Below are 226,684 nucleotides of genomic sequence, written 5' to 3'. Positions count from 1 at the left end.
GTTGTTAGGATATTGTTAGGGTGTTCTGTGTGGTTATTTGGAAAATTGTTATGTGTTCTGTGCAGTTGTTAGGGTATTGTTAGTGGTTGTCAGGGAGTTATGTGTGGGTGTTTGGATGTTGTTTAATGGTTGTTTAGGCATTCTCTCTGTTTGTTAGGGTGTTGTTAGTGATTGTTAGGCTTCTGGTTGTTAGGATGTTGTTAGGGTGTGTGTGTGTTATGATATTGTTAGGCATTATCTGTGGTTGTTAGGATGTTGTTAGTTGTTGTCAGGGAGTTATGTGTGGCTTTTAGCATGTTTTTGGTGGTTTTTGTGTTGTTCTGTGTGTTGTTAGGGTGTTGTTAGTGGCTGTTAGCATTCTGTGTGGTTGTTAGGGTGTTTTTGGTGGTTTGTGTGTTCTGTGTGGTTGTTTTGAATGTTGTTGGTGGTTGTTAGGCATTATGTCTAGTTGTTAGGTTATGTGTTCTTAGGTTATTAGGTTATGTGTTCTTAGGTTGTTAGGTTATGTGTTATTAGGTTGTTAGGTTATGTGTTCTGTGTGGTTGTTAGGATGTGTTAGTTGTTGTTGGTGCATTCTGTCTGGTTGATTGGATTTGCTAGGGTGTTCTGTCTGGTTGTTAGTTTGTTGGTGTTGGTTGTTTTGGTTGTTCTGGTGTGGTGTTAGTATGTTGTTAGTGGTTGTCAGGGAGTTATGTGTGGTTGTTTGGATATTTTTTATGGTGTTCTGTTGTGGTTGTTTAGATTGTTGTTATGGTGTTCTGTGTGGTTGTTAGGATGTTGTTAAGCGTTAAGTTTGGGTTGTTAGCGTGTTGCTTGTTAGTTGGTAGTTATTCTGTTTGGTTGTTTAATGTGTTATGGTGTTCTGTGTGGTTGTTAAGTATGGTTGTTTAGGGTGTTTCTGTGTGGTTGTTAGGGTGTTGTTAGTGGTTGTTCAGGGAGTTATGTGTGTTTGTTTGATGTTTTAGTGGTTGTTAGGCATTCTGTCTGGTTGTTAGGATGTTGTTAGGGTGTTCTGTGTAGTTGTTAGGATGTGTTATGGTGTTCTGCATGGTTGTAAGCATGATGTTAGATTTATGTTTGGTTGTCATGGTGTTGTTGTTGGTTGTTAGGCATTCTGTTTCATTGTTAGGATGTTTTTAGGGTGTTCTGTGTGGTTGTTAATTTGTTTTTAGGGTTGTTCTGTGTGGTTGTTAATTTGTTTTTAAGGTTGTTCTGTGTGGTTGTTAGGATGTTGTTAGTGTTGTTCTGTGTGGTTGGTAGGATGTTGTCAGGGTGTTTTGTGTTGTTGTTTGAATGTTGCTATGGTGTTTTGTGTGGTTGTTAGGATGTTGTTAGTGTTGTTCTGTGTGGTTGGTAGGATGTTGTCAGGGTGTTTTGTGTTGTTGTTTGAATGTTGCTATGGTGTTCTGTGTGGTTGTTTAGGATGTTGTTTTGGGTATTTTGTGTGGTTGTTATGATGTAGTTATGACGTTCTGTGTGGTTGTTTGGGTGTTTTTGTGTTGTTGTTTGGATGTTGCTATGGCGTTCTTTGTGGTTGTTAGGGTGTTTTGTGTTGTTTATTTGGATGTTGCTATGGTGTTCTGTGTCATTGTTAGGATGTTGCTATGGCATTCTGTGTGGTTGTTTGGGTGTTTTGTGTTGTTATTTGGATGTTGCTATGGTGTTCTGTGTCATTGTTAGGATGTAGTTATGGCGTTCTGTGTGGTTGTTTGGGTGTTTTGTGTTGTTATTTGGATGTTGCTATGGTGTTCTGTGTCATTGTTAGGATGTAGTTATGGCCGTTCTGTGTGGTTGTTAGGAATGTAGTTATGGCGTTCTGTGTGGTTGTTAGGGTGTTTTTGTGTGGTTGTTTGGATGTTGCTATGGTGTTTCTGTGTCGTTGTTAGGATGTAGTTATGGCGTTCTGTGTGGTTGTTAGGGTGTTTTGTGTGGTTGTTTGGATGTTGCTATGGTGTTCTGTGTCGTTGTTAGGATGTAGTTATGGTGTTCTGTGTCGTTGTTAGGATGTAGTTATGGCGTTCTGTGTGGTAGTTAGGGTGTTTTGTGTGGTTGTTAGGATGTAGTTATGGTGTTCTGTGTCGTTGTTAGGATGTAGTTATGGCGTTCTGTGAGGTAGTTAGGTGTTTTCTGACTGTCTGACATGTATAGTGTCCTGTAGTCTCGTGTCTCTGTGATCTTCTGCTCTGTGGATGTGTTTCCTGGTTCCTCCTTCATTATCTGTAGGGGGTCTTCACCTGTTTTCTTGTTGAGCAGATGAAAATGATCTCATATCATCTGAGAAATCCTTGAGCGCAAACTCACACTCTCAGCTTTAACACTGACTGATAGAAGCACTGGTGACTGACTGAGTTAATGGCTCCACATGAATCTTTACGGGTCTTTAGAGCAGCAGTAAAGTGCTGGTGAAGATCATTGATTGAGTGTTTGTCAGTGAGATCAAACGGATGGCTCTCAAACGTCTCTGATTATGTGACATCACATGACTCACAAGCCTGCAGGAACACAAACACATTTCACTGCTACTGGAACAGACGACGTGTCTCTCTCATGCAGAAAAGTCCCTGAAACAGAGACATAGCACTAGATACCTGAGGTGTGATTGTATGAGGATCCTGAACATCTCAGGTTCAGTCCTTCTGCGTCTGGGTCCTTCAGTCGAACGCTGCCCTTTGTGATCCTCATTCACAGATGATTAAACATGGCTTTAATGGTGTGGATTCAAACACACTGTCCAGCAAACTTTCTTTCTGTTTTTTACTTTTCATTTCACTTTTCTTTCCTTTGTGATCTTCTCCATGCTGTTTTAAATACACATTTTATACTCTAAACGAATAGCATAGAACTTTGCCAGAATGTTTTGAGTATACATTATTAAAGAATGTTTGTTCATGACATTTCAACGCCGTTCTGAGAACTTTCCCTGTTAGATGCACGCTCACACTCAGATTAAAGCATCTGTGATTTCTGTCCCGTTTCCAGTCGATGGAGGTTCGTAACAATTCATCCAAGATCTCGTTTCTGCTGAAATGTTTGAGTTCATATTGAGTTCTCAGACGTATGATTGATATACTGGCAATTTGAGAGATAATAAATCTCATTAGTGTCTCATTTTGTTCTCATGGCTGCTTCATGATGATGTGAGTGTGTGTGTGTGTGTGTGTGTGTGCAGATGTGCTCCTGCGGTTGAGGAAGACTCTGAGGCTGTAAAGACTGACTGACTTTCCAATCATGTGTTTTTCTGGAACATTGAATTACAGCGGTGGGGGGCGGAGATGAACGAATGAAAGGAGCCGTTGTTACTGACGGGATGAACAGATGAAAGAGAGAGAAAGAGAGAGAGATGAAAGACAGAGAGGATGAGAAATCACTGTGACAAACACACACACACACACGATGTGAGAGATTCACTCGTTCATCACTGTAGTGTGTTGTTCTGGATCCAGTGCACTTGCAGTGAACTTCAAATATTAGAAATATATATTTTTTATTTTAGTTTAATGTGCTTTAAATTGATATATTTTAAGTTAATTTCACGCTTTAATGACGTACACTTATTGTGATGTGTTGATTAATTTCCTAAAGCACTTATACTGTCATTTACCTCGAGTGTGTTATTTGATATTACATTTAAAATTAATATATTGAAAATGTAATAAATTGCAACTTAATCATAAGAAATGTTTAATTACAAATATATTTAGATTACAAGTTTCAACAAATATTACGGAAATTGGCACTTTGGATAAAACCATCTGAGAAATACATACATGTATATAGAAATTACATTGAAATATATTTTAGTTCATCATATTCAGTTTATCAGTTTGTACAGTATAAAAACCATTACACCTATGAGATGAACACACTTCTCACAAAAACAAACGTGTGTGTGTGTGTGTGTGTGTGTGTGTGTGTGTGTGTGTGTGTGTGTGTGTGTGTGTGATGAAGCTCCAGCGACACAAAGAATCTCCTCATAACAGATGAAAACAAAGGCGTTCACGATCGGCTGCTTTATTCAGTCTTTAGTTTAGTTTATGAAGTTATTGAAGAGGCTTGACTTCAGCATCAGGTCGATGTTACTGATGTTTAACTCTGACTAAATCTACTCGAACTGCTGAAGCTGTGTTCTTCCTCAGTGTCTCTGGCTTGTCTTCAGAGTCCGAATGTCTAAAGTTTCTTAAATCAAGACATGCAAAATGACTTTAAAAAAATGAGGCTTGTTTTCTGAGAAATGAATTAAAATGAAGGGAGTTTGAATTATGTCAATGCGGTCAGAAAAAAATACACTTAATTCAGAGAAAACAAGTTTATTTTTGACCTCATTGGCAGATATTTCTAGTTAACTAAAACTAAAACCATTTAAACATTTCTCATTTTAATTCAGTTTAACTTGATGTATTAACTAAAACTGAAACTGGCATGAAACTGAATGAACTAGAGAATGAGGATCAGTCATCAGTTCTGTATAATATCCTGTTCAATTTACAGTAAAAATGCCAGCTGTGGTGAATAAATGTAAAAATCAGCTAAATGCCATCTTTAAAATGTTTATTAAAAAATATGCATAGTTCACACCTTCAAAAACCATAACTTTGACTTATGTTGACAGATTTGTAATTATCAGGTTTTTACTGAAGCATTTTATCAGTGTTTTTCCTGTAGAAAACACAATAATGCTAATACTATACTAATAATAAACTTTATAAAAACTTTAACTGAATACAACTTAAACACAAATTAAAATGAAAACATAAAGATAAAACCTGATTCAAATTAGTAATAAAACTATCACAATAGCACTGGTCAGTGTTGCAGACTTCATCTAAGATGAGTTAAGTTTAAGTTCAAATGAGTTTTTGGTAGTTTATTCCTCTCTTTCTATAAAAGCATCTGCAGTGTAGTGGTTTGCAGACAGGAGGCGCTGCTGACCCACAATTAAACTCAGCAGGACGGTATTTAATGCTTTTACTTGAAATCAACAGATTTATTTAGTCATATTAAACTGAAGTGAAATGAGCGTAGATGTTGTCTGTATTTCACAGCGAGAGAGATGAAGTGAGACAGGAAGCAGTGTTTGTGAGGAGAGATGGAGCTGAGCGAGGGACGGCTCATAATGAGCAGCGCAGGGGGCAGTGAACTGACAATGAGCCTCTGTTACTGACCACACAATACAGCACTATCAGTTTCATCACTCCTCTCTCTCTCTGTGTGTGTGTGTGTGTAATGAGTGTCTGCCTCAGGCCTGGTGCACACACACACGTCTCTCTCTCTCTCAGAGCTTCATCCATGACACTGTGTTTGTGCTGTCTGTAGAGATTCAGAAATCTGCTTTGGTCACTTCAGCTTTACACTGTAGAAAACGTCCACCTACTTCAGCTTAGAAGTTTAGTTCCCGCCTTAGTTTTTAAATCAGAATTAAATGCATTCAGCAGACTCTTTTATCCAAAGCAACTTCCAGTGCATTCATAATTCACAATGCTATAATTTGTTTAGTTTTTTCCCTAATCAGTATGTGTGTTCCCTGGGAATTGAACCAAAAACCTTTTACACTGCTAACGCAATGTTCTACCGCTGAGCCACAGGAACACCTCATTGAGAGACTGTTACACTGAAAAAAAAAAGTTTTTGGTTTGTATTTTCAATCATTTGAATCATTGAATTAATTTGACCAATATTCAGCTTTATGTTTGTGCTATACAATGTTCAACTCAATTTATAAAGTTAGTTTAATATAATTCAAGTTGAAATGACTTGCCCAGACAGTCAGACGATGTCACTTCCTGCGTCTGATCTCATTAAGAAACAGGCTTTTGTTTTACGAAAGGGTTTTACATTTGACATGAAGAAAAAAATGAAGAAATGTTGTTGTCTTTGAACTTTTACTCTGACCCTTGAGGTCAAAGGTCAGCGGTCGGTTGCATGACCTGATTAGACTAGTATTACAAATTAGTGATCTATTTCTTCACCCCCCACCCCCCACACTTTTTTAGACTAATCAAAACTGTTTTAAAGTCAGATATATATATATATATATATATATATATATATATATATATATATATATATATATATATATATGTATATATATATATATATATATATATATATATATATATATATATATATATATATATATATATATATATATATAAACAGATTGTCTCTTGGCTAGCTGCAGATCAAGCTAGTTCTTCAGACTAGTAAACAGTGACTGTTTCATGTCTTCTTCTGCTTCTTCTTCTTCTTCATGTGTCTGTGTCTCCCTCTGCTGCTGCTGTCTGAGATGATCACACCACTGATGGATCAGCTGATATGAGCTGGTTAATTAGTGGAAGCAGGCTACAACAACGTTCTATACAGAAAACATATAACTGTTACTTTTGAATCTTCTGAACATTTTCAAACAAGTATAAAATAATAATAATAATAATAGAACCTTCAAGTAAAACATTTCAGAGATAGAATATTCCATGACCGATGGCTACACTCAGGCCATGTTTTGGTTCGAGAACATTAGTGACGAGGAGAGTTTGAACGAACGTTCTATCAGCGTCACTGAAGAACCTTCAGAACTTCGAGAGAAACTATCGCGTTGAAATGAAGAACTGTCCTCTTGGTTTTTCGCACATTTTAAATAACGCGCTGCGCTTTAAAGTTCAAGGACATGTGCGTAAACTCAAAATAGAACAGAACCATAGCATTCTTTTTCCTTTTTAGACTTAAACTAAATATATGCTGAAATATCGTCGGGAAAAGCTTTCATGTGTTCTCTTGACTAATTGCAAAGGATATGAATTTAAATTAGGTGATAAATGATAGGCTACTTGGATGACCTCATGTTTAATGTATTTGTTCAGTGTTTTAAGAGTGTATCCTAGAATTAGATGATCGATGACTGTCGTGCAGTTCTGGTTTGGAGGTCTTAACCCCGCGGTTTATCTTCATCACAGAGCAGTAACCGGACGCGGTGAACACCGGACTGAGCGAATGACTAATGGCTGATGACGTGCAGTGCTCGTGAGGTCATCTCATTCTGTGCTGAATGATGACGCGGAACCGGGACCGGAACCGGTTTATGCTTGAGCGTCTTGCCTGATTCGGTCAGTGCGAGTTCCTTAAAGAGAGTTTATACACTCATTTCATTTTTGTATCCTTATAACCTTTTAAAATGTGCTAATATATTTATTTTATTTAAACTCATTTTTATTCTCTCTAAACGTTTAAATGTGCAAATATAATTTTGTCATTTATGTTGTTGACTTAAAATGTTTTAAATATTATATTTGAGTATTTATTATTATTCTTGAATGCGTCAGTGCGCAGCAGAGGGCCTCGGTGTGTCGGTTTGTGTGCTGCTTGTGTGTCGGTGTTGTGCTCCATCTGCTGGAGAGATCACAGAACTGCAACTCATCAGTCAGGCTTTCATCAGATGTGTGTCAAACGTGTATCTGCAGAAGCTATGACTCTAAATCTGTATTGTTCAGATCTTATTCAAATAATTAGTAGATTTATCAAACAGCTGTGCAGTTGTATTCAGTCAAGGTCATGTAGAGTTAGTCCCAGCTTGTGTGTTTAATATGGGCTTAGACATCCAAACATAGTGCAGCAGAGAGATTTATTAAGGTGCAACACAACAAGATAAAGTGCATTTCAAGAGTTCTGACGCTTTCAAGTAAAGTTTCTCCATCTGAACATCGTCTGGAATATTTTCAAATGGGAAGAGTACAATAAAACCAGCTCTGAAAATTTCCCATCATGCAGCAGTTTTATATTCACACACATCAGGTTCACCCAAACCGTCCCGAGAACAGTACGATGGGAGAGAAGCCTGGGGGAACCAGTGATGAACATAACAAAAATGAACATTGCTATTGATCTCTAGTTTATACATTAAAGACTGGAGCATTTGTAACTCATTACATCAGTTTATATCACCGCGTCATCTGTCTGAGTTTCACAGTACAGTTCAAGAGTAAAAGTGCTTTGTCCACAAACACACATCACCAAACGGCGCGACTGTATTAAACCTCATCCCTTTTAAATGCTGGAGGAGTCCAACACAAAACCACTCAACAGCATTATAATAATGATGTGCAACATGCTTAACCTGTCAAACTGAATCTGAGAAGACCCAGAATCAGCTGCTTAAGACTGCATTAGGTGCAGTGTTATATATGTTTCCAGCACAGAATAAAACATTTTACTTATCTCACAATTAACACTTTTGATTTTATTATAAAGTCAGAATTGCGAGATTTAAACTCAGAATTGTGCAATTTAAAAGTCTGAATTGTGAGAAACAAATACTGAACTGTGAGATATTAACTCAGAATTACCAGGAAAAAGTGTGACGTGCAAGATTTTAAACTCAGATTTGATAGATATAAACTTGGAATTCTGAGAAAAACATTTGGAATTCTGTGAAAATTGGAATTAAATTAGTAAAAAAATTATTCTGTGGTGGAAATAAAACAGAATTGTGAGATATAAACTTTATAATTTAATTTATTTATATATATAAATAATATTAACTATCCATTATTTTCCCAGTTTCTATTTTTTTCTCAGATTTGTAAAAAAAGAAAGTTTTTTTTATTTTATTATTATTGTTTTTATTCCATAGCATAAATGGGCTTCCCTTGATTTCAGATTTAATCATGCTTTCTCTATATCTTGAAAAGCTTCACATTTTTAACGATAGAAAGCTGGCATTGATTTGAACATAAATTCTTAAAACAATTTTGATGAAGCATTGAGATTTTCACCAGGATGGAAATAAATCTTAGACAGTTTTCAAAGATTTCATCTTTCCATCCCTCAAAACATCAAAATAATTCATTAAATAACAGAGCTGCAAAAAAAAAAAAAAAAATCAACTCAAATTTAAATGATTTAATATTACTCAAATTACTATTGCTTTTGTATTCAAGTTTTCAAAACTCCTCTTTTGCACAGAATCTGACAGGTTTTTGTCATATTTACAGTAACTGTACAGATGAACAGAGAGAAACATCAGTCCTTCCTGAGCTCGGCTCCTTTGGTGAAGTTATTTGTGCTTCAGTAGTTTCAGTCTTCTTAGCATCTTAGTCTTATATTCGCTGAGGATGCATTTAATCTCCACCGCAAGCCCCATCAATGACCATTTATGCTGCATGACATGAGGTCACGACCTTTAGTGTCAGTGTTCCTTGAGGCCAAACACATCCACTTCCTCCTTTGGGAAGACTGCGATGAGCAAAGTACAAAACCAATGCAGGGAAGGCAATTTATTCAGAAGTAAATAACAGATAGATCTATTTATTCATGTAAATATAGTAAATGTTTGTAAATTAATATACATTTATTTAAATACATGTATTCTTTATATACAAATGCATTACTTATATTAGTATATTTATTTATAGTGAATGATTTGGTTGCATTATATAATATAGTTTTATACATGAGTACATTTATGACTTATAAATTACTATTTATATAAATGTATATGTATACAAATAATACATGTATTTATTTTTAATAAATGTATTTAAATAAATATAATGCATTTTATATAATTGAATATATTTATTATTTATATACACATCTATTACTAGCCAATTGTATTTATTTATGCAAATAAATCAATCAGGTGTATCATAATTATATAATACATTATACATTACTTATGAATAAGTGTGCTTTTATATTATTATGTAAATTATACATTTGAAAAAAAATTACTTGTATAGTTATATGTATTTTTATAAATGTATTCAAGTATTTATAAACATATTTCTACAAAAATGTATATTTATATAAACTATTCAAGTGCATTATATTTACATAATACATTTATATAAATAAATGCATTATATTATATTTAGTTTTATTTATATAAAATAATTGCGTTAAGTAGAATACATTCAAATAATCAACTTAAATATTTATTTAACTATCCATTTCTGTATAAATAAATGTGTTTAAATAAATGGATGTACTAGTGAGAAGGTCATATCTCAGATTCGCTCTTATAAGTCATGGGGTGGACTGGGATGGCAGTCTGCAGGATGTCAAACCCGATCTGATTGCCCATGTCTAGTACACAGAGCATGTTGTTTCCGGAGGTCATTGTGGCCGAATCCTGGAACATTTTTCGGTCCTCGTCGTCCTCACCGCAGCACAGCGCCACCTCGTTCTCGTAGCAGAAGGCACTGGGCGAGTGCGGTGGGAGAAGCGACTGAGATGGCGTCACGGAGCGGGACGTCCCAGATGAACGGTGTCCGGTCAGTTCGCTCAGCTCCTTAGCGCTGCAAGTGGGCGTTGAGCGAACCTCATAGGTCTTGTGGAAGTGTGTGTAGTCGACCTGGTAGCGGTCACGGTCTTCGAAGATGACCGGCTCGAAGCGGTGACCCCATAGGATCTCGCGGGAAAGGTACGAGCTACGCGTTTGTGTCGTCATTGCTGTCGCCTCCACCATTCCCTCCAGGATCACTACGATCTCGAAATCATCAGACTCGAGATCCACGCGGCTCAATCCCCACAGCGGCGAGTCCTCGTCGATTTCATGCACGATTACTAGCGGTGACACCAGGAAGAGGCGGTCTGTACCGTCGTCGTAGCCCACGTTCAAATCCATCTGTTCCAGCGGGATGAACTCGCCCTCTGCCGTCATGTAGGGGCGGATGAGCTGCGCGCGGACGTGGGCTTCAACAATGTGGCTCCGCCGAAGGTTCCCAACACGCCACATCAAACACAGCTTTCCATCTCGCAGTGCAATCACTGCGTTATGCGAAAACATCAAGGTTTGGTTTCGCTTCTTCGGACGTGCCATTTTGGCCATAATGGTGCCAATCATGAAAGAGTCAATGATGCACCCAACGATGGATTGCACCACCACCGTTACGATAGCTACCGGACACTCTTCGGTCACGCAGCGCCAGCCGTAACCAATCGTGGTTTGAGTCTCGATTGAGAACAGGAATGCACCAACAAAACCCTCGACATGCTGCAAACACGGTTTCCATGGCCTCCCGCTGCTTCCGCGATCTTTCTCGAAGTCTCCGTGCACTAAAGATATGCTGTAGAAGATCAGTCCAAACACGAGCCAGGACAGCAGAAAGGTGGAGCAGAAGACCATCAGCAGGTACCGCCAACGGATGTCCACGCATGTGGTGAAGATGTCCGCCAGGTACCGCCATGGCTTGTCGTCCATGTTGGCGAAGACCACGTTGCACTGGCCGTTCTTCTTGACGAAGCGGGAGCGTAGCTGGCCTTGGCCTGATGTGGGGATCTTCCCATTGTAGCCGGTCCTCATCAGCGCTGATGCCATGTTCGAACCCATGTTCGAACCCACCTCTGCTCCAGGGGAGTGAAGCCGTCCGGAGCAGTGGCCGTTGTAGAGGCCGATGGTGGAGATCTTCAGTCCCTCCTCATCAGGAGACACAATGCTGTACCTGAGAGACAACAGAAGAGTGTCTTGTCAGAAAACATGTCTTCAGTAAGCTTCTTTTTTTTTCTAAACATGAATTGAATGAACATTGAGCTGATTTAGAACATTGAGCTAACTTTTTTAGTTTTCATTATAATTTTAGTTTTTTTTTGTAATTTAGTTTGAATTTTACTATTTCAATTTTAGCTTTAATATTGTGAAATGGCTTTTATGCATACATTTTCCGTTTTCATTTCATTTTCATATGCTTTTATATTTTATTATTATATATATATATTATATATATATATATATATATATATATATATATATATATATATATATATATATATATATATATATATATATATATACATACATACAGTGACATAAACTTTGTGTTTTGCAATGATAAGCTTATCATACGTTTTAAAGGCTTTTATTGGCAAAAAATAGAGTCACTATTTACAGTCTTGACCCTAGTGCTTCATAACCTCTAAAATTCACTTCAGTCATGCTGGATTATTAGCTTCTGGGCCAAATCCTGACTGATGGCGATCCATTCTTGTCTTATTAGTTATTGGAGTTGATCACAATTTGTGGGGTTCTGCTTGTCCACTCGCCTTTTGAGGACTGACCACAGTTAACTTTGCACTAGTCTTCTGCTGTCCAATCCTTGTACTTCCTGCAGAATTTCAGTCTGTCCTTGATGTTATTTTTGGAGAGAGGTGGTTTCTTTGCTACCGTTTTTGACACCAGACCATTGTCCAAAAGTCTTTGCCTCACTGTGTGTACAGATTCTCTGACACCAACCTGCTACCATTCCTGAGTAAGTTCTGCATTGCTGGAGACACGATTCTGTAGATGACTTCCCAGGAGGAGACGGTCCTGTTCTGTAGCTGACTCCTCAGGAGGAGACAATCCTGTTCTATTCTGTAGCTGGCTCCTCAGGAGGAGACGGTCTGTTCTGTAGCTAACTTCTCAGGAAGAGACTGATTTTCTGTAGCTGACTCCTCAGAAAGAGATGTGTTCTGTAGCTGATTTCTCAGGAGGAAATGGTCCTGTTTCGTAGCTGACTCATCAGGAGGAGACAGTCCTGTTCTGTAGCTGACACTGGAGACAGTCCTGTTCTGTAGCTGAGTCCTCAGGAGGAGACGGTCCTGTTCTGTAGCTGACACCTCAGGAGGAAACGGTCCTGTTTCGTAGCTGACTCATCAGGAGGAGACGGTCCTGTTCTGTAGCTGACTCCTCAGGAGGAAACGGTCCTGTTTCGTAGCTGACTCATCAGGAGGAGCCAGTCTTGTTCTGTAGCTGACTCCTCAGAAAGAGATGTGTTCTGTAGCTGATTTCTCAGGAGGAAATGGTCCTGTTTCATAGCTGACTCATCAGGAGGAGACGGTCCTGTTCTGTAGCTGACACTGGAGACGGTCCTGTTCTCTAGCTGAGTCCTCAGGAGGAGACGGTCCTGTTCTGTAGCTGACTCCTCAGGAGGAGCCGGTCCTGTTCTGTAGCTGACACCTCAGGAGGAGAAGTGTTCTGTAGCTGACATCTCAGGAGGAGACAGTCCTGCTGTTCTGTAGCTGACACCTCAGGAGGAGAAGTGTTCTGTAGCTGACTCCTCAGGAGGAGCCGGTCCTGTTCTGTAGCTGACACCTCAGGAGGAGAAGTGTTCTGTAGCTGACTCCTCAGGAGGAGCCGGTCCTGTTCTGTAGCTGACTCCTCAGGAGGAGAAGTGTTCTGTAGCTGACTCCTCAGGAGGACACAGTCCTGCTCTGTAGCTGACTCCTCAGGAGGAGACTTGTTCTGTAGCTGACTCCTCAGGAGGAGACGGTCCTGTTCTGTAGCTGACACCTCAGGAGGATAAAGGGTGCTGTAGCTGACACCTCAGGAGGAAACAGTCCTGTTTCGTAGCTGAATCCTCATGGAGGAGACAGTCCTGTTCTGTAGCTGACACCTCAGGAAGAAACGTGTTCTGTTGCTGACACCTCAGGAGGAGACAATGTTCTGTAGTTGACTCCTCCCTTTTTCGTGAAGAGTTTGTTTTTTGGCCAAAGAAGCTTTTAGCAATTATTTAAAATGCATCTGATCACTTTAAACAATAATCTAGAAACAATGTGAATAAACACCACAACAGCTGAAGCAGCAAACTTTGCAAAACACATAATTTATGTCACTGCCACAACTTTTGTCCATGACTATAGATAATATTAATATCCCTGATTGACATAATTGACATACTTGATCTAAAAAAAGACAATATTGATTTCTTTACACTGTAAGAACAACAACAACAAAAAAATAAAAATAAGCAACAATAAAATTTTAATGCAAACTAGTGAATCCAAGAACACACACTGCTATTAAAATCTGTTTTGTAACTTTAACAAACACAAACACCATTATGGTAACACACATGATACTTAAATAATGCAATAAACTTTAATTAAACAGCAGATGTAAAATAAAGCCAAAATGTACATAACTGATAACAAAAAAACTATTAAAAAATGATTATTTAAACAAAATACTTTCTAATGTGGAGTATAATGCAGGAAATTCTGGGAATATCAGTTTAAAGTTTTTGACTAAATTATACATTGATTTGCTATTTTTTACTTTCCCCCTGTATGTAGTATGAGAACTTACTGTTAACCTATTACCTGTTTTTTTTTTTTTAGCTTTTTACAAAATGTTACAGTTAAAATGACAATTATTTTGTGTAGAGATGTGTAGTGAAGAGATGCTATACAGCATAATTTGAAATAGTTTCATAACAGATTAATTTTGCTACTCTGTTATTTGCCTTTTCATTTCTGTGTAGCTGCTTTGAAATTAGCTGTATTATGTAAAGCATCATATGAATAAATAAAGGTGTGAGAATGTGGGTTTTTGGAGCTTCTGGAGGACAGGTTGAGTGCTGTAATCTGATTGGAGCATTTGTTCTCTCAGTGACCGATCTAAAGGACAAACACTCGCTCCAGATAAACCATGAGTCACTAATGCATCTCCCTGCAGAAACTGTCCTGATGAACCTCCCAAACCTATCAGCGGGATCAGGACTGTGTGTTTCTCCATCGTTTCCCTGTCACTCTCTTCAGAGTTTTGTATGTGAATGTACAAGGGCCTCAGGTGTGCATTACCTGCCCCTCATCTGGGATTATGAGGGAAGGCCAGTCATTTAGCCATATCAGGATTGCGGTCAGTGAAGGTTTAGGGATTATAACCTGAGCTCTCTCTCTCTCTCTCTCTCCTTCACACACACACTAATACGCAAATAAATAAACAGTCTGTCAGTGTTACTGGCTCTCAGTCACCTGCTGATGTTTGGTGGAGCACATGAGCGAGTAAATGTGTCTGAGCCAGTAAAACTTCACATGAAACAGAGTTTTCAAGTATCTGTTACTGTTTCTATTGTTTTGAACAAAAGAAGTGTTCAAATCTGTGGTTATTAAAAAAAAATGGATAAAACTTTGGCAAGAAGTTTATTATTTTAAGATTTTTCCTAAACTCAGTCATCATTTAATGGGGTATTCAAATGCTATTTCATGCATACTGAGTTTTTTACACTGTTAAAGAGTTGGATTCCCATGCTAAACATGGACAAAGTTTCAAAAATTAAGAGACTGATTTTCTGTAGCTGACTCCTCAGAAAGAGATGTGTTCTGTAGCTGATTTCTCAGGAGGAAATGGTCCTGTTTCGTAGCTGACTCATCAGGAGGAGACTGTCCTGTTCTGTAGCTGACACTGGAGACGGTCCTGTTCTGTAGCTGAGTCCTCAGGAGGAGCCAGTCTTGTTCTGTAGCTGACTCCTCAGAAAGAGATGTGTTCTGTAGCTGATTTCTCAGGAGGAAACAGTCCTGTTTCGTAGCTGACTCATCAGGAGGAGACTGTCCTGTTCTGTAGCTGACACTGGAGACGGTCCTGTTCTGTAGCTGACTCATCAGGAGGAGCCAGTCTTGTTCTGTAGCTGACTCCTCAGGAGGAAACAGTCCTGTTTCATAGCTGACTCATCAGGAGGAGCCAGTCGTGTTCTCTAGCTGACTCCTCAGGAGGAAACCGTCCTGTTTCGTACCTGACTCATCAGGAGGAGACTGTCCTGTTCTGTAGCTAACACTGGAGACGGTTCTGTTCTGTAGCTGACTCCTCAGGCGCAAACAGTGTTCTGTAGCTGACTCCTCAGGAGGAGACTTGTTCTGTAGCTGACTCCTCAGGAGGAGACTTGTTCTGTAGCTGACTCCTCAGGAGGAGACGGTCCTGTTCTGTAGCTGACTCCTCAGGAGTAGACGGTTCTGTTCTGTAGAGTTTCAAAAATTAAGTTGTACGTTTGAAGGAGAATTTTTGTTCCAAGTTTTGGTTTGTCACAAGTTTCGGAAAGTTTTTTTTCGAGTATGGCTCTGTGTGATATTAGATTGAGCGGAATTTCCTTATAAGGGCACTTCTGCCGGAAGAGCGCGCTCCTGTATAGCAGAGCACTGAGAGCACAACAGACTTCACTGATCAGAGTAATCAAAAAAAAAAAAAAAACAGCATTAAGGGACCAGTGGATGGAGTTTATTTTTACAGAGCATCAACGGAGTTGTGCAAGTGTTTTTGTTTGTTCCCTGCATTTCAGATTGCACATCGTTTATTTCTTAAGGATAATGCAGTCCCAACGAAAAAGGGTTACGATCATGTGTTGGAACCGCATGCGGTGAGTAAAACTGCTTCAAATATCTCTGTGTTGTTAACTTAGCTATCAGTGTGTAAGCACATCAAGTAAACAACATGCGATGTTGTCATCAAACTGCACTTTCCACATGTACAGCTTAAAAAAATAAAAATAAAAAAGACGACAAAGTGGATCTTAGTCTTTCTCCAAAACCGCTAAGCAAATATATACAGTTTCAGTACATACCACATAGAGACGTCGTTGCTGCTGCTGCTCTTGTTAAATTTCAGCCTCTGGATCTGATTCTGGATCATAAATAAACGGCTGAATCTGACTGTTATCCATGGTTTGTGTTGGATGATGTTTTTTTTTCCTCACGGTGTCACAGTTTCCAAACACTCTCAACGCAAAAGCTTACTGGCACTCGTGATTCTTTAGCTCCGCCCACACGCCACGCCTCCAGCCGGTCGTGTTTTTCCGGGAAAAATCGGTACAGACTATCTTTCTCTTATGAATATAATAAAACTAAAGACTTTTTGGAGTTATGAAGGATGCAGTACTACTCTATAGGTACTCAAGATTAACAGGATATTGAGTGAAAACAAGCATTTCACCCCCCCCCTCCCCCCTTAAGAAAATACATTACAGGTGAATAATATTCAAATATGCAAGTTAAATATTCAAATTGAGCATAATATTGTTAAAGGTTTGCATATATTTATAATAAAACAAATCTGAAAATTGGATAACACCAGATTCAAACTATTGTTTGATTTTGCTGACATTTTAGAGTTTGGGGGATTTTTTTTTCTTTTAATCACTCCTTCTCCTTGGAAAAATGAAATTATTTAATCAGAACAAGATGCACAAATTGCATCACATATATGATTTATTTTCCATAAATCAGAAAATATTGTTAACAGCCAGAAAAAAAAAATGGCACGTTTTTTTTCGGAATAAACACTATAATAATAGAATAAATCCTATATAAATGAGTGTGAGTAATATATGAACAACCCACTCAGTTAAATCCTTCAGAATATAGATGTGTATTTTGGATGATTTCTTTTCACTAATCTGAAACAAGATATGATATGGAAGCAAAATCAAAGAGCAAGCCTCATCCTCTTGAATTGGTCTTGTTTTAGAGAAGCAGCATTAAACACATTATTTGACTCTGAGAGTTCAGACTGATTCACAGACCAGCTGAGAAGATGACCACAAACTTTGAGCTGAACCCTGTAGATCTACATTTGCCAGCAATTTACCATTTCTTCTACAGATTTTAGCACTTAAATGGATATTTAACCCAAAACGGATCATTCTGTCATTATTAACTCTCCCTTATGTCATTTCAAACCTGTATGACTTTCTTTCTGAACTTTGGGAACCAAACATACCTAGGAACCTCTTGACTTTGCATGAACAAAAAGCTTTTTGAGACCAAGACAAATGTCCTTGGAAAATGAAATTATTTAATCAGAACAAGACGCACAAATTACATCACATATACTGACTCATCCAAATGAGTTTTATAATATTATAAATAATCAAAACTGAGTAAGCTAAGCGTATTTTTGTGCATTATTTTGACCCATAAATAAACATGGATGCTCCCACACGTTCTCCTCTTACCTGCTGGCTCTGTTGGCTCCCATGCTGTACTTGATCTTCAGCTGCTTCTCCAGTGACACGACAGAACAGTGTTCTCCGTTTAACCGGAAAGATTGGGGATTGGCATCCTAACACACCTGGATCTACGGTACGTCCACGCTGCAGACACAGAGTCAAGATGCTGTGCTGAAAGTTCAGGATGATGTGATGATGATGCACAGAAACTATATTTGTGTTCTGGTTTGGATGCTGTGATCTGGGTCATAGCAGCTGTTAAAATAGCCCGCGCGCACACACACACACACACACACACACACACACACACACTCACACACACACACTCGGATGTAGGCTAGCAGCCACCACTGATCTGCATGTTCTCTAAATGTAGTGCAGTGGTTGATGACTTCTAATCTGGATGGCAAAACAACTTAATAAAATAATTTGATTTTATTTTCATCTTCCCATCCTGCATTTAATTCAAACAGAAGCTGCAGACATCATTTTAGTTCTGTTGTGTAATTTAACCTGAGATGTCTGTATGGAAATTGTATTTCTAGTTCCCAGCTTGCTTTGCATAGAGCTAGATAAGTAAATTAAATGTTACAATTCACTGTTATTTAATGTGTTTTAGTGAATGGAAAGAGCTGTTAGTATTGAATGCTGTTATGTTTGACATTTAAAAGAGTTTCGGTAAGGTTGGGTTACAGTTTTTACCATCGTGTTGAAGAGTAGAGCTAGTGTGACAATCTTATACTGGTCAAATTTACACGCTAAATAAGTTACATTTGACAACTTGCCAAGTATAAATTAGATTTGAACTGAAAAAGATCAGATTAATTGGTTCAAAATTTCATTTATGACTGAATTATGTTGCACCAATTTGGATAAACTTTATTTTAAGTAATCAACCTGTATTAAAACCGTTTTTGTGCTAATAAAAATGTAAAAATAAAAAAGTGTTGTTTGTTGAGTAAACGTAATTGTAATTGGAAGTTAACTTAAAAAGATGTTAGACTCTTCCCGTTTTTAGAGTGTACTCGTACATTTTGTAGGTTGTGTGATTATTGTGTATATTATGTTTCTTCATGACACTGTAAATGACAGTCAACTGATCTGATTGTGTCTAAAGGGCAGTTTTCAGTTTCTCATTACCATGGTCTCATCACAGATATCAATCACACACACACACACACACACACACACACAAACACACGTCCTCTAAGCTACTGTTTGAAAACATTAGTATGTCTTGTTATGAATTGTCAATTTAAATGACATTAAATAGTTCAAGGAGAGAGTGGGATTGTGGGAGATGCAGAGGTCAACAGGTCAGATCCATGTGACTCAATAACTGCTCTTTACAATCAAAATGGACTTTGTTACACAACATAAACACACACACACTTAATCCCTGATCACCTGTTTGTGTGTGTGTGTGTGTGTGTGTGTGTGTGTGTGTGTGTGTGTGTGTGAGAGAGAGAGAGAGAGAGAGAGACGTGTCTTTCTTTATTCCTAATCAAGTTAATTATATCTGAATAATCTCTTCATCTCTCATTTTTAACAGTGATATGATGCAGATTTTTTTTCTTTTATCCAGAGTGACTTGCACTGCTGTCAAGGTATGCATTTAATCAGTTCATCTGTGGGAACTGAACCCATGACCTTGTTGGCATTGATGGAGCCAAGATCTAATGTTTGTAGTTCCACACTAACTCACATTAACACAATATTGACATCCAATGTTATAGCATTTCAAACCAACAACCTCCTGATTATATATATATATATATATATAGCTGGTGCATGTTTCTTTATAATAAATTATATGATTGACATGAGCGTGGTTTCGGTATTCAGACACTTTTTGTGGCCACTGTAGATTGGTATATTGGCTGAAATAACAGCATTGTATGTTTTGGGTACGTCATTAGACTTTTTACACGTTTTAACTTTTGACAGTTTGAACCATATTTGTACTATTTGTTCATTTACACACACACACACACACACACACACACACACAAATTTCCTGTTCTTGATAATTTATTATATCACAAAAATACTGTGATACTTTGACATATACAGCTCATCAGAAGACTTTTAATTACTTCTAACTAACAGCTGATGGGGTTCATCATGAAGCAGATTGAAGCTCTGACATTAAATATGATGCTGGACCAGTGCTTGATCTCAAACAGAGAATAATCTCTTTTCATTACAACATCATGTTTCTTTTCTCTGCATCTATCCTCCCCTCATCTGTTCATCCTCCATCGATTTGATCTGCAAGTCAGTCCCTTAAATCTGCATACTGACATATTCTTGCACAATTGAAAGTTATAAATATAGTTCATTTAAGAAACCTACATATAGTGGGCTACAATTCATAATAGTAATTTGTGTTTCTACGTGACTCCTTTTTACAACAATATAATGATAACAATTGGCAAATTAGCATATTGTCGTAATCTACGCAGATTGTTTAACCAAATATAGATCCCATTTTATAATATATGAAGCGACATCTTCATCAAAAAAAAAAAAAAAAAAACTGAAAAAAACTTCGGAAATTTGTATTATCAGACCAATTTACTACACACATGAATGAAGATGTGAAGAATTGCTCACCTTATGAAAGCAAAGCAAATATCTAATCTGTGAAGGTTTTTTCCGGTGAATTTGTCTTCTGCTCGCGCTCACTTGGTGTTTTGGTGCAAGCGCGCGGTCTGTTCGCGCGTCCTGATTTCTTTCTTTCTTTTATTCTCAGAACACATCCATCTTTTCTTGTATGTTTATCCCTCCGGTCTCTCCGCTTTGACTTCCCTCATGCGGTAATCTCCGAGCGCGCGCGCTCTCCTCCTCGTCCTCGCGGTCTCGCGCTCATGTGGGTGACCGACCGGCGGATAACGGAGGAGGTGGAGGAGAAAGATGTGAGCATGTCACTGCGATTATATTCACTTCAGAATGATGTGAAGTGAAATCCAGTCCAGTGAGTCCACATTAGTCCAGACCTGACGGATATCAACGCGCTTCTGTCTTCATCGACACTGATGAGTTGTCTTGATTGAATTATCTTTGTTTTCCTTCTGTCCATCCGCGGGACAAGACTTTTAATCTTTTTCATTTTCCTCAGCGTCCCAGATGTTCTGCTGTCCCTCCATCTCTTTCTGTCTCCTGGGTGTTCATAACTCCATGAACATGATTTATGTTTTCAGTTCAAGACGAATATGACCCATATAAACCACCACCACACTTTTACAAATACAGGAGTTTTCACAGCAACAGCCTACAACAGAAGTACCTGCAATGTTCAGAGAACAGTTCTTAAAATAACCATTTATAGAACATTTTAAGAACCTTATAAAGGACCTTTTGTGCAATGGAAAGATTCCACGGATGTTAAAGGTTCTTCATGGAACCGTCATTGACAATAAATAACCTATTTTTATGAACATCATGAGGAGAATTTACAGAAATCCCCGTGTTTCCGAAGGTGAACGAACACAGAATGTGACGGGTTTACCACACCTATCCACCGTGAAGGTCCGTGAACGCAGGTTTATGATGACTCCGGCTCTGTGTTTCAGGCCTGCTGCTTGTTTTAGGTCTTGGAGAACAGCACGACAGGGTTTCTATGGAGACTTTGCTGAGCGAGCGCTTATTTTCGGCGGTGGAGGCCTGGATGAGGAGGTGGGGATGTGAAGGTGTGACAGCCGTGGAGTGACAGGAGGAGTGTGTGGGAGAAAACACCGAGAGACGAGCTGAGACGAGGATCCTGCGAGGACATGATCACGGAGAGAGGCCTGTTTAACTGGATTACAAACAGATGAGGCTGGTACTCTGTTTATGCACAAGATATATACATTTCTGACAGCGACATTTCGCATAGGCTGTGTGTGTTTGTGTGTTTTCGAACAAAGCTAGATGTATGCAAAATGTAGTCATTTTGGCGTAATCGGGAGTAGTAATGATGAATTCAAATGACAGAGATAGATGCACATCATAAACTAAAAGTTTTAATAAATTGTTGTTTTGTTTGGCAATGCAGACACTCAGAGAGACAGACAGATGATCCTGCGTGACTCAAACGGGACGCGACCCAAAACCAAATGCGCGCGCGCACACACATGCACACACACACACACACACACACACACACACACACACACACACACACACACACACACACACACACACACACGGATGGTGGTAGCGTGAGGTAAAAGGGTGAAGGGCACATATGTAAAAACAAGCTTAATGCATTAACACTTTCATATGAGAGAGAAAGCCGAAGATGACGCAAAACGCGACACTTTTTCCATCTGAAAGAATAATCGCATCTGTCAATCATTAAGTTCTGATTTATTATTTCTATGAATATGAAGACAACCTTCAGATCACTTCGGCTCCTCAAACATGTCTTAAATAACTTTGAGAGAGAAAAGAGAAGAGAGTGATTGTTCGAAGTGTGCGTGTGTGTGTGTGTGTGTGCGCGCGTGTGCGTGTGCGCGCGTGTGCGTCTGCGTCTATGTGTGTGTGGTGTCCTGATAAGTTCCCACGACCTCCCACGACCTGCGTCTCTCAGTTTTCCGGGTTTTTCTCTCCCATTATCAAATATCAGTCTGTCTGAATATCTCTCTCTCCCTCTTTCCACTCGTTCAGTAGATTGTCGCGCAGTCGTGTGGAAACTCTCAGTTTCTGCCGTTTTGCACACTATACTGCCGTGTTTCGCCGTTATGTAAGAAATAAAACTTCCTAATTTGACCTCGAATGGTTGACTGCTCCTCTGTCTCACTGAGTTTACACGCAACACTCACTCAAACCCGTTTACAAAGACCTGAATGACTGAACATAAACCCGATTCTGTGACAAACACTGACGGATGAACAGCACGCGCCGCCTCGCTGAATATGACATAAAGCTCATCATCCACTTTTATCTCAAACAATTTAATATGACCTAGCTATTAGCCTAGTTATCAACTCTTCATCATTATTATTATTATTACAATTAACGTTAATTCTAACTATTCCCCCCATTTAACATTACTTGAAATATTCTTCAAGTTTTACAATGTTTGTAGTATTTATATGAACCATAATTCACTAAATCATTGTTAAATAATCTGGAGTATGTGCTTCTCTGTGTGTATGTCATGTGCTGACTGTTTTGAGTGTGTTTTAATCAGTCATCAGTATTTGAGGGTGTTTTACTGTCCTCTAGAGGAAAAACACTGCTACAGACACTCAAACAGAGTTCATGTTATTCTTCTGTATCGCTTTTTATTCATTATTTTGTTGCTCGTCTAATGCATTACGTTTTTATAAAACGCATTGACTGCTACGTAATTCACAATTGCGCTTTTATTCTTGTTTCTTAAGTATAAGGCTAATATTCTGCCTATATTCATCTGATCTATAGTGATTTCACTTTACATGCCATATTTTGCGTTATTCACATTAAACTGCTTGACAATGCAAATCTACATCCACAGTGAGGAAGAGAAGTCACAACATGACAAGCAAAAATACACCTACAAAGATGTACTTGAGCATCTGTACAAACTAGACAATTCTGCATTTAGAATGAATCAGCTAACACTGAGGATTCAGTCGTGAATTTGCGCGGTGAGTAAATGATAGTGAAATCTGCTTTTCCACATGAATTTACGTCTTTGAATCATTCAAGCGGAACTGTAGAAATGTTATCATAATTCACTAATGTAACTTATTTTAATATTAAATGAGCGATTTTGAGTGCACATACACAACTTGACACTTTTATTTTGTGAGCTGAACCGATTCCCCTTTAAATGCGCGCCACAGAAAACGGTTGTGGCTAAAAGGGATACAGCAAAAACCGGAAGCTAAAAACAAATGGAATTTTCTACCTATTAGATTGTGTTTTATGAACATCTACACCTACCACAACCCTAAACCTACCTCTTACGATAATGCAAAAATAGTAATCATTGTTGTACAGTGTGAAGAAAAATGAAGCTATATTGATGTGCGCATGCCCAGTAGTTTTTGCTTGTAACCGAGAAAACCCGGATCCTGGTCGCGCGCACCGTCAGCCACGTCACCGATCAGCGGCGCGAGCCCACAGTCCAGTGTAGATCAGCAGAGAGTTGCAGGACATTTTCACGGAATCTGTTTGGTATGTCTATTCAATTAATACGAAATTTATACTTGAAAACCCGGATGACGTGCACTCGCTGAGCAGCAGAAAGAAATATCATGCTTTATTTATCATCATTATTTCTGCAGGACAAACATCTGATCTGAGATCAGCTTCACAACTCTTTAATTCCAGCGCTGATTACTGAACAGTAACATGAATATCTTCCGACTGTCTGGAGATGTTTGTCATCTGGTCGCCATCATTATTCTGTTCCTGAAGATCTGGAGATCCAAATCATGCGCAGGTACATGCAGAAACACAGACCAGATTATATATATTATATATAATTGAGTCCCATATGCAAACGCTTGAAACATTTTAAACGCGCGACTGTGGGACTGTAAATGATTTTACGCGTTTGCTCACGTGTTTTCATTGTGTTTACGTGGCAACTGATACCAACTGTGTTACCCACCTACCCAAGTTTGTCTTTAAAGTCCGTGTAAAGCCATATTAAAATATGTGTTCGTCAAAAAAAAAAAAAAAAAAAAAAACATTTGTATTTGACCACCCAGCCACATTTGAATGACACACACACACACACACACACACACATATAAACCGCCAAGTAAATAAAATAAGTTATTAAACTCTTGGAAAGGTAAGCAGGACCCTATCCGCTGGAGGCGTGTCCGCCGGCGGCGCTGAAACCACGCCCTCTCGCGGGAAGCGTCTCTCTCAACAGTCAAATCCCGCTACAACCTGGCTGAATGTATTCTTCATATCATCGATTTAAGCAGAGGTGGTTCTAGGGTGAGTGGAGATCTGGGGCTTAGCCCAGAAAAATCCATGTATGTGACTTATTTTAATAAATCAGAAAGATTTACCTTGTTTAAAATATACAAAAACAATAAAAACAAATTTAAAACATTTTATTTAAGGTATTGAGGAAAATACACTTGCTTTATTCAAACAAAAATTAAGAATTGCAAAACAAATGAAACAGCGCGAAAAGATTTTGCAATACATATTTTCCATGGTCATATCTATTAACTTATTTTCAACGCTGCTTTTATTTTGCGTGTCAGTCTAGTTTGAGCTTGCGATGCCATTTTTCCTTTGCGCTTCACTTTTCTGCACATCTCTCTTTGTGGCACTGTTTTGACGTGAGGGCGGAGTCAATGGACGGGGGCGTGTACAACATGCCTCCATGGAAGTGACGTCATCGGCCCGAGACGCAGCTCACTGATCCAGGTCCTGTCATGATGAGAAGAGACTTTCGAGTGATCGTTTATTTTTATTCAGTACAGTAGCATTAAAACATTCATGTTTTCGTTTTATTTACTTTATTAACAAATGTATATGTATTAGCAGCGTTTGCTCAAGTTAAAGAAGTTGTTAACATGAATATCTGCTGTTTATTTCTCTCAATGTGCACACTTTTATAGCATTATGTGTATTGGGATCGCAAATCATTTGAGTCTGTTCCGGAGTTCGTAGCGGGTTCGCGAATCATTTGAGTCAGTTCGAGAGTTCGGAGCAGGATCGCGAATCATTTGAGTCAGTTCGGGAGTTCGTAGCGGGACCGCGAATCATTTGAGTCAGTTCGGGAGTTCGGAGCGGGATCCTGAATCATTTGAGTCAATTTGTGGATCGCGAATCATTTGAATCAGTTCGGGAGTTCGTAGCGGGATCGCGAATCATTTGAGTCAGTTCGCGAGTTCGTAGCGGGATCGCGAATCATTTGAGTCAGTTTGGGAGTTCGTAGCGGGAACGCGAATCACTTGTCAGTTTGGGGATCGCAAATCATTTGAAGCAGTTCGGGAGTTCGTAGCGGGATCGCGAATCATTTGAGTCATCTGACTCCAGTTTGGGAATTGGAGCGGGATCGCGATTCATTTGAGTCAGTTTGGGGATCGCAAATCATTTGAATCAGTTCGGGAGTTCTGAGCGGTGTGTGTGTGTGTGTGTCCCCTAAAGACTGTGCTGCGCAACCGTTAACTGTAAGATGTTCAAAATGTAACGTTAAATCAGACACAATTTAAAACCTAAAAAGAAATATACTACTAAGATTAAAAGTTACAGATACCTGAAGCTGTTGTATCTTGGCGTTCAAGTGTTTTGGCTGGGGGGGTTTTACTTCCTTTTTTGAAGAAGAAGATGAATTTTGCAAAATCCATTTTAATTTTCAAATAAATTGATCTAGTAAAATACTACACGGCAACAAACCGCCTGCCTCAAAAAGATCTCATTTTATTGGCTGGATCGTACAGAGGCTCATCGATGGTTGGCCAGTTTACATGTCAGTCAGAAGCACTAGACTCAGTGGGCGGTTTTCGTCGGGTGTGAATGACAACGCGAAACTTACTTGGGTAAATTTACAGACACTGTGGACGTGAGAGTCGAGAGATATTTATTTATTTATTTAAATTCTAATATAAATTACTTTATCGGGCATGAAAACATGGTGGTAATAAAAACATTCAGGGCTTTACTGAAAACATTCGGGGCTCCAGCCCCCTTAGCCCACCACTAACGCCGCCCCTGGTTTTAAGGAAATGTAAATAATAACACAGAGCTGTTTTGTACAATGTTGCAACCAGATAATAGCCTATGCATTTACATATGGAAGATATATAGCTAGCTAGTAAAATGTAGATTGTAACGAACGGTGACAGTGAGCAGGGGAATCACTGACGCTAATAGAGCATCCCTGTCCCGCCCACAGCTGGTGCCGGAAGTAAAAATTCAATGCAATTTCTGCTTTGACATTTGGGCTATAAGCCATAAAAACTTAACCATACATGGTAGACTTAAAACCAGCTACGGCTGTACTAAGCGATAGTATATGCACATATAAATGCAAAAGGATCATGGGGCACTAACCTTGTTTTGATATAAATGCCTTTTATTTGCGATGTCTTGGCTAAGTACTTCCTTACCCAAAATCCTGAACAATCCCACAATCCCACAGTGATGCATCTGATTGTTGGAGCTCATGTAAGCTTATGAGTTGAGCCGTAGCTGGTTTTCATCACACATGCTCTATCTTCAGATACAGATTTTTCCAAAATTCAATGGGAGAAATGAATGGGAAATTTACTTTCAGCACCAAAGCTCTCTCGGGCTGTGGGCGGGACTGTGATGCTCTATACGTCATCGAGACACCGTTTTAGCCCCACCCAAAACATCCTGAGCACAATATTGGTCAAAAACTGTTCCACGATTCAGTACTACATAGTTTAGAGTCTTTGTAATGTGTTTCAGCAATACATTTCTAACATTTAGAATGTGTTTAGACACAATCCTCAGAACTCTCTATACAGTGACTTTAAGGTTCTTCAGGACTTCTTCGGGTTCCTTGGGAAACTCAAGATCATCTCTTGACATTTATGAGTCTGTTGTGTTCTGTTCTGAAGTTTGTTTTATGTGTGTTTCAGGTATTTCTGGCAAGTCTCAGGTGCTGTTCGCACTGGTCTTCACCACCAGATATCTGGACTTGTTCACATCCTTCATCTCTGTCTACAACACCATCATGAAGGTAAAGACCATGAAAGCCCATTGAGACTACATAAGAAAAAAAATATTCTGCTTTGGTACAAAATTATTGACATAAGTCATAATTATGAAATAATAAAAAATAAAAATAATTAAAACCAAATATATATATATATATATATATATATATATATATATATATATATATATAAAAATTATCACATACTATGTATATATACCATAATTATGACAAGAACAATGTCAACACTGAGATAAAATGTCACAATTATGATAAAAATTCTAAATTATAAGACACTAAATAAAAATTATTTTGTGCCATAATTAAGAGATTAAAACATTGTAACTGAAAATAAAGTAATTATGACAAACCATAAAAAAACTATGAAATAATCTGTATTTATTTGTTTAAACATGCATTGACATTAAATGTGCATGACAAACCAACAGCTAGTTCGCTGAAGCTGCCAAACAACAAACACTCAAACAATGTTCCTGCTGCTCAACTGATAGAACAGGGTGCTTGCAACACTAGGTTGTGGGTTTGAATCCCAGGGAAAGTGACTGGTTAATGAAAGCAGTGTGACAGATGTGTGATTGTGATCTGTCTGTCTCTCAGGTGGTCTATCTGGTCCTGGCGTACGCCACCGTCAGCTTCATCTACTTCCGCTTCAGGAACTCGTACGACTCTGAGGGCGACTCGTTCCGCGTGGAGTTCCTGCTGGTGCCGGTGGCCGGTCTGTCGTTCCTGGAGAACTACGCCTTCACGCCGCTGGAGGTCAGAGCTCACCACGGAGCTCTTTAGATGTTAAGAGACATTGTGGTGACAGATCTCTGTGTTTGTGTAGATACTGTGGACGTTCTCCATCTATCTGGAGTCGGTGGCCATCTTGCCGCAGCTCTTCATGATCACGAAGACAGGCGAGGCCGAGTCCATCACCACACACTACCTGTTCTTCCTGGGCCTGTACCGCACGCTGTACCTCGCTAACTGGGTGTGGCGCTATCACGTGGAGGGATTCTTCGACCAGATCGCCGTGGTGTCTGGCGTCGTCCAGACCATCTTCTACTGCGATTTCTTCTATCTGTACTTCACCAGAGGTCAGCAAACATCTCAACTTTGATCTTATCTCAGTTTTCATGAAATAATCAGGAGATGAATTAGAAGATTTACTGACCAATATATGTTTTATCTGTCTGTCTGTCAATGCATCCGTCTGTCTGTGCGTCCATCTATGTCTATTGTTTGCCTGTTTATCCGTCTATCCATATGTCCATCCTTTTATCTGTCTACTTGTCCAACTGTTTGTCTGTCCATTGGTCTATCCATCTGTCTGTTCATCCATCCATTGGTTTATCTGTCTATCCATCCATCCGTCTTTCTGTTTATCCGTCTGTCCATCCATTTATCTGTTCATCTGTCTACTTGTCCAACTGTTTGTCTGTCCATTGGTCTATCCATCTGTCTGTTCATCCATCCATTGGTCAATCTGTCTGTCCATCCATCCACCATTCCATCCATCCATACACTCATCCATCTATCTGTCTGTCTATCCATCCTTTTATCTGTACATCTGTCTACTTGTCCAACTGTTTGTCTGTCCATTGGTCTATCATCTGTCTGTTTGTCCATCCATTGGTTTATCTGTCTATCCATCCATCCGTCTTTCTGTCTATCCGTCTGTCCATCCATTCATCTGTTCATCTGTCTACTTGTCCAACTGTTTGTCTGTCCATTGGTCTATCCATCTGTCTGTTCATCCATCCATTGGTCAATCTGTCTGTCCATCCATCCACCATTCCATCCATCCATGCACTCATCCATCTATATGTCTGTCTATCCATCCTTTTATCTGTTAACCTGTCTACTTTTCTAACTGTTTGTCTGTCCACTGGTCTATCCATCTGTCCATTTGTCTGCAGTGCTGAGAGGAAGTGGAAAGATGAGTTTGCCGATGCCAGTGTGAGTCGTTGGATCAGACCCCGCCCTCCGTTAGGCCACACCCAGTTGTGACATCATCAGCGGCCGCCCCTGTAGTTCTTGTGTTTGAGCTGCATTGTGCGGCTGGCGTAAATGTGCCTTACAGTGATCAGATCTGCTGGACATATCTCGTCTTTGATGCCTTAATGTATTTTTGTTCATAAAGACAATGTTTTGAGGACGCCTGTGTTTGTTTATATGTATAAATGTGTGTGTGTAAGTTTGAGAAACGCTCCACATTCTGTATTTCATAGTTTGCTTTTCTCATTTATACTCAGTCTTTTTTTTTTTTATCCTGCAGTATAGTACATGATTTTTTTTTTTTGTAGGGTGATCACAGACCAATCATTGTATCACATCAAATTACTGTTATTGGTCAAACTCCATTTCAATCATTACCTTCAGCAAGTATGAAAACAGGAAGACCTGGATATTTTAGGCAACATATAAACCCTGGCCAGGAAAAATGGCACATATGATCACCTGAGTTTACGACCAATGAACTGTTTTTCATTCTGTAAAGGGACGTTTGTTTGGGATCTTTAAATGTTTTTGTGCCAATGAAGAACCGTGAAGAACATGTTAAACCACATTTCAGTCTGAGAACGACATTTACCAGATGTCTGGCAATAGCAGAATGATTTTTTTAATGAAGATGGGCAGTTTATCTGTCCTGGTTTTTATAAAGCATGCCAATAAAGAGTTTCTGTCTCTGCAGAGCAAGTGCTCGTGTTCATGAGAACGAATGAGCACAGAAACACACTCCAGTCCATCTGCTTGTCACGGCTCTTAATTTCCTCATTCTCTATTAATTCATCAAGTGAATCCGACATTCATGATAATTAAACCGATGTTATCATTCAAGCAGCCATAAAAATCTATAAATATGGCGTATGGCGGTGTCAGCCTGCCGCAGGATTTCAGCGGTGTAATGTGCTCCTGCATTACGCTTCATCAGCAGATCGACCTTCTTCAGCAGCTCGGTGACCTGTGACCTCTCCTCAAGACATTTAGTCAAGACACATTTCTGTAATGATCCTCACAATACACACCATTTCAAAGCAGCTTCTTATTAATGTTATCAGATTACATCTGTGTGACAAAATAGCAGAGGTGTCAAGTAACGAAGTACAAATACTTCGTTACTGTACTTAAGTAGAAATTTGGGGTATCTATACTTTACTTGAGTAATTATTTTTCAGCCGACTTTTTACTTCTACTCCTTACATTTTCACGCAAGTATCTGTACTTTCTACTCCTTACATTTAAAAAAATAGCTTCGTTACTGCTATTTCATTCCGGATTGTTTTCGTTCAGAGAGAGAGAAAGAAAAAAAAAACTATTCAGATAAATCGCACCATCAGGATGGAGTGAATTTGATTGTGGTTGGATGAGAAGTATACACATATACCATTCCGACACCCTATTGGTCCATACGCGATCCATCACACCTGCACGACACAAATCACATCACACTGCATAGACAGTTTTGGGTTCGTTTATCAAAAAATATATTTCTTAAAAGTAGGTTGGAACCAGTAGTATCCGATCGCCTCAGAGTCAGTCCGCTTAAATTTCAAATGAAACCGGCGTCAGTCCGGTCTCCTCCCGTCTTTCAGCGCGCTCTTCAATCCGCCGACCGCGGTGGAGCAGCGCGAGCTCAAACAGAGACAGAGGACACAAGGTGTGTGTTTACCGATAGATTGTTAGAATATCTGTATCTGTGAAGTTCTTTGTCATGAATACAGTTTACAAAAGGTCACGATCAGTCGGTTTCTCATCTAGTGTAAAGTTTTCGCTTGTCACCGCTAATCACGAAACAGCTGTTTCCTTACACTTATTTAAATATACTTCATTTAATCATACGTACATACACTGCTGTGCAAAAGTCTTAGGCAGTATTTTCACTTAAAAGAATGGTGTTCGGCCAGTTATTTATATATTTTGCTGTAGAGTGTCACTGTCAGTATAAAATATCAGTTTACAATTCCAAACATTCATTTTGCCATCGTCAAACTGCTTGTGCATTCAAAATCGCACTAGATTAGTATTAAAATTAATGGCAAACTACTGTCCTACTGACACATTGCAGCAAAATATATAAATAACTGGATTAAAACCCTTTTTGGGGTGAAAACACTATTCTTTCTTTTCCATAAGACTTTTGCACAGTACTGTATTTTAAAAACGAGATTGTTGCTACTTTATAAAGAATGAGCATACAGTCATTCACAGAACTGATTCAAGACAGTGACAGACAGCACTCATCTTAACTAAATATCAGAGTGATTGACAGAGATACAGCAGAAACATTATGTGTGGTTTTGTATTAAATAATGACCCAGATTGTGAAATACATTTATTAGCCTTAGATTAAGGGAAGCACAACTTGGGAAATGAGAGCATCCAAGGTGAAAGCTATGGATTTATTTTAAATATTTGTAATGTTCTTTAATGTTATCCATAGTTTTTTTGTAGTTCTTTTTTTTTTTTTAAGTATTGGTTCAGGCACGTTGAGGCGCCAGTACCATTTTAAAATTATCGTTTGCGATTAATGACGCAAATGACAATGTTGTGATATCTAGGCTATAGAGCATCACAGTCCCACCCACAGCTGGTGCCGGAACTAAAAATTCAAAGCAATTTCTGGATTGACATTTGGGGTATAAGCCATTAAAACGTAACCATACATGGTAGACTTAAAACCAGCTACGGCTGTACTAAGCGACAGTATATGCTCATATAAACGTAAAAAGATCATGGGGCACTAACCTTGTTTTGATCTAAATGCCTTTTATTCGCGATGTCTTGGCTAAGTACTTCATTACCCACAATCCTGAACAATCCCACAATCCCACAGTGATGCATCTGATTGGTGGAGCTCGTATAACCGTCTGGTTAAACCCCTCGAAGGTCCGTGAAGACTGAAGATCATTATTAAAAAAATAAAATAGAATAAAAACCTGTGTTGCGTTTTTGCACGGTAGACTTATCAGTGCAATCATGATCTCCTTGGCTGCCATTGAGAGTTTTGCAGGGAGGTTGTTAACTTTAGTTAGCATTATCGTCCACTTTAGCTAGGCTACTGTAGCCTTCATATGGTATGAGTCATATAAAGCATTTTATAAAGCCACTGTCAAAACAATATTTAGCCTAGACATACCTTTTTGTGCATTTACTGAACATTTGTGTAATGGCAACGACATGTGTTGACAACTGAGCAGTGATTGCAGTCAGATACAAAGCACGCACACAATATAAAATACACGATGATAAAATAAAAATCAATACACAATACATATATAAAACACTATTTATTTACACGATTAATACTGAAAGAACTGCTATTATTGCACATTCACTATATAAAAAAAAATTCATTGGAGGAAAAAGTTCCCGCGAGCGGCCGTCATCAGATTTGGATGTCGCTCAAAAGGCTCGTTGCCTCGTTCGCAGTTGTGGCTTCAGTCGAATTCAATGGGGCGCGGTGGTTTATGGGATGAGTAGTTCCTGCGCTCGAAATGAAAATATGTACACAGTCTTGTACCTTTGACTTTTTTTGGATTTTGTCTTAATTTTTTCACTTGAAATGATATGTTATATGCTTATGAGTTCAGCCGTAGCTGGTTATCCTCACACATGCTCTAAAACTCTTTAGATACGGATTTTTCCGAAAGTGAATGGGAGAAATGAATGGGAAATTTACTTCCGGCACCAGAGCTCTCTCGGGCTGTGGGTGGGACTGTGAAGCTCTATATCAACTTTGTAACTCGTTACCCTCCGAACACTGGACATAGCAGACGTATGTACCGAATACAAGAAGCTATCAATCAAGAAGGTATCAGGATTATGAGTTATTTTTCATTTTTAGTTTTTGAATAATCACTTAGATTAATCATTCATTTTGACAGCACTATAATGTTTATTGTAAATAGTCAACCACACAAGAGTAATTGTTACTAAGCCTGCAGCAATGTTCTTGTCCATTGCCCTCACAGAGTCCTGCAGCTAAGCTTGGATGTACATTTACATTCCATTCAAGGTTATTGATGACATGCCTCTGAAGTTTGACTTTTTGCACCATAACAATACTTATTGGCAACTAGTCATCATATCTCTAGCTCTTTAATGTATTTGCATTGTACTAAAATGAGTTCATTTTCAATGGGCATATATGTGGCTGAAACAGGTAGCCTAGTGCATCCCAAATTTTTCAACATGAACATTTTAATATAACATTATAGTCATTATGGCCTTTAGAAAATTTTTTTTTTGAGGAGGTGGGGTAGTGCACAATAGGCCCTTGTGGCACGGCCCAAGCTTTTGTTCTTAATGGCATTTTTTTCCTTACATTACTTTTACTTTTATACTTTAAGTAGTTTTTTAAACCAGTACTTTTACACTTTTACTTGAGTAAAAAGCTTGAGTTGATACTTCAACTTCTAAAAAAGTCTTTTTAAACCCTAGTATCTATACTTCTACTTGAGTAATGAATGCCAATACTTTTGACACCACTGCAAAATAGTAAAAAAAATTGCGTTGATACTATCAATCAATCATGGAGTTGAGATTCTTATCTCGCACAATTCTGAGTTTGTCACATTTTTAGTTTTATATATATATATATAAAATTATGAATTCACAGAATTCTTAGTTTCTCTCAAAATTCTGATTAGATCTTGCATTTCCGAGTAGTTTTTATAAAATATCAAGTTCATATTGCAAATCTGGGTTTATTTCACTATCCTGTCTCGAAAGTCTGAGTTTCTCACAATTCTGAATTATCTTGAAATTCTGAGTTTATCCTGTGTCACAATTAGGTTTGTCTTGCAAATCTGGGTTAACCTCTCACAATTCTGAGTTTGTCTCACTATTATGTCTCTCACAACGGAGTTTGTCTTACAGTTCTGAATAAAAATCTCGCAATTGTTTATCTTGCATTTAGATTTTTTATTGCAAGTTTATATAAAAAAAATCTGAGTTTGTTTCACAATTCTCTCACAATTCTGAGTTTGTTTTGCAATGGTTTCTCACATTTCTGAGTTTTTTTTTTTTAAAAATTGCAAGTTTATAGCGCAATTCAGCATTTTTAAAAAATCCAGAGTTGGGAGATAAAATGTTGTCTGTTCCTTTAGTGTTGTGGAACACGTGATAACCGCCCGCGCAGCTGCACGCAAACTCCCATAATTCCTCGCTCTCCTTCAGGAAGTCCCCCGCAGCCGCGTGTTTTTCTCCGAGCGCGTCACCGCACGTGGTCAGGACGACGGTGAAACCAAGCGCTCGCGGTCCGAATGCAGCACTTATCCAGTCCAGAGCGGCGCTGCGCCCACAGGAACAGGAGAAACGCGTGTGGTCTGGGCACACTAAGCTCCACGCGCAACTCATCCGGGCTCAGACAGGTGTGGAAGAACCCTGGGGTGTCAGTCACACACAGGCTCCGCCCATCTACCACGCCCTCTGATCGATGGCAGCGTTTGGTCACGGACACGGTGTCCTGACATTTTATCCTACTCTGTCAGATTTTCCTACTTTCCTACTTTTCCAGATTTTTACTGCGCACGCGCACATCAATATCGCGTCCTTTGTCTCATGCTAAACAACGATATTTAATGTATCTGCATTACTGTAAGGGTAGGTTTAGGGTTGGGGTAGGTGTAGACTTTAATAAAAACACAATCTAATTGGTAGAAAATAATATTTATTGTTGGTTTCCTGTAGCTCTATCTCTTCTAGCTACAACCGCGAATATAACACATAATTACTGTATTTGCAGTACTGTAAGGGTATGATTAGGGTTGTGGTAGGTGTAGACGTTAATAAACCATAACTTTACAGTAGAATTTTTCGTCGTGGAATTGTACTACCCATTGTTTTAGTGGGAGGTATGAAAATCTGACAGCGTAGGACAAATCGACAGAACAACGGGCGACCCAGAATCGTGTTTCCAGATGAACTCCGGCCTGAACCCGTCTGACCCCTCGGAGGAACCGCCTGAACACACGAAACGTGAGTATATTGTAGTTGATATAAAATGTTTTTAATATAAGAGTGTTTTCATGAATATTCTGCAGGTCTACACACAACTAAAGCTTAGAAAGTAAATAATAACCGATTAATAAAAAATTCAATAAAAAGTACTATTATTAAATGTATAGTCAAAGTAAACTAATAAAATAAATGCATATGAATACAAAAACATACACCTATAACACATTCATACACACAACATAATAAAAATGGGTAAATACAATACATTTATAGAAATAAGATTTTCACACAGATTAACAAAATAACAGCAGGGTATTTTAGAGCATATAGTTCTCAATAAGACATTTATAGTAATTCCTTATAGAATAGATCAGTCCTGCGTGAGCTGAAAATGAACGTAGGCTAATTAACACAAGTCCGTGTCCCGGAGCTCTGATCATTTTACCGCGACTCTGGATTACTTCAGTGTTTCTGTTCATTCACCAGCAGCTGGAGACTCAGCTTTCTCCGTCATATTCCCGAACATGACTGAGGCTTACTGAGACAAACACACAGGACTCAGAAAACATCCCGAAACACACGCATTTACCCAGAAATAAAGCATCTAAAGGTGAATCTATACACGCTTATAAGACTACTGTATTTGAATAGAGGGTTTTTACCGACGTCACGTTCTGGGCGGTAACCCGCATGCGCGACCATTGTGGAGGTACTCGGTGAAAAAAACTGAACGGAGTACAATGGAGTATAGTGCGCTTTGGATACTTTAAGTGAATGTAGCCATGTCTAAACAACCGAAAAGTTCAACAAAACGTGCCCAAGATGCAAAGGCATGTAGGGAAGGACTTGGACCACAAGAAAAGGCGCGATATTTTGAGAAATGACGAGTTAGCTCCCTCTTCTTGGATCCGTGACAACCCGGTGATTCTTCCTTCTTATTCATATTCTTCCTTGCATATCCCGATATAGTCAACTATTTTTTCTCGCCGAGCCCATACACAGCGGAAGACCTTAAATCCTACAAGGGTTTGGAGGCTTATAACCAGATGGTGTGTGGATGGGTGAGGGAGACGCAGTACCAAGTTATCAATGACCGTTGTATTGTAAAGGCCAAAGTAAGTAATGCAATAACGTCTTTAATCAACCTATACTTAACTGTATGATATCATTGCGATACTCAAGGTGTAGCCAAGTGACTCTCAATCATGTTTTTTTTTTTTGTTTATTTCATCAGACTCCCAGTTTGCCATCTACACTGTACACTATCTGAGTTAGTTTCATAGTATTTTATTCTATCATATAAATGCACATGTACAATCTGACACCCCCAAAAAAACCCCACACACTATTATTCTCGAGCTGTCTTATTAGTACAACCTGAAACACGGCAATAATTAACCATTTTCCTTGACGACGTTCGGGATATACTTCAGTGCCAGTGCTTTGTTGTGATGCGGAGTGCCTCCAACATGGCCGACTTCCGATCTGATGACGCGCCGTGAAAACCCTCTATAGGTAATATGAGAGTGAGGGGTCACGTGTTGATTTGGGTTGATTTGGGAGGGGTCTGAGCCGGTTGGCCATGATGGCAGGATACACTATCGGTTGCCAGGGGCGATGCCTTCAGAACTTCACAGAGGCGCGACTAAACATTTCAGAGCTCTTTAATTTTTGCGCTTTTATTATTTATTATTTCTCGGCGGGACAGAGATGGATCTATGAATACGAGAAAGAAAAGGAAGAAAGTAAAGCAATACAAAAGGACAACGTGAAAGAAAAGGGTGTGTATGATCAGGGTTGGAGCTGAACTCTACAGGACAATCGATCTCTAGGCTAATCTTTCAAGTGCATTTGATTTCAAATGTGTCCTGGAAGGGTAATTATTTAATAAAACTAATTTCTGCTAATAATCACAGAGAAAAACACTTAAAACCTGTATATTTATGCATTTAACAAAAATAAGATACAAATAGACTTAAATCTTTGTTTTCAATTGAATTGTATAAATACAGATGAATGATGCTGCAGGGTTTCTATAAACAATTAAAAAAATGCATATATATCACAACAGACTATCGACAGAACAAGGTTCATTTGAACATTGTTCATAGTTTTATATGGTTATTCACACAAACAACTTAAATATATCTAAAGTCAAACTTGGCCTAGAAAAATCAGTTTAATTTGATCAAAACACATCTATTCCCGTCATTAAGACCAACTCTTTTAATAACACAGATGGAGAGGCTGTCAGCGGGTGGGTGTTTTCTAAATTTATCAAGCATGCATACGAGGACACACAATTATAGCTACTAAAAGAGTTAGAATTTATAGTTAGCATTAAATTGGACAATTAATTTAACATTAATAGAATTAAACTACCACAATCCATCTGTTCTGTAGCCCATGACAGTGCTCAGACATCACATGCTTCTTGTAATTTTCATGAAGGTGGTGTTTGATCTCACAGCCGTACAGACAAAATCTTTTACTGGTTAAAGATCTAGAGAGAGAAAGGTTGAGACTAATGAGGGTTGATCACTATTGTTACAGTATAACTGTACGTGTCCTGTTTTCATCCAGGGCAGTCTTTGTCTCCTGTGTCTCGAGTGGTTGTCAAGATGACTCCATTAAACGGACACATTCTCATCTCATCTCCCACCACACCGGCGAAAAATGACAATAAACTTTTGTCTTGCTCACACACACATTCAAACTCGAACTGCGATGTCTCTACTGGAACTGTTTCTTTTTTCATTTCTCCAGACAGTAGCTGAAAGAAGCTCTGTGAATAATTAAATCATTGATTAAATTACCTTTGACATTCGGTAGCAAAAGGAAATGGAACAACAGTCCCACGGGCCGGACACATCTGTGTAAGCACATACAGTGCTCATGATGGGAAATGGCTCGCTGAAACGTGAACAGGAAGTGTCTTTAATGCTTAGCAGTTGGAGATAGAACACTGCTTCTCTGACACAAACCCTGGTTGTTCTTGTATGATAAATATGCAATAGTCTCGCCAGGCCCATGAGCAGCAGTTATTACGGTACATGAGTTTAATTCAGCCATCCTGACCTACAGTGCATGAGTGTTTCAACTAATGGTGCTTTTACATCCCAGTCATGGCAGTTCAATGGAAAGACAGTTTGTTCATTAAATGTCAGTTTTCCACAAAACATATTACATATTATTTGCAATGAGGGATGCTACAGTGACACCTCTGTTTATTCAGCCATTGTTGTTTACACTGGAAGTTCTTCCATATTCAGATACCCTTAAGTGTAAATAGGTCTACGTGGTTTCAACCAATAAGAAAACAATGTGGTGATGCCAAGATGCGGACGTGGTGAAGCAAGCAATATATTTAGTTTTTGGCAGTCAGTGAAACGCATCTTGCACAGTGGTTTATTGCTGTTAGAACAGAAATCAGTATGAGCAACAGTTCAGTATTGAAACTGTTGAAACCAGACGGTCAAAAACAGACCAAAAAGAAAATTTATTTCTAAATTATGTTTAATGAAAAATCGCACATTATAAGTGAACTATTTATTATAAAAAAATGCAGTTCATGATCCTTTCAAAGAAACAGGGATTTTTTTGGTGATCAAAATTAAAATGGAATTACAAATAAACATGATTAACACAGTCAGTATATATTTACATGCACTACTCTTTGACAATCCGAATAAATACAATCCTGTTTCAGATTGTGAAAATTCTGCTTATATGAGCCTTAATCTTTGCAATCTATTTCACATATTTGTTTACATGTGCAATATATTTATTCTGATCAACAAGTCAGTGCATGCACAGTGCATCTATTCAGATTAATGATAATGGAGCTACATGAGTAATATTATTTTTTTATGATTATTAATTATTTCGGTGAATATATATGTAGCTTGTGTAAAACAAACTAACAAACAACACAAAAGCTTGCTAAAATGATTTAAAGTAGAGGTTAAAAAGCAGGCTAATCCAATTTCCACTGCTTCCAGTCACATACGGTTCCAGTGTGAAACAGCTGTATCTCCAATCATGCCGTCACAGCATCTATACAAGTGCAAAAAGATAGAAACAAATGAGGATATAACAAGTAAAAACCTTTACAACTTTTCTAATCCAATATCAAGTATTTCTTTCTCTACACAGCTTTAATTACCCCATTGGACAATAACTGGTTCTTTGAAGGTTCTGTGGGACACAAAACAATCATATTCTGCTTTTTCATCCTCATTGATCTCCACACTCTTCCTCAGCTGGAACGTTTCATCATGGTTTGGTCTGATTCCTGTGGATTTAACCTCATTTTCACACAGAGATGTGCGATATTTCCTCATGACCAGTGTCATGTCTTTGGGGTAGAAGCCACTGACTAGACAGGTGAGTTTCAGCTTGGTTTTGTCTCTGGAAGACCTTTTTGCAAAGACATGAACATCTGGAGGAGCTGAAAATAACACAGGAATCAGTTTATCAGCCAGGTTCAACTTCAACAGCTGCAAAACTTAAAACAATTACAAACACATTTACACACAGGTGTTTCTGAGGTGCTCATTTCCATATTCTCTGAATTTGTTGAGCCAGTCCACACACTCTTTCTCCAGGTATCCTTTGGTGTATTGGTTTAGGATCGGCACATTGTCCCATTTTCTCTTGGTTGGTAGAGCTGCATCAACTGAGGCGACCCACTGAGACTCTTTATCATCAAAAGACAGAAAGTCCACTCCATCAAAGCCGTATTCACTAATGCCTTTGGAAAACTTCACTTCATCTCCCTCCTGCTCAACTTCACAACCGTGTCTCCACTGAAGAACATGAAGCTCTGGAAAGAAATCAAAATGATACCTGCTCAAACAACACCTACAACTACATAAAATACCATAAGTGGGACAAGCCTGTGCAAAACTTTATAAATGAAGCAAGCAAATTGTGTGTGTTCAATGACACAACAATTAAATAAAGAGTGGATCCCCCCAAAAAAACTTTTATGCCTTTCGTATATAATTATTCTATTAAGGAGTTGTACCACCTGTGAAGGACCAACTAGTAAAACTATTCTCGATATGCAAACAAAAAAAAACCTGAACATAAAAATTACATAGCAGGACCAGCAGTCAAACCTGGCCAAACTGTAAAATTCTGTAAATTAGTTTAACAATATTAGACAGCTGTTTAATGCTCCTCACTTCATCTCTACTAATTGCTTTGTTACACACAATATTCTTCGTATTCAATAGCAGATCTGACATGGAAGGCCAATCCCGAACATTGGTCATTACTGAGGTCAAAGTTAAGGAAACTTATTCAAAGCTATTTACATTGGTAAAACTATGGACATCGTCCAGACAAACACACACACACACACACATATATATATATATATACATACATCTTTAGACATTTCATGGAAATCATTACTATGAAATTAAAATTAGATTGGTCCCATGATGGAGCCTTGTGGAACCCCTTTGCGCAAGCCAGTTAAGAAGAGTTAGTACAATCAATACACACACACACTTTTCTTCCTATTTGAGAGATATGACTTTATCCAGTATTACCTCTTCAGAAAAATCATGGTTACCACAGTGTCAAATGCCTTCTTTAGATCTATAAAGACCACTCCAACACAGGTATCTTATCCAGTAAGTATTTATCTTTTTCAACTAAACACAACTGGCTGATTTTGGTGAATAACTAGTATGAAATCCAAACTGTACTCGATTCAAAGAGGTAAATCCATTATTTACAGTAAAGGTTTAGCCACCCTTTTTGCACAACCTTAGAAATGAAAACCTTAAATTCTACAACCTTAGATATTATTGGCACAATACTAATAAGCATGTAATTACTCAAATTCGATTTATAACCAGATGTATAAATTTGGATCACTGAAGACACTTTTGAGATAAAGCACCAACTGCTTGCCTAAAGGATAGATTGGACATATGCTATTTAAACTTCATATTTAATGTTTCTCACCTGTTTCATTGTGTCTCATGCGTTTCATCAGAATATCAACATTCACATTAAACCACTGTTCTTTGCTCTTTCTGGACTGGGTGCCTTTTTCCCAGTAATCCTCCTGCATTTTCTCTTTCATCCAGGTCTGTGTGGGAATCTTTCTCTGTTCTTTACTATTGTAAGAGTCGATCTGTCTGTCATCTAGCAGACCCATAGCACTGAACTGATAGATGCCCGGCAGATCCACAGGTTTGGACAGAGCCGTGTAAATGTAATACAGCGAGTGCTTCTCTGCAATGAGGAGAAATAAAATGTGAATTAAACAACTATTTACTGGTTTAAATGTGATAAAAGTGCAGGAGAAAGCAGGTCAAACATCATAGGGTGAAGCACATTAAAAAGTCTCAAAATACTTCAGCAACAGAAAGAACCAAATAGAATCTGTTATGATTATCCCAAACACCAAATTCAAGAGCAATCCTAATGCAATCAAACATATCCTCTCAAAAACATATTGTCTGGATTTCAGTCCAAGAAAATAATCATACAACCCTGTTTATGTAATTCAGGGGGCTAGATAAAACACAATTAGAATTAGTTGTTACATAGGTGACTGTAGGGGGCTAAACAGAACCACTATTTAAAGAATGACAAGCATGAAGCGGTCATTTAAATATTAAGTCATAACCTCTGACTAATGATCAGACTGGAGAGTTTGAGATCGTGGGCTACACATACATCGGCCAGCATGATAACACTCTGAGCAAGGGTGTAAATTTCGTCTAACAGTTGGCGGGGGGACAACATAAAAAAAAAAAACTTGGAAGGATACCTATACACAGAGGAAAGCCATACTACTATTAGTGTAGCAGGGAGACCGTGCCAAATTAGACAACTTCAAGATGTTTTGGTTGCCCCGAGACAGTGCTCTGTGTCCATTGTAGATATTACTTATTTGTCCGCGGTTTTCCCTTTGAATTGGGCCTCTTTTTCACTGTTGCCACAGGCTGTTTTTCATGGGAACTGTGGGTAGAAGCTACCCCAATAATATGTATTTTAGCCCCCAAAATGTGATTTTTACCAGGGGACCCCACTCGACACAAAGTTAGCTTGGGCTAGTTTTGAGTAGCAATTGGGCAGTTTTTGTTGTTAACACTTGGCAAACCTTTCCGTCAAGCAAGTAACGTTATTATTAACACAACTGACTGAGAAAAAAAAAAATCACTTTGTGTGCTGGACCAACAAATTCAATCCATGGAGGCCCCATCTCACCATTTGCAGGACATAAAAGATCTGTTACAAATGTCTTGTAAACCAAAGGACAAGTCAAGAGGTTTTGTGGAGTCAGTGGCCCTATGTATGAGGGGGAGTGACATGATATTAAGCAGGTGGTTTTAATGTTCTGGATGATCAGTGTATTATATGTTATACGTGATGCACACAAGCACATCAGCACATGAGCTTCTGTGAAATGCACGAAAACTTGAGCTCCTTTTGTAAGAAGCCCTGAATCTAAATGAGATTTGTCCTGTGTAGAAACAGAAACACACTGATATTCCTTTTAAAATGGAGTTACCAGTTTGAATGTCTTTCTCCGGAGAGACCGTCACACAGATGTCTAAAGTTTCTCCAGCTTTCTCTCGTCCTGTTGGAGAAATAGTGCAATGTCACATCGATGCGGTTTGAATCTACTTGAAATTCGATGGTAAATAACAAAGACATACCAGTAGATGCTTCAGCGATCAACGGTTCAGTAACTTGTCCTGGAAAACCATGATAATATCAAGCATAGAGCTGTTCTCAGACATATTTAATCTCAATGTGTCACATAATATTTCATACAGATGAGTAAAGATGGAGAACTATTTGAATATTCTGAATGAAATCAGAGCAAGTCGTTACGATGCTTGAGCATTAATGACTGAATTAACGCTTTCAGTTTACCTACCCAGTTTCAAGATAATTGATTTGAAGGTTCTGTGGGACACAAAACAATCATATTCATCTTTTTCATCCTCATTGATCTCCACACTCTTCCTCAGCTGGAAGGTCCCATCATGGTTTGGTCTGATTCCTGTGGATTTAACCTCATCTTCACACACTGATGTGTGATTTTTCCTAACAGTCATCGTCACGTCTTTAGAGTAGAAACCTGTGGCCAGACAGGTGAGTTTCAGCTTGGATTCATCACTGGATTTCCTTGCAAACACACAAACATCTGGAGGAGCTGAAAACACAGGAGTTGGTTTATCAATCATATAAACAACAAATACTAATAGTGAACATTTACTCACCAGCTTTGCTCTGCTCCTCGTCTGCATAGTCTCTGAATTTGTTGAGCCAGTCCACACACTCTTTCTCCAGGTATCCTTTGGTGTATTGGTTTAGGATCGGCACACTGTCCCATTTTCTCTTGGTTGGTAGAGCTGCATCAACAGGAGCGACCCACTGAGACTCTTTATCATCAAAAGACAGAAAGTTTTCTCCATCAAAGCTGTATTCACTAATGCCTTTGGAAAACTTCACTTCATCTCCTTGTTTCTCAATTTCACAACCGTGTCTCCACTGAAGAACATGAAGATCTGAAATGGAGACAAAATGTCTGTGAGGTGAACATATAAATGAAATGATAGTGTATCTGCAGGTTAAACTGTGTGAATGTTTCTCACCTGATTCATTGTGTCTCATGCGTTTCATCAGAATATCAACATTCACATTAAACCACTGTTCTTTGCTCTTTCTGGACTGGGTGCCTTTTTCCCAGTAATCCTCCTGCATTTTCTCTTTCATCCAGGTCTGTGTGGGAATCTTTCTCTGTTCTTTACTATTGTAAGAGTCGATCTGTCTGTCATCTAGTAGACCCATAGCACTGAACTGATAGATGCCCGGCAGATCCACAGGTTTGGACAGAGCCGTGTAAATGTAATACAGCGAGTGCTTCTCTGCAATGAGGAGAAATAAAATGTGAATTAAACAACTATTCACTGGTTTAAATGTGATAAAAGTGCAGGAGAAAGCAGGTCAAACATCATAGAGTGAAGCACATTAAAAAGTCTCAAAATACTTCAGCTACAGAAAGAACCAAATAGAATCTGTTATGATTATCCCAAACACCAAATTCAAGAGCAATCCTAATGCAATCAAACATATCCTCTCAAAAACATATTGTCTGGATTTCAGTCCAAGAAAATAATCCTACAACCCTGTTTATGAAAATCTTATAAAGTCTTGACTTGAAAACAGAAGTAAATAGATAATAAGGATTATATATATATATGTTTATGTATGTATATGTATATATATATGTGTGTATATATATATATGTATATAAGTATGTGTGTATCTATATATGTATATATATATATGTATATGTGTGTATATATATATATATATATATATATATATATATATATATATATATATATATATACATATATATATTCACATATATATACATACAGTATAAACAAACACACACACACACACACATATATATATATATATAATCCTTATTATCTATTTACTTCTGTCGGTATCGTGTTATAGTGTATGAGGATATACCGGTATTAGTGATAACGCAATATTTAAAATGAACAGTTCTCTTCTGATGACACCTCATGTAAATACTTGGTAACAGTACCTGGTTGAGCTCCCAGGTGGCAGTATTGTGCCTTAACTCTGACAGAGAACTGTGTTTATCAGAGTGAGTTGTTATTATTTTACTAGTCATAGACTGGGAAATATTATATAACCTATTAACAGCGGTTTTCTGTGTTCATATACTGTACTTAAGTAAAGGGTGATTATTTTAATAAGTACCGCGTTTTCTTTACTCGTCTTATTTTTGTATTTGCAATCAATACGGTCTGTGCGTAGTAACACTTCATTTCTTTTTTTGTTCAAATCTACGAACAGTTTCACGATTATAAACGGATCTTGAAAAACTGAGCGACCACATTGCTACATTAAACTCTGTAAAATGTTAAGTTGGTCACAGTGCCATGCATTTAAAGGGGGGGGGGGGGGGTGAAATGCTATTTCATGCATACTGAGTTTTTTACACTGTTAAAGAGTTGGATTCCCATGCTAAACATGGACAAAGTTTCAAAAATTAAGTTGTACGTTTGAAGGAGTATTTTTGTTCCAAAAAAAAAACTCTTCCGGTTTGTCACAAGTTTCGGAAAGTTTTTTTTTCGAGTATGGCTCTGTGTGACGTTAGATGGAGCAGAATTTCCTTATATGGGTCCTGAGGCACTTCTGCCGGAAGAGCGCGCGCTCCCGTATAGCAGAGCACTGAGAGCACAAACAGACTTCACTGATCAGAGCGAGAGCGTCGCCAAATGTCACAAAAGAAGTGTGTTTTTGGTTGCCAGGGCAAGACAACCCTGCACAGATTACCAAAGAAAAAACAGCATTAAGGGACCAGTGGATGGAGTTTATTTTTACAGAGCATCAACGGAGTTGTGCAAGTGTTTGTGTTTGTTCCCTGCATTTCAGATTGCACATCGTTTATTTCTTAAGGATAATGCAGTCACAACGAAAAAGGGTCACGATCGAGTGTTGGAACCACATGCGGTGAGTAAAACTGCTTCAAATATCTCTGTGTTGTTAACTTAGCTCTCAGCGTGTAAGCACATCAAGTAAACAACATGCGATGTTGTCATCAAACTGCACTTTCCACATGTACAGCTTAAAAAAAAAAAAAAAAAAAAGACGACATAAAGTGGAACTTAGTCATTTTCCAAAACCGCTAAGCAAATATATACAGTTTCAGTACATACCACATAGAGACGTCGTTGCTGATGCTGCTCTTGTTAAATTTCAGCCTCTGGATCTGTGTCACAGCTTCCACATGCTCTCAACGCAAAAGCCTACTGGCGCTCGTGATTCTTTAGCTCCGCCCACACGTCACGCCTCCAGTCGGTCGTGTTTTTCCGGGAAAAATCGGTACAGACTATCTTTCTCTTATAAATATAATAAAACGAAAGACTTTTTGGAGTTATGAAGGATGCAGTACTACTCTATAGATACTCAAGATTAACAGGATATTGAGTGAAAACGAGCATTTCACCCCCCCCCCCCCCTTAATGCCTCATCTGTGGTCATTCTTCAATAAGGTTCATTAGTTAACATTAGTTAATTACATAAGTTAACATATATAGATAACATTACTAATAATGAACAATATTTCCACAGCATTTATTAATCTTAGTTCATGTTAATTTCAGCATTTACTAATGCATTGTTAAAATCACAAGTTGTGTTTGTAAACATTAATGTACTATGAACATGCACATTGAATAACTCGATTTTTATTAACATTAATTAAGATTAATAAATTGTGTAATAAATGTATTGTTCATCGTTCATTCATGTTTGTTAATACATTAATGTTAACAAATGGCATCTTATTGTAAAGTGTTACCATTAATATTTATTCATCATACTGTTGAACTTGACAGTATTTTCTCTCTTGTTATTTCATAAGAGCTTCAAAGAAGACGCAGAAAGCCAGAGTCTTGTGCGCTGCGTTTATCAGTATCAATATTATGCTCGTTGGGTGAAAAAGAAAAACAATAAACAATAAACAAAGTAAAAAATAATTTGACTGATATCTTCCCCACCCCAAGGTTTCTGTAGATATCACGATATATCGAGATCGTGAATTCTTATGGCCACAATAACCGTGATATTAAAAATCTAATATCATGACAGCCCTAGTATATATGTATATGTAAAGCTCTATAGTAGGTGTTTTTTCCATCATAATATTTGAGGAAGGGGGGCACAACAATACAGTCCTGCTCAGGACACACATTTGACCAGCAGCGGCCCTGAAGATGTTGTTATACACTTCTCTGGGAATGTGTGCTCTACTACACACACACACACACACACTGAAGCACACGTGGTGTTTTCAGATCTTCACTATATTAACACATGATGTAGGCTACACATGTGCACGCCAGCGTATATATTATATATATATATATATATATATATATATATATATATATATATATATATATATATATATATATATATATATATATTCACATATATATACATACAGTAAAAACACACACACACACACACACACATTTAATATATATAATCCTTATTATCTATTTACTTCTGTCGGTATCGTGTTATAGTGTATGAGGATATACCGGTATTAGTGATAACGCAATATTTAAAATGAACAGTTCTCTTCTGATGACACCTCATGTAAATACTTGGTAACAGTACCTGGTTGAGCTCCCAGGTGGCAGTATTGTGCCTTAACTCTGACAGAGAACTGTGTTTATCAGAGTGAGTTATTATTATTTTACTAGTCATAGACTGGGAAATATTATATAACCTATTAACAGCGGTTTTCTGGGTTCATATACTGTACTTAAGTAAAGGGTGATTATTTTAATAAGTACCGCGTTTTCTTTACTCGTCTTATTTTTGTATTTGCAATCAATACGGTCTGTGCGTAGTAACACTTCATTTCTTTGTTCAAATCTACGAACAGTTTCACGATTATAAACGGATCTTGAAAAACTGAGCGACCACATTGCTACATTAAACTCTGTAAAATGTTAAGTTGGTCACAGTGCCATGCATTTAAAGGGGGGGGGGGGGGGGGGGTGAAATGCTATTTCATGCATACTGAGTTTTTTACACTGTTAAAGAGTTGGATTCCCATGCTAAACATGGACAAAGTTTCAAAAATTAAGTTGTACGTTTGAAGGAGTATTTTTGTTCCAAAAAAAAAACTCTTCCGGTTTGTCACAAGTTTCGGAAAGTTTTTTTCGAGTATGGCTCTGTGTGACGTTAGATGGAGCGGAATTTCCTTATATGGGTCCTGAGGCACTTCTGACGGAAGAGCGCGCTCCCGTATAGCAGAGCACTGAGAGCACAACAGACTTCACTGATCAGAGCGAGAGCGTCGCCAAATGTCACAAAAGGAGTGTGTTTTTGGTTGCCAGGGCAAGACAACCCTGCACAGATTACCAAAAGAAAAACAGCATTAAGGGACCAGTGGATGGAGTTTATTTTTACAGAGCATCAACGGAGTTGTGCAAGTGTTTGTGTTTGTTCCCTGCATTTCAGATTGCACATCGTTTATTTCTTAAGGATAATGCAGTCACAACGAAAAAGGGTCACGATCGTGTGTTGGAACCACATGCGGTGAGTAAAACTGCTTCAAATATCTCTGTGTTGTTAACTTAGCTCTCAGCGTGTAAGCACATCAAGTAAACAACATGCGATGTTGTTATCAAACTGCACTTTCCACATGTACAGCTTAAAAAAAAAAAAAAAAAAAGACGACATAAAGTGGAACTTAGTCATTTTCCAAAACCGCTAAGCAAATATATACAGTTTCAGTACATACCACATAGAGACGTCGTTGCTGATGCTGCTCTTGTTAAATTTCAGCCTCTGGATCTGTGTCACAGCTTCCACATGCTCTCAACGCAAAAGCCTACTGGCGCTCGTGATTCTTTAGCTCCGCCCACACGTCACGCCTCCAGTCGGTCGTGTTTTTCCGGGAAAAATCGGTACAGACTATCTTTCTCTTATAAATATAATAAAACGAAAGACTTTTTGGAGTTATGAAGGATGCAGTACTACTCTATAGATACTCAAGATTAACAGGATATTGAGTGAAAACGAGCATTTCACCCCCCCCCCCCCCTTAATGCCTCATATGTGGTCATTCTTCAATAAGGTTCATTAGTTAACATCAGTTAATTACATAAGTTAACATATATAGATAACATTACTAATAATGAACAATATTTCCACAGCATTTATTAATCTTAGTTCATGTTAATTTCAGCATTTACTAATGCATTGTTAAAATCAGAAGTTGTGTTTGTAAACATTAATGTACTATGAACATGAACATTGAATAATTTGATTTTAATTAACATTAACAAAGATGAATAAATTGTATAATAAATGTATTGTTCATCGTTCATTCATGTTTGTTAAACATTAATGTTAACAAATGGCATCTTATTGTAGAGTGTAACCATTAATATTTATTCATCATACTGTTGAACTTGACAGTATTTTCTCTCTTGTTATTTCATAAGAGCTTCAAAGAAGACGCAGAAAGCCAGAGTCTTGTGCGCTGCGTTTATCAGTATCAATATTAGGCTCGTTGGGTGAAAAAGAAAAACAATAAACAATAAACAAAGTAAAAAATAATTTGACTGATATCTTCCCCACCCCAAGGTTTCTGTAGATATCACGATATATCGAGATTGTGAATTCTTATGGCCACAATAACCGTGATATGAAAAATCTAATATCATGACAGCCCTAGTATATATGTATATGTAAAGCTCTATAGTAGGTGTTTTTTCCATCATCATATTTGAGGAAGGGGGGCACAACAATACAGTCCTGCTCAGGACACACATTTGACCAGCAGCGGCCCTGAAGATGTTGTTATACACTTCTCTGGGAATGTGTGCTCTACTACACACACACACACACACACACACACACACACACACTGAAGCACGCGTGGTGTTTTCAGCTCTTCACTATATTAACACATGATGTAGTTTACACACGTCCACACCAGCGCTATGAGAGGATTTCACCATTACATTTGATAAAACTATCGTCATTCATTCGTATCGTATACACAGACTGACAGAAACGGCAATGTCTTTACGACAACCTGTCAAAATAAAATCTCGGTATAACTTGAAGAAATTCAAACAGAAATATAGTACTATTGCACAGAAGAGTATGATATACTTCAAGTATTAGCATATTTGATATGCTATACTTCCTATTAGCTAATAATATTAGTTTATTAAAAAACACAGAAACTCTTTCTACAACCGAACAAAATAAAAGTTTGGTCTAACTCAAATAAATTATGTAAGAAATTGCTTAGTAAAATATACTTTAAAAAAAGATATACTAAAACATTATTTTAAAGGAATATCAAACACGTTTTCATAGAAGTTTTAATTTAAGCTTGCCAAAACAATAACACCATATTTTTCAGAAACAATTTCTAAAAGTACATTTGTAATTGTGCCTATAATGTTTATTTATGTATTATTATTGTCAGCTAATAAAAGCTATGCTTCAGGTCCATATTCATATAACATCTAAGGCTAAATGTAGCTCTTGACTGGTTGAGTTAGATGATGATTAACACTAAACAGCAGAAAATCAGTTGAGTCTCTCCAGCTGGAAATTTAATTGCTGTTAAAGTCTTGTGTTTCTTATAATAAATTGACATATTGATAACACTGAAACTTTTATAATGCTCTTAATTACATGTTGATGCATACTGTATGCATTAGTGAGTGTGTGGTGCTTATGGGGTATGGTCACTTATTCCTTATATGAACTGTTTCAAATGCAAGACATTGGTTGCATGAGATTAAGTTTGTAAATGATAGCTGTGTCCTTTTGTAGTGTGCACATATATGTATCATCAAACTGTGATAACTGTGACTAAATTCAGTATATATACGTCTGCCATATGTTGCCAGCCCTCAAAGATTCCTGCCCCCTTCTCGCCACCCCATCAATATTTTTCTAGATCCACCCCTGCATGAGGGGGAGTGACATGATATTAAGCAGGTGGTTTTAATGTTCTGGATGATCAGTGTATTATATGTTATACGTGATGCACACAAGCACATCAGCACATGAGCTTCTGTGAAATGCACGAAAACTTGAGCTCCTTTTGTAAGAAGCCCTGAATCTAAATGAGATTTGTCCTGTGTAGAAACAGAAACACACTGATATTCCTTTTAAAATGGAGTTACCAGTTTGAATGTCTTTCTCCGGAGAGACCGTCACACAGATGTCTAATGTTTCTCCAGCTTTCTCTCGTCCTGTTGGAGAAATAGTGCAATGTCACATCGATGCGGTTTGAATCTACTTTAAATTCGATGGTAAATAACAAAGACATACCAGTAGATGGTTCAGCGATCAACGGTTCAGTAACTTGTCCTGGAAAACCATGATAATATCAAGCCTAGAGCTATCCTCAGATATAATATTTAATCTCAGTGTGTCAGGTCACATAACATTTCATACAGATGAGTAAAGATGGAGAACTATTTGAATATTCTGAATGAAATCAGAGCAAGTCGTTACGATGCTTGAGCATTAATGACTGAATTAACGCTTTCAGTTTACCTACCCAGTTTCAAGATAATTGATTTGAAGGTTCTGTGGGACACAAAACAATCATATTCATCTTTTTCATCCTCACTGATCTCCACACTCTTCCTCAGCTGGAAGGTCCCATCATGGTTTGGTCTGATTCCTGTGGATTTAACCTCATCTTCACACACAGATGTGTGATTTTTCCTAACAGTCATCGTCACGTCTTTAGAGTAGAAACCGGTGGCCAGACAGGTGAGTTTCAGCTTGGATTCATCACTGGATTTCCTTGCAAACACACGAACATCTGGAGGAGCTGAAAACACAGGAGTTGGTTTATCAGTCATATAAACAACAAATACTAATAGTGAACATTTACTCACCAGCTTTTCTCTGCTCCTCGTCTGCATAGTCTCTGAATTTGTTGAGCCAGTCCACACACTCTTTCTCCAGGTATCCTTTGGTGTATTGGTTTAGGATCGGCACTCTGTCCCATTTTCTCTTGGTCGGTAGAGCTGCATCAACAGGAGCGACCCACTGAGACTCTTTCTCATCAAAAGACAGAAAGTTTTCTCCATCATAGCTGTATTCACTAATGCCTTTGGAAAACTTCACTTCATCTCCTTGTTTCTCAATTTCACAACCGTGTCTCCACTGAAGAACATGAAGACCTGAAATGGACACAAAATGTCTGTGAGGTGAATATATAAATGAAATGATAGTGTATCTGCAGGTTAAACTGTGTGAATGTTTCTCACCTGTTTCATTGTGTCTCATGCGTTTCATCAGAATATCAACATTCACATTAAACCACTGTTCTTTGCTCTTTCTGGACTGGGTGCCTTTTTCCCAGTAATCCTCCTGCATTTTCTCTTTCATCCAGGTCTGTGTGGGAATCTTTCTCTGTTCTTTACTATTGTAAGAGTCGATCTGTCTGTCATCTAGCAGACCCATAGCACTGAACTGATAGATGCCGGGCAGATCCACAGGTTTGGACAGAGCCGTGTAAATGTAATACAGCGAGTGCTTCTCTGCAATGAGGAGAAATAAAATGTGAATTAAACAACTATTCACTGGTTTAAATGTGATAAAAGTGCAGGAGAAAGCAGGTCAAACATCATAGAGTGAAGCACATTAAAAAGTCTCAAAATACTTCAGCAACAGAAAGAACCAAATAGAATCTGTTATGATTATCCCAAACACCAAATTCAAGAGCAATCCTAATGCAATCAAACATATCCTCTCAAAAACATATTGTCTGGATTTCAGTCCAAGAAAATAATCCTACAACCCTGTTTATGAAAACCTTATTATAATGTCTTGACTTGAAAACAGAAGTAATTAGATAATAAGGATTATATATATATATATATATATATATATATATATATATATATATATATATATATATATATATATATGTGTGTGTGTGTGTGTTATCCTTATTATCTATTTACTTCTGTCGGTATCGTGTTATAGTGTATGAGGATATACCGGTATTAGTGATAACGCAATATTTAAAATGAACAGTTCTCTTCTGATGACACCTCATGTAAATACTTGGTAACAGTACCTGGTTGAGCTCCCAGGTGGCAGTATTGTGCCTTAACTCTGACAGAGAACTGTGTTTATCAGAGTGAGTTATTATTATTTTACTAGTCATAGACTGGGAAATATTATATAACCTATTAACAGCGGTTTTCTGTGTTCATATACTGTACTTAAGTAAAGGGTGATTATTTTAATAAGTACCCCGTTTTCTTTACTCGTCTTATTTTTGTATTTGCAATCAATACGGTCTGTGTGTAGTAACACTTCATTTCTTTTTTTGTTCAAATCTACGAACAGTTTCACGATTAAAACGGATCTTGAAAAGACTTCACTGATCAGAGCGAGAGCGAAATGTCGCGAAAGAAGTGTGTTTTTGGTTGCCAGGGCAAGACAACCCTGCACAGATTACCAAAGAAAAAACAGCATTAAGGGACCAGTGGATGGAGTTTATTTTTACAGAGCATCAACGGAGCTGTGCAAGTGTTTGTGTTTGTTCCCTGCTTTTCGGATTGCACATCGTTTATTTCTTAAGGATGATGCAATCCCAACGGAAAAGGGTCACGATCGAGTGTTGGAACCACATGCGGTGAGTAAAACTGCTTCAAATATCTCTGTGTTGTTAACTTAGCTATCAGCGCGTAAGCACATCAAGTAAACAACATGCGATGTTGTCATCAAACTGCACTTTCCACATGTACAGCTTAAAAAAAAAAAAAAAAAAAAGACGACATAAAGTGGAACTTAGTCATTTTCCAAAACCGCTAAGCAAATATATACAGTTTCAGTACATACCACATAGAGACGTCGTTGCTGATGCTGCTCTTGTTAAATTTCAGCCTCTGGATCTGTGTCACAGCTTCCACATGCTCTCAACGCAAAATCCTACTGGCGCTCGTGATTTTTTAGCTCCGCCCACACGTCACGCCTCCAGTCGGTCGTGTTTTTCCGGGAAAAATCAGTACAGACTATCTTTCTCTTATAAATATAATAAAACTAAATACTTTTTGGAGTTATGAAGGATGCAGTACTACTCTATAGGTACTCAAGATTAACAGGATATTGAGTGAAAACGAGCATTTCACCCCCCCCCCCTTAATGCCTCATATGTGGTCATTCTTCAATAAGGTTCATTAGTTAACATTAGTTAATTACATAAGTTAACATATATAGATAACATTACTAATAATGAACAATATTTCCACAGCATTTATTAATCTTAGTTCATGTTAATTTCAGCATTTACTAATGCATTGTTAAAATCAGAAGTTGTGCTTGTAAACATTAATGTACTATGAACATGAACATTGAATAACTCGATTTTTATTAACATTAATTAAGATTAATAAATTGTGTAATAAATGTATTGTTCATCGTTCATTCATGTTTGTTAATACATTAATGTTAACAAATGGCATCTTATTGTAAAGTGTTACCATTAATATTTATTCATCATACTGTTGAACTTGACAGTATTTTCTCTCTTGTTATTTCATAAGAGCTTCAAAGAAGACGCAGAAAGCCAGAGTCTTGTGCGCTGCGTTTATCAGTATCAATATTAGGCTCGTTGGGTGAAAAAGAAAAACTCAATAAACAAAGTAAAAAATAATTTGACTGATATCTTCCCCACCCCAAGGTTTCTGTAGATATCACGATATATCGAGATCGTGAATTCTTATGGCCACAATAACCGTGATATGAAAAATCTAATATCATGATAGCCCTAGTATATATGTATATGTAAAGCTCTATAGTAGGTGTTTTTTCCATCATCATATTTGAGGAAGGGGGGCACAACAATACAGTCCTGCTCAGGACACACATTTGACCAGCAGCGGCCCTGAAGATGTTGTTATACACTTCTCTGGGAATGTGTGCTCTACTACACACACACACACACACACACACACACACACACACACACACACACTGAAGCACGCGTGGTGTTTTCAGCTCTTCACTATATTAACACATGATGTAGTTTACACACGTCCACACCAGCGCTATGAGAGGATTTCACCATTTCATTTGATAAAACTATCGTCATTCATTCGTATCGTATACACAGACTGACAGAAACAGCAATGTCTTTACTACAACCTGTCAAAATAAAATTTTGGTGTAACTTGAAGAAATTCAAACAGAAATATAGTACTATTGCACAGAAGAGTATGATATACTTCAAGTATTAGCATATTTGATATGCTATACTTCCTATTAGCTAATAATATTAGTTTATTAAAAAACACAGAAACTCTTTCTACAACCCACCAAAATAAAAGTTTGGTCTAACTCAAATAAATTATGTAAGAAATTGCTTAGTAAAATATACTTTAAAAAAGACATACTAAAACATTATTTTAAATGAATAGCAAACAAGTTTTCCTCGAAGTTTTAATTTAAGCTTGCCAAAACAATAGCACCATATTTTTCAAAAACAACTTCTAAAAGTACATTTGTATTTGTGCCTATAATGTTTATTTATTTATTATTATTGTCAGCTAATAAAACCTATGCTTCAGGTCCATATTCATATCACATCTAAGGCTAAATCTAGCTCTTGACTGGTTGAGTTAGATGATGATTAACACTAAACAGAAGAAAATCAGTTGAGTCTCTCCAGCTGTAAATGTCATTGGCTGTTAAAGTCTTGTGTTTCTTATAATAAATTGACATATTGATAACACTGAATCTTTTATAATGCTCTTAATTACATGTGGATGCTGTATGCATTAGTGAGTGTGGTGGTGCTTATGGGGTATGGTCACTTATTCCTTATATGAACTGTTTGAAATGCAAGACATTGATTGCATGAGATTAAGTTTGTAAATGATAGCTGTGTCCTTTTGTAGTGTGCACATATATGTATCATCAAACTGTGATAACTGTGACTAAATTCAGTATATATACGTCTGACATATGTTGCCACCCCTCAAAGATTCCTGCCCCCTTCTCGCCACCCCATCAATATTTTTCTAGATCCACCGCTGTATGAGGGGGAGTGACATGATATTAAGCAGGTGGTTTTAATGTTCTGGATGATCAGTGTATTTATGTCATACGTGATGCACACAAGCACAGCAGCACATGAGCTTCTGTGAAATGCACGAAAACTTGAGCTCCTTTTGTAAGAAGCCCTGAATCTAAATGAGATTTGTCCTGTGTAGAAACAGAAACACACTGATATTCCTTTTAAAATGGAGTTACCAGTTTGAATGTCTTTCTCCGGAGAGACCGTCACACAGATGTCTAATGTTTCTCCAGCTTTCTCTCGTCCTGTTGGCGAAATAGTGCAATGTCACATCGATGCGGTTTGAATCTACTTGAAATTTGCTGGTAAATAACAAAGACATACCAGTAGATGGTTCAGCGATCAACGGTTCAGTAACTTGTCCTGGAAAACCATGATAATATCAAGCATAGAGCTATCCTCAGATATAATATTTAATCTCAGTGTGTCAGGTCACATAATATTTCATACAGATGAGTAAAGATGGAGAACTATTTGAATATTCTGAATGAAATCAGAGCAAGTCGTTACGATGCTTGAGCATTAATGACTGAATTAACGCTTTCAGTTTACCTACCCAGTTTCAAGATAATTGATTTGAAGGTTCTGTGGGACACAAAACAATCATATTCATCTTTTTCATCCTCACTGATCTCCACACTCTTCCTCAGCTGGAAGGTCCCATCATGGTTTGGTCTGATTCCTGTGGATTTAACCTCATCTTCACACACAGATGTGTGATTTTTCCTAACAGTCATCGTCACGTCTTTAGAGTAGAAACCGGTGGCCAGACAGGTGAGTTTCAGCTTGGATTCATCACTGGATTTCCTTGCAAACACACGAACATCTGGAGGAGCTGAAAACACAGGAGTTGGTTTATCAGTCATATAAACAACAAATACTAATAGTGAACATTTACTCACCAGCTTTTCTCTGCTCCTCGTCTGCATAGTCTCTGAATTTGTTGAGCCAGTCCACACACTCTTTCTCCAGGTATCCTTTGGTGTATTGGTTTAGGATCGGCACTCTGTCCCATTTTCTCTTGGTCGGTATAGCTGCAGCAACAGGAGCGACCCACTGAGACTCTTTCTCATCAAAAGACAGAAAGTTTTCTCCATCATAGCTGTATTCACTAATGCCTTTGGAAAACTTCACTTCATCTCCTTGTTTCTCAATTTCACAACCGTGTCTCCACTGAAGAACATGAAGATCTGAAATGGAGACAGAATGTCTGTGAGGTGAACATATAAATGAAATGATAGTGTATCTGCAGGTTAAACTGTGTGAATGTTTCTCACCTGTTTCATTGTGTCTCATGCGTTTCATCAGAATATCAACATTCACATTAAACCACTGTTCTTTGCTCTTTCTGGACTGGGTGCCTTTTTCCCAATAATCCTCCTGCATTTTCTCTTTCATCCAGGTCTGTGTGGGAATCTTTCTCTGTTCTTTACTATTGTAAGAGTCGATCTGTCTGTCATCTAGCAGACCCATAGCACTGAACTGATAGATGCCCGGCAGATCCACAGGTTTGGACAGAGCCGTGTAAATGTAATACAGCGAGTGCTTCTCTGCAATGAGGAGAAATAAAATGTGAATTAAACAACTATTCACTGGTTTGCGATTAGTTTAATGTAATTTCTTTATGTATTGTAAATTGTATTTTTGTGTGCTGGTCTTTCTGTAAATTCAGTTGTCCTTAGGGGACATAAAGAAAGAAAGAAAGTGATTGAGAAAGTACAGACTTTTATCATAATACATACATCTGTAATTATCTGAGTCTAGTAAACATTCCATATCTAAACCGACGCAATAAAAACACAGATATTAAAAACACATATTTATGGTTATCCAATAGGATCATAGTCTTTGTTAAATAATTTGATGCTCCTAAAACAGTCCTGTTTAATATGTAAACCTCTAATGCTGATCAATCACATAACGGTGTTGGCAAATGCTGCTGCAGTGTTTATCGAAAGTTAAGTTGATATTTTTATATTTTTAGCAGACAAAACTCGTACTACTTTTATATTTCATTGCCTATACGATGTTAGCATGCATTTCTCCTAACATTTAATTTCTGTCGTTACACTAACGCCTGAAATCACGACGCGTACTTGTTACTTTCACTTTCATTCTCTGACAAAGGCAGACTCTTTTACTCTTTACCTGCTCGCAGCGAAGGCAAAGTCCCATAAAGGAGAAGAAAATACAGCCGAGCAAAGATCTTCGTTGTGACATTTGTTCGCATATTGAAACTTTGTGTGTGAATTTAACTAATTATTATTATTATTATTTTTAGATCGTTGAACGCAAAGCAGCAGAAAAAAGCGGATGTTTTGACCAGTGAGAAAATATGACGTCGTCGTTGAAATTTGATCTGTGTCTGGGCAGAAAGTGGTGAAGCAACACACAAAAACTGTGGTTTATTTACAGTGATGATAGTTCAGTGTTCATGAGGACATTTATCGATGATAATAAACAAGTCTTCCACAAAGATATAGTTCGTTAGATGATGGTTTCATTTGCTATTAAATATTAGCAAATATCAATAGTAAACTGATTAACATTCACACACACACACACACACACACAAACCCGATTCAAAAAAATTTGGGACACTGTACAAATTGTGATTAAAAACAGAATGCAATGGTGTGGAAGTTTCAAATTGCAAGATTTTATTCAGAATACAACAACTGAGAAATTGTATAATTTTAAGGGAAAATAAGTTGATTTTAAATTTCATGGCATCAACACATCTAAATAAAGTTGGGACAAGGCCATGTTTCCCACTGTGTGTCATCCCCTCTTCTTTTTATAACAGTCTGCAAATGTCTGGGGACTGAGGAGAAACGTTGATCAAGTTTAGGAATAGGAATGTTGTCCCATTCTTGTCTAATACAGGCTTCTAGTTGCTCAACTGTCTTAGGTCTTCTTTGTCACATCTTCCTCTTTATGATGCGCCAAATGTTTTCTATGGGTGAAAGATCTGGACTGCAGGCTGGCCATTTCAGTACTCATGCAACCCCATACCATCAGAGATGCAGGCTTCTGAACTGAGCGCTGATAATAACTTGGGTTATCCTTGTCCTCTTTAGTCGGGATGACATGGTGTACCGGTTTTCCAAAAAGAACTTCAAATTTGATTAGTCAGACCACAGAACAGTTTTCCACTTTGCCACAGTCCATTTTAAATGAGCCTTGACCCAGAGTAAACACCTGCGCTTCTGGATCATGTTTAGATATGGATACTTTTTTGACCTATAGAGTTTTAGCCAGCAACGGTGAATGGCACAGTGGATTGTGTTCACCGACAATGTTTTCTGGAAGTATTCCTGATCCCATTTTGTGATTTCTGTTACAGTATCATTCCTGTATGTGATGCAGTGCCGTCTAAGGGCCCACAGATCACGGGCATCCAGTATGATTTCCAGCCTTGACCCTTACACGCAAAGATCGTTCCAGATTCTCTGAATCTTTGGATGATATTATGCACTGTAGATGATGATAACTTCAAACTCTTTGCAATTTTTCTCTGAGAAACTCCTTTCTGATATTGCTCCACTATTTTTGGCTGCAGCATTGGGGGAATTGGTGATCCTCTGCCCATCTTGACTTCTGAGAGACACTGTCACTCTGAGAGGCTCTTTTTATATCCAGTCATGTTGGCAATTGACCTAATAAGTTGCAAATTGGTCCTCCAGCTGTTCCTTATATGTACATTTAACTTTTCTGGCCTATTATTGCTACCTGTCCCAACTTTTTTGGAATGTGTAGCTCTCATGAAAATGTATGTGTATGTATGTGTATATGTATATTTGTATATGTATATAATCAATTAGCTCATTATGCTGTATGGTGTCCTTGATTGTATTGTGACAATACTTATTTTACTTAATTTACAAAGTAAATGAAATATGAGACAGATACTCTATGTCACTACATAGGAAGATCTGCATGACATTGCCCAAATGTTCACACAAAGAAAGAAGGCATACCTTTTATTCTCATTGCATATAAGCATAACAATATTTGTTTCTCTTATGCCATGGATTTTACCCGTTTCCCTCCACGTTACATTTGTTTTTCTGACACTATAATGAGAGCGCAGCTGCAAGTTACTGTGACGTCTACTCCAAATTGAACAATGAATAACCTTTTCAATATCATTACCCCGCTGTATGTTAGTAATCGGCACCAGCGATGGATCCATGGATGTGTGGACACAAAGTATGTCATGTTCAGAGTGTGTGAGCGGAGTGGAGTGGCAACAATTTCCCCTCCGTGCTCCGAGCATTTAATAATCACTCCGCTCCAGCTCCGCTCCGGGTTCACAATTCCCCGCTCCCGCTCCACTCCGCGCTCAGTGATACCAGAAACACTGCTCCGCCATCGCTCCGTGGCTAAAGTATTTCAGTATGTTTGAAATGTTATGTTCATAACGTAGCCTATATTAAAATAAATAAAAAAATAAATAACAGGAGAGTTTCAAAGTGGCTTAGGCTATTGTGTGCAAACTTTTTTTTCTACCACATGCCAAACTAATAACATGGATGTCAGCATTAATATAATTACTGTATTCTGCTGTGCAAATTTTGTTTGTAATGAAAATAACAGTACATTTTTATTTTATCTACAGATCAATGCATTTCTTACAGATTTCTGCTCATTCAAAATCAGATACAGATGAAGTAACACTGTAAGATTACATTTGTTTGAATGTATTATTGCGAAAGCGACTGCGTGTGAATTTGCTGTAACTGTTTAAATCATGCTTTGACCCGAAAATATTCAGTAAAAGGAACAGATAAACTCCTTGAGAACTAACCTATAACTTCCCGCTCGGCTATTGTCGTCATTGTAACCTTCTGATCTGAGAGATCCATCTGTATCAAGCTATAGTTAAATATGTTTAACGTGAATACTTGCTAAATATGCAGTTATATTACGGGCTGTTGGCATGAATTGTACTTGTGATGGAGTGGTGGTGGAGCGCTCTTGGAGCGAGTGAAACCCACAACGCTCCGACTTTTAAAAAATCCGCTCCTCGCTCCTGTCAAAATCACACCGCTCCACTCCACGCTCCGCTCCCACTCGGCTCACATACACTGGTCATGTTACACTCGGGAAGGAGTGAGGAGAAGCAGGAGAATTCTACTAGATATAGCATTTAATCATCAACGGGCATATACAGGTACTAAAAGACATCTATGACATTTAAGAGCTTCAACAGCAGGCAGTGAACTCAAAACAGGGAATACTATTCAAACACATGACACAATGGGACACACCTGGGAACAAATTAACGATAAGCAGCTGGAATAAAATTTACATAATGCATATATTATATACGTATATATAAAACAGAACAATGATATCATGCGTATCTGGGCAGAAATGCAGAGGCATAACCAACATAAAGCGTTTTAGTCAGTCAATGTTCAATAAATATACATCCATATGGCCATATGGGTTTAAGAATGAGTGAGGTCTGGAGTGGGGTTAAGAATTGTGCGATAAAACTACAAATACAGTTCATTATACCCTAAACACTTTAAAAGAGACAGACATGGATATGTTTGTAAAATGTTTTCTCTTTTTTGGAGGAATGAGGAACATTAAATTATAATCATATGCAGGGATTATTAGTTGTTTATTATTCATTCAACAGTTATAGGACTATTACTTTTAGAGTTTTCATTAATAACCATTGCTCTACTAATGATAATTTGTCTAGTGCTCTTATGAATGTTGTAGACATGATTTGGTGAAAATTTAACAGCTATACTCGGTGAAATAGAATAGACGTAGCCTATATGTTCTACATACCTCTTTGCTAATGTTATATGCTGTTTTGATAACGTTTCTGACAGATAATATGGATAATATATATGTATATATATATATATATAATATCGTTTATTTTTTTTCTTTTTAAGGCCACAGGCTTAGCTAGAACTGAAATCAAATTTATGAACTAAACATAAAACCAATACAAATCTAATTAGAGTCGGAATGAGTGAATAATCCGTGTCACTGAGTTTACTTAAATAAATAAATAAATAAAAATAAAATCAACATAGGCTACTGGAAATCAGAGTTATACTTACTATACTATAAATACAATTTTTTGATTTGAAAATTAAATAAACGTTAGATGAAATAAACAACTTAGTCATTTTATTTAGATTTTAAGATTACATGTACCCTTTTTTTCAGAGAAACTCCAGCATTATCGTCTTGATCTGGTTTTGGTTGGTTTGTGTTTTTGAAGATTAAACACCATGTCAGATTAAACACATCGACAAATTCATCACAGTCCAAATAGATTCTATTGTGAAAAATAATTTTCTAAAGCACTGGGACAGAACAGACAAATGCTCAGACAAATAAAAGTTCCAACCCACTGATATTCTCACAAAAACATATTTGCAGTTTCTTTCTGTTATTTTTTTTATTTATTTGTTAATAACTTTCCCAAAAATTTCTATTTTGTGATTGTCAACCTCGTTTCAAACATCTTATGACATTAAAAGCATGTTTTACTACTCCATATACTAAAATATTTTATTTTTAATAGATTTACATGTCTTCTTAATCCATTTTATATCTCTCATTTTAAGTTTGTATGTCTTTAAAGGTCCCATTCTTCGTGATCCCATGTTTCGGGCTTCCCAGGGATGCTGTACTTGGAGATTTACAATTTATGTGTAACTCGGTTCCCGAAAATTATAATCCACGTGTAAAACTATGTGCAGCACATTTTGCTGAGGACATCTTTCTCAATCTCAATCAGTTTAATGCCGGATTCCAAAAAGATTATTCTTGAGATTATTCTCTTTGTCTGGAGAAGGCATTGTTTATGGACCACAACCGGTAAGTGTATTTTATTATTTAAGTTGGTGTGTTTAACAATTTATGTAACTTACTACACAAAGGGCAATGCTGTTTAGCTTTGTTAACTAGATCGAATGCGATTTTCATGGGCATGCAACACATTGTGATATCAAATTGAATTTTGAAACCAGCGAAGATTCACACCTTTAGATTTTTGTGAGCATCCATTTGTTTGCCATGCTGCTTCATTTATACAGGTGTATCTGATAGTTCCCTTTCGAAGGGAATTTCGACAATACGTCATCGACGCTATGGGGAACGCCTCAGGTGTGACAGGTGTCTGAAATCAAATATCAACTCACAGCAATCATGCTGACCGGCGACAGCCGTGAATCATCAGCTTGAATGATGAGCATGCGACCTGGAAATAAAAAGGGCGCCTTGAAACCATGACAATATCCTTTCGTCTTCAGGGACTGTTTGGCAGGCAGACCCTGAGGCATGGCTGGGAGACGTATTGTCTCGTTCCCTGTTCTCAGGGAACAAAGGTTACACTTGTAGCCTGAGACATTCCCTTTCGAAGGGAACTTCGACAATACGTCATCGACGCTATGGGGAACGAAATACCCACGCCGCCATGCTAAAGGGAGTGCATGCCCAATGGCAGTGACAACTGTCAGAACCAGCAATTCAATGAACGCTAGAACCACTCACCCTCAGGTCACACAGGGCTGTCAGTGACAGCACTCCCTACGGTCATAGCCCAAGCTATATGATACCACAGAAAACCTCCATAAACATAGTTTAGTGAAAGGTCTACCTGGGCCTGCTCAAGGGCCTAGGACCACAACTTCAGCTTCTTAGAAGGGGTCCCTTCTAGGGAATGTGGCTAGGGAACCCGAGGGAACCCCAGCCAGTCACTATTCAGGGGAATGAGCCACCTGAAATGCCACCAGGCAGGCCTGACCTGGTGTCACTACATAGGACACTACAGACTGGCCACTTCCTGTCTGTCCGAAGACAGAGCATCTGGACACTTGCCTTTAGGAAGGCATCCAACCCGAGGAACTGCGGAGCAGGCAGTTAACCACTTGGCCCGTATCTCAGAGACGGGATATCCTGGAGAGTATGACTCAGCATAGTGCTTTACAACCCTTGCCAGCGAGGCGAGTTTCTCTACTCAATCCACGGATCTACCCAGTGTTTGTGTTTCAAAACACAGAGGAGGCCTGTGAGGGCCTAAGGACTGATCTAACTGGGAGGCCTCATGAGAGGCCTACGACCGACTGACCAGACTCAGGAGACCACATACTCATATTGACCCTCAGTGAGGGGAGCATAAGATCTACCTGGTAGGCAACCAGGCTGTAGCAAGATAAAGAGGGTCCAGGAGGGAACCCGTAGCAGAGAATAAAAACTTGAGCCAAGCCAGGGCACAAGCTCACCTTCGGTAGCTGCCTGATAAGGTTTGCTAAACTGAAAGTAAGCGGCCACTATCTTACAAAACCCAGCACCACTGTGAAACTACTCTCAGGGAGACCTGGAGAGGCCTACTACCTGAAAACCGCAGTATGTGGGAGCTCACCTTCAGAGAGGCCTGGTGAAGCCTACTACCTGATAACCACAATATGTGGGAGTTCACCTACAGAGAGGCCTAGAGAGGACTACTACCTGTTTCCAGATAAGCACCTTAAGTAGAAACTGAAAGTAATTTGGAACTCAACTCCAGGGAGGCCTGTAAAGGCCTACTACCTGACAACCACAGTATGTGGGAGCTCAACTTCAGGGAGGCCTAGTGAGGCCTACTACCTGATAAACACAGTGCAGGAAAGCTTACTTTCAGGGAGGCCGGGAGAGGCCTACTACCTGAAAACCATAGCTGATAGTGAGCCAGACTGGCAGTCCAGTCGACTGTCTTTGGGGCTTTGCCTTCAGGGAGGCCTTATGAGGCCTACTACCTGACAGTTCAAAAAAGCGGGAATTCAACTTCAGGGAGGCCTGTGGGGACTGCCACCTAGTAACCACAGTATGTGGAATTAAACCCTCAGGGAGGCCTAGTAAAGCCTACTACCTGACCACCACAAAATGTGGGAGCCCACCTTCAGGGAGGCCTGAAGAGGCCTACTACCTGAAACAGTCTAATCAGTTGGATGTAACTACTGCTGGGGACTCGCCTAACAGGGAGGCCTGGTCGAGCCCACTAGCTGATAGCGAGTCTATTCTGCTACTTAAACGAACACTGCTGGAACTACACTATTAAAAAACTTTTCCTATAGTTTTGTCCTAGTGTATGTTCCACAATGTTGTGACCCACCTCTGAGGAGGCCTGTTAAGGCCAGCTAATCGGCAGTGAGCCTTCTGCCCAAACTACTAGGGCCAACCACCGAAGGTGAGCTGGCCTAGGACCCCTATCAAGGGCTATTCGGTCAAGGAGGCCTGCTGGGGGCTACTACCCAGCCGTGCAGCCTTCGCGGCAGAAAGCTGTTGCTACAGCATCCTGGTACCTAATCGCATTGCCAGAGGCAGTGTACTCAGCAAAAAGCAATGCAGAGAAAGGGGCGGGCCTTGGCCAACAACTCCCATTTAAGGGAGGAGGCTGAAATCTAGGGGAGGAAGCCTAACACATAATAAATAAGGCAGCTATATTTAGCAACACACCTCCAATATCCCTAGCATAGCCTAGGCCAGCTACAGAGGTGGCCCGGATGAGGGCCGACATACAAGCATAGATCTACCTGAGGGCTCGGAGGAGCCACAGCCTACTTGATTGAGAGGCTGTGAAACACTCAACATACTGAATCCTTACAGAGCTCAGGGGAGCGAGTACTCAGGATACCAATGTCACAAACCGATAGGCAGGACATCTATCTGAAGATCTATCTGAAGCGCCAGCGTCAGTCTAAACCTAAAGCAAAAAAGTTTTTTTTTTTTTTTTTGGAAGACCAACTACTCTACCCCTGGGTGGCTAATAGCCCTGAGGCTAAACAGAAATGAGCGGTGGTCCACCACGCATATAAAACGTTATGACAGGAAGGCCATCACATACTCAGCACAGAAGCCAAATTTTCTTTGAGATTCTTCCTAATTCGTTCTAGCCACCATCTGGGGGAGGCTTCAGGGCCCTAAAGTCCAATACTTTACTTGCTCCTCTAAGAATGACCCCCTAGGTCTATACGGGAAACAAGGTCTGTAGAGAAATACAAATCAGTGTTAGTTATATACACAGAATTTTACAAACCAAAAAGTTCACCTGCGGCGTGCGGAGTGAAGACTCGCCAGAGAGTTCTCAATGGATGAGAGGGTCCACCACTTTTACATGCCTAAAAGAGGCGCTCACATCAACCAGTTGCTACGGTGGGCCATCAGAACATAGTTCTCATTATAAGGCCCATCCCCAGGGCTGGTGTAACGTAAACGCCTGGGGAGTCAAGGAGAGGGAGAGGACTGGTAGAAAAGTCCCTCCAGGGAGATCAAACCCTACTTCCGCTGAGCGTTGCTGCGCTTGTGCTGAATGACCTCACTTAAGTCCCTCTTCTTGCGGGAGGCTCTCCTCCTCTGTGTCCTACTCCTCCATGGAGGGGGCGCACGAGAGGCAACACTAGACCTCTGGTCCTGTCTACGGTCCCCAGACCAAGATGGACCCGGTCCTCCCGCCTGCCTGGGCTTGGGCCCGGATCTCAGCGGTATACACTTAAATGCAACTGAGCACGCCTTCGCTTCCCTAAACTTTCCAACCACCGCCTCAACGGTGGTGCCAAAAAGTTTAGCAGGCGAAACTGGTGAATCAAGGAGAAGGGATTTTTCTTTCTCCCCTATATCAGCCAAGTTGAGCCACAGAGGCCTCTCCGTGGCCACCATCGCCGCCATCGATCGGCCGATCGCGGCAGCAGTCTGTTTAGTGGCCTGGAGACATAAATCAGTGGTCCGGCGCAACTCAGCGACCGCCGCAGGGGACAGCCCTGCCCCTTGGTCGAGATCCTACAGAAGGTCAGCTTGGTAGGCTTGGAGCACTGCCATGGTATGAAGGGCAGCACCAGCCTGACCTGCTGCCATGTACGCTCTGCCATTCAAGCGAGCCGTGGTTTTAAGGGGCTTGGATGGCAGAGTCGGAGCTTTTAGTGTCGACACCTGGCCAGATACGAGATCGCAAACATCTTGTCAATGGGCGGCATAGACACATAATCATACTCCCCGATCCCCTCAACATCAGCGAAATTACCCCACTGATGTCGATAAATGCGGGCAGAGTATGGTTTCTTCCATGCCCTCTTGATCTCTGAATGGAGATCAGGAAGGAATGGAAGGCTCTGCTGAGCTGGTGGTCTATGTTCAGGGAAAAAACAATAGTCAAAACGACCGCGAACGATCTCTCCCTGAGCGCGCTGCCATGGCAATTGAAGTTTGCCTGTCTCGCGCTCCATAACTTCCACCGACTCTGCGTACACGGGGCAGGATGGCTGACGAGGTTGAGGATCTAAATCATCCTCAGCCATCTCTTGCCCAGCCCGAAGAGCACTCGCTGCAGTATCAGTAGGAGAAAAGTCTCCGTCATCCACCGGCAGCTCACTCTCGTCAGCCGATGACGCGTCCGAGAGGTTAACGCCCCTCTCGAGTCTGTCAGCGAGCTCCATCTGGGAGCCCCATGAAGCGTGTTGCCGCTCTGCCTCGGCACGAGCGGGACCCGATCCACGAGGACCAGATGCTGAACTCTCTTCCCTCGAGAAGAGAGCCCGACGAGAGTGGAGGGTTCTCATAGAAAAACTCTCGCAATTTGCACAGGACGCTCCCTCAAGAGCATCCTGTGCGTGCTCTTCACCCAAACAGTACACACACATCTTGTGAGTGTCACCCGTCGACAAATATCTTGGGCACGGTTCAGCACATTTCACAAAATTTTAGGACTTGCCTTAGATGTGTGTTTCATTTTCGCTGTAAGCAGACATTTAAATCAGACAAAACAGTCCCTGAAGACGAAAAGGATACTGTCATGGTTTCAAGGCGCCCTTTTTATATCCAGGTCGCATGCTCATCATTCAAGCTGATGATTCACGGATGTCGCCGGTCAGCATAATTGCTGTGAGTTGATATTTGATTTCAGACACCTGTCACACCTGAGGCGTTCCCCATAGCATCGATGACGTATTGTCGAAGTTCCCTTCGAAAGGGAACTATCAAATACACCTGTATAAATGAAGCACCATGGCAAACAAGTGGATGCTCACAAAAAACTAAAGGTGTGAATCTTCGCTGGTTTCAAGATTCAATTTGATATCACAATGTGTTGCATCCTCAATTTTCAATATTGCTACACACGGCTACATTTTTATCTGTGAATATTATACAGTCAGATATTCTGACTTATATTTTATCTGTTCCAAGAAAATACACTTCCTGAATGTAGCAAACTTCAAACAAAACTTAAGTTTGAACTGTCAAATACTGTACTTGAGTACTTATATATTAGTCTCGCGTAGCCAGACCTTCAGGCTGAAGGTCCGGGATCCATGGAAGCTTTCATTGGCCAAGGCTCAACAGGAGTGAGGTGAGCCACCTGGCTGGGTGGATTTCACAGAAGGCGTGTTTAAATGAGGCATTTTAGGAGGGCATGGACAAGTCTACATTTTTATAAAGAATATCTCTTTGGATTTGGGACTTTCGTCTTTGCAACTTTGGGGACCTTATCTATACACAAACAGCTTGTAACACCCCAAAGAGAAAAGAAAACTTGAAATGGCATTAAATGACCCCTCTATAAAAACCTTAAGAGGTATCTGCTAGTTGGTAGCATGTTCTTGCATTATTTACACTTTATTATTTTAGATATATAGACAGACAGACAGACAGATAGATAGATAGATAGATAGATAGATAGATAGATAGATAGATAGATAGATAGATAGATAGATAGATAGATAGATAGATAGATAGATAGATAGATAGATAGATTTGAAAAGACAAAACTTTTTTTGTATGTTTCAGTATAAATACACATGGCTAGACAGATGATGAACATCTATAGTTTGATTAAAATAGGAATGGAATAATTTACAAATCTCATAAAATTATATTTTATGCACAATAGAAGATAATATATCAAATGTTGAAAGTGAAACATTTTGAGATGTCATTCAAAAATTGGCTCATTTTGGATTTCATGAGAGCTACACATTCTAAAAAAGTTGGCACAGGTAGCAGTAAGAGGCCAGAAAAGTTAAATTTACATATAAGGAACAGCTGGAGTACCAATGTACAACTTATTAAGTCAATTGGCAACATGATTGGGTATAAAAAAGATCCTCTCAGAGTGACAGTGTCTCTCGGAAGTCAAGATGGGCATTGGATCAGCAATTCCACCAATGCTGCAGCCAGAAATATTGGAGCAATATCAGAAAGTTTCTCAGAGAAAAATTGCAAACAGTTTAACGTTATCATCATCTACAGTGCATAATATCTTCCAAAGATTCAGAGAATCTGGAACAATCTCTGTGTGTAAGGGTCAAGGCTGGAAATCATACTGGATGCCCGTGATCTTCTGGCCCTTAGACGGCACTGCATCACATACAGGAATGATACTGTAATGGAAATCACAACATGGGATCAGGAATACTTCCAGAAAACATTGTCGGTGAACACAATCCACCGTGACATTCACCGTTGCCGGCTAAAACTCTACAGGTCACAAAAGAAGCCATATCTAAACATGATCCAGAAGCACAGGTGTTTACTCTGGGTCAAGGGTCATTTAAAATGGACTGTGGCAAAGTGGAAAACTGTTCTGTGGTCTGACGAATCAAAATTTGAACTTCTTTTTGTAAAACTGGGACGCCATGTCATCCCGACTAAAGAGGACAAGGATAACCCAAGTTGTTATCAGCGCTCAATTCAGAAGCCTGCATCTCTGTTGGTATGGGGTTGCAAGAGTGCGTGTGGCATGGGCAGCTTACATGGGCCATCAATGCTGAAAGGTATATCCAAGTTCTAAAACAACATATGCTCCCATCCAGACGTCGTCTCTTTCAGGGAAGACCTTTCATTTTCCAGCATGACAATGCCAGACCACATACTGCATCAATTACAACATCATGGCTGTGTAGAAGAAGGATCCGGGTACTGAAATGGCCAGCCTGCAGTCCAGATCTTTCACCCATAGAAAACATTTGGTGCATCATAAAGAGGAAGATGTTACAAAGAAGACCTAAGACAGTTGAGCAACTAGAAGCCCGTATTAGACAAGAATGGGACAACATTCCTATTCCTAAACTTGAGCAAGGTTTCTCCTCGGTCCCCAGACATTTGCAGACTGTTATAAAAGAAGAGGGAATGCCACACAGTGGGAAACATGGCCTTGTCCCAAATTTTTTGAGATGTGTTGATGCCCTGAAATTTTAAATCAACTTATTTTTCCCTTAAAATGATAAAATTTCTCAGTTTAAACATTTGATATGTCATCTTTTGTATTCTGAATAAAATATAGAAATTTGAACCTTCCACATCATTGCATTCTGTTTTTATTCACAATTTGTACAGTGTCCCAACTTTTTTGGAATCGGGTTTGTAAAAGAATGCTGTGTTTAAAGAGAATAAAAATAATATATATTTAAAAAAAGAGATTGGTCCCGTCTGTTGTTGATGAATGCCAGCGTTGACGTTCTACAATATGCTTGTTTGAGACTCACACTCAGGAGCTAGAATGATGATTGAGACACTGCATGAGTGACAGCACTAGAGTTCAGCTGGAATTCTGTGAAAACATTATAAACATCAGAAATGGGAAAGAGCTGTTTTGTGATTCACTATATAACTAGACAAGAAACTGGACCATTTATACATAGCTCAAAACTACAAGTAAATGGATCTCTGCAATCCACAGAAACTTGAATCCAGTCAGAAAACATGGACTTGCAGTTGTTGTTTTGTTATTTGGAATTTTGCAGTAAAATCTGCTTGCAGTATGAAAGCGTATTGTAGCTACAGTTATCTAGCCAAGAGATTATTTTTTTCATATGTAAATACCCTACTTTTACGAGTTTAGACTGTGATTTAGCGAATATTTGAAGACCAAATTGTGAATCTATATTTATGCGTGCCTGACATAAAAACATGTTGCAGCATGATGTAGGTGGAAAGACAGTCATTCATATAATTTTCATAAGTAAGGATTTGTTATTATATTTTATGTATTCAGTACAGTACGGAGCACTGGGAAAGATCCTTCAAAACTGATTGCAAATATCCATAAATTATAGTATTTTATTCTATTATTGTCTCTATTTCCTCTGGCTGCTGCGAGTCCTTCCTCTCTGCAAAATAATTCAACACAAAATCATTTACTGAGCTCTCGTGAGTGCAGATTGTTTCAGATCAATGTGAATCATCTGAAAAACTCACCAGCTCTTCTTGCTCAGATGATCTGAAGAAGAATCACAGTAAGAGCAGCAAATTCTGCAGTCTTAAGAATGGTCAAAATCTCTAAAGGAAAGATGGACAGATGAACAGAATCAAGACTTTGTGAATGAAATCAAAGGTATAAAATGATGATCAATTCTTCAGATTGACTGTTTCAGCATTAATGAACTGTGGTACCTCTGAATAATGATCCAGCAGAACTACGCATTCCAGTTTCTCCTGGATATGTGATCATATACTGTATGTTAGTTTAGTTAAAACATAATGAACATAAAAACAAAACATCTTAATACTTAAGCTTAGCATCACAAAAATTATAAATATGTACCAGACCTGTGTGGACTATATACTGTAAATATATTAAAATATCTCAGTTACGCATGTAACAGAAAACAGAAATAGAAACAGAAATAGATTGCATTGTATTGTTAAAGTGTGAGGTAAGATTATTGGCACCACTTTAAATGGTTTGAAGACTTGTATAAGGTCAGGACTTTGAAGAAAACTAATTTAATTATGAATGATGCCAGACATCCGTTGCAGAATGTTTTCGAGTTTCTTCCTTCTACTCACTGATATTATTTGCCCTTTATGTAGCACCAATTGATTAAAAATATATATATTTTATACCAGACACAACACATGCTCACTCTCAAGATTGTGTCAAGATGGCACTAACATTCTTAAGACAATAAAATAAAATAAATAAATTTGTTAATCATGTCAGATCTAATTTTTGGGAAATTTTTTTCGAACAACATCAATATATCAACTCAACAAACGAAACAAGCTGTGGGAAACCTTGGATATGGAAGGCACACTTTAGCAGTGACTTTTATTTTTCCATCCTTATAACCGGGCAAAGAGACACTGCAAGCCACCAGCTCGGCGTTGACATAGTGATGCGTTAATTATTATATTCTGTCTCTTATTATCCAGAGATATTCATCCGTGTCCCAGTCCTTGTTGTAGAGAGTTATTGCATGATTACGCCCAACCAACTAACCTCCCTTGTTCTGGCTCGGCTGGCTCTGTCATGTCTGCTTGGGGTGTTGGTGTTGGTGTCGAAGCCGTGGGGACTGGATGGACTGGTAGCAATCTGGCCATGTTGTCCCTTGGGGATGTTTGTCCTCATCCTAGTTCTGGTCGTGTTAGGGCTTACGGGAGGATCATGTCCTATAGGGCAGGGATAGGCAACTCCAGTCCTGGAGGTCCACTATCCTGCAGAGTTTAGCTTCAGCCCTCATAACAACTCACCTGCTTGTATTTATCTAGTAATCCTGAAAACACTGATTGCCTTGTCCAGGTGTGTTTAATTAGGGTTGGAGCTAAACTCTGCAGGATAGTGGCCCTCCAGGACTGGAGTTGCCTATCCCTGCTGTAGGGTTTTGATGGGCACTTCTGCGGATGTCGAGCCTGCCCGAGATGTCGCTGCCAGTGTGGAGTTCATTAAAGTCGAGCAGCCTGCGGATAACCTATTCGGGTTTGGTGGTCCATGGAGTGTGATACAAGCACCATCCAAAACAGTGTTGGGCTCGGGTATTGGTGAGGAGATCTTGGGCTCGGAGGGGTGGTAGGTGAGCTCGCTTATGTTGGCCAGTTGGAGGAGTGGAAAAGATGCCAATCCACGGAGTACTTCTGATATTATTGACTTAAACTTAACATTTAATAATATACGTGAAGTTGGGACAAAGATGAAACGTGTAAATATGAGAGTGGTTAATCCAGTGATTTTAAAACATAGAAAAATGGTAGATATTCCGAACCCTCGATCAATCTAGAACTAAAACAAAGGGTCTCCAAGGTGGTCACCTAAATATAAGAAGTATAAAATCGAAAAGTGATCAAGTTCATCATCTCTTACTAAACTCAAATATAGATTTCCTAGACATGGCTTCACGAAAATGTTTCTACTGCAGTAGTTCATGTACTTGGTTTTAATGTTTTTAGAAAGGATAGAGAAGGTTCCAAGGGTGGTGTAGTAATGATATACTGTAAAGGATACTATTTAATGTAAAGAAATAGAGTGGGTGAATAGCCATGAATTGGAATGCATTGGTTTAAACATTGTCTTATCACCACAAATGTTGTTTACTCTCTAGTTTTCCTTCTTCTAACTAGTTTCTATGACCATTTTTAGACTTTATTGAAATAATGTCATTTTAACAAGGAGGTAATTATCATGGGTGATATTAAGATTAATTGGGAAGATAAATCGTATAGGAAAAATCTTAAGCATATGAACTGATAGTTAGTGGACCTACTCAAACTGATCCTACAAAAAGTCAAATTGATCTAATATTTACTAATAGACCTAAGCAAATTTGAAATCCTGTAAAATGTTAACTGGTCTGCCTGACCATAATATGATTCTGGTTACTAGGCAGCTAACTAAGAAGAGGTTTAGCTCACTTGTTAAGAAATGTGAATCCTTTGGGATACCAAAGAATAAACAAGACAATTTTAAAGGTGCCATTCAGCAGATAGAATGGGATAATGTATTATTGGGTATTGACTATAAGGAAGATAATGACATTTTTACAAAAAGATTAGAAAATATTATTACTGATTATACCTTTAAATTTAATCATAGAAAGAAAAAAATATGGTCCCATAGATAAAGGTAGATATTCTGAATTTGATGAAAAAAAGGGATCGTGCTCTAAAAATCTCACTGAAATCTAAATTGAACAAAGTTTTATTATATTCATAAGAGAAAGATAGTCTGTACCAATTTTTCCCAGAAAAACACGACCGGCTGGAGGCGTGACGTGTGGGCGGAGCTAAAGAATCACGAGCGCGAGTAAGCTTTTGCGTTGAGAGCGTCTGGAAGCTGTGACATTACAGAGGAAAAAACCATCCAAAATAAACCATGGCTAACCAGTCAGATTCAGCCGTTTATTTATGATCCAGAATCAGATCCAGAGGCTGAAACTGAAAGAGAGCAGCAGCAGCAACGACTCGCTCCGAGCGTGGCTCGAACCCGGGTCTCCGGCATGGGAGGCGGACGCACTAACAAGGAGGCAGAGATATTTGAAGCAGTTTTACTCACCGCCTGCGGTTCCAACACACGATCGTGACCCTTTTTCGTGGGATTGCATCATCCTTAAGAAATAAACGATACGCAAATCCGTCGTCAAACTGGGCCTTGTTTGTAAAACAAGCATCTTCGAAATCCAGGGAACAAACACAAACACTTGCACAACTCCGTTGATGCTCTGTAAAAATAAACTCCATCCACTGGTCCCTTAATGCTGTTTCTCTTTTGGTAATCTGTGCAGGGTTGTCTTGCCCTGGCAACCAAAAACACACTTCTTTTGTGACATTTGGCGACGCTCTCGCTCTGATCAGTGAAGTCTGTTGTGCTCTCAGTGCTCTGCTATACGGGAGCGCGCTCTTCCGGCAGAAGTGCCTCAGGATCCATATAAGGAAATTCCGCTCCATCTAACGTCACACAGAGCCACACTCGAAAAAAAACTTTCCGAAACTTGTGACAAACCGGAAGAGGTTTTTTTGGAACAGAATTACTCCTTCAAATGTACAACTTAATTTTTTAAACTTTGTCCATGTTTAGCATGGGAATCCAACTCTTTAACAGTGTAAAAAACTCAGTATGCATGAAATAGCATTTCAACCCCCCTTTAAGGAACTCTGTGGTAAAGATTTTACGAATTCATGAGGCAATCGTGGAATCATTTTGAAACAGTAAAAAAATTAACAGGTAAGAAAATTCGGTCTGCCTTAATACCTGTGTACTTACATAGTAACTAGATGTGTATGTAGTATGTAAGCACAGTGTAAGTACGCATTGGTACAAAGTATCCACAGCTGTAATATTTCTGTAACTACACATATGTAATAACCCTCCAGATGGTTTATGTAAGTACAAATGTGTTCCAGTATTCAAAAGTGGAGATCCCCTATCTATTGATAATTAAAGGTCAATTAGTATTTTGCCCACTGTTTCTAAGGTTATGGAGAAAATAGTTGCAAAACATATTAGCAGTTAAATTGCATTGCATCCAATGTAGTTAGGTTTTAAAGAAAAAAATGATAATTTTGTTTTAATTTTTCATTACATACAATTAACTGGATAGAATCACATCTAAAAGATAGATATCAGTGTGTTAGAGTACAAAATCACCAATCCAATAACAAGAACTTCAACTGGTGTTCAGCAAAGTTCTTTAAAACAATGTGTCTTAACTCGAGAAGAGAATATATTTGTCTTCCTATTTAACACCAGCAAGCTATTAAGTTAAATATGTTTTTTTTTTTTTTTTTTTTTTTTTTTTTTTTTTTATTTGACATCTCCAACTTTCTGGGAGGTCCTAAAACCCATTTAAATTACATATTGTCTGTTTCATGACCCTTTAGGTGCTTTGTGGGCATAAATCCGGAGAGAGGATCCAAAGCCAAGGGAAAAGTGCCATCGAAATAAAAACAGGACAAGTGATACAGAAGAAAATGTGTGGCAGTCAACCCACATGTTGCCACTCTTCTGTGCAAATTCAAATCGAATTTCTGAAATGTAAGGATACACACACACCAAGATTGCGTCTTCCTTTTATTGTTCTCTATCTGCCTTTGACTGTACCTCTCATCCCTGTATCTGTCACTAACTGTATCTGTTGTCCCCCTATTTGTTTCTGAAAGTTAAAGTATTATTATGTTTTGTAATATATATCTAATGTATTGTCCTCTTTGCTCTTTTCAATATTTCTAGTTACACTTTGAATCCTGGGATGGAACTTCATCTGGACCATAATTGTAATTTGGTTGATTTTTATCTGTTTGATGGAAAGTTTGTATGACTTGTTTGGCCATATTGGTCTATTCTTTAAGTGATGAAAAGCTATCTGAAAACATCTTTGTGGTTTTTAAAGGATTAGTTCACCCAAAAATTAAAATTAAGTCAATACTTACTTATGTCATTCCACACCCATAAGATCATCGTTCATCTTCACAACACACATTAAGATGTGGCTCAGTGAAGCCTGCATTTCTAGCAAGATCATTTCTTTTTTCAATGCCCAGAAATCCTCTTAAACATTTAAAACAATTCATGTGACTACAGTTGTTCAACCTAAATATTATAAAGCAACGAGAATACTTTTTTTATTCAACCATATCTAGTGATGGGCGATCTCAAAACACTGCTTCATGAAGCTTAGAAGCTTTACGAATCTTTTGTTTCAAATCATTTGCTCAGAACGTGTATCAAACTGCAAAATTCACATGAACTATTGAAATTCCAAATCAGTTATGACGTAACTAGGCCTCATTTACTGAAATCATGTGACTTTGGCAGTTTGAAATGCTCTTATTTGAACTTAAAGATTAATAAAGCTTCGAAGCTTCATGAAGTAGTGTTTTTAAAAAAAAATCATCCATCACGAGATATTGTTGAATAGTCATTATTTTGTTTTTTGGCACACAAAAAGTATTTTCATCGCTTCATTACACTAAGGTTGAACCACATATGTTTTTAGTACCTTTCTGGGTTTTGGAAAAGGAAATGATCTTGCTAGCAATGTAGGCATCACTGGGCCATCAGGTTTTATAAAAAATATCTTAATGTGTGTTGTGAAGATGAACAAAGTTCTTAAGAGTGTGGAATGACATGAGGGTGAGAAATGACAGAATTTTCACTTTTGGGTGAACTGTTTTAATATGACCATGTTGGTCATGTTTCGGTTATAACGCAGTTTGAATATTTCTTTGTGTCTAGGTCCATGATGGCCAATATGTTCCAAGTAATAAAAAAGAAATCATGCTAAAATTTCATATCCAATAAAAAAAATTAATAATTTTTAAATAAATAAAAATGAGTTCAAAATAATATACTTTTTATGTCATTTTTTCATGTAAATTTGAAAGTGATATATAACATTTTGACCAGTTTTTTTTTTAGATTTTAAAAATGTTATTTATTTTATTTTTTTGGTGAATTAAGTTATGCATTATACAACACTTTATGCAGTTAAAGTTAAGTCAGCAATAGGGCAAATATATTGTATGCTATCATTTTACATACTTTAAATATAGCAAATACACATGCTTTTTTCAAAGAATTGCTTTTCACAGTAAACTACTTGTGTGCATTTTCTATTTAAATAATTATGTTAAATGCCATATACAATATATAAAAAATGCAGTATATAATATATTTTTTGTAAAAATGCAGTATACAAAATATAAAAAAATTACTGTAAATTTTACAGTAAAATACTGGTAATTGAGAATACAGTAAAAATCTGTAAATTACATTACAGTAAGACTACTGTAAAATTTACAGTAACTGGCTGGCAAACCTGCTGCCAGTATTTTACTGTAAAATTTACAGTAATTCTTTAACAGTGCACACATGCGCAGTATCATCAGCTCCTCGGTTCACGAATCGGACGCGTCTGACAGAAATGGTTCTTGACTCGTGAACGAGTCTGTCTGTTGTTGTTGTTCGTTATCTGGCTCGGCTCTGTGTTCATCTTCAATTCTCTCTTCACATCAGTTCAGTCAGTGTACTGTTTGAGTCAATGAATTACTCCGGGATATTGGTTTGTTTGAACTCAGAGGGAGTGTCAGACACATTAAAATAGTTAACAGCTTAAGTCATTTGTGGATTAATGTGTATTGGAGACGCGATCATTTAAACCATTTAAAACGATTTTCAAAAAGATCCGGTTACATTGAGTTATTCTTTCGCGAACCGGATATCACAAACTGCTTTGTTTTGAACTCTCTCACAACAGACATGGAAGAGAAGACAATGCTGAATAAAGTCGTCGTTTTTGCTATTTTTGGACCAAAATGTATTTTCAAAAAATTTCCAACGGACCCTCTGATGTCACATGGACTACTTTGATGATGTTTCTCTTACCTTTCTGGACATGGACAGTAGACTGTACACAGCTTCAATGGAGGGACTGAGAGCTTTGGACTAAATCTAAAATATCTTAAACTGTGTTCCAAAAATAAACGGAGGTCTTAAGGGTTTGAAACAACATGAGGGTAAGTTATTAATGACATAATTTTGCAAATTGGGCTAACTAACCCTTTAATCTGTTTTTTGTTTACAAAAAGTTACAGTCAAAGGAATTGTGATTGACCTTTAGGTTAATCATTTGAAATAATAAAAACAATATGTTCAAACTTTTGACTCTTTAATAACTACATAACACAATACTTGTACTTGAGTAGTACATTTTAAAATAGACTACTTGCAATACTTAAGTACAAAATTTTTTGTATACTTAAGTGTGGTGCTTAAAGAGCACTTCAACTTCTACTCAAGTCACTTTTTTGATAGAGCACTTGTACTTTTACTCAAGTCTGGGTCTCTAGTACTTTATACTTCTCTGCCAATAGGACCGTCTTGACAACTTTTAAGTCCCAAAAATGGATTCATACAGAGTGGAAAGGCCCAATCTACAGCATAAACCTATGAACTAGTTTCTCTGGTTTGAACTGACTCAAACAGTCCTGAAGTGTAGAAACACAGATGTGTCCACATGGTGCGAGACTCTAAATCCACTCCTAGAAGAGTCTTCTGCTGACTGCACAACAATACACTCTTCTTCTGCTCGTACTCCAAGACTCCTCAAATGATCGAGAAGCACGACTCAATGAGAATCTGGACGCTCCTTATATACAAGACAAATATAATTTGTTTAACCTGACTTCAGACACAGTCTTAGATTAAATCAACTGACGATAAAAGACATTAAATCTCTCAAGATCCGATTAAACATCTCCACAAACAGCTTCACCAGCTTCACTCATTACTAACCAGACTGACTTTATTTCTGTCAGATGAAGATCTTATTGAGAATTACAGAGGTTTAGATGTTGATGATTAATTGGAAATAATTGTTGTTATTACAGTATTGAGATAGTTGACAGCCATTCTAGACCTTCATTAGTAAAGTAATTATTATTAATAGCAGTTGTGGTGTTTTCAGAGCAAAGATCTCACTGTTTGAGGTTTGGAGACATGTGGGACTCAGAGTAGAGCAGAGATCATCTCTGAACCCAGAATAGACTGATGATGAACTCTCACACATTCAGATGCCAGTTCCCTTTTCTTCTGCTGCATTAAATGGTCAAATATTATATTAATAATAATATAACACATTTCTTTCCTCTAAATTGCTGATATGGTGACCAGTGAATACGGTTTGGTCAGTTTAGTCTGTGTGGAAACTTTTAAACTGTGTTTCAGCTAAGGAGGTGTTAGGATCTACTCTTATATCTACTAATGTGCTCACATACTGCAGATTCATTTAATCGATTTGAATTGAACTGAATTCAAGGGAAGAATTCATGAAGAATCTTAATGCAAAAAGTAGCTCCTAGTGGCAAAATTCTAAGAAAATTCTTAGAAATGTGGGCGTTTACTCTTAAAATTAAAGAAAAAATCCTAGTAAAGAAAAAAGTAATTCAGAAAGCATCTTATCCCTTAAAAGAGGTCTTAAGGTCAAACTTGTTAGAAGCACAGACGAGGACTTTTGAGAGGCTAAAGAGTTTCTTTAGCAGAGGAGAAAATGGCAGAAAGATGAAGAGGCAGAAGAAATGCGTTGCAGACCATGGATGACAGTGAGTTAATAAGACGCTATAGATTAGATCGTGCAGGGATCATGTTTGTGAATGATCTTATTAGAGACGTGCTAACATCTCAGACACAGCGCAGAAATACCATACGATATTTGGCAACTGGGAAAATGCAACAATGCAATAGTGATGACTTGGGTCTGTCACAACCTTCTGTAAGCAGAGTGATCACACAAACAATTACAGCACTTTCAGAACATCTTATTATGTCACAGTTCATTTCGTTTCCACTGGACATTCCCACCTTGCAGGCTCAAAAAACTGCATTTATGAATTTAGCAGACTTATAGGTGCACACAAGCAGGGGGAATGAACCGTTAATAGTTTGTGCTATTCGCTCCCATGTCTGCTTCCTGTTCCTTTGCTGTGACACCCGGCCTGAATTATCCTTTAAGAATGGCATTGTGTTCATCCACTAACTGGGCTAACAGTAAACACTGTTCCTCTGTCCAGTTTGGCTTTCTTGCCTTTCTTGGTTTTGATTCCATATACTTAAAATCACTATTTTTTTCCTTCTTGGACAACCAACCAATCACAGTCTTCAAAAGATTGTGTCATACATAGCAACAGGGTCAACCCCGCCTGCTCACTAAGATGAAAGTTTTTGTCTTTTTGTCTTTTTACTCAGAGTTGCTCTCAGATCGGTCCCGAATCGCTCTTTAATGGGGGATTGAAATGCTATTTCATGCATACTGAGTTTTTTACACTTTTAAAGAGTTGGATTCCCATGCTAAACATGGACAAAGTTTCAAAAATTAAGTTGTACGTTTGAAGGAGTATCTTTGTTCCAAAAAAACCTCTTCCGGTTTGTCACAAGTTTCGGAAAGTTTTTTTCGAGTATGGCTCTGTGTGACGTTAGATGGAGCGGAATTTCCTTATATGGGTCCTCAGGCACTTCTGCCGGAAGAGCGCGCGCTCCCGTATAGCAGAGCACTGAGAGCACAACAGACTTCACTGATCAGAGCGAGAGCGTCGCCAAATGTCACAAAAGAAGTGTGTTTTTGGTTGCCAGGGCAAGACAACCCTGCACAGATTACCAAAGAAAAAACAGCATTAAGGGAGCAGTGGATGGAGTTTATTTTTACAGAGCATCAACGGAGTTGTGCAAGTGTTTTTGTTTATTCCCTGCATTTCGAAGATGCTTGTTTTACAAACAAGGCCCAGTTTGACGACGGATTTGCGTATCGTTTATTTCTTAAGGATGATGCAATCCCAACGAAAAAGGTTCACGATCGTGTGTTGGAACCGCAGGCGGTGAGTAAAACTGCTTCAAATATCTCTGCCTTCTTGTTAGTGCGTCCGCCTCCCATGCCGGAGACCCGGGTTCAAGCCCCGCTCGAGCGAGTCGTTGCTGCTGCTGCTCTCGTTCAGTTTCAGCCTCTGGATCTGATTCTGGATCATAAATAAACGGCTGAATCTGACTGTTAGCCATGGGATGTTTTAGATGGTTTTGTCCTCACGGTGTCACAACTTCCAAACACTCTCAACAAAAGCCTATTCGCGCTCGTGATTCTTTAGCTCCGCCCACACGTCACGCCTCCAGCCGGTCGTGTTTTTCCGGGAAAAAACGGTATAGACTATCTTTCTCTTATGAATATAATAAAACTAAAGACTTTTTGGAGTTAAGAAGGATGCAGTACTACTCTATAGGTACTCAAGATTAACAGGATATTGAGTGAAAACGAGCATTTCACCCCCCCCCCCCCTTAAGCTAAGACTCCTACGTAAAAGTTTTTAAGCTAAATTAAGAGTTTTCTGAGAGGATTCTTAGAATCTTTATGAATACGGGCCCTTGTTTTTACAGGGAGACAGCTTAGGCCTTCCAAAAGAGGATGATATTCGCTTCATCATGCCTGGAGCTGATCCGTGCTGGTTGCTGAGGAAATACATAAACCTGCCGATCACTGGATCAGCTTTCACTGTGGACGAAGTGGAGTCCATCTCAGGGTCATCACATGTGGTTACCCGCCGGCCGCACCATTCCCGAGCCGGCCTCCACTCTCTTTAGTCCGCCGTGTGTTGTGATGCTGTTTTGTTGTGAAAGTGAAACTACTTTGTTTGGTCTTCCAAAAGAGGACTAGAAATCAGTGGTTAACACTGTTCCAGCACCGTCCAACCCAAATATTAAAATGTGTGCAGTGTATTTTATGGAGGATGAGGAGTTTCCTGATCTGCCTGTGGTTTGTCTGGTCATGCTGGGACACTGCATCACAGTAAGGGGTCTAAGGGCATAACATTTCCGTCACACGCTTGACGTACTCGGTCATTCACAATACACTGGATAGCTGGCCAATCAGAGCACACCTCACTTTTCAGACCGATGAGATTTGTAGAAACTGACACGTTTCAAAAAGGTGGGCTATAGATGAGCCTGTGGCTCAGTGGTAGAGCATTGTGTTAACAGCGCAAAAGGTCATGGGTTCAATTCCCAGGGCACAGACATACTGGTAAAAAAAAAATATATATACCCTGAATGCACTAGAAGTCTATTAGGTGCATACATATATATATTTTTTTACCTTAAACCACATAAACCCATTGTATTACACCAAATACACAAAATAATGTTCTTTATAGCAGCATCATATGACCCCTTTAAATATTTTAGTTTGCCTACCCCATCTGACGATAATTGTTTTGTTGAGGGTTCTGTAAGCAACAAAACAATCATATTCATCTTTTTCATCCTCACTGATCTCCACACTCTTCCTCAGCTGGAAGGTCCCATCATGGTTTGGTCTGATTCCTGTGGATTCAACCTCATCTTCAGGCAGAGGTGAGCGATATTTTGTGATGGTCAAGAATGTGTCTCTGGGGTAGAAACCGGTGGCCAGACAGGTGAGTTTCAGCTTGGTTTTGTCTCTGAAAGACCTTTTTGCAAACACATGAACTTCTGGACGAGCTGAAAACACAGTAAACTATCAGTAAGTTGCATCTGCAGCAGATCATCAAACAAATACAAACTGATCTACTTACAGCCGTTTCTGAGCTCCTCGTATGCATAGTCTCTAAATTTGTTGAGCCAGTCCACACACTCTTTCTCCAGGTATCCTTTGGTGTATTGGTTTAGGATCGGCACATTGTCCCATTTTCTCTTGGTTGGTATAGCTGCAGCAACAGGAGCGACCCACTGAGACTCTTTATCATCAAAAGACAAAAAGTTTGCTCCATCATAGCTGTACTCATCAATGCCTTTGGAAAACTTCACTTCATCTCCTTGTTTCTCAATTTCACAACCGTGTCTCCACTGAAGAACATGAAGATCTGAAATGGACATAAAAAATGTCTGTGAGGTGAACATATAAATGAAATGATAGTGTATCTGCAGGTTAAACTGTGTGAATGTTTCTCACCTGATTCATTGTGTCTCATGCGTTTCATCAGAATATCAACATTCACATTAAACCACTGTTCTTTGCTCTTTCTGGACTGGGTGCCTTTTTCCCAGTAATCCTCCTGCATTTTCTCTTTCATCCAGTGCTGTTTGGGAATCTTCCTCTGTTCCTCACTATTGTAATAGTCAATCTCTCTGTCATCTAGCAGACCCATAGCAGTGAACTGATAGATGCCCGGCAGATCCACAGGTTTGGACAGAGCCGTGTAAATGTAATACAGCGAGTGCTTCTCTGCAAGGAAAAGCAATACAGCTAAACTAATCTACTTTCATGTGTCATGATCTTCACACATTTAAAATTAAACTCTGAAATTAACCGAGTCAACACCGATTTACCTCGTTTGAACAATGACACTGCTGTTTTTTAATCTAAAAGGCAATACGAAATATAAATATTGTGACTTGATGAAAACCAAAAGCAACTTTTAAGATTTGTTTTTGAAATGGTTTCTTTACAAAAAAGTTTCTATTTTTTTCTTTCTATTTTTTTTAGGTTTGAACATTGCCTTAACTTTCAGCTGATGTTTTCTTGAAGGTTACCCACAACCTCTTCAATGTTTACTAAATATCAACTCTAAATGATGCACTATGGTGTAACCACTACATGGCTGTATAGCAGGTAGTTGCCCCAAACATTGTTTTTAAACATAATTACTTGTATTAGATTCTGCATTTGGTTATATACATTATTTAGATTATAAAGACTACTTTTTGTAAAAGTTGACATTTAAAGGTCAATTTGAAGTGTCAGTTTTTGCATTGTTATTGCGGCCAAATTTGAACATAGGGAACACATTTTGTAACTCATACTAGCTACATATAATAACTTGATTAGTTATATGAAAGTAATCTGAATAAATATTGACTCGGCGCGACCATGGTGATATTCCAATATATATTACTGAGTGTTTACCTAGTGTCACATGAGGAGCACAAAACAGACACAGTGGGCGTGGCGTCAGGCCTCGGAGAGGCTTTTATTAACAGAAATCAAATAAAACGGGATAAAAGGTGGCCAAAGGGGAAGAGTGCCCAAAATTAACAGGGAATCTGGAGTCCTCGTCGTGCTGCAGGGTTCGTGTGGATCGGGCAGTGTTCATGGAGGAAGGGTCCAGGTAAGGGACAGAGTCCGGTGGCCGCACGCACTCCTCTCTTCTGTCCGGGGCGCGAGGGGCCATTTCCTTCAGCTGTGCCCCATCACACGCCGCCAGCCCTGACTCGTCCAGCGCCCCTCCTCTCACACACCCACTCCAGTCGGGAGCCTGGTGAAGGGGCGGAGTCCAGTGGCCGCACGCACTCCCCTCATCTGTCCGGGGTGTGAGGGGCGGCGGCATCCTCTAGCGGCCGCATCACTCTCGTTGGCCGCGACTCTGGCAGGGGATGGACGGCCCGGCATCCTGGCCCGTCGGCCGTGCAAATGGGTGCGGTTCCAATCCGCAGGTCCAGCAGCTCACGTCTCCAGTGGCGCGGGAGTCCCTCAACATGCACAGGGAAGAGACCGGTCTCCCGAGGAGAGGCGCGTTGGGCTTTTAAACAGCGGCAGTGATGAGGCTCCATTTCCTTCAGGTGTGCCCCATCACACGCGGCCATCCCTGACTCGCCCCTCCTCTCACACACCCACTCTAGTCGGGAGCCTGGTGAAGGGTGGCGATTTAGGACGGGGTGCCGGTGACAATCAGGGAGGGGGCAGTCTTCTTTACTAGAGACAATGCAGAAAAGCCGAGCGGATGTGGCGGAAGACAAAACTTGAAATTCACTATAGCATCTATAAAGACAGCCTTCATGCTTTTAATGTGAAAATAGCTACAGCTAAACAGAATTTCTTCTCAAACCTTATAAACAGTAACTTAACACTCATACTCTTTTTGCCACTGTTGAGAGACTGACAAACCTCCCAAGTCAGATTCCCAGTGAAATGCTCTCAGACAGCAAATGCAATGAGTTTGCATCCTTCTATTCTGAGAAGATCATCAATATCAGGAAGGCGATTAGCACATCCTCAAGTAATGCAGAGGTCAGACAGATTAGGCCACAATATCAAAAAGAATACTATGTCTATTTTTGAAGCAATTGAAAGCAAAATTCTGGAAGACATAGTGCAGCACCTAAAATCATCAACCTGCTGTCTTGACACACTTCCCACATCTTTTTTCAAAAATGTGCTTAACTGCTTAGAAGCAGATATTTTAGAAGGGGTGAACGCCTCACTTCTTTCTGGGACATTTTCAAACTCCTTAAAAACTGCAGTTGTAAAGCCCCTCCTGAAAAAGAGCAATCTTGATAACACAATTTTAGACCAATATCTAACCTTCCTTTTATAGGCAAAATTATAGAAAAGGTAGTTTTTAACCAGCTGAACAAATACTTAAACTCAAATGGATACCTGGACAATTTTCAATCTGGTTTCCGACCATATCACAGCACAGAGACAGCACTCATTAAGATATGAAATGATATTCGCTTAAATTGTGATTCTGGCAAAATATCGGTGCTGGTATTGCTAGATCTCAGTGCTGTGTTTGACACTGTTGATCATAACATACTACTAGAGAGACTGGAAAACTGGGTTGGGCTTTCTGGGATGGTACTCAAATGGTTCAGATCATACTTATAAGGGAGAGGCTATTATGTGAGTCCAGAAGAGCATAAGTCTAAATGGATGTCCATGACATGCGGAGTCCCACAAGGGTCAATTCTTGCACCGCTCTTGTTTAGCCTGTATATGCTTCCACTAAGTCAAATAATGAGAAAGAACTAAATTGCCTATCACAGCTATGCTGATGATACCCAGATTTACCTAGCCTGATCTCCAAATGACTACAGTCCCACTGACCCCTCTGCCAATGCATTGATGAAATTAATAGTTGGATGTGCCAGAACTTTCTTCAGTCAAACAAGTCAAACAAGGTAGTCATTGCATTTGGAAACAAAGATGAAGTGTTGAAAGTGAATGCATGCAGACTCTAGGGGTCAAACAACCAATGGGCTCCTCACCGGCCTTCCCAAAAAGACCATTAGACAGCTGCAGCTCATCCAGAACGCTGCTGCCAGGATTCTGACTAGAACCAGAAAATCTGAGCATATCACACCAGTCCTCAGGTCCTTACAGTGGCTTCCAGTTACATTTAGGATTGATTTTAAAGTACTTTTACTCGTGTCACTAAATGACCTAGGACCGAAATATATTGCAGATATGCTCACTGAATATAAACTAACAGAGCACTCAGATCATTAGGATCAAGTCAGTAAGAAATACCAAGGGTTCACACAAAACAAGGGGAGTCCGCCTTTAGTTACTATGCTGCCCACAGTTGAAATCAGCTTCCAGAAGAGATCAGATGTGCTAAAACACTAGTCACATTTAAATCTAGACTTAAAACTCAACAGCTTAGCTGTGCATTTATTGAATTCATTTTAAATAAGTAATTTTTTAAATAATTGTATTCTTGTTATTATTTTTCTTCTTTATTATTTTACTTTCTTTTATGTAAAGCACTTTGAATTACCAGTGTTTACGAAATGTGCTATATAAATAAACTTACCTTGCCTACCATAAATAAACATAGATGTGGTCTGTGGTCTGTGGTGGATTCATTTGAAAAACTTCACATTGCTGTCATCTATTAATACTGTAGATACAAATTCTAGTAGCTTTAATTGCATGGTAAAAATTACTTACATTGCTATAGCAATGGAACCGCTGTGCTGTTGAGCATTATCACATGTAGAGTCGAAAGAGAATCAGGCAGTGTTTAAATAGGCAAGAGCGAGGGTGGAGAAGTGCGTACAGAGATACTCAGAAGGAAGGCAGAACAAAACCAAGATCTAGAACAACATATGCCCCCTTCCAGACGTCGTCTCTTTCAGGGAAGACCTTGCATTTTCCAACATGACAATGCCAGATCACATACTGCATCAATTACAACATCATTGCTGTGTAGAAGAAGGATCCGGGTACTGAAATGACCAGCCTGCAGTGCAGATCCTTAACCCATTGAAAACATTTGGCACATCATAAAGAGGAAGATGTGACAAAGAAGACCTAAGACATTTGAGCAACTAGAAGCCTGTATTAGACAAGATTGGGACAACATTCCTATTCCTAAACTTGATCAACTTGTCTCCTCGGTCCCCAGACGTTTGCAGACTGTTATAAAAAGAAAAGGGGATGCCACATACATGCTAAACATGGCCTTGTCCCAACTTTTTTTTGATGTGTTGATGCCATGAAATTTAAAATCAACTTGTTTTCCCCTTAGAATGATACATTTCCTCAGTTTAAAAATTTGATATGTCATCTGTTGTATTCTGAATAAAATATTGCTATTTGAAACTTCCACATCATTGCATTCTGTTTTTATTCACAATTTGTCAGAGGCCATGGTTCTCATTTCGGAAAAGGGTGGATTGCCCACTTCAGGTTGGTGGAGAGTTCCTGCCTCAAGTGGAGTGGTCATGACTGAAAGAACAAGATCACGGATACAGGCGGCCGAAATGAGCTTTCTCCGTCGGGTGGCTGAGCGCTCCCTTAGAGATAGGGTGAGAAGCTCGGGCACTCGGGAGGAGCTCAGAGTAGAGCCATTGCTCCTCCACATTGAGAGGAGCCAGCTTAGGTGGCTCGGGCATCTATTTCGGATGCCTCCTGGACGCCTTCCCAGGGAGGTGTTCCAGGCACGTCCCACCGGGAGGAGGCCCCGGGGAAGACATAGGACACGCTGGAGGGACTATGTCTCCCGGCTGGCCTGGGAACGCCTCGGGGTCCCCCCAGAAGAGCTGGAGGAAGTGGCTAGGGAGAGGGAAGTCTGGGTGTTTCTGCTTAGACTGTTGCCCCCGCGACCCGGCCCCGGATAAGCGGAAGATGATGGATGGGTTTGTACACTTAACCTAACAGGCCTTTTTCAGTTATAAAGTTGGATTTATCTGATAATTCTACATTTTATTAAAGCTGCGGTAGGTAACTTTTGATGCTCTAGCGGTTAATGAACAGCACTGCTTGTGTATTGCGGAAGAACATCGTAGCCGGATCTACTTCTCTCTGTTTATGTCTATGAAGAATCACAAAGGTACTCGGTTATTCCCCTGCGGTACCCCAGAAGCAATCTAAAATAGTCCGAATATAAACACTTATTATAGGTGCACCCTAGTGATTCAGGACAAGCTAAAAACACAGTTTGGAAAATGGATTCATGGTGTACTCGCTTATATACATTTTTCTACATTTTGAACACAAACAAAGTTAAGCACCGCAGCTCTGATTGGTTGTTTTTTACCGGGAGCGATGGAGTTTCTGCAAATGGCAATAGGACAGTGGGAGGAGCCAGAGGAGCTTGATTTTTTTCACAGATTATCTGTCTCATATTCTACTGTCAGGACATAATGACAGGTTTAACAAATATGTAAAAAATATACTTTTACAAAAGTTACCTACTGCAGCTTTAAGTGAACGTATACAGTGGAGAAACAAATCTCCTGTGCATTATTATATCGGATCTGTGCACTCGGTCTTAAAGGGACAGTACCCTTTAAATACCTGCTGTTCCATTAGTGACACCTGCTGTCAGAGAGTGACATTTGCGTCCCATTCACAAAGGTAAAATCGTACCCTTCTGTTTACTTTTTTTTTTTTTTTTTTAATTTTACAATTTTTTTATTATACAATCTAAATAACATGTATTTAAAATCTTTTTTTATTATTATTAGTAATTAAAATGGTTTCCTCTGATCTAAAAATTTGTTTAAACTTAAATATTTATTTTAGCTGTATTATTTTTTTTAAGGATTTCATAGGTTTTAAAATGGTTTTAAGATATTTGTATTATTTAACATTTCATTTTCACAAACAAGCATGTTTTTGTCTGATAATAAAATAACACATTTTCATTCATAATTAGTCTTAAATCTCATTTTGTAAATAAATAACTTTGTATAAGAAAATTGTATGGTGTAATCTGTATAGTGAATGTTATCGCATCATAAGTTTATTAAATCGGTACATCACGGTATGCTACTAGTTTTTGTTGATCACGCTTTTTTTTTCCACAGTAAAGTTCAGCCGATGTCTTTTTTTTGGCCAATTTAAATTCATTTTGGGCTACCAAAACCTGAAGAATGCCTGTCTAATCTAATGTTTAGACAACTGTGCCAGATGTTTGGCTACTTGTATTATGTGTTTGGTGTGTCCGGATTCATTTTGAAGCTTTGAGTTCAGCATGAAACAGCATTGAATCCCATTCATTGTATTCAAATTGTATTTATATTGATTGGAAGATTTAAATGACATTACTATTTTTGTTGTTCATAGAAATTCTGTGGAAAACTGATGTTCTTAAAAATAAAAATAAAATGCAAAGAAAACACAAATCTTATGGCTGGTATGTCGGAAAGCATATAAGACATTAGGTTAATATGTTCCTTTGTGTTACAAAGCTTAAGTATTTCAAAGTATTCTAAAGTATTTAGATTAAGTTACTAAACCTGAGTAATCTAACAAAATACGTTACTGATTACTTTTTAAAGCTTGTATTTTGTAGTTTATATCTGTAGTGAAATACATTTTAAAAGTAAAAGAAAGAAAGAAAAAAAAAACATCTGCAACATTTTAATTGGAAGATTCGTTAGCCAGTAACGTTATATTTTATATATATAGCATAGCATATAGAGAAAAAATAAAAAATAATATATTATATCCTATAGCATGCATTTCTTTTCAAATGTAATTTCTTTCGTAACAAAGACGATTTTAATCTTGTTACTTTCTGTAGCTTCTCTGATAAATCCCACAACTTTAAATCATTTACCTGTTTGAAGTGAGGGTGGAGCCCCATAAAGCAGAAAAACACAAAGCAGAGCAAAGATCTTCGTCGCCACACTCGTTTCCATTACTGAAAGTCTTTAAGTATGTGTATTTTTTCCCCCCCAATTTTATATCGCTGACAGCAAGAGCTCACAGCAACAGAAAACTATTTATTGGAAAATAGCGGTAGATGTTTTAACCAATGAGAAAACAGAACGATGACATCATCCGTATCTGGGGAGAAATGGAGAGGTTTAACCAATGAAGTGTTTTATTCAGTCAGGCATTGTTTAATGAATATATATAAAATGTATTTATTCATTCAATAATTGTTTAAGTGTGTGTGTGTGTGTGTGTGTGTGTGTGTGTGTGTGTGTGTGTGTGTGTGTGTGTGTGTGTGTGTGTGTGTGTGTATTGGGTAATATGATTTTTTTTTTTTTTTTAAACAGCCTGTCTTGACAGTAAAATACTCATATTTATGTATTTATTTATTGCTTGTAAAACCGCTTTTCCTGTAAAAAATAAATAAAATAAAAGTAAATATATACTGAAGAGCACTGAAAAAAATTATTCATTGAATTTACTAAAAACAATTTGGTAAGTGGTTGCAATCAATTTATTTCATCTACATTTAAATAAACAAATTTTGCTGAAAGTTAATCCTCTAAATTTGTTTATATGAATAGAGCTAAAATAAAATGATTGCAACCACTTACCATAAACAAATTTGTAAATTAAATTAATCTTTTTTTTTTTCAGTGAGGTTACTTAACAAAAAAACTAAATTGTTACTTCAGATTAAATAAATGTAAGATGAAATAAAGAATAAGACAATCTCCATCTTTCTATCACTCTCTGTTGTTTAAAGTGATAAAATATAACTTAATTCTCACCATATTTCTGATATTATATTATCAAGCTAATATGATTAATTGGATTGTTAGCTTTTACCCAAAACTGCGAGTACAGTGCATTAGCATTTGTTAGCTGGTTAGCATGTCATTCACGTTGCAAGTCAGAATCATTCATCAGTCACGGAGACTAATGGCTTCTTCTCCTGCTGTTGTTATTTGCACCTCTTGCCACATGTACAGTTTATCTCTCTCTGTCGCTGATGAGGGATTCACATGTGATAAATGCAGGGAAATAGCAAGCTGACAAAGAAGATTTCAGATTTAGAGACACGCATCCAAACTTTAATTGAGGACAGTAAGAATGTTAGGGCTCTAGATACGGCTTTGGATGCGTCTAGCTCAGGGATTCCTGTACATTGTTAGATTACGGTTACAGAGCCCCTGCAGCAGTGTGATTGGGCGACTGTGAGACAGCATAGTCGTGGGTCAAAACACCGCTTTTCTGTTCCGATCAAAACATTAAACAGGTTCTCCCCACTCAGTGATGCACCCTGATGAAAATGCTGTAGTTTATTCAATACAGTGGCTAAATTAATGAAAAATAAAGCATCAACAAATGTTGAAATTTACCAACATCACAGCAGTAATGACTTTATGAACTACTTTACTTCTAAAATTGATACTATTAGAGATAAAATTGTAACCATTCAGTCGTCAGATACAGTATCACATCAGACAGTGCACTATAGAGAAAAATGGTATCTGTGAGGATTTCCAGTCAGGATTTAGACCGTATCATAGTACTGAGACTGCTCTCCTTCGAGTTACAAATGACCTGCTCTTTGGAAAGTTTTGGGAAGTCATAGCCTAGTGGTTAAAAAGTTTGACTCCTAACCCTAGAGTTGTGGGTTTAAGTCTTGAGCCGACTTAGGTGTCCTTGAGCAAGGCACCGAACCGCCAACTGCTCCCCGGGCGCCGCAGCATAAATGATGCCCACTGCTCCGGGTGTGTGTTCACAGTGTATGTGTGTGTGTGTGTTCACTGATCTGTGTGTGTGCACTTTGTATGGGTTAAATGCAGAGCACAAATTCTGAGTATGGGTCACCATACTTGGCTGAATGTCACATCACTTTTGTCTGATCAACGTTATAATAGAAGGTGTATAAATATTGGAAATGTGTTTGAGAGTTGGAGACAACTTAAAACAGACAAAGTTTTTAAAACACATGCAGAGTTGGCTGATTTTCTCCTTGCCAGCAAAAGAATTAGCTAAAGCTAGCTAGCTGATGTGTATCCTGAGGTGGTTTATAATTTGCAGACAATACAAATATTGCTAACGTATATGCATTAGCTGATCAACCTACAGTGATTTTTGCTGTGCATCGTCAGGTGTGCTCGTTCCGGTTGGTGTCCTCAATCTGGCAACCGGTGTGTACCAAGTCTGAGGAATCCTACATAGAGGTTTACACGGAGAACCTGAGACCTGAGGATCCGTACAGATTCGAGGCTATATTTTAAATGGTCAGCCGGGTCCGGTTCGGGTCCCAATCCATTACTTCAGGTCCCGGGTCTGTTTAACATTGTGTGATATATCCAAGTCGATCGGACTCGGAGAACACCCAATATGGAAGTAAATTAATGACATATGTCTTTGAAACAAAAAAGCATGCTGAATTGCACTAACTGAAAAAAATAATGCATTGCATTAACAGTACTTGCATTTTAATGCCTTGTATTTCCAGGGCTTGCATTTTTAGGTCCTGAAATTGAACATAGTTGTTCGTTTAAGATGTGAATATTTCAATTTAAAATATTTCACACACCTTTTCATAATTAAAAAATCAATAATTCATATTCACGTTCCAGAATTCACTTCCAAAATATTCAATCGGTTTAAAAATACGATGTATAATATTCGACAGGCAAATTTCGGTCCATTTTATTTCACTTTCCAAATTCGCTTCCACAAATTCAGTGGTTAAAATTCGGCAGATAATTCGCCCTTCCACATCCGGGAGCTGCAGGAATAGCAGTAGAGCACAGAGGCATGATCTCCATCTGCTGTCAGTCGCTCACCAGCAGGTGGTGCAAGCGGCTTCTGATGAAGACCAACGCAACGGGTGGATTAAGTAATACAGTTACAAAAACTGATCTGCAGAAATGGAGCAGGCCCTAAGGAGAAGTTTTGATTATCGGGGCATGTGGAAAAGCTGATTGTGTGAATGTGAATGTTTATTTCAACATCTTTGCCTTTACCATAGACTGTATAAAGGCTGTTACCTGTAGCCTAGTAAGCAGCATTCTCTACCATAAAGGAGATTATAATGGGATTTTACCCAACGCTGAAGTACAGAACTAACATTACATCTGAGGAAGACATATATTGCTTGTTTAGTTTCCGTAACTTTGTGTCATGGCTTGTGCGTCGCTGTGCTGTCCCCTCACGTCACACTCCAGGATTCCCCAATGACGAGTAAGGGGCCTTTCACATATCGCGCTTAAAAACGCAAGGAAAACGCTAGGCACACGGCTTTCTCCTTCTTTCCAAAGCGCTCGGGCAGTTGTGCTCATGAGGCGTCTGCCGTGGCTAAGCATCCATGACCTGCTCTCTCCATGAATACGCGAAAATTTAAGCAAAGGATAAATGGATTTGCAGCACTAAGAATCGCTTGCAGTAGCTCTGCTACTAAATTTATTTCAAAATGGCAATCCATATACAGCTATGATCACCTGTTTCCGTCATCTTGGCTGAGCTTTCAACTTTGTTATGGGAAAGGATAAAGCTGACTGGTTAGTTCTTGCCACATGACCCGCGGTGCGCTTGCGGTATTCTGAAAAGTTTAGATGTTTTTAACTCGATGTGGTTAGGACGCACCTGGAAAAAACAAGCGCATCGCACCACATCGAGTTAAAAACATCTAAACGTTTCAGAATACCGCAAGCGCACCGCGGGTCATGTCACCTTTTCCGTAACAAAGTTCAGCTCAGACAAGATGAAGGAACAGCTGTATATGGATTGTCATTTTTAAATTAATTTAGAAGCAGAGCAACTACAAGCAGTTTTTAGTGCTGCAAATCCATTTATCCATTGCTGAAATTTCCGCGTCTTCGTGGAGAGAGAGCAGGGACCCAAGGGACCATCTGACAATTCCACTGGGTTAAAAGGTCCAATGTGTTTTAATAGAAATTTTAAATAACGTACTGTCAAATTCTAAATCTTGTATTTCTCATAGTGATTATCTACAGGTGAGATTTTGCCAATACCTCCCTTCATATATTTACAGTGTACAATTATTTACATATTAAAGATCCCTGGAAAGGGTTTTTCATGTTCCAACAGTTGTTGTACATTGCTAGAGACTTAGACTTACTAATTTTTTCTTGTAAACAATATTTGTGTAGTGTCCATACAAAGAGAAATAGAAATAGTACTGGCCATATATATTTAGTCAGTTTGAGTAAATTTATAATTTAGTGTAAACTGATTAATTTGAATTTAATATTGTACTACGTCTCATTTTGAGGTAAATTTGCAGATGGTCCCTAAAGCAGCTTAGAATCAGAATCAGAATCAGAAAGAGCTTTATTGCCAAGTATGTTTGCGCATACAAGGAATTTGTTTTAGTGACATAAGCTTCCAGTACACAGAGACACCAACACACAGACAAAAAAAAAAAAAAATGTAGCCAAATAAATAAGTGTATAAACAATTGTGCTATAAATGATAATGGGATAGGATTGAAAAAGATGCAGGGATGTACTAGGATGGAGGGGTAACAAATAAATATAAAGATGTTGCACTTTTGTTTGCATAAGCATAAGTGGGGAACATTTAACTGTTCATGAGGTAGATTGCCTGGGGGAAGAAACTGTTCTTGTGCCTTGCTGTTCTGGTGTTTGCGGCTCTGAGACGCCGGCCAGATGGCAAAAGTTCAAAAATGGGGTGACTTGGATGTGAGGGATCCAGAGTGATTTTATGAGCCCTTTTCCTCACTCTGGATGTATACAGTTCTTGAAGGGTGGGCAGGGGAGCACCAATAATCCTTTCGGCAGTCCGAACAGTTCTCTGTAGTCTTCTGATGTCCGATTTTGTTGCTGAGCCAAACCAGACAGTTATAGAAGTACACAGTACAGACTCAATGACGGCTGAGTAGAACTGTTTCAGCAGCTCCTGTGGCAGGTTAAACTTCCTCAGCTGGCGAAGGAAATACAACCTTTGTTGGGCCTTTTTTACAATGGAGTCAATGTGATTGTCCCACTTCAGGTCCTGAGAGATGGTGGTTCCCAGGAATCTGAATGACTCCACTGCAGTCACAGGGCTGTTCATGATGGTGAGTGGGGAAAGTGCAGGGGGGTTTCTCCTGAAGTCCACGATCATCTCCACTGTTTTGAGCGTGTTCAGCTCCAGGTTGTTAAGACTGCACCAGACAGCCAGCTGCTCAACCTCTTGTCTGTAAGCAGACTCATCACTGACTGTAGTGTCGTCTTTAGAGGTGCAGTCGTTGGTGTACAGGGAGAAGAGCAGAGGGGAGAGAACACATCCCTGAGGGGCGCCAGTGTTGGTGGAGCAGCTGTTTGATGTGAATTTCCCCAGTCTCACTAACTGTTTCCTATCTGTCAGAAAGCTGGTGATCCACTGACAGATAGAGCTAGGAACAGAGAGCTGGGCCAGTTTGGTCTGGAGGGTTGTTGGGATGATGGTGTTGAAAGCCGAACTAAAGTCCACAAACAGGATCCTCACATAAGTCCCTGTTTTGTCCAGATGTTGCAGGATGAAGTGCAATCCTATGTTGATTGCATCATCCACGGACCTGTTTGCTCGGTAAGCAAACTGCAGGGGGTCCAGTAAGGGTCCAGTGATGTCCTTCAGATAACCCAGAACCAGTTTTTCAAACGACTTCATGACGACAGACGTTAGAGCCACAGGTCTGTAGGCGAATAGACAGCAAATATCAAACATAAAACTACTGCGCTTGTTTTTCTTTTTATGAAAAAAAAAATGATTTGGTGAAACTTTTTGGTTTTTGGGGCTCATTTCTGGGCTCATCTGTTGAAATGTACATAATATACAGTAATATATTGTATTAATTAGATGCCGAATTTAATATCTTGAGGCAATAAAAGACGTTAATTTTTTAACGTTAAACGGAGTTTTTCTTATTAAGTGACTTGCGTTAATACCCTCATCTGTCTGTATATAGGGTGATATCAGCTAATTTGGGCCACTTTTTGGTAAATCGTTTGGGACAATAATACAATACCATATATGCCTATTCCATGTGTATTTATGATTAATAATGACTGTTTTTGATCATTTTGTTTTGAAATTATGTAATAAAATATAATTATTTAGGCCCTAAAATTCTTGAAACATCAGTGGTGCCAACTTTTTTTGCATGAGCAGTTTAAGGTAAAATGGGCCAGCTGTTCAGGTAAAATGGGCCGGTCAAACCGCAAAGGGAAATTGTAATTTATCATCAATTTTAATTTCAAAACAACTGCTTATACAGCCACATAACATTTAAACTGCATTAAACAAACATATCCATTATGTGCCATTAAAAAAAATACATTTTGGGTGCAAACCCACATATTCAAATGTGCAATTAAGTCAATTTTGGAACAACATAGATCAGTGAACTGATGTCAGTTGTGTGTGTGTGGGTGTGTATGCGTGTATGTGTGTGTGAACAATACATTTAGAACAAAATGTGCAAATGACAAAAATTCACATTCAAAATTGATAACTGATAACTGATTTGTGTGTGTGTGTGATGAATTTTTTTTGTCAAAAACAGTTTTTGTAAATGAAACCATTGTCATCACAGATACCATTCTCTTCACCACATCATGAAACCGGGCAGCATAATGGTAGTAGATATTTTATTTATTATTTATTTATTATATTGGTGGTGTTGGTGCAGTGGATAAGACACATGCCTTTGGTGTGAGAGCCCTGGGTTCAAATCCACTGTGAGACACCAATGTGTCCCTGAGAAAGACACTTAACCTCTAGTTGCTCCAGAGGCGTGTGACCTCTGACATATAGTAATTGTAAGTCGTTTTGGATAAAAGCGTCAGCTAAATGTAAATATATTTATAGATTTACACACACACACACACACATGTGTATATGTGTTTGTGAGTGACACAGATGATGGCCCATTTTAGCTGAAACCATGTGGCCCAATTTACCTCAGTGGGTTAAGGTAAATTGGGCCGCCAAGAAAAACATCACTTTTTAAAAAAATATGTTCCTATACCAAACTAAAAACATTATTTCTGATTGATGCCATCAAGGCAGATATTATGCATATTTTTTTATGTGCATGTTTTTTTTTTTTTTTAGATTTATCATCCTTATAAGAGTTTAGTTACATTTGGAATGCCAGGCTACTTACCATGCAGCTCTTTGGTGCAGTCTTGATAAGAATTATTGCCCCGCCCACCATAGCAACCATAAACCAACTAAATCACCTGTTACTTGTCAAGCACAGTTATGACAATAGTTTGACATATTTTGTAGTCATTGGTTCCAGAGGGGCTAGGACCCCCAAACCTTAAATGGCCCATTTTACCTGATGGCCCATTTTACCTGATATCACCCTAATTTGCTTCATCAGTAAGATGTGAGTTTAAGTCGCCTCGGATAAAAGCGTCTGCTAAGTGAATAAATGTAAATGTAATCGCTGTTGGTGCGCGGAGCCATGTTAATCAGTTTTCTTTTCTTTAACAGATTTCTGAGGGAAACCGCGTTAAACCTTGAGCGTTCGTTCATATCTGCTTAACTGTCTATATAGTTTGCATAAGCACCAAAAAAGTGTCATCTGAGATCTGAGGTCTATATCATAGTATTAATTGATTGAGAAGCGCGAATAGAGCGTCTGGCGCGAATGATTTCAATGTTAAGTCAATGCAAAGGCGCGTTTAAGCGCGTCTGGAGGTCTCGCGGCGCGAATGGGGCGTTAAGCGCGATGCGGAAGACGCGAATTCGCCTCATTCGCGCGTCTAGTTCGAAATGACGCGCGAATAGAGCGCTTCGCGCGAATGGTGCTTTTTGTGCATTTAGCGTTTGACGCGAATTCGCGTCTGCCGCTCGAGTTGAAAAATTTTAACTTTGGCGTCAATTCGCGCCGCGTTAACCAATCAGGAGCCTGCTAGGAGTCACTCATTCAACAGTATGTTCCTGCAGCCTCCGGTTGTGCAGGAATTCCCTTCTCCACTCATTCAACAAGGAGGAACAACTGATGTTGTCAGTGAGCAGTCAACCGGAGCTATATGACAAAAGTTCATATTTCTATATAGACAGGAATAAAAAGGACCTATATATATATATATATATATATATATATATATATATATATATATATATATATATATATATATATATATATATATATATATATATATATATAACATATTAATAGATAAATTGAATAAAGGCCAAAGATAAGAAACGTTTCATTTTACCCCAAACTAATTATATTTTATCTTGAACCACTAAAGACACATCATAGCCAGCGGCAAATGTCAGAAGATCTAGCCGAGGTAAGGCTACCCCAAGCGCATACGACGGAGCACCCGCTGATCGCATGGAGATAATCTCCGAGATCGGCGAAACACATTTTTTTAAATAGACGCTGTCATTATAAATAAACCGCATATTTGAGTTTAAAACAACTACATTCTCGCCTGAAATACTTTTAAAACTACATTTCATGACACAAAAACAGTAATATTTTGAAAATGATCCGAATAAAAATGGCGGTTGAAAATGCTGCGTGAACTCAGCTGGCAGAAGCCCCCCCATGACGCGAATTCGCGTCTGTTGTGAAGTTAATTTCACGCGCGAATGAAGCGAATTACTCGCGCGAATGATCTCAAAATGGTCAAGCGGCAAACTAGGCGCGGTAGACGCGAATTTGACGCTCTATTCGCGTTTGGTGTGAACACAGCATTACTCGTCATTGGAGAATCCTGGAGTGTGACGTCAGGGGATCCCCAGTATTACAGCACAGCGACACACAAGCCATGACACAAAGTTACGGAAACTAAACAACCGAAAGCAATATATGTCTTCCTCAGATGTAATGTTAGTTCTGTACTTCAGCTTTGAGTAAAATCCCATTATAATCTCCTTTATGGTAGAGAATGCTGCTTACTAGGCTACGGGTAACAGCCTTTATACAGTCTATGGTAAAGGCAAAGATGTTGAAATAAACATTCACATTCACACAATCAGCTTTTCCACATGCCCCGATAATCAAAACTTCTCCTTAGGGCCTGCTCCATTTCTGCAGATCAGTTTTTGTAACTGTATTACTTAATCCACCTGTTGCTTTGGTCTTCATCAGAAGCCGCTTGCACCACCTGCTGGTGAGCGACTGACAGCAGATGGAGATCATGCCTCTGTGCTCTACTGCTATTCCTGCAGCTCCCGGATGTGGAAGGGCGAATTATCTGCCGAATTTTAACCACTGAATTTGTGGAAGCGAATTTGGAAAGTGAAATAAAATGGACCGAAATTTGCCTGTCGAATATTATACATTGTATTTTTAAACCGATTGAATATTTTGGAAGTGAATTCTGGAACGTGAATATGAATTATTGATTTTTTAATTATGAAAAGGTGTGTGAAATATTTTAAATTGAAAAATTCACAGCTTAAACGAACAACTATGTTAAATTTCAGGACCTAAAAATGCAAGCCCTGGAAATACAAGGCATTAAAATGCAAGTACTGTTAATGCAATGCATATATTTTTCAGTTAGTGCTATTCAGCATGCTTTTTTTTTCAAAGACATTTGTCATTATTTTACTTCCATACACCCAGCCATTATCAGTCAGCCAGTGCTGTGCATGTGTTGTTTTGTAATTTTCAACTTGTAAAATTAAGATAAAAAAGTGTGAGTCGGTAATTTGAAATAAGGTGGGAAATTAAAAAAAACCCAATAAACAATGCAATGACTTTACCTTTGATGAAAGGAGGTGACAAAAAAGTTTTTAGGAGACATTTTGTAGACTTTCTGTGATTTACAATGCACAAACAAGAAGCAATAATATCTGCAGAATGGGGAAGGGTTGACCATTCACAAAACACAAATATTTTAATAAGAGTGTTTTACTTCAACTTCAGTCGTCAAATGTAACACTGGCTAGGCAAAGTTGACGGTTATTTGTGAAAATTGGATGTGTTTGCTTGATAACTTGTGCCTGTGATGGTAAAAAGCTAATTCTGGTTGGCCACCTATACTGTATAGAGTACAAACTGGGCGGCAACGTCATCAGAACACAAAGAATTATGGGTATGTTTGGCCAGTTAACATGGTCTGGCATAGCAGGCTAGTGTTCTGGCATGAAAATAATGAAAAATTAGCGTGAAAAACAGAATATAATCCTACAAAATGCAGCGGGCTAAGGAAAACATTGTCAGAGCATACCGCCTAAAACTAAATCCTAATGCAAAGATGAGATATGACGAGAAAATAAAGAGAATCAGAGGACTCGATCCTTACGAGCAGAGCGACTGGTCAAGGTAACACCCTCCAGCCCAAAAGAAGGGCATGTGAAAAGGCTGTGTTGTGGTGCTTTTGCAGACAGCCTGAAGAGCTTGATGACATGTTTGCTTGCGATAATCAGAACTGTCCTATACAGTGGTTACGTTTAGACTGCGTGGGACATGTGTCTGTGACTTATCACCCACAACATACCTCATACATTTTCAGTTTCTCATCATTTCTATCGACTCTTTATAATGTAAATGTATTCATCTAAATGTATTTACATGTTAAATATGTAAAGAAACTGAAATTAAGTTGGTTGTTATTACTATAAGTTATGTAATTGTGTTTGCAACCAAAGAACACTGATTTTGCACACTTCTTCCTTAATACAGATAAAGGAGGCAGAATTTCATTCAATCTGTGTGTATTTTATTTACAGACATGGCTAAAAAAAACATTACATGTGAGAAGAGACATTATTATTTTTTTTTTTTAGAAAACAAAAAAACATTTATATATTAGATGTGAGCATGGTGTATAATTCTAACATGACACGTTCACAACAATACTTGGACACATTGGCCAAAAAAGCACAGCACACAATCACAATTATTATCCAGTAAAGTCTTCAGCTCAGTCTCATGACCGGTGTGGACAGTGTCCGGTGATGGAGGTGGATTCACAGGATCTTCCGTCTCAGGTGCAGGTGTAGTGTCTGACAGAAACAATATAAAGAAATCATAATCACAACCTCTATTCCTGAGGAATCCAGATTAGCTTTACACAAAGGGAAACATAAAACTACTGTTCAAAAGTTTGGGGTCAGTAAGATTTTTTATTATTTTTAAAAGAAGCATCTTCTGCTCACCAAGGCTGCATTTATTTGATAAATAATAATAATAATAATAAAAACAGAAATATTGTGAAATATTATGACAATTTAAAATGAGTTTTCTATTTTAATATACTTTAAACTAATTTATTCCTGCAATCAAAGCAGGATCACACTCCAACATTTCATAGGCAGGTTTGCCTGCAAACAGTCACCAAATAAATTGCAATGTAGCCTAGATGTACAACATTTAAAACTGATTATCGTTACGCTTTAGTACATTGGTAACTAGCTCATTTTCAAGCCATGTCATGCTAGTTAACAGTTAACAGTTAACATTTACAGAGAGTAATTGTAACTTACCTTTGTGAAAATGCTTTGAACACACCATAATGCGTGGTGGAGTTATCGAAGGTAATCTTGGCCTCCTTACCGCTGCTATCCATGCCATTCGTCGCCTTTTTGTCACCTCTGAAACATGGCTTGCACTATTATTTTTCCATGCTTTATGCCACTTCTATCGTGAGAACGACAGTTTATAACACAGCAGGTAGACGGCATCTTGAACATTGCGTTCTTCCCTCCATGCAAATAAGTCTGGCACCTAATGTTTGTGCCGCGGATTCCCAAAATGCTTTGCGTTCACCACTGGGAATACGTCATGATGACGACACATTAGTGATCTCTATACAGCACTGTTGTTCTGTGAGGCACATTTCTTTCTTTTGTATGCCCTAACATATAGCTTAAAAACAATTCAACTCACTTGACTTCAAAGAAATACAGATTATATGAACCATGAGGCAGAAATGTTAAGCAAACTCATAATTTAGATACCTGCTGTATACTACAATGATGAAAACACTAACAGATGTGATTCAGAAATATATTTTTAGAAATCTATAGCGGAATTAGATATAGATGGAATCGTCAGTAATGAAAGGACTGAAATTGCAAACCAATTTAGTAGATTTTTTATCCAATCAGCTGAGGAATTGGCTCAACCAGTACAATTAAAACACATACTGAGAGACCAAATAACAATTTTTTGTATAAAAGAGGTAGACCAGAGAGAAACTCCTGTTTTTAGACAGTTACGGCAATATAAGGGCAAGGATAACTTTGGCTTGGATACAGCTTTTATAAAAAAACACAGTTCTCTCCTCTTAATGCCAGTTACACATGTAGTAAATTTATCCATAAGATCAAATGGTTTCCTCAGCAATGGAAAACGGCTGTTATAACTCCAGTCTTTAAGTCTGGAGCATCTGACCAGGTCTCGAATTATAGACCGATTTTAATTTTAACTGCACTCTCAAAGGTTCTTGAAAAAACAGTTGCCAAATAACTTGTCGATTATCTTGAAAGTAATCATCTTCTACATGCCAAACAATCTGGGTTTAGACCTCGGTACTGAACAGAGTTGGCAAACTGTTACCTCACTGAAATGATAAAACAGTCATTAGATGAAGGTAATGTAGTGGGAGCAGTATTTCTGGACTTGAAAAAGCCTTTGATACTGTGAACCACAAAATTATTTTAAATAAATTCGAAAATTGTAACTTGTCACATGATGCAATAACTTGGTTTAGAACATATCTTGAACACATGCAGCAGTGTGTTAAAATAAATACCACCCAGTCATTTATTCAAACTTGTCGAATCGGAATACCACAAGGTTCAATCTTAGGCCCTTTACTTTTCAGTTTATATATAAATGATCTTCCAGACAGTTGCAGAAGGGGTAAATGCCAAATGTATGCAAATGACACAATTATATATGTCTCTGCAAAAACCCCTTAGATTGCAGCTGAGATGATTTCAAAAGAACTGGGCCCGGTTCCCCAAAACGTTCTTATCGCTAAGTAGTTCTTAACCTATTCCTTAACCTCTCTCTTAACCTTATGGCATGATTCTCGACATGTTCGTACACTAAGTATATCTTCTGTAAGTCACACTTTCGTAAGGTTGGTCTGGACCATTCGTAAGCTCTCTTTTAGCGTTGTTTGAGCTCAAGACGCTACTGTACAGCAGTCTTTAGAAATCAGCACAGCGAAGTACAAGTCAAACTATGGTGTGTTGACAATATTGTAGCTAAACAATGATTTTATGTTATGGACATTTTAAGACTCATAATAAAATATATTTGCAATGGATACAGGCCTATTTATGAAGTTGACTTTATGTGGTATCAGAACTAATATGGTGGTAATTAGCCTAGGCTATTTCGGAATGTAATTAAAGCGAATTGGCAATCACTTTTGATAATTAAAATCTGCTTACAGCGCTACGTGTTTTTTTTTTTTTTTTCTTTGCTACAGAGATCTTCATCGAGGTTGAGGCAGAGGGCTACGGCCTAACCAAGACCTCGGTGTGGAGGTGCATCCACACTGTAACCAACGCCCTTCTGCGCCATGCCGGGGATTACATCCTGGTGGATGGCACTCATCACTATCACCAATCCATCAGTGATTGATCAGGTGTAGGCTACTCATCGCGAAAGGTTATAGTGGACCACAGGGGTGTGATCTCTGACGTGATGGCAAGGTCCAGCAAAAAATAAAGTTCCTCTGACGAGAAGCTGAGTGCCCTTTTTTACGTTGCTTCCCCGCCATATTCTGTATCTAACTCTCTCTCTCGCTTCATTGTAGAAGGCTGCTTTTTATTGGAAACATTAACCAATGGCAATCATTACCACATTAAACAGAAGTAACTGCAGCTGCTTGCCAATCAATTCTGATTGTAAAGTACCTTACCATTAATATAAAAGTGTATTATATAATTTTTAGAAGTCGTTAAACCCATGTCAAGAAGCGGCACAACGGGATAAGGAGGTTGGAAGATTAGTGAGGGAGACCCGGTTCGTGTGAACATATTACTGACAATTTGAAAATTAAATGTATAGTCTATATTTTACTGATAACTTAAACTTTGTTAAAATAAATGTTACTGTAATAATATGGGAATGTTTCATTTGCATAGAGCGTGTTGTCTTTCTTAACGCTGTACTGCACCTTCGCGGGAAGTGGAAAATCGATTCATGAGCAATCGATGCCAACTAATTCAGCACCTTCACTCGGGACAGCGCTCTTGTGACGTCAGACGTAAGAGGCAGCATGATAAGAAGCTTCCTAAGGGACACTTCGGGGAACACACTTAGGAACATAAACAACTTTGGTAAGATATATCTTTCGAGGACTTCTTAGCGCGCTAAGAGTGAGCGTTAACGGGGAACCAGGGCCCAGTTTTCATCTGTCAAGTCTAAAGAATATATTGTTTTATTATTTTATTTTTTATTAAACTTCAAAAACACAGTCAAAGTACAGTTACAGCAACAATAAAACACATGAAAACATAAAACACAAACAGAATATAAATAAAGAATAAGCATTCAAAATACACATATAGCCAGGGGGGTGGGCTAAACATTACATAAATATATTAAAGGATTTACAAATGGAAACTGTCTTAATTGCTTTCTTATTACGTGAATAAAACGTCGTCTTCACATTAACAAGAAAATTATTTACTGGGTAAAATCTATGTAAAATTTTAAAAGATACTTCCTTGACTTTATTTACCAATAGGTATTTGTTTGGCAAGGTCCAAATGTCCTTCCATATTAAACCTTTAACTAATCTGTTCCAATAAAATATACAGTTAGGAGAAGAAACAATATCTTTTTCAAGTAAGGAACGAGTATATATAAGTATATATATATATTTTTTTTTTCCCCAAAATGTTATTATGAACAATGCACAGGACAATAGGTACAGAGAACACTACAAATACTGTGCAACCTGCACAACAAAAGTCTAAAGAATAATTCTATTGACGCTCGATGGCGGTGACAGTGCGCGTGCGTCGCTCTTAGCGCTCCGTGCGGAAACCGGCGGCGCGCGTGGCAGCAGCGGACTGGAGGACACGCGCGGCATGTGAATGATCCGAACCGACGCGCCGCTCGCATCGTCACACGAGAGCTCGCATCCAACGGACGATCGACGCGTTTTCAACCGATGCTCGCGCGCCTGACGGTGAAGGTGAGTGAGCGAGCGCTCGAGATCTTTTCATTCTCGATGTTAAATTATAACATCTGGCCTCAGTCAGTTATAGGGAAAGAGATGACAGAACCATACACCAGAGTAACACCAGAGTAATACCAGAGTAACAGCCTAGTGTCTGACAGCGCTGACTGAACAGCAGACTGATAATAATAATGATTATTATATTCCCGTCAGTCACTGAATCACGATCTTCAACCGTTTTCTGTCAATCATATCTGTGATGTCAGATGATGAGGACTGTCAGGACGAACCAGCTGAACGGGTTAACCCCCGCAGACAGCGGGAAGTGATGTCTTCAGACCGGAAACGATCTGTAGATGTGTTCAGAGGTGGTTTTGGGCTCTAGATCAGGATGTTCGTCTGGTCCGAGTCTCAGGACCGGAAGTAGAACATCCCTCTGAAGCGGTCATCAAATATGAAACATAAATCTGTCAGATCCCTCAGGGTTTATGATGAGGCTGGAGATGACTTCATCTATTATTTACATCGGCTCAGTTTGGTCTTTATCAAGTCACACTGATTCTGAACTGAGGCTCTTGTTTTCTGTCTGAAGAGATGTTTATCAGCTGAATTCAGAGCTCATCTGTCACTGATTTTAGTCTGAATTATTAATTCTGCTCCTGTTTTTATAACACACATCGTTTCAGAATCGATTAAAACAGAAGCTGGTTGTGCTGTCTTTGTGCTTGAGCATTTAATACTGGTTTGTCAGAAGTCTCTCTAATTCAGTCATCAATCCAATATATTTAGTGGAAGCTCGAATTCTGCGATTTATTTGAATGTTCACAAGCAGCCACATGATTGGTCTAATTGTCTTCTTCTTTTCCCTGGTGTGTGTGTGTGTGTGTGTGTGTGTCTCCAGAGGTCATGTTGAGTGTGTGTGTTCTGCTGCTGCTGGTGGCTCCGGCGGCCCTCGGCTCCGACTCGGACACACAGAGACCCCGACACGACTCCAACCTGGAGATCTGTATCCTCCTCAGATACGAGTGTGTGTGTGTGTGAGAGAGTGAGTGTGTGTGGTTCTCCTTAACTGCTCCTCAGATAAGCGTCTGTTCGAGACCAAGAGGAAGGATCAGCTGAATGCGCTGAAGAACCTGGTGGAGCTCAGCGACGTCAACCAGCAGTACAAGATCATCGACATCATGCTGAAGGGCCTCTTCAAGGTCTGTGTGTGTGTGTGTGTGTGTGATGGAGCTCGTCTGATTGGGTCTGATCCGTGTGTGTGTTCAGGTCCTGGAGGACTCCAGAGCCGTTCTTAAAGCTGCTAACGTGCAGCCGGACGATCCGTTCCCACTCGACGACAAAATCAAAGAAGGTCAGAGAATCTAGAAGTACATATCAGACATCTAAGAGTGCGTTTGTGTGCGTGCGTGTGTATGTGTGTGTGTGAGCGCGTGTATTTATGCGTGCGTGCATGTGTGCGTTCATGTGCATGTGCGCATTTTTTGTGTCTTGCATGTGCATGTGTGTGTGCCTGTGCATATTTATGTGCGTGTGCATGCATGTGTGTGTGTGTTCATGTGCGAGTGCATGCTTGTGTGTGTGTGTTCATGTGCGAGTGCATGCATGTGTGTGTGCGTTCATGTGCGTGCGCATGCATGTGTGTGTGTGTTCATGTGCGAGTGCATGCATGTGTGTGTTCATCTGCGAGTGCATGCATGTGTGTGTGTATGTTCATGTGCGCGTGCATGCATGTGTGTGTGCATGTGTGTGTGTGTGTTCGTGTGTGTGCGTTCATGTGCGTGTGCATGCATGTGTGTGTGTTCATGTGCGAGTGCATGCGTGTGTGTGTTCATGTGCGAGTGCATGCATGTGTGTGTGTTCATGTGCGAGTGCATGCATGTGTGTGTGTGTTCGTGTGTGTGTGTTCATGTGCGAGTGCATGCATGTGTGTGTGTGTGCGTGCATGTGTATGTGTGTGTGTGAGTGAGTGTGTGCACGTGCATCATCTCAAAATATATATATTTTTTAATCTCATAACTGAGTTTGGTAATGTGGCAGTAGGCTTCCGTACAGAACTCAGCTGATGTATATTTCTGTAGCGCTGTATACCGCAGCAGCTGGAGAGAAACAGAAGCTCCTCAGTGTCACAGACGTCTTCATCAGCAGCTGATGTGTCAGTGTTGTTGTTCCTCCAGCGTACTCTCACGTGGTGGAGAACACGGCGTTCTTCGGTGACGTGGCCCTGCGCTTCCCGAGGATCGTCCATCACTACTTCGATCAGAACGTGGACTGGAGTCGCCTGCTGCGCTGGGGTCTGCGCTTCTGTAACCAGACGGGGGTCTTCAGCGGAGGAGCCCATCAGCACGTGCTCACGCTGGTCAGACTGAGGCATCATGGGATTGACATCACACTCAGAGCACTGAGACACGAGCTTTAACTCTGTGTGTGTTTGCTGCAGATGTCACAGGAGCTGGGGATCACGGAGAAATCTGCAGACTTCGTCAACCCGTACCGCACCGAACGAGACGATGTGAGTCACACACACACACACACACACACAACCCGTACCGCACCGAACGAGACGCCGTGAGTCTCACACACACACACACACAACCCGTACCGCACCGAACGAGACGACGTGAGTCTCACACACACACACACACACACACACAACCCGTACCGCACCGAACGAGACGACGTGAGTCTCACACACACACACACACACACACAACCCGTACCGCACCGAACGAGACGACGTGAGTCTCACACACACACACACACACACACAACCCGTACCGCACCGAACGAGACGATGTGAGTCACACACACACACACACACACACAACCCGTACCGCACCGAACGAGACGCCGTGAGTCTCACACACACACACACACAACCCGTACCGCACCGAACGAGACGACGTGAGTCTCACACACACACACACACACACACACAACCCGTACCGCACCGAACGAGACGACGTGAGTCTCACACACACACACACACACACACAACCCGTACCGCACCGAACGAGACGACGTGAGTCTCACACACACACACACACACACACAACCCGTACCGCACCGAACGAGACGATGTGAGTCACACACACACACACACACACACACACACACACACACACACAACCCGTACCACACCGAACGAGACGACGTGAGTCTCTCACACACACACACACACACACAACCCTGTACCGCACCGAACGAGACGCCGTGAGTCACACACACACACACACAGACACACACAAAACCCGTACCGCACCGAACGAGACGCCGTGAGTCACACACACACACACACAAAACCCGTACCGCACCGAACGAGACGACGTGAGTCACACACACACACACAAAACCCGTACCGCACTGAACGAGACGATGTGAGTCACACACACACACACACACACACACACACACACAACAAGTCATATCTATACTGTCACCTATCATCCTTGTTAAAATCCTGAATGATTTACTGACTAAATCAGTGTAGTCCTTGGTCTGTAGTGTGTAGATGGAGCCATTATAACAGGTGTTGCTCAGGATTATTCTGTCTGTTTGGCGTTGATCTGTGGATGTGTTTTCTCAGGTGCTGCACACGGCCGAGGCCTTCCAGAAGATTCTCCGCGAGGAAGAGAAGAGGAGGAGGAAGGAGGAGAAGAGGAAAGAGATCCGGAAAGGGCCTCGGATCTCTCGCTCTCGCACCGAGTTATAGATCTGACTTCAGATCAGCCGTTTACACTCAATCAGGGAGCCTGTGCTGAATGTGCCACGGGCCTCCACGTTTACAGGCTTCAGAACGAGTCTCACAACACTTGAATCTGTTTTACTCCGTCTGATTCGGGAGGATCTTCACTAGATCCTCTGCTGGTAATGTGAGCGTGTGTGTGTGTGTGTTTAGTGCTAGATTAGAGTGAGGGGGAGGAGTCAGGGTGGTGGGAGGAGCCATTGTGGGCGGGGGATTGGGAAGTGGGCATGGTTAAAGTGGTTTGTGTCCTAGATGAAGGTATTTTGAACACTGATATTTCAGTATTTAACAAACACTTGATACGTTTTGATAATATTAAATCAAAAATGGTTACGGCTCCCACATATATGAAATTCAGTTGTTTAGATTCAATGTAAACTGTTTATTTGGGGGTACTTTATAGTCTGATAATTGTGGGTTAATTAATGTACTTCTGCTTTCCTTAAAAACTTGTTCATTAAACGTGTGTATCGTGTGTGTGCAGAGCTGCACTGCCATGAGAGAAACTCTGTAATGATGGATCTGAATTCAGTGTGAATGCGGTTCTGATCCACTTCAGTTTCTCCAGATGCTGAAGTGAGACGATCATCCTTCATCGAGGCTTTATCGATCTGTTCATGTGACTGTTATTGAGATCTGTAGGGCATCAGTGGGAGATTACTATTGACAGAATTAATAAAGTCTATTTAACAAACTGAGAATATTAGTTATGTGTTTTTCCTGGGCTGTATTTAGTGTTTATAGCTCATTCATGTAGGTTGATCTTCAGTTCATTACGATCATTAGTGCTCTAATGGGAAAGAGTCTCTTTTCCTCTGATCCATCAGTTCCTCCTAGTTGCACTGCTGTTTGTAGTCAGTTTTATCTTATTACTGTTTTTCAGCTTCAAGAGCTAGTGGAGCACCTTAAACCTTCTGTTGATGTTATTCCTCCATGTTTTACTATGCTGTTTAGAAACTGATGTAGAGTTCAGTATGAATAGAGATGCTGGAAGGGACTTGTTTTCACCTCAGTTATTAAACCGATATCTTCAGATCTCCTGTAAACTGCTCTTTAAAGCTCAGTTCTTTGCTTTCTGAGAGCATTTGTTGATTACTAATCTGTAAACGTATATTTCTGTTTTTATGCTTTTAACTGTTTTTCTTACCATTATTTATATCTGTTATCCATTAGAATAAATACATTTTTGATTGTGGAAGATCAGCTCCTCCCACATTCCAATTCATCAGTGAAGCTCCTCCCACAGCGATCACATCATCATTTAAGCTCCTCCCACTGCAGTTCAGCAATACATGCTGGAACATTCAAATCACCATGAGGAGCTGAACTCTTGAGTTTATTAAAGAGAACAGATAGAAGATGAGAGATACAGAACCCTGCAGAAGATGGGCAATGTATAACCTGGTAGAAATTTGACAACCTGTAGATCATAGACTATCACCTTTATCACGATTATTCACTCATGTCACTTTGCTGTGCACCATGGTCTTGAGAATTTGCACACATTTTTAAGCATTGCAGTTTCTAAACAAGTGACTTTAAACTGTTGAAATGCAAACACCAGCTTCTCCAGCATGATGAGTAACCGTGTGTCTGTGCTCTGTCCACCTTTATTTCTTACTTCTTCATGTCACATCCATCATTTATTATTTGTAATTGATGTAGAATTGGGATTAATCAAACATCTTGTAATCTAGGTGTGTTTTAGGGATTCATGCACTGAAGATGCTGTAAAATTATTGTATTTGTACTCTTCGACAGATTCATTATACTGGAATTTGAAGCTTTTTTTAACACCATATTATGCATTGATTATTATGTTGATGAAATGTACAGTCTCATTTATTCTGGTTTTCTTAACCCTCAGGTAGGCCTATTGCTTACTTATAATGTGACCAATTTTAGTTAAATAAGTGTTAAATTCAGTTTTAGTTCAATTATATTTACTAGGCTACATGTCTTAGCTTTACTTAGTGAGATACGCAAATGATTATAGTTTGACATCACTAAATGGAAATATCCTGAATTATTAATTAAGTCGTGCAGTTGTCAGGCTACTGGTGTGCATTTAAACGTGCAGTCATCTGACACACACGCGCGCACACACGTGACCCGAAGCTCCGCCCTATTACGTCACGCAGCAGGAAGAGTCGGACTAATTTCTGTTGGTCTGACTCTCGATGTCTCTTTAAAGGCTCACCAGGATCGATGCGTAAAGAAACATGCTTTCAAGAAGGGTTTTAAACATACAGCAGATCTGTGGGATTCATTTTTGACTGCATCATTCAGAAAGTGATAGTAAAGCTCAACAACAACTAAAATGGCTTCAACAGCTGAGTATGATTATATGTGTCCCGTGTGTCATGACATCTTCAAGACTCCTGTTATTTTATCATGCAGTCACAGTTTCTGTAAAGAGTGTCTTCAGCAGTTCTGGAGGAGCACGGAAACTCAGAAGTGTCCCGTCTGCAGGAGAGACTCTAAACACGATCCTCCAGTTAACCTTGCGTTAAAAAACCTGTGCGAGTCCTTCTTAAAGAAGAGGAATGAGGTTAGTTCGTCAGGATCTGAGGAGATCTGCAGTTTACACAGTGAGAAACTCAAACTCTTCTGTCTGGAGGACAAACAGCCGGTGTGTGTGGTGTGCTTTACTTCACAACAACATGACAATCACAAATTCAGACCCATCGGTGAAGTGGTTTCATCACTGAGGGTAAAACAGATTTATATTTGATGATTAAATCAGGACATAAATCCATTAATTTTTCTCATATTATGTGAACATATTACAGAAATATCTGGTGCCTTATATATAATTTTTAATTTGTACTCTAGGAGGAGCTCAATACAACACTGAATTCATTACAGGAGGAACTTCAACACAAAGAAATCATTAAAGGAAAGTTTGAAAAAACACTTCAATACATCAACGTGAGATTTGATATTTCTACACTTTATTAGAACAGATGCAGCATTGTGTCTGACATGATTACATGTGCCTGTATTGACGGTTTACTCCTTGGAGTTTATGAAATTAACTATCCGACATGTGCATTTAAAATCTTTTTATTCTCAAAATAGAAAAATTATTATACAGGGTGTCGTGGAAAAGTTAATTTCAGTAATTCAACTCAAAATAAATTCAATGCACACAGACTGAAGTACTTTAAGTCTTTGGTTCTTTTCATTGTGATGATTTGCTCATATTTAACAAAAACCCAGCAATTTATGATCTCAACAAATTTGTTGAGCAAAGGTGGTGAAAGATGCTGGCTGTTCACAGAGTGCTGTATCCAAGCATGTTAACAGAAAGTTGAGTGGACGGAAAAAGTGTGGAAGAAAAAGATGCACAAGCAACTGCGAGAACTGCAGAACACCAAAGACATAAAAATTACCTTAGTCTGTATGTAATTAATTTCATATATGGGTTTCACAATTTGAGTTGAATTACTGAAATAAATGAACACACACACACACACACACTTATATATATATATATATATATATATATATATATATATATATACATGATTTCTGTGAATGTCTTTGCATTTTTGGTCGTAGTTAACTATCCCATATTTATACACTCACTCATTAATGCTTCTCCAGTTGAGTCTCTGAGACGATTGAAGTGAATGTGGTTTGATTTCAGTCTCAAGCTGATCACACAGAGCGTCAGATTAAACAGCAGTTTGAGAAGCTTCATCAGTTTCTCAGAGATGAAGAAGAATCTACAATCACTGCACTGAGAGAGGAAGAGGAGCAGAAGAAGCAGATGATGAAGGAGAAGCTGGAGGAGATCAACACACACATCTCAGCTCTTTCACACTCAATCAGAGACACGGAGGAGATGATGAACGCCAGTGACGTCTGCTTTCTGAAGGTCTGATTTCAGATCATTGATTGATTGACTGATTGATTGATTGATTGAATTATTGATGATCAATGGTGTGTTTGTTCTGCAGAAGTTCCCAGTCTCGATGGAAAGGTGAGTGATCTTCTCTCTCTCTGCTTCTGATCCAAAGTCACTTCAGTTCTGATCCTGAATGTTCTTCCAGAGTCCAGATCTCATCACAGCCGGATCCACAGCCTCCTTCTGGAGCTCTGATTCATGTGCCACGATACTTGGGAAACCTGCCCTTCAGAGTCTGGAAGAAGATGCAGGACATCGTCCAGAACAGTGAGTCTAACTGCAGGGGATCTAAACCTTAGTCTTGAACTAGTTGGCCCATGCATTTTATCTTTTGAACTTTATAAAATGCAATGGAAGTTTCTGTTAAGAGTGAGCATAGTCGTTCCATTGCACACAATAGATTTTGTGATTGAGACAGCTCTGAAGTGACCTACTCCCTGATCAGTGCTTGAAATAGTGATATTGAAAACTGATCAAAACACAGTCATAGAAAGCTTAGGAAGCTTAAGTAAGATTTAAGGGTTTCTGGGTGTTTAGATTTAAAGTGTCCAATCTTTGACAGTTAGAGATTGAATAGTTTTAGTTCAGTTGAGTATTCTGTAAATATAAGTCTTGGCAAGAGCGGATTTAATAATGTAGGGACCCCAGGCAAAATATAGGAATGGGGCCCTATAAATTTGCACACATTTAATTGGATCAACCTTTAGGTTCCCATCTCTGCAATTTGTGTCCAGTGTTTCTACATTTTTCATGTACATGTTATCATGGCTTTCTGTCATGTTGTAGACCACAAAAGTAGCAACTGTGGGCTACATGATGAAATCTTTCACAGAACATTATTTTTACCCAGTGCTGTATTCATGTTTATATATATATATATATATATATACAACAGGACACACAGATGGCCACAGCAACCACTTAGAATAACTCCCAGTGCATGTAACACAATAAAAGGAACATGTTTGATGTGTTTGAACAGTAGATTCATAATAATCTGTGATGATTGTTGATTGTGTCTCATCAGCTCCTGTGATTCTGGATCCAAACACGGCTCATCCAGATCTCGTTGTGTCAGATGATCTGACCTGTGTGAAATGGAGCTGGAACAAACAACCTCTTCCTGATAATCCAGAGAGGTTTGAATATTATCCCTGTGTTCTGGGTTCAGAGGGGTTTAACTCAGGAACACACTGCTGGGACGTGGAGGTTAAAGAGAGTTCAGACTGGAGCCTCGGAGTCACTACAGCATCAAACCGGAGGAAGGGACGGGATTTCTATAAGACTTGTGTCTGGAGTGTGTGGTACGATCAGTACAGTCTGTCTGAGCAGCCTGTCTTTGGCTTTCGTGTGAAACAGGATCTTGAGCGTGTGAGAGTGTATCTGGACTATGACAGAGGAACGGTCTCATTCTCTGATCCTCTAACTAACACACATCTACACACATTCACTAACACCTTCACTCACACACTCTTCCCATTCTTCAGTTGTTATACTATTTTCACTCTTAAGATTTTACCGTTCAGTAGTTAGTAAACGTTACTCTTGTAGCTCGGGATGTTTACTATATTTAATCCATATCACATGAGTAAGAGATTGTTGATCTGAATATCAGTACTTCTGTGACTGGGTTGTGATGTTCTCATGACTGATATCAGAACTACAGCAACACTCACACTCTCATCTAGCTCTTACACAACCGTACCAGCTGTGTGTAATGACGGGTTCACACTGTGGGTTTTTCAGAGTCATTGGATCGCTGTTCTTCTTACACTGCACGGCTGTCTGGGGTATTGTCTAGTTGCTGTTGTGTGCACAATTCATGACAGATCAGAGATTACACATTATGCAACTTTTCAATAGGAAGGATCGCAAACAAATCTTCTTTGTCTATAAACTATTTCACAACCAAGCAGATGCAGGAATTGACACAGGAAATAGCACAAGATCACAAGATAGACTTTTACACCCGAGAATGGATTTATTCCTATCAAAAATGGTAGCCTGCAAAAAGCTTGCAATCTAATTTGTCTGTACACTGATTTGCAGTGAAAAAACATAAGATAAAAAAGAAGAATGGTTGCTTGCAGAGGCCCTGCATACTGATGTTTAGTTGCAGATCTATGATTCCTCCCACTGAACATTCCCTTGCCCTGTATCATGCTCTCTCATTGGCTGTAGGTCTGTAATGACTCCTCCCACTGAACTTTCCCATGCCCTTTACCGTGCTCTCTCATTGGCTGTAGGTTGTCGCTGATGACATTTCCAGTCAAAACACTTTTCACACTAGAGAAGTCACAGACAGGACCAGATATTTAGCGTGCCAAACATCTCATGGTCATTAGTGATGTGTTGGTGCTTTTCAGATAGTGTTTTTGATAACACACTATGTGCGATTGCCAGTCATGTGAACTAGCCCGATCTGTCTCCAATTTTGGGCATTTGTTGGCGATTTCCACAAAACTGTCAGCAGGTGAAAATTAGGACTAAAATCGTGCAGTGTGAGCTCAGCAAGTTACAAATTAACCTACTTTTGACGTAAAGGGGGACTGAACTAACACTACCAAATATTTTTTACATTGCACCATTTAGCATAGTTCAAACTATGCACTTTAGGATGGAGAACATTGTGATTAAACTGCTCTACAATACAAAACTATTCTAAACAGTGCATATATGTGTGCATCTCTTTTTGTCAAATAAAATCTATCACAATAATATTTATTTTATAAGTTTCTTTATCTGTATTTATTAATTGATCCCTATAGTTTCTGACCATTATTTGCATAGATTTACATTGTCATTTTGTAGACGCCTATATGGAAAGATTGGGGTATACATAAAGAATTGAGAATTGAAAATTGAGCAGAAAATTCAGTCGCTTGAAAATTGTCAGGGATTCAGCATTCCGGATAGGGTTAGGAAGATCATTCCATCAGCCAGGAATGGTGAAGGAGAATGTTCTGGAAAGTGATTTTGAGCCTCTCTGTGATGGTAGCGAGAGGCGTTGCTCACTAGTGGATCTCAGACTTCTGGAGGGGAGGTAGATAATTAATAGTGAGTGGAAGTAGGTGGGAGCTGAGCCTGTGATGGTTCTATATGCAAGCATCGATGTCTTGAACTTGATGCGGGACACAACCGGTAGCCAGTGCAAGGAGATAAAGAGAGGTGTCAAATGGGCTCTTTTGGGTTTGTTGTAAACCAGTTGTGCCGCTTTATTCTGAATTATCTGTAGAGGTTTGATTGTGCTTGATGGAAATCCAGCCAGAAGAGCATTGCAGTAGTCCAGCCTAGAAATGACAAGGGCCTGGACAATAAGTTGTGCAGCATGCTCCGTTAGAAAGGCCCTGATCTTTCTGATGTTGTCAAAGCAAACCTGCAAGTTCAAGCAGTCTTTGCAATGTAGTCTTTGAAGGTCAGCCGGTTATTAAAGGTTACACCGAGATTTATGACCGAAGTTGATGGGATAATTGTAGAAGAGCCTAGCTGGATGGAGAACTCATACTGTAGACTTGGAGTGGCAGGGAAGACAAGAAGCTCAGTCTTTGCCAGATTGAGCTGTAGGTGGTATTCTTTCATCCATGCCGAGATGTCCACCAAGCAGTCTGAGATTGAAATGAAAGACAGAGCTGGGTGTCATCAGCATAGCAATGGTAGCCATGTGCCTGTATGATGGGACCCAGTTATGTAGTGTATTTGGAAAAAAGGAGGGGTCCAAGAACTGATCCCTGAGGAACCCCAGTGACCAGTTGTTGTGATTTGGATACCTCCCCTCTCCAAGCCACCTTGAAAGACCTATCAGTAAGATATGATTCAAACCAGCAGATAGATCCAGCAGAATAAGAACTGATGAATTGGAATAAGCTTTTGCAATCCGCAGGGGTTCTGTGACTAACAGTAGTTTAGTCATAAAGTAGAAGGGCCACTTTTTAAGCATATTTCATAAATTGAAATATTTGACTTAAACACCAAACTATATGTCTGGCGGAAATCAAATACAGCTCAGATTCCAAATAACACCATTCCTCCAGTAAAGCACGGAGGTGGCAAAATGTGTATGGACTGTTTCTCTGCAGCAGGGACTAGAGGCTAGAGCACTTGTAAGGATAGAGGGAAACCTGTATGGATGGGGCAAAATACCATCAAATTTCTGAGGAAAATCTTCTGCCCTCTGCTTTATATTCCCCAATTTTAAGTTGCTTTGGATAAAAGCATCTGCAAAATGACTAAATGTATATGCTCTCTGTATGGGCTCTCTGTATGAGACACTCAGGCAAGGACAGCCTCGATGTCTCTTTCCCATCCATGATCAGATTCCAGTCTGACTGCAGCAGTGAGGGATGTGATGGACGGAAGAGACAGTTAAAGGTAGGCAATTGATCAGCAGCTTCATCAGAATAAAACTGAAAAAAAAGCAGAACTTGCACAGCTGTGTTGAGATGGCAGTAGGATGTGGGTTCACTGCCTTTTTTCACTCATTTTAATGCATGTCACATGACAAAAATTACATTTAGCTTGTTTTACTAAAATGTCATTTTCAAAGAAAAAAAAGAAACTATATATTCATATATATAGGAGCTAGTAGCTAGAAGCTAACGTTTTAATACCCTGAGTTCAGATGGGTTGAGGACACTCAAACACCTGCTTGTTTCAACTGCTCCTATTATTTTCCTGTCAAAGAACTGTATTTGTTTGTTTCTGTATTTTTTTTTCTACCAATATGTGTAAAGCTATCGGTAACTTGAATCGACCCAAAATATGTAGGTTATATCACAAAATGGTCAACTGTTTCTTCAACGAGACCACAAAATGTGTAACTTTAATCAATATCAAGATATTTCCAGAGAGATGAATTAAAGCTGACGTCTTCTTATCTAATGTTTGCGCATGTCACGTCATCGTAGTTCGACATGTAACGGCAGCCAATCGCTGCGTTGCTGATCATGGTTTCCAGTATCGATATATCTGCCCTTTCCCCAATGAACAGGCATTAATATCTCACAGTCACAACTCATTCCAGATGTTTTAATCAAATCAAAAGCAAATCGCCATAGGTCAGTCATCACGATTAGATCGGTCTTCTGTCGTATCATCTCGGTTGTATTAAGCGAGGTACACAGAAGGAGCCCTGCGCTTTGATTCTCTTCTTCCCGAAAGTGAAAGTAAAGCTCAGATCGCTGGAGCGCGAACAGTGAAAATGGCGTCACTGAATGTATCAGCTGAAGAGCTTTCTTGTCCTGTGTGCTGTGAAATCTTCAAGGCTCCTGTTATTTTATCATGCAGTCACAGTTTCTGTAAAGAGTGTCTTCATCAGTTCTGGACAACCAAGAAAACCCAGGAGTGTCCCGTCTGCAGGAGAGACTCTAAACACGATCCACCGGTTAACCTTGCTTTAAAAAACCTGTGTGAGTCGTTCCTGAAGGAGAGAAACGACTGCCTTTCGTCAGAGTCTGAGGAGATCTGCAGTTTACACAGTGAGAAACTCAAACTCTTCTGTCAGGAGGACAAACAGCCGGTGTGTTTAGTGTGTATTAACTCACAGAAACACGACAATCACACATTCAGACCCATCGGAGAAGCGGTTTCCTCATATAAGGTAAGATAATGTCTCTTGCTTCATATGTAAAGAACAATTATTATTATTCATAAAGACGTATATTACATTCAGGAACTCAAAGTTTCACTCTGCCCTTTTCTCAACTTCATATGCAGAGTTGGGGAAAGTTACTTTTAAAAGTAATGCATTACAATATTGTGTTGCTTCCTAAAAAAGTAATTAATCGCGTTACTATTTTTCTCTTTTCGGTAATAAAAAAAGGAAACACAAATGTTATTCTTAAGTAATTTTTGCTTAGTAGTATGGTTTAATGTGATCAAGGTCAGCAGCTATGCCATTGGTTAATAATAACATGAGATTAAATGCATAACATATATTTGTAGGGGTGCACGATATATCGGCTGATCCAGCTTAGATTTGCACCTTGTCAATTAAACAACAGCTCTGTGTAGTAACAGCTCTATGTGAAATCATGCACCTGATGGTATTAACCGCTGATTAGAGAACCGGCTTCACTGATGAGATGCGCATTAATGATCGGCCGATTTATATCGTGCACCCCTAGATATTTGTGTTGTTTAACATGTAATTATTTCAGGTTTGCCTTCTATTCTGATTTTGCATTTGACTGCTTTGAGGAAACCTCATGAATATGTGAATAAATGCATGCTGACATTTGCTCTAGATCTACAGTAAGATCATGTTTACACTGCGCACACAACCCTGATTTCTCTCAACATGAGGACACGAGACAGTCAATACACTGGAAAACAAAGTAACTGCCATAAAAAAATAAAAAAAATAAATAATCGGATCACTTTGCTTGTGAGTTATTAATAACGCATTACTTGAGTCATGTAACGCAAGTATTGCGCTACTTGAAAAAAGTAATCTGATTCCGTAAGTCACGTTACTTGTTATGCATTAACCCCAACACTGTTCATATGACATTGTGATGTGAAAAAGTATTTGAACCATCCTTATTTCTTATTTTTTTGTGTCTCATACTAAACCGTTTTAGATTTTCAAATAAAATACAACATTAAACAAAGTAGAGCTTTTCAATTAATCGAAAAAATGGTTAGATTTTGGTATCCCATGATTATGAATATACAATTATTGACATAAAAACGATTATTGCCCCCCATTCGGCCAACACTTCTGCAGCGCTGCACTTTTGTTCCTCCATAAAACGAAATATCCTGTGCAAAATCATGTAACTTGACTTTTGCAAAATGGGACGTGCTTGATTTATCGAAGTATGTTTATTCATGTTTTAAAAGCGTGACAGAGAGCGTGACTTGCGTTTAACAGAACATGGACGTGTAAAGTCATCTTTAAGCTCAAGGTGGTCGCCTACACGCTCAAATACATGCAAACATATGTCAAAATGCTGTGCTTAGTGATTATTCATGTATTCCTTCGTCGAACATGTAAAAATGAACACAAAAGTTGAGAATGAACATACGCATAACTGTAATTTATCCGTGCAGCTCTTAAAGTTACAGCAGGCTATGTTTTATTTTTAAATTTGATTATTAATTTCTGCAGTAGTCTGTACTATGCTAAACAAACTTTTTAAATAAACTGCAATAAATACAAAACTAGAGCCAATCTAAAACTGAAATGAGACGTTTATAATAAATAGTATAGTGAATAAATGAAATAATCATTCTGCTTCAGAGTTGCATAAAAATATAAGGACAGTTTGTTTTATTTGTATCTTTTCTATTGTATTTTTCCTTTGCTTTTTTTATTACTGACAGTTTAAATATTTTTTTTTATTTTTTTATTCTGCTGGTCTCTACAATGTAGATGTCATAGCAACCTTATGTACAGGATATACAGTTTCGTTTTTTTATCCTGTCACCCCCTTTATCAGCAATAACTGCAGCTGAGTGCTTGTGATAACTGGAGATCAGTGTTTCACAGCACTAGTGGGCCCACTTTTCAACTGCCTGACTTTGACAAGGCCACTCCAAAACTTTAACTAGTGTGCTTTGAATCATTGTCTTGCTGGATAATCCAGTTGCATTTGAGCTTCAGTTTACAGACTGAAGATTGGATGTTCTCTTATAGGCTTTTCTGGAAGAAAGCAAAAAATGCAGTTGATTTAATGTTGTTCTTGGCTCTTCTATGGTTCCCAGGATGAGCCATTTCTGAGGATTTTTTTTTTTCCTTTTGGAGATTTGAAGATGATTGCTCTTGCTGTGGCTCTGTGAGTCCAAGAGCCTTTGAAATAGCTTTGTAATCCCTCACAGATGGATTCATTTCAATCACCTTCACAAACTGTCGCCTACTTTGTGTACACTTGGGTTTCTTCGTATTATGTTAGATTTTAATTTCTGACTCAATTTAGTATGAGATGTACACAAAAACAGTATAAATCAGGATGGTGGCACATACTCTTTCACTGCATTATATGATCGTTGTATCATCTTGTCTTCACTGTCAATCTGGTGTTTTTAATCTATTCATTTCTCAATTCTAGGAGGAGCTCAATATATCACTGAAGTCCTTACAAGAGAATCTGAAACATCGTGAAGAAACGAAAGAAGAGTTTGAGAAAACAGTTGAACACATCAAGGTGAGGAAACCGAATCTAGAGTCATTTTCAATACAGCTGTAGATCACTAGATAGAGTTATTATCTGATTATTTAATATAATTGACTCCAGTTGATTATTTGTGTAAATGATGAGCAGTGATCTGCTTCTGGATCGTTATATGTCTGTGTCTGAGTTTCTCTCAGATCTGAACGATGTGATTGTGTTGATGGAGATGATTGAAGTGAATGTGGTTTGATTTCAGTCTCAAGCTGAGCACACAGAGCGTCAGATTAAACAGCAGTTTGAGACGCTTCATCAGTTTCTCAGAGATGAAGAAGAAGCTACAATCACTGCACTGAGAGAGGAAGAGGAGAAGAAGAAGAAGATGATGAAGGAGAAGCTGGAGGAGATCAACACACACATCTCAGCTCTTTCACACTCAATCAGAGACACGGAGGAGATGATGAACGCCAGTGACGTCTGCTTTCTGAAGGTCTGATTTCAGATCATTGGTTGATTGACTGATGATTGATTGAGTTGTTGATGATCAATGGTGTGTTTGTTCTGCAGAAGTTTCCAGTCTCGATGGAAAGGTGAGTGATCTTCTCTCTCTCTGCTTCTGATCCAAAGCCACTTCAGTTCTGATCCTGAATGTTCTTCCAGAGTCCAGATCTCATCACAGCCGGATCCACAGACTCCTTCTGGAGCTCTGATTCATGTGCCACGATACTTGGGAAACCTGCCCTTCAGAGTCTGGAAGAAGATGCAGGACATCGTCCAGAACAGTGAGTCTGACTGGAGAAGATCCGAGCTCACACACATTCAGTTGTTCATGACTCAAAGTACTATACGATATCTACCACAAAACAATTGAAGTATTCGTTGTATTAAACAAGCAGACCTCATGAGTGGAAGAGTACAGGCAGATAACTTGAAAACTGCGTACAATATTCCAAAATATTTCTTAATAAAATATTAGAGAAGATCTTAAGAACTTTTAAGGAATTGCACTTAGGAACATTCACGGGCATCTTTGAATTTGTTGTTGTAATAACTTTTTTAAATTAAGGATATTTACATGAATCCTGACATTTTGAAAGGGTTTCTAGAAGAAGTGCTTCATGTCTGTTGATTTTTCCAGTGAAGAAACACAATGATGAGGGTCGGCTCTGATAATGATGTGTTTACCAGAAGAACCTGCTTCAATTACTCACCACACACCACAGAGATGTTAATATATCCTAAAATATGAAAATGACATTGATAATGACCATGTTTACAGACAACAGACAGTGAAAAGTATTTTAAAACAAAGACACACAGTAAGAGCCAGTTATCAGATGATGCTGAAGATAATTAGTTTCATACACAGAAGTTTTACAGTTTTTTTTCATGGGACACAAAGGTTTTAATCACACATTTAATGTGTGTAGTTGATGCCACTAGTAATAACAGTTCTGTCAGAGACGATCTATTTACTGTAACAACACTGATAGTGGTCAGAGGAAAATATGATGTGTTTAATCAACAAGACGAGTGTCATAACTCATAATAATGTGTTGGGTTCAACTCTTGATCATTAAATGAACATCAGAATAAAAGCATCTGTTGATTGTGTCTCATCAGCTCCTGTGATTCTGGATCCAAACACGGCTCATCCAGATCTCGTTGTGTCTGATGATCTGACCAGTGTGAAATACAGCGGGAACAAACAACCTCTTCCTGATAATCCAGAGAGGTTTGACATCTATGACTGTGTCCTGGCTTCAGAGGGGTTTAACTCAGGAACACACTGCTGGGACGTGGAGGTTAAAGAGAGCTCATGCTGGAGTCTCGGAGTCACTACAGCATCAAACCGGAGGAAAGGAGGTGATTTCTATAACAATGATGTCTGGAGTGTGCGATATGGACAGTTTGAGCAGGATCTTGAGCGTGTGAGAGTGTATCTGGACTATGACAGAGGAACGGTCTCATTCTCTGATCCTCTAACTAACACACATCTACACACATTCACTAACACCTTCACTCACACACTCTTCCCATTCTTCTATTGTGATTCCTTTCAGTCGTGTTCTTCCTCTCTGAGGATCCTGCCGTTTAGTTATTATTAAATGTTACTCATGTTGGTTTGGATCATCCTGCTTTCATCTTTTACAGTCATCATGTTTCCAATATTTAATCTAAATCACAGTCCTGATGATCTGAATATCAATACGGATGTGACTGGGCCGTGATGATCACAACACATCAATAAATAAAATAAAAAAATATAAAATTTGATACAAATAATTACATTTTCATTTATATTCCACTCGACATGATTAGATTGATCATTTTAGCATTTTTTTTTTTCCGGCAAATTGCCATTTACCTAATTATTTAAATGAAGCGTGTCTGTTTGTTATTGTTAATTATTTATACATGTAATTATTTCAGAACAAATTATAATAATCTCTCGAACTGTCTTCTTTTTTTTTATTATTAATGTGTGATTGTGATTTCAGCACCATTTCTATTATAAAATCTAAAATGTTTGAGTATTATAAAGTTTTATGTCACATGTAGGATACATGCCTGAGCCTGCTCTTCCCTCCACCAGCCGCCTGAGGGATTCCTCTCCCAAAGTTTGACTCCTGCCACACCTGAATCTCTTTCTCCACCATTACTCAGTTACTCTTGACCAAGGTTCATCTAATCTTGTCCTGGAGGGACAACGCGCTGCAGAGTTTAGCTCCAACCTTGATCAGACTCTCCTACCTGTGATTTCTAATGGTCCTGAAGACATTGATTGGCATGTGCAGTTGTGTTTGATTAGAGTTAGAGCTAAACTCTGCAGGAAAGTGGATCTCGTGGGCCAGATTTAAGGATCCCTGCTCTAGACCGTCTGGTTCATTCATTTTTTGCAAAGTCTTGCCAATACCTGAATTGCAATTATGAGCGGTTTACTTTGTATTTTGGACCTACCTTGTGTTTCAACTCCTGCCTATTTATTCTGTGCTCATGTTTCTCGTTTGTGTTCGGGGTTTACTGTTTGGACAATATCATTTATTTGGTTTGGACAACCCCCTGGATGCATAGTGTGGGTGGCCTGAGGACCCCCTTGAAACCAAAATCATTGAGGCCTCAACTGCACCCTTCAGTCTGAACTTGCCAGATGGGATGAGGAGATGTCTCTAGATCAGTTTATTCAACTCTAGTAAAGATCTCATCCCTACTTGCACTGCTCTTGCCTCCTCTAATCTCACGGTCCCCCCTCTACATCTGAACTTCTAGCACCCGAAGCTATGTAACTAGGCGGCACTTGCCTCGCACCATTTGAGAGGCATTGCCACTTTTTGCCTGGGATTGTATTTACTGTGGGGAAGGAGAACACTTCCTGGCTTCTTTCTCCCACCGACAATCTGAGCCAGCACTGTGAATTTTCTCAGAAATTGCCTTATTTTTTTGTGCTATAACTGTAATAAAACCACTCTGAAATTACCTGCAGCACTAGAATAAATTATTGATGTTCCTTTAGTCTGGGCACTATACATTGATACTGCACCATCCCCTTCTGTCTATCACAGCATTAGATGGATGACTGCTGGGGGCAGGCTGTGTCCTAGATTCTCGATGCGCTCTTGTCAAGTATCGATCTTAAAAGCCGTTATAAAACGCTCTATTAGTATTCATTATCCCTTGTCCCATCTACAGAAGTAGATAGGGGGCGCGGGTTGCGAGTTTGGCTGTTGTGTTGTGAGCGTAAAATAAGACGTACACACACTTGAAATGGCGGAGTCAAGCGAGAAAAGTAGAAGTGAGAGCAAGAAGTTAAAGGACGCTCCAGCAACATTTAAATCCAAAGTGTGGACTTACTTTGGATTTTATAACAGTGTGGACGGGGCAAAGCTAGAAAAGGACTACGCAATATGCAAGAACTGCTTTGCAAAAGTCCGCTACACGGGAAACACGATCAACATGCACAGCCACCTCACGCGGCATCACCTGGAGCTCTGTGAGAAAGCCATGGTTGGTGCTGGCTCAAAGCCGACACACCCCGGCGTAAACACCCTTTTCCTTGCAAAGCTACCACCTTGTTATGCTAGGGCAAAGTCAATCACAAATGTGATCGCTGTTTACATGTGTAAATGGATCCGTCCGTACAGCGAGGTGGAGAATGAAGTGTTCCGCTTTTTAATGAATATCTTAACGGTCACTACATAACGGTCACTGTACATTTTATAAACGAAGATTGGGAAATTAAGTCATATGTCCTGCAAACCCGAGCAATGCACGAAACGCACACTGGGACACACATTGCCGATGTACTGAAAGCCGCAGTGGGGGAGTGGAATCTTGATGCTAAGAAGCCAGTGGTTGTCACCGACAATACATCAAACATGCGTGTAGCAATATCCTTAACAGGATACCAACATGTTAGATGTTTTGCTCATGTTTTAAATCTTGCATCCCAATGTGCGCTGAAAATAGCTGCTGTTGCCAAGGTACTTGTCAAAGTTAGGAGGATCTCAACATTCTTTCATCGAAGCACAACTGGAGCAGAAGCACTGAAAAGAAACCAGGAACTCCTTGGCCTCCCCCTTCACAAGCTCATTGTTCGTTGGAGTAGTGCCAATGAAATGATCTCCAGGTTTCTTGATCAACAGCCAGCTGTCTTATCACCAGAGGTAAGAAAAGTTTGCAATGTAGAAGTTGTAATCTATATGTGTAATAAATGTGAATAATTTATCGTATACAATTAATAAGTTTGTTAATAAATACTAATTCATATGATATAAACTTGCTTGATACAATGAATAAATACTTTATACATTTTAATGTTAATATTAAACAAGGTTAATATTAAAACATATACACATTAAAAACATTAGATTACATCATACAGTTCATGCTTTATTTGCTTTAAAATAAAGAACAATAATTATATACACTTTATTAATAAATTATATAAATTTTTCTTTTTTACTTAAGGTGAGAAAGAATGTGACTGACTGTGCTCTGACAGAGAATGACATCTCAAGTGCTGAAGAGATGGTGGAAGCATTTAGACTAATGCTTGTGGCAACAAATATCATGTGTGAGGAAAAGAATCCCACCATTTCAGTGGTTGCTCCTCTTCATGCCCAACTGCTGCGAGACACAACCAGAACTGAAGAAGATTCCCCTCTAGTTCGAGAGATTAAGGGAGTCATCAATCAAGACCTTTCAAAGAGATATCAGTCAGAGGTGGAAAAAGATCTCCTACGCATGTCCTCAGCCCTGGACCCTAGATTCAAATCCCTTTTATTTCTGTCACCTGAAGAAGTGCAAGACACTTATGCAAAACTACAGTCAACTGCAGGAGATATAATCAGTGCCCAAAGAAGTTCACTCACTCCTGAACATGCTAACCAACTCCTCTTTCTCAAGAAAAATATGAACATATAAAACACATCACATGCACAGGTACATTTTAGATGTACTTTATCCCTGATATATTTATTTTATTTTTTATGTCTGACTGTTTTGTTGCAACTAAGTCACAAGTTGTTTTTGTTATTGTTTCATCCACAAATAAATAAATTGAGACTCATTTTACTAATTAAAAAAAAAAACTTTTTATTTCTTAAAACATGATATATTGTGAGTTATTACTGATAATATATTGATTATTGCCATATCGTGATATTATCGTATCGTGAGCAATGTATCGCGTATCGTATCATATCGTGTAGTACCCAGTGATTCCCAGCCCTATTAGCAACTTCATTTTGAATGTCTTTTATTTTATAACTGTTATTGCAAATTAAGCAGAGCTGGCTGTGCCACATTTAAATCCACAAACATATGTACTCCAGCAGTGTCGGAATTTCTATTGTATTTAGGTTAGAGTGTAGTCCAATAATAATACATGTTGAGGGTGCTTTATATTGAATTCTTATAGCTGTTGATGCCTGCCTGGTGCCTTCTTCTGGCTCTGCTGTGTAGTGCACCTGCTGGCTGGGTGATGGTTGAAATGAATTCCTAATCAGCCTTGTTGGACATAAAAAGGACCCGTGCGTTTGGAGTTGGGAGGGCCCTGTTTTTTGTTCTCTCTTGCATTTGGATGTGTTCCCCCTTCTAGTTTTTTGTTTGTTATTTTTTTATTAATACTCACACTTTTCCCCTAGACATGTGTTTGTGTTGATTTAATTATTTGATTTATAGATTCTGTTAATAAATTGGCTTATTGTCGACATTTTGATTTTGGCCAGCCGTAACAATGAGATATGAAAAATCTGTCTGCTTGATAGTGTCCAGTTCTCCATAGTTACAAGCAACTGGTCGATTTCACAAGACACATCCAGATTCTTAGTCAAGTCAAGTCAAGTCACCTTTATTTATATTGCGCTTTAAACAAAAGACATTGCGTCAAAGCAACTGAACAACATTCATTGGGAAAACAGTGTTTTAATAATGCAAAATGATATTTAACGCAGTTAATTCATTGAATTCAGTGATGTCATCTCTGTTCAGTTAAATAGTGTCAGTGCATTTATTTGCAATCAAGTCAACGATATCATTGTAGATGAAGTGACCCCAACTAAGCAAGCCACAGGCGACAGCGGCAAGGAACCAAAACTCCATCGATGACAGAATGGAGAAAAACACCTTGGGAGAAACCAGGCTCAGTTGGGGGGTCAGTTCTCCTCTGACCAGACGAAACCAGTAGTTCAATTCCAGGCTGCAGCAAAGTCAGATTGTGTAGAAGAATCATCTGTTTCCTGTGGTCTTGTCCTGGTGCTCCTCTGAGACACGGTCTTTACAGGGGATCTGTATCTGGGGCTCTAGTTGTCCTGGTCTCCACTGTCTTTCAGGGCAGTAGAGGTCCTTTCTAGGTGCTGATCCACCATCTGGTCTGGATACGTACTGGATCCGGGTGACTGCAGTGACCCTCTGATCTGGATACAGACTGGATCTGGTGGCTACGGTGACCTCGGAACAAGAGAGAATCAGACAAATATTAGCGTAGATGCCATTCTTCTAATGTTGTAGCAAGTACATCAGGTGTTATGTGAAGTGTTTCCGGTTCCGGTTTACCTAATTAATGCAGCCTAAAAATCCTTTAACGGATTTGGATATTAAAAGCATATTAGTATGTTATGTGTAAGCCAGGTTAAAGAGATGGGTCTTTAATCTAGATTTAAACTGCAAGAGTGTGTCTGCCTCCCGAACAATGTTAGGTAGGTTATTCCAGAGTTTAGGCGCCAAATAAGAAAAGGATCTGCCGCCCGCAGTTGATTTTGATATTCTAGGTATTATCAAATTGCCTGAGTTTTGAGAACACAGCGGACGTAGAGGATTATAATGTAAAAGGAGCTCATTCAAATACTGAGGTGCTAAACCATTCAGGGCTTTATAAGTAATAAGCAATATTTTAAAATCTATACGATGTTTGATAGGGAGCCAGTGCAGCATTGACAGGACCGGGCTAATATAGTCATACTTCCTGGTTCTAGTAAGAACTCTTGCTGCTGCATTTTGGACTATCTGTAGTTTGTTTACTAAGCGTACAGAACAACCACCCAGTAAAGCATTACAATAATCTAACCTTGAAGTCATAAATGCATGGATTTACATTTATGCATTTGACATTGAGAGCATAGGCCGTAATTTAGATATATTTTTGAGATGGAAAAATGCAGTTTTACAAATGCTAGAAACGTGGCTTTCTAAGGAAAGATTGCGATCAAGTAGCACACCTAGGTTCCTAACTGATGACGAAGAATTGACAGAGCAGCCATCAAGTCTTAGACAGTGTTCTAGGTTATTACAAGCAGAGTTTTTAGGTCCTATAATTAACACCTCTGTTTTTTCGGAATTTAGCAGTAAGAAATTACTCGTCGTCCAGTTTTTTATATCGACTATGCATTCCATTCGTTTTTCAAATTGGTGTGTTTCACCGGGCCGCGAAGAAATATAGAGCTGAGTATCATCAGCAAAAGAGTAAAAGCTAACACCATGTTTCCTGATGAATCTCCCAAGGGTAACATATAAAGTGTGAAGAATAGCGGCCCTAGTACTGAGCCTTGAGGTACTCCATACTGCACTTGTGATTGATATGATACATCTTCATTCACTGCTACGAACTGATGGCGGTCATATAAGCATGATTTAAACCATGCTAATGCACTTCCAATGATGACAACAAAGTGTTCAAGTCTATGCAAAAGAATGTTGTGGTCAATTGTGTCAAACGCAGCACTAAGATCCTATAAAACTAATAGAGAGATACACCCATGATCAGATGATGAGAGCAGATAATTTGTAACTCTAAGGAGAGCAGTCTCAGTACTATGATACAGTCTAAATCCTGACTGGAAATCCTCACATATACCATTTTTCTCTAAGAAGGAATATAATTGTGAGGATACCACCTTTTCTAGTATCTTTGACAGAAAAGGGGATTCGAGGTTGGTCTATAATTAACTAGTTCTTTGGGGTCAAGTTGTGTTTTTTTGATGAGAGGCTTAATAACAGCCAGTTATTAAGCCAGCAATGAGGAATTAATAATAGTCAGAAGAGGATCTATGACTTCTGGAAGCCCCTCTTTTAGGAACTTAGATGGTATAGGGTCTAACATACATGTTGTTGGTTTAGATGATTTAACAAGTTTATACAATTCTTCCTCTCATATAGTAGTGAATGAGTGAAACTGTTCCTCAGGGGGTCTATAGTGCACTGTCTGATGCGAAACTGTAGCTGACGGCTGAATGGTTGCAATTTAATCTCTAATAGTATCGATTTTAGAAGTAAAGTAGTTCATAAAGTCATTTCTGCTGTGGTGTTGGCAAATGTCAACACTTGTTGAGGCTTTATTTTTCGTTAATTTAGCCACTGTATTGAATAAATACCTGGGGTTACGTTTGTTTTCTTCTAAAAGAGAAGAAAAGTAATCGGATCTAGCAGTTTAATGATTTTTTTGTAGGATAGGTTACTTTTCCGCCAAGCAATACGAAATACCTCTAGTTTTGTTTTCCTCCAGCTGTGCTCCATTTTTCGGGCTGCTCTCTTTAGGGTGCGAGTATGCTCATTATACCATGGTGTCAAACGGTTTTCCTTAACCTTCCTTAAGCGTAAAGGAGCAACCTTATTTAAAGTGCTAGAAAAGAGAGAGTCCATAGTTTCTGTTACATCATCAAGTTGTTCTGAGGTTTTGCTAAGGAATTTGGATACATCAGGAAGGCAACTTAATAAGCAATTTTTTGTGGTAGAAGTGATGGTTCTTCCATCAAACGGTTTATAATCTATATATATATATATATATATATATATATATATATATATATATATATATATATATATATATATATATATATATATATATATATATTTAACTTTGAAACCTTTATTTTTGTTTCATTTATAAAATTTGTATTCAAAGAATCTTGAAAAAAAATGCTTCATTATACAAAAATATTAAGACAGTATGAAGAGAGAGAGACAGTGAGAGAAAATTCCCCAAATCAGTTCCATCTTTTGTATTTTGCTTGCTACATGATTCAAATGGAAGCATGTAAATATCAACATGATTTTCTCCACACTGTAAAATAATTGTTAAAAAAATGAATGACAGATACCAAACAAAAGATGTACAAAGTAAAATACCCCAATTAAAAAGCTTCTTCAATAATAATCTAAATCCTGATCATTGATCATTATTCTGATCAAAATATTTGTTCATTTATTATGATCAAAATATTTTTTTTCATTTATTATTATGATCAAATACCTTCACCGTGAAAAGTAAATCTCTTGCAATTAACAGTTAGCTAGCAATAGCTCACATGCATCAGCTACTGTAACTACAGAATCACCAATTACACAATTACTGCCTTCAAATAAAGTTACATGCAGAATATTCTCAATGTGTCTTGCTTTTCTCTAGGACCATGAGAGCATTTACAGCACAACTGTCCTCTTCATCAAACAAACCTGAGAATTACTGTTCAATCACTCTCTTTAGGAAGCGGGAAAGAGGGAGAAAAGAATGAGAGAAAGGTTGAATAAGAGGAGTTTGGGCACACTTCTGAAGTTGGAGTTGGATGTTGCAGTTGCAGTTGTATTTGTAGTCGTAGTTGCAGTTGTATTTGTAGTTGTAATTACAGTTGCAGTTGTATTTGTAGTCGTCGTCATAGTCGAATATTCAATGTCAGTGTTGAATTGAACAAATCCAGGCGGGTTGCTGCCCGTGTAAGACTTGATCCAGTCCTGATACTCAGATACTCTGGAGTACACACCAGGATATTTGGGGTCAGCACATCCTTCACCAAAACTCGCAACGCCAGACTGAATCCACAGGGAACCGTTCTTGCTGACCATTGGACCTCCAGAGTCTCCCTGTATTGACAAACAAGTATTTTGTTTAAATTGATGCTATAAAAAAGGGGTCTGGTGTCATGATTGAGTATGTTTACATGGACAACAATAATCCAAAATTAACACGATTAAGACAATACTCTGATTAAGAATCTACCATATAAACTGAGATTTTTGATTACTTTAATCTGGCTGAAGTCATACTCCAAGTAAACACAAATCAAATTAAGACGTGGAGTGTTCCTATAAAGTTGCACTATTGAAGTGTAGTATATACATTTCCACACCTTAATCACACTATTACCATCATGTAGAACTATTTGCCACATTTTGCGGCAGGATACACACACGGCAGCCATAAACCGTTTGACCGTAAAACAAAAGACCAAGACTTCAAGCAAGAAGGCATGTTTTTACTGGTCGTTGTCTGTTTTAATGTATAGCATGACATGTAATTAACTACACTTGAAGCTGTCGTAAAATTAAAAAAGAAACACACAAAACTGTATAGTACTGAAGATTAACTGTATGTTGATATGTGAAATTGACCCTTTGCAAGAACTCTCCCTCCTTAATTACTGTTACTATGTCCGACAGGCCATGCCGCTCTCACACACCCCTTATGAAAAAAAGGTTTATACAAGTGTGCTATTCGTATGATTCTTTTAAACAAAAAATAGGAAAGTATGCTTTTAGCTTACTTTATTTACTTCTCAGAAATAGGCTTTATGTTCTTCTCAGAAATATACTCAAAATGAAATATAAGTATACTTGATTTATACTTAAAGGGGGGGTGAAATGCTCGTTTTCACTCAATATCCTGTTAATCTTGAGTACATATAGAGTAGTACTGCATCCTTCATAAATCCAAAAAGTCTTTAGTTTTATTATATTCATAAGAGAAAGATAGTCTGTACCGATTTTTCCCGGAAAAACACGACCGGCTGGAGGCGTGACGTGTGGGTGGAGCTAAAGAATCACGAGCGCGAATAGGCTTTTGCGTTGAGAGCATGTGGAAGCTGTGACATTACCGTGAGGGAAAACCCATCATCCAAAACAAACCATGGCTTACAGTCAGATTCAGCGTATATTTATGATCCAGAACCAGATCCAGAGGCTGAAACTGAACGAAAGCAGCAGCAGCAACGACTTGCTCCGAGCGGGGCTCGAACGCGGGTCTCCAGCATGGGAGGGGACGCACTAACAAGGAGGCAGAGATATTTGAAGCAGTTTTACTCACCGCCTGCGGTTCCAACACAAGATCGTGACCCTTTTTCCTTGGGATTGCATCATCCTTAAGAAATAAACGATACGCAAATCCGTCGTCAAACTGGGCCTTGTGAACAAGCATCTTCGAAATCCCAGTGGAAAAACACTTGCACAACTCCGTTGATGCTCTGTAAAAATAAACTCAATCCACTGGTCCCTTAATGCTGTTTTTTTATTTTTTTTTTTGGTAATCTGTGCAGGGTTGTCTTGCCCTGCCTTGTGCTCTCAGTGCTCTGCTATACGGGAGCGCGCACTCTTCCGGGAGAAGTGCCTCAGGACCCATATATGGAAATTCCGCTCCATCTAACGTCACACAGAGCCATACTCAAAAAAACTTTTTTGGGAACAAAAATACTCCTTCAAACGTACAACTTAATTTTTGAAACTTTGTCCATGTTTAGCATGGGAATCCAACTCTTTAACAGTGTAAAAAACTCAGTATGCATGAAATAGCATTTCACCCCCCCCCCCCCCCCCCTTTAAAAAAGTCTAAATATATTTGAACTATACTTGTGCTCCTAGAATCAGTGTTTTCATTATTATATGGCAGAGGGCGCTAGAACACATCTTCTGCACAAAATTTCCCAAAATTATACACCAGATACTAGCACATGTATCATGATCATCTGACATGAAACAGCATCAAAACTGTAATGTTATGGAATAAAATGTCGACTGATGAAGAGGTAATAATTAAGTCAAGCTTTGGGGTGTTCAACTTCATCTACATTTTGATTATCATTCTGAATTCAATTCATTGTTTTTTTTTTTTATGTAACTTACCCACTTTAGAGAGTTTAAAAAAGAATGCATGATGCTAGAATTTTTTTTTTCTGTTTACAAGCAGATACCCTGTTCTTTCTTTGAATGTTTTGTATGTTCAGATATCATACAACAAAATTAAAACCTAAATAGGGACATAGTAGTATACTTAAAGTATGATGTAAAGTTCACTTATGAGTATACCTGTAGTATAAAACTACTAAACTAGTAGTTTACTGAGACTATACTTCAAAATTGAACAAAGTATCTAATTAGTAAACTATCAGTGTACCTATAAGTTCACTTTTAATATAATTGTAGTACAAACTACAAACATAGAGGTAAACTCAAAGTTTGCCACTGTTATACTTAAAGTATAATTAAAAGTATAGCTTTATATATTAGAAAGTGGGCATGAGGCCATATCTCCCCAGCGGTATGACATTTTGAGACCAAACTTGGTGTGTGTTTTATAACAAACATGACCAGAGACCATCTGCAGTGTTTTGGCACAGTGCCACCTAGTGGTCAGGAGATATGAAAATGCATAATTTTGCTTATGATTTATGAAAGGTTTGACCAAAAATCACAAAACTGGTCTCTTTAGATTCAGTGTGCCATGCCAAGTCGAACACAATTTTTCCATGTCAACCATTTTTTATTTTGTCATAAAATGCTATAATTTACGAACACATTAATGTATAATTATGAAACTCGGTAGGCAACTTTGACACTATGCTGAGAACACTGATACCAATTATGCCAAACTGCATCTGAGGTTTGTATCTCTGCAAAGGTTTGACATATTTACACCAAACTTTGTATGTGCCATTGTCAACTCACACTTAACTTTGTGGGGAAGTCGTGGCCTAATGGTTAGAGGGTTGGACTCCCAATCGAAGGGTTGTGGGTTCTAGTCCCGGGCCGGCAGGAATTGTGGGGGTAGTGCATGAACAGCTCTCTCCACCTTCAATACCACGACTTAGGTGCCCTTGAGCAAGGCATCGAACCCCCAACTGCTCCCCGGGCGCCGCAGCATAAATGGCTGCCCACTGCTCCGGGTGTGTGCTCACAGTGTGTGTGTGTGTGTGTTCACTGCTCTGTGTGTGTGCATTTCGGATAGGTTAAATGCAGAGCACAAATTCTGAGTGTGGGTCACCATACTTGGCTGAATGTCACTTCACTTTGTTTTCACTTTGTTTTTAACACGCACATCAGTTTGGTAACAGCGCCTACTGGCAAAGAGTAATAAACCATTCATCAACCTTTAATTATGAAATTTCCTAAAATTCTAATAAATTTTGATTGCATTAGGTTATTGTTATGAAACTGGTCTTAAAATATTAATTTGACAGACACATTCATTCTTTTGTAGGAAATCTGAACTCCCTGTCTACCATTTTGATTTAAGTTAATATTCTAGTTTTTCTAACTCCTCCTCAACTGTTCGTTCCGATTTTCACCAAAATCGAGACAGATCATCTTTAGACTGTGCTGAAAAAAAGTTTTTCATGTCGATTGACAAAACCGTTTTCGTACAGCACCATTACAAATTTTAGGCTCAGTGCCAAAATGTTTTTAATGAATATCTGCAATGCAATAAGACTGGTCTCAAAATATTAGACAGCATAGACAGTACCATGCCGTGGGTTTTCAGTCAGGGCCTTCAGTAAGCAACTGTAAACTACATTTCCTTACACAACTGCTAATATGCCATATGCATGTAATTCACATATTATGCCGCACACAGGCTCTCAACGACAATGACAGCTGATCAACAATTTCAACAGTAGACTAGATAGGGGTGGTTTAAATTCGGAGTTAATTTCCCTACGTCGATCAGTAGAAGTATACCACAAATACATGATTCACTACGAACATTCATGTCAATCTGAAATGATGATGCACTCACAGCAGCAGAATTGTACAAATTCTGGACATCCACACACAAGCCACTAGGCCTGTGCAAAAAAATCGAAGACGATTTTCATGCGCATCTCATCAATAAAGGCACTCCTGTAATTAGTAGTATATCTCCAGCACGTGCGTTCAGGTCAGGATTGCCAGGTTTTCAAAACAAAACCTGTCCAATTGCGTTTCATTCCGGGTGATAAAATAAAACATCTTTTGGAGGGGTTGCCTTGGTAAAATTCGAATTTTAGGGGCTAAATATCACATTATTGGGATTGGGGTCGCTTCAACCCATGGACATGAAAAACAACTGCATACTTGGCAACACTGGTTGGCATTTACTACACAAAGCCATAGTTCACTGACAATCTAAACAAAATCAATTTAAAATCGCAGGCGATTCTTTGTCGATTTTGAAAGCAACTTTGTGTAGCTTGTCTGTGAACTACAGCTCTGTGCAGTAAATGCCGCTCCACCTGAACCAGTTTTGCCAAATCCGTGGTTGTTTTTCATGTCCACGGGTCGAAGAAACCCCAATCCCAATAACGTGATATTTAGCCCCTAAAATGCGAATTTTACCAAGGCATGCATTACAATGGCAATCCTGATCTGAACGCACATGCTGGAGATATACTACTAATTACAGGAGCGCCTTAATTGATGAGATGCACATGAAAATCGCATTCGTTTCTCTCCACAGCCCTACAAACCACAGCATTATCAAACAACACATACACCTCCATAACAATGTGAATGAATCAATACTCGTCAAATAATAAAGCACTCGTCACTTGTAAATAAAGCCTGTGTGTCTGTCATTCAGTGTCCCTTTACTCGTATTAAAAAAATAAACATAGCCAAATAACTTATTGTGCTTGGTGCTAGCTGTTAGCCAGTCATAGATGCAATTTATCTTTGAAATGGTGCACAAAACCGTTGTTAACAAATTCAGGTTAAGTAGTTTATCTTTCAGTTATTCCTCTTTCGTTTGCAAAAGTGTGCCTTGAAAAAGGCAGATCGGCAGTATGTGTAGAGGCGCCGGTGACAGCGGCTTGGAAATGACCAATTAAAGGCTGGACGCAGTGTTAACAGATTGGGCTACTTTAACACTGTTGCCACGGGTTGTTTTTATGTCTTCTGGTTGAAGAGACCCCGGTGCGTGATATTTATTCCTTGGAATGTGAATTTTATCAGGAGAACCCAGCCAAAATGTGTATTTTTAACTGGAGACACATTGAAAAGCGATTGGGTGGTTTTGTTGAGAAAACCTGGCAACCCTAACTGGGGTAAGCACTGGGGACGTAGCTGGTCCCAGAGGGCGTGATGTCCTGGAACATCAACATTTGATTGGCTGATGATTCTATCACTAATGCTCGTTACAAATCAGATTTGCGGTCTTTGAACTAAAGGGAAGCACTATCTATATAGCAGGCCCTGTATTTATTTTCTAAGTGCTGGCCACAGACTTTTTTTTATGTAGGATATTCCAGTTCAACCTTAATGAAACTAATCATAGGCCATTTTGTGGACATTACACAAATGAAAATGATACTTAAATAATAATAATAAAAAAATAAATAAATGGCCCAACACTGAACACAGAAGCTGAACTTCCTGTCCGCCATTTTGATTTATGTTTTAAACATATTTTTTCAAACTCCTCATCAACCTTTCGTTAGATTTTCAACAAACTTGAGTCAGATGATCTTCAGACTGTCCTTACAAAATGTTATGGATTTCGTGTCGATAGACAAAACCGTTTTCACATACCACAGCAACGAATCTCTGCAATGCGTTGAAATATTGACACCAAACTTTGTGTATGTCATTGTCAACTCACACAGAACACACCATATCGATTTGATAAGAGCATCACTTATTGGTCACTCTTGATAAGCCAATAAATCATGCTACTAGAGGTTGTATTTTTTATTTGTCAGCCATTTCAATTACAATCATCCTATAATTGGTTTTTATTACTCTTTGTTGCATTTGGTCTGATACTCCATTCCATGCTTAACTCCTCAACTTGCCGCTGGACTGCTTGGTCCCATAATTGCTGCTTGCAGCTATATTTCACTATAGGTTTTCCCGAACAGATTTGGAAAACCAGTCTGTGTGTATTCTGTATTTTTGTCTCATCTTTTTTTTCCACACATATGATTGGATTGGGAGCATGAGTGTCACTTTAAAGTCTTGCTTGAATTCACGTGAGAAAGTGTTTTTTTGTTGTTTTTCTTCATCAAGGGTTGCCAGAGATGACTTGTGCAGCTAATTAATGTTGTGTTGTGTAGTATGAGTACTGCTAAATCAAGAAGTTGACGGATGACTAGAAATAGTGTTGTGTAGTACTGTATGAGCATCATGCCAGTTCATGTAGTCCCGTAGTCCTGTAGTTTGAGCTTGGCCAATCTAGCAAGTGGTACCAAGTGGTAATCAGTCTTATTTTTCATATTCAGATTAGTCCTATCTATGTTTTTATGTAACTGATGTTAAAAGTTATGAACAGTCTTACAAAAAAATTAAATAAAAAAATAATGACTAAGCCATTTAAGCAACAGCCTGCAGGTATTGTATCAGGAATCAGTCGTAGAGTACAAGTTCATGACCAGTGCAGTAAAGACAGGGTTTAATTAAGAATTTAGACTGACAGTATAAAGTTTGCAGGTGACAAAACTGGTGAGTAGTGTATTGTAAATCGATTTGGATTAAAAAAGGTTTCAAATGAATAACTAATGTCTTACCTGACATGAATCTTTTCCTCCCTGATTTAACAATCCAGCACAAATCATATTGCTTGTGATGCTTATGTTGACCCCTTCATAAGCTTTAGCACAGGCACTGTTATTCACAACTGGTACCATCACCTGCTGCAGTGTGTTAGGAATCTGAGTCCCTGTGACACAGATCAGAGGACACATTGTATAGCTTTCAAAGAAACCATTTCTAGGTAAACTGTTGAGGTTTACAGTAATATTTGCATTCAGTTAACTGTCAATCAAATGTTCACTTACCATTAGATTGCAATGTTCCCCATCCAGTGACCCAGCTCTCTATCCCTGCACCAAACACACTCCCAGCCGCTGCCAGACAGACCGGCTTAATGTGATCAGAGAAAGTCACAGAGGAGGAGAGCTGGACCAGGGCTATATCATTGTCAACATTAGAAATGTTAAAGTTAGGATGGTTGATGATTTGACTCGCTGTCCTGTTTGTCTCATAAGGGTTTGAGCCGGATTGGTTCAGACGACCAAAGTACATCAAAATGTGAGATGCATTGAACCTGTAAATAGAGAGAATCTGCTTTAATCCCACTATTATCAATCTACAAGTGTATCTTGAGCTTTATTTATTCATTAAACTTCATACTCCTGGAAGCAGTGCGCTGCAGTTAACACCCAGTCTTTATTGATGAGAGTCCCGCCACAGTTATGACCAAACCCAACCTCATGAATGCTGACCTGCCACGGCCAAGAACCTGCCGTCGCATTCTCCCCTCCAACAATCTTGTTACTGAGAGGGGCTCGACCACATACTGATGAGAGAAAGACAGATTTCTTCTTAAATTGCCTCTCAGACACAGAAGACACATCTGTGAGCTTTGTTATCTTTATGACAACTTACCATCTAACTGGCAGAGCAAACCTGTGTGGAAAGACAAAGATAAAAGGCTAAATAAACAGAAAGTCATTCAGACAGAGCTGATGAACTGGTTTGTGTAGTTCACCTGTTGTTACATCACTGCTGGTGGATAATAGCATGAAAACAAGAAAAACAAGAAAAAAAAACATCCTTTTACCTCTATAATGTTTATGGACTTTTGCCAAAATACATGTAAAATGATTTTATATTCATGAGCTGAATAAATTAACTAACCTAAATCGGTTTAGTTTAATATGCAGTGTGTTTGTGAATGAGATACTTCTGTTTCTCTATAGGTTTATTTCTTAGTTTTATGCCCATAAACATGTAGTGAGCGGTACTGAATAGAAAATAATTGTGTGCATGCCTTTGTGTGTGTTTAAAACAATGTGTGAGTAGTGAGTAGTCAAGAATTTTACAGTATATTACAATGTTTTACCATATTGTATTTTCATCTTTTGTTTGAACACTGTTTATTATTTATAATTATCAATATTTTCCACATTTTGGGATAATGGTCAAGTCATTAAATCTATAACTAAAAAAAAAACAACTGCATCCTGATTTTTGACATCCTGGAATTTACATGAACTTAACTCATTCATTAAAATACATAAACTAAGTATTTATAAAACATTCATCCAAATGCTGTATTGAAGGATTAAATGTGTTGCCAGTTTAAGAGATGATTATTGTGGTGCATCGGTTAGAATGCATGAGACGTAGCTTCATCAGTTTCTTTATTCCACTCTTGTAAAAGGTGGATAGATGTGTGGTTTGTGTGTTGCACGTACAAATCCACCAAATCAACAAGAATTAGCAAAACACTGATCACTAATGCGTTAGTCTTTTGAAGTCATATTTAAGCAGTCTGTTAGCCACCTCTGCTGGACTGGTTTGTACAATCCTTTACAACAAATGCAGAATTTGTGTTTATCTACAAAACTTCAAGCTTTTAACCACAATAATTCAGTTTTTACAGTCATGAGAAATAACATTTGCCAAGAGTATTAAAAAAAATGACCTTAGGTATTAAATGGCTTGAAATTGAAAAAAACTGAAACAAAATTTATTAAATGGACACTAATTTTACGTCAGTTTTTCTGTAAGCTCTCACCTGTTATGTAGAGAAGTGTGACTGCAGCAACACTCAAAGCCCTGTTGAACTTCATCCTTCTGCTCTGCTCTCTGATCTGACTGTTTCTTGACCGTCAGCTTTCTGATGAGATGAAAAACAAGAACCGCCACATTTATCAAGAGTTCCCTGTCTCCACCCCAACACTACATCAGAAAGAAAATCTCATCCTGAGTTTATCTTATCATAGGCATCTTTTGTGGATGAGCGTGGGATGTTATTACCACTTTTTACTAAAGTCGATGTCCTCCCCACAACTTTTTGAAAGACTTGAAAAAACAGCATACAGAAGCATGAACAATCTCCAATTGTATGAATCTCCAATACATCATTCTTCATCATTTAATTCACACATGCATTATGAAATACATACAAGGCATGTACATTCAATCCATCTCCATATTTAGCACCAGTAAACGGAAATGTGTATTAAACCTGCTCATAGATGGCAGCCCAATGTTTCTGAAATGTCCTTCACATGAATGGCCCCAAAATCTAGTGTCCAGACCTGCTAGTCCTGATCCTGAGCTCCGCAAGCCACTTTTTTGTGGCTTAACACAAGTGGATGATTTTGTACTCCCAGATCCTTCCAGTTTCAAATCATGGTCAGAGTTACAGTCCACAACAAATGAGTTACTGCTAACATCCTCAAGTAATGCAGAGGTCAAACAGAATCGGCCACAATATCAAAAAGATACTATGTAGTTTGAAGCAATTGATAGCAAAATTCTGGAAGACATAGTGCAGCACCTAAAATCGTCAACCTGCTATCTTGGCGCACTTCCCACATCTTTTTTTCAAAAGTGTGGTTAACTGCTTAGAAGCAGATCTCTTAGAAGTGGTGAACGCCTCACTTCTTTCTGGGACATTTTCAAACTCCCTAAAAACTGCAGTTGTTAAGCCCCTCCTGAAAAAGAGCAATCTTGATAACACCATTTTCAGCAATTTTAGACCAATATGTAATCTTCCTTTCATAGGCAAAATTATAGAAATGTAGTTTTTAATCAGCTGAACAAATACTTAAACTCAAATGGATACCTGGACAATTTTCAATCTGGTTTCCGACCGCAATCACAGCACAGAGACAGCACTCATTAAGATAATAAATGATATTCGCTTAAATTCTGACTCTGGCAAAATATCGGTGCTGGTATTGCTAGATCTCAGTGCTGCGTTTGACACTGTCGATCATAACATACTACTAGAGAGACTGGAAAACTGGGTCGGGCTTTCTGGGATGGTACTCAAATGGTTCAGATCATACTTAGAAGGGAGAGGCTATTATGTGAGTCTAGGAGAGCATAAGTCTAAGTGGACGTCCATGACATGTGGAGTCCCACAAGGCTCTATTCTTGCACCGCTCTTGTTTAGCCTGTATATGCTTCCACTAAGTCAAATAATGAGAAAGAAACAAATTGACTACCACAGCTATGCTGATGATACCCAGATTTACCTAGCCTTATCTCCAAATGACTACAGCCCCATTGACTCCCTCTTCCAATGCATTGATGAAATTAATAGTTGGATGTGCCAGAACTTTCTTCAGTTAAACAAGGAAAAAACTGAAGTCATTGCATTTGGAAACAAAGATGAAGTTTTAAAGGTGAATGCATACCTTGACTCTAGGGGTCAAAAAACTAAAAATCAAGTCAGGAATCTTGGTGTGACTCTGGAGACAGACCTTAGTTTCAGTAGTCATGTCAAAGCAGTAACTAAATCAGCATACTATCATTTAAAAAAAAAACATTGCAAGAATTAAATGTTTTGTTTCCAGTCAAGACTTGGGGAAACTTGTTCATGCCTTTATCACCAGCAGGGTGGACTATTGTAATGGGCTCCTCACCGGCCTTCCCAAAAAGACCATTAGACAGCTGCAGCTCATCCAGAACGCTGCTGCCAGGATTCTGACTAGAACCAGAGAATCTGAGCATATCACACCAGTCCTCAGGTCCTTACACTGGCTTCCAGATACATTTAGGATTGATTTTAAAGTAATTTTCCTCGTATATATGTCACTAAATGACCTAGTACCGAAATATATTGCAGATATGTTCACTGAATATAAACCTAACAGAGCACTCAGATCACTAGGATCGAGTCAGTTAGAAATACCAAGGGTTCACACAAAACAAGGGGAGTCCGCCTTTAGTTACTATGCCGCCTGCAGTTGGAATCAGCTTCCAGAAGAGATCAGATGTGCTAAAACACTAGTCACATTTAAATCTAGACTTAAAACTCATCTGTTTAGCTGTGTCCGAACTGATTACACTATATTTGCACTATGTTTTAATGTAAAATCGTTTTCTAACTGTTTTCAAATTCATTTTTAAGTTAATCATTTTAAAAGTTTTAAAATTGCTTGTTTTATTTTTGTTATTATTTTTCTTCATGATTATTTTACTTTAAGTCAAGTCATGTCAACTTTATTTATATAGCGATTTAAAAAAAGACTGCGTCAAAGCAATTGAAAAACATTCATTAGGAAAACAGTGTGTCAATAATACAAACTGATAGTTAAAGGGAGTTCATCATTGAATTTAGTGTTGTCATCTCTGTTCAGTTAAATAGTGTCTGTGCATTTATTTGCAATCAAGTCAATGATATCGCTGTAGATGAAGTGACTCCAACTTCGGAATAAGAGAGAAACAGACAAATATTAGCGTAGATGCCATTCTTCTAATGATGTAGCAAGTACATCGGGTGTTATGGGAAGTGTTTCCGGTTTACCTAATTAATGCAGCCTAAAAATCCTTTAACGGATTTGGATATTAAAAGCATATTAGTATGTTATGTGTAAGCCAGGTTAAAGAGATGGGTCTTTAATCTAGATTTAAACTGCAAGAGTGTGTCTGCCTCCCGAACAATCTTAGGTATGTTATTCCAGAGTTAAAGCGCCAAATAGGAAAAGGATCTGCCGCCCGCAGTTGATTTTAATCAGAAGATAAGATAAGAATCACTTTAATCGCCAAATGCATCAGCCGATACACAGGAATTTGATATGGCCATCAGTAACACACAAACTCAACGCGCACACACACACACACACACACATATATGCGTATAGCTGCAAAAGCATGCCTAAAACAATCAATCAAATAATAAAACAGTCCAGGACCGGGCTAATATGGTCATACTTCCTGGTTCTAGTAAGAACTCTTGCTGCTGCATTTTGGACTAGCTGTAGTTTGTTTACTAAGTGTGCAGAACAACCACCCAATAAAGCATTACAATAATCTAACATTGAGGTCATAAATGCATGGATTAAAATTTCTGTATTTGACATTGAGAGCATAGGCCTTAATTTAGATATATTTTTGAGATGGAAAAATGCAGTTTTACAAATGCTAGAAACGTGGCTTTCTAAGGAAAGATTGTGATCAAATAGCACACCTAGGTTCCTAACTGATGACGAAGAATTGACAGAGCAACCATCAAGTCTTAGACAGTGTTCTAGGTTATTACAAGCAGAGTTTTCAGGTCCTATAATTAACACCTTTTTTTTTTCAGAATTTAGCAGTAAGAAATTACTCGTCATCCAGTTTTTAATATTGACTATGCATTCCATTATTTATTCAAATTGGTGTTTCAACGGGCCGCGAAGAAATATAAAGCTGAGTATCATCAGCATAACAGTGAAAGCTAACACCATGTTTCCTGATGATATCTGCCAAGGGTAACATATAAAGCGTGAAGAGTAGCGGCCCTAGTACTGAGCCTTGAGGTACTCCATAGTGCACTTGTGATCGATATGATACATCTTCATTCACTGCTACGAACTGAAGGCAGTCATATAAGTATGATTTAAACCATGCTAATGCACTTCCATTGATGCCAACAAAGTGTTCAAGTCTATGCAAAAGAATGTTGTGGTCAATTGTGTCAAACGCAGCACTAAGATCCAATAAAACTAATAGAGAGATACACCCACGATCAGATGATAAGAGCAGATCATTTGTAACTCTAAGGAGAGCAGTCTCAGTACTATGATACGGTCTAAATTCTGACTGGAAATCCTCACATATACCATTTTTCTCTAAGAAGGAATATAATTGTGAGGATACCACCTTTTCTAGTATCTTGGACAAAAAAGGGGATTCGGGATTGGTCTATAATTAACTAGTTCTTTGGGGTCAAGTTGTGGTTTTTTGATGAGAGGTTTAATAACAGCCAGCTTGAAGGTTTTGGGGACATATCCTAATGACAATGAGCAATTAATAATAGTCAGAAGAGGACCTTTGACTTCTGGAAGCATCTCTTTTTGGAGCTTAGATGGTATAGGGTCTAACATACATGTTGTTGGTTTAGATGATTTAACAATTTTATACAATTCTTCCTCTCCTATAGTAGAGAATGAGTGGAACTGCTCCTCAGGGGATCTATAGAGCACTGTATGATGTGATACTGTAGCTGACGGCTGAATGGTTGCAATTTTATCTCTAATAGTATCGATTTTAGAAGTAAAGTCATAAAGTCATAAAGTCATTACTGCTGTGGTGTTGGGAAATGTCAACACTTGTTGAGGCTTTATTTTTCGTTAATTTAGCCACTGTATTGAATAAATACCTGGGGTTATGTTTGTTGTCTTTTAAAAGAGAAGAAAAGTAATCGAATCTAGCAGTTTTTAATGCTTTTCTGTAGGATAGGTTACTTTCCTACCAAGCAATACGAAATACCTCTAGTTTTGTTTTCCTCCAGCTGCGCTCCATTTTTCGGGCTGCGAGTATGCTCATTATACCATAGTGTCAAACTGTTTTCCTTAACCTTCCTTAAAATTAAAGGAGCAACCTATTAAAGTGCTAGAAAAGAGAGAGTCCATAGTTTCTGTTACATCATCAAGTTGTTCTGATGTTTTGGATATGCTAAGGAATTTGGATACATCAGGAAGATAACTTAAAAAGCAGTCTTTTGTGGTAGAAGTGATGGTTCTTCGATACTTGTAACAAGTAGAATTTACAATTTTGGCTATATGAAGTTTGCACAAAACTAAATAATGATCTGAGATATCATCACTTGGCTGAATAATTTCAACACTATCAACATCAATTCCATGTGACAGTATTAAATCTAGAGTATGATTTTGACAATGAGTACGTCCTGAAACGTGTTGTCTAACACCAATAGAGTTCAGAATGTCTATAAATGCTGATCCCAATGCATCTTTTTCATTATCGACATGGATATTAAAATCACCAACTATTAACACTTTATCTGCAGGCAGAACTAACTCGGAACACAGTCAGAATCAGATGACTCTCGGGCTGACACCCCACCAAGCCTGAATGATATCGCTGCAGGTCAGACGCAAGCCAATGAAGTAATGCAGTAGCTCTTTCTAAGGGTATTTTTTCAAAAATCCTTTTGCACATTTTATTTATGTTCAGTGGCTCTTTTTTACCTCAAGCAAACCGACAAACTAATAAAAGGATGTATTATTTTTTTTTATAAGGTCGTCTGTTGACTGCTGTAGATAAAACCCCTTCAATATAGTTGTTGTTACCTCAGGGGATGAGGGGAATAAAAAAAGGCTATAATAGAGTACCGGCACTTATTTTGGTCCACTTAAAGCACTGGCAGTCACTGTTCAAAGTCATACATTTTCTGTGAGTTTGCCTCTTTGCAATCCCTTCTCCCTTCTTACTCGCTCATCTTAAACAAGCTTGGAGGCTTATCTTTTCTATTGAGATGTAACTATCTGCCTGGGAAATTACCAATTAATCTTTCCACATTTTACCAGCAAGTGTTAATAGCTTGAAAAATTGGTTCCCATCACAATTTTTCTCCACACAAAATGCTACTCTGGAACAATTGTCTTCTTATCTCTACCTCTATTACCTCTAGGAATAAAACTTTATTTTTATGCAAATGGTTTAAAAATATATATATATATATTGTCATGGATTTGTTTGATGAAAATGGAAATGTTTTGTCTTACTAAGATTTTATTTTTATTTACAATTTCCCCATTCCATTTAAAGAGTTTCAGCAAGTTGTTAAAGCTATTCCCAATGGGTTAAACATCTGATGAAAAGTCACCCTACTTTTGGAAGTAGAGTAAGGAAACTTCCCGAGTTAATAGTTGATGGTATCAAACTATTTTCTTGTTCCTGTAAGAATAAAAATATCTGATTAATTTTTCAATCCAAACATAAAATTTCTCCCAGAGGGAATTTTTTTAGCAATGCACAAATCGCTGATATTCATTGGAAAGAAGCATGGTTAAATCCAAATAAAATGTGTATGCTAAATAAAGTTAAAGAGGCACACTTTAAAATACTTCACAAAATCTACCGATGCAAAGCTTTATCAAAATTCATGGACATTGACAAATGTATTTTTTTGTAATGTACATGAGGAAGACTTGGCTCATTTGTTTTACAACTGTGATGTATCTTTATGTATTTGGTCTGATGGTAGTTCTTTTCTTTTTGCCCCAAGAAAGGTGAATTATAAATTATCTCTAAAATATGTTATATGTTCTGTCACACACGAATCAAATGTTTGAATATGTGGTGAACTTTTACATCTTGCAATGTAAATATTACATCCATAAACAAAAATGTGCTAAATGCATACCTAAACGTAATTTATTCTTAATTGAGATGGAATCGCTAAAGAAATCTTTAAAATTAAGAAAAAATAAAATTTATGGAGAAATTCTTGATATTGTAATGTCCCCACTGTGTTCACTGAATTATGTATACTGAATCTCTAATTAGGAAAATTAGTTTTTTTTTTTATGACATGTCAATTTATCTAAAATGGGTGATATTCATCTTGTGAAGCAATGGTGCTGTATGTTGAGATGTTTGATTTAATGTTTTTGAGTCATATTTAAATAAAGGGAAAAAACAATAATAAAAAAGCGCCAAATTTAATTTTAAACGACAAAACATCCATAAAACAACATATGAAACAAAACTAAGGGTTGGTAACACAGACAAACAGCCATTTCTACTCGCTGCTGCTGCATCCAACAGCTGCCTAGTCAGACTTGCCAAGCTTGAAATGAGATTTCAGTGACTGCATAAATCAAATATCTACTTTATTTTTAATTTAACACTTTCATCCACAAATCTGTAAAATATAAATTACGATTAATGTGGTACCTCCGATATATTTATTACAATCAAGTCAGATTTAATTTTATTATAAAAATTTAAATATAAATAAAACTAAATAATAAATAAATAAATATTTTATAAGTTGCAAAAAGTGTATAGTGTGTTCAGTCTAAAATTTCGACCCATTTCTCTGCTGCAATACAAACACTACAGTAAGCAAAATTTCTTATGATTAAAAAGTTTTTTTTTCATGTCATTTAATAATCAACATACCCAAATAATCAATGTTGTTTCTGTAGATAATGCATTATATAGTTACTGTGAATTTCTTTGGCAGTGATAACCGTGGTGTGAAATATCACAACAGCAATCTCAACTTTGTCAGACATTACTGTCACTTTCAATTTGACAGTCAGATGAGACCAAAATGAAGGGTGACCGTAAAAAAGGTGGATTTACAGATTTATCTTTGGTGGAATTACAGAAACACCTGTTTGAAAGAGTTTGTTTTGCTCTTGATATGTAGCTCGTTTTCTGCTTATTGAACTTGTTATCTGTCTGTAGATTTGATCATTATCTATCCTGACAGAACTAATACATTTTCACTTTATTATTATCATATTTTTCAGTACAGAAAAAAAAAAATAATAATCCTAACAGCTTTTAGTAGACTGTCTGCAATGTTGAAAAGAAAATACTGCATGTAACATGATATAAATTTAAAACAGTATTGGTGAAAGAGAGGTAACAGCAAGGTGATGCACGTCTAATATGGAGAACGACATTCAGTCATCGTTAATGTCTTCTAATCAGAGAACTGTCTTGGCCATTAATATTTGACTGTGACAGTAAAAACTGGAACTGTATTCATCTTGTCATTCAAGCTGTTGTCATCAAAATATGACTGAATGAAGTCAGTTAAAAGAAAGCGATTGTTCACACGGGTGTTTTGACCATCAAACCCAGTTCGGTAACGCTGGTCAGACTGGAGCTGCATGAGTTTTAATCTGATGGCAGCAAAGGTTTTTATTGCAACAAGCTGCTTACACATTTGAGGTCTGAAACTACCCAATCTTCTTAACACCCAAAGATATATATATATATATATATATATATATATATATATATATATATATATATATATATATATATATATATATATATATATATATATATATAAAACACATTTCTACATCAACTACACACAATGTATTTTTCGGAAGGGGGTGGGTATGTGGGTTCTGTAGCTAATTTTGCATGATTACAAAATGTCTAATTTAAAAAAAAAAGTTTTTTATTTAATGAAAACAGCCTTATTAAATTAGTTATAAACATGCTTTTGTGCTGAAGCCTTGGCTGGTTTAGGCTTTTCATGAATAAATGATGACAGGTGGCAGCAAGCCCATGTTTTGATAAATGATTTATTGAATCGTTCAAATCATACGAATCGTTAAAAACAGCTGATTCAATTAGAAATGAAACAAGACTGCGTCCCAATGTGCAGACTATCCATCCTAAATTCTATGTGATATTAGTAATTTTTCAACACTATTAAGGGCCGACAGGCTGGATAGTATGCACATTGGGACACAGGGAAAGTGTCCATCTGAATGGGCCGTTGAATCACTGGCTCACTTGATTTGTTCAAAAACTGATTCATTCATTGAACGAAACACCATATGCACTGCTGTATAAAATTAATAGCACATGTTCTCGCATGTAGGCCTACTGATATTCAGAAAAGTACATTGCTTGTGCAATAATTATAAAAACATATAAACTCATACATGGGTATTTTTTTGTTAATTGCTTGAATTATGAGACTATTTTTACCTGTATTGTAGTAGGCTTCTGGACTCTGCTTTTGGACTCTCAAGACGTATTTTTGTTTGATGTTTCAAGTGAGCCAGTGATTTCAGCTCTCTTATCATCTCTCAGTCCCTCACAGTTACACATACAGCACAATAACATCATGTCAGCGGAAAGTTTTTACAATCTTATCAAGGAAAAACCACACCTTTTCTTTTGTCTTCTTTTTAAAGCAATTCAAAAGTTGCGTTTGAAACATTTTGTGTGAAAAATGATGAAAAATGCTTACGCTTGTGTGAAGCTTGTTACAGAACCCAGTTCTGATTGGCCAATCACTGTTATTCGTGAATTATCTTAAGTAGATCATTTTAACATTTAATTTGCATGATAAGTTTTACATAATACACATTATACATCCAAAGGGGATGGCTTTTTTTGCATCTTCTTTTTCAACCGAGTGATGCCATCCACCCGCATTCCACCTCAATTAAAGACCTATGAAAAAAACTATTTTCTATGTAAATTTGTTGTAAAAAAAAAATGATTCCTGTGATGTGCAGCTGTATTTTCAGCATCATTACTCCAGACTTCAGTGTGACATGATCATCATAATAATATGATTTACTGCTCAAGAAACATTTCTGATTATTATCAGTGTTGAAAACAGATTTGTGCTGCACAATGTTTTTGTGTACATTATTACATTTGAATACATTAATGCTTATTCAGCAAAAATGCATCAAGCTGATAAAAAGACACTGTAAATACTTTTATAATGTTACAATATATATATATATTAACTTTGAAACCTTTATTTTTTAACTTGTAAAATTTTTATTCAAATTCAAAAAATCTTGGGGGGAAAAATGCTTCAAGCTTTATACAAAAATATTAAGACAGTATGAAGAGAGAGAGACAGTGAGAGACAATTCCCCAAATCAGTTCCATCTTGTGTATTTTGCTTGATACATGGTTCAAATGGATGCATGTAAATATGAAATATGACAACATGATTTTCTCCACACTGTAAAATAATTGTCAAAAAAAGAAAGAAAAAGAATGACAGCTACCAAACAAAAGATGTACAATTAAAGTAAAATAACCAAATTAAAAAGGTTCTTTAATGATAATCTAAATCCTGATCATTGATCATTATTATGATCAAAATATTTATTTATTATTATGATCAAATACCTTCACCATGAAAAGTAAATCTCTTGCAATTAACAGTTAGCTAGCAATAGCTCACATGCATCAGCTACTGTAACTACAGAATCACCAACTACACAATTACTGCCTTCAAATAAAGTTACATGCAGAATATTCTCAATGTGTCTTGCTTTTCTCTAGGACCATGAGAGCATTTACAGCACAACTGTCCTCTTCATCAAACAAACCTGAGAATTACTGTTCAATCACTCTCTTTAGGAAGTGAGGAAGAGGGAGAAAGGAATGAGGGAGACTGTGAGAGAAAGGGGGAGTAAGAGGAGGCTGGGAACACTTCCGAAGTTGGAGGCTGCACTGAATAGGACAAATCCAGGCGGGTTGCTGCCCGTGTAAGACGTGATCCAGTCCTGAAACGGAGAGACTCTGGCGAACACAGTGGGATATTTGGGGTCAGCACATTCCATGCCAAAACTCACAACGCCAGACTGAATCCACAGGGAGTCTTTCTTGCTGGCCATTGGACCTCCAGAGTCTCCCTGTATTGAGACACATTGAGCATTTATATCTCTAACAGTATACAGTGAACAACTGTTATAGATATAGGTATGCAATAGTGTAGCCCAAGGGTAAAGGTAGGCTGGCTGTGTATTCATCAGAATGTTTTCTTTTTTTCCCTGCAGCGACAAACATACATCTTACAATCATTTGCAGTGGGAGCGCTGAGAATTTTTCTCTTCTGAAGTAAACACAAAACTAATTAAGACATGGAGTGTTCCTATTTTAGTTGCATTATTGAAGTGCAGTATAGACATGTACACATACCTTGATCACACTATTACCATCATGTAGAACTATTTGCCACATTGTGCAGCAGGTTACACATGGTAGTTTGACGGCAAAACAAAAGAGCAAGGCTTCAAGCAAGAAGGCACTTTTTTTATCTGTCGTCATCAGTGTTGGGAGCGTTACTTTAAAAAAGTAATTAGTTATAGTTACTCACTACTTGTTCCAAAAAGTAACTGAGTTAGTAACTGAATTACTCTATAATAAAAGTAACTCGTTACCAGGAAAAGTAACTATTTGCGTTACTGTTTAAAAAAAATTGCTATATGTCAAAGAATTTGTATCTTTTTAGCAGTTTTCACAAGTCAGTTGAAATGAGTAGAACAGACAGGTACATAACTTTCAATATTTATTGCATGTCAACAGACAGCAAGAGTTTTATCCTGCACTTCAAGTATTATCTTTGCAAGAAAAGTGTTTTTGGCCACTAGCTTTGTAGATGCATGTCACACATTAAATGTACACATTATATGCATGTTCTTGCCTTTGACCACAATGAATTTGAAATAGTGCTCATATTTTCACCTTGAAAATGCCAAATTTTCATCGGATTGCTCCTGACTCGCCATCTCTGCTGCGAATCTCTTCTGTGTAGCTGTTGCGCGTGTGTGTGTGTGTGTGTGTGTGTGTGTGTGTTTGGCGCCGCTGGTGTGTGTGCCTGCATGTGTGTAAAAACACTGGCTCTGATTGGCTACCATGAAACACATGACTCTGCTTTAGCCAATCACAACCGCTTATCTCGTCATTAACCCACCTCCACACTCGCCGTGTGTGAGCCAGGGGTCCGTTCGGATTGCATAGTTTATTAAATCAATGCATAGTAATGCACCGCATTTAACGTTCAGTAAAATGCTAATTAGTTAGATTACCGCGTTATTAAAAAAATATTTATTTTTTAGAATAGACATAATTTTTTCAGTAACGCGGTAAGCTAACTAATTACTTTTCCCGTGGTTACAACGCCGTTAACGTTACTGAATGTTAAATGCGGTGCGGGGCTGCACCAGCTGTGCCAAAAACACACACACGCAACAGCTACACAGAGATTCGCAGCAGAGATGGCGAGTCAGGAGCAATCCGATAAAAATTTGGCATTTTCAAGGTGAAGATATAAGCACTACTTCAAATTCATTGTGGTCAAAGGCAAGAACGTGCATGTAATGTGTACATGTAATGTGTGACACGCATCTACAAAGCTAGCGCCCAAAAACACTTTTCTTACAAAGATAATACTTGAAGTGCAGGATAAAACTCTTGCTGTCTGTTGACGTGCAATAAATATCGAAAGTTATGTACCTGTCTGTTCTACTCATTTCAACTGACTTGTGAAAACTGCAAAAAAAAACTTTTTTTTTACAGTAACGCAAATAGTTACTTTCCCTGTGTAAGAGCCATTTTGGTCTTATGTACAAGTACGTCCAGTAGGGGTCACTCTTGCTTAATTGTTCACAATATATAGGTGGGAACCTTCCTTCAGGGAGCAGGTGTTGCTGGAGGGAAGGTGCACACCGTTTTTGACCGCTACGCTAGGTTGTTTGTACCATGCTATGCAAGTCATTGTAAAGGTGAAGGACTGGTGGATTTACTGACTGTTCATTTGGATTCTTGCCTATATGGAAATGAAGACCAGTAATGGTAAAATAAATCTACAACAATGAGCAATATTAACATCTTGTGTGGACATTCCATTTAATGGTAACCCAAGCATGCGCGTCCATTACAAGCACCATCCAGCATCCCTCAGCAGCTTAAAGTATTAGACTTGGCTGCTTACATTTAGTCAAAAACGGTTTATCAACCTAAAAGGAACTGTGTTTAGCCTATACGTGACTTTGGAGCTTTATAATTTGCTGAAGGGAATCAAGTAAATTGGAAGAGCTTTGCATTGACTTTACCAACGACCAAGGTCAGCTGAAATCGCATCTGTGGATTATACACGCACGTCTCTCCTTCTGAATTATGGACTATCCGTCAGCGCAATGAAAGATATCGGAGCTGTTCTATAAACGTCAGCAGAGGAGCTGTGTTTAAACAATGGCGCCCAACGTGAAGAGGTATGTTTAGTAGCGCTACTTATTGTTGAATGGCCATTTCATTTTGTGTGCACACATCATGGGACATAAATCCAATGCATTGGTCGTCAAAGAAAATAATTAACTTTGTGAACTAGTTTCAAATTGTTTCGATTGTGCTTTTGACTTTCTGTGTATTATGGAGACATCTGAAAGTGAACACAGGCCTATGGAAGCGCCACAGTTGAGTGCTTTAAATGACCTTGATGTTCATATGGACAAAGAAAAACGTGTTGTGAAATTAACTCCTAAAGCATTTGTTGCAAAGGTTGAAACATTACAGAGTGATAGAAAGTCTGTGTTAATTAAAGCTACTAATTTAAGAAAAAATATGCAAGGTCTGATGCAACAAAGAAATGTAAAAAATGTACAAAGTGCTTTTGATGATCTTTTAAATTTGTGTGATGAAGCAAAAGGTATTCATGGTTCTTTGATGGGTATGTTACCTGAAAGTGAGAAGGAAAAACATGACATATGGTTTAAAGCAAAAATGATTGTGAATAATGATTTTATTGCTGAAGTCAAAATGTGGGTATCATGTGCTGAGAATGAAGTTAGGCCTACTTTAAATGAGGTCATACATGACAAGGTTGATGATGTTGATCCACATGATAGTATTTCAAATGTTGGTAGTAAACGTTCAAGTAAAGCGAGTACATGCAATGAGGTCATGCATGACAAGGTTGATGATGTTGATCCACATGATAGTATTTCAAATGTTGGTAGTAAACGTTCAAGTAAAGCGAGTACATGCAGTAGTGTTTCTTCTGCAAGAGTTATAGCTGAGGCAAATAAGGCTGCACTGCTTGCTCGTATGGCAATGTTAAAGGAAAAACACGCTTTGGAGGAGCAAGAGCAGAAGATAAAGAGGAAAAAGGAGCAACTGGAGTTGAATGCAATGCTAGCAGAATCTACTGCTAAACTTGCAGTTTTACAGGCCTCTGAATGTCACAGTGTTTCTAAAGCCTCTTATAATATGCATTCTCAGTTGGAAAAGGAAAGGGAGAAAGCTTCCTCAATTATATTGAATCCAATGGCAGAGGAGTTTCAATCTGCTGTATGTAGTAAAATGGAAACCCAAGTATCAGTAGTGGATCCTCCTTTGCCATCTTCTGTGCCGTATCAGGACATTCGTCAGCAGACGTGGCAGGAATGTACGGACTTAGAAAGATGGAGTTCCCAGCATATACTAGGAAAAACATCAGTTCAACCTCATGGACCTCTTGCATCGGATAGGATTTCTCAGCATGAATCAGTTCAACCTCATGGACCTCTTGCATCGGATAGGATTTCTCAGCATGCATCAGTTCAACCTCATGGACCTCTTGCATCGGATAGGATTTCTCAGCATGCATCAGTGCAACTTCATGGACGTCTTGCACCTGACAGGATTTCTCAGCATGCATCAGTGCAACTTCATGGACGTCTTGCACCTGATAGGATTTCTCAACCGACATTAGTTCAGTCTCATGGACATCTTGCATCTAATGTGATTTCTCAGCCACAAATCGAGTGTCAGGGTGGTGACATTGTCACCATAATGCAAAGACAAAATGAAATAACCGCAGCTCTTGTCCATCAGCAACGCTGCACATCTTTACCAGCCAGAGACATTCCCTTGTTTGATGGAGATCCTCTTCAGTATGTTTCATTTATTAGAGCATTTGAAAAGGGAGTAGAGGAGAAGGCAAGTCATAGTGATTGCTTGTATTATTTGGAACAGTTTACTAGGGGGCAGCCTAGGGAGCTGGTTCGCAGTTGTCTTCACATGACCCCTAACTCGGGCTATACCAAGGCAAAACAGTTATTGGAGGAACATTTTGGCAATAAGTATAAGATCGCCACTGCTTATTTAGAAAGAGCCTTGTCTTGGCCCTCAATAAAGGGGGAGGATGTTAATGCTTTGCAGTCTTATGCTCTCTTTCTGCGTGGTTGTTGCAATGTCACTGAGGAGCTGCAGTACCTTCAGGAGTTAGATATGCCAAGCAATATGAGAGTCATTATATCTATATTGCCTTTCAAGCTCAGAGAACGGTGGAGAGTTGTTGCACATAACATTCTGGAAACTACTGAATGCAGAGCTTTGTTCAAAGATCTTGTTCAATTTGTTGAAAGACAGGTTAGTATCCTAATGGATCCTTTGTTTGGTGATATTAGAGACTTGCCAACTAGCGTGAGGCCTGTCAATTGGTCAAAGTTACGTCTAGAAGGTAGAGTTAAAGGAAACATCTTTGCCACTACCGTTGCACCTGTGGAATCTGGGGAAACTACTAAGAACATGAGAAGAGAATTGCCATCAAATAAATCTAAAGTAATTCCATTATGTTTGTGTTGTGCTAAGCATCATGTATTGGAGTTCTGTCCACAATTTGAAAAGAGGAAGCATAGGGAAAAGATGGAATTTCTAAAGGAGAAAGAGCTTTGCTTTGGTTGCTTAAGTGCTGGGCACATGAGTCGTAACTGTGGCAAGCGGTTGACTTGTAGGATATGTAGTCAGCACCATCCCACTGTGCTTCATGTAGACAGAAATACAGCCAACTACAACCGAGCTTCCAAGGAGTCAGAGGCACACAAGTTCTTGGGATCGACTGAAACATGTGGTCATACAGGGGCCGGAAAGGATCGCTGTCTTCTTTCTATCTTACCAGTTCAAGTCAAGGCCAGTAAAGGAGATCCTATAATCCAGACGTATGCATTCCTGGATCCTGGCAGTTCGGCGACCTTTTGTACAGAAAGCCTTATGCAGCGGCTCAATCTTTCTGGTAGAAAAACTCAGTTTCTGTTACAAACTATGGGACAGGAAAGAGTTGTACCTGCATACATACTTTCAGGTTTGGAAGTATCTGCTATTAATGGTAGCATCTTCTATCAGCTTCCACAAACACTTACACAGAAACAAATGCCCGTAAGTTCTGATAACATTGTATCTAAAGGAGATTTGTCCAAATGGCCTTACTTGGCAAAGGTTAAAGTTCCCAGTATAATGGCTAACGTTGAGTTGTTGATTGGAAACAATGCTCCCAAGATGATGGAGCCTTGGGAAGTCATAAATAGCCATGGGGATGGCCCTTATGCTATAAGAACGGCATTAGGTTGGGTCATCAATGGTCCTTTGAATGCAGGCAGCCTTGAGGATGAAGACTGTTCTGCAGTGGTTAACAGGATTTCTGTGTGTAGACTGGAGGAGATGTTGCTTAAACAATACAACCATGACTTCAATGAGCGAGCTGTAGAAGAGCAAGGATTGTCAAGAGAGGATATTAGATTCTTGGAGATTGCTGAGAGTTCTGTCAAGCTTGAGGACAATCATTATACCTTGAAGTTACCATTTAAAAGGGAAAATGTGTATCTTCCTAACAACTTCTCTTTGGCAAAACAGCGGATACTTGGATTGAAGAGATTTCAGAGAGATGAGCAGTTTTATGAGGAGTATGTAGCATTCCTCAAAGAAATGATTAACAAAGGATATGCAGAGCAATTGCCCACTCAGCAGCTGAAAGGAGACAGCGGCAAGGTGTGGTATATTCCTCACCATGGTGTACGTCATCCCAGGAAGAGGAACCTGCGGGTGGTTTTTGATTGTGGTGCGGCATTCAAAGGAACATCATTAAATCAGGTCCTTCTGCAAGGTCCCAATTTTACAAGTACATTGATTGGTGTTCTCCTAAGGTTTAGGCAGGAGTCGGTAGCTGTCATGGGAGACATACAGGCAATGTTTCATCAGGTTAGAGTGGCAGAAGAGGACCGGGATTTCCTCCGTTTCTTGTGGTGGCAGAACGGTGATTTTACAAAAGAAGTGTCAGTGTTTCGTATGACTCTCCATCTTTTTGGGGCTGTCTCCTCTCCAAGTTGCGCTGCCTTTGCGTTGCGAAAAACAGCAGATGATCATCAATGTGAATTCCATGAGGAGGTTGTTCAGACTCTCAAAGATAACTTTTACGTAGATGATTGCCTTAAGAGTTTGGCATCTGAAGAGGAAGCAGTTTCTTTGGTTCAAGATCTTTCCAATCTCTGTCAGCAAGGAGGTTTTACTCTGACAAAATGGATAAGCAACAAGCGCACTGTCCTGCAAACCCTTCCTGAGGAGTGTCGAGCCAAGGAGTGGAAAGAGCTGGATCTGGACAAAGACAGCTTGCCTGTTGAGAGAGCTCTTGGTTTGTTGTGGTGTGCGGAAACTGACTCATTTAAGTTCAAACTGGAGATTCAGGAGAAGTCTTGCACAAGACGTGGAATGTTGTCAGTGTCCAGTTCAGTATACGATCCATTTGGGATCTTGGGACCAGTAGTGTTACCTGCTAAGATCATGCTACAGGAGCTATGCCGGAGGAACTTTGGATGGGATGAGACTGTGCCCTATGAGATATTGTGTGGTTGGACACGGTGGTTGAAGGAACTTAATGCACTGAATTCAAGTTTGAGAGATGCATTAAGCCCATGAGTTGGGGTTCCTACAAACATGCGCAGCTTCATCATTTTTCAGATGCAAGCGAACAGGGATATGGCACAGTCACTTACCTTAGAATCCAGAATAGCAACAGTGACATTCATGTGTCCTTCCTCATGGGCAAGACTCGAGTAACACCTTTAAAGGCTATCACTGTTCCCCGCTTGGAGCTAACTGCAGCTGTTCTTGCTGTCCGTGTTGATCTGATGCTAAAGAAAGAGCTGAGGCTCCAGTTGCAAGAATCAGTCTTCTGGACAGACAGCACATCTGTACTCAAGTATGTCATGAATGAGGACAAGCGGTTTCATACTTTTGTTGCCAACAGAGTTTCCATCATCAGGGAAGCCACAGAGACATCACAGTGGCGATATGTTTGCACAAAGGAGAATCCAGCTGACGATGCATCCAGAGGAAGGAGGGCTGGAGATTTTATCAAGAACAACAGATGGATAGAAGGACCCAAGTTTCTGTACAAACCAGAAGAGGATTGGCCTGTAAATATGGTGGACACTGTAGTAGGGGTTGAGGACCTAGCGGTCAAGAAGGAAGCCTTTGTCAATGTGGTAAATACTCAAGGCTCACTGAAGGGTACAAATAGGTTGATTGCTTACTTTTCAGATTGGAGAAGACTTTGAGTATCAGTTGCGTGGTTGCTTAAGTTGAAGAGGATGTTGTTGAGAAGGATTTGCAAGAGGAGAGAGTCCGATACTGCTGAAGCCAACAAACAGAATGTCCTAGAGCAAGGGAATCGGATAGCTAAAGGTACAACAGGAGGACAAACCTTGTCGGCAGAGGATCTTATGGAAGCCGAGATGGCTATAATTTGGTATTGCCAACAGCAAAGATTCTCTGAGGAAATCGCTGCTTTGTCTTCTGGAAAGGATACAGTAAGCAAACGGAGTGCCATTTATAAGTTGGATCCATGGTTGGATAATGGGCTTCTGAGAGTTGGAGGGCGGCTGACACGGGGTTCGTTGCCAGAAGACACAAAACATCCGCTACTCCTCTGTAAAGATCAGCATGTGGCTACCCTTATACTGAAAGATTTACATCAACAGCTTGGCCATAGTGGGCGTAATCACATGTTGTCTGCTTTAAGAAGAAGGTATTGGATTACAGGTGCAACCTCAGCTGTGAGGAAGGTCGTAGCAGAATGCTGCTTCTGTAAAAAATATAAAGGGAGGATGATGGGGCAGAAGATGGCTGATCTGCCTAAGGAGAGGATTATGCCAGACTATCCGCCGTTTACCAACACAGGCGTTGACTATTTTGGACCAATAGAGGTGAAGAAGGGAAGAGGTACAGTGAAACGCTATGGTGTCATCTTCACCTGCTTGGCCAGTAGAGCCGTTCATCTTGAACTTGCCAATTCTCTTGACACAGATGCCTGCATTAATGCTCTGCGCCGATTTATCAGTAGAAGAGGGCAAGTGGAGCATCTTCTTTCAGATAATGGCACACATTTTATAGGAGCAGAGAGGGAACTTCGGGAGGCACTTTTATCATTGAATCAGGCTAAGATTCAACGAGTGTTATGTCAGAAGGGCATTAAGTGGAGTTTCAACCCTCCAGCTGGATCTCATTATGGTGGGGTTTGGGAGCGGGTCATCCGCATGTTGAGGAAGATCCTCACTGCAGTATTTCAACAGCAGACGCTTGATGATGACAGTTTCCATACAGTCTTGTGTGAAGCGGAGGCAATCTTGAATGATCGACCAATCACCAAATTGTCTGACGATCCAATGGATCTTGAAGCTCTCACTCCCAATCATATTCTGTTGTTAAAGGGAAAACCATCCTTATCTCCTGGATTGTTTGATGTTCATGACTTATACATAAAAAGAAGGTGGAAACAGGTTCAGTACATATCAGACCTCTTTTGGAAGAGATGGGTTAGGGAATACCTACCGTTGTTGCAGGAAAGGCAGAAATGGAACAAGATAAAAAATAGCCTCAAATCTGGAGACATTGTGGCCATTATGGATCCAACGGCACCTCGAGGATCCTGGCCACTTGGAAGAGTTTTGGAAACATTCCCTGACAAGAAAGGGCTGGTGCGCTCTGTTCGCTTACAAACTAAGTCAAGTGTTATTGATAGGCCTGTAGCAAAACTTTGCTTTTTGCATGAGTCTATGGGTTAAGGGGTTTGTTACAAGCATCGTGTGTGTATGATGCTTGATATTTCTATTTGTTTATGGCTCTCTGTTATGTGTTGGGAATTGGTATGTTGATTTATCCCAATTAGGGGCCGGTATGTAAGAGCCATTTTGGTCTTATGTACAAGTACGTCCAGTAGGGGTCACTCTTGCTTAATTGTTCACAATATATAGGTGGGAACCTTCCTTCAGGGAGCAGGTGTTGCTGGAGGGAAGGTGCACACCGTTTTTGACCGCTACGCTAGGTTGTTTGTACCATGCTATGCAAGTCATTGTAAAGGTGAAGGACTGGTGGATTTACTGACTGTTCATTTGGATTCTTGCCTATATGGAAATGAAGACCAGTAATGGTAAAATAAATCTACAACAATGAGCAATATTAACATCTTGTGTGGACATTCCATTTAATAGTAACCCAAGCATGCGCGTCCATTACAAGCACCATCCAGCATCCCTCAGCAGCTTAAAGTATTAGACTTGGCTGCTTACACCCTGGTAACGAGTTACTTTTATTATAGAGTAATTCAGTTACTAACTCGGTTACTTTTTGGAACAAGTAGTGAGTAACTATAACTAATTACTTTTTTAAAGTAACGTTCCCAACAGTGGTCATTACCTAACGCCGTTCTTTTAAACGCCATTATTCCAAACACTGGTTGTCATCTGTTTGAATGTATAGCATGACATATAATTAACTACACTTGAAGCTTTCATAAAATTAAAAAAGAAACACACAAAACTGTATAGTACCGAAGATTAAACTGTATGTTGATATCTGAAACTGACCCTTTGCAAGAACCCTCCCTCCTTAATTACTGTTACTATGTCTGACAGGCCATGCTGCTCTCATACACCCTTTACGAAAAATAAGTTTATTCAAGTGTGCTATTAGTATTTTTCCTTTAAACTAAAAGTAGGAAAGTAAGCTTTTAGTTAACTTTTATTTACTTCTCAGAAATATACTTTAAATTATATTTAAATAAACTTGTCTTATACTTACAAAAGTCTAAATATATTTGAGCTATACTCCTAGAATCTCCTAGAATACTCCTAGAAGTTTATTCCTTATTATATGCTAGAGGGTGCTAGTACACATCTTCTGCACAGAATTTCCAAAAAAAAAAAAAAAAAAAAACACAGGGGAGGAAGAAAAAGAAACAACAGATACTAACACATGTAACATGATCATCTGACATGAAACTGCATCAAAACTGTAACGTTATGGGATAAATGTTGACCGATGAAGAGGTAGTAATTACAGTCAAGCTTTGGGGTGCTTTCTTTGGATGTTTTGTGTGTTCAGATATTCATATAACAAAATGTATACAAATTAAAACCTACATACATCCAGAAAATAAATACACTTATAGGTATACTACTAGAACATTGATATTTGTGTACTTGATACTTAAAGTATACTTAAAATATACTTGAACTTTCCTTAAGTATACTTAATAAATTTAACGTGAAGTATACTACTTTTTGGTAAGGGACACTACACATCATATTCCCACTAAGAGAAAAATACATCGCAGAGCAAAGAGGAAACTGACAACATGCCCACAGACAAGAGAGCAGGTATGAAACAAAGTTTCAGAAACAAAGTCAGTTTCTGGTATGAAACAAAGTCTTAGCTTTCAAATTTTGTCATTTTTTAAAAATAAATTCATACAATAAATACTGTTTTGTGGCTCTTTAATATGTCATTTCAGATCTTTGTTAGCACCTCAGTTCAAGCGGCACATCAACCGATAGTCTTTTCATATTTCCTTAAAGCTTGAAATAAACATGAACATTAGAACGTTTTATATTTCAACCATTGAAAGATGTCGATACACACAAGGTTTTTAAGTTTAAGTCCATCGACGTTAACCTACTCTCCTGTCCCATCTTATTGGTTTGTTGTACAAAATGCGTTATGATTGGTCAGATCACCTGTCAATCAAGCTCTTTGTGAAGGGGGAACGTTGGATGGCAATGAAACGCCCCTACTGCATGCTAGAATCTCCGTCAAACAACCTGATTTTAACCTCAAAATGTACGCTTTTAAATATACCAATACTGCTATCTCAAACACGGAGAGGCTTCTTTGTGATATCAACTAACAGATTCGGCAATAAAACGAAAATCACCAATTTTGAAAAAAAAAAAAAAACGCTTCTTTCTCATTTTGTTTGAAAGTTGTGCTGCCGACCTGTGTCACTGGTTTCCGTGACGGGTCACGTATGTGCTTGTGATTGGGTCTGAGGGAGTTTAAGTTGGGACTTTGATACAGCGCACATTTCTGGGACATTTTGGCCATTTTTCTACAGTGAAAGGAAGTGTTGATGCATTGTCTGTCTTTTTCACAGTCTATGTGTAAAATGTAGCACTTATCACTGTCACTTTGTACTCAGCTGTCCAATCACAGTGGAGAAGGAGTGAGACAAATGCTACACAAGTCAACCGTCACATCTAACAGCTATTGAGAGTGAGGAGTCGCGTACCGCTTTGGGTTGATTTGGGCGGGGTCTAAGCTGGTCGGCCATGATGGTAGGACACGCTATCAGTTGCCAGGAGCTACTCCTTCAAAACTTCACAGAGGCGCGACTAAACATTTCAGAACGCTTAAATTTTTGCGCATTTACAGAGACGGATCTACGAATACGAGAAAGAAAAGGAAGAAAGTAAAGAAATGCAGAAAGATAAGGCTAAAGAAAGCGAACCTTACAGGAACAAGCTCACACCAAGCGCAAAACAGCGGTGTTTGGGGAAGCTCTCAGGCAGCTCCCTGCAGCGGCACAGAGACCTGGACCATTTACCTCCATGCACACATATGGACATTGGGAATTATAATGTTTACGATGTAAGTCACCTTGCATTCACGCTGTTAATGGCTTAATCTAACCCAGACATTTACATCTCGCAACCACACATTTAACTACCCTAGCTAACCCAGAACTGGTTTGTCCACTTTGCAGCCCCCAACACAAAAACCTGGTACAGTATGTGTCATTGGGTTAAAATCAAATTATAACTAAACATACACAGCTTTAGCATACATCAAAACAACGTTTGTGTACATTGAACATCTCGTTATAATCTAGTGTTTACGAAACAGTCGCAGTTATTTAAGTTACTTTGTCATTTTGGTCAAGAAGTGTCTGCTAAATGCAATGTAATTACAATACGCTAAAACGCATGTGAAGAAACTAACCTTGGCCAGTACAACACTGTTTTCATCAGCTGCTGTAGATGGACCCAGCCACAGCAGAAAACCTCGTAACTTTCCAAAGACTTGTGGCTTTTAAACTCCTGCCTTGTGTAGTAATTTAACACCAAAAACGAGATAATTCACAATGTCCGTATGTGTGCGTGGAGGTAAATGGTCCAGGTCTCTGTGTCATTCCGCTGCAGGGAGCTCGTATGGATGCCTGAGAGCTTCTCCAAATACCGCTGTTTTGCGCTTGGTGTAACCTAAAAAAAAAAAACTATTCCATTGTTCCTATGTTTTCCATATGTATCGTGTGAGGCACTGGAGCAGTTTTTAAGGCAGCAGTAACTTCCAGGCATGGTTAAACAGTGCAGAATTGCGAGAACCTCCTCTACTACCAAGTTAACCACACATAAACAGTAATGTTTCGCCGCTGGGATCCTGCCAACATGACGGAGACTGTGATATCGAGGGGAGGGGCTCTGTGCTCTGTGACGACAACTCCTCACTCTCAATAGATAACAGTGGAGGAGTTAATATTTCTGGTCAGTAGTTGTCAATAAATTAAATTATCTGTGATATCAGATGTTAGTTACACGTTATTTCCATTGATTTTGCCCCCAAAGCTCTATAATGCACATCCAGCTGGGCGTTTCCAGAAGCAGTAAACAGTCTTATTTTTTGTATTCAGATTTGTCCTATCAATTTTTTTATGTAACTGACTTTAAAGTTATGAACAGTCTTACAAAAAAATAAAATAAAAAAATAGAAGACTAAGCTGTTTAAGCAACAGGCTACATATTGTATCAGAAATCGTAGAGTACAAGTTTAAGACCAATGCAGTAAAGACATAGCCTGGTAATACCAAACTTCGCTTTGCTTCGTAGACAGAGTCTGGAAGGGCATAATTGACAAGCGTTTACTTTCTCGTGAGGGGGAGCTTGTCTGAAGTTTATAATCATTGGTGTACCTGAGATTTGCTGCCTCTTTAACCTGATCCTCCATGAGAGCATCCAAGGGGGACACAATCACACTTATCGCCTTGCTTGACTTTGGCCTCCCCAGTTTCTTGCTGACAATCGGTAACAGTTGATAAACAAATTTTCCCGAAACCTGTCGGGAGTAGGTGTGAAACAAACACTCTTCTTGTTCGGCTTCAGTTGGCAAATGGCGGGAATATTCTCCACAACAGAGTGAATAGCATCCCGTTTCTCAATGTCCGCTGTCGTTTTCGATTTCCCTAACTTAAACTATGATCTTAAATTCTGCACTTAGCTAACGTCTAGTTCACGGCTCTCAGCCCGTACTCTGTTTCGTTGATTGCTCGGCTGTTTTGAGGTTGGAGGAAAACTGGGAGATAGTTTGCTCTCTCAGACTGAGTACAGAATTGAAAGTAAATTGAGCGGAAGTACGAATGGCTAGTAAAGACAGGGCTTAATTATGAAATTAGACTGACAGTGTAAAGTTTGGAGGTGACAAAACTGGTGAGTAATGTTTTGCAAATTGATTGGGATTAAAAATGGTTCAAATGAATGACTAATGTCTTACCTGACATGCACCTTTTCCTCCCTGATTTAACAATCCAGCACAAATCATATTGCTTGTGATGCTTATGTTGACCCCTTCATAAGCTTTAGCACAGGCACTGTTATTCACAACTGGTATCATCACCTGCTGCAGTGTGTCAGGAATCTGAGTCCCTGTGACACAGATCAGAGGACACATTGTATAGCTTTCAAAGAAACCATTTCTAGGAAACTGTCAAGGTTTACAGTAATGTTTGCATTTAGTTAACTGGTAAGCAAATGCTCACTTACTATTAGGTTGCAGATAACCCCATCCAGTGACCCAGCTCTCAGTACCTCCACCAAACACACTCCCAGCCGCTGCCAGACAGACCGGCTTAATGTGATCAGAGAAAGTCACAGAGGAGGAGAGCTGGACCAGGGCTATATCGTTGTCAACATTAGAAATGTTAAAGTTAGGATGGTTGATGTTTCGACTTGCTGTCCTGTTTGTCTCATAAGGGTTTGAGCCAGATTGACTCAGACGACCGAAGTACATCACAATGTAAGATGCATTGAACCTGTAAATAGAGAGAGTCTGCTTTAATCCAAATGTATCAATCTACAATTGTATCTTAAGCTTTATTTAAGCTTTCAACATATACCACTGGAAGCAGTGCGCTGCAGTTAACACCCAGTCTTTATTGATGAGAGTCCCACCACAGAAATGGCCTAAGTCCATGCCCATATAGGAGAGATGAATGCTGACCTGCCATGGCCAAGAACCTGCCGTCGCATTCTCTCCTCCAACAATCCTGTTATTGAGAGGAGCTCGACCACATACTGATGAGAGAAAGAGATTTCTTAATGTGCCTCTCAGACACAGAAGACACATCTGTGAGCTTTGTTATCTTTATGAAAACTTACCATCTAACTGGCAGAGCGAACCTGTGTGGAAAGACAAAGATAAAATAAACAGTAATACAGACAGAGCTGATAAACTGGTTTGTGTAGTTCTCCTGTTACATCAGTGCTGGTGGATAATAGCATGAAAACATGAGAAAAAAAAAAAAACCCTGTAAAATGATTTTATATTCATGAAGTTAATAAATTAACTAACCTAAATCAGTTTAGTTTTATATGTAGTGCATTTGTGAATGAGATACTTCTGTTTCTCTATAGGTTTATTTCTTAGTTTTATAAACACACACACATATATATGTACAAAACCAGTTTCAAGCATTTAACTGTAAGTCTTCAGATCCAAATGTTTTTACAGTCATGAGAAACATAAATTGTTAAGTGTGTTCTTAGGAATTAAATGGCTTGTCAGTTAATTACCAACTGAATCAAACATTATTAAATGGACATCTAATTTTACGTCAGTTTTTCCTGTAAGCTCTCACCTGTTATGTAGAGAAGTGTGACTGCAGAAACACTCAAAGCGCTGTTGAACTTCATGATGATTGTACTGCTCAGTGATCTGACTGTTTCTTGACTGTCAGCTTTCTGATGAGAACCGCTCCCTTTATCAAGAGTTCTCTGTCTCCGCCCCAACACTGTTAATCTCATTTCCAGGAAAAAAAAAAAAAAGTTACTGACACTTTATACTAAATGCGATGTCCTCCCTACAACTTTTGACTGGGGAAAAACAGCATATAGAAGCATGAACTATGCAGAAGAACAAAAAAGACCTCTCCAATCCATCATTCTTCATCATTTAATTCACACATGCATCGTGAAATACATTCAATGCATGTACATATCTATACACCATTCATCTCCATATTTAGCACCAGTATACGGAAATATGGATTAAACATATAAAACATTTCTGTAAATGTTACATTTCTGGAAAAAAATATATTTAATTTAATGTAATTATTATTATTTTTTAAAGTTTCATAAATACTAACATCTGCTTCATGCTTGAAGTAGTGAAATTGTTTATATTTAAACTGTTTTCACTCAATTTGAATATTGTTATTAAAGAACATTGACTCATGTGAAATCTTGAAACATCACAAGTTCATTATTTCATTCAGTATATTCATATGGGAACATAACAATGCAGTGCAATGCAGTCAATGAGAAAATGTACACAATCAATGAACTTGGGGAAAAAAAATGAAAGACCCAAGATCAGATGCTGTGCATTGACGTTGTGTTGCATGGTTTATGAGAAAGCTGATGATGCTTTATCTAATCAGAGAAAAGGTCCCCGTTCTAAGCTACTAACAAAGGCACATGAGCATGGCCAGAAATGTGAGAAAACCAGTATGTATAGTCAACCCTATACATACATATAATAGCAGAACAATCATACATCTTTAAAGATTCTTCTGTTAACAGCATTTTAGATCTGGAGGAATGCAGAGACGTTAGAGACATCAACAATGAACTACATTATGAAGTCAAGTTGTCACCTTTATTTATACAGGGATTTATACAGAATGTCCAAGCAGCTTTTAAGTGTACGACAGGAAAATCATGGTTGTTTCCCACATCTTCCTGTGGGGAAAAAGTAACACTGGGGAACAGTGGGGGAAACGACTGTTTCTTTAAGGATAATCTTGTATGTGGCTTTACAAAGACAGATCTGCCAATATTAAACACAGACGTCAAATAGACATCTCTGAGATGTAAGTGTGCTATCAGAGATATAATACACAATGTTGTGTCAAACAGTATTTATCTGTTTTTAAGATTTATTTATTTATTGGTGTTTATCAAATAACACCACATACTTAAATGGACCATATTTTTATTATTCAAACATTTGCTTAGACATTATAATTTTAATGATAATTAGGTTTTACATCATGGTAAATGCCTGTAAACCCTGAATCTTACTTATTTTCTGTAGAGCTTTAAACAATACATTGATTCAATGCATTGAAGCCAGTGATGCTGTTTATAGAGCTTTTTATTCAGATATCGAAAGTTTTAATGTCTTTTATCTTCAGTTGATTTAATCACTTTATGGTTTCATTCATTACTCAGTGTATTTTCACATTAAATGTGCACATTAAGTGATTTTTGCCAAACGACGTTGATATTTGAAAGCACCAAAACAAACATTCTCATAACCAAACAGCACTAACATTGTATTGCACTGTTTATGAGACTGTTGATGGTGTTTTATCTAATCAGAGAAAAGACCAGCATGTACTCTCAGTATTCTAACCTACTTACAAATGCACCTGAGTATGGCCAAAGAATGTGAGAAAACCAGTATGTACAGTCAACCCTAGCACATAGCACCCCTATTTTAATAACTCTGCCTCTGCCCCGTCTGCCTCTGCCGTGTCTACCGGCCGCAGCATATTAAAGCATAATGTTGTGTGTAAAAGTTGTGTGAAAAAGCAAAATCAACTGATACTGATACTCACCTATCAAGAAGAAACAAAGCAATCTCGGCGTCCGATTCCCTTTCACTCCTTGAGTTTCTCCACTGGTGGAAAGCTGCTCCAGGTTTATGTGGTCCTATCTCTTGAACCCAATTCTTTTTGTAATTGTTCCTCCAAAATGTTCCTCGATTATTTTTTTTTTTTTTATCTGCTATCTCTTGCTATCTACAGTCATGGCAAAAAATATCAGCACCCTTGATTCATATGATTCAAAAAAGACATTGTTAATCCTTTTGATCTTTTATTTTAAAAAAAATCACAAAATTCTAACCTTTCATTGGATAATGACAATATAAAATCATGAAATAAATGTTTTTCTCTAATACACATTGGCCACAATTAACAGCACCCTTTTTTTCAATACTTTTTGAAACCTCCATTTGCCAGTTTAACAGCTCTACATTTTCTCCTATAATGCCTGATGAGGTTAGAGAACACCTGACAAGAGATCAGAGACCATTCCTTCATCCAGAATCACTCCAGACCAGTCATATTCCCAGCGTCTCCTCTTCAGTTCACTCCTCTCATTTTCTGTAGGGTTCAGGTCAGAGGACTAACTTAAATTTTGATTAAATTAAAAATCTAGTCTTACATCTAGCGATGGACCAAAATGAAAATTCTGGGCTGAAACGTTAACGGAAAATCCTGGAATCACTTGGCTGAAAACTGAAAATGCTTTGTAATAATTATTTATTATTTAATTAAATAATATAAAGTTATTTTTTAAGACCTTTTCAATTTAACTCAGTTTTAATGATACCGGGAAAAAAAAATACATGGCAATAAAATAACCAAACTTATACTGAAAGTAACACAATAAAACTGGAATTTATATTAATATTGGTAACATTTTACAATAAGGTTCTTTAGTTAACAATAATTAACAATATAAGCTAACAAACTAAGAATTTATTACTCTTAGTTCATGTTAATTTCAACATTTACTAATTCATTATTAAAATTAACAGTTGTACTAGTTAACGGTTAATGCACTCTGAACTTAACATGAACTATCAATGAACAACTGTATCCTCATTAATTAACATTAAGAAAGATTTAAAAAAAAATACTGTAATAAATGCATTGTTCATTGCTCGTTCATGTATGTTAATACATTAACATTAATGGAACCTTACTGTAAAGAGTTAATTTAATATGAAATATTAATATATATAAATGTATGTATATATTGATTTTAAATTTCATGGCATCAATACATCTCAAAAAAGTTGGGACAAGGCCATGTTTAGCACTGTGTGGCATCCCCTCTTTTTTTTATAACAGTCTGCAAACATCTGGGGACTGAGGATACATGTTGCTCAAGTTTAGGAATAATACTTCAAATTTTGATTTGTCTGACCACAGAACAGTTTTGTGTCAGATTGTGTTCATCAACAATGTTTTCTGGAAAGTAATCATGAGCAGTGTTGGTCATCTTACTTTAAAAAAGTAATTAGTTACAGTTACAAATTACTTCTCCCAAAATGTAATTGAGTTAGTAACTCAGTTACCACATTGTAAAAGTAATGAGTTGCTCAGCAAAGTAACTGTTATGTTATTTTTTATGTTCTATAATGCTATTACGTCCTATAACATCTTTAATGAATAAGATGTTTATATTAACTGATCGAAGAATAAAAACACTATAAGTATTTTAGAAAATGCTGTATTTACTTGAATTCAATCGATTGCAGCCTGCCATATGATATGCATAGAAATAATAACATATAAACAATAAATATTGAAAATAAAATTCATGTACAGAATTAAGACAAACATTTTTTTTAAACAATTTAAACTTGGGTAAAAAGAAAAAAAGGTAAACCTGGCCATTACTGCAAATCTCTGTAACTGTATATTAGGCCTAAAGTTACTGCACAATAAACAGAACACTATGGCCGCGTTTCCACCGAAATTACCCAGAACATTTGTGCCAGGAACTTTTTTTACCAGGAACTTTTATCGCCCCAGACCTATTGCTTTCTGTGTGTCCACCACAGTGTAAAGTACCGGGAAGATTAGGCAAGTAGACTGGTGACGTAGATCTGCGCGCATTTCTCAATACAAAGTACCGCTGATTTTGGACGTCGATCCTCGGTAGTTCAGACTTCACGCATTCGACTCGGGAGTGTGATGTCCGTGACGAAGCAAATCCGGTATATCTGCAAACAGCAGTGAACTTCATAACTTCAGTCAGCTGACCATGGCTACTGCAATTTTCCTCTCTGTATATTTACAATAAAACGAAATAGGATATCAAATACCAATGCCTTTATTAACACATTTATTAAATAGGTACTGTCTTTATAAATAAACCACAGATTTAAGTTTTAAACAACTACATTCTCGCCTGAAATACTTAAAAAATTACATTTCATGACAAAATAACAGTAATATTTTGAAAATGATCCGAATAAAGGGTGGTTGAACTCAACCAATCAGGATGTTTAGCACCCAAGTCCCGCCCCCGAAAGTTCCAGAACTTTGAAAAAGTACTACCTCCCCAGCAGGGACTTTCTGAGGGGCATTTTTTTACCGGTACTTTATTTAGTTCCTGGTTCCTGTGGTGGAAACACACCGAGTACCAGGCCAAAGTCCCTAGTTCCTGTGTAAAGTTCCTCTGGTGGAAACGCGGCATATCCAACTCTTATAGTGCATTCACACCAGATGCAAATAGAGCGTCTGGCACGAGTGATTTCAATTTTAAGTTAATAAAGACGCAAATAGACAACCTCTGAAAATCAGCGAGACACATTTTTAAATAAACCACATATTTGAGTTTAAAACAACTACATTCTTGCATGAAGTACTTTTAAAACTACATTTCATGACACAATAACAGTAATATTTAGAAAATTATTAGAATAAAGATGGTGGTTGAAAATGCTGCGTGAACTCAACTGGCAGAAGACCCCCCCCACCCCCCCCCACCCCCATGACGAAAATTTGCTTCTGTTGTGAAGTTAATTTCACGCGCGAATGAAGCGTATGAACTCAAAATGTTCAAGCGTCCAACTACGTGTGAATAGCGCGAGTTATTCGCACAAGCCATGTCTGGTTTGAAAACAGCATTAAATATTCAGTACAGTAACAAAAATTGGGTTGTCCATGTTTCAGAATGGGTTGTGGGTGTAAAAGTGTGAGATTTCCCAGCCTATTTTTTTTTCCCAGCCTGCCCCTCATGGAAATTAATTTCTAGAACTGCTCTGAGTCAATTCATGAGCATTTTTTACTTATTTTGAGAAACTATCATCATATCATTACAAAGAGACAGCAGTGTTTCAAAAAGACACCAATGTTTCAGGAGTTTAGTACACAGAATAGGACACATGCTTATTAAATAACCGTATTTGAGTTGATGTATATGCTTTCATTTTTTTTTACTATTTTTCCCCAAACCATTGTTAGATGCAGTTAGATTCCTGCAGTTATGCAAAGATTTGGTTTCAAAAAAAGTATCTATAAACAATTTCTTATGATTTTAAATCTGCATTGAACTTCAGATCAATCTCAAAGTAAAAGGCAGTACTAAAGTCTGATTGTGTAGTGGGTGTGTTCAGATGTGATCATCTTTATTCAGGTGATGAAGGATGGTGAAAATCTGACAGTATTGATCTCTACTTTAAGGTTAAACCTGCATGGCGTAAATGGTTGAAGATGATTAACAGTTGCAAATAAAGATTCATTAGAAATGTATAAAAGTAATCAAAGTACTCGAAAGTAATTAGTTGCATTACTTTATTAAAGTAATTAAAAAAGTTACACTACTATTACATTTTAAATAGGGTAACTTGTAATCTGTAACCTATTACATTTCCAAAGTAACCTTCCCAACACTGTTTGAGAGAGACGGGTATAAAATATTTTTTCCTGGGCATAGCGTGCATGTTACAGAAACATTCTTGCCTTTAATTTCCAGTACTTCCAGTTTGAGTAAGCCATTATCGCCTTTCTGATATTGCTCCACTATTTTTCGCTGCAGCATTGGGGGAATTGGTGATCCTCTGCCATCTTGACTTCTGAGAGACACTGCCACTCTGAGTGGCTCTTTTTTTACCCAGTCATGTTGCCAATTGACCTAATAAGTTGCAAATTGGTATTCCAGCTGTTCCTTATATGTACATTTAACTTTTCCGCCCTCTTATTGCTACGTGTGCCAACTTTTTTGACATTTCAAAATGTCTCACTTTCAACATTTGATATGTTATCTATATTATATTGTGAATAAAATATAAGTTTATGAAATTTGTTAATTATCCCATTCCTTTTTTACTCACAATTTGTACAGTGTCCAAATGTTTTTTGGAATCGGGCTTATACATGCTCTAGTTGACCCAGATGACCTCACCAGAAAAAAAATACAATAAAAAATAAATATAATATACCTCAACACCTTCATCTAGTGGATTGTAAAGAAATGTATTTTATTATTTTTATTTATACAAGTGCGCTCAAGCACCAGCCAAGAGAGTGTAAAGAAATACCCTTTGTGAGAAGCAGTTAAATCAGTGGAAGTTAAAAGCAGATCGTAAGTGTATTTATTTCTTGTCTCATTCGTTTTTATCGCAGTTGTCATTGCTAGGAAACACTTGTTTGTTTACTCTGTTGAGAAGTGCTGCGTTTGGCCTCGTAATCTATCGCATACGTTGTCAGTGTTGTGCGATTGCTTAGTCCTTTGTTGTGATAAACAGTAAAGTGCGTTCAGCTGAATTCAATTTCCGTTTTGTTGGGTTTAAAAAAGATTAGTATACCGCGGCAGCGGTCGTGGCAGCCCTCCAGTTAAGCCCTCCTCGTGTGAAGACCAAAGAGTGTAAAGACCATCGACTCTACCGTGCGACTCCACCGGGCAGGGACACCGGCAGGGGATCTAAGTATTTTTTTTTTTTGATTAATCTCTTTTTCCTTCTTCTTGTTTCATTTCTGTTTCAGCTTTTGTTTATAACCAAATCTTACTATGTGTTTCCATATCCCTACTATCATAACCACTCGTAAACCATGCATCACACAATGTAGACAGTGCAATCTTAACAACCTGCACACTTTGCCTATGTCTGCTAATACACTACTTTCTTTTCCTATTGGTCTCTGGAATTGCCAGTCTGCTGTAAACAAAAACAATTTCATTACTTCTATTATTAGTCATTCAAAACTTCATCTCATGGCCCTGGATCAAACCAGAGGACACTGCTACACCTGCAGCACTCTCCAATAATTTCTCATTTTCCCACTCTCCCCGTTTGACTGGAAGAGGTGGAGGTACTGGTCTGCTCATCTCTAATGATTGGAAATTTAATCCTTTACCATCTTTGGGTATCAACAGCTCCTTTGAATCTCATTCAGTTACTGTTACCTACCCTTTTAAAATACATTTTGTAGTTGTCTATTGACCCCCAGGACCACTGGGTAACTTTTTGGATGAATTAGATAAAAAAAAAAAAAAAAAGAAGTGAAGTGACATTCAGCCAAGTATGGTGACCCATACTCAGAATTTGTGCTCTGCATTTAACCCATCCAAAATGCACACACACAGAGCAGTGAACACACACACACACTGTGAGCACACACCCGGAGCAGTGGGCAGCCATCTATGCTGCGGCGCCGGGGAGCAGTTGGGGGTTCGTGGCCTTGCTCAAGGGCACCTAAGTCATGGTATTGAAGGTGGAGCGAGAACTGTTCATGCACTACCCCCACCCACAATTCCGTCGGGCCCGAGACTAGAACCCACAACCCTTTGATTGGGAGTCCAATCCTCTAACCATTAGGCCACGACTTCCCCCAAGATGTGTTGCTCTCAACCTTTTCTGAGGATAGTACTCCCCTAGTTATGCTTGGAGATTTCAACGTCCATCTAGATAAACCTCTTTTTGCTGATTTCCACACTCTGCTTGCCTCTTTTAATCTCAACCGAGTGTCAACTACTGCTACTCACAAATCAGGCAACCAACTGGACCTTATTTATACACGACACTGCTCTACTGATCATGTTCTGGTTACTCCACTGCACACGTCGGATCACTTCCTCCTCACTCTTAACCTCAACATGATCCCAGACACTTCACTTACCCCTCCACATGTCATCTTTCGACATAACCTACGCACACTTTCACCCTCCCGGCTATCTGCAATGGTTTCATCTTCACTTCCTTCCCCTAAACTGTTTGCATCTTTGGATGCTAACAGTGCTACTGATACTTTCTGCTCCACTCTTACATCTTGTTTAGACACTGTTTGCCCCTTATCTTCCAGGCCAGCCCGTAACACCCCTTCTGCCCCTTGGTTATCTGATGTTCTACGCGAACACCGTTCTAAGCTGAGAGCTTCTGAAAAGGTGTGCCGCAAGTCCAAAAATACTACTGACCTTATTGTGTATCAGTCACTCCTATCTTCTTTCTTTGCTAATGTCTCCTCTCTTAAAAAGATATACTACCATAACAAAATTAACAATTTGTATAACTCTCGCATGCTTTTTAAAACATTTTCCTCACTTCTTTGTCCTCCTCCTCCCCCTCCTGCTTCATCTCTAATAGCTGACGACTTTGCAACATTTTTCATTAATAAAATTAAACACATTAGTGCACAATTTTCCACAGCACAATCAGTCAAGCTCATATCACCAGCAAACATACACTCATTTACACTCTTCTCTTCACTCTCTGAGGCAGAAGTCTCCAAACTTATCCTTTCTAATCACCCTACATCTTGCCCCCTTGATCCTATTCCATCTCATCTCCTTCAAGCCATTTCTCCTACAGTTGTATCTGCACTCACTCACATCATTAACACATCCCTTTACATTTTTCCCTCATCATTTAGACAGGCTCTTATAACTCCACTACTTAAGAAACCCAACCTCAACCCATCTCTTTTAGAGAACTACAGATCAGTTTCTCTTCTTCCTTTTATTGCAAAAACACTTGAACGAGCTGTGTTCAAACAAGTCTCTACATTTCTCACACACAACAATCTCCTTGACAGCAACCAATCTGGCTTCAGAAGTGGACATTCAACTGAGATGGCCTTGCTCTCAGTTGTTGAAGCTCTAAGACTGGAAAGAGCAGAATCCAAATCTTCAGTACTTATCCTGCTTGATTTGTCCACTGCTTTTGACACGGTTAACCATCAGATCCTCATATCAACGCTACTGGCAAATGGCATCTCAGGAATCACACTTCTTTGGTTTGAGTCTTACCTATCAGATAGGTCCTTCAAAGTATCTTGTAGAGGTGAGGTGTCCAAGTCTCAACATCTAACTACTGGGGTGTCTCAGGGCTCAGTTCTTGGACCACTTCTCTTTTCTGTCTACATGGCATCATTAGTTTCTGTCATTCACAAACATAGCTTTTCATACCACTGCTATGCTGATGACACTCAACTCTACCTCTCATTCCATCCTGATGATCCGACGGTAGCTGCTCACATCTCAGCTTGTCTAACTGACATTTCTTCCTGGATGATGGACCATCACCTTCAACTCAACCTTGCCAAGACAGAACTGCTTGTGATTCCAGCAAACATATAATTTCATCACAATTCCACCATCAAGTTAGGCACATCAACCATAACTCCTTCAAAAACAGCCAGAAGCCTTGGAGTTATGATTGATGATCAGCTGACTTTCTCAGACCACATTGCTAAAACTGTCCGATCCTGCAGATTTGCTTTATTCAACATCAAGAAGATCAAGCCCTTTCTTTCGGATCATGCTGCACAACTCCTTGTTCAAGCTCTTGTTCTGTCCAGGCTGGACTATTGCAATGCTCTCTTGGCAGGTCTTCCAGCCAATTCTATCAAACCTTTACAATTAATTCAGAACGCGGCCGCAAGTTTAATTTTTAATGACCTCCCCAACTCAATCCGAGCAGCTGAGTCCTTAGCCATCTTCAAGAATCGTCTTAAAACACATCTCTTCCATCTTTATTTGACCCTCTAACTTTAACACTCACTATTCTAATTCTATTCTTAAAAAAATTAACTACATTTCTAATCTTTTTGTATTCTATTTTTCTTTTCATTTATTATGCAAATATATATATATATATATATATATATATATATATATATATATATATATATATATATATATATATATATATATATATATGTGTGTGTGTGTGTGTATGTGTAAAGACCTCTAACTAGCTTGCTCTATTCTTTTATTTTTTATTCTGTTTTCTTTTTATTTATTATATTAGTTAAAATCCCATGCCACGTGTACTGTGTTAACCTAACTGAGACTTGTTATAGCACTTATATATCATTGCTCTTTTTGTTGTTTTTGATTGCTTCCACTGTCTTCATCTGTAAGTCGCTTTGGATAAAAGCGTCTGCTAAATGAATAAATGTAAATGTATTATTCTACCAAATAGTATACTAAAAGGTCGATACTTGGCATCTGTGTATCGCTATAGCAATGCACAGAAAATATTGAGATACTATACTGTATCAGTATAGGCCAGTGCACAGCAGATTGTCCAGTGTTGAAATCCTAGTGTTGGGTACTTTTAGAGTAAAGTGTTAAAGTTGTGGTATTGAATTAACACTAGCTAGTGTAAACAGCCTCCTCCTGCAGACTATACATAGAGTTAGCTTTATTAACACTTTTGAGTGTTATTAGTCACATCCGGGACATTTGCTCGTGTGTGCGCAACTTACCCATCTGAAATATTTTTCACAGACGCCATTTTCTTTACTCTAAATGAAGCGCATATGAGGATGGAAAACGGCGAAATGAATTATTTAATCTTATTCATAAAATGTGTTTTTTTATATCATATCGTTTTATACTTTTCTCAACAACATTTCCCTTCACTCGCGATGCGGAACAGATGACAATGCCATTTTTTTTCTATATGGGAATTCTATCTCTGAAAGTACGTGTTTTTATCTCATTTAAAATATGTGTTTAATAACATCATATTGATTTATAGCAATATTTATGTGCTGTTCTCTCCACTCACGATGGAGAGAAGATGGGGAATTTGTTTTTTTATCAAAAGGAAACACAGAAAGTAAGTGTTTTACCTTGTTAACATGTATTTTATAAGATGCTATTACTCTATGATGATATTTAAATGCTGTGCGCACCTAAATGAGAATAACCATTTCTCACAGATTTGAAATTCTATGCACCACAGACCCAGCTTAAAAAAAATATTTTTCCTAACATTTCCATTAAGTTATGAAAATGTTATTTAGGCAGATTTGTTTAATTTGATTTAATTTGTTATTAAACGTTGAAAAATGCCCATTTTTATATATATTAAGAAATAAAATTGTTGGGTTTCTGCGAACGTTACAGGACCATTCAATCCTACCATTTTGAAAACATTACAAAAAATGCATTACTTCAATGTTTTTTAAATGTTTAATGTTTTTTCATGCATTAAGAAAGTCTTCTCTTGGTGTATATAAATGTTACAGGAACATTCCATTCTATCATCTTGAAAACGTTATAAACATTTTATTAGTGAATGTTCTTTAAATGTTTAAAATTAGCATTTTTTATGCATTAGGAAAGTTTTTTATCAGTTTATGTGAACGTTATAGAAACATTTCCATTCTATGACCGTATTTTTCGGACTAAAAGTCGCACCTAAGTATAAGTCGCATCAGTCCAAAACTACGTCATGACGAGGAAAAAAAACATATATAAGTCACACTGGACTATAAGTTGCATTCATTTAGAACCAAGAGAAAACATTACCGTCTACAGCGGTGAGAGGGCGCTCTATGCTGCTCAGTATAGGCTACAGGAGCACTGAGCAGCATAGAGCGCCCTCTTGCGGCTGGAGATGGTAATGTTTTCTCTTGGTTCATTTCTCTCGGTTCATGTCAAATTAATTTTGATAAATAAGTCGCACCTGACTATAAGTCGCAGGCCCAGCCATACTATTTAAAAAAGTGTGACTTATAGTGTGGAAAATAAGTGGCCCAGATTCATTTTTAATATTTAGTTCACTGTTCACTAATCTTTCTTTTAAAATTGATACGCTGCCAAAAGGTTTACTTACAACTTACCCTATCTCATTATGATAAATGCATTTTTAAAGAACTCACTGGATTAAGTTGGCATGAGAACAATTTATTTACAAAACCATGCAATTACACCAAAATATATATATAAAAAACTAGTTATAATATATAAAATATATATTAATAAAAACATAGCATTTAGCGAAATTACCCTTACATTTATTTATACTTAGGTATAAATAATGTAACACGTATAGACAATAAACAGGTTTCATTTGTAACATTAGTTACCTACCAAACATGAACTAACATGACACATACTTAACATTAATCTTAGTTAACTGTAGTTAATATATTAATCTAGTTCATTTCAACTAATACATCATTAAGAACAAAAGTTGTGCCTGTTGGCATTAATTGATCATATTTTAACAGTATCAAAGATTAGTGCAATTTGTAACAAATGCATTGCTCATTGTTATTTAATGTTCATTTCAACATTTACTAACGTTAACTAATGATACCTTATTGTAAAGATCTTCCAAGTGCTACTGACATCTTTGTTAGTGAGCTTTCATTTCTGCACCTGTAAAGAGCAAATACTAGGCACATATCTATTAGTAAAGGTCTAATGTAATGCATCATTGTGAACTACATTAAATTTATGTTGTAGCAATGTTCCTGTTATTTGATACTAACTGCAATGACAGCACAATAAGTGGCTGTGCCCAGCATGATTAATATTTAATGTGTAGCATGCTAATGAAAGAGAGTTTACCCCAAAAAAATGAAAATCATTTAGTTCCCTTCATACTGTCCATACCTGCCAAACTTGTTGGGTTTGATTACCAGCATTCTTCAAAGAATCTTCTGGAGTTCTGCAGAAAAACAAAAGTCAGTGGTTTGGTAAAACGTAAATGACAAAAAATAGATTTTCACTAGTCATCGCTATGCAGAAATATAACAGACATTTTACTTGAACTTACTTTCTCATTGGCTCTAATGCTCCTTGCTAGTGCAGCCAGAAAAGTATAGTAAAGATGATGTCCACTGTCTTGGACTGGTGTCTGAGTAACATCTGAACTACTGGTGATCCAAAAACCGTGAACGAGTCTGTCTATTGTTTGTTATCTGCCTGGGCTTGGTGTTCATCTTCAGGTCTCTCTTCACAGCAGATCAGTCAGTGTACTGTTTGAGTGCATGCATTACTCCGGGATATTGGTTTGTTTGAGCTCAGAGGGAGTGTCAGCCACATTAAAAAAGTTAACAGCTTAAGTCATTTGTGGATTAAGGTCAAGGTCAAGGTCAAGGTCAGTTTATTTATATAGCACATTTAAAACAGCTAGTGTATGCCAAAGTGCTGTACACATATAAAAATGAAGTAAATATAGTGATTTAAAGCTGCGGTAGGTAACTTTTGACGCTCTAGCGGTTAATGAACAGAACTGCTTGCGTCTTGCGGAAGAACATCGTAGCCGGAACTATTTCTCTCTGTTTATGTCTATGAAGAATCACAAAGGTACTGGGTTACTCCGCCGCGGTGTCCCCGAAGCAATCTAAAATAGTCCGAATATAAACACTTATTATAGGTGCACCCTAGTGATTCAGGACAAGCCAAAAACACGGTTTGGAAAATGGATTCATGGTGTACTCGCTTATTATATACATTTTTCTACATTTTGAACACAAACAAAGTTACGGACCGCAGCTCTGATTGGTTGTTTTTTACCGGGAGCGATGGAGTTTCTTCAAATGGCAATAGTTCCACTGGGAGGAGCCAGAGGAGCTTGATTTTTTTTCACAGATTATCTGTCTCATATTCTACTGTCAGGACATAATGACAGGTTTAACAAATATGTAAAAAATATATTTTTACAAAAGTTACCTACTGCAGCTTTAAGAGATGTATGCGTATTGGAGACGCAATCCGTTTAAAATGATTCAGTTCGATTTGTTGAACTGGTTCAAAAAGATCCGGTTACATTGAATGTTTCGTTAGTAAACCGGATATCATTACACTTCAGTGTTTTGAACACTCTCTCACAACAGACACAGAAGAGAAGACAATGCTGAATAAAGTCATATTTTTCGCTATTTTTGGACCAAAATGTATTTTCGATTCTTCTAAATATTGTAACTGATCCTCTGATGTCACATGGACTACTTTGATGATGTTTCTCTTACCTTTCTGGACATGGACAGTGTACCGTACACACAGCTTCAATGGAGGGACTGAGAGCTCTCGGACTAAATCTAAAATATCTTAAACTGTGTTCAGAAGATAAACTGAGGTCTTACTGGTTTGGAACGATATGAGGAAACATGATTTTTCAGTGAACTAACCATTTAATATATTTTACAGCAGTATCAGATCAACACTATGAGTTATGAAGTGCCTTAACTCAGACATGTAGCTTTCATTGTTTTCCTTTCATTGTTTTGAATATACTAACAATGAAATAAGGCAATAATTATTTGTCTTATTTACTGTAGAGACTAAGTACTTCAGTGTTGTATTGTGTAAGGTTATTTCTCCACAAGGAGGATGTTTTAGTTATACAACAAGTCTCTGTTCTGTGTATCTCAGTGTTTTTCATTCAGGTAAGACTTCATGTATGTAAGTGTTATGAGTTTTAATGTGAAAAGTGTCTTCACTCAGACAGGGACATGTTGTAGCTTTGAATGCATTGTTTGCTGTAGGGCAATATATTGACCATTTATAATCATCAATTATCAGTCTTCAGAGAAATGTTTGTGCATTGGATTGAAGTACATTATTAAAATGTTTCAAACATTTTTTTTTTGGTTATTTTTTTCTTCTTCTTCATATTTTACATTGTTAAATTGTGAGTTGTAGGCCTACTCAGGGTTCTAAATTAACTTTTTTGATCACCAGCCAATGTGGCTGGTAACTTTCTAAAGTTACCAGCCAATCAGAATTTCCACTAGCCATTTTTTTTTTTGGTAAAAATAACAAATGATGAGTGCCACTGAATGCATTTGATCATTTTATTAACATTGTTGGCATGAAAAACACATATAAAGTACAATGCATACAACAAAATATACACTGACTCAAATTTAAAATGATTAGTTCCTACCACGAAATTGCTTGTTTTGTTTTTTTCTTTTCCGTAACTTACTTGCGGCAATCCTGACAAAGCATTACGACATTCTTGTGATCAAACACAAGCCATTCATGACCCGTTAGCCATTTGGCATTAAATTGTATTTTCTTTGTTTCTCTGTCGATATCCTACGGAGCCCCGCACGTTACCTGTGGGAGAAAAAAAAATCAATCCGTGGCGACGGTTTTGCAATCCGTCCCCTCAGTTTATAAACCGTACTCATGAATTCATAAACTGTTCTCTCGGTTTAACAAATCGTGCCCACGAATTCCCAATCCGTGCGCTCAGATTTTGTAAACCATACCCTCGGTTTTGGTTTTTTAATCCGTACCCACAAATTTATAATCCGTGTGCACGCTTTCGCAATCCGTTCCCATGGATCTGTAAACCGTACTCACTGATTCATGCAGCAAGCTCCTGTTAACATACAGTTTTATTGAATATCATTATGTGGAATAGGTTTAATAATAATAAAGGAAAAATCTTATAATGGCACTTGATTATTATTGTACAATAAACCTGGCATTGTGACTAACTCTGGAGTAATTTTTTCCTCGGTTGTAAATTGTTTTGGATAAAAGATTCTTATGCATAACCTGTATAATAATATATAATAATGATAAAAAATAAAGTTATTTTTATAATTTTAATTTGTAGGCTAAATAAATGAGTACAAGAAAATAATTCATGGATTGCTTTATTTTTAAACAAACTTTTACAGTTTTGTAAATGCTTGAGTACAATTCTTTCTTAATATGCATTAATACTTATTTTTGTGATTTTTTTATACTAAGCTCCACCCACCCCACCCCACCTGCCGGAGTTAGATGCATGTTTCACTGTTAATGTTATTATTAAATAATGAGGCCAAAAATAACATTGCATTCAGTTAGAGAGAAAAGGAATGAAAACATAACCGGCATATTATTTGTTTTGTATTGCTTTTTACGCTTATTTTCTTCTTCTTTTTGTCTTATCCTATTGGTGATTAATGTAAAATAAACGCTCATTGGATACTATGAAAAATAATGTTTAATAAACAGAAATGAATCTGCCGGTGGAGGAGGAGCTACAAATGCGCGTCAGTTTACAAATCCGAGGGAACGGATTGCGAAAGCGTGCGCACGGATTATGAATTCGTGGCGTGGGTACGGATTCTAAAACCGAGGGTACGGTTTACAAAATCTGAGCGCACGGATTGGGAATTCGTGGGCACTAAAGTTTAAACTGAGGGAATAGTTTATGAATTCGTGAGTACGGTTTATAAACTGAGGGGACGGATTGCAAAACCGTCATCACGGATTGATTTTTTGCATGCAGTTTGCAGTGAAACCATCGCGAAAAAACATGGAAAGGAATAGAGCGTCCATCAGAAAACACAAGGAAGAAGAACGAATGGAGCCAGAGCGTGGGGCATAGACTGAAAAAGTACGGAGTTAGCTATTAAAGAAAAAAAATTAAGATTAAACTAAATGCAGTGGTGGTTGGGACAGATTTCTGGGGGCGAAAATAGGAATGAGGCAGGGGATGAGGATATTACGGAGCCCCGCACATCACCCGTCAAATCAAATCAATCCGTCCCCTCAGTTTATAAACCGTGCTCACGAATTCATAAACTGTTCCCTCGGTTTAACAAATCGTACCCACGGATTAACAAACCGTTCCCACGAATTCCCAATCCGTGCGCTCAGATTTTGTAAACCGTACCCTCGGTTTTAGAATCCGTACCCACGAATTCATAATACGTGTGCACGCTTTCGCAAACCGTTCCCTCAGATTTGTATTTGTAAACTGACACGCATTTGTAGCTCCGCCCCCACCGGCAGATTCATTTCTGTTTATTAAACATTATTTTTCATAGTATTCAATGAGTCTTTGAGCGTTTATTTTACATTAACCACCAATAGCATAAGACACAGCCGCCTGTGTTTTATGGGCAAAAAAATAAACGCTAAAAAGAAGAAGAAAATAAGCGTAAAAAGCAATACAAAACAAATAATATGCCGGTTATGTTTTCATTACTTTTCTCTCTAACTGAATGCAATGTTATTTTTGGCCTCATTATTTAATAATAACATTAACAATGAAACATGCATCTAACTCCGGCAGGTGGGGTGGATGGAGCTTAGTATAAAAAAAATCATTTCCTGTCAAAAGCTGTCAAAGCTTATTTAAAAATAAAGCAATCCATTAATTTTTTTCTTGTACTGATTTATTTAGCCTACAAATTAAAATTATAAAAATAACTTTATTTTTATTTGTATCATTATTATATATTATTATACAGGTTATGCATAACAATCTTTTATCCAAAACAACCGAGGAAAAAATTACTCCAGAGTTAGTCACAATGCCAGGTTTATTGTACAATAATAATCAAGCGCTATTATAAGATTATTCCTTTATCATTATTATTAAACCTATTCTACATAATAATATTCATTAAAACTGTATGTTAACAGGAGCTTGCTGCATGAATCCGTGAGTACAGTTTACAGATCCGTGGGAACGGATTGCGAAAGCGTGCACACGGATTATGAATTTGTGGGTACGGATTAAAAAACCTAGGGTATGTTTTACAAAATCTGAGCGCACGGATTGGGAATTCGTGGGCACGATTTGTTAAACCGAGGGAACAGTTTATGAATTTGTGAGTACGGTTTATAAACTGAGGGGACAGATTGCAAAACCGTCGCCAGGGATTTATTTTTTTCTCCCACAGGTAACGTGCGGGGCTCCGTAGGATATCAACAGAGAAACAAAGAAAATAAAATTTAATGCCAAATGGCTGACGGGTCATGAATGGCTTGTGTTTGATCACAAGAATGTCCTAATGCTTTGTCAGGATTGCCTTGTCAGGATTGCCGCATGTAAGTTACGTGAAAGAAAAAAACTAAACAAGCAATTTCGTGGTAGGAACTAATCATTTTAAATTTGAGTCAGTGTATATTTTGTTGTATGCATTGTACTTTATATGTGTTTTCATGCCAACAATGTTAATAAAATGATCAAATTCATTCGGTGGCACTCATCATTTGTTATTTTTAACGAAAAAAAAAAAAAATGGCTAGTGGAAATTCTGATTGGCTGGTAACTTTAGAAAGTTACTAGCCACATTGGCTGGTGATCAAAAAAGTTAATTTAGGACCCTGGAGATAAAGATCCTTTGACCGGTATATCTTTATAGAGTAAGAGTATGTCAGTGCACTGTTTCATGTTTGCTTCTTATCCCTGTTCTACCAGGACGAGTGTAGCCAGTCAGGCTTGATTGGAAAATAAAATAAAACAGAGACAGAGACAAAAAAAAAAAGAAAAAGTGAGATCAGTGAGAACATCAGCATATGTGTCACGATACAAGGGATAAACTTTAAATAAAATGTTTTAAATTTGTTTTTATTGTTTTTGTATATTTTAAACTAGGTAAATCTTTCTGATTTATTAAAATAAAAAGTAACATACATGGATCTCCACTCACCCTAGAACCAACCCTGCTTATGACAACAAACTGTTAGAAGAAAGGGGGGTTCTATATAGAACCATAGGGTTCTTTACTCAACTCCAAAGAACCTTTCATGCTAAAAAGGTTCTATAATGACAAGAAAGAACCCTTTTGGCACAAAGGGTTCATATCTTGAATTTTGTGATCATTCAGATGCATTCATAAATTCATTTGAATACACCATATAATGCAGTGAAAGAACGCGCTCAAAATGCACAGGCGCACTAGTATGACTTCATCATGTAACTTTATATTAGCCTAGATGCATGCACTTTTTAGGTATGATTTGTTTAGTTTTTGAATATACTTGATACTGTTAAAATGCACATCATTAAAACAAAAATACCAGTTCACATTTCACACCTAAGCAAGCGTGGAAAATGTAATTATAACTAGCTACTAAATTAGTTACAAATGCCTATCCATATACAGCTATGATTTACGAACCCAAACTGACTCAAATAATTCGCGATCCCGCTACGAACTCCCGAACTGATTCAAATGATTCGCGATCCTCAAACTGACTCAAATAATTCGCGATCCCGCTACGAACTCCCGAACTGACTCAAATGATTCGTGATCCTCAAAATGACTCAAATGATTCGCGATCCCGCTACGAACTCCCGAACTGACTCAAATGATTCGCGATCCCGCTCCAACTCCCAAACTGGAGTCAGACGACTCAAATGATTCGCGATCCCGCTACGCACTCCCGAACTGTTTCAAATAATTTGCGATCCCCAAACTGACTCAAATGATTCACGATCCCGCTACGAACTCCCGAAATTATTCAAATGATTCGCGATCCCCAAACTGACTCAAATGATTCGCGATCCCGCTACGAACTCCCGAATCGCGATCCCGTTAAGAACTCCCGAACTGACTCAAATGATTTGTGATCCCAATACACATAATGCTATAAAAGTGTGCACATCGAGAGAAATAAACAGCAGATGTTCATGTTAACAACTACTTTAACTTGAGCAAATGCTGCTAATACACATACATGTTAATAAAGTAAATAAAACAAAACATGAATGTTTAAATGCTACTGAATAAAAATAAACGATCCAGTCGAAAGTCTCTGTTCATCATGACAGGACCTGGATCAGTGAGCTGCGTCTCAGGCCGATGAGGTCACTTCCATGGAGGCATGTTGTACACGCCCCCTTCCATTGACTCCGCCCCCACGTCAAAAACGGTGTCACAAAGAGAGACCTGCAGAAAAGTGAAGCGCAAAGGAAAAATGGTATTGCAAGCTCAAACTAGACTGACACTCAAGATAAAAGCAGCGTTGCAAATAAATTAATAGATATGACCATGGAAAATATGTATTGCAAAATCATTGCTTTCGCGCTGTTTCATTTGTTTTGCAATTCTTAATTTTTGTTTGCAAAAAGCAAATGTATTTTCCTCAATACTTTAAATAAAATGTTTTAAATTTGTTTTTGTTTTTATTGTTTTTGTATATTTTAAATAAGGTAAATCTTTGGATTTACATGGATTTTTCTGGGCTAAGCCCCGGATCTCCACTCACCCTAGAACCACCCCTGGTTCTGCTTCAGAAGAAGGTGCTCAGCCTGTGTTCACGGTGTTGCCATTTAAACATGTTAATTACAAAAACAAAACGTTTAGTGTACTGTCTCTGGAAAAATCAACAGTGCAACTAGGCAAAGCTACATTTGCTGGGATATAGGCTACAGTAAGAGCGCCTGCATGGTCCATCAGATGCCTGTCAAAGCTGAGTTCATTACTATAGCAACAGTAAAACTGTCATTTCGCTATAACAAGAAACCAAACTTTCGTTATGTCGAGATAATAAGAAAATTAAGTCGTTATAACGAGAAAACCACTTTTGTTGCAATTACTTTTTTGATTTTCTGTGGCAGAAGTGGGCTGCCACGGTTTATGCAATGAACATTGCCCTGTTTATGATGCAGTTAATGAAAAGACCTGCATGTAGTTTCATTATTCTAACTTACAGAAGTACATACATATGACCCCAGTCTGAAAAAAAAAAAAAAAAAAAAAAAAAACAGTACATACAGTGAACACTATTCATATTTATACCAGAACATTTGAACAGTCTTCTGTTAACAGCCTTTCAGGTCTGGTGTTAAATGCATCACTGAAAATGACTCATTTATGACCATTTAACAAGAATTAGAAACATGAAAGTGGAATTTTTCACAAGATGTGGATGATTGCTGCAGTTTCTCCACAATCACACGACAGGTAAAACCAGATGACTTTCCAGTAAGTCAGCAGTTTCCTGTAAGTCACATTATATCAGGAGGATATCCGGGTGCAATCATTGAGGATGTTTTTAGAAACACCTTTTAATTGCAGAATAAATGAATATAACGAGATGTTATGTCATTTGAACATCATCTTTTCTCATTCAAATGATGTTTTCTCATAGTAACGAGTTGTTTTCTCGTTAAAACTAATTCGCTCTTCATAACAAGATGTTATGTCGTAAAAACTGTAGCTGAATCAAGCTGGGCATCACATTGCATTCTTCTTATTGGTAAAATTCCAGGCTTTGCTTTATACTTTATACTTCTGGGTGTGAGCCAAAATACAGATTTTACACAAATTAAATAAACGCAAATTTGTTTTTTGTTTTTTTAATTTTATTTTAGTTTAATGACCACACAGCCAAGCTGGTGGAATTTGTTCAGTACAGCTCTTTGGTACAGGTTCCAGCATTACATTAAACAAACAATAAACATATTAAATAAAATAACATACATATACATACATACAGATAATGTATAAGGAGTCATGCCTAATCCACAGTCCTCAGCGTTCAGAGTTCAAAAAGTTTATTGCTATTGGGATGAAACTGTTTGAAGCGAGTTGTTCTGGAGGCGATTGTCCTGTACCGCCTCCAGAGGGCAGTAGCTGGAAGGCGTAGTGTGCAGGGTGGGTGATATCAGAAATTATTTTGTGGGCTCTGCGTAGTGTCCGTTTGTGGTAGAGTGATTCAAGGGATGGTAGGGGTGAACCAATGACTTTGGATGCTCTGTTGATTATGCGCTGTAATTTCTTCCGGGAAAGTGTGTCAAGACTGCCAAACCAAACTGTGATGGATGTGGTGAGGATGCTTTCAACGATGGCCGTATAGAAGCGGAGCAGGAGATGAAACCTTACTTTGAACTTCTTGAGCTGTCGGAGATGGAAAAGTTTTTGATTGTTTTATTTTAAGTAGCCCTTTAGACATAAGTTATTTTACAAAAGCAATTTGTAAGATTTTGTTGTTATTGTGGAAGTGTAGAAAATAAAGCAAGCATTCTTTACTCTATTATCACAATGTATCGCTCCGGTTATCATTTATATGAGATGTATTTTTGCAAGGAATATAGCTATACAACAGCCAGACAGTATGAAGAAACGTTATTGTGACTAATTTGCAGACGGTACATGAGATGAACTCTTACTGTGTGTGATGGGATAGACAGTGAAGACACAATCAGTGAAAAAGTGCTGTTTTTAAGGGCAGTATCCACAAGGGCCACACACAAATAGCAAGCAAGTTATTGGATAGTAATATATTGTAGACAGATAGTAGATTAATCCTAATAAACATCCCGCTACAATTAAAACCGTAACATTAAAATACATTTAAGACGTATTAAGTGTATTTATATCATTTCAGCTGCGTGCAGATCCTCGTTTATGTCAGATGCTGATCGCTCACATAATGTACCATCTATAATAACGGAAACATATCGTTTTCATGACATAATATGTCCTTATTATGAGAAAAATATCTTTTAACGAGAAAAATATGTCATTTTAACAACATAATTATATAGATATCATTTAATAATATATAATCACTAATAGATAATTAATATTTAATCAGACTAAGGTATCAAAGCTGCTTACGCATGTGAAACGAATATTAAAGCTTATGCCCATTTGTTTACCCACAAACAAAAATAGGCCTACGATAAATCTAGCTTAATTTTCATGTGCCCATTTTCAAACAACGAAATAATAATAATAATCATCATCATCACCATCACCATCATTATATAAACATATTGTTTTTATGACATAATATGTCGCTATTACAAGAAAATATGTTGTTTTAATGAGAAAACATAACGTTTTTTATGAGAAAAGATGATATTAAAACAGCATAAAATCTCATTATTATGATAAGTGAGTTAAAATAATATGTGTAAGGCAGCAATGCGTCACCTTACAATTTAACCCAGTGTAAGCTATATTTATCTAAATCCCAACATAAAAGAACATTAAACACTCTCAAGTCTCCTACATTTCTCATCTTGACTACATACCTGTAAAATAACACTCAATTTAACACTCAATAACATTTGTATACTCTCCCCATTAAGTCTCATGCAAAGCACAATGCTTACTACAATTTCAACGATGTCAAAAAAATAAAAAAAATAATAATAAACAGTCTACATACTTGATTAGCTCATAATGACCCTAAAATTTTATCTACCGTCAATTTTACAGTTATTATGAAAATTAACGAAAACACCTGAACACATGACTGGCTCTGCAAGACCCCGGGGCCAGAAACCTGATGATTATCCTTAAGGATAACTGCCTGTTGTGTAGAAGTATGAATAGTGTTGACTGTACATACTAGTTTTCTCACATTCTGGCCATATCTACTGTAAGCGCCTGTAAGGATCCAACCGCCGCACAAATAGCAGAATCCAGCGCCTGGTTGAAGGTTTAATGCGTATTCTGTCTTTAACTTGCGCTTCTGAATTTATCAGGATTTAGTGTACATTTATTCTAGCCATAGTGCGAACTACGGGGGAGCTAGGGGGAGCTCGGCTCCCCTTAATAAGACATGGGCTCCCCTGAAAACGAGAAATCTGAAATTCTGGGGGGTCTCAAAAAATACTGACAATGTGAATATTTTTAAGTGCAATTTCAGTTTTGTAATGTGATTATGATGGCAAAAATATTATTCATTCATGCATGACGGCGATTAAAACCTAATTAACTTCAATAAAGATTAAAGACGTCACAGCATCAAGGTGTGGGGGCGCTGCGCTGCAAATTCCATGTTAGTATGTCATAGGTTCGTAGAAAAAAATAAACGTTGGAGGCCATTTATCGTGCGCAAAGTCCTTCCATTATGCAGTTATAGCATCATAGCCAGGGCAAAAAGAAAACAAGGTAGTTCAATTAATTTTGGTATTATTAAGAAATTGTGTAGTGATAACGCACGACTGATTCACCTGCTGAAAGCACTGGTAAACCTCAAGCCAAGCCCACTGTGAAAACGCATGAAGCTGAAGAAAAGTAATCTCTGGGATCCTAACCCCTCTTGCTTTCTTGCTTCGAGTCCTCTCTCGCGTTAAACTGGAACAGCCAGCAGTGGAGAGACTGGAAGAGCCAATATACATGGCTGTGTGTTAAGGATGGAAGCTTGGGGTGTATCACTTTGTAACGCGTTGTGTCAGGAGGGGGAAAAAATATGGATAGCTCACAAAGTTATTAGGCCAGACAAAACTCACGGAGGCGATTGACATTTAACAACGACTCGTTTTATTTCTCCAATCGAACTCGGGCAATTGTCTGTCCCATGTTCCACCGTCCACAGCGTAACCAAAACAAAACAAACAAGATTAAAACAAAATGATTTCCAAACAGAGATTACCCGCATACATGGGGGATTCGAGTCGCGCGTGTATACATTATCATACAGAGTGCATACCGTTTTACAGGGAGCGCGCAGCTCTTAAAGGGGCCACAGTTTTTCCCACTCGTTACAACTTGTAAGGACGCAAAAAACCTTCTTCTGTCTGAAAAGGTACATGGCACGCCCTTGTCTGAGGAGTGGATTAATGATTAATGCTCAGAACCAGTCGCGAAAAATTATATATAAATACAGGGACAGCATTGCACACAAGATGGCCATTGAAGTGGCATTGACTAAGCAAAAGGCGATTCTGGCAAATAAAGTAATTGAGGTGAATTCTAAATTAACGGAGGAGAGCGCAACATCATTCAAGGCTGTCTTCCTGACCTATCAATTTGTGTCGATAAAGTATAATAGTGCATATTGTAGCTGTTATGTATCTTTGTAAGTCATTATATGTCCTTTTTTGAGGCACTCGTGTCGATAATGTATAATAGTGCATACACTTGTAGCTGTTGTAAGTCCTTATTTGAGGCATGCGCATGTGCACGACCTCTACCACGCAACACCCCCCCCCCCCAAAAAAAAAAAAGTGGGCTCCCCCAAAGGACACGGTATAGTTCGAACACTGATTCTAGCCCCGTCTTCAATCTGACTCCAGTTTTAATTGATCACTGAATTTAGGTAATGTTTATATTTAAAAACTGATCACAAACGTTGCTTATGACAAAAGTGTAGTTTATTTAGTCTTTTCCCATACAACTTGCTAACAGCAGCGATAGACAGAAATCAGAAGGTCTCCGATGACACCCTGACGGGCCACGGGTTGAGAAGCACTGCTTTATATCAAACATTTGTAAATCGTCCACAGCTGAGCTTCGCGGGAGGCTGATCTGCGCCAGAGCAGAGCACGTGAAGTGAATGTAATGAACAAAGTCATTTTCAGATACAATGAAAAAAAAAAAATAAAAAAAAAATAAACACGGATAACCTAGATAAGTCCCAGGCTCTGTTCTGAAGTAAAATAATTATAATTAGTACTGTTAACCAAGAGTAACACATTTTAACGGATTAATCGCGTATTTTCATTTGCTGAATGTTTTCTTTAGCCTATTTTTTTATTTTTTAAACACACTAAAAAAATAAATTAATTTTGTCAGAGGAAAAAAATATATGAGTCGTGTTTCATTTTAACGGATCAATCACCTATTTTCGTTTGCTGCATGTTTTTTTTTTTTTTTTTTTTTTAAAAACACGCTAAAAAATAAATCAGAGTTTGTGAGAGGAAATAAATAGGCTATAGGCTCAATCTGGAGAAATCAAACGTTTCCATATTTGTGATGTTGCCCATAGGCTATTATTCATGAGGTAAATAGGCTGTGTGCGTTTCAGTATTGATGAAAAAAGAAATCATAATTAACAATATGTCAAAGTGCTCACGCCGAATGTCTGGTGAACGACTTCCGTTTCCATTATGTGCGCGAGGCACCAGCACGATCAGCTGAAACAAATAATACTTAATTTTTGGTCACACATAAGGCATAATTAAAAAATGCTGGTAGTTTGAAAAATAAAGAATAATAACAGAGTTAATACTAATTATTGCTAAATGCTGGACCGTTCCCATTTCGCTCTGCATATGGAACCTGAAGATTTTTTTAAACCAAGAATGAATCGAAATCAAAATGAAATTAAAACATTTAGGTTATATATATATAATATAATATATATATAATAGGCCTTATATTTATTTACTGTTTAATAAAAATAGCATGCATATGATCCTTTGTGTTAAGGTCTTCTTTTAATTTTTGTTTAGTAGACTGTAGTCTAAGACTATCCTACATTTAAAAAATTAATAAATTGTAAAAAAAAAAAAAAAAAAAAAAAAGTTTTGTTTTTAAATGTTACAATGTTATATCATAATGTTATTGTTGTTTTACTTCCTTCTTTTATCTCATTTTACAATTACATTCATTTCGCAATCCGTCCCTTTGCGCCACCTGGCGGTAGTTTCGCGAATGATTTTAACACCGGACTGAATTACAGTTACCACCGCGGCACTGCCAGAAAGGCTGGCCACCTACTGTACTATCCACCACACACATAGAAATCTGTGAACACAAGAATCCTTAATGATGATTGACTGTTGTGGAGAAGTATGAAGAGTGTTGACTGTACTGTTACGATTCCAACAATCACAACACGAATAAGAAAGTAGATGAGCACACCTCAAGACAAAAGTAAACAAAACACAATAGATGGAAAAAACTGGGGGCTGTTCCATAAACCAAGATTAGAGTATAAGCCAGGCTTATTTCGGTTAGTCAGGCTTATTTTTGGTAGATTCGGTTTCATAAATCAAACTTAAAAAAGTTCAAACTCAGTTCCCCCGGCAACTTATGCTGGCAAATTAACCTGGTCCGGGGCAGGCTAACTGTCAGGCTAAGTCTGAGTTCAGACTTAACGAGCATACCATTTATACTCACCTGCTGGTATTTCGATGTCATTTTATTTTACTTAACCACTATTAGTATTTTTTTTAAAAATATAAATAAATAAATAAGGAAATGTACTTTACTAATAAATGTAAGAAATTATAAGGTATAAATACACTAAGAAATGTTCAAAACTTGTGTGTTTAATTGGTGAGTTTGGTTAATGAGTTTGGTAATTAATTAAAAGTATATAAATAGGGAGCTGAACTCGTCTCCAAACTTAATCATGGCATGTCCTTTCATAGAAGAGGTGGTGGATGAGGGAGCTATAGTCTTGCGGAGGGCATTTCAAAGAGAGAGAACTTTCAGAGACAGGTCAGACCCATTGGCTTTTAATGACAGCTACCTGTATGAGCGATATAGGTTCTCAAGAGATGGGATTGCATATATTTGTAGATTACGAAGCCCATACATTGCAAATAATACACGCCGCAACAGAGCGCTCACAGTCCCACAGACGGTGTGCATTGCACTTCGCTTTTTTGCCAGTGGAACATTTTTGTACACAGTTGGAGATGCAGAGAATATCAGCAAAGCATCAGTTTGCCGCTCTGTACGAACTGTGTACCTTTCTTTAAAAAGACTACTCAATGTGTTCATCACATTCCCTGGCCACAAAGCTATTCGTACCATTAAACATGCCTTTTATGGAATAGCTGGTAAGTTCAAATAACTATAAAACATGGAAATATTTCTTGACTGTTGATTTTACATGGGACATTTAAAACAAATAATTTTCCTAGGTTTCCCAAATGTTATCGGTGCATTGGACTGCACCCATGTGCGTATTAAGTGTCCGTCTGGTCCACATGAAGCGGACTTTGTGAATAAGAAATCAGTACACAGCATCAATGTACAGGTACGTTCCCACTGAGATGATATTGAAGGCTATGCTCTAGCACTGAGTGTTCTGTACTAAGCTGGGCACCAGGGTTTAGTTCATTGCAATTAAAATGTAGTGACCTACAGGTTTAAATTTATTTTAGATGATTAGTGATGCAGATTGCATCATCACAAATGTAGAGGCCAAATGGCCAGGCTCTGTGCATGACTCCAGAATCTTTAGAGCCTCATCTCTCTACCAGCAACAGGTATGCTAGTAATCACTTAAATCGCAAAAAGTCTTATAAAAAAGAAAAAAAAATTATATATCTATATATTCATTCTGTCTATGCAGGAGAATTCTCAAGAGTTTTGCTGGGAGACAAGGGATACCCATGCCTGCCTTACCTCTTGACTCCCTATCAGGAGCCCCAGACAGAGGCACAGCACCGCTACAACATTGCCCATGCACGCACAAGAGGTCGTATAGAGATGGCATTTGGGCTGATAAAGTCAAGGTTTCAGTGCCTGAAGCACATCAGAGTGACTCCACCTAGGGCATGTGACATTGTAGTTGCTTGTGTAGTGCTCCATGACATTGCTTGTCTGAGGAGAGAGAGGCAACCAAGGATTGCTGAAGAGGAAGACTGGGGCAATGAGGCAGTATTGGAAGAAAACGAAACAGGCAGACTTATACGAGACACATATGCAAATAATTATTTTGCTTAATATGATCTAAACCATGTGTAGCCTCTAAAATGTTCCACTGGCCCCTCAACTTTCTCCTTAGTTGAACAAACACACAGAAGTCAAAGTATATAATGTGATTTGTCTTTATTCAGAGTGAATCTGCCTGTTAGGGGTGAAAACGCACAAATAAATGTTGTGGAAAGTGATCAAAAAGGTCTTTTTTTTTTTCTTTTCCTTTTTTAAAAATGGTAGTTCTACTTGCATTTTTCTGTAGCTGTTGAATTTCCAGCTCCAACTTCCTCATCTTCAGTTTTTTATACTGGATGTCGATATCAATCACTTCCATTTGTTTAAGGAGGTAGCGTTTATACACTCCTTTTATGTTTTCTGGGTTCTGTAGCAACATAGATTTAAGTTATTTCATTGAATACTCGTCACATTGTTTTCATTTCTTAATACTCACTTTGTCACATGTGGTCCCAGACTGAGAGGGCTCTAGAACAGTGTCAGCATCCTGAAAACACATTATGATCATTTTATCACACAAGTACACTTTTTTTATATTCAATAAAGTATCACATGGAACCTGTGTCTACCTCAGGCCTCCTTGAACATACAGACACAGTCTCCTCATCCTCCTCAACTCCCATCACTTCTCCCTGTGACCACTGATTAAACTCAGTTAAAATCATTAGCATACATGTCTTATTTAAAAGGTCTCATACTCACAGGCAACATGATGTCTGGTGGATCCATACAGCATACAGAATCTTGATAGAAAAAAAAATATTTTTTTTACCAAAATGCACCATTACAGTAGCACAAGTACTTCTACGTGACATTACTGCTATGATGTACTTAGGTTTACAATGCCTAAGGAAGGAGGAAATCAGTTAGTCAGGAATGAATAATGCTAATAAAACACACACACCTTTTATATACTCACTCCTTATACTACGTGATATCATTTTAGATGATGTCCCCCCCTCTATTCCCTCAAGGACGGGCCTCCCTTTATTAATTTCCAAAGCCAGCTCCTCTGCAGGTGTGAAGCTGGCTGGTGGTGGCCCTCCCCCAGTGCCAGCAACCTCAGTCTTCTTTTTGGTCGCTGCAATTAAAAAAAAATACATAAAAAAAAAACCCCTGAATACTTGTAACTTCAAGCTGGCATTGATTACATATATACATCCCATTAGATTTACTTACCATTCTGAACTATATTTTTATATTTTATTTTCACCTGCTGCCAGGTTCTTTTTCCTTCACTTAAGTTGCTGCTGCGTGAAAGCAATTAACGTTACTGTTATTCACACACAAACTTTGCAATGTATTGTGACACACATTCAATGTTGATAAATTATTTTAAATAGCTTACACCACTACTTACGCATTGAGACGATCAGCAATTTCCTGCCAACCTTTCTCTCTTGCTTTATTATTGCCGCTGTATTGCCTTTTTTGGTGATGACATCTTTAAATTCTTCATATGATTCCAATAGCAAACGCTGTTCCGTTGCCGTGAACATCGCTGCTCTATCTTTTCCTTTTGTTGCCATGGTAGCCCACAGTAAATCGATTGACCCATGCTCGACTTTTCAGGACTTTTAAACAATGGCGTGCACGCGCAATTATCTAGACTATTTAAACCTGACTCAAATTAGTAAAATCACATGATCCTCAACTTACTGTTATGGAACCAATTTAAGCGCGGATGTTTAGCTCGGCTCATTCAAGTCAGGTTTTGGACTTTAATCCCCGCTTTTCTAAGCTGCTTTTATGGAACAGCCCCCTGGTCGCTACAATAATACAAAATAAAAATAAAAATAAAATAACATTACAAAAAAATTCAAACTTTAGCAATGTGCAGACTCCTCATTTATTTTAGGACTGTTGGACATTTATTAACGATAATGATAAATAATATATTCTAGGATTGGAAAACAAACCATTTTTTATTGCATGATTTGTCATTATATTGAGAAAAGATGTATTTTATAATAAAATCTTGTTAATAGAACATAATTCAGTTGGGAAAATAAGTATGTGGTGTCAATGCTTCACCGTAATAATGCATTTTGACAGATTTATTTTGTCTTTTTGATTTTCTTCCAGATTCTGCAATAAAACCCAATGAAAGTTGACAATGACAGAGCCATGCTTGTCCTGATAAAGAATTAATTGGAAATTTCATGTCAAATCTGAAGGAATTTGAATAATGCTTGGATATTTTTTTTTTATAAATGCCCAATGTGTTAAAATGCATTTCATTTTCTCCTAAATTTCACAGTAAAACCCAGTAAAAGTTGAGATGGAGAAAGCCATAGATACCCTGAGGAGGAATGTATTGGAAATTTCAGGTTAACTCTGAAGGAATTTTAATAATACTGGTAGAAAAAGCAGGAATCCACCAGTCATAATGCATTTTTTCAGACTTTGCCTTTATTTTTCTCCAAAATTCTACAGTACATCCCAGTGAAAGTTTTTATTTTTACAGGATAACAGCATGTTCTTACAATATAGGACACATATTTGAATGGGATAAAATGTTTTTTAAAATAATAAGTGCCGTGGGATGTGGACAGATTTTCCTTCTTGTTCGTCTCTAGCTGATCACTCGCCTGAACATGGTAAGTGATTAAAGATAATTACATTTTCAACCAGATAAGACCAGTATCTCAGATCACATCGCAATCATTGCAGAGCTCCAGAACCAATATCGGTTTTGCATATTGATTATAAAACACATAAACATAAAAATAATTGGTATCAGTAATTGGTATATATTGGTTTATTTCTACTATTTATGTAAATATCCTGAATCTCAGAGGACAAAACTTACAATATCAATAAGACAGCTTTTTAAGATGATCACGTTTATAGAATGATAATGAATAAATAGCAAATATGACAATATAACTGCTTTTTTTCTGTTCAAGCGAAATTTAGGGAGTGAGAAACAGGGAGAAAGAAATGATGGAGAATGTAAGAGAAAGGGGGAATAAGAGGAAGTTGGGAACACTTCCGAAGTTGGAGTTGGATGGTTGATCTGTAGTTGGAGTTGGAGTTGGAGTTGGAGTTGCTTGTTGAATGCCATTTCTGAATACAACGAATCCAGGCGGGTTGCTGCCCGTGTAAGACTTGATCCAGTCCTGAAACTGAGAGACTTTGGCGAACACAGTGGGAAATGTGGGCTCAGCACATCCTTTCCCAAAACTCACAATGCCAGACTGAATCCACAGGGAGCTGTTGTTGCTGAGTATCGGACCTCCAGAGTCTCCCTGTATTGAGACACATTCAACATTTATATCTGTGACAGTATACAGTGAACAACTGTTACAGACACAAGTATTCTAGTGTTGGTCAAAGAATCATGGATGTGTGTCCGTCACTTCATACATATACATATATATATATTCAAAAATGGTTGCTGTAATTTTAATTAGTTCCTATATCACACTGGTGTATGAGTAAGTGTTTGTTTTTTTTAATAAGTTTGGTTTTATTTAGTTATTTAATGCCATAAAAGCAGGGTTTGGCATTATGATTATGATTGTGTGATTGGGTCTGAGGGAGTTTAGGGCGGGACTTTGATACCGCAGCTCCTCCTCTTGTAAATTGATTTGGATTAAAAAGGTTTCAAATGAATGAGTGATGTCTTACCTGACATGGACCTTTTCCTCCCTGATTTAACAATCCAGCACAAAGCATATTGCTTGTGAAGGTCCCTTCATAAGCCTTTTCACAATCACTGTCGCTCACAATCGGTATCATCACCTCCTGCAGCATGTCAGGAAGCTGGAGGGCTGTGACACAGATCAGAGGACACATTTGATGGCTTAAAAATATTTCTAGGTAAATTATTGAGGTTTACAGTATAACTGGCAAGCAAATGTTCACCCACCTCCAGCTTGCAGTCTTCCCCATCCAGTGACCCAGCTCTCAGTACCTCCCCCAAACACACTCCAGCCGCTGCCAGACAGACCGGCTTAATGTAATCAGAGAAAGTCACAGAGGAGGAGAGCTGGACCAGGGCTATATCGTTGTCAAAGGGAGGACTATTATAGTCAGGATGGTTAAAGACTTGACTCGCTGTCCTGGACGTCTCATCAGGGTTTGATCCAGATTGACTCAGACGACCGAAGTACATCACAACGTCAGACAAAACGAAACTGTAAATAGATAAAGCTGCTTTAAACCCACTATTATCAATCTACAAATATATCTTAATCTTTATTTAAGCATTAAACGTCATACTCCTGGAAGCAGTGCGCTGCAGATAACACCCAGTCTTTATTGATGAGAGTCCCGCCACAGTTATGACTGAAGCCAGAGACATGAATGCTGACCTGCCACGGCCAAGAACCTGCCGTCGCATCCTCCCCTCCAACAATCTTGTTATTGAGAGGAGCTCGACCACATACTGATGAGAGAAAACACCTCTCAGACACAGAAGATTCACAAGCTGTGAGTTGTATGACCATTACATAAACTTACCATCTAACTGGCAGAGTGAACCTGTGTGGAAAGATGAAGACAAAGACAAAGTAAGCAGAGACTCATCCAGAAAGATGACTCTGTTAAACTGGTTTATGTAGTTTACCTGATACACCATTTGCATGAAAACAAGATAAAAATTTTCACCTGGACAAAGCTGTTTATGAATTTTATTAAAATACCTGTTGAATAATTTCATAGTTGTGACATGAATGAAGTAACTAACCTAAATCAGGTCAGTCTCTCATGCTGCGCGTTTGTGAATTAGATACTTATGGGTTTCTATAGTTTACATTTTAGTTTTAAAATGGCCATAAACATTTAGTGAGAGTTCCTGAATTATATAAAATAATTATGTCCCTGTCTTGTGACCAAAATAATAAACAAATCAAAACGAACTTTTAGCCTCTTTAAAGTCACACATCTGCATCCTGATTATTGGCGTACTGGAACTTGCCCAGTTTGTTTGGAGCAGTTTGCCCGTCTGAATCACAGCCTGTAAGTATGATTTAGAATTGCTTTGATGTGCTTTTGAGCATGCAGAATACTGTATATAGTTTTGTGTTTCGTGTCGTGTATACAGTCAGTGTAGCTGTAAGTCTCTGGCTAACTCATGTTATAGTTCTGCTGATCAGCTGTGGGCCGCTAATGTCTAGAAAAGTGTCAATAAATATAGAACGTATGTTGTACTTGCTGTCATGATAAACGATGAGTCTGGTTCACTAGCAAGTGTCAAACTACTTTTTCCCCTCTGATTCGTTATTTTCAGAACGGAGTGAAGCACTATTATTATTATTATAAGATGTATTATTGATAAGCCGTGCTTCAGTCCTGGTGATGGGCATTGTGATTGTGATATGCGCTGTATGCAGTAGACCAATCACAACAGACCAATCAGAGCAGAGAAACAATGTGCAGAGGAGGGGTTTGGGAAGCTGAATCTTCAAACTAATCATCTAAGAGTGGTTGAGAAATAACGTAAAATTAAATGCATATTATAAGAAAATTAAAGTGTTTTGACCTGTTGTTGGGAACTCCCAAAAGCACATTATGAACCTTTCAAATAGTATAATAAGAGCATTTTAAGCATTTGTAAAGACATTCATACAAATGCAAAATCTGTGTTTATCTACAAAACCAATTGAAGCATTTGACCATGTCTTTAGATCCAAATATGATTACACTGTCAAGTGTGTTCACAAAGGGTCTTAAACATGGCTTGGCAGCTAATAAACCATTAAAATAAACATTATTAAATGTACTTTTAACATTGTCATGTTGTAGGCTTTTTCTAAGCTCTCACCTGTTATGTAGAGAAGTGTGACTCCAGCAACACTCAAAGCACTGTTGAACTTCATCCTTCTGCTCTGCTCTGTGATCGGACTGCTGTTTCTCCACTGTCTGAGATGGAAAGCAAGTACCACTGCATTTATCAAGAGTTCTCAGTCTCCACCCCAACATTACGGCCATCTCTGACTCATATATTTTCCAAAAATATGTTTTCCTTTTCTTTTGTGGCTGAGTACGGGATGTCATAACCAGTTTTTATTCAAGTTAAAGAAAATCTCCAATCTATCATTCTTCATGATTTAGAGGAAGTGGATGATCTCTGGTTTCTCCAATGTCACACGACTGGTAAAACCAGACGACTTTCTGCAGTTGCCAGTGACATTATACTGGTTTAGTTTGCTCCTTTTGGACTTGATAGATCTCTTCTTATTACTTCACCTGCATCCTAATATTTGTGGACAGATTCTCCAAAGCATTTAAGCAGATACCCCTCAAGAAAAAAGGGCTAACTTGGTGCTTAAACATTTGTATAAATGCCTTAATTTTGGGGTGGAGTAACCCTTTAAGAAACAAGTTTTTTCAGATTAATGAGACATATAATTTGAATTAATAACGATACTGAAGAGTAATGACTGGAAGCTGCTAACCCGTCTCTATTTCTCTTGATTATTCTTGAAGATTTTTTATCTGTCCTCATGTCCCAAGACTTGGCACATGTAACATGTGAAGTGACATTCAGCCAAGTATGGTGACCCATACTCAGAATTTGTGCTCTGCATTTAACCCATCCGAAATGCACACACACAGAGCAGTGAACACACACACACACTGTGAGCACACAGCCGGAGCAGTGGGCAGCCATTTATGCTGCGGCGCCCGGGGAGCAGTTGGGGGTTCGATGCCTTGCTCAAGGGCACCTAAGTCATGGTATTGAAGGTGGAGAGATAACTGTACATGCACTCCCCCCACCCACAATTCCGTCCAGCCCGAGACTAGAACCCACAACCCTTCGACTGGGAGTCCAACCCTCTAACCATTAGGCCACGACTTCCCCCCCCCTGTCGTAACTCTCCCTTTCTTTGCGTGATATTCTCAAATAAATAAATAAAAAACTGTCTTTAGTAAAACTGAAGTCACTTCAAGAATTATAATAAACAGAGCTGAAAAACACATAAGATATACTAATATAATATATTGTGATTAAGTACCTTTTCAACTCTTTTTTTTATTGAATTAGAAGCATCCATTGAACCCCCCCCCCCCCCCCCCCCACACAACTAACTAAACGCTTCCCAGAAAGTACACACGTCTGCAAGATGTCTGTTAAAGATCTCTTCATCTGGAAAGCATCTGCTGTGTACCAAAATCTGATATGTTCATCTGTCTTCAAGATGTCAGTTTTACATTCATTCTAAATCATAAGCATCGTAAAGACTACTTGTCAAAGAGGAGTTTCACTGGAATGTAGGTCAGTGTTGTAGAAATCGGTTTAAATTAGGCTAATCTTATAAATGATGTTCACTTGATAACATCTTTCTGCGACCTCTGGAAGTAACCCAATAATACGAATATGTTTCAGGATTTCCAGTGTGTTTGGATGCATTGATGACGGGCATGTCCCCACCATCACAGCTTCTGAAAATGAATCAGGTTAATGTATTGAATGGAAGGATGCCAGATGGAGGGGTAGTGCGATATATATATTTTTAATTGTATGTTTTATTTTTATTTCATTGTGTATTTATGAAGAGCAGACTATACATTAATACCTTATAAGGTATAGTTCAGCCCAATATATTGTGACTGTGGCGTGGGGTGCGTGGTTCAGCAAGGCTTGCAGCGGGAGAGAGAGTTGGGAGAAGAGTGGTGAGTAAGTGGGTCAAATACAAATGACGAACACCTGTTTCTTGTGCCAGTGATTGGCGTGGAGAGACCAGGGGCATGTTCAAGTTCAAAACGGTGTGCAACGTTTTGCTTCTGTTTCCGTGTTAAACGTCATGTTTCCTGGAAACGGCGTGCACCGGTGTGCAAAGGGGTTTGAGATGTTTTCTCTTGTTTGGTGTGTGTGTCAGAACTGCAGTCCAATCAGCAGCAACATGTATATAAAGCACGCGGTATTAAAGTGAACTCGCACAATGGCTTCAAGGAAATTAATGTACAGATGTGTTCGTTGAAGCTCGGTATACGACACAACTGAGGATATTAGAAGACATGTTTGTCATAAGTTTTATTGTAAAAATATAGGATATCAACATAATCATGTAGTTGTTTATATTTTTAGCTTCATTGCATGAGTGTATGACATTTGGTATAGAAATAAACAATGTTAATTACGTGCTTTTCCTAAAAATGAGAAAGAAAATACAGGGTATTAAAACCGTATGAACTACAAATAAAGTCAGAATGTGAGGCTAAATAGATGGCTCCGAAAATTATTCACAAAGAACACAAAGAATGGCCTTCTCACCTGCCATAGTTGCAACTCTTGCGTCATCAGAACAGTGTTTAACGCACCACCGTTTCTGTTTAAAAAACGTTGTGCAACGTTTTGTCGGGGCTGAACACAGCCCAGATAAAAAGGCGGGGAATGAGCTGGAGCAACGTGATCTCATGAGAATATGTGTGTGTTTTTACGTTAAATGTGGTTCTACCACACGTACATTTACTTACGTTTTCATGCACATAAAAACGTACAACTTTGACGTATTTATGGCAGTAAAACGTACAAATACGTGTTAGCAGCTATAAAAACTTAAATAATCTAACGTAAAGTGTGAATGTATATGAATTTCCATGTATTAATATTAAAATCGTGGCTTTATTAATTTAAATTTGTTGTATCTAATTGTCATATCAATACAAGTTTTATTGAATTTATTGAAAGCACTTTACTCATCTACTTAATATGAAATAACATTTCTGTGCATGCTGCAAACTCATTTCGGGGGATTACATAATGTTAAACGAGACTACACTTTGAAACCTTAAAATGAATACAATTTATGTAATTGTTTAACCATTTTGTAATATTTTGCTCTGCGATTTTCTCCTATCCAATGACTGACAATACAACCATAGATACACAAAAGCACAGCATAAAATTACAAATCACATCCATTTTATTTGTTTGCTGTACTCCATATCTTTAGAATCCAGATGTTTGCAAGAAACATATCTAAATTCAGCCCTTTATCAATCGATCTTCATCTTCATTCTCAGCAACAGCGACCGTCACAGTCAAAGCCCGCGCTCGTTATGATTCGAATTTGAAAATAGCGCCAGTGCGCCACCCTCGAGAAACGTTACGACATGGTTTACGGCACTGATATTGAACGCTCATTGGTTCTCACCTAATTCGTCACAGATTGCGTTTCAGTTGATAGACATTTGAAATCAGTACTGAGCCAGTAACTTCATGAAGAGAAGACAGATACATAATTTCACAGATTAAAAAATTTAATTCTGCTTTGTACCCTATAAAAAACTATTACCTCCAGAGAGGACTGCGACTGGAATTCATTATCATTTGAACTACTTTTGGTACCACTTTTGATATTTTCGCAAAAAATAAATTATTAACGTTACATTTGTTTGTCTGTTATTTGTTTATTTATAACAGTAACCTTATGTAGTTTTAAGAAATGGTTATGGGTAGGTGTAGGATTAACGTTAGTGGCTCAAAATAACGTTTTAATGTTAGATTTTTACTAAAATTGTGTTTTATTATGTTTTATTCTTTTAACATTCTGTATAAAATGGGTAGATTTAGGTTCGGTTGGGGTATAGGAATCTTACATTTATCAAAAAAAATTATAAAAAGGGAAAATATACATAAATATTTAAAAAAATAATAATAATCAGATACGCATTGAAAATCAGCTTCATGAGCAAATTTCTATGGACAACTGACTGGTCAGAGAACACGTTCTATCTGTACGTATTTGAGGTTGTTTTTACGTAAATTTAGATACGTATCGAACCTTTAATTATGTCCAGATAATATAAACGACACTGTAAATACGTAAAGGCACATACGTATTGGACAGTTTTAATTTACGTCTAAATATGTACGTTTTGATTGTGAGATCAGGCTGGCTGGAGAGGGGAGAGAGACGGACTGCTGTCTGGAGAACAGTGATGTTAAACATATTGTAATCGTTTTTTTTCTGTACACACACACATACACAACACATGAATGATCTTTTCAAACAGAAGCTTGTAACGCACATGATATCTGTCACAGCATATAATGACTACTAAAAATGACAAATTATATATAATTTTATATTAAATAGAGGGAAAATTAAAAGTGAGTTTAATCCAAGCAGCTCTAAAAGATCTTAGAATAGTTCTGCTTCAGAAGAAGGTGCTCAGCCTGTGTTCGCAGTTGCCATTTAAACATGTTAATTACAAAAACAAAACGTTTAGTGTACTGTCTCTGGAAAAATCAACAGTGATTGATCAGCCTTTATTTATGTACAGTATTGTAGACGTTATTACTAGGCAAAGCTACATTTGCTGGGATATAGGCTACAGTAAGAGCGCCTGCATGGTCCATCAGATGCCTGTCAAAGCTGAGTTTGTTACTATAGCAACAGTAAAACTGTCATTTCGCTATAACAAGAAAACAAACTTTCGTTATGTCGAGATAATGAGATAATTAAGTCGTTATAACGAGAAAACCACTTTTGTTGCAATTACTTTTTTGATTTTCTGTGGCAGAAGTGGGCTGCCAGGGTTTATGCAATGAACATTGCCTTGTTTATGATGCAGTTAATGAAAAGACCTGCATGTAGTTTCATTATTTTAACTTAAAGAAGTACATACATATGACCCCAGTCTGAAAAAAAAAAAAAAAAAAAAAAAAACAATACGTGGTGTTAAATGCATCACTGAAAATGACTCATTTATGACCATTTAACAAGAATTAGAAGCATGAAAGTGGAATTTTTCACAAGATGTGGATGATTGCTGCAGTTTCTCCACAATCACACGACAGGTAAAACCAGATGACTTTCCAGTAAGTCAGCAGTTTCCTGTAAGTCACATTATATCAGGAGGATATCCGGGTGCAATCATTGAGGATGTTTTTAGAAACACCTTTTAATTGCAGAATAAATGAATATAACGAGATGTTATGTCATTTGAACATCATCTTTTCTCATTCAAATGATGTTTTCTCATAGTAACGAGTTGTTTTCTCGTTAAAACTAATTCGCTCTTCATAACAAGATTTTATGTCGTAAAAACTGTAGCTGAATCAAGCTGGGCATCACATTGCATTCTTCTTATTGGTAAAATTCCAGGCTTTGCTTTATACTTTATACTTCTGGGTGTGAGCCAAAATACAGATTTTACACAATGATCAACAGCTGCTGTTAACGAGTAGAATCACTGAAGAAAAGAGAAACAAGACTCACACATGAACTACAACTGACTTCAGCCACAGCCTTAGATGAAATCAACTGAAGATTTACCAACTTCACTCATTACTAACCAGACCAGATCAGAGATCAGAGATCGAAAGATCTTACTGAGAATTACAGAGATTTAGATGATAATGTTACAGTTTTGTTTGACGTTACCATTGTGGAGATCAGTGTTTGCTTTAGTTGGGCTCCTGACCCTTGACTTTTGCACTTTACATTTTGTTTCATTGCTGTATTTGTATCTTCATGATACATCTGTTACATCAGTATTAATTTTGATAGTCAAGTGATTATGGTTGTTTCTAACAGGCATGATCTACTAGACTGACTTAAAGTGTTGCTATAGTAATCAAATATTAATTTGGTGTTGAAATATTTGAGTGAATGACACAATTTTTTTTTTGTTTCTTCAATTTTGTAAGATTGAAAAGTAGTGTGATAACCAGTATTTATGGATTTAATGACTAGTTTTAGTTAAAAAATATTTCGGGCAGCAGTCCCCACAACACTCAAAGAGAGAAATCAACAATCAGCATATGAATCTCAACAATGGTGACAATCAAAAGGTTCATTAAGCAATGCATGCTGGGTACCAGCACAGGATAAAACTCATCCATGACTCCCAGCATGCATTGCGGCATGAATAAATTATGCCACTGAATTGTTCACTTATTTTCTTGAATTCTTATGTGCTTATAATTTGGCATTTGTTTTAAGTTTTAGTAGCATGTGTTGTGATGTTCAGAACTGATCTGTTTATTTATTTTGTGGATTGTCACCATTGTTGTGATTCATACGCTGATTCTTGATGTTTCTGTCTAAATTTCAGCAAAGGTTCTTTTTTATTATGAGTGAATTTTTTTAACAGTCTTTCATAACTTATGGCTCAGCAGTGTTCCTTCTTATGCTGTAGTACCAATATTCAATAAGAGAAGAGACACGGGATTAGATCAGAAATAATAGTGTTTGTTCTTGTCAATCTATAAACAACAATACCAGCTTTTTTTCTTCTGTGTACTTTTGTTTTGCTACAACAGGTTCCAAAGGCGCATTGTTACAGCATGTAAAAAAAATAAAACCTTAGTTGTTGAAAAGTAACGTTCAAGAGCCCAACTAAAGTAAACACTGATCTCCATCATGGTAGTGAAAAAAAAAAACACCTAAACCTATTTAACTCTCCATAAGTTCTTCTGTAGACATCTGACAGAAATAAAGTCAGTCTGGTTAGTAATGTGAATCTGGTGAAGCTGTTTTAGTAGTTGTTTAATCAGATCTTGAGCGATTTGATGTATTCTTTTATTCAGTTGATTTCATCTAAGACTGTGTCTGAAGTCATTTGTAGATCTTGTGTTTCTCTTTCCTTCAGTGATTCTGCAGGTGTTTATCACTAATGCTCAATCATCAATTAATCACATAATTATCTCATTAACTTCACTAATTTAGTGTTACTCAAACACTCTGTAGTGTGCACACATTATGTGTTCATTTAAAACTGAGGATTTTGTTATGGCGTTTAAAGGGTTAAAGATTTAAGATAAAGAAAAAACAGCATGAAACATAATTTAACAGTAATAAACTGTAATTAATTTACAGGAAGCAAACTGTAGAAAAACAGTTATTTACTGGAACCCCTGCTGCCAGTAAATAACTGTTTTTCTACAGTTTGTTGCCGTAAATTAATGGTTGCCAACAAAAAAAGTGTTTTTCTACAGTTTGTTGCCGTTAAGTCAAGGAAAAACAGTAATATACTGTAAAATGTAAATGTCAGATTTACCAAATGAAAAAAAAGTTAATTTAACTAAAAAAAAATCTATGCAAAGTCATACACTGATAATGAGAGTAAAAACTGAACTCAACTGTATTAATGTGTGTTTGCACAAGAGAGATCTGTTAGTTTAATTGTTTTGTTGTTCACCATTGTGCTGGAGAGTAGAGCCTGTGCTCAAGTCAATGATGAGCCACAAGTTCTGATCTCTTGCTAAATTTGGATTCTCCTGATACAGTGGTGATCTCTGTGTTAAGTATTTCAGCACATACGTGTGAGCTGCAGTGATTTGAGTAAAAGTCATGCATTTAGTTACTTTACTATTACACATTAAGAGTTTGCAGTTTTATATTAAGAAATATTCCTTCTCAGTGGACTCAAACAAAATAAGTTCATAGTACCAACATCGTAGGAATGCTAGCTTTTCAACTTGAACTGTTTGAAGTAGTGGGAGTGAAGTTAATTTCCATGGTAGAATTTACGGTAAAATACTGTTAAAAAAATAAGAGTGGTAAATTAATGGTTGAAAGCTGTAAATTAACAGTACTTTACTGGAACCCCTGCTGCCAGTAAATTACTGTTATTTAACCGGACAATTTTTTACAGTGTAAGTTATTTTACAAGCAATTTGTAAGATTTGTTGTTATTGTGGAAGTGTAGAAAATAAAGCAAGCATTCTTTACTCTATTATCACAATGTATCGCGCCGGTTATCATTTATATGAGATGTATTTTTGCAAGGAATATAGCTATACAACAGCCAGACAGTATGAAGAAACGTTATTGTGACTAATTTGCAGACGGTACATGAGATGAACTCTTACTGTGTGTGATGGGATAGACAGTGAAGACACAATCAGTGAAAAAGTGCTGTTTTTAAGGGCAGTAACCACAAGGGCCACACACAAATAGCAAGCAAGTTATTGGATAGTAATATATTGTAGACAGATAGTAGATTAATCCTAATAAACATCCCGCTACAATTAAAACCGTAACATTAAAATACATTTAAGACGTATTAAGTGTATTTATATCATTTCAGCTGCGTGCAGATCCTCGTTTATGTCAGATGCTGATCGCTCACATAATGTACCATCTATAATAACGGAAACATATCGTTTTCATGACATAATATGTCCTTATTATGAGAAAAATATATTTTAACGAGAAAAATATGTCATTTTAACAACAGAATTATATAGATATCATTTAATAATATATAATCACTAATACATAATTAATATATAATCAGACTAAGGTATCAAAGCTGCTTACGCATGTGAAACGAATATTAAAGCTTATGCCCATTTGTTTACCCACAAACAAAAATAGGCCTACGATAAATCTAGCTTAATTTTCATGTGCCCATTTTCAAACAACGAAATAATAATAATAATCATCATCATCACCATCATCATCATTATATAAACATATTGTTTTTATGACATAATATGTCGCTATTACAAGAAAATATGTTGTTTTAATGAGAAAACATCACGTTTTTTATGAGAAAAGATTAAACAGCATAAAATCTCATTATTATGATAAGTGAGTTAAAATAATATGTGTAAGGCAGCAATGCGTCACCTTACAATTTAACCCAGTGTAAGCTATATTTATCTAAATCCCAACATAAAAGAACATTAAACACTCTCAAGTCTCCTACATTTCTCATCTTGACTACATACCTGTAAAATAACACTCAATTTAACACTCAATAACATTTGTATACTCTCCCCATTAAGTCTCATGCAAAGCACAATGCTTACTACAATTTCAACGATGTCAAAAAAATAAAAAAATAAATAATAAACAGTCTACATACTTGATTAGCTCATAATGACCCTAAAATTTTATCTACTGTCAATTTCACAGTTATTAGGAAAATGAAAGAAAACACATGAACACATGACTGGCTCTGCAAGACCCCGGGGCCAGAAACCTGATGATTATCCTTAAGGATAACTGACTGTTGTGTAGAAGTATGAATAGTGTTGACTGTACATACTAGTTTTCTCACATTCTGGCCATATCTACTGTAAGCGCCTGTAAGGATCCAACCGCCGCACAAATAGCAGAATCCAGCGCCTGGTTGAAGGTTTAATGCGTATTCTGTCTTTAACTTGCGCTTCTGAATTTATCAGGATTTAGTGTACATTTATTCTAGCCCCGTCTTCAATCTGACTCCAGTTTTAATTGATCACTGAATTTAGATAATGTTTATATTTAAAAACTGATCACAAACGTTGCTTATGACAAAAGTGTAGTTTATTTAGTCTTTTCCCAAACAACTTGCTAACAGCAGCGATAGACAGAAATCAGAAGATCTCCGATGATGTGTCTACTGCTCCTATCATTCTCCAGCCTTCAGTTTGACCTACTCTGGCCGTAACTTTGTGTTAACAAAAGCTCCTCACAGTTTACTAGTCATAATGATTTCAGACGAGTTTAGGATAAATCAAATATAACAGACACTAGAGTCATACGGGCAACAAACAAATTTAACATAGTCACACATGTAAAAGTTATTCTAATTTAAGACACATGGTCTAAAATCCATAGCAAAGTTTTAGAGAATAAACTTAACTAGCCAATGTGTGCAGGTAGTAACACAAACAGCTACTTTACATCAAAAAGTAATCTGATTAGGTAATGCATGTTACTTGAATTGCATTACCTCCCAACACTGATCATTTCAGATGAGATTGGAAAAACGTATCGCTAGGTTTTCTCAGAGGAGGGCTATGATAGAAATGTGCATGACCATCTTGAACATAATCAGAATTATCAGCTGATAAGGGTAAATAAATATCCATACTCTGGTGCACTGAAGGGAGCATCTGAGTGGTTTGCACAGTTGTACCTTGACAGGCTGAAGAACATTCTGATGGAATCATGTCTTCATGTTCTAATTTCAAAGATACGCGAAGTGCAACTTGTATGAAGTTGTATGAAGCCTTAGAAATATTCAGTTCAAACCATAACCAAATGCTGTCTACTCAAGTGGACATCTGAAGATCTCTTGGAAAAATTTGTAAAAGAATTAATAAAATAAAAATCAATTATTGTTTTTCATGCCCTAAGAACAATAAAAACACATAGGAAAAAAAATGCTGAGGTTATCATAATTCATGCATGAAAGGGTTAAACAGTCTCAAAGACCCCTAAAATGTGACACACCCCTAAGCAGAACACAATTTTCTGTGAAGCCTGTATTTATAATACACTATAAGGGTATTTTTAAGACATTATAATGAATGCAAAATGCATTATAAAAAACCTTATAATATGTTATATCAACTCATGAATAATCATAACAACAACTACGATATAACATAATACTTACATATCTGTGGTTATAAGTTTAAGAGTATGATTATTTATAACACACAATGAACACCATATTCAATCTTCTTCATTTTTTCAGTATAATAGACTGTATCATATCCTGACATTGTTTATTTCAGATCTGCACAGTATCTTACTACAGCTTGTGAGTGGATAGGTGTTGAGTGATATTTGAGTGTTTCTGTGGAGCTGATGGTAAATAATTGAAGTGAGATTAATACTCCAACTGAAAAAAACATGTTTTATATGGATACATTTTATTTTGATTGACCCTTTAATCAGTCGACTATAAGCGACTTTGCCACTACATGCCAACTAACTCTCATAAATACACATTTTTGGATTCATTGTTATTTTTAATTAAAATGCACAACAATTCGGCTATATAAAAAAAAGTAAGATTCAATGAGAAACTAGCTAAAAATGTATTAACAAGACTACTAAGATGAGGCATGGCACTACATGCTGTATTAATTAGGCTATATAATGACTAATAAATTGCAGAAAATTTAGCAAACACTGAGGAATCAAATAATACATATAATAATAATAATAAAAATAATAATACAAATAAAATTGAGCATCCATGGCATAACGTGGGTAAACAGCAAATATACACTGTTAGAAATGTCTGTAAATTTTACGACATGTAAAATGAACTGTATTTTACTGTAGAACAGTTATACAGCACATTACTGTATTTTAAAGTTACATTTTGGGGAATGGGTTAACAGGGTTTTCCCCCCATAAGAATACCAACATGTTCAACATGTCATTTACTTTACTTTAGCATGTAAACCATCAATATTCACATCTTTTTTGCTGCCCACACCTACGTGCTCCTGCTGACGCGGCAAGGATAAATCAGGCACAACAGAAATGGCAGCTTTTATGTGTTGAACAACACAGTGGTCACGCCACTGTAGGCAACCGCTCATACATTTTAGTCAGTCACAGACTACAGTTAATAGTAAAAATAACAAAAACAGGTTATTATATATTTATATGAATAATAAAATTAATATAATGAAAACTTGCCAAATTGATTTTGTAATATTCTTTAATATAGAATAATTAAAGAAATCCTAGAAATCCTGGCCAGGACATGTCCCGTGCACCCTATCCTAGAGCAGGGGTGTCAAACTCAATTACTGGAGGGCTGAGCCCTGCAGAGTTTAGATTCAACCCTGATTAAACACACCTGAGCCAACTAATCAAGTCAGTTTGACTAATACTTCAGGGCTGCGTTCAGCCCCGACAAAATGTTGCACAATGTTTTAAACAGAAACGGTGATGCGTTGAACACACTGTTCCGATGACGCAAGAGTTGCAACTATGCAACATTTGTACATTATTTTCCTTGAAGCCATTGTGCGAGTTCACTTTAATACTGCATGCTTTATATACATGTCACAAGAGTTGCAACTATGTCGGCTGAGAAGGCCATTCTTTGTGTTCCTTGTGAAGAATTTTCGGAGCCATCTATTTAGCCTCACATACTGACTTTATTTGTAGTTCATACGGTTTTAATACCCTGTATTTTCTTTCTCATTTTTAGGAAAAGCACTTAATTACCATTGTTTATTTCTATACCAAATGTCATACACTTGCAAAGAAGCTAAAAATATAAACAACTACATGATTATGTTGATATCCTATATTTTTTACAATAAAACTTATGACAAACATGTCTTCTAATATCCTCAGTTGTGTCGTATACCGAGCTGCAACGAACACATTTGTACATTAATTTCCTTGAAGCCATTGTGCGAGTTCACTTTAATACCGCGTGCTTTATTTACATGTTGCTGCTGATTGGACTGCAGTTCTGACACACCCACCACACAAGAGAAAACGCATCTCAAACCCCGTTGCACACCGGTGCACGCCGTTTCCAGGAAACATGACGTTTAACACGGAAACAGAAGCAAAACGTTGCGCACCGTTTTGAACTTGAACATGCCTAAGTTGGCCTTACTTAAAAAAAGCATGCAAACCGATTGCCTTGAAAAAACTATGTAAAGTGAAATAGGAATAGTATGTTGTACTGACAAAAGCTTAGTTAGTATAGTTAACTTACACAAGACTTCTAGTAACTAAAAAAGAACTGTAGGGGGTACTTGATCCTTTCATTTAGGTTTACTCATGACTTAGTATAGCTACTCACTGACTCCCAGAATGCATTGTGCAGAATAAATTATGCAGTTGCTTTGTTTTAAAGTTGTTGTTTTTATTTGCCAATTTTATTTGCTGTCTTGTGTCAGCAGTAGCACAACAAAAAGAGCAAATAAAATGGCTATTGTTACAATTAATGAAAATAAATTAAATTTAATTGTTACCATTGTTGTGATTCACGTGATGAATGTTTAAGTCTGTGTGCAACTTCAAAAAATTACCACTCACTAATTAAGGATTATATAAAAAGCATATCAAGGTATTTATGAAAAATAAAATCTATAAAAGGTCATTATTAAACACACACAAAAATATGCTATAATTAAAAAATAGGTCATTTTATAAAAGCAATCTATTTTTTTACTTGTCTTTAAAATCAAATAACTCAGATTTCATGATGCATTTTTCCATTAATAGAGAGAAAATTATAGTAACATAAATTAAGTTTCAAGTGCCCAACCAAAGGGAACGCTAATCACTATAATGGTATCACCAAGTAAGGTAAATTACTGGATTTTACAGTGCAGGCTTATTTGAAAACTACATGTCATGCAGGGTTGGAACAAAACTCTGCTGGCGTTCTGCGCTCCAGGAATTGAATTTGACACTGATCTACATTAGGGATAGGCAACGTCGGTACTGGAGTGCCAATGTCCAGCAGAGGTTAGCTCCAACCCTGAATAAAACCCCCTGAGTTTCAGTAATCCTGATCTTGATTAGCTTGTTCGGCTGTGTTTGATTAGGGTTAGAGCTACTCTGCAGGACAGAGGCACTCCAGGACTGACATTGCCTATCCCTAATCTAGAGCATCAGTGCGCTCTTTTTTTACGACGTTTACTTTTTTTAAATACAGTATATATAAATCACGTTATGTGCATGGAAAATTTCATATGTAAATTTCCATGCTTGTTTGTTGCGAACACATTTATACCTCAGGCCCCAGGTGTAAGGCAAAGCTGAAAACTAAGGAAGTGTGACTCAAGCCACATACAAGATTACCCTGAAAGAAATATATCTTCCTTCTGATCTGACAATGTTTTTCACTGCACATACCGGTTTTCTCACATTGTAGAGGTGATTATGTACACAAGTTAGAATGAGGAAAGTACATGCAGGTATTTTCTTTTAGTAGATATCTACCTCATTAATAATTGTATTTGAGGTTTTTCAAATCTGGTTTTAAGTCTGCTCATAGCACTGAGTCTGAACTCTTGAGGGTGTTAAACAATATTTATCTCTCCGCTGATTCTGGAGACTCTGTGGTTCTTATTCTTTTTTAGACCACTCCACACTATTATCCAGACTAAAGTCCTGGGTGGGTCTAAAAGCTACCATACTTCATTGGTTTTGGTTTTCAGTTTCCAGCCTTCGGCTAGTCCAAAACACTGTGGCCAGACTTCTCCTGAAGTGTTGCAAACATGAACACATCACTCTATGCTGGTTCATCAGAGAATAGACTTCAAATCTCTATTATTTTATTTTGTATTTTTATATAAATCTTTACATAACCTAGCTTCTGTCTATCTCTTTAAACTCCTTAATGTATACACTCCATCTAGAAGCTTAAGGGGTGGAGACAGAGAACTCTTGATAAATGTGGCGGTTCTTGTTTTTCATCTCATCAGAAAGCTGACGGTCAAGAAACAGTCAGATCAGATCACAGAGCAGAAGGATGAAGTTCAACAGCGCTTTGAGTGTTTCTGTCATCACACTTCTCTACATAACAGGTGAGAGCTTACAAGAAGCCTACAACATAACAAAATTAAATGTAGATTTAATAATTTAATTGTTAATTAACTGAAAAGCCATTCAATTCCATTGTAAACACACTTGAAATGTTATGTGCCTCATGATAAAAGCTGGATCTGAAGACTTACAGTTTAATGCTTGAAACTGGTTTTGTAGATGTGTCATGAATGTGAAATCATTTAACAGGTATTTTGGCTAAGACCAGAAACCACATTATTTTGGTTAAATATTCTATTCTCTTATTTTCATGCAAATTGCACCAGCACTGATGCAACAGGAGAACTACAGAAACCAGTTCATCAGCTCTGTCTGGATGACTGTATGTTAACTGTATGTTTGTCTTTGTCTTTCCATACAGGCTCACTCTGCCAGTTAGATGGTAAGTTTTCATGATGACTCCAAAACTCACAGATTGTGTATCTTCTGTATCTGAGAGGCATTTTAAGAGGGAAAACGTGTTTTCTCTCATCAGTATGTGGTCGAGCTCCTCTCAATAACAAGATTGTTGGAGGAGAGGATGCGACGGCAGGTTCTTGGCCGTGGCAGGTCAGCATTTTTCTCTCCGGCTCAAGTCATAACTGTGGTGGGACTCTCATCAATAAAGACTGGGTTTTATCTGCAGCGCACTGCTTCCAGGAGTATGACGTTTAATGCTTAAATAAAGATTAAGCTATACTTGTATATTTATAATAGTGGGATTAAAGCAGACTCTCTCTATTTGCAGTTTTGTATTGTCTAAAGTTGTGATATACTTCGGTCGTCTGAGCCAGTCCGGCTCAAACCCTGATGAGACGTCCAGGACAGTGATTCAAGTCATTAACCATCCTAACTATGATAGTCGTTCTAATGACAACGATATAGCCCTGGTCCAGCTCTCCTCCTCTGTGACTTTCTCTGATTACATTAAGCCGGTCTGTCTGGCAGCGGCTGGGAGTGTGTTTGGTGGAGGGACGGAGAGCTGGGTCACTGGATGGGGAAGACTGCAAGCTGGAGGTGAGTAAACATTTGCTTTCCAGTTAACTGAATGCAAACATCACTGTAAAATGTCTCAGGTTGCGAATGTAACCATGGTTCCCTGAAATGAACCATGGAAGTGAACGAGACACTGTGTCCTCTAAGGGGTGCTTTGGGGAACACCTCGTTGTGACCCGTGTCTGAAGCATACATTGAAAAAACACCAACGAGTTGGCCGGCGACAGCCTCTGACATCACTAATGCTGAGACTATAAACAGGCGAACAGGAGAACACGTCATTCACTTCTTTGTCTGAAGCATGGCAGGGAGCTAGAGGACGCAGTGTCTCATTCCCTACTCAACCAAGGTAACATTCGTAACCTGAGACGTTCCCTTACAAAGAAACTTTGAACTGCATCCTCTAGGGGTCGCTATGAGGAACACTATACCCACGCCGCCATGCTAAAGGGGAGTGCAGGCCAGATTCATGGCGAACACTAAGTACCAACTCTACCATTTCCGTGGGAGTTGCCCCTGGGACGTTTAGACAGCTGTCTGTGACAGTACCCCTTACAGCCAAAAGGCCTAAGCTACATACCCGACTTAATTGTTAACAATGGCGGAGCTAGAGCTTTATACATGGGGTGGCCAAGGCTAATTCAGGAGGTCCATGGCAGAAAATCAGTATATAACTCCAACGTGGTATAAAAAAATGGGAATTACATAAATTAATACTTTTATTTAACAAAGCTGTTTTAAATTGATAAAGACATTCATAATGTTACAGAACATTTATATTTCAGATAAATGCTGCTTTTCTGAACTTTCTTTTCATCAAAGAAACCTGAAACAATTCTACTCCGCTGTTTTCAAAATGATAATAATAATTACTTTTTTTGAGCAGCAAATTTGAATATTTGCATGATTTCTGAATGATCATGTGATTGTAGTAATGATGCTAAAAATGTATTTAAATAGAATAAATGTATGCCGTGTATGGTTTGCCATTTAAGCCAGATGTATTTCTTGAAGGGGCTTAGATAGCAAGGAGGGATATTAAGAGAGGATGTCTCCCTCGGAGAAAGAAAGCCCTTTCTACAGGGGGCATCCTCTCAGAGCCGTTTTCGTGCATTGCCTCGATGTCGGCATAACTCTTATGCCAAAACCAATGGATGCGAGAAGAAAATGGCCTCTTCCATTTCTTTTTGATCTCTGTATGGAGATCAGGCAGAAATTGAAGGCTCACCTGAGCTGGAGGGCTATGGTCAGAGAGAGTTGAATCCTTTATTCAAACAAGTCGTTCAAAAATCCTAATTCATTTGACCTGGCAAACGACTCTTAGCCTACTTGAATCATTTTCTCAAAACGCGTGTTTGCTAGGAGACGTAGCGGTTCTGCTGTTTGTTCTGTTCTCTTGGATGGAGCAAAAACAATGTAGCCTATCTATAAAAGTTACTCAGTAACTTTATTGAACTGTTGTATAAATGTCACATTATCAAAGGCTCGTGTTCTAGCTAAATAAATAGACCTACATTTTTTGTTTTTCTTTCTTTTTATTTTTCATTTTGATGTTATTTCTATTGTGATAGCAGTGGAGAGAGTGCTGAAAACACTTAAGAGCACATAATTTAGTGAACACATTTATAGAAATGATTTTTCTCTGTAAAGCAATGAGGCGTGAACATATGAGAAGATTTTTCTAAATGTGCGCTCTTTTGGACTAAGACTAACTGAAGTGGTTTAAAGTGGCTGATCGCAATGGAGTTGATGCGGATCAAAATGTGTGTTATTCTTTGAGAAATACAGATAAATATCAGGTTGTGCCGTTTGATTATAGAAACTCTCAGTTGGAGGATATTAAGGGCCAAATGGGGATTTTATTCCGTGCTCCCCTCTGCCTTTCAAACTATTAAAAGGGGCCCCATGGGTCCTTAAGTCTTAAAACGTCTTAAATTAAATTTTCGATCTTTAAGGTCTGAAAATGTATTGAAATCTGTAATTTCGGATAAGGATTCCTTTAATTTCAAGTGGAACCTTAAATTTCATGTCAGACTCATCATCTGTTGTTTTTTATTGATTTATTTAAAAGCGTTATTTGACCAGCATAATATTAATACATAGCTTATTTAATATTAGGCAATATAGCAATATATGATTGATATGATAGTACATACTTTTCTAGTTTCATTAATGGATGAATCAGCATTTTTTGAACGAATCTTTTGAATTAATGATTCAATAAAACATTGTAGTTTATACACACACAGTCAACCATGTCAGGGTTGTAAGGTGAATCAGCACTAGGTATAAAAGTTATCATGTCCCTGTGATCTGTGTCGCGCTATGCTTTGCCACACAATTCTGTGTCGTTTCACGCTGAACATTTTCAGTTTTTTTCTTGTTGTGGTAAAGTCTTACATTTTCATTTTAGAGGACTTAAAAAATGTCTTAAAAGTAATACAATTTGCTGTTAAAAATGTAATTCACTTAAAATAAATGCAAGTAACAAGCTAAAATTTCTGGAAGTGAAAGTTAGCCTACATTTCAGATGACAAGTGTGGTGAAACTAAAATTTCTACCTTACAAGGAAATCTCTCTGTGATGTAGGCTATATAAACTCAATCATATACTGTACTATGGCAGAGAAACTCGGAAACGCATAGACGTGGCATTAATGCATCTTTTCAAAGTTTCTCTCCTGACATATAAGAACAAAGGTTTTCTTGGCAAGATAACTGGTGTCCGGTCCCGTGAATCAAATAAAAATGGGGGAAAGGCTTAATTCCAAGTCTACATTTGTAATAAGCCTATGATATGATTAATTCATGATTCAAAAGTGTAACAGTTGTTACTCAACCAGAGTAATACTTTATAAAAACCGTTCCCACGAAGGTAAAATTGCGAGTGTTTATTTGCGGCCTTTTAAAATTTCAGTTTATTCTCTCTATTTTGTAATCTGTCGCCACGCTGCGACTCATTTAGAACGATTGAAAGCTGGTAGCAGGGGCGCACTGGGACCAAAAATTGGCCCTGAACCTCGGGGCCCACAGCAGCCCATCACATCCCACATCATAACACATTGGCTCATTAATGTGCAGTATCATTTTTAACATCATTTATACCATACAAATATAACACAATACAAAAATAAATGCTATTTAAACATTTATTTTAAGTAAACATATATTGGGTCATACTTGTAAAACAAAGGGAAACAAACAGAAGAACATTAAGACAGACAACATTATTCATATAAAACTATTAAGACAGCATATCAGCTATTCAGGGGTACGCAAATCTGGAGCGAGTGATCCCTAGAGGACACAGTTCGAAGTTCCCTTGAAAGGAACTCAACAGTTTACCTAGAAATGTTTTTTAAAGCTATAATATTTGTCTTCTGATCTGTGTCACAGGCAGCGTTCCTGACATACTGCAGCAGGTGATGATACCAGTTGTGAATAACAGTGCCTGTGCTAAAGCTTATGAAGGGATGTACACAATTACGGGCAATATGGTTTGTGCTGGACTGTTAAATCAGGGAGGAAAAGATTCATGTCAGGTAAGTTATTCATAAAAAAAAAATCATTTTTAATCCAAATCAAATCTCACCTGCAAACTTTACACTAATACACGTCTAATTTCTTAATTACTTGGTCTAAAAGGGTTGCCCCTATTCTCTTAATGATTAATCGGTGTGTTTTGGCTGTAAGGTCCCATAAACCAATCATAGTCTCATTTCCTATTCCTTAAAAAAACCTGTTGCATTCGCATCATGGCAGATTTGCTATTTACATGGTGGAATTTGCAAGCAGAAAAACTGAGTGCTTCTCTAGTGAGGGAACAGATCTGCTCATGTGCGAAAGTCTGATACATGCAAAGACTATACATGATGACATTTAGGTATTTTTACTTTTATATAAACCATTTTTTAATTTATGTTCACAATAATAATCTTTTACATTTTAGTCCTTTATTTACTTACAGTATTGTTCAAAATAATAGCAGTACAATGTGACTAACCAGAATAATCAAGGTTTTTCGTATATTTTTTTATTTTTACGTGGCAAACAAGTTACCAGTAGGTTCAGTAGATTCTCAGAAAACAAATGAGACCCAGCATTCATGATATGCACGCTCTTAAGGCTGTGCAATTGGGCAATTAGTTGAATTAGTTGAAAGGGGTGTGTTCAAAAAAATAGCAGTGTGGCATTCAATCACTGAGGTCATCAATTTTGTGAAGAAACAGGTGTGAATCAGGTGGCCCCTATTTAAGGATGAAGCCAACACTTGTTGAACATGCATTTGAAAGCTGAGGAAAATGGGTCGTTCAAGACATTGTTCAGAAGAACAGCGTACTTTGATTAAAAAGTTGATTAGAGAGGGGAAAACCTATAAAGAGGTGCAAAAAATGATAGGCTGTTCAGCTAAAATGATCTCCAATGCCTTAAAATGGAGAGCAAAACCAGAGAGACGTGGAAGAAAACGGAAGACAACCATCAAAATGGATAGAAGAATAACCAGAATGGCAAAGGCTCAGCCAATGATCACCTCCAGGATGATCAAAGACAGTCTGGAGTTACCTGTAAGTACTGTGACAGTTAGAAGACGTCTGTGTGAAGCTAATCTATTTTCAAGAATCCCCCGCAAAGTCCCTCTGTTAAAAAAAAGGCATGTGCAGAAGAGGTTACAATTTGCCAAAGAACACATCAACTGGCCTAAAGAGAAATGGAGGAACATTTTGTGGACTGATGAGAGTAAAATTGTTCTTTTTGGGTCCAAGGGCCACAGGCAGTTTGTGAGACGACCCCCAAACTCTGAATTCAAGCCACAGTACACAGTGAAGACAGTGAAGCATGGAGGTGCAAGCATCATGATATGGGCATGTTTCTCCTACTATGGTGTTGGGCCTATTTATCGCATACCAGGGATCATGGATCAGTTTGCATATGTTAAAATACTTGAAGAGGTCATGTTGCCCTATGCTGAAGAGGACATGCCCTTGAAATGGTTGTTTCAACAAGACAATGACCCAAAACACACTAGTAAACGGGCAAAGTCTTGGTTCCAAACCAACAAAATTAATGTTATGGAGTGGCCAGCCCAATCTCCAGACCTTAATCCAATTGAGAACTTGTGGGGTGATATCAAAAATGCTGTTTCTGAAGCAAAACCAAGAAATGTGAATGAATTGTGGAATGTTGTTAAAGAATCATGGAGTGGAATAACAGCTGAGAGGTGCCACAAGTTGGTTGACTCCATGCCACACAGATGTCAAGCAGTTTTAAAAAACTGTGGTCATACAACTAAATATTAGTTTAGTGATTCACAGGATTGCTAAATCCCAGAAAAAAAAAAAAATGTTTGTACAAAATAGTTTTGAGTTTGTACAGTCAAAGGTAGACACTGCTATTTTTTTTGAACACACCCCTTTCAACTAATTGCCCAATTGCACAGCCTTAAGAGCGTGCATATCATGAATGCTGGGTCTTGTTTGTTTTCTGACAATCTACTGAACCTACTGGTAACTTGTTTGCCACGTAGCAATAAAAAATATACTAAAAACCTTGATTATTCTGGTTAGTCACATTGTACTGCTATTATTTTGAACAATACTGTATATTTTAATGTCTGTGTGATGACATTGTGCACCCGCCTATAGGCACATATTACTAACACACTCTTTAAAAAAATAATATATAATAATAATAATATAATATATTAATATATATATATTACACAATTGACTTTAGACCACATTACAGTTGGTCAATAGCGCAGTCTATTTCAGTTGTTCAAAATAGCAAAGCACTAACATTGCGGCTGAACACAGCTCTATATGGGGGCACACATGCATTTGCTATTCCACAATGTGGCGCAGGACGTGAAAATGATAACTACGTTGGGCTATAACTTAATAGCAAATTCATAAGCAAACTTAATAGAAAAATAAATACTTACACATACATTGGTGTGATATGGGAACTATTTAAAATGAAAGAAACCATATTTGGAAAGAAAAAAATATATTTGAAGTGTAATTTGGGACCTTTACAGCAAGGCAGGCAAATATGATCAAAATGTTTTAGATTCATTTTTAGGATGCGTGTCGAACACTTGGTTTTCGCAAAACTGAACAGATTTCAACTCTCGGTGACGAGAAAAATGCTCAGCTCTCCCAATCTAAACAATTGAAAAAGGCACAGCTGGAATACTTTTAACACTGAACTACTGCACTACACTATTGCATACTTGTGTTTATTACAGTTGTTCACTGTATATTGTTAGAGATATAACTGCTGAATGTGTCTCAATACAGGGAGACTCTGGAGGTCCAATGGTCAGCAAGAACGGCTCCCTGTGGATTCAGTCTGGCGTTGTGAGTTTTGGTGAAGGATGTGCTGACCCCAAATATCCTGGTGTGTACGCCAGAGTCTCTGAGTATCAGGACTGGATCAAGTCTTTAACAGGCAGCAACCCGCCTGGATTTGTTGCATTTGTTCAAACATCCAACTCCAACTCCAACTTGGGAAGCGTTCCCAGCCTCCTCTTACTCCCCCTTTCTCTCACAGTCTCCCTCATTCCTTTCTCCCTTTTTTTCACTTCTTAAAGATCTCTTGAACAGTAAGCCTCAGGTTCGATTGATGAAGAGGACAGTTGTGCTGTACATGCTCTCATAAATATGAGAAAACAGCCATTGTATCGTTAGATTTGTCATTTATTCTATTTTTAATGTACTATTCTTGATAAGCTCTTTTTGACACTATAAGATGATAATTAAGTTCAGCATGCTTCTGTCCTTTTTTTTAAATAACGAAAACAATATTTTTTGGTGTATATGTATGATTACCAATATAGGTTCTGAAGTTCTGCATTAGTTGTTGAAAATGTGAGTGTTACTATGCTGTAATCACACGGTCTAAACAGAACAAACACAAAAGAAGGAACTGAGTTGGGGTATTTTCTCTCGCTGTCTCTCTCTCTTTCATACTGTCCTAAAATTGTTATGTAAAGCCTGATTCAGGTTTTTTAAGATTCATTGATGAATACAAAGTAAAAATAAAAAGTGAAAAAAGGCTTAATATTTCATAAATATGTTGTAATATTATACATTCCTTTACTGTCACTTTTGATCAATCTATGCATCCTCGCTGAATAAACATATTAATGACCTAAAAAACCTTTAAACAGCTGTGTCCACAAATATATGAAGCAACACAACTACTTTGATCACAGCAATAAATAATGTCTTACAATATATTCATGTAGAAAAAGGTATTTTAAATTACAATAATGTTTTATAATATTACTGAATATGATTTTATTACTATTTTATTCTTATTTTTGTCTTGCTGAGCTGAAGAGACTTCTTTCAAAAACATCTTTCTGTGCACAATAGATTCATACATTTCAAATTTGATAGAGAGGTGTACGGATGTTTTTTGTGTGTGTGATCATTCTCTGAATCACCTGTGCGCACAATTGAGAAATGATCCTAAGATCAAATGTAGGATGGTGTCAGGCCCGTATCTGTAGTGTTAGTAACTAGATACAAAGCACAAAGCATTTTTAGCACAAGCCCATACTTGAACACCATTCATATGAAATAGTTTTTTTCTTACTAAACTGTAGGTCAATTTATTGATCAATTTTCAAATTTCTTAAACTGAGATCTTGCCGGATTTGCAATGAATGGAAGAAGGGATACCGGTCTGTAGTTTTCAAGAAGCGCTGGATTTAGAGATGGTTTCTTGAGCAGTGGGCTTACCTGAGCCTGCTTGAATGCTGAGGGAAATGTTCCAGATTGAAGAGAGGAGTTGATAATGTGAGTAAGTGAAGGTATGACTGAAGAAGAGATCACTTGAAGGAGGTGAGTGGGGATCGGATCAAGTGGACAAGCAGTAGGATGATTGGAGAGGAGAAGTTTGGAGACGTTCATCTCTGAGAGTGGGGAGAAGGAGGATAAAGAGTGTGCGTCGGTCATTGTGAAGTTTTCCTCAGTCTGCGGTGTGGAGAATTGGTCACTGATGGATCTTGTCTCATTTGTGAAGAAAACTGAAAAGTCTTCCGCTGTAAGAGTCGACGGAGGAGGTGGAGGCGGCGGATTGAGAAGAGAAGATAAAGTCTTGAAGAGTGTCCGAGCGTCACAGCAGCTGTTCATTTTGTTGTGGTAGAAGGATGTTTTAGCCGTGAAGACATCTGCAGAGAAGGAAGAGAGGAGCGACTGATACACACTGAGGTCCGTAGAGTTTCTTGATTTCTGCCATTTCCTCTCTGCAGCCCTGAGTTCCTGCCGCAGATACAAAAAAAAGTGAAACCAAATGAGTCAGATGTTTTTCTTTGCTGAGTTATAAGACTCAAAGCATCTCAAGAGAAGAAGAAGAGTAGAAGTGGAAAAGCACAAGTAAACAGTTTACTGCACTGTTCTGTGAAACTCTTCCCACATTGATCACATTCACGAAGCTTCTCTCCAGTGTGGATCCTCATGTGTCTCTTAGGGTCTGTTTTTGATTTGAAGCTTTTCCCGCACTGATCACATGTGAACAGCTTCTCTCCAGTGTGGATTTGTATGTGTCTTTTATGTTTTGCAGAGTCCATGAAAGAATTGATCACACATGAACAGAGAGTGAATGTACATTTACTGCTGTTTTTTTGCATTAGTCTGACCATATATACATCAAAATTTGATTGAATTTTTGTTCTGAACAATCATGTTGTTCTGAAAAGGAGGTAACAAACATCCATAGGCTCCATAGGAGCGTTCCCTAAATTACGACCCCTACTGGCAACAGGAGATATGCTACAGAAATGTTCCCCTAAATGCATTGTGGGTTTATTTTAATATGCTTGCCATTTAAAAAAAATAAAAAAAACATTTTAAAATATTTGGATCACAAATAATTTCTAACACTGTCTCAACATGTATGTATTAAAACAACAACAACAACATTTTCCTTTTTCTGTATTTCAGCTGAAAAGGAAGACCAAAGGTCTGTCAAACTCTTGTCAAACCTGTCTGGTTTGTGGAGAGGGATGAATTTGACCATCTTGTGTTTGCAGAGAAGAACAAAAGCTGCCAAAAGAGTCGATCTGAGCACCTCGACAGAACTTTACTGCAGTTACATTTTGCACCGAATTTGATGTTTTTAAACTGTTTTAAATATGTTTTAAATATGTCAAAGTATTAATAGTTCAAACAATTTCAGAAAATTCATATGATATTGTACAAACCTCTCCAGCTTTTCCTCCTGCTGTCATTGACCATCGCCTCAACTCTCATTGTAAATAGTCAGAGCGGAAAGGCTTGGCATTGTGGTTAATGTGCTGTAACTACAGATACCACAGAAAAACAGTTATTATGGTAAAAACAATATATATGGTAAGTGTTGTGGTCTGGGCATTTCACATTCGTTGAATGGCATTCACAGCAGATTTGTAAAGAAAACGTCAGACCATAAAAAAAAATAGTTTACACACCTGGACAAGAACGTTGGGTCACTCCTCCTTTTTTTGTGTGGTAACGATGGTAATGACATCATAGAAGACGACACACCCGACAAACGAGCCCTTGATTTAAAACATCATTATAGTTCGTAATACGCTGCTTGCACAAACGAACTCTGTGGTGTTTTATAGGAGGAGCACAGTCTCCATCAGGAACAACAGGGCCGTAGATCTGCCTGTGGGAGGGTGAGAGGGTCACCTCAACAGATGAGGGCTCTGGTCACCAGGACACCCCTCCAGACGACCCTGCTCATCACTGAAGTATAATACTGGTGAACACAAACACAAGGCACTTCAACAGCTTCTCATCTCTCTTTCTAGAAGATGTTGAGATGCTCGTACAGTATTGTTCAAAATAATAGCAGTACAATGTGACTAACCAGAATAATCAAGGTTTTTCGTATATTTTTTTATTGCTACGTGGCAAACAAGTTACCAGTAGGTTCAGTAGATTGTCAGAAAACAAATGAGACCCAGCATTCATGATATGCACGCTCTTAAGGCTGTGCAATTGGGCAATTAGTTGAAAGGGGTGTGTTCAAAAAAATAGCAGTGTGGCATTCAATCACTGAGGTCATCAATTTTGTGAAGAAACAGGTGTGAATCAGGTGGCCCCTATTTAAGGATGAAGCCAACACTTGTTGAACATGCATTTGAAAGCTGAGGAAAATGGGTCGTTCAAGACATTGTTCAGAAGAACAGCGTACTTTGATTAAAAAGTTGATTAGAGAGGGGAAAACCTATAAAGAGGTGCAAAAAATGATAGGCTGTTCAGCTAAAATGATCTCCAGTGCCTTAAAATGGAGAGCAAAACCAGAGAGACGTGGAAGAAAACGGAAGACAACCATCAAAATGGATAGAAGAATAACCAGAATGGCAAAGGCTCAGCCAATGATCACCTCCAGGATGATCAAAGACAGTCTGGAGTTACCTGTAAGTACTGTGACAGTTAGAAGACGTCTGTGTGAAGCTAATCTATTTTCAAGAATCCCCCGCAAAGTCCCTCTGTTAAAAAAAAGGCATGTGCAGAAGAGGTTACAATTTGCCAAAGAACACATCAACTGGCCTAAAGAGAAATGGAGGAACATTTTGTGGACTGATGAGAGTAAAATTGTTCTTTTTGGGTCCAAGGGCCACAGGCAGTTTGTGAGACGACCCCCAAACTCTGAATTCAAGCCACAGTACACAGTGAAGACAGTGAAGCATGGAGGTGCAAGCATCATGATATGGGCATGTTTCTCCTACTATGGTGTTGGGCCTATTTATCGCATACCAGGGATCATGGATCAGTTTGCATATGTTAAAATACTTGAAGAGGACATGTTGCCCTATGCTGAAGAGGACATGCCCTTGAAATGGTTGTTTCAACAAGACAATGACCCAAAACACACTAGTAAACGGGCAAAGTCTTGGTTCCAAACCAACAAAATTAATGTTATGGAGTGGCCAGCCCAATCTCCAAACCTTAATCCAATTGAGAACTTGTGGGGTGATATCAAAAATGCTGTTTCTGAAGCAAAACCAAGAAATGTGAATGAATTGTGGAATGTTGTTAAAGAATCATGGAGTGGAATAACAGCTGAGAGGTGCCACAAGTTGGTTGACTCCATGCCACACAGATGTCAAGCAGTTTTAAAAAACTGTGGTCATACAACTAAATATTAGTTTAGTGATTCACAGGATTGCTAAATCCCAGAAAAAAAAAATGTTTGTACAAAATAGTTTTGAGTTTGTACAGTCAAAGGTAGACACTGCTATTTTTTTGAACACACCCCTTTCAACTAATTGCCCAATTGCACAGCCTTAAGAGTGTGCATATCATGAATGCTGGGTCTTGTTTGTTTTCTGAGAATCTACTGAACCTACTGGTAACTTGTTTGCCACGTAGCAATAAAAAATATACTAAAAACCTTGATTATTCTGGTTAGTCACATTGTACTGCTATTATTTTGAACAATACTGTATGTTCTGTCAGCACTCAGCCATACTGAGATTAGCAACACATTCAACATCCAGCTGAAAAACACTGAGCGATTGGAGCCAG

General features: G+C 38.1%; 11 protein-coding genes, 1 long non-coding RNA gene and 2 pseudogenes across 16 annotated transcripts; 7 read left to right on the top strand and 7 right to left on the bottom strand.

Annotated features, from left to right (window-relative positions):
* Window positions 1-9,892: 9,892 nt before the first annotated feature.
* On the bottom strand, window positions 9,893-21,180 carry LOC113055049 (ATP-sensitive inward rectifier potassium channel 12-like). 2 transcript variants are annotated; one of them, XM_026220997.1, is made up of 3 exons: window positions 20,304-21,180; window positions 17,694-17,831; window positions 9,955-11,435 (listed from the first exon to the last, which is right to left on the bottom strand). In XM_026220997.1, exons 2-3 carry the CDS (start codon window positions 17,714-17,716, stop codon window positions 9,992-9,994), a joined length of 1,467 nt encoding a protein of 488 aa, XP_026076782.1. In that variant the 5' UTR covers window positions 17,717-17,831; window positions 20,304-21,180; the 3' UTR covers window positions 9,955-9,991. The 2 variants fall into 2 exon arrangements, with proteins under 2 accessions (XP_026076789.1, XP_026076782.1); XM_026221004.1 differs by lacking the exon at window positions 20,304-21,180 and having other exon boundaries at window positions 9,893-11,435; window positions 17,694-19,136.
* Window positions 21,181-23,699: 2,519 nt separating this feature from the next.
* LOC113055521 (ER lumen protein-retaining receptor 3-like) lies at window positions 23,700-30,012 on the top strand. The gene is made up of 6 exons (XM_026221895.1): window positions 23,700-23,834; window positions 23,945-24,102; window positions 27,239-27,339; window positions 27,934-28,092; window positions 28,163-28,415; window positions 29,238-30,012. The coding sequence occupies exons 2-6, from the start codon at window positions 24,012-24,014 to the stop codon at window positions 29,279-29,281; spliced, it is 648 nt and encodes a 215-aa protein (XP_026077680.1). The 5' UTR covers window positions 23,700-23,834; window positions 23,945-24,011; the 3' UTR covers window positions 29,282-30,012.
* LOC113054234 (GTPase IMAP family member 7-like) lies at window positions 29,576-35,975 on the bottom strand (annotated as a pseudogene).
* Window positions 35,976-38,781: 2,806 nt separating this feature from the next.
* On the bottom strand, window positions 38,782-58,303 carry LOC113054732 (uncharacterized). Its single transcript, XM_026220500.1, has 20 exons — window positions 58,115-58,303; window positions 57,244-57,516; window positions 56,869-57,156; window positions 56,523-56,801; window positions 56,291-56,329; window positions 56,143-56,211; window positions 52,146-52,418; window positions 51,771-52,058; window positions 51,425-51,703; window positions 51,193-51,231; window positions 51,045-51,113; window positions 43,917-44,189; window positions 43,542-43,829; window positions 43,196-43,474; window positions 42,972-43,010; window positions 42,824-42,892; window positions 41,266-41,538; window positions 39,821-40,108; window positions 39,449-39,733; window positions 38,782-39,339 (listed from the first exon to the last, which is right to left on the bottom strand). The coding sequence occupies exons 1-20, from the start codon at window positions 58,194-58,196 to the stop codon at window positions 39,323-39,325; spliced, it is 3,789 nt and encodes a 1,262-aa protein (XP_026076285.1). The 5' UTR covers window positions 58,197-58,303; the 3' UTR covers window positions 38,782-39,322.
* A 12,883-nt stretch (window positions 58,304-71,186) lies between these two features.
* Window positions 71,187-103,594, bottom strand: LOC113054231 (H-2 class I histocompatibility antigen, Q10 alpha chain-like). The gene is made up of 6 exons (XM_026219611.1): window positions 103,540-103,594; window positions 100,916-101,061; window positions 83,155-83,458; window positions 82,778-83,065; window positions 82,419-82,703; window positions 71,187-71,254 (listed from the first exon to the last, which is right to left on the bottom strand). The coding sequence occupies exons 1-6, from the start codon at window positions 103,592-103,594 to the stop codon at window positions 71,187-71,189; spliced, it is 1,146 nt and encodes a 381-aa protein (XP_026075396.1).
* A 1,452-nt stretch (window positions 103,595-105,046) lies between these two features.
* LOC113055506 (coiled-coil domain-containing protein 134) lies at window positions 105,047-109,649 on the top strand. The gene is made up of 7 exons (XM_026221873.1): window positions 105,047-105,218; window positions 106,105-106,209; window positions 106,284-106,405; window positions 106,473-106,557; window positions 107,381-107,562; window positions 107,644-107,715; window positions 108,790-109,649. Exons 2-7 carry the CDS (start codon window positions 106,110-106,112, stop codon window positions 108,913-108,915), a joined length of 687 nt encoding a protein of 228 aa, XP_026077658.1. The 5' UTR covers window positions 105,047-105,218; window positions 106,105-106,109; the 3' UTR covers window positions 108,916-109,649.
* A 1,619-nt stretch (window positions 109,650-111,268) lies between these two features.
* Window positions 111,269-116,029, top strand: LOC113055138 (zinc-binding protein A33-like). Its single transcript, XM_026221155.1, has 6 exons — window positions 111,269-111,661; window positions 111,784-111,879; window positions 112,601-112,831; window positions 112,914-112,936; window positions 113,007-113,128; window positions 113,889-116,029. Exons 1-6 carry the CDS (start codon window positions 111,269-111,271, stop codon window positions 114,392-114,394), a joined length of 1,371 nt encoding a protein of 456 aa, XP_026076940.1. The 3' UTR covers window positions 114,395-116,029.
* A 1,145-nt stretch (window positions 116,030-117,174) lies between these two features.
* On the top strand, window positions 117,175-124,445 carry LOC113055103 (zinc-binding protein A33-like). Of its 2 annotated transcripts, XM_026221096.1 has the most exons (7): window positions 117,175-118,457; window positions 118,574-118,597; window positions 120,910-121,005; window positions 121,229-121,459; window positions 121,537-121,559; window positions 121,630-121,751; window positions 122,593-124,445. In XM_026221096.1, exons 1-7 carry the CDS (start codon window positions 118,059-118,061, stop codon window positions 123,075-123,077), a joined length of 1,380 nt encoding a protein of 459 aa, XP_026076881.1. In that variant the 5' UTR covers window positions 117,175-118,058; the 3' UTR covers window positions 123,078-124,445. The 2 variants fall into 2 exon arrangements, with proteins under 2 accessions (XP_026076881.1, XP_026076890.1); XM_026221105.1 differs by lacking the exon at window positions 118,574-118,597 and having other exon boundaries at window positions 117,977-118,457.
* A 135-nt stretch (window positions 124,446-124,580) lies between these two features.
* LOC113055372 (uncharacterized) lies at window positions 124,581-127,412 on the top strand. Its single transcript, XM_026221649.1, has 2 exons — window positions 124,581-125,633; window positions 125,938-127,412. Exons 1-2 carry the CDS (start codon window positions 125,235-125,237, stop codon window positions 126,391-126,393), a joined length of 855 nt encoding a protein of 284 aa, XP_026077434.1. The 5' UTR covers window positions 124,581-125,234; the 3' UTR covers window positions 126,394-127,412.
* Window positions 127,413-130,451: 3,039 nt separating this feature from the next.
* LOC113055256 (trypsin II-P29) lies at window positions 130,452-165,814 on the bottom strand. 3 transcript variants are annotated; one of them, XM_026221416.1, is made up of 6 exons: window positions 165,680-165,788; window positions 165,201-165,221; window positions 138,616-138,781; window positions 138,261-138,529; window positions 137,991-138,142; window positions 130,452-131,325 (listed from the first exon to the last, which is right to left on the bottom strand). In XM_026221416.1, the coding sequence occupies exons 1-6, from the start codon at window positions 165,732-165,734 to the stop codon at window positions 130,948-130,950; spliced, it is 1,041 nt and encodes a 346-aa protein (XP_026077201.1). In that variant the 5' UTR covers window positions 165,735-165,788; the 3' UTR covers window positions 130,452-130,947. The 3 variants fall into 3 exon arrangements, with proteins under 3 accessions (XP_026077201.1, XP_026077210.1, XP_026077217.1); XM_026221425.1 differs by lacking the exons at window positions 130,452-131,325; window positions 137,991-138,142; window positions 138,261-138,529; window positions 138,616-138,781 and adding exons at window positions 148,491-150,596; window positions 164,317-164,468; window positions 164,586-164,854; window positions 164,939-165,116 and having other exon boundaries at window positions 165,680-165,814; XM_026221432.1 differs by lacking the exons at window positions 130,452-131,325; window positions 137,991-138,142; window positions 138,261-138,529; window positions 138,616-138,781 and adding exons at window positions 148,491-150,596; window positions 164,317-164,468; window positions 164,586-164,854; window positions 165,043-165,116 and having other exon boundaries at window positions 165,680-165,796.
* A 26,391-nt stretch (window positions 165,815-192,205) lies between these two features.
* Window positions 192,206-193,298, top strand: LOC113054221 (putative nuclease HARBI1). Its single transcript, XM_026219600.1, has 2 exons — window positions 192,206-193,083; window positions 193,168-193,298. The coding sequence occupies exons 1-2, from the start codon at window positions 192,651-192,653 to the stop codon at window positions 193,296-193,298; spliced, it is 564 nt and encodes a 187-aa protein (XP_026075385.1). The 5' UTR covers window positions 192,206-192,650.
* A 1,685-nt stretch (window positions 193,299-194,983) lies between these two features.
* On the bottom strand, window positions 194,984-195,724 carry LOC113055907 (uncharacterized). The gene is made up of 3 exons (XR_003277614.1): window positions 195,324-195,724; window positions 195,143-195,213; window positions 194,984-195,044 (listed from the first exon to the last, which is right to left on the bottom strand). It is a non-coding gene; the product is annotated as an uncharacterized LOC113055907 (long non-coding RNA).
* Window positions 195,725-196,813: 1,089 nt separating this feature from the next.
* LOC113055821 (trypsin-2-like) lies at window positions 196,814-199,813 on the bottom strand (annotated as a pseudogene).
* A 14,190-nt stretch (window positions 199,814-214,003) lies between these two features.
* On the top strand, window positions 214,004-222,213 carry LOC113055293 (vitellin-degrading protease-like). Its single transcript, XM_026221479.1, has 6 exons — window positions 214,004-214,163; window positions 214,544-214,564; window positions 214,658-214,823; window positions 214,910-215,178; window positions 218,553-218,698; window positions 221,456-222,213. Exons 1-6 carry the CDS (start codon window positions 214,109-214,111, stop codon window positions 221,744-221,746), a joined length of 948 nt encoding a protein of 315 aa, XP_026077264.1. The 5' UTR covers window positions 214,004-214,108; the 3' UTR covers window positions 221,747-222,213.
* Window positions 222,214-226,684: the final 4,471 nt, after the last annotated feature.

Source organism: Carassius auratus, chromosome 3 (assembly GCF_003368295.1).
Source record: "Carassius auratus strain Wakin chromosome 3, ASM336829v1, whole genome shotgun sequence".
Classification (NCBI taxonomy): domain Eukaryota; kingdom Metazoa; phylum Chordata; class Actinopteri; order Cypriniformes; family Cyprinidae; genus Carassius; species Carassius auratus.
Note: the sequence above shows the minus strand (reverse complement) of the source record. Positions and strands in the feature narration are given on the sequence as shown.

What these genes read in the sequence shown, in the direction of transcription:
- LOC113055049 (XM_026220997.1), bottom strand. Translation starts at nt 17,716, where the DNA reads ATGGGAGCCAACAGAGCCAGCAG. An exon ending in GGAGCCAACAGAGCCAGCAG is followed by an intron (nt 11,436 to 17,693) that starts GTAAGAGGAGAA and finishes GTTGTCTCTCAG; the next exon opens with GTACAGCATTGTGTCTCCTG.
- LOC113055521 (XM_026221895.1), top strand. Translation starts at nt 24,012, where the DNA reads ATGAATATCTTCCGACTGTCTGGAGATGTTTGTCATCTGGTCGCCATC. An exon ending in TCTACAACACCATCATGAAG is followed by an intron (nt 27,340 to 27,933) that starts GTAAAGACCATG and finishes TCTGTCTCTCAG; the next exon opens with GTGGTCTATCTGGTCCTGGC. An exon ending in CTATCTGTACTTCACCAGAG is followed by an intron (nt 28,416 to 29,237) that starts GTCAGCAAACAT and finishes ATTTGTCTGCAG; the next exon opens with TGCTGAGAGGAAGTGGAAAG.
- LOC113054732 (XM_026220500.1), bottom strand. Translation starts at nt 58,196, where the DNA reads ATGCGAACAAATGTCACAACGAAGATCTTTGCTCGGCTGTATTTTCTT. An exon ending in ATCAATTATCTTGAAACTGG is followed by an intron (nt 51,232 to 51,424) that starts GTAGGTAAACTG and finishes ATGGTTTTCCAG; the next exon opens with GACAAGTTACTGAACCGTTG. An exon ending in GATCGCTGAAGCATCTACTG is followed by an intron (nt 42,893 to 42,971) that starts GTATGTCTTTGT and finishes TTTCTCCAACAG; the next exon opens with GACGAGAGAAAGCTGGAGAA.
- LOC113054231 (XM_026219611.1), bottom strand. Translation starts at nt 103,594, where the DNA reads ATGGCGCAGAAGGGCGTTGGTTACAGTGTGGATGCACCTCCACACCGA. An exon ending in TTTTTGGCCAATGTGTCCAA is followed by an intron (nt 83,459 to 100,915) that starts GTATTGTTGTGA and finishes ACATGAAAGTAG; the next exon opens with ATTAGTTTAGCTGTATTGCT. An exon ending in AACAATTATCGTCAGATGGG is followed by an intron (nt 71,255 to 82,418) that starts GTAGGCAAACTA and finishes TCTTTCCTTTAG; the next exon opens with AGATTTTGACCATTCTTAAG.
- LOC113055506 (XM_026221873.1), top strand. Translation starts at nt 106,110, where the DNA reads ATGTTGAGTGTGTGTGTTCTGCTGCTGCTGGTGGCTCCGGCGGCCCTC. An exon ending in CGACGACAAAATCAAAGAAG is followed by an intron (nt 106,558 to 107,380) that starts GTCAGAGAATCT and finishes TTGTTCCTCCAG; the next exon opens with CGTACTCTCACGTGGTGGAG. An exon ending in ATCAGCACGTGCTCACGCTG is followed by an intron (nt 107,563 to 107,643) that starts GTCAGACTGAGG and finishes TGTTTGCTGCAG; the next exon opens with ATGTCACAGGAGCTGGGGAT.
- LOC113055138 (XM_026221155.1), top strand. Translation starts at nt 111,269, where the DNA reads ATGGCTTCAACAGCTGAGTATGATTATATGTGTCCCGTGTGTCATGAC. An exon ending in AAACACTTCAATACATCAAC is followed by an intron (nt 111,880 to 112,600) that starts GTGAGATTTGAT and finishes GTTTGATTTCAG; the next exon opens with TCTCAAGCTGATCACACAGA. An exon ending in GCAGGACATCGTCCAGAACA is followed by an intron (nt 113,129 to 113,888) that starts GTGAGTCTAACT and finishes GTGTCTCATCAG; the next exon opens with CTCCTGTGATTCTGGATCCA.
- LOC113055103 (XM_026221096.1), top strand. Translation starts at nt 118,059, where the DNA reads ATGGCGTCACTGAATGTATCAGCTGAAGAGCTTTCTTGTCCTGTGTGC. An exon ending in AAGCGGTTTCCTCATATAAG is followed by an intron (nt 118,458 to 118,573) that starts GTAAGATAATGT and finishes CTTCATATGCAG; the next exon opens with AGTTGGGGAAAGTTACTTTT. An exon ending in TTTCCAGTCTCGATGGAAAG is followed by an intron (nt 121,560 to 121,629) that starts GTGAGTGATCTT and finishes ATGTTCTTCCAG; the next exon opens with AGTCCAGATCTCATCACAGC.
- LOC113055372 (XM_026221649.1), top strand. Translation starts at nt 125,235, where the DNA reads ATGCACGAAACGCACACTGGGACACACATTGCCGATGTACTGAAAGCC. An exon ending in CAGCTGTCTTATCACCAGAG is followed by an intron (nt 125,634 to 125,937) that starts GTAAGAAAAGTT and finishes TTTTTACTTAAG; the next exon opens with GTGAGAAAGAATGTGACTGA.
- LOC113055256 (XM_026221416.1), bottom strand. Translation starts at nt 165,734, where the DNA reads ATGAAGTTCAACAGCGCTTTGAGTGTTTCTGCAGTCACACTTCTCTAC. An exon ending in TTCGCTCTGCCAGTTAGATG is followed by an intron (nt 138,782 to 165,200) that starts GTAAGTTTTCAT and finishes TTCTCTCATCAG; the next exon opens with TATGTGGTCGAGCCCCTCTC. An exon ending in GGGAACATTGCAATCTAATG is followed by an intron (nt 138,143 to 138,260) that starts GTAAGTGAACAT and finishes TCTGTGTCACAG; the next exon opens with GGACTCAGATTCCTAACACA.
- LOC113054221 (XM_026219600.1), top strand. Translation starts at nt 192,651, where the DNA reads ATGGCATGTCCTTTCATAGAAGAGGTGGTGGATGAGGGAGCTATAGTC. An exon ending in TGCCTTTTATGGAATAGCTG is followed by an intron (nt 193,084 to 193,167) that starts GTAAGTTCAAAT and finishes TAATTTTCCTAG; the next exon opens with GTTTCCCAAATGTTATCGGT.
- LOC113055293 (XM_026221479.1), top strand. Translation starts at nt 214,109, where the DNA reads ATGAAGTTCAACAGCGCTTTGAGTGTTTCTGTCATCACACTTCTCTAC. An exon ending in CACACTTCTCTACATAACAG is followed by an intron (nt 214,164 to 214,543) that starts GTGAGAGCTTAC and finishes CTTTCCATACAG; the next exon opens with GCTCACTCTGCCAGTTAGAT. An exon ending in GCAGCGCACTGCTTCCAGGA is followed by an intron (nt 214,824 to 214,909) that starts GTATGACGTTTA and finishes CTCTATTTGCAG; the next exon opens with TTTTGTATTGTCTAAAGTTG.